Here is a 243,793-nt window from a genome sequence, read left to right as displayed (position 1 = left end):
CTCAAAAACCAGGAATTTTTCCTACATATTTGGAGCTATTGAATTGTCTGCTCCAAATGGAAACTCACAGGCTCCATTCAACAAGAGCACTTATGGAAACTGACTCCATTGCACCCACATAGCTTATATGAGTTATTAATACTCATAGTAATCTTTATTTACATTTAGTAATAATGTAATGTAAAAAATATCAAATAACTTTTAGTGGCTCATTCCACATTCATACACCATCAATAAGTTAGTTTATAGTGGATGCCAACATCCCATCCAACAGTGATTGGTTCTCACTATACATAATACCCACACTGCATCACATTATGCAGCCTGTGCAAAACAAATGTGAGGTAAATGAGACAACCTACCTTACAAGAAAGCTGTGTTTAGTTCTAGTATTAAAAAACTAGAATGTTACGCAGCTTGTTATAGTGGATTTTTTTTTAAGGCTAGTTGAAAGGGTGATTTCTGGAGGCTATCTATCTTTTTGGGAACGAATAATTGTACATACCCCTTCCATTATCAGTTAATAAATGAAGTATAATACAGTCAAAAAAGCATTACATCATGCCAAAATTGTCTTTTGTGTAAATCTAGATTTCTTATTTTGTAGTTTAAAAGGGAAACTTGAAAGGATGAAGAAACGATACATTAATACATGAAAAGAAATCAGATACTGAGAATCACTATACATTCTTTCTATGGAATCTTCTGTTTTGTGAAATGACGTTTGCTTCACAGCTCCAGAATGGCCTTTCTGCACAAACTCTACAGGATGACTGCTGCCCTCGCATTCATTACAGTTTCAGAATTTGAAATATTTCTGAAAAATCACTGCATGTAATACTAGATATGCAAAAATGACTAAAATGCAAAATAAGCAGCAGTGAGCTTTTTGGGGTAAACATGTGTACACTGAAAGGATACACAAATGAGAAAAGAAGATTGTGTCACAGCAGGTAAAAAACAAATTACAAAGGTTGCAAGTGAGATTGTTTCAGTAAAACTTAATATTACAGATGCACATAAAATTATATTAAGTCCTTCTGTCTGCCATCAGATTCATCCCCAAATGTAACTGGAAGCTTAAGAGACAACTTCATCAGGAGCCAATTCGCACAAATTCCTCCATGTTATCTTGAAATAATTGCCCTCCCAGATCATCTTTAAGCAGCCCAAACAAATGAGAAATCGCAGGGCAATAGATCTGTGCTGTGGGGAGGATGCCGAAATTAAATTCAGTGCTTCCAGAATGAAATTTTCACTCTGCAGCAGAGTGTGTGCCAATATGAAACATTCTGGCAGATTAAAACCATGTGCTGGACTGAGACCTGAACTCAGGACCTTTGTCTTTCATGAACAAGTGCTCTGCCGACTGAGTTATCCACGCATGACTCACGACCTGTCCTCACAGTCTTACTTCAACGAGTAACTCATTTCCTACCTTCCAAACTTCACAGGATCTCTCTTACAAATTTTGCAGGACTAGCTCTCCTGGAAGACAGGATACTATGGAGACATGACTTAGCCACAGTCTGAGGGATGGTTCCAGAATGAAATTTTCACTCTGCAGCACATTTCAGTACATTTATTGAAATTTTGACACCATAAGAGCAGCAGTATGGGGCCTGGCATTATTGTAGAGGAGGGTGGCCCCTAAAATTGGTGCTCTCGCCTTTGCAGCGATATGCAGTCCTTGCCTATTTCAACAAACTACAGCAGTAAGCAGCACTGATTGTGCATCACTTACGCAAATCATAAATGAGCAGAATGCCTTGCCAGTCAAAGAATATGGCTGAAACAACCTTGCCAAGAGACTATTGAGTCTTGAGTTCCTCTGTCAGCCCCTACTGGCTAGTTCTGATTTGAGACCGTAGAGGTGCAGCCATGTTTTATTGTCGGTGGTGATCCGACTAAAAAATGCATCATCACCTTCCTTCGCAAACCTAGCTGCAAGACTCTGGCAAACCTCCAAAACATCTTAACTTCTGATGTGCAATCAAAAGGTGATGGTTTGATCTGGCACACACTTTACACAACTTTAGCTAGTTTGTGATCACTTGAAAGCTTGCATAACTTTTTCTGACCCATTCTGCAATTTCAGATACACTTGTGCATCCATCTTCTTCAAGAATATCTCAAACTCCATGTGAATGTTTTCCTCTGTAATGCTGATTCAAGGACTGCGACCCCAGTCCTGATTTTCCACTCATTCTCGTCCTGCTTTCAACGCTTTATGCCAGGCAGTCCCCAAACTGTGCAGTCAGTCTCAGAGAAATTTCCGTTGCTTGAACTTCTTCCCCAGCAAGAAATTTTATAATTGTGTGTTGCACAACAGAGCGGTACACATGTTGCTGTGCCTCTAAGTACTGCTGGTGAACTGGCTGATAGTGCAGAAAGGCCAGGCTCTTCCCACTTCTAATGCCCCTCCCCCCTCACGCACGCTAGAAGTGCATGCTTAGTCTTATATCACCAATAAACATTCTCGTACTTCAAAGTGTGTAAAGACAATTTGGACAGTTTTAAATCACAAAATGCTAGAAAACATAGTATCTTATGAAAACAGTAACAATGACTCACTTTTGGAATCAGTCAGGTCATACAGACACCTGGGTATAACAATGTGTGGATATTAAACGGAATGATTCTGGGGCAATTTACTGATATTAAACAAAATAATCTACCTTATAATATTTGTCCTCTGAATTTTGTTAAAAAAACTGTGATAGGGTTCTTAGTGGCAAGATATGGTAATTTTAATCAAAAATTCACTCTTTCAGATTTTTAAATCAGTTTGCTTAATATTTTACAGTATTCTTTGCAATGATTTAACTGGGCAAAGTTGCTTGAGCATTCTGATAGGTACTTTCCAATATTGCAGTTACATTGATAAACAAATTAATGGAGAAATAAGCTTACATTTTCTTAACATTAACTGCTTTCAGTGTTTACAAAGAATGTAAAAATTTTAACAAGCAGCACCTTTGTGCAAGGTCAGTAACTGTAGAAACATTCAAATCTTCACTATTTTTCATTTGGCGTTACTCACTATAACAGCAGCATTGACGATTTTGTAAACTAAACAAACTTGAGTCATACTTGACATAACTCTAATTACTTTAACCTTAAATGCACAACTGTGATAAAATGCTGACAGTGTAAACCTTTCCTTACAAAATTTAAACATGGCAGCACATTAGCTTTATATTTACAATTCTGTGACTGAATATTCTCGGCTTTGTGCTTTCAGTAATGTTTAAATGGTTTGCTAAGAAGTATTGGAAAGATTTCATGAAGATAAGACCTACCCAACGATTTTGGAGGGAAAAACATTTTCAAGGAAAGGTGAGAAAACTGGGCAGGAATATACGTGGGTAACACAATATTATAAAGAGAAATAAAATGCCTTGTATCGCTTTTATTTGCAATATACAAATGTTAGAGCAAACAACAATGTGCACAAGGAAAAAAATTATAAATTCTCAATTGTTCTAATTTACAAAATGGTTTTATCACACTTTCTTTCTTTAAACTTTTCACTGCTGCCGGACCATCATTTCCATCTGTGCAGAAGCAATAGACTTCATGCCCTCTTGCATCACTTGTAAATTGCTCTTCCAAGAATAAAGTAAATCTCTCAGCTGTTGCCACTGTGCTCGACCAAATGTGCGGTGCATTGTGCTGGATATGAAGACTTTTCTGGCTGCCTGATCCATTCGTGCTCTTACAAGTTTCGTTTTGAGAACTGAAAATAAACACAATCAATTATTTTTTTGTTTATTTGAAACATCTTTTATGCCTCACAGACTCAAAATACTTCCTTCACTTTCCTAAGTAAATGTTGTCATAACTTCTCTATATTCATAGATTTTTGATTCTAATAGACCAATGTAGTGGAAAGCTGATAGCCAGTATCACTAGGAAAGTAGTAGGGATAAAAATTACAATTTATTTCAAGGGAAGATGAAAGAACACAAAAATCAGATTTTTTGCTAACAATGGCTGAAGTAAATGGAGTGAATGTTCTCACCAATCATCAAAATTGCAACAACTAGAGCAGGTCTGACATGTCATTTTGGTGGCTAATAGATGGACTCTCCAGTCTTGACTAGTGATAATTTCGGACTTACTTAAAATAGATTTAACACACACAGAGACCAATTGATTAAAATCAGAGCAGCACCATTGTGTAATAGATGCAGTGTGTATTTGTAATCCCATTAAAATTTAAACTGAAGTAGGAATTCCATAAGAAGGATGTTTTCTTACTAACCCTATGACCAAAACATAGAAGTAATAGATTTATTGATTTTGGAGTATATATTAGATTATTACAAGAACAATACAAGCAATGTACAACACACACTATAGTTTAACAGCAAAAATAATCAATTTTGACAATATAATGCAATTGGATAGATAAATCTACTGATCAAGTGGCAACAGGAGAACACAAATATAAAAAAACGGTTTTACTTATGCAAGCTTTCTGACCAGAAGAACACACATATATAAAAAAAACAGTTTTACTTATGCAAGCTTTCGGACCCAGTGGCTCCACCTTCCGGTAGAAGGATTGAAGGGGAAGGTTGATGGGGTAGCCATGGGTTTGCCACTTGCTCCAGGAATTGCCAATCTCTATATGGAGCACTTGTGAGGAGTTGGCACTAGAAACGGCACGGCTTAAACCTAAACACTTCTTCCTTTACATTTATGACACATTCATTGTGTGGGAACATGGAAAAGAAGCCCTGAATGAATTCCACGAACACCTGAACAGCATGCACAAAAACATACAGATCACAATGAAATTAGAACAAGATGGATGTCTTCCATTTTTGGTTATCCTTATAAGGAAAAAAGCAGGCGGCACACTAGGACATGCAGTATACAGAAAGAAGACTCAAACAGACCCATATCTCCATGCTTTAAGCTGCCATCACCTAGCACAGCGGCACACCATTCTAACGACACTGGTTCACAGAGCAAGAGCCATCTGCGACTAAGGCAGCCTTCCAGCTGAGCTGCAGCACCTTAAGGATGTGTTTTGTCGGAATGGCTACAGCGAAGCACACATTAGACGTGCATTCTGGAAGAAACAGTGAAACAGCTATCCACAAAGAAGAGGAAGAGGAAAAGAAACTCGCCTTTATCCCCTACATTGGGGGCCCGTCAGCCAAAATTGTGAGAATAATGGGAAAAACAACACCAAAGCAATTTTTCGATCACTTCCAGAAATGAGAGTGTTACTGGCCTTGGTGAAGACAAACTGTAGCTACAAGTTCCCAATATATATAGTGTACCGTGCGAGTGTGGGCTCCAGTACATTGGTCAAACAACGCAGCATCTCACAATGCTGCCAGGAACACATTAGATGCGTACAGCTGGGGCACAAGGACAAATCAGCCATGGAAGAACACAGCCTCGAAGAGGGATACACCTTCCAATTTGAAGAAACAAAAATGCTTTGCCGAGCCAGTGACTTCTGGGAGTGTGTCATCAAGGAATCAGTTGAAATAAGATTACATGACAATCTTGTCAACAGGGATGAGGGCTACCATTTAAGTTCGGCATGGAACCCTGCAATAACGGCTATACGCTGGGACCGTGCTCAACTGCTAACGCTCCCACAATTTTAAGTTATACTAACACGACATGCGGTGACATCGCCCGGCACCGCGCGATCCCCCCCCCCCCCCCCCCCCCCCCCCCCCCCCCCACCACCACCGGCCCAGTGCCAGTAGGAGGGGTGGGGAGAGACGGCCACCACCTGCCGCTGACCATCTATATATAGAAGACGACCGCGGTCCACTGACACTTCGCCAGAACAGGATGAGAATGACACTAATCAAAACGTCGCAGATTTTCAATGCAGCTATCCGGATGGAAGCCCAAGATGATTTCATCAGCAGTATACATTGGGAAAGCCTTAACTGACATATCTACATTTTTGTCTTTGCCTGGCAGTCTGGCCAGAGCAGCCAGAGATAGCAGCCTTGTGTGCATGAGGAGCGTCTGCTAGTGTGAATGTGTGTTTTCTTTTATTTTCTGAAGTAGACTTTGATTAGAAGCACATTTAGTATCAGTCTTTTTATTGTGCTGTCTGCAACTCAAGTTGGTCATCTTTACAGTGAATAGCAATCTACCCATTTCAAAATATTGCTGATAAACCTAAACATGGAGTCAACAAATATTGTAATGGGACATGTTGCAAATTCGAACTGTGTGTTAGACAGGGTTTTGAAATTGGGAGCTTTGCCTTTTGCAGGTAAGTGCTCTACTGACTGAGCTATCTCAACATGACTCATGACCTGCCATGACAGCTTTACCACTGCCAGTACCTCATCTTCTGCCTTCCACTCTAGAGCTGACTATTTGTTGAATAGTGTGAGAAGTAAGAAAAGTTAATAGACTCAGCTCAATGCTAGTTGAATGACTTTCTAGTGGTAACTTTGTGGTACAAAACTTGTTTGAAATGAAGCATGACTCTCCATCTTAAACTAATAATTCATATAGCACTGCATTTTTACTCTTATTTCTTGTCACACCTACAGAACATTTACACGACTGAATTTGTCTTATCAAGATCTGTTATTCTGTCAGCAAAAAATTGCTTAGTTCCATAAGCCCTTGGTCACTGTTCATCTAGGTGAAAGTAGATTATGATGCCGTTAATGGGTCAAAAGTAATTGAGGTGAAAGAGTAATGTATGTCACTCTGTATATTCTTGGACTGAATTTGTGGCTATGGCTTTGTGTGGATCTCAGCTATGATAACTTGTTCGTTGTGCTGTTTGTAATAGCTCACCTACATTTGTATTTTATTGTTCATTATTAGAACTAATCATTACTGTGGCATTAACCAATTTGATTCTGAAGTGATAATCCAGTATTAATGTGACCAAAAATCCAGTTTTTTCTGCCACTACAATTTACTAACTCCCACTATAAGTAACTTAACATACCTATCTCCCTTTTCAAGTTCTCTAACATGCCATCATAATTGAGGAATCCAACACGTTCCAACCCACAGAATCCCACCCTCCACCCTACTCTCTGACCACATCCCCTGCCAAGTAGATTCCAGCTAGAACGCCAAATTGGGATTATTTTACTTCTAGAATACTTTATCGAGGATGATGCCACTATCATTAAACCACACAGTGGAGCAGCATGTCCTTGGGACAATGTAATGGTTGGAGTATTTTTTGTTTCTACGTGTGAAAATACCAAAATAACAAGATCATGTTTACTGGTGTTGCAAGGACAGATCAGTCAATCATCTAGGCTGTTTCCTCTGCAACAATTAAAAAAGCTGCTGTCCTTCAGGAATGAAAGGCAAGACTGACATGCCCATATAATTTAGCTATCTCCACAGTCGAGGCTTGAAAGCCTCTCTCCATCATGGCAAGTTTACATCCAGTTTACATTTAGTTTCTCATTCACGCGTTCCAAGGAAACAAAAAAGGAGGGGGGGAGGGGGGGGGGGGGTGCGCATTAAAAGAGAGGTACATTTCCATGGCAAAGAACCAAAGCCAAGTAAGGAGTGTGGTATCACGTTATGAACCCCATAACTCCTTTATAGAGTTACAGGAAAGGAAAGTAACCTGCTAATCTCCTAGAGTATATTCTCTCCTGGACAGCCCCCCCCCCCCCCCCCCCACACACACACACTTGTCTAGATTTTTGATCAGAATGGAAAACAGATGGATGGTAGTTATGAGCAATGCCCTCACAACAGGTTGGTTCCTCTCAACCTACATCTACACCTAAATACATACTCCGAAATCCACCGTACGGTGCATGGCAGAGGGTACCTCGTACCACAACTAGCATCTTCTCTCCCTGTTCCACTCTCAAACAGAACGAGGGAAAAATGACTGCCTATATGCCTCTGTACGAGCCCTAATCTCTCTTATCTTTGTGGTCTTTCCGCGAAACGTAAGTTGGCGGCAGTAAAATTGTACTGCAGTCAGCCTCAAATGCTGGTTCTCTAAATTTCCTCAGTAGCGATTCACGAAAAGAACGCTTCCCTTCCTCTAGAGACACCCACCTGAGTTCCTGAAGCATTTCCGTAACACTCGCATGATGATCAAACCTACCAGTAACAAATCTAGCAGCCCACCTCTGAATTGCTTCTATGTCCTCCCTCAATCCGACGTGATAGGGATCCCAAACACTCGACAGTAATCAAGAATAGGTCGTATTAGTGTTTTATAAGCAGTCTCCTTTACAGATGAACCACATCTTCCCAAAATTCTACCAATGAACCGAAGAAGACTATCTGCCTTCCCCACAACTGCCATTACATGAGTGTCCCACTTCATATCACTCTGCAATGCTATGCCCAAATATTTAATCAACGTGACTGTGTCAAGCACTACTCTACTAATGGAGTATTAAAATATTACAGGATTCTTTTTCCTATTCATCTGAATTAATTTACATTTATCTATATTTAGAGTTAACTGCCATTCTTTACACCAATCCCAAATCCTGTCCAAGTCGTCATGTATCCTCCTACAGTCACTCAACAACGACACCTTCCCGTACACCACAGCATCATCAGCAAACAGCCACATATTACTATCCACCCTATCCAAAAGATCATTTATGTAGGTAGAAAACAACAGCGGACCTACCACACTTCCCTGGGGCACTCCAGATGATACCCTCACCTCCGATGAACACTCACCATCAAGGACAACGTACTGGGTTCTATTACTTAAACCTGGGGTCTTTGTGGCCTATCTCCTCTAAGCTATCCCCCTTTCCCTCTTCCATCTTGAGAAAGAAACTATCACTCTAGGATGCTAGGAACAGGTTCACCCGCCCCCCCCTCCCCTCCCCTGAAGCATTTATCAGCAGTACCAGTGTTTCAGTTCCTGAATCACTGGCCAGCTGTTCTGTATCATTGTGATTTTATGGTTTTCTGAAGTACATTTTTATTTCATTAATAATTTTCCACCTTCAGTCACAATATTTACTGTTCAATGCATTTCAGAGCCATAATTCCATATTTTAAGAGTGTAATGCAGTGGACAGAAAACTGAGTTTCACTGTAATTCAAAAATAAAAACACTGTTTTCGAAGACAGAATCTTGGCCAATAAAATAATTGAGTCAAAATGAAGTGTGTGTACTGTTCAACAAAAACTGAAAATAAAATTTTCATAACCAAACTTGTTGCCATGCATATGCACTATTCACCTTCCAATACATTAAGAAAATGACCAATTTATCTTCTTTCATTGATTCAGAGAAAGAGAAAGGAAAAAAAAAGAAAAAACCTAAGTCCAACATACCATCAATGATGAAACTTTCCACCTCATTCTCACCAAGCTGAAGTTCTTGCTGAATAGTGTCAAAAGTCATCTCCGATTGTCCCTCAGCCAGCTGCATGAAAGTCAATAGCCGCATCTTTTTCATGTTTTGTTCATGATTCAAACCTACAAGTAGGAAACAAGGTCATGGCTATTTTTGTGATTCGGTTATTCACATACTGTACTAAAAAACAAACACACACACACACACACACACACACACACACACACACTCTCTCTCTCTCTCTCTCTCTCTCTCTCTCTCTCTCTCTCTCTCTCAGAGAACACAGGAGATGGAGAGTGAGGCAGGGTACAGCACATGGGTGAGGGGCAGAGGGTGTGAGGGGAGGGGATTAGATGACACAGGAGACAGAGGATACTTGGGGGTCAAGAGCATTGGGGGTAGAGAGTGTGGGGATTGGAGGGCATCAAGTGTTACAGGGAGTGGGGGGTAGAGCATGGGAGGTGGGTGCCAGCGAGGGGGGGCAGGGTGCCGGCTAGGGGGCAAGTCGTCGGTGGTTTGGTTTAAGGATAGATGTAGGGCTGAATGTGTTGTACTTAAATATATGTACCTCTTAAAACATTACAGCAAAGAAAATAAAACTTGAGACTATTATGTACAGCATAATGCTTGATATGCTGTGCAATTATTGTTTGAAAATGGGGATCAACACACATTTTAGAAGGATTTGAATTTTTAACTACCATTGTTTCTATAATGTATCTTTTCTCGTAAACTAATCCAAGCAATAAAACTGGAATTTCACAGTTTACATCTGTGTAAGAGGCTAATAAAACATGTAGAACAGGTTTTTGTTTGAGATCACAGTTGCTTTGAAATTGATTTTTTAGTTCTGCGTCACCCGTCGCTCTATTTTTATCAGAGAAATGCTAATGGAAAAGTACTGCACAGGATTATTCAGTAAGTAATTTTTAAGAACTATGCTACATTTCATTTCAGGACGTTAGATTTTATAACTCCTGAAAAAAGGTACATTATAACTCAGTCAGTTTACAGCAATTTGCATTTAAAGTTTTTATTTTAATTGCTGACAATATTGCTATAACTCTGGCAATCAATGCTGTTCATATCCATAATCTTTATTCTCTTCCTCCACCTCATTTGACTAGGCAACTTTTGCATTTTTTCTTCTGCTGCCTGAGCTTTATCTAGTCGCACTTTATCGATACTTGTCAGTATCATCAGTGTGAAGCACCTTGATGGAAGCCTAGTCTCTGCAGGCACTTTAGCTTACCTACATCTCTACTACTGAACACTAGACAGGCATCACAAACAGCAATCTCCAGAACAACTGAGAACACAAATACTGCTTTTGGAAAATACATCCATATAAGTTGATTGTAGCTCTCATTTGTATTCTGTGCTTTCCCATGTCCCTCTTTTGTCAGTTGTTCAGGATTGGCTAGGTACCTGAAAGTTGGTTTTATAACATCTAAAACACAAAGTGCAAACTATGTTTGTGGGTGTATGGCTTTCCAATGGCTTCTGGCTAAAGATAATTGCACCACAATATGTCACAACAGAAACGTTCACACCTGTGGAAAGTTTGTGAAAGAATATTGCCCACATGGCTTACTGCATTATTTTCACACTGTGTTAGTTATCATTGATAGCTTTTCCACAATATACAGGGTGGTGCACTGACAGTGACTAGGCCAAATATCTCACGAAAGAAATTAGCATCAAACAAAAAAAATAAGAACAACAAATACGTTCGAGCATGAGGGGGGAAAACAGATGGCACTATGGATGGCCCACAGGCCAAATTGATAAAACTGCATTTTTTTTAAATAGGTACCCCATTTTTATTACATATTTGTATAGTACATAAATAAATATGAATGTTTGATTTGGAACATTTGTTTTGCTTTGTGATGGATGGCGCTATAATATTCTCACAAATAAAGCAACACAACCGATAGTACTGTGTGCAATCCATTACTTAAACTAGGTATGATAATATGCTTGTTTAGTCATAATAATTACGCAGAAGACATAATCTTGTTAAAATGTAACGTTTAACAGTCACAGGAAAGGTAGATATGGTGCTTACTTATGGCTATTGAGATCAAAATGTTCAAAAAGTTTGTGCTGTGTGTGTTGATCAGTATCCTGACACACAGCATCCAAGTGTCTGGACTTTTCGTTGGATAGTTAATGTATTTAAAGAAACTGGAAGTGTTCCGCCACAGAAGAAGACGTAACCAAGAACTGCAACAAATGAAGGTGCCCAAATAAGTGTTTGAGAGCTGCAGTTGAGGCTAATCCGCACATCAGTAGCAGACAAACTGAGCGGAAATTGGGAATTTCAAAAACGATTTTGAGAATTCTTCATCACCACACATTTCATCTTCACCATATTTCTATGCACCAGGAATTGCATGGCAATGATTTTAAATGTCATGTAAATTTTTGCCACTGGGCACAAAATAAGTTACAAGATAACACTTTTTTTTCCATTCAGTGACAAAGTGTCATTCACAAACAGAGGTAACGTAAACCAGCATAATATGCACTATTGGGTAACGGAAAATCCATGATGGCTGTGAAAAGTGGAACATCAGCGACCCTGGCAGGTTAATGTATGGTTTGGAATTATGGGAGGACATCGAATTGGCCCTTATTTTATCGATAGCAATCTAAATGGTGCAACATATGCCAATTTCTAAATGTTACACCAATTCTACTACAAGATGTTTCACTTCATCACATAATGGCAATGTACTTTCAACATGATGGATGTTCTGCACATAGCATGCATACAATTGAAGCACTATTAAATAGAATATATAATGACAGGTGGATTGGGCCTAGAAGCACCATACCATGGCCTGTACATTCACCGGACCTTACATCTCCGAACTTCTTTCTTTGGGGAAAATTGAAAGATAATTGTTATCGTGATCCACCGACAATGCCTGAAAACATTTATCAGCACATTGCCAATGCATGCGTGACAATTACTGAAGGCGACCTACTCGCTGTTGAGAGGAATTTCGTTATGCGTACTGCCAAATGCACTGAAGTTGAAGGACATTATTTTGAGCATTTATTACATTAATGAGGTTATTACAGTTGCTCACACAGCAACAGCATGCATTCCCATCATTTATGATACAGTCACAAAAGTAAACATATCACATTGGAACAACAGAAATAAAGTCCAAAACGAACTACTTTTTGTGTTTTAATTTTAAAAACTACATTGTTATCAACTGTTCATCTAAATTGGTGAAGTATATTATAAGTGTTTGAATATTACCGCACCATCCATCACAAAGCAAAACAAATGTTCCAAATCAAATATTCATATTTATTTACATACTATACAAATATGTAATAAAAACTGGGGGTACCTATGTAAAAAATAGCAGTTTCTATCAATTTGACCTATGGCAATGCCATCTAGTTGGCCACCCACAGCGCCACCTGTTTTCCGCCGTCATGCTCAAACAGATTTTTTGTTGTTATTTTTTCATTTGATGCTAATTTCACGAGATATTTGGCCAATGGACCAGCCTGTATATGTAAAGTGTGAATTTTCTTATCTTTCAGTCTGTTAACACCTCCCAGTGGCTTTCCATCTTCTAGTTTCTTGCCTTTCATTTCTTTCTTCAGTCAGAGAAATCTACCTTCCGTTCGCTTTTGAACATGCGCCACACATTCCAGTTTTTTAATTTTAGTTAGTGGTCCATGAAGATTGCTCTCTACAACAGTCTTAAAAGCCCTGGAATCTCCATCACCTAGATGCTTCACATAGCTAACACCAAATTGTTACACTGACCTTTTGCGTATTAGTTTCATCCCAGCTGCTTCCAACCCACCACTTGACCCCTGGTAATTCTTGCTGCACACTTCTTGTGTCACACTGAGAGCAATACTTGCTCATTACCTGTACACACACTAATGAGAGATGATACACCATGAAGTGATGTATCGCCCCTCTTCATCCAGGTTCCACCAAAGATACTCACAGATCTGTCTACACTACATAGTGCCCTCCTTGCCCTTCACTGTTAATATCTACAGCTTCCTCAACAGCTGCTTTCATGTCATCCTTGCACTAAACTTCAAGAGCACTTAGGAGTGTTCTGTTGTAATCACTGAATCCAGTCACTGGTGCAGGCATTTCATCAAGCCACAAAACAAATTTGTCCCTTCTCTGCGGACACCTAAGCATCTCACGGCGTAATATAATCTCGTATTTGCCTCGTACATCTTCCCATGGAGAACAAAAGTCTTTAACTGAATGTCGTTTTTACAAACTGTACACAAAATATATTACTTACAATTCTGTCACTATCTATTCGTTCTTTCTTTCTTTAATAAAATTATAAACAGCCGACCAGTTGCAATGGATAAAGAATTCTTTACCTAGGTTTCAACAAATTTAAATTTGTCTTCTTCAGAAGGTGGCAATTTTACATTAGTATGGGCTGATGTATCATCGCCGTTTTTTCAAATGTCTGCATAGATCCATTTGTCAAAATTAAAACCGACCGGTCGGTTGTGAGCTCTGCAACTTCCATGTACTAATTTATATTTACGTGACAAACCCTATTTTTAGGGCTATATTTTAATTTTGACAAATGGATCTATGCAGACATTTGAAAAAACGGCGATGATAAATCAGCCCATACTAATGTAAAATTGCCACCTTCTGAAGAAGACAAATTTAAATTTGTTGAAACCTAGGTAAAGAATTCTTTATCCATTGCAACTGGTCGGCTGTTTATAATTTTATTACGTGGAACCGTTGCTGTTGTGCAGCTATGTTTAAAATACTTTCTTTCTTTCTTACTTTTTTGTCACTGTCATCACACAGTGTAAGGCCCTTGACCCACAATTACCACACGCACACGAAACATTATTCATATGGGCAAGTATTTCTAAGTCAATTAACCTAAATCTACTGGAAAACTTGCCTTTGGCACTGAACACAGCATTATCAATTCCTTCACTAATTTTTTTTTCTTCAATGAACTCGCGCGACTTTTTCGAAAATGTTCTTCACACTTGTTATTTAAATTTCCTGATCCTTTTACAAGTGAAATCCGACATTTCCACACTTATTTGAATACTTATCCACAGTTACGATCTATTTCAAGCAAAACAGGTTGACATATGCAAAACTAAAAACTGAAATAAGTTTGTAGCACACACCACCACCACAAAAAAAGACCCATTGCAAACAAAGGAACAAGCAAAGATAATCTTTCTCATACCCCTCTACACTCATTTGCAGTTCGTTTCAATTGTGTGAATGAAAAATGCACAAAAAATTTCTTATATAGAGAAGGTGTGGATCAAAACATAGAATGGTAGGCACAGACACCCAAACTTTTTTAAAACATATTTCTAACCAGAATTCGTACGGAACTTTGCGATGTTATTCTTAAAAACATATTTCTAACCAGAATTCGTACGAAACTTTGCGACATTATTCTTAAAGAATCAATCTAATAAACTACGCAATAAAAAAATACAAAGTTTTTCGCTATTTTGCCCTACAGCTGCCCTTAAGGATTAATGGGATCAAACTACAAGGTCAACAGTCCCTCCTACCTGGAACAGTCTCTGGTAGCTGAAGCCCGACTACCAAGTGCGTAAGTCTGACTTCCTCTGCCTGAGACTGTGGTCATGTGTGTGTAAGAGTACGAAGTCATCCATGAAATTGTTAAGTCCTGTTTGAGTAAGAGGTTTCGGTTGCTACCGGTACCACACTATGACTAGTCAGATTCACTACTTTCTTGACTTACCTCTGATTTAGAGAATTTAAATGTATCCACTGATGATGGGGGGGAGGGGATCAGCAGCACTACAGCATGAGCGATAGGTATAATTGCTGAATCTAAGTTCAGATACAAGATTTTATTCATGTTTCTTTTGTTGTATCATGTTATTTTTGTCACACAGAAGTAACAACATTGATGCAGTTCTTCTGTTCAGGACACACCAAGGGGACAGTGAAATTAGGGCACTTGATTTTACCTTCACTCCAATTCCTTAATTGCTGCATGCATGTATGACACACAATGTGTGGAGCAAATTACTTGTTCTGATCTCCAAGCTTCATGCCGAAATAAGCAAAATATTATTTCTGCACAAACTGGGTTATTTGTTGGTGTCTTGTACTTGTCGCATAAGTTCCACAGATACAGCAAATTGTATCTGGGCTATTTGAACACTGCCTTCCTGATTTTTTTAAATGGCTTCAATGAAATAACACCACTCCCGACAAAGAACATAAGCACCTCTTGCTAACTGTGGAACTCGCTCACTGATATTTGTGGCAATAATGAAACATCAGCTTTGAAGCTCATTATCCGCCTCAACTTCACTGACCTACAAACAACGCAATTTTGCCACATTTCTGTAGTTGTGCATACAATCTTCCCAGGTGCTACTGAAAGCAGGGTATGAGTATTAGCTGAGGATAAGTTGAATGAAAATTAGTGTGGCTTCAGATTGAACCTAGTCTTTAGTTTACGTTAAATAATGGAGACGCAGTAGTGGCTCATTGTTACAGGCTCTGAGGTGGATATCTTAATTATGTGATAAGAATTTAAATTACATAGCATAACAGATTTTACAGCCAATTGTAGGCTGGACAAAGAAAACAGGGTAATAAGAAGAAGAAGAACAAGAAGAAGAAGAAGAAGAAGAAGAAAAAACATACCAGGGTTGTTCCAAAAATAAGGTTCCCAATGAGCTACAGCCTCGAGGGAAAGTGCTAGGCTCTAGGCTAAATTCGACAACAGTGCCGTGCACATCGGTTCCCTCACTCTCGAGCCTGCCTGTCCGCAATTTGCTATGTCGCTCAGTGTTGGCTTGGCAGCCGTGAGAGATTTAAGTGTTGATCACCGCTCCCGCCAAGTGTGAGGTTCGAGCAGTAATCCGGTTTCCCCATGCAAGAAAGTTACCGGCCACGGAGATTCATTGGCAGCTGACTGAGTTTTATGGTGAAGAGTGCATGTCCGTTCAGCATGTCCACTTATAGTGCAGGGCTTTTGCTGGGGGTCGCATGGAAGTTCACGATGAAGAATGGAGTGGAAGATCGCCGGTTTCGGATGCAATTGTCCAGAAGATCAACAGTGAGCTGCTTAAAGATCGGACAGTCACTGTCCATGAACTTCTGGAACGCATTCCTGAAGCTTCCCACAGCACAAATGAAAGAACTTTAATGAAAATGTTGGGTTATCACAAGATGTGTCCTTGCTGAATCCCCCGGATGCTGAATGACAGATACAAGGAGCAATGCCTTGACTGTGCTCGCAAGTTTCTTCCTCAATGTGAGGGGGGGAGGCAACAAGGAGAAGTAATTGGACTCTATCGTCATGGGAGATGAAACGTGGGTGCTTCATTAGACCTCCAAAACAAAACAACAATAATCTTGTCAGTTGCGTTAATCCAGTCTACCGCCACCAAAGAAATTCAAACAAACACAGTCGGCAGGAAAGGTTATGGCGACTGTTTTGGGTTCGGAAGGGGGTACTCATCACCAATTTCATGCAACCTGGGACGACAATAAATTCAGACAGATATCTGACCAAACTCCAGCGAGCAATTCAGAATCGCTGGAGAGGACGACTGAAGGAGGAAGTAGTACATCACGACAACACTTGACCCCACGTCGCTTGTCAAACACAGGAGCTTTTGAAGAAATTTGGATGGACTGTTGTGCCCCATCCCCTTACAGTCCAGACTAGCCCCCAGAGATTATCACCTTCTTCTCAGTCTAAAGGACCACTTAGGCAGCAAACGCTTCAAGAGCGACGAAGTTCGAGCAGAGGTCACATGCAACAGGTTGGTGGGAGACTTCTTCAACTTAGGAATACAAAAGCTGGAGCACCGTCTCCAGAAGTGTCTAAAAAAAAATTGAGACTATGTTGAAAAATAGGTAAAAGTGTAAGCTTTTCATTGATGTATAAATTAATAATAATCAACAATGTTTTCTATTTGTAAAAAGTATGGGAACCTTACTTTTGGTACAACCCTCATATTATTTACATGTTCAGGGGTGGCAAGTTAGTAAAGCACACCACTTACTTTATAAACTGCAGAACAAGTGTCGACCTGTGTTATGGTTGCAACAACGTATTAGCAAACACTTGCTGTAAAATAAAAGACATAGCCACAAAAATACAGATATTAGCTTCCATTTCTAACTAAACTTTGAAGCAAGATTCCTCAATGAACATGACACAAATAATACGACTGTGGCACTCCCCTGATCAGGCGTACTATGCTCGGTATTAACAGCAGTTAGCAACACCCAGGAGTGTCAACTCCTTAGTTGCAAGGTCACACAAAGAAATACCCATTTTCATATTTTTAAAGGTAACTTGCAGTGTGTATCTGGGTTGAAATTTGGCATGTAGATTGTAGTGGCTGACTACAAATGGGAGAAAAAAACAGACTGGTTTCGAAATGACAAGTCAGATCATTCCCTTTTAAGTTAATGTGCTTTTTAACACTGTATGCTGTCCTTCCGGGATGCAGTGCAGCAGTCGGCAGTCTGAGACAGAAATGTTAATCAAATATCCTGCAGGTGCTTAACCACCACTGTCCACAGCTACATGTCACACTAAGACATTGGAAAAGTCAGTGAATAGGATGAGACAGATTAAGCCATGGAGTATATCTCATCTTTGTAATAACAAATACTGAATTGTGGCAAGAAATGAGAGTGTCTAGGTGGCACTCTTGTTAGACTCACATGTTTGTACTTGCCCATGAGAAACATTCATAATAAAGACAGTTATTTGAATAATAAGTTTATGTTTCATTGCAATACATTCTGGAAACACTGATAGTCGAAGAAGTTAATATTGCCTCAGCCATGCAACACTGTTCCTGAATTTATCACAAATCATGAAGATTTTAGCTTGAGGAAGTGGGTTCTCACAGAATTCCCTTCTATTACGCATGGTGAATAGTAATTGTGATCACCACAATAATAACCACCACCATCATCATCATCATTATTTCATACTCCAAGCAACAATTTACAATAGCACAAATTAGTATTTTTTAACATGTGGAATGTGATAACTGAACTGATGATCTTAGTGTTAATGTAATGTTTTGGCCAACTGTTACTTTTTCTTTACGTTCATGTTCTTGCATGAGTAATTGATTCTGTGCATTTTGAAGTAATTCTGTGCACTTTTACATTGCTGGTTTTAAGTTTAGAGATAACTATTTCTGTGTATGAAGTGATCTTTGGTTCTGTATGCTAGTGCCCCCATTTATGGTTAAGTGTACGTGTATCAATCTACAACTGCTTCTTATACATATTTGGCTGGGGTTTCATTTTGGAATGTCAGTTCTATGCAGATACATATGAAGTAGTTTTATTATTCATGTAATTCCGAAAATGTTTCACAAAAAGCGCACATATACAAACTTACCTAGATTATGAACAAATTCTCGATGATTTTGGTAAAAATGTAAGTAGCTTGGGAGCTTTTCTGATACAAATATGGATAGCAGGTCATGTATAAGTTGTCCTTCAAGAAACCTTACTGGTTTTAAGGCAAGCAGAGGATCCAGCAGGAATGTATTGGGATCGGCAAGTGCAGCCAGAATACAGCGTTGAGCATCATCACGAGCTTGTGATGCATTTTCAGCTGTGTATGTGCCCAAAAGTTCCACCATTACTTTCGCTGCTTGTTCACTGCAAAGATAACACAAATTAGTCAAAAATACAACAATGACAATTTAACAGAGGGTCTGACACTAAATCACAAAAGCCTCTTTTTCTGTCTTACTCAGTATCAAAGTTCTTGATTTATACATATGTACACTTTATATGCAGCTCTTTAAGAATTGTTTCCTATTAGTCCCCAGAGAAAAAAATGTTAGATAACAATATTATTCTCTTCTCGAGAATTATTTATTTTCTTGAATCAGATATTCTCTGAAGCACAAAAATATTACACAAGTAATTTTCCTTCTATCTAGCCTAAACACTTTAGGAAAGAGTGGTTCACTTGTAAAGGAGACTGCATATAGGACACTGGTGTGACCTGTCCTTGAGTATTGCTCGAGTGTTTGAGATCTGTACGAGATGCTTTGGGAACTCATATAGGAATCTCTGGAGGGAAGAGAGCATTTGTTTTGGGAAATGCTACTGAGAAAATTTAGAGAACCAGAATTTGAAACTGACTGCTGAATGATTGTTTTCCTGCTAACATGCATTGCGCTTAATGACCACGAAGATATGGTACAAGTGGAGGTGTACAGACAGTCGTTTCCCCTTCACTATTTCAGAGTGGAACAGGAGGGGAAATGACAAGTAGTGGTCCAGGGTACCTTCCACCATGAATCTTATGGTGGCTTGTGGATTATCTACGTAAATGTAAAAAACCATTTTTTTTTTCCAGAGGTCTGTAAGTGCATATTGGTATGGCCAGTTCTCTTTCTTGGTCTTATTTTCCTGAATGAAAACAAACCAGTATATTGTACTTCACAGCATGTGCTCATCAAAGATGACAGCATTGTCAGGAGCATCCCAGGTAAGTGTGAAATGCCCACTCAAATGATGATAAAACAGAAGTCTGAGACTGTTTGCTGATGACGCATTATACAGTAAAGTATTGTCGCCGAGTGCATGTAGAAGGATATACACCATGACCTATGACAGAATATCTATTTGGTATCATGAATGACGGCTTGCTCTTAATGTCGAAAAATCCCAGTTAATGCCAATGAATACAAAAACAATAGCACTGATAAGTAGGAAAAAGAACACTGTAATGTTCAAATACAGTGTTAGTGATTAAAGGAGACCACTCATCAAAAGGCAGAAGCATTGAGTTGTTGATAGGCACTCACAAAATACAGAAAACTTGCTAACTTCTGCAGTTATTCTTTGACGAGCTAGAATTCAAAGCTACCTTTCGGAGTTATTCTTTGACAAGCTAGAGTTATTCTTTGACAAGCTAGAACTCATAAAAGGATAACTCCAAAACCTAGCAAGTTTTCTTTCTTTTGTGTGCACCTATTAACAAGTTAATGCTCCTTCTTTTCGGTGAGTGCTCTGGGGCATATACACACTTGTTTTTCCCTTGATCCCCATTTGCAAACAGAATAAGAATGGAAATGACTAGTAGTGGCACCTGATACATTCAGCCGTACACCATACGGAGTATCTACATACATGTAGATGCAGAATGTAGTTACTTATGCAATCTTTTTACCTTCAAGATGTAAACTCAATTTCATTTAATTTCATTTCTTACACGCTTCATTATTTTGCTTTACTTTATTAGTTCTCACCTCATACTTTCTTATTAGTACTTAAATCATATGGTAAAGCGGCTTTTGTAGCTTGTCTGTGTTTCTTACAATAATGCAATGTCATTTGCAAAACTGACTACTCTCAAGGGAGTAACTGCTACATTATAATACTAATGATGCTGCCAAAAATAAGGTAAATCCAGTATCGATCATCTTCACTTTTGTATCAAAGTGGAATGGAGAAGCAATGTGCTTGCAGAAATAATTAAAGTTTGATGCCTAAGTTTAGTTTGCTTTGCTTACTGAATATCATGTCACAAAATCTATACTAATAATAAAACTGTAAAATTGTCATTTCTGTCTGAACACACTAATCTCCAAAACTACTTCACAAATTTTCTTAAGATTTTCAGATTACTTAAGCCTTTCTTTCATCAAAATCTGAACTTGGAGGGGGGCGGGGGTTAGGGTTGGGAGGGCAGAAGACTGTAAAGTTTTATCTAAAATCGTCTTCTCAGTTTAGTTGTTTAAATGTTTAATGATCATGGTGTAGTACACCAAAGGCCCAATAGGTGACTGTGTGCATTTAAAACTTAATGTTTCATCGTTTCTTTCAATAGGTTTTACTTACGTACTTCAATATGAGAATGAAATTATCAAGTTAGCATTTTGATTTGGGTGCCTACTCATTACTATGCCTAAAGAGAGTTTTTCTGAATTCAGCAGAACTCCTAAAAGACTGAGGACTATGCAGTCTCAAGAACCCAATGAAGATCGTGAGGCAAGACTTGCTGTGACTTGAGAACATCAGGTTAACTCTCTCTTTGGAAACTTCTGAAACCAAGGCACAATGTAGCTCTAATCAAGAGCATCAATACATTACCTCATTCCTCAGAACCCTTCACTCACAGAGGCTTGAAGTTCCCTCTCCACTGTAACATTTTATAACAAAAAATTCTAATGGGAAATGGTGCAGGTGAGCAAATTTAAATACCTAAAAACCCGTTTATTCCTAACAATTTATCATTTTGCTTTAAACATGTGGGATTCCTGGTGAGCTTATCTTATGCTATGGCTATAAACAAAGCAAAAGGTCAGATGCTGTGCGCTGTGCTGTCATGGACGTTAGTGTCAGTTGCTTTTAACATGGCCAACTCTACATGACACTCCTCTGTTAATGGAACAAATGAGCTCTTCTTTCATGTTCCCAATCACACTACTTCAAAGATTGTATACAAAGAAGCTTTGCAAGTGAAAAATAAATTCCATGCAAACTATGTTTCAGGCACAGCAATAAGTGAATACCCAAGCAACGCCAGGTTTGCCAATTATGTAGCAATAAACATTGATAGCTAAGATAAATGATTGACTTCATCACCTTGAAATGGTAGCAAGTCTTTTGAATTCCTACAGCATACACTATTAATATTAGAATACTTCCAGAAAATTTCACATTTTCAAACTATATGATAATTATATGCCAATATAATTATTATAATAGGACCACTATCCACTTTCAGCATGACTTAGTGGGTGCTGAAAAAACAATTGCAGCAACAACAGCACCAGCAACATATAGAGGATATTTTATATCATACATCAGTATGATTATTACTTATTTTGCCGCACAGAACCAATAACACTCGGTCAAATCATCTATTACTGCTCTATTTTATTTATACAAGGTAATCTCCTTGAACAAAAACTCTGTCTTGGAAAATGTGATTCCTCTTCTTTTACTGAGCATAACACAACACTTGCCAAGTGTAACACATTTTTATTGAAGTTGGTGATTCTTTTCATTCAAATATTTTATCTATTTCTTTTATGTCTCCTTTTCAATACGTCCTTTTCACTTTTGAATGGGGGCAAATTTTCTTGGGTTTAAGATAAATTTCAAGTCAAAGTATCTTGACGACAGAAATTTGTCAATTTTTTTCATATTAATTCTGCTCTCCTAAACCATGAAAGTTTCTCTCTTTTATGTTAAGGGTTCATGGGGCAATTATGGAATGAGTATTCCACCTTATTCTATGGAATTGTGTGCTTTTATTTTCAATTGTTCCAGATGAATTGACTGCCTTGAAGGCTTGATTCATGAACTACAAACAATTTATTCAATGACTGACACAGCTTCTTTTTAAAACCAAGTCCAACTACAGATAATAGTTTTCTTCTCAGTTGCCATAGGACTCTGCTGGTGGCATACAGAGACAGTCAATAATGTCTACAATAGAGTTTATTGATATAAATAATTAGAAAAGATAATAAGCATTTGGTTGTTGCTGGGACATAGGGTAAATTTTCTACCATCAAATATTCCTTAAGTTATCTCAGTTTTAGAGGCAAACAACTTCTTTAAATTTTAGTTTGCAGAATCATTTACTGGATATGTTTAACTAGCTCATGAATACACATACCTTTGCTTGCATTCAAGTAGCACCTCATGGAGAAGTCGCAAAAGTTTCTGCATCTGTTCATTGGATGGTGGACACCTCTCAAACTGCTGCCGTAACTGGTCCATGTCACGAAAGATTGCATGCACTTGGTCAACCTGTTTGGCAACCTGAACCAGATGGTAGTAAACATGATAGCGCATGGGACTACATGCATCTAGTGACTGAAACATTAACCACCCTCTGTAATAAAAAAATAAAAATTTAAAAAAATATATATTTATAATAAATAATCATTTATGATAGTTTTTAAAAATCCTGAAATGATTTTTTCATCTTTTATTATATCAGATGAAAATCACTGGTTGTAATTTTCCACTTACCAGTTTAAGCTGTGGTCTACAACCAGTATGACTAGGCATGATTACAACTCTAACCTTAAGATGACCATCGATCACAGCTGAAACGGGTAATTACAGAATTAACCAGTAATTGTTGCAAAGGATAATAAAAGAAGAAAAAAGGATTTTTCAGCCCTGACATTTTCCAAATCTACAATTATGTCATATTCTACAAAACATCTCGGATTTACACTGCAGCTATCAACATCAGGCCCAGGCAAACAGTGAACACACTATAAAATTCCATTACTGCTAAAATTGTTTGCAAGAGTCCTGGATGCCACTTGTGCTTGCATAAAAGTATGGCACTGGCATTGGTAGGTGTCAAAAAATGCAGAGATCACCGTAATATGCAACTGCCTTTCTCATAAACCACCAATAACCGTAACCACATAGTTAAAAAGTAACAATAGAGATTTAAAGAGATCATAAATTAACTGTCCAAGTTTTATCTATTTTTCTGCCCCAAACACATAAAAACATTAAAATTTTAAAGAAATAAATGAGGTAAAATTTTAAATTTTGGGGAAAGGAGGAGAAGAGCTGAAAATGTGAGCATTTCCGAGGTAAAATGTGGTAGATAAATACTGTCTTTCGATAGACACAATATCCAATTAACCACTTTAACTCTGTAAAGCAGACAGTGTGTCTTCATGTGCTTGTATTTAAATCAATGTTGCCCTGGCAGCAAGTGTTTCACAGATAATTGTACAAGTCTCTCTGTGGAAACAATGATGCCACTGACCAACTATTACAGTACACATTAAAACAAAAAGTTGCACTTTCATTCAAATATATTTACGTAAGTCTTACAACACAAAACTTTTCATTGTATGAAATTTCTTGAAACTCTTCAGGGTGGATGGCTTAAATCATCACTTCACTGTTTACAAATCAATCACTGTCATCATCAAAATCATTGTCATCAAAGTCATTGTCATTCTCATAATCAGTCTCACTTAGATATTCCTCTAAAAGCTCTACACTGTCTACCTCAGAAAGGACAGTACCGGAAGAACTAGCCATTTTGCACCTACTAACTTGAAGGCACTAATTACGGCCATTCTCTCAATACAGAACTGCTACAGTACAACACTGAGTTAACAAAAGATTCTGTAGATGCCAGTACTATGGAAAGCTGATGCCTAGTACAATCAGATTTGAGAATGAAGCATGAGATGGCTATGAAAAATCGTGGCAAATGAGGCTCAACATTGGTGTGGACCAATAAAATCCCCAACATCGAGTGCCACTAGCCATTGGAGTGAACAGGGTTAAAACCAATGAGTCAATCTTGACAAGAATAAAAATAACTCAGAATAAAGATAACAGCACATCGTGCTGAAAAATTTAACAGTGTGGATATTTTAACCATAAAAATGACAATGTGCATTAACATATATAAATAGAATTCGTGAAATTTGTTTCCGAAAGTTAAAAAAGCATATAGCATCACAGAGAGCCACAAATATATGTCAATGACAAATTTTGCAGCCCACTTCGCAGAAGGGTTTTAGGGCCTACATCCAGCAAAATTTATTACTCCCAAACAAAAGTTTCAGATGAGCTTATAGCCTCCTTAACAACACAAACAGTTGAAAAATTTGAAAGAACTAACAAATAAGTGCAGCAGCTGAGGGAGCTGAGTGACAAATTACAGAAATTATTAACAAAATTGTATGAAACATTCTCAAACTTCTTGCTGCATCAATTGAGGGTAAGACCTCAAGCTTTCGACATCCGTTGTCTTTGTCAGGAGTAACTCAGTGTCAAAGTTATTGCTGTGGTGGCCTTTTATCATCCATAGATGGCTTCTGATTGGTTGGTAATTATGTAATGCTGTAGCAGATGGTGTCAGTCAATGTATGCACTGGAGACGCCACCGCCCCTGTAGTAGTGTAAATATTGCGACAAATATCTCTGATCAAAAGCTTGCTTACATACATTGCTAAGATTATATCTACTGTTACGGTTGAAGTTCCTGTTGCACAGTCTTATTTCTACAGCCTCTTTAATTACAAAATCCCAGGATGTTGAAGCATGGGACAACAAAACCTTCGTTTAGTCAAACAGTATTTTGTGTTTGTTTATGAGGCTGTGCTCAGCAACTGCAGATTTCGCCAGTTCTTAATTGTTAATATTCCTTTGATGTTCTGCACAGAGTTTGAATATGACATGGCTGGACTGGACATAAGCCATGTTATAAATCCCAGGGATGCTGAGGCCAAGACTGTCCCTAACAGGGCAAACAATCTCCTTTATCTTCTTACGAGGTCGGAAAATAGGTCTTATACCTTGCCTTTCCAGGACTGCGTACTTTTCTGGATGTAGCACCACAGAAAGAAAGGAATACAATTGGTAGCTCATTATGTGAAAGTTCAACATTTTCACATTTATTTTCCTTGGAGAACACCAACTTCATATCAAGAGCAACACAGCCATTCTTTTCTAACAAATACATCAGATGATCAATTTCCAAATTCAAGTGGTCCTCGTCAGAAATAGTTTTTGCTCTGTGTACCAATGTATTTAAAACAACGAAAACAATTTTTGACAAAATAATTTAACTGGTTAGATTAAATAATCCACCCACCAAGCAGTGGCAGAACGCACATATAAAAGAAGGTTATAATTAGGCAAGCTCTTTGAGCCAGTGGCTCCTTCTTCAGCAGAAGAGATGGAGGGGAAGGAAGAGAGGTGAAGGAAAAGGGTTGGAGAGATCTAGGAAAAGGGGTAGAATTGTGGTCACGGGAGACATACCGCATGGAATGAGAAGGAAGGACTGATTGTTGCGGACTGCATCAGACGAGATTTGAAAATCTGACAACTTAAAGGTGGAGGACAGGGTAACATGCAAGGCACAGATTACTGCTTAAGCATTGTGCACAAGTTAATAAGAGTGAAGAGGTATCAGAGGTGGGAGGGGAGGGGCAATGAAAAATAGATGGGTAAGACAATGAAAAGTGTAGAAAATCAAAATGAAGTGAAGAAAAATAATAGTTACTGTGAAGAAACGCAGAGACAGAAAAAATTAATGTGTCTTAAGACCAGGTGGGTGGCGAGAACCAAGGACATGTTGTAGTGCTAGTTCCCACCTGAAGTGTTCTGAGAAACAGGTGTCTGGGGAAGGAATCCCGATGGTGCATGTGGTGAAATAAGCACCAAGGTCACGATTGTCATATTGTAGAGCATACTCTGCAGCAGGATATTTCATATTGCCAGTATACACCCTCTGTCCAGTCCCGTTCAACCTAAGTGATAATTTGGTGGTAGTCGTGCCAATGTAAATGGCTGAACAGTGTTTACATAACAGCTGGTATATAACACGTTGTTTCTTCCTTTGATATTATATATTTTGCCAGTTACTGGGTAGATATACATGGTGGTAGAAGTGTGCATACAGAAAGTCCTGCAATGGGGACAGTCACAGGGGTAGGAGCCATAGGGTAGGAAGATGGGTGCAGAAGGAGCATCAGGTCTGACCAAGAATATTGTGGAGATTGGGAGGGTAACGAAATGCTGTTCTAGGTGTGCTGGACAAAATTTCAGACAGAATGGATCTCATTTCAGGGCATAATTTTATTAACTCATGGCCTTGTCAAAGTAACTGATTCATATATTCCAAACCAAGCTAATACTGAGTGACCAGTTGTGTGCTTGAATGTGTTTTTGGAGGGATCAGCAGTACCAGAATTGAATGTGATGTCTTCGGAAATCTGCAATTATGTCCAGTGAAGGCTGAGGTGAGAATGGTGGTGTATTATGCCCACCTTTTCATGGGTCACTCGGAAGGGCTTTCCTGTGATCCATGTCTTCAGCCCCTGGTTTCATTTAGATACAGTGATGACATCTTTACCATATAAGCTCACGTTGAGGCTGAGCTATTAAAATTCCTGGAATCTCTGAATACCTTCTCCCAATTAAATTTCACATGGTCCTATTCCGAACGCCTTGTCACTTTCCTTGATGTTCATCTCGTCCTCACCGAAGGAAATGAGATCCACTCTGTCTGAAATTTTGTCGAGCACACCTAGAATAGCTTTTCGTCGTCCTTACAATCTCCGCAATATTCTTGACAGACCATATGCGCCTTCTGCACCTATCTTCCTACCCTACAGCTCGTACCACTGTGACCGTCCCCACTGCAAGACTTGCCCTATGCACCCTCCTACCACCACCTATACCAGCCCTTAACTGGCAAAAAACACACTATTAAAATGAGAGCCATCTGTCAAACGACATGTCATATACCAACAGTTATGTAAACACTGTTCGGCCTTTTAAATCAGCATCACTACCACCAAATTATCGATTAGGATGAATGGGCACAGGCGGAGGGTGTATACTGGCAACACAATATCTTGTTGCAGAGCATGCTCTACAACATGAAAAATTATGACCTCTGTGCCTGGTGCCTGTTTCACCATACATACCATCCGGACTCTCTTCCCAGACACCAGTTTCTCCGAACTCCGCAGTTGGGAACTAGCACTACAGCATGTCCTTGGTTCTCGCTACCTACCTGTCCTTAATTTACATTAATTTCTTGTGTCTCAGCATATCTTCACAGTAACTACTCTTTTCTTCACTACATTTTAGTTTTCTACACTTTTCATTGTCTTGTCTGTTTTTCACAGGCCCCTCCCGCCTCTGTTACATAAATTGCACTTAGCTTTTTACTCTTATTAAGTCGTGTACGGTTTTTAAGCAGCAATCTCTGTCTTGCAAGGCACAGATTACCCTGTCTTCCAACTTTAAACTCTCAGGTTTTCAAATGTAGTCCCCAACAAACAGTCCTTCCTGCTCATCCCATGCGGAGTGTCCCCCCTGTCCCACAGACCACAGTGACTTTCCCCGAAATCTACCTCTTTTCCTAGACCTCTCCAGTCTTTTTCCTTCATCCCTCTTTCTTCCCCTTCAACCCTTCTCCCTGAAGGAGCCACTGGCTCCAAGAGCTTGTGTAGTTATAACTTCCTTTATGTGAGTGTGCTGCTGCTTCTTGATGAGTAGATTTTTAATCTATCCAATTAAATGTATTGAAAATGAAATATTACAGCAAAGTGGCAGAGCAGTTGGAAGATAGTACGTACAAAGGCCTAAAATAGAACCCAATTTTGTCATACAGCAGAGAAACAATGGAGCTCCTAAAGAATCCAAATGTATCAGAGGATGTCATCAAAAATCTTAGAGCATGAGCTCCTAGATCTCTCAAGCTGTTCAGATCACCTGAAGTCCACAAGGAAAATATATCATTGAGGCCAACTGTTAGCACTATTGGTTCGCCTACATACAGTTTGGTCACATATTTAACTAAGCTGATGACTACCAGAAATGGTCACTGTGAACATCACATAAATTCTCAGATGTTCATTGCGAAAACTGAACAGATCGTAGTTGGCCAAAACAATGTTTTAGTTAGCCTGTATGTGATCTCACTATTTACAAAAACTCCTATGGTGGACATACAAACTGTTGGCAGAGAATTTTCCTCCTGAAATGATAAAGTTGTTCTGACATGATAACCACCAACTTCTTGAGTGGCGATAAGCTTTATGAAATGGATGGAATGGCGCTCTGGGTTCTCCATTGTCTCCAGTAGTGGCCAAATTTGTTATCGAACATTTTGAGGAATTAATTTTGATTCCCCTTCGCTCATCTTCATATTATGTTTATGTTGACGACACTTTTATGGTCTGACCACACAGTGTAGAAACTCTTTACCACTTCCTTGAACATATGAACAGTATGCACCCAAACATTCAGTTCACTATCAAGGCAGAAAAAGGAGGGCTGCCATTTTTAGATGTTTGGTACAATGGAAGTTGGATGGACATCTCGGCCACTCACTGTACCACAAGCTGGCACTTACCAACCACAGTTATCATCATTCAGTCCAGGAGACAGCAATTTTAAATACATTGTAAGCAGAGCAAAAACTGTTTCTTATGAGGACCACTTGGATTCTGAAATTAATCATCTGATGTAATTGTTATGAAAGAATGGCTGTGGTTCACTTGATATGAAGTCAGAGTTCTCCAATAAAAGGAAACATGAAAATGTTGAACAGTCACCTGATGAGCTAACAATTTTATTCCTTTCTTTCTGTGGAGCTACGCCTAGAAAAACAGGCAGAGTCCTGAGAAGACAAGGTATAATACCTATTTTCCGATCACCTGAGAGGATAAAGCAGATGCTATGCCCTATAAAGGACAGTCTCCGCCTCAGCATACCTGGGGTTTACAACATTTCTTGTGAGTGCACTAGCAATTACATCAGTCAATTGATTCACACCGTTTCCGACTGCTGTGCAAACAACAAGGCATATTAATAAGCAAGAAATGGAGAAATTTGTAGTTGCTGAGTACAGCCTCACAACACAATATACTATTCGATGAAACAAAACTTATCACAAGCTTCTACATACAGGGATTCTTTAATTAAAGAGGCTGTGTAAATAATAGTGTGTAACAGGAACTTCAAGCATGAATGTGGGTATAATCTTAGCCGTATACGGAAACAAGCCCTCAATGCAGAGAAGAGGCAGAGATACTTGTCACAATGTTTACAGTACTATGGAGCAGTGGCGTCATCAGCGCCAGTGTTTACACCATCTGTGACAGCATTACATAATTACTGAACCATAAGAAGCAGTCTGTGGACTGTGTAAGGCCATCAAACCAGCAATTTCGTCAGTCAGTCGCTGCTCCTGAAGACATGGAGGTATCCATCAAAAACTAAGGTTTTATGCTGGACTGATGTGGCGAGAAGTCCAAGAATGTTTTATACAACAGTGGCTTCGCAAAAAACATTGTTCTCACGTTAACAAAATTACTATGGTTAAATCTAATACTAACGCTGAAGAAGTTACCATGCACAAATGGGTTGCAATTTTCCTTTGTAATACTTAACAAGTGTGAGAGATATGGTTTCTGTGATGGAATGTTAGCTTGCCTGTATGATCTTGGAAAACTAGTACAAAAATGTTATATGGAAAAGTTTTCAGCCATGAGTACAGCATAAGATGCAATAAAAATCAATGGCTGTAAGAAATAGAAATAAGTACAAGGAGAACAGTTTCCAAAGAGTTTTGAACTACTTGTTTGTTGGAAATGTTATATTAACGATATATACTTTGTAAAATAGCTCCTATTTAAATATGAATCATCTAACGTAAGCAAAACAATTGCTTTTGCAAAACGGTAGTAGGTTGAGGTGTATCTTTAATAGGTAGCAATTCTAAATTTTGCAACCTGGTTATAAGAACCTGCACTACCATAGCTAAAATTAATGCTTTGTAGAAATAACAACACATTTTACTAATTTTCTGATGTGAAAAATAATTTTTTGTTCTATGGGAGCACTGTGGTGGTACAAACCTGAAAGTTACCTATAGTTTTTGTAAACAGTAGTAATATTGTTGTTTATGCATGTGACGAAGATATGTGTACTTCAATTTGCACACAAACATGGGAGACTTTTTTTATCTAACCACTCTATACAAGGTGAGGTGCACTTTTTGGACTAAGGTGTTAGAGGAAAGCAGTGAGAGTTGGAGGCTCTTGCCAGACACGTTACAAACCTTGGATCTTTGTATGTTCCATTCATCTATTGCAAAAATGTGGGACAGTGATATCAATATACAAGTTAAATGAAAATTATTACAATTGATTTTATCTGAAGCTCAGTGTTGCCTGTGTTATAAGATTAGACTCATACGAGGCAAGAGAAAGAGCTGTTTAATCTATTTCTTAATTCTAGAATGAAGGGTGAGAAAACTGCAATTCAAATTTGAACCTAGAAAAAACTTTACTGTGATTGACAGTAATCGCCATTATCATAATTGGAGACTCGAGAACATGGACATAATCTGCACATCACTACAGGTTTTAAGATAAATTCAGTACTCTATGAACATTACAAACAGTAATTACATGATTACAGTGCAATAGTATCTTACAAAAAACACTAAAACACATAAAGAGCTCATAAGTATAAAGAACATACACTCTTAATGAAACCATTCCCAATTTGTGACCTGGTGCCTTGGTCAGTTTTTCACAGAAAGCCAATATGAGATTGTCCACTCTTTCAACAGGAATCTGGAAAAAGGAGGAACAATATTTTTCAACCGATTATGGAAAAAGAAGTATCTTACTTTTCCCCAGGACATCTTATAGTCTTACCAAAACAAGCATTGAAACTATTCCATTAAGAATAGTTTCTATTTCTGATTCATTCCCTTCTTTGAAACAAGCATCACATACTCCTATTATCTTATGCAGATCATCTTCTATCCCTTTAGGAGATTTTTCCTCCGATATTTCAGCACCCAGTGATTTGAAATAGACTCTGAGCTCTTGTGCCTGTAACAAATACATTTATGAACATTATTCATGATTGATTAATTGACAAAAGGAGAAAATATAAGGCCTAGTTTACAGAAAGACAATATGTAGCGAAACTGTTTCAAAACTGTGTTGCCAGTACCTTCGTATGCATGGTACGCAAAGGCAAAAGCAATTGGCAAAACTATTGATTTTTAAGGCCTTCCAACTTTTACAACACTAAACTGTCAGTTGCACATGCTTTTACATTAGGTGGTGTTTTCAATGAATGTGACACAAAATGTGAATCTACGAAAATTGTTGGCTTATGGGCAGTTAAACCCTGCATAAGTGCTTGCCGAATGTTAATGATAATTAACAGAATAAATTGTGATCAAAGTACTGAGGTTGAGACAGTTGTTCATGATGTGAACATCAGAGGACTGACAATGTCAGAGTTACTGATGAAAATACATTCTGGAATAAACCATACAATGTCTACAATTAATGAAGGTCCCCTACCTGCTGTTGGAAAATGTTCTGAAGACAATATGAGGGTATCCTGAAGATTGTTTGTTTGTTTTAAAAGAGGGAGAAAGGAACCAAACTACGAGCTCATCGGTCCCTTGTTCCTAATAAAACAATGCCAAAAGTCAGAATAAAACAGATGAGACATATAACACGAAACGGAAACAAAGGAAAAACCACAAGAACTAAGGAAAGGCAATGAACACTAAAAGAAACAAAAGAGGACAAGAAAACAACAGAGATATGCAAGAAACAGTTAGAAGAGAGTAAACAAGGAAGCAGATTACAGTGGCTGGCCAACCACGAAAATAAAAACAAAAAGCCAACCACCTCACAACACATTAAAACCTTCACCCTAAAAGCACTAAGGTGGAGGACACAGAGGGACAAAGGACAGGCGCTAAAACTCAGATTGAATGATAAAACCCACCCTCACGGATGAAACTTAAAACCAAATCAGCCGATGAGCCATTGTCTGCTAAAATCAACGATAATGAGTCCGGCAACCGAAGTTGAAGTCACAGGGCAGCCAAAGGAGGACAGACTAGAAGAATATGGGCCACTGTCAACCGGGCACCACACAGACACTGAATTGGGTCTTCACAGCGCAAGAGGTAGCCGTGGGTCACCCGGGCATGGCCAATGTGGAGCCCTGCGTGAGCCCCTCCATTCCAGGGCATAGAGGGACTCCTGGATGGACGTTACCAAAGGATGATGAGGGCAGCACTCATTGAAAGTTTTCAGGCTGCTCAAGGAGTCAGTACATAAAAGAAAAGACTCCCCAGGGCATGAACGGAGATACTGAAGTGCACGAGAAATGGCCATAAGCTCTGCAGTGAATACACTGCAGCCATCGGGTAAGAAATGCGTTTAATATGGCCGCCATGAACATAGGCAAAGCCAATGCGTCCATCAGCCATCGAGCGGTCCATATAAACCACTTCAGAGCCCTGGAACACGTCAAGAATCGAGAGGAAGTGACAGATGAGAGCCGCAGGGTTAATGGAGCCCTTAGGACCACGTGAAAGCTCCAGATGAAGCTGCGGCCGAGGCATACACCATGGAGGAGTACGTGAACAGACTGCAAGTAGAGGTGGTAAATGGAAGGACTCCAGTTTGGAGAGAAGGGACCGCACGCAAACCTCAATCATTAGCCCCGACCTGGGCTGCCAATGTGGGAGATGGACTGCCACAGGTGGTAAAAGGAGACAGTAATTCAGATGCTCAGGAGAACAATGAATGTGTGCTGTGTAACTGGCAAACACTTGTGCACATCTGATCTGCAATGGAGAGATCCCAGCCTCCACCAGTATGCTGGTCACTGGATACGTCCTAAAAGCTCCTGTCCCTAGTCGAACCCTGCAGTAGTGCACAGGGTCGGGTAAATACAATGCTGAAGGCACTGCTGAACCATAAACCACATTCCCTCAGTCAATTCGGGATTGGACAAGGGCTCTGTCGAGACGCAGCAGTGTAGAGCAATCTGCACCCCAATTTGTGTTGCTCACGCAACGGAGGGCATTGAGGTGCTGCCAGCAATTCTACTTAAGCTGACAAAGATGAGGAAGCCAAGTCAATTGAGCGTCGAAAACCAGTCCTAAGAATCGATGTGTGTCCACCACAGTGAGCGGATCGTCATGAAGGTAACGTTCTGGGTCCGGATGAACTGTACAATGCCGACAGAAGTGCACAACCCATGACTTTGCAGCTGAAAACTGGAAGCCATAGGCTACAGCCCATGACTGTGCCTTGTGGATGGCTCCCTGTGGGCAACGCTCAACAACACCAGTACTGGAGCAGCAGTACAGAATGCAGAAGTCATCTGCATACAGAGAAGGTGAGACTGAGGGCCCGACAGCTTCTGCTATACCATTAATGGCAACTAAAAATAGAGATATACTCAGAGCCCTGCGGGACTCCATTCTCCTGGATATGGATGGAACTATGGGAGGCAACAACTTAGACACGCAAAGTACAGAGCCACAGGAAGTTTTGGATAAAAATCAGGAGAGGACCTCTGAGACCCCACTCATACAATGTGGCAAGGATATGATGTCGCCAGGTCGTGTCATATGCTTTACATAATTAAAAAAGGCCTGCAACCAGGTGGTGCCGTCTGGAAAATGCTGTTTGGATGGCAGACTCGACGGACACAAGATTATCAGTTGTAGAGTGACCCTGGCAGAAGCTGCCCTGACATGGAGCCAGTAGGCCACGTGATTCCAGATCCCAACCCAACCGCTGACATACAACACATTCCAGCAGTTTACAAAGAACGTTGGAAAGGCTGATGGGCCGATAGCTATCCACATCAAGTGGGTTTTTACCAGGTTTGAGCACAGGAATGATGGTGTGCTTCCACCATTGCGATGGAAGGATGCCATTGCACCTGATCCAGTTGAAGACGACGAGGAGATGTCGCTTGTAGTCAGATGGGACATGTTTAATCATTTGAATGTGGATCTGATCAGGCCAAGGAGATGTGTCGAGGCAATGTACAAGGGGAATAAGGAGCTCCCACTCAGTAAATGGGAAATGGGGCATTATAGGATTCACTGTGGCATGTAGTGAATGAGTGGACGTTCCCTTCCAGCCGACGTTTGAGAGTTCAAAAGGCTGGGGGGGGGGGGGGGGGGGTAATTCTCGGATGCAGAGGCTCGGGCAAAGTGCCCGGCAATCGCGTTTGCGTTGGTAGATAACACGCCATTTATGGTAACACCTGTTGGGGTCTGGTACCCGAAAACACATTTGATCTTTGCCCAGACTTGGGAAGGTGACGTATGGCACCCAATGGTCAAGACGTATCTCCCCCAACACTCCTCTTTCTGTCGTTTGATAAGTTGGTGAACACGGGCTATGAGGTGCTCCAGGGAAGGGTGCCGCTTATGCTGCTGTAGAGCTCACCAATGCTCCTTAATTGGTTCAGTGACTTCCGGCGACCACCAAGGGACTGCCTTATGGCTCAGTCACCCCTAAAGAGCGAGGGATCACGTTTTCTGCTGCAGAAACAATTGTTGTAGTCATCTGCTCAACCATCACATCGATGTTACCGTGTGAGGGAGATTCAATGGTGACAGTAGAGGTGTAAGTATCCCAGTCCACCTTGTTTAAAGCCCATCTAGGCAGGTGTCCGTGGGTCTGACACTGGGGCAGTGACAGGAAGATGGGGAAGTGGTCACTACAACGCAGGTCGTCATGTGCTCTACAGTGGATAGATGGGAAAAGTCCTGGGTTGCAAATTGATAAATCAATGACCGAGTAACTACCATGAGCCACGCTGAAATGTGTGGCGGCCCCAGTATTTACGAGGCAGAGGTCAAACTGAGACAGTTAAGTTTCGACTTCTCTGCCTTGGGCAGTAAGCACAGCGCCACCTCGCAAGGGGTTATGGGTGTTATAATCTCCCAACAGCAGGAAAAGTTTAGGGAGTTGATCAATCAGTGCAGCTAATACATTCAGGGGTACTGCACCATCTGGAGGAAGAATTATATTGCCCACAGTTATTTCCTGTGTTGTCCTTATTCTGACAGCCACTGCTTCAAGAGGGGTTTGAAGGGGTAAAGGTTCACTACAGACTGAGTTTAGGACATAAATGCAAACTCCACCTGACACTTTATTATAGTTGCTACAGTTCCTGTAACATCCCTTAGAGCCGTGGATGGTAGGGGTCCGCATTGCCGGGAACCAAGTTTCCTGGAGGGCAATGCAGATAGCAGGTGTAAAGCTTAACAGTTGCCGTAGGTGTAAAGCTTAACAGTTGCCGTAGCTCGCCAGGTGGTGGAAAAAACCGCCACAATTCCACTGGAGGATGATGTCATCTTGAGACTGGGAAGGCACGGAACATTCAATGAGGTAGTTTATGCCTCAGAGTCACCTGCTGCCACCAACTTATTGCCTGAGCATTCTATATCCATTGTGTCTGAGGGTCTGGTGGGATCTAGGTCCTCAGTGGACGCCAAAATCTCCACCCCATCCTCAGACGCGGAGCTTGCAGGTAGCGGTGGTGTGGTGCCACCGCAATTTCCTTGGTCTCAGAGGTTTTCTTTTTGGATTTCTCTCACTGTTCTTTGGGTTTCCCTGGCTGGGAGGACTTCACTGGCTGTCTCCGGGACTGAGTATGAGCGTGAAGCCCTACGACCAGTTGCTTTTGGGCTCTTCAGCCACTGGCGGGTGTCATCTTTCCCACTAGCAGAAATCTGGAAAGGGAGTGAACCAAGGGACCCCTTCCTAGTGAGATAAGCCAAAAACGACTTACACTTCTCTGGCTCAGAAGTGGGGACGGACGACGGACGTTCCCGACGGTTGGCGCGGAGGGGGGGGGGGGGGGGGTGTTCCCGAAGTAGGTGGTGCTGCAGCAGCAGCAGAGAGGGAAATGCCCCCCCCCCAGCCCCGCCCCCCCCACCGTCAAGGGGGCAGGTGTAGTCTTCCAGCTCAGAGGTGACTGGGGTTGGTGGAACTGATGATGCCAGAACTGTTGTAGCGGCGGCATCAGACGATGTCATACACACAGGATGCAGGTGTTCAAATTTTCTCTTAGCCTCAGTGTAGGTCAGTCGGCCCAGGGTCTTGTACTCCATGAATTTCCTTTCTTTCTGGAGAATCTTGCAATCTGGTGAGCAAGGTGAATGGTGCTCTCCGCAGTTGAAACAGATAGGCACAGAGTATTGGGATGTGATGGGCGCCTGGAAGTACAGTGGGAAGTCACATGGTCGAACTTACAGCACTTAAAGCACCACATTGGGGGAGGAATATAGGGCTTTACAACACAGTGGTAGATCACCACCTTGACCTTCTCGGGCAATGTATCAGCCTCCAGGCCAAGATGAAGGCACCGGTGGTAACCTGATTATCCCTTGAATCCCGGTATATACGCTGGACAAAATGTACAACTCGCCACTGAAAATTGGCGCGCAGTTCATCGTCAAGCTGCAAAAGAAGGTCCCTGTGAAATATGATACCATGGACCATATTTAAGCTCTTATAGGGTGTGATGGTTACAGAAACATCCCACAGCTTGTCACAAGCCAGTAACTCCCGTGACTGGGCAGAGGATGCTGTTTTGATGAAGACTGACCCAATTCTCATTTTGGACAAGCCCTCCACATCCCCAAACTTCTCCTCTAAATGCTGAACAAAAAACTAAGGCTTCATCGTCATGAAAGATTCACCATCAGCTCTCAAACATACAAGGTACTTGGGTGAATAAGTTCTGCTGCCATCCTTAGCCTGACATTCCTCCCATCATATGGCCAGGGAGGGGAATGATTTGGGGTCATACTTCTGTGCGTTGAATTAAGCTCGAGAATGCTTAGAGACTGCTGGTGTTTCACCACCACCAGCAAGAGATGATGAACTGCGCTTCATCGCTTGTAATCCGTCATGATGCCACCCACTCTGACCAGGGGGCCTCCCCACGGACACCACCCAGCCACAGCAAAGGCCACCTGGCAGGATGGCCATTGCCGGGAATCCCGATGCCCCAGGGAGATGGGCATCTACCCTTTGGCATATGTGAGGAGTTAACAGCGCACGCATCAGCAGAGCGATCCCTGTGTGGTCAGGGGGCTACAACCAACAGGGTACATGGCGGCCCCACCACAACGGACTGGCTACTGTGCTAGATATCAAATGTAAAGAAGTCCATGGTCATCGTTGATGTAGAAAGCGACACTGCACAGTGCATGGTGGAAAACACACCCGGGAAGGTGTTCTTGCCCAAGAGATGGAGAATGGGCGGGACTGCAATGCAACAACGAGAAAGTGGGCTAAAGATCTCAATGCATGATGGACACAATGTACCATGTAAGGTGCCCTCTTCAATTGGCTCGCTCTTCAGGAAAATTTTTGGGAATGGAGGTCAAACCCTACATGGGACCATCACATAAAGGCCAAAACGTGTGACACTCCTTTTAGTTGCCTCTTACGACAGGCAGGAATACCTCAAGCCTATTCTAACCCCCGGACCCACAGGGGGTATCCTGAAGATACTGACAAAATATCCAGCTTTGATCAAGGCTAAGCTGCAGAAATACAGAAGTTATCTAAAGAATACAATGTGGAGTTAATAGTAAAATTATAAAATTTAATATGTATGATGCAAAAAACTTTGACATCGAATGTTGAAGAAAAGAAACTTCATAAATAGGTGGCATTAAATATATCTGGAACAAATTTGCCAATTGTTTAGTTTGGAATGTGATATGGGTGCTGTAGAGACAAATGAGAACCCGCACTTGCCAAAATAAACATGAATTATTCTCATGTCATTCTTAGGTGGATGATGTAGCTTCTAAAGCCTTGCACAATAGTTTCTTTCAAAAAGGTAGCTACACCCTAAAGCTCACGTATTATCTTTATCCGGTTACAAATCTAAATATGCTAGTTCCTTTTCTTTTGTACTAATTTCAAGCAGGTAAGAACAAACTCTTGCACTACTAATTTAATGGTACAATTTTAAATTTTGGTAGGACAATGTTGCTCCAGCACTACAAAATCTTGAAACTGAAGTGTACGATAATGTCGCCATGTAGACAGCCATTTAAAAAACTACTTTCACAATGCTAATTACAGCAAATGAGTTTGTAACCCAGTGTCTGTGAGTAAAAACAAACTTTAAAATGCAGCAAATGAAGCAGGCAACAGGGAATACAGACTTCTAAAAAATAAGACTGGCAATATGTAAAATGGCTAAGCACAAATGTAAAGTTGTAGAAGCATGCATAACTAGGCGAAGACAGATGCCACCTATTAGGAAAATTAGAGAGAACTCAGGACGGAGAAAAAAAACACAGCACCTGCATTAATATCAAGAGCTCACATGGAAAGCCAGTATTAAGCAGAGAAGGGAAACTGAAAAGCTGAAGGAATATAAGGAATGTGTGTTCATTGGAAATGAATAGCAAGTCAATATTACAGAAAAAGAAAATCAAGTAGGTTACCATGAGATGGGAGATATGACACTGCGGGAAGGATTTTTCGCAGCACAGATACACCTTAGCTGTAAAACAGCTTCAGTAGTAGATGTAGATAGCTTCGTTTGCTGCATTTTTATGTTTTATCTTCTCATCAATTCGATTCAATCACTCATGCCTTACCCAAGGATTTCTACTGGGACTAGTGTTTTTACTTATGTGATCTTCTGCTATGTCTGGCATGTATGACACAGTGCAGAACACAAACATTAAACAAAAAGTTAAATCTGATTACCTTAAAAGAAATGTGAGGATGAAGATGATAGGCCGATCTATTTGTATGGCAGTTTAGAAAAATGTAGCTAAGTTTTACAATAGGAAACGTAAATGAGGAAATAGCTTTAACACGAAAAACTCCATGCACATATGTAATGGACATAATGACAGACATTGCTGGGGTATTCGACAACATATGGTGGCTAGTACTATTATGGCTTCTGAAGAAGCTGGATTCCTATCAGCCTAAATACACCTGCCAAAGACTGTTGTCCATACAGAAAGGCATGACTCATCTCTAGGTCAATGTTTAAAAAGATGTCTAAATCCTGTCTGTAAGGACGACTATGTTGCCGTGTGTTCATGTTTGATTTTAGAGTCTCTCCTCTGGAAGCTGCCTAATACTGAATCAATGATAGGCCTGCATGTATTGATGATCCTAGACTAGCTTGTATAGTGCCGACACAATTTTTTGGCTTATTGAAGAAACCAGTACCTCTTCCACAGCAGCTGAAAGAGAGACAAGCAGCCAGTGGGCACTTAGGTGTCAGCATACCACTTGCAGCAACAGGGCTGTTTATGCATTTTGAGGCAGGCTAGGCCAAGCAGAGAAATCTTGCCATTGCAGTGGTAAAATGGGCTCTTGCAGTACGGGCTAAGTAATTTCTACATCTCTGGGCCACGGATTTGTTGTGCCGACTGTGGCAGGAAGAAGTGCGTCAGCATAACTAGTGAGCTCCTAATCCTTATAAATAACTATCAATTTTAGCAGATGTATTCACAGTCTGGCAGCACCTACTGTGACAAAGAGTGCTATTCCAGGCACCAGAGTGATATGAGACAGCCTTAGCAAACACCTTGAGTTCTGGCCCCTGCTGCTCCATCATCTTCTAGCACCAAATCCTCCTTCCTGGACTTGGTGCCTCTCCACTGGTGGGCTGCCTCCAAGCTCATTCCAGCAGTGGCCAAGCTCCTGCACTGGAAGGCAACACATTGAGACCATAGTGATGCAGCTGCTCACTCTTCTGTGCAGGTACGTGCCATCACTCACAAGAGTGCGAACCATCACCAGAGGTTCATCTTCTGCAAGTTTTCTGGTTGCCTCCCACACTGCTGGCACCTCTCACGAGAAACAGTGAAGTGTCCAGCTGAACCGCACTGCTGCGAAAGTCCCTGGCATCAGCATTCCTGGGCACAGACATCACGGCCTACTGCCCCACAACTAGCCACGCACTTGTGCTGCCCTCACTAAGTGCCGAGAGGGGGTGTGGCCAACACACTGTGACGCTATGAGCGTATTCACACAAGTTTTAACAAAATATCCGACTCCTGATGTTTATATGAACTAACAGTAGTCTGCAACCTTGCCACAAACCACCACAGCAACTCAACCCCACACCGGAGGGGCTGTTCACCCTGGGTCCATTTCAGTTAATGTCAGAAGATTTGACCTCTTTGCAGCATGACATCACAGCTGCAGCTTGTGGTGTCACCACACAGTAGTTTGAGTGAACAAACTGTTTGATTCAACTTCTGTGTGCAAGATGGGGTCAAGAAGGGAGACTCATAAGAATTTGAAGGCCACGTCAGTAAAGCCATTAGATGGCTAACGTGTCGCACTTCTGGGGTAACGCCAGAGAGCACTATTTACAATCACAGTAAGGTACTCCCAATTTAATTTGCTTCAGCACACTGCAACACGCGCCGAGTCCGTGGCAAGAGGTGCCAACAGTATGGTCATATGGCTGAGCGTGGAAGTGAGATGGCTCATGGTGAGGTGTAGAGTCTAAGCTGTAGTTTTTGTGTGTGTGTGTGTGGGGGGGGGGGGGGGGGGGGGCACACGGGTGGGTTTGTGCTGATTGATACCTCTGTTATACCTTTTGTGTATTGGGGATAAAGGTTCCATAATGACAGTCCTCGGCACAGGGTTTGGTCCAGAAGGATGCATTACTGTTTTTATTTCATGAAATAGCACAGTTGAGAGCAGAGAAGATGACGTTACCAGGACAGGTTGTGATTAAAGATGAACAGTTAGCCTTAACCAAACAGTGTGGTCCTCATGTAGATCCAGCTGCTGCCAACTTAATTAGTTCCTTTTCTGCTAAGTCAGCTGAGGGTGGAATGGCTTTCTTGGATGAACTGGTATCCGTGGAAAACATGGGAGGTTTATCAGATATTCAGTTATTGAAGGTAACAAAATTACACTTGGGTGGGGAGGTGAAAACATTTGTTCAGTGTATGGAGGGGGTAAGGTATTCACCGCTGTTTAATAAGGTGAAGGAAGCATCCAACAGTGCTATAAGAATTAAAATAGCTCAAAGTTTTTCCATGAGCAATTAAGTAGTGTGACAAAGCAGCACAGTGAAACAGTAAAAGGTTTCACAGATAGGATTCATATGATTAATGTACAAATGTAGGAGTTGGGGGACAGTGATGAGGCAATTAAGATTATACTCCGAGAAGCTGCTTATAGGGCAGTAGACACCATCTGAGGGGCGAGTTACTTTTTACATCTAGAAGGGTTCAGTAAGTATCCCAAAAAGTTATAAACTGCAGTCAGATTGGGTAGGGAGTTTGAAAAAAATGATATAACAACAAGGGTATATGGTATTTAAGGGGTATTTTCCACTAATATGGAATATTATAACTGGACGATTAAGGCATATCCAGAGGCAGTGCAGGAAGGCTTTGTGCCCCATGAGGTGGATACCGTCAACGGGATGGTAAGGCTAGGCAAGGGGGAAGTGGACAAGCATTAAATGCAAGAGGGACCCATAGTTGGCTGAGCAACATCCCTGTTAAGTTATAATAATACAGAGACATATTTAGAGGCAGTATGTGGTATAGTGGCAATTGGAAGGAGCAGGAAGCAAGTTTTTGTTAGGCACAGGTGCACATGTGTCTGCAGCAAATAGGAAACTCATAGGCCGGAAGTGATTGAACACACCACAGTATAGGTTGTGAGGTGTGGGACACAATGACTTGGTGATATAGTCAGCGGTATTAAATTTTCAGGTTGGGGTGTTCAGTCTGAACAGTGCATGGAAGTAGTGCCTCATGTAAGTAAAGATTACTGTATGGTCCCGCGGTTAGACTTTCTGTTAGAACATCATGCCAAAATTGATCTTCAGCGACATACTGTGGCACTTCAAGCAACAACATTCCAGCTTGGGAAAATTGTCACCAGTGAAATACTGTCGTGAAGTTCATCTAACTTCTGGGACAAGCTGATTAAACTGCATACAAAAACTCTCATTTCAGTCACATGATACTCTGTTTGCATGCTACTGCGCCAGAGGCCAATGGTAAGTTGCTTCGGATGAGCATAAAATCTGAGTTTTCTGTTGATATTTTGTGCATAACACAACCACTCTTACGAACAATGCACAGTGGAACCTCACTTAACGATCACCTCCCATAACATGCAATTTGCATACTGAGCAAAACGAACTGTAAAAAATAACTCTCATAACAAGTGATGTTCCACATAACGAGCAATGCCCGAATAATGAGCGACGACAATTTAGTGGGATGTCACCAGCCATTCATGTGTGATGGGGGAAAGCAACAACAATATGAACACACGAACAATGTCTTTATTACCTACTGCAGTCTAGGTTTAGCACTATTTCTGTTACCATCTGGTGCAGCTTGTGATCACACATTTTTTAAAAAACTTGTATTCACACAGTCTTTTTGTGTGCAAATTTTAATAACCTTCACAGAAGTGTCCCTGAAGATAAAGCCGCAAGAAGATGACCATAAGAGAAAGAAAGTGATCTTAGAAATGAAATGTAAAATTACTGAAAAATGCGAGCATTTCTGATTTAGCACATACAATCAGTCTATATCAACTATTTGCACTATTCTCAAGAACAAGGACAAGATTAATTAGATAGATGCTTCGAAGGGAGTGACAATAGTATCTCAACAATGGTTTTGTATTCTGGATGATGTCGAAAGGTTGTTCCCTATAAGGATAAATGAAAAGCAATTGCAAGGTGGCACTGAACGAGAACATCATTTGTGAGAAGGCAAGAGTGATTTTCGCCAACCTCAACAAGACAACGCCACAATCATCAGTGGCAGAAGTGTTTAAGGGATGCTGTGAGTGGTTTGAGATGTTTAAGAGAGGAACCGGCATCCACAGTGCTGCAAGGCATGGTGAAGCAGCCAGTTGTGACACGAAGGCAGCAGAGAACTTCATCAGCAACTTCAAGATGCTCGTAGATTCCAAGGGTTATCTGCTGTAATATGCTTTTAATTGTGACGAGATGGGTCTATTCTGGAAAAACATGCCAAAGCTTACCTTTATTAACAGCAAAGGAGAATGCACTGCCAGGTCACAAGCCAATGAAAGACAGTCTCACACTGCTATTCTGTGCCAATGCAAGCAGTTATTTGAAAATCAAACCACTGCCCGCTTACCATTCAGAAACTCCATAAAACTTAAAAACGTGCAAAATCCAGAAGAGCAAGTTAAATATGACATGGAGGTCCAACAAGGTTTGGGTGGCACGTAATCTTTTCTGTGATTGGTTCTTCGGTGAAAAAATATTTGCTTGAGGTGAGCCTTCCACACTATGTCTTGTTTCTTATGGACAACACTCCTGCCCATTTTCCCGGCCTACATCACCACCTCCCTGAAGAATTACAATTCATCAAGATCCAATTACTGCCTTCCAACACCACTCCTTTACTCCAGCCTACGGACCAGTAGAATATTTCTAACTCTAAGAAGCTCTGCACTAAAGCACTCTTCGGGCATTGCTTTGAGTTGACGGAAGCTACTCTCAGAGAGTTTTGGAGATATCACTTCAACATTGTTGCCTGCATCAAAATGACAAAAAGGCGTGGGAGGGGTTACCAAGAGAGGAGGAGGAGGAGGAGGAGGAGGAGGTGGCGGCAGCGGCAGCGGCAGCAATAGCAAAGCAGCAACCTTCTGGCTCGATAACAGAAATGCTGTAAGCACAGGAATTGGTTGCATCATACACTGAAAATAATCATCCCAATGAAGCAGTGGCTATGTGCACAATAAATTTATTTGATGACAATGCTGTGTCACATTTTCACCAAATGCTGAAGCACCGCAGAAACAAATGATTATAGATAGCTTAGTAGTAAATTAGAATTAGTTATTTATTGTGAATAATACCGTACATAATACTGTTTGTATATTTTTCTCTGAATAAATGACATGAATAAAACTTCTGGTACTCTTTCTGCATGGAACACATCATATTTTACATTAATTTATATGGAATAAATTGTTTAGCTTAATGAGTGTTTCACACTACCAGTAAGATACTGAATGAATTATGCTTGCTGTGCGAGGTTCCACTGTACTGGACCCATCACATTGTTTTTTGAAAAGAAACACTGTACGCATACATGACAGATGGCAGGAAAATGGTACCCAATGAATTCAGATAATTTTAGCACCAGTGAACTGAAGCTAACAGTCACGGTTAAAAGAAAATTTAGACATCCTAGAGGAGGGTTACTGGGACATGTCAAATGTGAAAAATGGTCAGAAAAAGGCCACCAATAAAACTAAATTATGGAAGAAGATATAGGATCTGGAAGGAATGGAAAAGGTAGAGATAGAGAAGCTGCTATTGGAATCTGAGGATTTACATTTCCCTCAAGGTACATTGCCTGTGACATCCGTCACCCAACAGCAAATGCCAACAGAAAGTGAAACATTTTTACATCTGAAACCATACTGTATACCTCAGCATTTACAGTCAACTATCAAGGATTTCATTAAGCAACAGCTAGCCAATGGTACCACAGAGGAGATTACTCACAGATGGGTGGGGGCTGCAATTGTGGTTGTGCCCGAAAAGTCTGCAGACTGTCCCAAGAAAGATAGTTTCTGCTGTGACTATAGACATCTTCATAGTGAAATGGTAAGAGACATGACCGATGCCCAATATCACAGAGACCATAGATAACTTAGGACATGGATTAAATGAGTGGATACTCTCAGTTACAGGTGGTTCCAGAGAACTGCCCGAACACAGCATTTTCAGTTCTATGGAATGTTTATCAATACCAGAGGATGCCATCCAGATTAAAGAAAGTGCCAGCAACATTTCACCAGTTGCTGGATGGGCTACTGAGAGGACTAAAACCTGAATGCCGCTTGCTGTATCTCGATGATACAATTGTGTTCTCAAGGTATATAGGAACGCAAATACAATGATAGAGGTTTTTAAAAGGTTACCTACTGCACATCTTACATTAAGCATCGAGAAGTGTCATTCTGCCTAGGAAGAAGTTGGTTACTTAGGGCATGTAATCAGCAAAAGAGTTAAAGACATACTTGAGATTGGTATAAGCAATACAAGATTTTTGGATTCCCGACACGAGTAAGGAGGTACAACCTTTTTTGGCTCTCCTATTACTACAGAAAATTTATGAAAGGGTTCACTGCTTTTGCACAGCCACTTACCCAGCTATTGAAAAATGGCATGACATTCAAGTGGGCAAAGAGTGCCAAGCTTCATTCGAGAGGGTTGGACATTGAGCCTGGTGTTGCTTTTCCAAGACTATTAAAAGGAGTTTGTGCTGTCATATGACACTTCCAAGCAGGCATTGCGATGTGTTTTAAGTCAGATGGCAAATGGTGAAGAACATCCCATGGCTTACACTCCACGACAACTGAAGAAGGTGGAAAATAACTCTCATTACAGAGAAAGATATGTTGAGTTTAAGATACAGAATTACACATTTCTGGTGCTGTTTTTATGAGAAGAAAATCAAGATGGTAACCAATCATGCAGCTCAAAAATGGTTACCATGGTTAAAGGACACTTGTAACAGGCTAACAAGGTGGGTGTTGAGGATGAGTGAATTTCATTGTGAAGCTGTGCATAAGGCAGGAAAGAAGCATGGAAAAACAACTGGTTTGAGCAGGAGGGTAACAGTAATACACACACTGCACCAGTGGCAGACAGTGCAAGTTGATGATGCAGACTGCAAGCTGAACATGATGCAGCCACATTTCTTTACGTGTGACTGCCTGTTATGCAGGTGACATAGGTTGGATGCACGTGCAGAAGTACCAGCTAGTCTTGAAGAACAAGTGTTAGGGGAAATGCATGACCACATGCTATTTGGGCATGGAGGTCAGACGGCAACAAACCAGTGGGTGGTGGAATTGTATTGATGGAATTGGAAGAAGAAAGATGTGAACCAAAAGGTAAAGAACCATTTACAGTGTGCACAGCAAGGAGGCATTAACCATATGCAAGTACCATTAAAAGGCTACGAGAAGCAACTAACCCATTTGAAATGATAGAAACGGATATCCAGGTCCACTTAACCCTTTAACGGCTCTAGACATGTTAACACATGTGCCTTTGTACCTGTACCTGTGTGCTCTGAATGTGTTTACATGGGCCACCAGTCCTTCTACCTGGTACTCTGAATGTGCCTACGCATAGGACTGTTGGCGGACGTAAACACGTTCAGAGCACACAGGGACAGGTACAAAGACATGTGAGTTAACACGTCCAGAATAGTTAAAGGTTTAACCAAACTCCAGTGGGAAACCATTTCATTTAACAATGACTGGCCACTTCTCACAGTACGTGGAAATGATTGCCATCCCAATGTGCTACTTGTTTCTCTCTCCAGCAGTTTTGAATTCGGACCATAGCCTCCGACTCTCCTCTGCCGGTTTAACCGTCTGCTCATCAGCAGTGTTTTGTGTGCTGCTATCGAGTCAACATCTGGTGAAGTGAAGAAGCATGAAGCACTGCCACAAGGGCTTTCAGTGGCTTGCTATGGGTGACTGCAATAACAGTGTTGTCTACAGACACTGCAGCAGCTATCCTGTGTTTGGCATTTGTGATAGACCTGGTAATCTGTTTGGTACTTCAAGAGGTGATCGCAATTTGGTAGTTTCGAGTTTGGTAAAAAATTTTATAGTATGTACTACTTGCTTAATTGCCGCTGCTTGATAGGTTAGTCCCCAGGCCACAATGAAGCTCCAGCCAGTGTAATCCATTAGCGTGGCGCTGTCACTGCGAGTGTTTGCAGGTGCATTTGTAGCTCGGTACACTGTAGCTGTTGAAGTGGTTAATGGTGTTTGTAATTTACTGAGTTACAACTCAGTCACTGTTTACATCCATTTACAATAAGATGAGCACCGAGGGCACACTGCTGCAAAGTATAACTTTGCTTCGTGTTGCTGCAATCTGTTACAGTAAGACGTGATTGTATTAACAATGTTGTTTGTTTGGTGTTAATTGGTTTTGCTTGTGACCAATTGTTCATTATAACTTAGTTCACGTAGCTGAGATATGGAGCTGAGTGTTAAGGTGACGTGAACACCTACACAATACAGTGGCTCTGTGCTTTTGATGACCTCTACCTGGTCATTTTCTGTAACTGATTATTTGACTAAATCTGGCAGAGTGTAATCTCAGATTGGTAATGAGCAAGTGGACTTTCTAAAGTGAAAGGATTGCTGCAAATCTGAATTATGTTGTTGAATGATGAGATGGATTTGTGTTTTGAGATGAGCTGAGTCTGCACATGATTGAGTGGCATCCACCCCGTCTGATAAACTTCACAGGATCAGGTATCATACAACTGATTGGTCTTCTGTGGCAGTTTTCTGTGTGGGCCTCATCAAAGGTAGTTACCCTAATCATTGGTTAATTTAGTAGTGGTACACCAATGCAGTTAGATATTTAATGTAAGTTGTCGGTTTGGCTGCAATTAATATTCTGGGTACAGTTACACTGACATGTGTTTAACCCTCACCACAAAGCCATTATGATTGTTCGATAGTACATGGTACGCAACAGCAGATGGGAGCTGTACACAGGCAAACCTGTTACAGTGTGAGGTAGGTAGTTAAGGCAGTGAGGCCATCCTGTTACCCAAAGTAAACTTTTGGCTCTGTGTGTGACTATTGCACTGGCACTGTGGAGTGTGAATTGTGCAGTTCTATGTGGCCCACACTTAATGGTGTTATTTGATGAAAATTACCTTGACCATCTCGATATTTGTTACATTTTTAATAAACCTAGCAGTCGTGTTTGACTACTGTTTTAGTACAATAGCTCATCTTATCGCCTTATTTAATTTAGGATTTGTTACCAGTTTCCCAAGGCTGCATTGGGCATTTTTGAAGTTATTTTATTATTACCACCTAAGTTATTCTTTTACAATTTGTTTGATAAGTTTATTACTGCAGCTGTAATGTGGCTGACTGCTTCTATAAAACTTGCCGCTCACTATGATGATGGCCCAGTGCATTTGTAATTTTGGAGGCTGTTCTTTAATTGTACTAGCAACTGTAGTGGTTTTTAAGTTTTAAGGATTGCACAGTCTGAATAGGTATATGTACTAACTGTTTCGCCTGAGAGAAGGATTGTGTTAAATATACCGAGCTTTTGACAGATGTGCATTTGTGGACAAATTAAATTGCCACTTTTAGTTTTCTTTAATTGTCGCAGTGAATGTCAGGGTTTGTACTAACCTGTGCCAAGACTGTGGTAGAGATTTATGATGACAGTTCAGGCTTTCCACAGCAGTACATTTAAGATTCTGCTGTATGCAATCCTTTGCAACCAGCACGCTGAAGACACCTTCCCATACCTGGAGCAACAAGGGGACATCAAGTCCCAGTCATCTTTGGGAACCTTAACTATTCTGTCTGAGTTTCATTTTGATAAACTAGAATCAAATTAACCTTGTCAGAAAACATACCCTGCCCTCCAATACCATCATACGATCATATCCTGGTTTACCACATATGCAAAGCAACTACGGTGGTGAAAGTCAAGGTCAGTAACTGGTTGCAACTGATTGATGTACCTTAGACAGTAATCACAAGTCAAGGGACACATTTCATGTCAGATTTGATGGAACATCTGTGTCTTTTGCTACACATGTGGTAATTAAGATGTTGCATGATCCATGAGGGAAATACAATATGGATTAAGGTTGAGGAAATAAGAAGTAATATTGTGCACATTTTGTGTTATGTTATAGTGTGATTATGAAGATAGGCAGCACTAATGTGTGGAGAGTGTGATTATTGGGAAGCAGCATAATGTTACAAAAGAGATGTAAGGAATAAGTTTGTGTGTGCCACAGTTATTGTAGTTTAACGTCTCGTGTTGACTGTCAATGTATGTGTAAGAAGTGGGTCTGAATGGGGAAGGGAAAGTATGGCTCTCAGTTCCCAGGTTGCTTCACCTTTTCACCGAGAGTGGAGTGGGGGCACTGTGATATCAGTGAATGTAATGTGGAGTGCCTTTTACCAGGCAAGAGGATTTGGTTCCCACCAGTCATAAATGGGTGCTGAGACTGGTTTTTAATGCATGGGAGATGATAAACAAGATGAGGAGGTTGGAGGATATGTTTTCAGGGTTGTGACATGAAGCAGAAAGAAAAGGTATTCAGAGCAATGGGGAGGAGTACAATAAACTGCAAAAGTCCTAAAAATGATTATAGAAGCAAATATAGCAAGTGATAAATGTGGTGCCACACATGTTGCAATGACACAAGATGGGTTGGGTAGCTGCTGGGGGAAGGATAGTGAAAACCACGTTCAGAACTGCAGATGACAGTGACAACAGGGAGCTAAATGGTATCATAAAAAGAATAAAGGGAATGGCAAAAGGGAACAAGGTGGTGTGGAGGAGCATACCATACAGTTGAGAAGTTTGGAAATGGAGGTGTTTAATAATATGGATGCTTTAAGGAAACTGAGGACTGAAGTAGTACAGAAAGCGAAGTCATCGCTTGACACTGTGAATCAGTATCTACTAATTACACACAACTGAATGGATGTGATGAACAGTAAGTTTAACAGTTGCAAGGCTGCTACAATTGTTAACTGACAGTTAGTACTGAGTTATTAGCAACAGAGAAGTATCTGACTGGTTTACTGGAGGTACAAGAGGAGCTAACACCAGAGTTGCGACTCATGGCAGGGCTGAACAAGCAAAATTTACTGTCAGACTTTCACACAGTAACAGTGGATGTTAGGATGAAGCAAGCATGACTATATGAGGTGGTTCAGTTTCCCACTGGCAACGGTCACACTAAGTTTAGGTGTTTCACCATTACACACTAAGGTGGGGAACCTTATAATGATTTGTGGAGGTAAGAACATGGGAAATGTTGCCCGATATCAGAGGTTGCGGATAGGTACATAGTAATGACGACGGAGGAACTCTCGCACTGTCAGATAGAAAGGATTACAATTTGCCAAAAATTTTCAGTTGTTACCAAGCAAAACAGATAGCCAGGGTTGTGTGCCTGACATTATGGAGTCTCAATTACACTTCTAACAACCAGAGCTACATTAGATCTACTCAGTGTACAACATCGTCATGGTGACAGCAAATTGCTATTAACAAAGATAGAGAAACTGACATGCATGGCAGTGGGTTATTAATTAACAGGACAATTTGTGAGACAGCCACCATTACAGGTTTCAATAGCTTAGAGATCATGCAGCCACTGTTGTACTGGCCAGAAAAACTGGTAGGAGAACCCCCAAGACAAAATTTGATCTAGGCCATCTCAATGACACTCAGCTTGGCTTAAAATCCTCAGAAGCAGCTCACAGCAACCCAAGAATGGTTTATTTTGGAGAAACAGATGCTACAGCATGTGCGGCAGTATTGGGCAAAGCAACCTCAGACTGTTGTTGGAGTGTGAATTTGGATGCACAGAAAGAGAATTCTGCCTACAACATCTGCAGTTAAAGTCACATGATTTTGGGACAGTGCATTTAAGACCAAATAATGCTTAACATATTAAGTATTATTACTTCACTGCTACAGACAGACCATCTTCAGAAGTACTGTGAAATATTACACACACAATTCACAGACATCTTTAAACAATTTGATACTAGGTGCTGAAGCTAGCTTAATGATGTGAAGTACAGTGGTATTATGCTTTTTCACCACAGTATTAAAGTTCAGATGCCATTTTTTATTTTTTTTTATTTATTTTTGCATTTTCTATTGCACTTTTTCATATTGTCAGATCTCTGTTCTAATTAATTACATTAAAAAGAGACTATATAGGAAACTGTTTCACACACAAATACTTAGGTACAAACAAGGATTTGAGAGCCTGTATTAGAGGAATTTAATCAGACTGTTGTGCATAAATTTTATCTGCATGTGAACGTAGTACCAGTATGTATACGCTGACTGGCAGTTCACTCAAACACGCTTGCAAATTAATCCATCACTTATCTTAACACATGGCCATAAAATCACAACTTGGGTCTACAATCCAGGTGTTTATAATACCATGTCTCAATTTTTTCCAACATATAAAGTGCCTCATATCAATATGACATTTACAATTGAACACATCTACGAAAAGTAACTGGTCCTTCTCTCGCACGTTTCTCAATACATCTGTAGCAACAACAACACTGCAGCATAGCTGTTACTAAAATTGAAACATGCAGTAACATATATAAAACAAGGCAAATACATATAATATTCAAGTTTCACTATTACTGCAAATTGTAGACACGCAGCGTCATCCCAAAATCACGTGAGTAGCTCATTTTGATGTAGAGAACACACATAGTAGTCTATGCTATATCCATAGGTACATAAACTCTATGAGTTGTGACCACATGTATCACAATAACTGTGCAGCCCTCATCAACCTTCAGATTACATCTCAGTAGTGCAGATCCCATTAGACTGGATCATGTGTGTGTACACTACAGGGATAATAGTGTTATGTGATATGTTTTCTAGTATTAAGATGTTGTAAAACTGAAGGGGAGGGCATGGGGGCCTTTAAAGATGATGTGAGGTGTTAAGCAACATATTGACAGATTTCATGGTGGCATCTCTTAGTGAGAAGTGCTGAGAGGTGACATGCCCACTGCACCATAATGTTATGGTGTAGTTGCACAAGTTTTAATAAAATATTTTACTTTTATGTCGTTTATCTGGGCTGTCACTGGTCTGTGCCCTCTCCACAACCCGCAGCATCAACCCAACCCTGCACAGAAGTGGCCCTTCAGCCCAGATCCACTTCATATCACAACTTGTAAACAGAGCAGCACAATAGGTGCTGAGTGACATCATCGATAGTACCACGAAACACACATCTTCTGGACTTTATCAGTATTGTATGTAATTGAATAAGAATCCTGGAAAGATCTAGTGCCAAGTGAAACATTCTGACACTCAACGGGCAGATAGTTCTTGACATATAAGTATGAAGGTGTTTCACCTGACAAGAAGTTTTGAAAATTTCTAATTCTGATCCAAATCAAAATTAGGAACAGATTTTTGACATGTTTAGAGGCACTGCAGATATTTGAAACATACGTGAAATTCAGAGTTTAATTATATAATTTTTGTAGGAGATAGAGACTTTGTAGTTAATTTCTACTGCTTCCGTGGTGCATTGTGGCAACAGCCTGCAGACGATACCTGTCACAACTTCACACCTTTCGACCTTAAATGTCAAATGCTAACTAATTTAAATAAGACTAACAACAATATTAGAAAAGGATAGGTTGCTACTCACTGTAAACCTGACACAGTGAATTGCTGATAGGCATGATGAAGACAGTTGCATATGAGCTTTTGGCGAAAGGCTTCTTGAGAGAGAGAGAGAGAGAGAGAGAGAGAGAGAGAGAGAGAGAGAGAACGCCATGCTAATGTTTCGGTTTATTAAGTGTCATTATTATTTAACCTAAAATAAATGTAGAAACTTAACTGCTGACAAAAAATGTGGGGTATTGTAGGGAGCTACAATAAATGAATAAACAAGAGCTGAAGAGATTACAGCAAAAGTAAATTAACACTATTCTTGAGTTTCTCCCGGCGTATTTGATAGTCAAAACATCCACGGGTGTGCTGCCGGTCTACAGTGTCCAACGGGCACAATATTTCGGCGATCATGCATGTCGCCATCATCAGGTGAACTGACGGACTGAGCTCCTGTGAACGTGCCGGCACGGAGATCCGTACGCTATGGCTGCTCAGAGGGAACTGGGTTCGGTCGCGGCGGCGGCTGATTTAAATACCCTCCGCCCGCGGCGCGCTCCCTCCGCCGTCCGCGCCCCGCGCCACGGTCGCGCGGTGGAACAGATTGCGACGGCGTCTGAGATGACGTCGGAGTGATGGCTCTGTCCGCCGTGGTCGTCACAACTATACGTTTGCTCGATTTACTCTTGATTAACCCGATCGCTGGTTCCCAAGCCTTGCTAAGATTGTAGCCACAGTCACGGTTTATGAGGTCGTCATTGGTGCGAATTTCGATGGCCTCTCTAACAACGCTGTCCCAATATCTCGACGTCTGTACCAGAATCCTCGTGCGGTCATATTCCATGGCGTGATTTTCCGACAAACAATGTTCAGCGACCGCCGACTTGCTCGGATACATCAGACGAGTGTGCCTCTGGTGTTCACGGCATCGATCTTCGACGGTACGCATCGTCTGACCAATATACGACTTGCCACATTGACACGGAATCTGGTACACGCCGGCCTTCCTCAAACCGAGGTCATCTTTGGCACTCCCCACCAGTGCACGAGTTTTATTTGGAGGACAAAACACAGTTCCGACCAGGTGTTTCTTCAGAATGCGAGCGATTTTCCCCGAGAGTGCGCCTGTGTAAGGAATAAATGCAGTGCCTACCTCCTCCCTCGTGACTTCATCCATCTCAAGAGGTTGTGCTGCAGTGGTTGGGCGGAGAGCCCGTTGAATCTGCCACTCTGAGTACCCATTTTTTCGAAATACAGTTCTCAGATGTTCCAATTCCTGGGGTAGACTCTCTGCGTCAGAGATAGTGCGCGCCCTATGTACTAGAGTTTTAAGTACCCCTTTCCTCTGTGAAGGGTGGTGGCAGCTGTCTGCGTGCAAATACAGATCAGTGTGCGTAGTCTTCCGATACACCCCATGACCTAGGGTGCCGTCAGCCCTTCTCTTGACCAAGACGTCAAGGAAAGGTAATTTACCCTCCGTTTCAGTCTCCATAGTGAATTTGATGTTGGGGTGTATGGAGTCTAGATGTGTAAGGAAGTCAAGGAGTTTATCCATACCATGTGGCCAGATGACGAACGTGTCGTCCACGTAACGGAAAAAGCAAGTAGGTTTCCATACGGATGACGACAGGGCTTCCTCCTCGTCATCCGTATGGAAACCTACTTGCTTTTTCCGTTACGTGGACGACACGTTCGTCATCTGGCCACATGGTATGGATAAACTCCTTGACTTCCTTACACATCTAGACTCCATACACCCCAACATCAAATTCACTATGGAGACTGAAACGGAGGGTAAATTACCTTTCCTTGACGTCTTGGTCAAGAGAAGGGCTGACGGCACCCTAGGTCATGGGGTGTATCGGAAGACTACGCACACTGATCTGTATTTGCACGCAGACAGCTGCCACCACCCTTCACAGAGGAAAGGGGTACTTAAAACTCTAGTACATAGGGCGCGCACTATCTCTGACGCAGAGAGTCTACCCCAGGAATTGGAACATCTGAGAACTGTATTTCGAAAAAATGGGTACTCAGAGTGGCAGATTCAACGTGCTCTCCGCCCAACCACTGCAGCACAACCTCTTGAGATGGATGAAGTCACGAGGGAGGAGGTAGGCACTGCATTTATTCCTTACACAGGCGCACTCTCGGGGAAAATCGCTCGCATTCTGAAGAAACACCGGGTCGGAACTTTGTTTTGTCCTCCAAATAAAACTCGTGCACTGGTGGGGAGTGCCAAAGATGACCTCGGTTTGAGGAAGGCCGGCGTGTACCAGATTCCGTGTCAATGTGGCAAGTCGTATATTGGTCAGACGATGCGTACCGTCGAAGATCGATGCCGTGAACACCAGAGGCACACTCGTCTGATGTATCCGAGCAAGTCGGCGGTCGCTGAACATTGTTTGTCGGAAAATCACGCCATGGAATATGACCGCACGAGGATTCTGGTACAGACGTCGAGATATTGGGACAGCGTTGTTAGAGAGGCCATCGAAATTCGCACCAATGACGACCTCATAAACCGTGACTGTGGCTATAATCTTAGCAAGGCTTGGGAACCAGCGATCGGGTTAATCAAGAGTAAATCGAGCAAACGTATAGTTGTGACGACCACGGCGGACAGAGCCATCACTCCGACGTCATCTCAGACGCCGTCGCAATCTGTTCCACCGCGCGACCGTGGCGCGGGGCGCGGACGGCGGAGGGAGCGCGCCGCGGGCGGAGGGTATTTAAATCAGCCGCCGCCGCGACCGAACCCAGTTCCCTCTGAGCAGCCATAGCGTACGGATCTCCGTGCCGGCACGTTCACAGGAGCTCAGTCCGTCAGTTCACCTGATGATGGCGACATGTATGATCGCCGAAATATTGTGCCCGTTGGACACTGTAGACCGGCAGCACACCCGTGGATATTTTGACTAAATTAACACTAATTTCCCAAAAATCACTATTCTTACAAAGAGAAGTAAACTTCCTACATCAGATAATGGGCGTTATAGGAATAAAACCTGAATCGACAAAGTAGGAGAATTAAATGTCCATAAATTCAGGACAATAAATCAAAGGACAAGAAGTGAGCTGAGAAAAACAGAGTCAACTGAAACTACTGATACCAAATGTTGGCTTCATTCCGTAAGCTAATGACCATGCAGCATGTGACATCAAATGTGTGGAAACAGAAAGAGAACAGAGAACTGACAATACTTTTTTCTGATCTGTATTAATTTTTGGAATGTAGTTTGTGGTAACATACTGACCTGCAGCATAGCCTAGGGTGTAAGGTAAGTGGGGAAGTGACTGCAGGCTGGCAAAGCAGTATCTAATGAAGGAGTTGGTTTACTGTAAACCCTGGAGAGAAAAAAAGTTTACTGTAAGCTCTACGCCTACATCTATGCTCTGCAAATCATTGTGAAGTGCCTGGCAGAGGGTACACCCCACTGTACCAGTTATTTGGTATTCAACCATTCCATTCACATATGGAGCATGGGAAGAATGATTGACTGAATGCCTCTGTGTGTGTGCTGTAATTGTTCCAATCTTATCCCCATGATTCCTATGTCAGTGATAAATGAGGGATTGTAGTATATTCATAGAGTCATCATTTAAAGCCAATTCTCAAAACTTTGATAGTAGACTTTCTCAGATTAATTTGTGTCTATCTCCAAGAAACTGCCAGTCCCATTTCTTCAGCATCTTGGTAACACTCCCACAGGTCAAACAAACCTGTGACTATTTTTGCTGCCCTTCTCTGTATACATCCATTATACCCTGTCAGTCATTTGAGATAGGTCCCACATACTTGAGCAATATTCTAAAACTGGTCACACAAATGATTTGTAAGCAATCTCCTTTGTAGACAGATTTGGTTTCCGCAGTTTTCTACCAATAAATCAAAGTCTGCCCCCCTGCTCTGCCCAAGACAAAGCCTATGTGATTATTCATTTCACATCCCAAAAAAGTGTTTCACCCAAGCATTTGTATGAGTTGGTTGATTCCAGCTGTGATTCATTGAAATAGTCATAGGATACTTTTTTTGTGAAGTGCACAGTTTTACATTTCTGGACATTTGTTGCCCCTCTTTGTACCACTCTGAAATCTTATCGAGATTGACTTAGTACTTATGCAGCTTCTTTCAGATTGTACTTCATAACAGATAACTGCATCTGCAACAAATCTGTTACTATTAATGTTGTCCACAAGGTCACTGATATGCAGCATGAGCAGTACAAACTTCCCTGGGGCACACACAACAATACTCTACATTTGACGACCCTCTGTCCAATGTAACATGCTCCGTCCTCCCTACCAAAAAGTCCTCAATCCAGTCACAAATTTCACTTTGCACTCCACGATTGAACTTTTGACAATAAGTGTAGGTGTGATACTGAGACAAATGCTTTTCGGTAATCAAGAAATACAGCATCAACCTAACTGCCTTCATCCAAAGCTTTCAGGGTGTCATGTGAAAAACATTCAAGTTGGTTTCACATGACCAACGTTTTAGGAATCCATGCTGGTCAGCATGGAGGTCATTCTGTTTGAGCTACCCTTTTATGTTTGAGCTCAGAACATGTTATAAGGTTCTGCAACAAATCGATGTCAAAGACACTGGACAGCAGTTTTGTGAATCACTTCTACTACCCTTCTTATAGAAGGCTATGACCTGAGCTTTTTTCCAGAACTGAAGCCTCAGGGATACCGGGCAACCTCCCTGAGTAAGTAGCCTTTCACCGCGCAGAGTTACTGTGGTGTGGACTGTGTAGATCCCCAAATCTTGTGGCACCAAGATGGACACGACAGAAGAAAATAAATTAAAACAAACTGAGACCTCAGACACCCAAACATCGGGGTCAGGACTTATGGAATGCACTCCCACTACTGAATCACGGTCTAGACCTGAGCCAGAAGTGGGACTGTACCTGAGAAGTTTGATCAATCAAGAAAAAGCCTTGTCTGGGTCCCAGAGGAGGAAACTTCCCAGGGAACAGAAACAAAAGGAAGGAAAAGAATGGCTTCTCAAACATAAGTGGAGGCAATCAAAAGGGCTTGAGCCCAAGACCCCCAAGAAAAAACTGTCTTGCATTGAAGGGGATACACAGACCCCCACAACGTCGAAGACAGATAACAAGCGAATAAGGGAGGAATCCAATGATCCCTCCTCTCAGGATAAGCAAGTCCAGAAAAAGCCGAGGCAAGAAATAAGGAAACAGACCTATAGTACTGTAGTCTCTGTTTTTAAGATGGCAGTTATCCAAGAAGGCTATCTACTGGTAGGCATCACCTCCAAGCAGGAGCAGTTCATACAGATGGGCCTTTTGAGAAGATTGGGGTGGGGGATGCTGATCCAGGACCCAATTTCAGGAGGGTCTATCTAGATCGTGGTACCCTCATTTTTGTCTGCGAGGGGTCGCATACGGTGGAATGGCTCAAGGACAAGGTACCCACGATATCCCCGTGAAAGGATGTGAAGCTGCTGGTCAAGACAGCAGCTGAGCTTCTTAGGACTACAAAGGAATCAATATGGGTACCAAAGATCGTTAGGAATCAATATGGGTATCAGATCCTCAAGGATCTCTCTCCAAAGACTGTTTGAGAAAATAGGGATCCACAACCCAAAAGGATTGGAGAGTAATCAACCAGAAGGCTGTACCAGAAGGATGAACCCTGGTGGTGGAGGTCGGATAGAAGTCTCTGAAGGCCGTGCAAGAGCAAGACATGAAATTGATTTTAGAGAACCCGCAGGTCACCATCAGGGTAATCAAGGACCTCAAAGGCAACGATGGCAGCAAGACTGGAGGTGCTGCAGATTAAGCGGACCATTCACACGCCATCAGAGGACACCACCAACCGCACCAAGACAACATCTACAAACACAACAAACTCAAAGTAAACTCCGCACCATAAGACAACAATACAACATCTACAAACACAAACCAATTCAAACTAAACTCCGCACCATCATGACATAACACACCACAACACCCTTATGTCATGGGTCAAAGCTGACTGGTGGGATCGCATGCCTCCACCGACTCATCAATCGATACCCTTTCATGGAAATGTAGATAAAAATATCACCTATAATTACAATTCCATTTTGTTCTTGCCTGTCTTTTCAAAAAAAGAAATTCAATATAAATATTAAATATATCCGATAAGAAACTATGAATGTGCTGAGCTGCTTTCAAGTTTTTAATAGTTAATTGTAATCTCAAGTTTCTCCACTGACATTCTTTAAATCTGACTAAACAAAATTTTTTTTGTCTCTGCACAAGAGAAACCACCTGTTTCAAATCAAATGCCTTTCACATGAACATGAAGACAGGAACATACTTAAATTTTGTAGAAGGCATTTATAATTTCTCTCCAAATAAACATTTTCTCATTGGGCTGTAAACTAGGCCCAACCTACCTCATAAACAAAAAGTTGAAGTAGGTTTACTCTCTAGCAGTCATCCCATTAACATAACCAGATGGACTGCATATCACGCGCGAAAAAAAAAAGGAAGGTATGCCACTGTAAAATTCTATTGTCTGGTTGCTGGACATGTAAATTATCTGATTTCCATCTTAACACTTGTCACACCGTGAACTCTTCTCTGGTTGTTCACATTAGCCAAAGAATATAATACAGCTGTCTGAGCAGTTGCTAATAACTGTGCAGCTTCGCTAGATATTAATAGTTTATTTTCCCTAATGAAGATATCATCTTGAGTACAAAGGGTGTGTGCAAACATTTCACAGTGAGACAGCAGATAACTCAAATTACACAAATGTTATGTTTAGGGGTCATATATTTGTCGTGATCCTGGTCTACGGGGGAAAATGATTAACCTAATAAAAACCTTAAAAATTATATTGAAACACGAACATGATTTGCCACATGTCATTGTACACTTCATAACATTTACGAGTTTGGAACAAAATTACATAACCCATCAATAGTTTAAGAGAAATACACTTACTTGATCATCAAGCGATAAGTCTGTGAATACAGGAACATCAAGCATTTTGGCAGCTGTCGAACACACCTCAATACATTCCTCAACCCGACGCGGCACACGCTTTCACAGCCAAAGATCAGTCTTGCCTCTTGCGGTCTTGAATTCACAGATATACATATGTCCGTGCTCGGTCCTCACAGATGTGCGCTTTTGTACTGTCCAGTTGTCGAATCTGATAAATTTTTATTGTGTACCGATCGTTTAACCGCAGGAAAAACAGCAAGCAATTCTGCAAAGCAGTATAAATTACACATAACCAGATAAAATATAATGAAAGAGCAAAGTTATAGGACAGCTACCGTTGTTTTTTAAAAAAAATATGTTGGTAGCCGTGACTGCCATCAGTGCAAACTGCACGGTATACACTATACAGCGAAGACGGAACGAAAGTAGGTGTATGTTGTTGTGTACAGTTGTTTAATATTATACTGAATGTATAGTAGTATCCTTTTGTCATTTTTTTCGTTATCAGCGACGTGATAGTTGATATCAGAGTGATTGACAATTGTTCTTTGTCTTATTGGGAGGTTGTACAACTTCCGCATGTAGTGTGATGAGCGACTGACTACTAATCTTGCGTCATGTGTTGCGCTGACGTTACTTTTTAGGTATTCCGATAACGTCTGGGAAACGATTTATGAGTACTTAGTATTACGTATATTGACAGTATTGATCTACACTTTACTGTGCCAACCACCTCCATAAGTGTAGGCGTGCTGGGTGCGACACATCTCAGCTCATACCAGAGCTTTGATCGTTTTCCGTGTCTGACGTATAGTAATATGCTTTAGGATCTGAATATTGAATTAAAAGAAATTAATTTGTCCCTGTCGAAAAGAGAAATAGTGTAACAAAACCTGCGTAGCTACCGAAATATAACGACATTCTTATTCCTTGCAGATGGCTAAACGCACTCAGCCAAATTGGAAACCACCAGAACTTGCTGAAGGGCCAAAATTAAGGCTTTACAACAGCCTTACAAGGCAAAAGGAAGTGTTCATACCTCAAAATGGACGGGAAATTAAATGGTATAGTTGTGGACCTACGGTCTATGATGCATCACACATGGGCCACGCCAGGTAATTATAGAAATTTTGTACAGATGTTCAAATAATTATTACAGACTCAAGGGGGCCCTCATTAGCACAGAAAGGAATGAGATACATGGGTATATATGTATAACGTACAGGAGCACATTAAATATTATGTACAGATAATTTTGTAGAGTTGAACTGAATTAAAAAAGTAGTAGGCCCCACTTCTATTTATCATACTCAATGTTTTTAACAACATCCTCTACTTCACTGAGGATTGTCATCACAATAACTCCTAAATTTGATGCTTTTGTTTAGTTTACAATTGGCTTTAGCACTTAAGTACAGTAATGTGAAATCATTACACTGCTTTGCATGTACATTGAGGTAAATGTACATTTTTGACTTCTTTCCCAGATACCACTCTCCATGGGATCCATGGAAAGTGACTATTGTAATTTAGTGAAGAAATTATGTGCTTGATGAGAGATGGAAAAAAGAAGCAGCTCACATTTTATACCATTTAAAAACTTGCTAATGTTTTGAAATTTCCACACTGCTTATGTTAGATTTCATCTGCACAGCAAAATGATTCCCAACATTCACATAAGATAGAATTAATCATATAAATCTCTACCAACTTTCACCAAGCTGATTTTTGATAAACAGGTGATGTAGGTTATGTATCCAATTTTAAATAATAGACACTGATATCACATACATCATACATTTATTACCAATGTGGTCAATATTTACTAATAAAACCCTCACGTCTTATCTAAGCTGATAGTGCTGTAAATATAATTTTGTCATTTAACAAGAGTTAGCTATCAGACAGAAATCTGCACAATATTTGTAATAACAACACTTTGCCATCCGCACATTTCGTATCAATGTATTCGCTTGGTGCCAGCAACGCTAATTCGTATTACTTGGCTTGTTGCCAGCCGTTCTGGACGTTATCAGGAGATTATAAATTGTTACATTGTACTAATCTCATTGTTAGTTCTCGTAAGTTCTCCGTCCTGTTTCCCTACTTTCATGAAATTTTGAAGACATACATACATTCATAAATAAATACAAAATTTGTTTCATATGTTTATTTATTTGCATTGTCTTTGGTACTTAGTATTTCTCTTTCATATGATATGCAGCAAAACAGTCTCCGAGATGTAACACAACTCCACAAGACTTGCACGTTAAGATATATATTTTTTTTTAACATACATGGCAGTGTCTTCATTTTTGTTTATTTATTTTGGAAATACATAGGCCTATTAGTGGGTGTTGCTTTATGTGACCGGAAAGTCTATCAACCGGATCATGATGTGACATACGCGATGTAGTGGCAATCTCCAAGTTTTGCTTTGCGCATTCACCATAAATAATTGTATTGTCTCTTTAGTCTGCCATGATGAAAGGGCACAAGTACTTATAAAAACAAAAAAAACTTGTTGATATTTGTAACGTATTGTTACCTAAACAAAAACCAACAGAATGCAAAAGATACTAATGTGCTGTTGCCGGCCGTTGCGCGATACTATGCTCGCGACACGACTGTGCTTTCGCCGGCTGTTGACTGCTATTTTGTGCACGACGCTACTGTGGTGTCGCTGGACGGCAGAGTGATAACAGTGGAAACTGCTAGCTACATTAATTTATTTAGTGTTACTTTATTGTTCTGGACTTGCAGATAGTGCTAATTTCGCTGATCATTCAGTAATGTTTGGGTCAATTCTAGTGTGTGATTCCAATTCTTCATCTACATCTATACTCTGCAAATTGCTGTGAATTGATTGGCAGAGGTCACATCCCATTGTACCAATTATTATAGCTTCCTCCTGTTCCACTCATGTATGGAGGGCATGAAGAATGATTGTTTGGATGCTCCTGTACGTTCTGTAATTAATCTAATCTTGTTCCTTCAATCCCTATGTGATCAGTATGTAGGGAGTTATAATGCATTGTGAGAGTCATCATGTAAAGCTGTTTCTCGAAACTTTGTTGGTAGACATTCTTGGGATGGTCAACTTCTATCCTCAAGAGTCTGCTAGCTCAGTTTCTTCAGCGTCTCTGACACACACACTCCCTCGTGTCATGTTGCCCTTCTCTGTATTATCTGCTTTGAACTGTGAGGTCACACATGAGGTCGTGAGTTTGATGCAAAGGATGTAAGCAGTGTGTTATTAAACGTTTTATGTGATTGTCTTAGTAACTGATGTAAAATATACTGTTTGTTCCAAATAAATTGCCATTTTGAAGGGTGTGACTATGCAGAAAACTAAGAGCACAGCTTAAACTGCTGCGAGTGAGAGTATTAATTCTCACAAATAGTTGGCTCCCCCCCCCCCCCCCCCTCGAATATGGCAAGATTTCTTTTAGATTTTTTTTTTTTTTTTAATTGCTGTGTGTGCTTGAGTTGTAAAGGATGTCCCAGGAGGAATAGTCAGTATTCAGGGATATAACAGGAGCAGTCATCTGAAGCTCTATTCCGAATGGTTACCAAGATAAACATATTGAATGTGCACTGTCATTCATTTACTCTATTATTCAGTATACTATTAACTTTATGCATGTACAACAGTTCGTAAACATTCAACATACATTTTACAAAGCTTGAATTGAATAACTACATATTTTTAACACATTCACCTCTAAGCAGTATTGTACACACCAAATTGCAGTGGTTCTACAGTTCACAATAAATTGTAGTGGCCAGGGGGTGAGTGGGGCTGCTGTGGCTAGAGACAGAGTGGCAGGTTCTGGAGATGGTTGTGCTGGGGAGGAGTAACTAAGAAAACTCTTACTGCAAGATATAACATCTTTTATTTAGTCTTGAGTTACAAATGTTGAAGTGCTGCGTTGCCCCTATATATGCCCCCTGTATATGCTTGGTTTACTGACGGTGCTTTGCCGTTCATGTTGGAAGGTTGCGGCGGCAGGATTTCCTCTGCTGCCTAGGTTCTGCTGGGCTAACACTGTTTACCCATTTGGCAGTGTGTGCCCAAGTTAGCAATATGTGGCCTTGAGGGAGCAGTGCCAGTAAGGCGAACCGGTCTGGTGGCTGGCCCATGATGTGGTGGAGACTTGTGTGGACCCAATATCGTGGGGGATGCTGCCAGGCTTAGCATAACTGCTAGAATTGGAGGGCATTTAAAGTTATTAATAGCAAACTTGTTGTGCCAATACACTGTGTCCAGGCTTGTATAGATCAATACCTTTGTGTTTCAATGATGTGGAAATGTGCTGCGGGCCAGTTCATAGATGCATGACCTTTCTGCAGTGTTAACATAATTGCCCAGTATGGGGGTTTTGTGGGTTGCAAACAAGCTTGCTTGCCTTCGCACCTCCTTGCTTGCTTCGCATGCGGCTGTAATGGAGGTACTTCTCACCCGTACTGCCCAAAATTAGCAACTGCAATACATTTCTACCATTTGTGGAAATACACAAATCCTGGGTCTGAACCCATGACCTTTCTGCAACAGAAGATTTCACATACATAGTTATGGCATATATTATTTAAAATTTTACTGTTAAATTAAGCAACAAAGCTCAGAAGTCCAACATTCCCCCTACAGTTATTACTCCATCTGCTCATCCATCCATCGTTACACTACTACACAAAACCTCCATCCTCTTTTGAAGCTACCTCATAAGCATTAATCATTCAAAAGCACTAAACAACTATTTATATGAATATCTAATCATTGCACCCTTATGGCATCTTGTACTGTAAGTGGTCATTTTAATGCCACTCAAGGCCTCTTGTCTTTCGAATCACAATTAATTGTATACTACAATACTGCTATCTTATTACTATACACAGTTTCTCGCACCCCTTGTACGAAAGGTTAACCAGTTCAGTGGTATCTGATGCACTGGAGGACCACATCGGCGAGTGGTCCTCTGCCTAAGGTAGACAAAAGCTGCACGAAAGAGAGACAACACCAAAACGATGCCTGTGGCTGTGACACTTATTTTCTTGATTGTGTACTGCTGCTCCTCCCAATATTGCTTTGTGTATGATAGCGTTTGCACTACAGGAATGTGTCCCTCTTGTGTGCTTATTAGCCAATTTATGGGTAGGATCAGGGTAGAATGCAACTTTTCATTCACGCAGGTCAAATTTCTGACTAGAAGGATAGCTAGTGGCTTCTCTGGCCAATTCATCTGCTCCTGTGTAATGTTTAATTTGGTTTCCTCTGTAACAGAGGCTGACAGATGGAAATGTCTGTTGTCACAGTCTGTTATGTTAATAATTATTCCATTCCCATGCAGTTCTAAATGTTAAGCTCTGCAAGTCAACCTTGCTTGTAGCAGTTCACTACTACCACTTCTACATCTACATGATTACTCTGAGATTCACATTTAATGCTTGGCAGAGGGTTCATCGAACCACAATCATACTATCTCCCTACCATTCCACTCCTGAACAGTGTGCGGGAAAAACGAACACCTAAACCTTTCTGTTCGAGCCCTGATTTCTCTTATTTTATTTTGATGATCATTCCTTACTATGTAGGTTGGGCTCAACAAAATATTTTCGCATTCAGAAGAGAAAGTTGGTGACTGAAATTTCGTAAATAGATCTCGCTGCGACAAAAAACGTCTTTGCTTTATTGACTTCCACCCCAACTCGCGTATCATATCTGCCACACTCTCTCCCCTATTACATGATAGTACAAAACGAGCTGCCATTTTTTGCACCCTTTCGATGTCCTCCGTCAATCCCACCTGGTAAGGATCCCACACCGCACAGCAATATTCCAACAGAAGACGAACGAGTGTAGTGTAAGGTGTCTCTTTAGTGGACTTGTTGCATCTTCTAAGTGTCCTACCAATGAAACGCAAGCTTTGGCTCGCCTTCCCCACAATACTATCTATGTGGTCTTTCCAACTGAAGTTGTTCGTAATTTTTACACCCAGGTACTTTGTTGAATTGACAGCCTTGAGAATTGTACTATTTATCGAGTAATCGAATTCCAACAGATTTCTTTTGGAACTCATGTGGATCACCTCACACTTTTCATTATTTAGCGTCAACTGCCACCTGCCACACCATACAGCAATCTTTTCTAAATTGCTTTGCAACTGATACTGGTCTTTGGATGACCTTACTAGACGGTAAATTACAGCATCATCTGCGAACAACCTAAGAGAACTGTTCAGATTGTCACCCAGGTCATTTATATAGATCAGGAACAGCAGAGGTCCCAGGACGCTTCCCTGGGGAACACCTGATATCACTTCAGTTTTACTCGATGATTTGCCATCTATTACTACGAACTGCGACCTTCCTGACAGGAAATCACAAATCCAGTCGCACAACTGAGACAATACCCCATAGGCCCGCAGCTTGATTAGGAGTCGCTTGTGAGGAACGGTGTCAAAAGCTTTCCAGAAATGTAGAAATACGGAATCAGCTTGAGATCCCTTGTCGATAGTGGCCATTAGTACATGCGAATAAAGAGCTAGCTGCGTTGCACAAGAACGATGTTTTCTGAAACCATGCTGATTACGTATCAATAGATCGTTCCCTTCAAGGTGATTCATAATGTTTGAATATAGTATATGCTCCAAAACCCTACTGCAAACCGACGTCAATGATATAGGCCTGTAGTTCGATGGATTACTCCTACTACCCTTCTGAAACACTGGTGCGACCTGCGCAATTTTCCAATCTGCAGGTACAGATTTATCGGTGAGCCAGCGGTTGTATATGATTGCTAAGTAGGGAGCTATTGTATCAGCGTAATCTGAAAGGAACCTAATCGGTATACAATCTGGACCTGAAGACTTGCCCGTATAAAGCGATTTGAGTTGCTTCGCAACCCCTAAGGTATCTACTTCTAAGAAACTCATGCTAGCAGCTGTTCGTGTTTCAAATTCTGGAATAGCCCATTCGTCTTCCCTGGTGAAGGAATTTCGGAAAACTGCGTCCAATAACTCAGCTTTAGCAGCACAGTCATCGGTAACGGTACCGTTGGCACTGCGCAGCGAAGGTATTGACTGCGTCTTGCCGCTTGTGTACTTTACATACGACCAGAATTTCTTCAGATTTTCTGCCAAATTTCGAGACAATGTTTCATTGTGGAACCTATTAAAGGCATCTCGCATTGAAGTCCGTGCCAGATTTCGCGCGTCTGTAAATTTTAGCCAGTCTTCAGGATTTCGCGTTCTTCTGAACTTCGCATGCTTTTTCCGTTGCCTCTGCAACCACTTCAGTAATATTTACAGAATAAATCCAATGTGGACATGCTAGCTGGAATTAGTCATGGTTCCAGGATGTCACGTGATCAATCCTGACCTACTTTACATAAAGGCAATAACATCTTGCATGTTTCGATTCCCATATGCAACACCTGGGTTGGGCAGATGGGAACCCTTGCCTCTGACAATGTAAGAATTTGGTTAGCGACATTCCCATGTGACTAACACCACCTACGATCAGGACAAATGTCCGCAAGGATATCCACTTTTTTGGGGATGCATGTATGTTGTCATGTTTGAACCTGACACAATTGTTGATTGTTAGAAATGATATTAGTGCATATAATTTTGCTGGATCTGTCTTAATCTCAACTGCTGATATATGGTAATACAGTGGTAGATTTGCTTCGTCTGGTTCAACTATGAGTTCCTATTCTGGTGGCAACTCCTGCACTCCTACATTCTTATCGAGAACTAATCTGCCATTAACAGAGCTGGACAGAGCTGCCCGTGTGTCACATGTAAGACTGCTTCTTGCACCTCTGTTACCATTATCCTAGCATCCCATAAGCTATCAGCTGAAGACTGCAACAGTCCCACCGCTGACATTCTCTTATCCAAAGTATCTACCCGAGCCTTTATAACTTCGAGGTCCTAATTTACAGTATTTTTGGCATTCTTATCAGGTGCTTTATCTCTGTTGTTAACCTTCATAATACCTGTGTGTTGTTCAATACCTTTGTTCCAGGCTGGTTAACTTTGTAGTATGCCAGTCCACAGTCGCCTTATTCCTCTTCGCCACATTACTTACTCTCTCTATTGTATCATTCAGTTACTGGATGTCACCAACATCCACAGTTCCAATAACTGCTTTCAATAACCTACTCCATATGTATAATCCACGTCGCTGTACGATACGTGACACTACTTCCATTATCTGAGTCTCGCCTCATTACACATTTCCTAAGCTTTCAGTGTCAGTTTCAGTGCCCAGTATGGCTTATGAATACTACATTCTCTTGCCCTGTGGAAAGTACTCCAGTTTCCAGTGGTAGTACCCACAGTTTATCCTCTCTGCTCCTGATGAAGAAGTGTAACACTAACAGGGAGCTCCCATCACTCCACTCCCTCTTTTGAAATGTCTGCCACCTCATAGACATGCCAAAGAAAATGCAATATTATAACACAAAACTTAAATTATTTTTTCCTATTTCCGTGGTCTAAATCTGTATGGATCCCGCAGAGGTTGTGCCAGGTCTCCCTGCTTCCCCAGCTTTCTACTACCCATATCTTTACCCTCAACAGGTGACGACATGTGCATTAACTCATCTGGAGTACCCTCAAACAGCTTCAGACATCCAACATGAACAGTAGCTGTGCGAGTCGGTAATTGAAGCTTGACATGTAGTGGTGGTGATATTTCAGTTACCTGATATAGCCCCTGATATTGAATTACAAATTTCTTGGTTTTACCTTTCAGAACAGAGGGGTTAGCCACTGACTGACTTTGTACTATGGTACTCTGCTCACACGATTTCCCAATTTCTCTTGGTGTTCCACAGCTCTAGTGTTTGCTCCTTGAACATGCTTCCCGACTTCTCTGTGTTTTAGCAGAATCCCTGACTCACTCCCCATCCCTGCCAATTCTTTGCTAAATTTTGTCAAACAGTGATGACACACGCCTCCTGTAAACTACCTCATATGTTGATAGTCCTGTAGTAGAATGGCCTCTTGCATTATATGCGCTTATAACGGAAGATAAGTATACATCCCAGTCATTATTGTGTGAGTTCACATAATATCTCAACATCCTTCAGGCTGTGCAATGCACCCTCTCCCTCCTAACCTTATCCTAAGGGTGCAGTGGACCTGTCCTTAACCTCCTAACCTTTAACAAATTACACAGCTGCATTAATGAATCCTGCGTAAAGTTTGTCCCTTGATCTGTAATCATGGTTTGTGGCACCCCAAATTTAAGCACCCAACTGTTCACCAATTCTTGCACTACCATTGCTGCCTATTGATTAGGGACTGCAACCACTTCCAAATATCTATAAAAAATATAAATAAAAGCCAGCACAAATCTATTCCTGGCTGGAGTCCTGTTGAATGGCTTGAGGACACCCATTCCAGTCTTTTGGTAACCTCTGCAAAGTTATCAATTTACGGCTCATATCTGCCTGTTGCGCCCCTATACACAACCCCTCTGGACAAATCCGCATCTTCTTTCCTTGACTTCCACCAATAGCTTTCCACTACTCACTTATTCATTGTTCTACAATCCCCATGCCCTGATAGTAAGTGATCACATGCATCTTTCAGCACGTCCTCCTTTAGCTCTGTTGGCACTAGTACCTGCGGCCCCCAATCTCATTGTCTTACGCAGCAATCTGTTACATAAAGCGAATTGTGGCTGCAATGCATACTGTTTACATTCCTTGTCAGCCCAGTGTGCTGCTTGCCATTACATACGTACATACTTAACATTCATTCATACATTAATCTTTGTTTCATAGATAGATATGACATTTTGTAATGATGTGGAACATGTCACTTTAACATAAGTTTCCTTTACACAAGTAATAATTAATTAATTTTTGTACACAATTACTACTTCATATCTAAGAATTCATCTATTGAGTAGGAGTAGTTGTCATTCAGAAATTCTTTTAACTTGCTTTTAAATGTTGGTTGGCTATCTGTCAGATGTTTAATACTATTTGGCAAATGACCAAAGATTTCTGTGACAGCATAATTCACCTCTTTCTGTGCCAAAGTGAAATTTAAGCCAGTATAGTGAATATCATCCTTTCTTCTAGTGTTGTACGTATGCACTTCACTGTTATTTTTGAATTGGGATAGGTTGTTAATGACAAATTTCATAAGTGAATATATGTATTGCGAAGGTACTGTGAATATCCCGAGTTCCTTAAATAGATGTCTGCAAGGTGATCTTGGGTGGGCTCCAGATATTATTCTGATTACACACCTTTGTGCAATGAATACTTTCTCTCTTAATGACGAAAGGCCCCAAAATATGATGCCATATGAAAGCAGTGAATGAAAATAGGCATAGTAGGCTAATTTACTGATATGTTTATGACAGAAATTTGCAATAACCTTAATAGCATAAATAGCTGAACCTAACTGTTTCAGCAGATCATTGATGTTTCTTCCAATTCAATTTATCATCAATGCAAACGCTCAGAAATTTTGAGTATTCTGCCTTAGCAACAGGCTTCCTTCTGTTCATAGTCTATATTCAGGAATGGTGTTATGCCACTTACTGTACAGAATTGTATAAACTGAGTTTTCTCAAAATTTAGTGAGAGTCCATTTGCAGAGAACCACTTAATAATTTTCTGAAAGACGTTATTTGCAATTTCCTCAGCTGATTCTTGTATCCTGGGTATGATTATTATACTTGTATCATCAGAAAAAAGAACTAGCTTTGCATCTTCGTGAATATTGAGTGGCAAGTCGTTAATATATATTAGGAACAAAAAGGGACCCAAGTCTGAACCCTGTGGGACACCATTCTTGATATATATAAAGAATGGTATATATAACAAACAAACAAACATAAACACACACACAAAATTCAAGCTTTCGCAACAAACTGTTGCCTCATCAGGAAAGGGGGAAAGACGAAAGGATGTGGGTTTTAAGGGAGAGGGTAAGGAGTCATTCCAATCCCGGGAGCGGAAAGACTTACCTTAGGGGGAAAAAAGGACGGGTATACACTCGCGCGCGCACACACACACATATCCATCCACACATATACAGACACAAGCAGAATCAAAAGCCTTTGAGAGATCACAGAATATCCCAATGGGTGGTGTTTGATTATTCAATGCATTTAATATTTGATCAGTGAAAGCCTTTCTGAAAACCAAATTGACATTTTGTTAGAACTTAATTTTTACAAGTATGTGATGCTACTCTCGAATACATTACTTTTTCAAGAATTTTGGATAAAGCTGTCAGAAGTGAGATTGGGCGGTAGTTGTTAGCATCAAATCTATCCCCTTTTTCATGCAATGGTTTAACAATAGCTTATTTCAGTCTATCTGGAAAAGTGCCCTATTTCACTGAGATACTACATTTGTGGCTGAGAATCCTACTTATTTGTTGGGAACAAGCTATTAGTACTCTGAAACTTCTTGGCAGATTAAAACTGTGTGCTGGTCCGAGACTCGGCACCTTTGCCTTTCGCCGGCAAGTGCTCTACCATCTGAGCTACCCAAGCACGACTCATGCCCCGTCTTCACAGCTTTACTTCTGCCAGTACCTCATCTCTTATCTTCCAAACTTTACGGAAGCTCTCCTGCGAACCTTGCAGAACTAGCACTCCTGAAAGAAACGATATTGCGGAGACATGGCTTAGCCACAGCCTGGGGGATGTTTCCAGCATGAGATTTTCACTCTGCAGCAGTTTGTGCACTGATATGAAACTTTCTGGCATATTAAAACTGTATGCCGGACCTAGACTCGAACTTCGGACATTTGCCTTTCGCGGGCAAGTGCTCTACCATCTTTCTTTCAGGAGTGTTAGTTCTGCAAGGTTCGCAGGAGAGCTTCTGTAAAGTTTGGAAGGTAGGAGACGAGGCACTGGCAGAAGTAAAGCTGTGAGGATGGGGTGAGTCGTGCTTGGGTATCTCAGATGGTAGAGCACTTGCCCGCGAAAGGCAAAGGTCCTGCAGATCACTGAATTTTTCAATTCAGCAAATGTCTGCACACCTCTTGGTCCCTCTGTACATCTGATGTATGCTTTGGCTTCCCCTGCCAACCATAATTTTGTCCCCTATAGTAATTGATCTAGTGGTCACCCCAGCAATACTAGCTGTAATTGGTGATGCATTTGTCTGCATGCAAAACTTCTAAATAGAAGGGGGAATTTATATAATATGAGAACTAGTAACTATCCATAAAAAAACGGGGGGGAGGGTCTATATGTTCTTCTAGTATTTTAACCAAAGCAGTAAATGTGGCTGTTGGTACCATTTTAAAACATTTGTCATTGCACACAATTTGCATTTATTTTGAACTTCTTTATTCTATGTTGGCAGTGAAAGTATGCTTACCAGGTTATTTGTGTTTCAGGTCATATATCTCATTTGATATTCTTCGCCGTGTACTCTCTAATTATTTTGGGTACGATGTGAAATATGTAATGAACATTACAGATATTGATGATAAGATTATCAAACGTGCTCGTCAGAATTACTTGTATGAACAATATGAGTCTGAGAACAAAGAACTTCCACTAATACTGAATGATGTAAAGGGAGTAATGGAACAGATGCAAGGGTGGGTTTCTGCTGCAGAAGATCCTGATCGAAAAGCAATGCTTGAGAAAATGCTTTCTCGTATGAGTGATGCAGTAAGTGATCTTGAAGATGCAGTGAAAAGAAATGACAACATTGCCACTCAGGAAGCACAGAAAGTAAGTAATAGACAGCAGTCTTGTGTGATAATAACATAATTACACCATACATAGTCCCACATTTTGGTGATTTCACACCTCTTTGTGCATATGAGACATCTTTGTGTTGGTGACTTTCTTTTATGGATTTCCTGCTACCCTTCCTGTGATCTAGAGTGCTGGAAAACTTCGCTTTCTGAATAGTGTACTGTTATTTCCTCAAGCTGTCCATGGGAGTATATTTTTGGGTGTCTGGGTGAGTGTGTGAATGTGTGTACTTTGCAAAAACAGACATAATGTCTTATGGGATAACAGCAATCAGTGATTTTATAATGTTACTTAAAATCCCTCTTGATTGCAAATTTTTTTTTTATTATTCATATGACCAGTTTCGGTTCATTCAGAAGCATCTTCAGATCTGATACTACAGTTACAGAAGTAACCAGTCCAAATCCAGCAACTTTCACATGCTACGTCACATGATGTGATGTGACGTAGCATGTGAAAGTTGCTGGATTTGGACTGGTTACTTCTGTAACTGTAATATCAGATCTGAAGATGCTTCTGAATGAACCGAAACCGGTCATATGATGAAAAAAAAAAATTAATAATAATAATTTGCAATCAAGACGGATTTTAAGTAACATAATGCGTGTACTAGTACTAGAAAAAGAGTTAGAACTCGAAAGCTAGTGTGAATGCTGTTTTCTGTTAGGTGTGTCTTGTGTTCAATGCATCGATCCGCTATAGATGACTGGTTACCTTTCCCTTATTTTACTTATATTTCCTCAAACTGTTATTTCTTGTTTATTATATAATTATTAATTATGGAAGTCAGTGTTTTTCTTAGTTTTTGACATGCTCTTTGCAATAAGTCAAGGCAAAATAATTGACCATTACTAAATTTACTCGTCAGAGATCTGAGTGCATCCACTGTAAACAGTGGTAAGGAACAAGTCGGTGAGCTGCTGTTCGGAAACAAGATTAATCTAAGATTTGGCACAGTATTAAATTAATTTTAGAGAGCAACTTCTTGCAGCATGTAAACAGTGTTAAGGATGGCCCTTAACATTTCTACCATCACCCTGTCTTGTAAATTCATGTCTTCTGGGAAGGGGACACAACTTAAGGTTGTTTAGTTAGTTAAATAAATATTCACATTTACCTGATAGCAACAATTTTTGAAGTGCCTTTGCACTCACAAACATATTCGAGATCTTTATCTGAATTGTAGTTATGTCACATCATTCTCAGATTTATAAAAATCTTCCTGAAAAGGATTTTCCTGGCCTGAACACTGCATGCATTACCACTGCTGGCAACAGTGTTTATGGCACTTATCTCTGTTTACTTGTACACTTTCTGACAAAGCTGCCACTAGCAACTCGAAACTCGTGACACAGCTGCCATATCTCAGTTTATTGTGGAGCCATTAACTAATATGAATAAAACAAATCATTTCCTGTGTTTTATAAGCAAGTGTTCCCTACCATTGTCCATTGTTTACAGCAGTGGTCTTCTGTTCTGTAGCAACGTAATATTGAAACTACAGAGAAATGAGCAATATTTGAAGTACACACTTTGTAATATACATGGCCCGGTCGCATTAATGTGACCATCACCTACGTTTAACATCAGCGTGCAATATGAAGTGTGTTGTGGGACGGGTGGTGGCAGAATGTGGGAAATAGTGCAGTCTGTGTTGTAATGCAGAAACGGAGTGATTTATCTGATGTCCAAAAGGGCATCATCATAGGCTTCCAGCCCAAGGGTGGAAGCCTTTCCAAAGTGGCTAAGTTTGTAAACTGTTGGCGTGCTGCTGTGCATGGCAAAAGGGCGCTGTCAGAAACTCACCAGCAGAACTGTGGTTCAACACGGACCGTAGATGACGGGTGAGCAACGGCTGTGGAGATGTGTATGGATAAATATATGTGCAACTGTTAAGCAGTTGACCACTCAGATTGACCAGTGAGCTACCAACAGTGTCTTCTCAATGACAATTCAGTGAACGTTGCTGCGTATGGGCCTCTGCACCAGCTGCCTGGTTCATTCACCCATACTGACTGCTGTTCATCGGCGATGAAGGCTGGAATTTGCACACCAATACCACATCCACTGAGTGGTGACTGGTGGCGTTTTCCACTTCTTTCACTACAAGGATAGTACATTCATTGTGTGGGAACACGACAGACAAGTGCCGGATGAGTTTCTGGATTAATTAAACAGTGCCCATCAAAATATTATTTTCATGATAGAGCAAGAAAACAGTGACAGTAGATGTTTTCCTTTTCTGGATATATAAGGAAGAAGGCTGACAGTATGGTGGGCCATACAGTTAATGGGGAGAAGACCTACAAAGACTTTCATGGAACAAGCTACCACTATCCAGCACAGAAGCATACCGTGCTAATCACCCCGGTATGTAAGGCATGCATTGTATGTGACAAAAAGTCTCTGTCAAGCTATACTACCTGAAGGAAATATTCTGTAAAAGTGGGTACAGTGAAACTGAATTAAGAAGAGCGTTCAAGGAAAGATAAGATGCAGCTGATTCGGAAGATGAAGAAGGAGACAAGACATGCTTTTCCATTATGTAGAGTTGTTCTCACCCAAGATCTGCATGGAAAATGTGACAACATAGCTACCCTCTGACCACTGATTAAGGTGTAAGCTAGTCTTGGCTTTGTGAAGAACTCACTGATAATTAACATTCCAGGTATATACTGTAGACACTGGTGTTAAATTACTCTGTTGGGTGGTGGAGTTGGGGTACTAGTGGTCAGGAAGGTCTTCGGCTCTCCACCCAGGGCACGATTGCAGCAATGTACTGGCTAGGTGTGACATTCAGTCATAAAAATAGTATATTCCTTTATTTTGTATCAGACTACATCAGTTGTGATGAGTCTAGGCAGCAGTTAGCACACCCAAAGTGCTGTCTGGACTTGATTGGTGAAGTGTGCTCATGCCAGCAAGCAGCCTCCTGTCAAGCCAGTGTGTAACCTTAAGTGGCCACCACTCCAGCGGTGTAGCACCGTATCAGCTTGCAGACCTTTGGTCAGTGCTGTGTTACCACATACTCTATAAAGTTAGTCATGTTGGCTGAGTAGACATGCTACACAGAGTTGAACTGTGGACCTTGGTGTGAACGGAGTGTCAGTGTTGGCAGCTAATGAGTTTGTCCAGTCAGGGTGACAAACAGCAGCAGAGTTTGCTTGCATCACACAATAGCAGGTGGGTGACAAAGTAGCTCAGGCACAAACTGTGGATTCCCAAGATAGTAGCCTCCAGTGGATGGAAGTTACACAGCAGGTGGCCTGGTGGCTGGATGGCACCAGGTCAGGAGGATTTGGACTCAGGCAGAATCACAGCTAGCAACAACAGCGTGCAGAGGCGCAACTTGATGATACTGTTCCTTATGTTGACTGGCATAGACTTCCTCTTGTAGCTGGCATCAGGCAGTGTCTGATATTGTTTGTCTAAAATTGATTATTAATGTGATCTCAATCCACCACTATTTGTGGGATAGTAGCACTTTCCCTCCAGCCAAACTGGGGTGTCAGCCATAGTTTTGGGGAAATCAGTACATCACTGCCTTGGTGGCCCATTACTTGAGCTATGTCAGTGGTCCTTCCGTCCTGGTGTCCTTTGCCAGGATCGAAACTTCACTTTTCTGGAGCCCCCAGATGACTAATGCTGCAGTGTCATCATATTCTGAATATGGCTTCTTGCACAAGAACATCCACCACTGAGGTTTCTTGCACCAATATGCCATGAAATCTGTCTGCTGAGTTGGTCAGCAGAGCCCTGGTATAACAATATAGTATCCTGAGTGAATGTGATTGCCAGTATGTTGGGCAAATGCTGCACTTTATCTTGGAATGTTGCAAATGACACATCAGGTGTGAGTGTCTGGGAGACAGAAGTTGATGGTGGCAGGGTACAGCCTAAGTAAAGTGTGAACATATGATTTTGGTAACATCAGGTTGCTGTATTGAGGAAGTCGCTGTGGGAAGGGTTAGTGGCTATAAGTTGAGAGCGCACCCCGCAATGGACAGCGTGAGAGATGGATCAAGAAATCCCACACAGAAATTGAGTCTCTGGCCCACCTCACCCCATTACTGTGCCCCTTTCCTCCTCCCCCCCACCACCTCATATCTCACCCCACCCTCTGCCTCCCTGATAATGTGTGGCCCAGCCAGGTGCGTGGCTGGGGGGGGGGGGGGAGGGGGAGGACACTCTACCAATATAAAAATATCTCTTCAGCCACAGAATCATGCTACTTCACCAGAAAATGGTAAGTGTGTCATTAATATTGCCTGTTGTCTTCTGCCTTGGTACCTTTGGTTAATGTTCATGGCAGTGGAGGTTGAATCTTGGATAATGCCAGGCAGTCATGCTGGTGTAATGTCAAGAAAATCATTAAACAAACATTGACCAAAGGTTCTGGGACAGAAGCCAACAAGTAATATGTCAACAAGTGGCTAAGAACAGTGACACCCAGCTGGAAATAAGAGCACCATTCATCAGTAGTGTTTTCCACCAAATGGTACCACCAAATGAGATAAACTTTTATTTATACCTAAGAAGCTTACTGACCATGGAAGCTTTGCATCCTCATTCACTCGGTCTCTCTGCCTGACATTTTGTTGTCTAAGTGTATATTCATTCTTTTACTATGTAACTTTAGATGTGTTGGAAGAGATCAGGATGTAAAATGTTTAAAATAGTACTTCATAGAATGAAAGGTGACATGAAAAGCTGTACCAGAAAGAGATTTTAAATGAGTTTTGAGAACATTTCAGTTCCCAAAAACTATATACTCCTTTTTCGTGTGATGTTTTAAAATATTGCACTGCTTTTTGTTATGGGTCTTCAGTGTCATAGGAAGTAATTTTACCTGAGCTAGTAAAATTAACCCTTTAACTGCTCTGGATGTGTTAACGCACACCCCTCTGTACCTGTACCTGTGTGCTCTGAACGTGTCTACGTGTAGACACGTTCAAAGTACCAGGTAGAGGGACTGGTGGCACGCGTAGACACGTTCAGAGCACACAGGGACAGGTACAAAGGCGTGCGCGTTAACTCGTCTGGAACAGTTGAAGGGTTAACCTAATTTGTGTGGTCTGAGTGAAAATAAACTCTTGTTACAGCTGCTGCTGAAGGAAGCTAGAGATCCACTTGCAGAATGGCTGGATCAACAAGAAGGAGCATCTGTTAATGACATCTCGATATTTGCAAAATTATCGCGACACTGGGAGTCTGAATTTCACAAAGATATGGATGCATTAAATGTAAGTCTTCAAAAACTTTGCAGACAAACTATACGTAGTGTCACCTCATTGTTCCTCGTAAATACTAATAACTGAAATGCCATTGCTCATAAAGTCTTCAGCTAATATCTGTCAGAGCTACCGAGACCACAAATGAAAGGAACAGTCAATCCACTACATTACCAACATATTTTCTTTGAAACATTTCTTTCATCACAATGTGTAGGACTTCACTGTGGGAATAACAATATACAAAATGATTTTTTAAATCAACTGAATAAAAATAATTTGTACAAATTAGTTCAGATTATTTTTGAAGAACATAATTATTTGTAGTTAGTACTTTCACCATACTATATCTCCAACATCAGCAAAAAATTGTATATTTGAAATAAGAGAAAATCTTTGTCATCATTTTATCACTTACTTGGCGTAACATACACTTCCCTTTTTTACTGCTCTTACAGGTCCTCCGTCCAAATGTTCTTACTCGTGTGAGTGAGTATATTCCTGAAATAATAAATTATATTGAGAAGATAATAGCAAATGGCATAGCCTATGAATCCAATGGCTCTGTATATTTTGATGTTGCTGCTTTTGATGCCAGAAAGAACCATTTTTATGCAAAATTGGTTCCTGAAGCATATGGGGATGCAAAGTCACTTCAGGATGGTGAAGGTATGTTGTATGTTGTGAGAATGTATTGAAAAATGTCACTTTTGCCATGAGAAGAAAATGAGTTTGAAGGGGAAGGAGGTCAAACCAGAACATATACTTCTGCAGTGCTAGGTGCATATGTATCTGTATAAATTCATATATTTCTGCAGTGCTAGGTACAGATGTATTTGCATAAATTCACAAAAGTTGTCAGGTACTTTGGAATGGTGATGTTTTATGTTCCATTGATTTCTTTACAGAAACTTTATTCTACTACTTCCATAAGCAGATATGTGGATGTAATGTACATTGTAATTTCTCTCGCCATTGCAGTTATTTCTTAGTGGTTTTCCTTTATAAGTGAAATACCATGTTACATTTATATTTTGGTAAAATAATTTTGTCATTGACGTTTCAACAAATCAAGTGGTCAACCATCAGCCAATAGTACCAGGTGGTTATAATTAAATTGCAGCTACAAACTAAGTCTATTGTGGGACATAATTATCATATGGCAGTGAAACTTGATAGATATTCTAATGTGTTATTCAGAACCACTTCATGGTGGGAAAAAAATTAGTTCCAATTTTGGCCACCACGTGCAAATCTGGTTCTGTGAACGCGAGAAAGATATCGAAATGTTTCCATATGTAATGGATTGTGAATGGGACATGGGCAGAAAAGGTCAAACAAGTGAGAAAGGCATAATGTTGATAATATTATTAACAGCTGCTTTCACAATTTGTTCAATATGAGCACCAGAGAGGTGGACGAGATGCTGTATAGCACCAGATTTCCACCTCATGCTCAAAACTGGAACTAATTTTCCAGCGTAAATTGGTTCCACATTAATGCATGATCATATCTGCACAGTTTCAGTGCCATACTATAATTACAGCCCACACTGAACCCCCATGAGTAGCTGCACTTAAAGTATAACCACCCAGAAGTTTTTTCTCAAGTGCCACATCCACTCCGCTTTGTTGAGCCTTGTCAAGTATGTTACAGGTCGTTAGCATTAGTCCTCCTCCTTGGAATGCAGGGATGGTTCCTTTGAAAGAGCACGGCCGACTTCCTTCCCCTTCCTTCCCTAATCTAATGAGACTGATGACCTCGCTGTTTGGTCTCTTCCCCCAAACAACCCAACCCTGAATGCATTCGAATTCAATGTGACATTGATGTACAGTGTGTAGATTGTGTTTTATTGGTCCTGTTGCCTACACAGCAGTGTATGCATAAGGCATTTCACAAGTCAGTTTGTAAGAATAAAGGTGAAAGTGATTTTTAAGCATGCATACTTAATATTACAATAATATGCTTCATACATTAAGTATTACTGAGTGGGGTGGCACAGTGGTTTGCACACTGGACTCGCATTCGGGAGGATGATGGTTCGATCCCATGTCCGGCCATCTTGGATGGTTCCTTTGAGAGTGTACAGCCAACTTTCTTCCCCAGCCCTACCTAATCCGGTGAGACCAATGACTTCGCTGTTTTGTTGCTTCCACCAAATTAACCGCAATACATTAATTATTTATATAGCACACATCACAAATTTAAATTTCTTAAATTGAGTAAAAGCAGTGATGCTGTAAATATGACTTTTTAAGATTTTCCAAAGGTTTTGACCTCAGTAATTACTTTTATGTTTTCATGAAGTTTGTTAGAAAGTATAACTCCCATGGTGAAAAGTATTGTTTCGGGACAGAGACGTGTTGATTTGGGAGCTATGTAAGTTTTGTTTTGTCTGTGACCCCATATTTAAGGCAAGAATGAAAGTAGGCTTGATACACATTCACTGTTGTTTTCTTGTTACAACAACATTTTAGTGACAAAAGGTTGTGGCATCACTTGCTCAATTTTGCATTGAGGTATCAAATATATTTGTTCCATTTTACTTTGCTTTGGAACCATAGGCCTAAGAATTTGGTTTCCATACTATTACCAACTGGTACATTGTTGATACACACACGAGATAAAAGTATCCTTGTTTGGAGCATTGTGGAATTTTAGTACACCAATTTTATTACTGTAAACAATCATTTTTTGCACAAGTAAATTAATTGGATGGATAAAAAATCTACTCACCAAGTGGTGGCAGAACATACACAAAAAAGGAGGTCACAATTAGTCAGGCTTTGGAGCCAGTGGCTCCTTCTTCAAGCAGAAGAGGAGAGGAGAAGAGAAGAAAGATGGGCGAAGAAAAAGGACTGGAGAGGTCTAGGAAAAGGGGTAGTTTTCGGGGAAGTCAGCCAGTACCGCAGGGCTTCTCATCCCATCTAATAAGTCTCCCTTGGCCTGCTGTTCTGGGTGACTTTCCCAAAATCTACCCCTTTCCATAGACCTCTCTAGTCCTTTTTCTTCACCCCTCTTTCTTTCCCTTTAACCCTTCTGCCCAAAGAAGGAGCCACAGACTCTGAAAGCTTACCTAATTGTAACCTCCTTTTATGTGTGTGTTCTGCTGCCGCTTGGTGAATACAATTTTTATCTATCCAATTAATTTAGTTTTGTTACTGTATATTACAAGCTGGTTATTTTGTGCCCATTTACTAAGTTGTTTTGTCACACTGTTTACGGAATGCTGTAAATTCTTTTTCACTTTCACCCTTTCTAGAATTGTGGTGTTGTCTGCTAATATGAGTGTTCCATGTGCATCCACATTCAAGGTTGGGACATTTATGTAGAAAAGGGGTCCTATTACTGATCCTTGAGGTCCATCATCTTTAATCAGTTTATAGTCCGATAAGGACCCAGAGAGAGTTTTTTGGTTGACATTTGTGTGCTTGATGTGCACTGCTTGCTTACGTTAGCTCAGGAAGAAACTGGTCCTATTCTTGGACAGACCTCAAATACCACATTTTTCAAGCTTTGACTGCAGAATCTTATGATTCACTATGTCAAATGCTTTTTGTAGGTCAATAAATACTCGTGTTGATTGCTGTTTCTTGCCAGTCAGGCTTAGCATGCAATTGATGCACTCATAAATAACAGTGGTTGTTAACTTTTTTATTCCTTACACGGGATACTGTTTTTATTTACAAATTCCATAAGTCTGTCATACATAACTATTTCTAATATTTTTGAAATGCAGGAGGGGGTTGTGATGGGTCTGTAGTTATTTACATTCTCTCTCTCTCTCTCTCTCTCTCTCTCTCTCTCTCTCTCTCTCTCTCTCTCTCTCTATCTCTCTCTCTGTGTCACCTGTGTTGTATGATGGAATAACCTCTCAAGTTTTCAGTACATCAGGGAAAGTGCCTACTTGAAGGGAGCAGTCACGTAAATGTATAAGTGCTTCAATTATGTTTAGTGCACTGTTCTTCAAAATTGTTACAGGGACACCATCAATGCCTGCAGAGTCAGAATTTTTTAGTCCTTTTATATCTTTTGCTACTTCATTTTGGGAGAAAGAGCTGATGAACATTGACCCTCCGAATTCACTTATTTTATTTTCATTGGCTTTGTTGTTCTTATTAAAGTTTGATTATTTTCATGTTGTTAGCAATACCTGTGAAAATGCTGTTAAATGCGTTGGCTCTCTCTCTCTTCTCTCCAATTTTTTCCCCCCAAGGATTTGTTACGTTTCCATTTTCTTATGACAGTGTTATACTGGGTGGCTACAATTAAACTTTCCCTATTTAACGCATTATAACACGGAAACTAATTGCTGTTCAAGGACCAAACTTGGTAACATTAATGTTGATGTCATGGGGAAGAGAAATAATGCAAAATCAATTCAATTTAAACACTTTTAATGTACTGCTACAGTGTTGTTGTTGTTGTTGTTGTTGTTGTGGTGGTCTTCAGTCCTGAGACTGGTTTGATGCAGCTCTCCATGCTACTCTATCATATGCAAGCTCCTTCATCTCCCAGTTCCTACTGCAGCCTACATTCTTCTGAATCTGCTTAGTGTATCCCTCTCTTGGTCTCCCTCTACGATTTTTACCCTCCATGCTGCCCTCCAATGCTAAATTTATGATCCCTTGATGCCTCAGAACATGGCCTACCAACCAATCCCTTCTTCTAGTCAAGTTGTGCCACAAACTTCTCTTCTCCCCAATCCTATTCAATACCTCCTCATTAGTTACGTGATCTACCCACCTAATCTTCAACATTCTTCTGTAGCACCACATTTCGAAAGCTTCTATTCTCTTCTTGTTCAAACTATTTATCGTCCATGTTTCACTTCCATACATACCTACACTCCATACAAATACTTTCAGAAACGACTTCTAGACACTTAAATCTATACTCGATGTTAACAAATTTCTCTTCTTCAGAAACGCTTTCCTTACCATTGCCTGTCTATATTTTATATTCTCTCTACTTTAACCATCGTCAGTTATTTTGCTCCCCAAATAGCAAAACTCCTTTACTACTTTAAGCGTCTCATTTCCTAATCTAATTCCCTCAGCATCACCCGACTTAATTCGACTACGTTCCATTATCCTTGTTTTGCTTTTGTTGATGTTAATCTTATATCCTCCTTTTAAGACACTGTCCATTCCGTTCAACTGCTCTTCCAAGTCCTTTACCGTCTCTGACAGAATTACAATGTCATCGGCGAACCTTAAAGTTTTTATTTCTTCTCCATGGATTTTAATACCTACTCCAAATTTTTCTTTTCTTTCCTTTACTGCTTGCTCAATGTACAGATTTAATAACATCGGGGAGAGGCTACAACCCTGTCTCACTCCCTTCCCAACCACTGCTTCCCTTTCATACCCCTTGACTCTTATAACTGCCATCTGGTTCCTGTACAAATTGTAAATAGCCTTTCGCTCCCTGTATTTTACCCCTGCCACCTTTAAATTTTGAAAGAGAGTATTCCAGTCAACATTGTCAAAAGCTTTCTCTAAGTCTACAAATGCTAGAAACGTAGGTTTGCCTTTCCTTAATCTTTCTTCTAAGATAAGTCGTAAGGTCAGTATTGCCTCACGTGTTCCAGTGTTTCTACGAAATCCAAACTGATCTTCCCCGAGGTTGGCTTCTACTAGTTTTTCCATTCGTCTGTAAAGAATTCGTGCTAGTATTTTGCAGCTGTGACTTATTAAGCTGATAGTTCGGTAATTTTCACATCTGTCAACACCTGCTTTCTTTGGGATTGGAATTATTATATTCTTCTTGAAGTCTGAGGGTATTTCGCCTGTTTCATACATCTTGCTCACCAGATGGTAGAGTTTTGTCAGGACTGGCTCTCCCACGGCCGTCAGTAGTTCCAATGGAATATTGTCTACTCCGGGGGCCTTGTTTCGACTCAGGTCTTTCAGTGCTCTGTCAAACTCTTCACGCGGTATCATATCTCCCATTTCATCTTCATCTAAATCCTCTTCCATTTCCATAATATTGTCCTCAAGTACATCGCCCTTGTATAGACCCTCTATATACTCCTTCCACCTTTCTGCTTTCCCTTCTTTGCTTAGAACTGGGTTTCCATCTGTGCTCTTTATATTCATACAAGTCGTTCTCTTATCTCCAAAGGTCTCTTTAATTTTCCTGTAGGCGGTATCTATCTTACCCCTAGTGACATAGGCCTCTACATCCTTACATTTGTCCTCTAGCCATCCCTGCTTAGCCATTTTGCACTTCCTGGTTGTTGGCCTCTTCCCGGAGTGACGGCCTGTTTTCCAGTTTATTCGAACTACTTCATCATGCTCCGCACAGAAGGTGGTGAAAGAGGACTCTTCCGTAATCCTTTCAGCCAGTGATATTCTGAAAGTGCAGCTGCAGCATTACTGTTGTTTTGATAAAAGAGCTACACCAATAATGCCCCGCTCCTTTTGTCCAAGCTCATGTTGACACATCAACAAGTGCACTGCGATTGGTCAGGTGTGTGAAACTATGAATCATGTTGACTGAATACGGCACCTGGTGGCCATAGTTGGAATTGGACAGTGGCACTGTGACGCGTGGAAATCATGCACACCATACTCTGGACATTACTGCTACCAAGTTTGGTACTCATCCAGTAATTCTATGTTATAACATATTAAATGGGAAAGTTTAATTATAATCACTGGGTATTTCTGCATGAGTATCCATTTTCACCAGATTCTTTTTTTATAACACTACAAAAAGTTTTGCTGCACTTATTATTTTTTATGGTATTTTAGAGTATTTTTTGTAGTATACATGTAATTCAGATGAGGAATTGTTCATGTTATGTATTTTATGGCGTAGTCTCTTCTTCTGACAAGAGATCCTTATTTTCCTTGTGATCCAACTGTTTGTTCTAGAATTCCACTTATGGTTACAGTTTTCTGTGGAAATAAAATTGGAAAGAAATGGGTTACTCCATCAATGAAAGTATTACATTTTTTTCATATATCATTGTTTTTGTAAACCTGTGACTATATTTCTTTCTTCAGTAAGCTGTTGAAGTAGTCTGTTGTCCTGGCTATATTTTCTATATGTGGCTCTTAAAGGATGTTGTTAACAATACTGTGTTTTACTTTCAAACTTAGTATTTGAGCCAGCTGGTCACTAAGACCTGCATGGAAAATTTTTAGTGATGCGATGTGTAAGCTATTCTTGACTAGAAACTGACCTAGAGCTGTTTTGTAAGTGTCTGTTACTTGGGTAGCAGCTTTTACTTCAGTTCTAATATTGTAGGATGTAGCTAGTTTTTGAAGTTCCCATAGATAATCAAAATCCATTTTATTTAGTCAAGACTCCAATATACTTAAGAAAAGTTCAAAATTTACAGATGGTAATAGCCAAACTTTGGCAGTAACCTACATCTACACTATACTCTGCAAACCACCATGAGATGCATGGCAGAGGGTACATCCCATTGTACCAGTTAATAGGGTTTCTTTCTGTTCCATTGACATATGGAGCTCGGGAAGAATAATTATATTAATGCCTCTATGTGTGCAGTAATTATTCTAATCTTATCTCACAGTCACTATGTGAGTGATATGTAGGTGATAATAGAGTATTTATAGTGTCACCATTTAAAGCCAGTTCATGAAACTCTGTTAATACAATTTTTTGGGAAAAATCTTAGAGTCTACCATTTCAATTCCTTCAATATCACTTTGATACTCTCCCATGGATTAAACAAACCTGTGACCATTCATACTGCCCTTCTCTGCCTATGTTCAATATCCTGTATTAGTCCTACCTGGTATGGGTCTCACACACTTCAGCAATATTCTAGAACCGCTTGCATGAGTGACTTGTAAGCAATCTCCTTTGTAGGTTGGTTGCACTTCTCCATTATTCTACCAATAAACCAAAGTCTACTACCTGCTTTATCCACGTTTGAGCCTGTGTGAGAATTCCATCTCATATCCCTACAGAGTTTTACACCCAGCTATTTGTATGAGTTGACTGATTCCACTAGTGACTCATTGATATTATAGTCATAAGATACTATGTTCTTTCGTTTTGTGAAGTGCACAATTTTACATTTCTGAATGTTTAAAGCAACTTGCCAATCCTTGCACCACTTGAAATCTTATCAAGATCTGACTGCATATGTATGCAGCTTGTTTCAGACACTACTTCTTCATCTGTAAAAAGCCTCATTTTACTATTAATATTGTCTGCAAAGTCATTAATGTACAACATAAACAGCAAGGGTCCCAACACACTTCCCTGGAGGACACTCGAAGTTACTTCTAGATCTGATGATGACTCTCCATCCAAGATAACATGCTATGTCCTCCCTACCAAAAAGTCTTCCATCCAGTCACAAATTTCACTTTAGACCCCATCTGGTTGAAGTTTTGACAATAAGTGTAGATGTGATACTGAGTCAAAAACATTTCAGAAATCAAGAAATACTGCAGCTACCTGATCACCTTGATCCAAAGCTTTCAGTATGTCACGTGAGAAAAGTGCAAGTTGGGTTTCACATAATTGATGTTTTCAGAATCCATGCTGGTTGACATTGAGGAGGTCATTCTGTTCAAGATACCTCATTATGATTGAGTTCACAACATGTTCTAACATTCTATAACAAAACAACGTCAAGGATATTGGATGGTAGTTTCGTGGATCGCTTCCACTACCCTTCTTGTTGACAGGTGTGACCTGAGATTTTTTCCAAGAACTGGGCACAGTTATTTGTTCAAGGGATCTATGACAGATATTAATTTGAAAAGAGGCCAACTCAGCTGCAAATTCAGTATAGAATCTGACAGGGATTCCATTGGGCCCTGGATGTTTGGTTTAATGATTTCAGCAGTTTCTAACATCGCTGACAGTAATACTGACTTCATTCATCTTTTCGGTTGCACGAGAATTAAATTGGGGCAATTCTCCCAGATTTTCCTTTGTAAAGGAACATTTGAAAATGGAGTTAAGCATTTGAGCTTTTTCTTTGCTACTCTAAATTGCAGCTCCTGTCTCATTCACTACAGACTGGACACTAATTTTGGTGCCACTAACAGCTTTTATATATGACCAGACTTCCTTTGATTTTTGTGGAAGGTCACTTGACAATAGTTTGCTATAGTAGTCATTGAAGGCATCACACATTACTCTCTTGTTAGCCAAATGTGTTTCATTCAGCATCTCTCTATCTATAGCCCTACACTTTTACACCTGTTGTGCAGTAGTCTCTCTTTCTTTGAAGTTTCTTTACAGTGACGGTATACCATGGAGGTCCCCTCCCATTGTGGACGGTTTTCCTGGTTACACATCTATCCTATACGTGCTTGACTATTTTTTTTAAACTTGAGCCACAGTTCCTATAGATACTCCTGCCCTATGCAGAAAATTTCAAGTTCCTCAGTGAGATGTGGCATTACTGATTTTTTATCTAGTTTACTGAACATACATGTGTTTCTGCTTGGTTTAGTTTTCCTTTGTACTTTCGTAATCATTGTTGTCACAACCGCTTCATGGTTTTGATGTGGACATCCTCAGAGAGGTCAGGTATATTTGTTGCCATCAGATCCAATGTGTTTCCATCATGAGGGGGTTCCTAACTATTTGTTCTTGGCAGTTTTCAGAGAAGATATGTAGTACTGTTTGACAGGACATATTATCATGCTCACCACTAACAAAACTGTAGGTACCTCAATTCATTATTGCATGATTAAAGTCACCACGAATGAGTGCAGTATGATGGGGGAACTTACTCACAAGGGAACTGAGGTTTTCTCTGAAGTTTTTGGTTACATAAGGAGATGTGAAGGGAGACGAAAATTTAATAGTCATGGGTGACTGGAATTCGAGTGTAGGAAAAGGGAGAGAAGGAAACATAGTAGGTGAATATGGATTGGGGGACAGAAATGAAAGAGGAAGCCGCCTGGTAGAATTTTGCACAGAGCACAACATAATCATAACTAACACTTGGTTTAAGAATCATGAAAGAAGGTTGTATACATGGAAGAACCCTGGAGATACTAAAAGGTATCAGATAGATTATATAATGGTAAGACAGAGATTTAGGAACCAAGTTTTAAATTGTAAGACATTTCCAGGGGCAGATGTGGACTCTGACCATAATCTATTGGTTATGACCTGTAGATTAAAACTGAAGAAACTGCAAAAAGGTGGGAATTTAAGGAGATGGGACCTGGATAAACTAAAAGAACCAGAGGTTGTACAGAGATTCAGGGAGAGCATAAGGGAGCAATTGACAGGAATGGGGGAAATAAATACAGTAGAAGAAGAATGGGTAGCTTTGAGGGATGAAGTAGTGAAGGCAGCAGAGGATCAAATAGGTAAAAAGACGAGGGCTAGTAGAAATCCTTGGGTAACAGAAGAAATATTCAATTTAATTGATGAAAGGAGAAAATATAAAAATGCAGTAAGTGAAACAGGCAAAAAGGAATACAAACGTCTCAAAAATGAGATCGACAGGAAGTGCAAAATGGCTAAGCAGGGATGGCTAGAGGACAAATGTAAGGATGTAGAGGCCTATCTCACTAGGGGTAAGATAGATACCGCCTACAGGAAAATTAGAGAGACCTTTGGAGATAAGAGAACGACTTGTATGAATATCAAGAGCTCAGATGGAAACCCAGTTCTAAGCAAAGAAGGGAAAGCAGAAAGGTGGAAGGAGTATATAGAGGGTCTATACAAGGGCGATGTACTTGAGGACAATATTATGGAAATGGAAGAGGATGTAGATGAAGATGAAATGGGAGACATGATACTGCGTGAAGAGTTTGACAGAGCACTGAAAGACCTGAGTCGAAACAAAGCCCCCGGAGTAGACAATATTCCATTGGAACTACTGACGGCCGTGGGAGAGCCAGTCCTGACAAAACTCTACCATCTGGTGAGGAAGATGTATGAGACAGGCGAAATACCCTCAGACTTCAAGAAGAATATAATAATTCCAATCCCAAAGAAAGCAGGTGTTGACAGATGTGAAAATTACCGAACTATCAGCTTAATAAGTCACAGCTGCAAAATACTAACACGAATTCTTTACAGACGAATGGAAAAACTAGTAGAAGCCAACCTCGGGGAAGATCAGTTTGGATTCCGTAGAAACACTGGAACACGTGAGGCAATACTGACCTTACGACTTATCTTAGAAGAAAGATTAAGGAAAGGCAAACCTACGTTTCTAGCATTTGTAGACTTAGAGAAAGCTTTTGACAATGTTGACTGGAATACTCTCTTTCAAATTCTAAAGGTGGCAGGGGTAAAATACAGGGAGCGAAAGGCTATTTACAATTTGTACAGAAACCAGATGGCAGTTATAAGAGTCGAGGGACATGAAAGGGAAGCAGTGGTTGGGAAGGGAGTAAGACAGGGTTGTAGCCTCTCCCCGATGTTATTCAATCTGTATATTGAGCAAGCAGTAAAGGAAACAAAAGAAAAATTCGGAGTAGGTATTAAAATTCATGGAGAAGAAATAAAAACTTTGAGGTTCGCTGATGACATTGTAATTCTGTCAGAGACAGCAAAGGACTTGGAAGAGCAGTTGAATGGAATGGACAGTGTCTTGAAAGGAGGGTATAAGATGAACATCAACAAAAGCAAAACAAGGATAATGGAATGTAGTCTAATTAAGTCGGGTGATGCTGAGGGAATTAGATTAGGAAATGAGGCACTTAAAGTAGTAAAGGAGTTTTGCTATTTGGGGAGCAAAATAACTGATGATGGTCGAAGTAGAGAGGATATAAAATGTAGGCTGGCAATGGCAAGGAAAGCGTTTCTGAAGAAGAGAAATTTGTTAACATCCAGTATTGATTTAAGTGTCAGGAAGTCATTTCTGAAAGTATTTGTATGGAGTGTAGCCATGTATGGAAGTGAAACATGGACGATAAATAGTTTGGACAAGAAGAGAATAGAAGCTTTCGAAATGTGGTGCTACAGAAGAATGCTGAAGATTAGATGGGTAGATCACATAACTAATGAGGAAGTATTGAATAGGATTGGGGAGAAGAGAAGTTTGTGGCGCAACTTGACCAGAAGAAGGGATCGGTTGGTAGGACATGTTCTGAGGCATCAAGGGATCACCAATTTAGTATTGGAGGGCAGCGTGGAGGGTAAAAATCGTAGAGGGAGACCAAGAGATGAATACACTAAGCAGATTCAGAAGGATGTAGGTTGCAGTAGGTACTGGGAGATGAAAAAGCTTGCACAGGATAGAGTAGCATGGAGAGCTGCATCAAACCAGTCTCAGGACTGAAGACCACAACAACAACAACGAGATCAATCGGGTGGATGCTAGAAGGATCCAATTATCATTTTATGCCCACCCCTGAGTCTTGCCCAAACAATCACCCATGCAGCGTCAATTTCCTTCTCGGTGGATTTGAGTTTCTTGTCTACTGCGACAAATACACCATCTCAAGTTCCCATTTGCCTGTCCTTTCGGTATACATTTAAATTCTCCCCAAAAATGTCACTACTCTCAGTCCAGGTTTCAACTAGCTTTCTGTACCTCGTGTTATGTGAGCTTCACTGCCTTTCATAAGTGCTTCAAACTCTGGCACTTTGTTGGAAATGCTTTGGCAGTTAAACATTGTGATATTAATACTCTCAGCTGTGGGAGGTATTTATTTCAATCTTATACTGATACTTCTTGGTTTCCTACAGCTATCATTATCTGGATTGGATGGAGAGTTCATAATCTGCAAAGCCCTTGTGAGCACTGCACACCTGGTCAGCTACCTTAGTAGCAGTCTTTGATGTGTAGTACACACCTGACCCGTTTAGGGGGGACCCTGCAGTTCTCAAACCTATGGCACAAGTCCAGGAAGTCAAAGCGTAGTTTGTCACAGAACCTTCAATGTCTCTGGTTCAATCCTTCTACTCAGCTCAGAACCAAAGGACCACAATCATTTCTGGGGACAATGCTGCAAATTGTGAACTTCGTTGAAACTCCAGATGCAAGGCTGGTCTCAACGTTCTCTGCCAGGCATTGGAATGATCAAAGTATGAATGCGGAGCCCAGTTGAAAGGCATAATTTGTTCCAACGTGTACCACAATCTGCAGTTGGTTGTACCCTGTCTGTGCAGTGGCTGCTGGAATAGCCTCTTGAGCATGTTAAATGGGGCCCTCAGGCATACACGCTTAAGTGCACCTGGTGTCCTTTCCTTTCCTTTCCTGTGCTGCCAGTTCCCTAAGGGTACCATCATTTGCTCTATGTTTGAAATACCAATGATTGATAGACCCCTACCCTTTTGCGTTTGCCTCATCATGACACCGGATGAAATAGGCTTCCTGAAGATGGATGAAGTGAGTCCCATTGTCTCAGTTTCAGTGAGAGAGAGAATGTCAAACTTGTTAGATTAGAGGGGTCACTACAACACCTGAGTCCTCTCTGGCTCCCATCCACCCCGTACAGTACATCTAGATCTACCATTGACATGCCACTCACAGTCAAAGGGATGAGTAATAACAAATCCTGTACTTTCTGCAGAGCAGACAGACAAGACCCACAGGAAAGGATAGTACACACTGATTTGCAGCAGCTGCTGATGAGCTAAAAAGTTGCTGTTTCCCTATAAGTATTGAAGTAAATACACAGAACGAGATTTCCATTAAGGTAGGACAAAAACCTCTTTTAAAAATTACTAATTTTTTTAATCATTTTGAGGTTAATTATAGTTGTTTGCAAATTCGAATACAGAGTTATTTACGGTAGATGCAGATAAAATATAGGACTACTACTCTTCAAGGGAAAACTGGATGTAACACAATATGTTATGGTAGTTGGGATGTCTGCTACAATAACTAAATCACAAACACCAGTTTACTACAAATTGCTCACTGATTATGCAAAGGAGAGTGGTAGCTTCTGAAAATTCTCAGACATGCATGTTTATTTGCTTTGATACAGAATGAAATGCAGGGGTGATGTATTCTTGGCAGAACTGTAAACCACAAATGCTGATCTGCTACAAAAGAAATTACATACCCAAAATACTCTTACTGGTAACTTATGAAAATATAGTTTTGTAAGGGTCCAAAAATCCTCAAAAATAACATATTTCTCATGTAATTGTACAGTGAAATTAGAGAAAGATTGTTTTGAACAAGGATAGCTGTAGTATTCTCAAATTTTGAAAGCGCACAATTATTATTATTATTATTATTATTATTATGTGCGATTGGACCCATACGGATCACGCAAAGCTTTTCAGATTCAATTTTTTAATTCTCCAAACTTCTCTCATTCTTTCCCCATGAATTCTCTTTCTTTCCTCTGTCCATTTTGTCCCCTGTCTCTTGCAAACTTCATTCTCGGGTTGTACTTTCCAACTATTGATTTTTTGCCTGTATACATTTCTGTTTATAACTTCTGAAGAATTTATTTGTGCATTTGCTAGATCTGTTTTGGTTTCTTGTATCCAGGGTATGGTTTTCAATTTTTCAATGTATATTAAAATTTTGTGGGAGAGTCTGGGTGTTGGGAGTCTGTGGATATGACCGTAAAATTTTAGTCTTCTTTTCCGGATGTCTGCGGCGAGGTTAGATAATTTTTCTGTAGTTTTCCGAGACTGTAACCTGTATCCATCTTCCGTTCTTTTTGGGCCAAGAATCTTTCTGATAATTTTGCGTTCCTCTTTCAGGATGCCTTCCAGGTCGCCTTTTCTATGGAGTGTGAGTGTTTCGCTGGCATATAGTGCTTCGGGCTTGATTACTGTATTGTAGTGTCGTATTTTTGAGTGAATGGAGAGACACTTTTTATTGTAGATGTTGTGGGTTTTCCAGTATGCTCTTTTCAGTTTTTGCAGTCGAACTTTTTGTGTAGTTTTCTCTCCCCCTGTGGGTTTTAGGACCTCGCCTAAGTATTTAAAGAATGGAACTCTCTCAGTTTGTCCATATTTTGTAGTCAGTTTTTGAGTTTCAAATTTTGAGCAGATGAATTTGGTTTTTTGGAAGGAAATTTGTAGCCCAACTTTTTCGGCGCATTCTTTGAGAATGTCTATCTGTTTAATTGCTGTGGTCTCGTTTTCTGCCAGAATGGCCAAGTCATCTGCAAATGCCAAACATGAAATTTTAATACCATCTTTAGATCTTCCTAGTTGTATAGGCTTCCAGTAATTTTGATTCTTCAGTTCTTTTTCCCATTCTCGTATGACTTTGTCTAAGACAAGGTTGAAGAGGAGTGGAGACAAGCCGTCACCTTGTCTGACGCCGGTTTTGATCAGGAAGGGCTCTGATATTTCACCCAGGAATTTTATCTTAGAAGTTGTGTTTGTGAGCGTTTCTTTGATAAGGTTTAGGGTTTTCGGATCGAGTCCTAGCTCCTCAAGGATAATAAAGAGAGATTGCCTATCGATTGAATCATAAGCCTTTGCGAAATCAACAAAGGAACAAATGATCGGACTGTTTCTGACTGCTTTGTATTTTAGTGTTGTCTTCAAATTGAAAATTTGTTCTGCACAGGATCGGTGAGGGCGAAAGCCAGCTTGGTATTCACCAATACTGTGTTCGAGTTGTTCTTGTGTTCGTTGAAGAAGACAAGCTGAGAGGATTTTATAAGTGACTTGGAGAAGGGAGATTCCTCGATAGTTGTTTATATCTGCCATGTCTCCCTTTTTATGCAGTGGATGAATTAGGGCGCATTTCCAATCTTCTGGTAGTTTTTCTGTCTGCCAAATGTCTGTGATGATTTGAGTGAGTTCTTTGAGGGAATTTGGTCCAAGATTTTTAAGTAGTTCTGCAGTGAAAGCGCACAATTAAGTTTAAGCCTATAATTGACGATAACAGTATGAGTTTATTGCAGCACTCACTAATGTTTGAAATTTCACAGTATATCACAACACAAACAGGTATTGATACAATCATTGAAAGATTATGCAGAAGTGACGTGACCTGTAAAATAAGCAAATCTAGAACTTTCAGACTGGCACATAGTTCTTGTACATAGTCTCTCACAAACGAACTTTCCAAAGTAGGCTTTTTTATACAAATAAATTTGTGTATTGCACGGATTTTTCACTTAGCTGATTCTGTGCACACTTCTACACTGGTGTGCCAGTGAAGAACACGGCAGCAATAGTTTATCTTAGCGGAAATCACTAAAATGTGCAGCACCAACAAAGAATATCTTCTGCCTGTTGCTGACAACAATTACGTGTTGAACTTAGTAATTTTTATAGCTTATTTTATTTTTGTAGCCTTTTTGTCATCCATCCCAGTTAAGTCAGACAGGGTAGTAAAATGTATGTTTCTCTTAATGTAAATTGCTACTCCACCCTGCCTTCTGTTTTTCTTTCTCTTTGCTGTAGTAGTAAGGCAGAATGAATGTATTTATTTTTATATGTTAAATTACTTCAAGGTTACGCCAGTGCTCAAAACACTTAATACTAAGATATCCTTTAGTTCGTCTGTTAATATTGGGTTAATTTTGTCAATATTATTGTGCAGGGATGTACATTATAGTGAGAAATTTTTAGATTGAGTTTATTCATGACTAGGTAGTTGGGTGTCATATTTACAGCATCACATACCTTTAGTTTAAATTTAGGTCACCAGTTGTGATGGATGTTGTTGTGTATATAGTTCCGCGTAGTCAGCGCATACACAACTTTCCCACTAGACCGCGCCCCGCTAAGCACAACAGCGCAGGCACAGCGCTCATCCGTCTCTGCACTACAGGATGGCGCTGCCATAGAGACGGACCAAATTCTGCTTGCGCCGATCCGCATATTAATATGTAACACAGCCAATGAGATTGCTGCTAACGTAGAACCTTTTCTCCTCGCGGATCACACTCACGCAGTGATACATGAACGCTCGAGGTATTATAATGAGTGTACAGACCTCCGATTAGTCAGTCTGCATTTGTCTGCACCAGTCTGTACCAGTCTGCATTAATCTGTACCAGTCTGTACGAGTTCTAAATTTGTCTTTACCAGTCTATAGTCAATTTTCAGTCTGTGCCTAATAAGATTACCATATTCCTGTACATAGCCATGAAGATAAATGTATAGACAATTTTGGCAAGTATCAGAGATATATGTGAGAATAAGATTAACGTACCAATACCAAAGGAACTTCAGATTGTCAATTGTAAATAGCATCCCAGACCAAGTTAAGTAATTTTTAAACTTATCATTTTTAATAAATGTGTGTGAAAGTTAATCAAGTTCTGTTTAAAGTTGGTTACCATCAATCTGCCACTCTAAGTGTGTAAGTGGCATTTCTATTGTCTGACCTAACGGCAGAAGATAAACACACCACGATAAGACCACGAGACATATTGCTGACACTCACCTACTTCATTAGAGTGACAAGTCAAATAATCTGATGGTGTGTGTCCTGAAGGTCTTACAGTACACGCACCACAGATGTTCTTTCTTCTTTCTTGCTCATTTTAATTTCCTCATTGTTATCAGTAGGAAACAGATAGTTTTATTCCTTAAAAGTTTCTATTTAATTATTTCATTAATGCAATCAAGCACAAACCCTTTTCCCTTCATTGTTAAAGTGCATTCCCCACTTGATTTGCAGGTTTTAGTGCAGATAACTTATTTCTAGTACACCACACTTAATGTATTCTGAACACAATTTCTTTCTTTTCATGTTTGCTGTCCAGATTTCTTTGCTTACACACAAACTATAAAGTAGATTTAGTTACATCGTTTGAGTCCGTTATGCAAACGATAGCCTTTATCCTGTTTTATTTTCATTTGAAAATCAGTGTCTGGAGCATGTTTGGTTCTCACTGCAGATTTCACTGCATCAGTCACTCTTGTGTCACAGCTTGTCTCTCTGACCATATTAGATAGAGTTCTATCATGCCAGTTTGCTAATAAAAGTACACTATCCCCCCCCCCCCCCTCTTAGTGATCCATGTTTGTTGTTGAGATTTCCAAAAAGACCATTCATTTTCAATTGCTGCTTTTATTCAAGGTCATGATCATTTGCGCAGTTGTCATGGGCACTTCATTGCTAAACATCATATTTGCTTTTATTGGAAAGTGTAACGGCTTCTACAGAGCTTGTTGTTCTTTTCATCATTGAAGTACTAGCTTTGGGTGAAACTTTTATCAACTTAGATGATTTATTGCATTTGTTCTGCATCATTTCACTCAGTTTTTGCCTTGAAATTAGGTCCCGGTTTTCTCTCTTGAGTGGATTTACATCTCTTCTTACAGTATTGATTATGAATTGTAAGCCTGAAATGTGTTTGTTTAGCTTTGTTATTTTGCCCTTACAATTGTCCCAAACTCACTTTTTAACTTTTCTCATGCTAGAATTAGTTACTCCTACACTTGTCAACCTCTTGGACAGCAAACTCGGAATTAAAATTTTTAAGCTGTTATATTTTTGATACTTTCAGTTGAGTGTTCTGATACATAAGCAGTGCTATTGTCAGGGTTATCGATAATAAATTGTTGTGCAGTTTAACTAATTTGTCATTACTATAGCTGGCTGTCAGAAGTGTCGTCATAAATTGCAGAGGCACCAGCGACTGTAGATATATGAGTCTCACAACATGGTTGAGGGCCAAATCCTAGGTTGGGTGGTACTGTATTGAAATGACTGAAAATTCTTGCTATTAATAAGTATGCCTAGCAGTCTTCCAGAATTTAGATGGAGGGCTCAAAAAAAAAAAGAAAAAAAAAGAATGGTGGGCAGTGTTAAAAGTTAACACACATTTTCAGGATTGTCAATCACATATTGAAAGAAGGGGAATTTGCGCCGTATTGACAAGACACAGCCTTTTATTTAAGCCAGAGAAAAATATGCTCCACTTGAACAGTTACAGCCCAGTCTGACTAACAGAAATAATCAATCTGCCTGAAAGAATGATAAACTGACACCTGCTCTGATGTCTTTAATATTGAGACATCCTGTCTCTACTTCATTGTGATTCTGACACAACAGTCCAAAACCACAGTTAGAGAAGCTTTCATACATGACCAATGTATTGCTTTATTCTTCACTGTATTGTTTTGCTGTCATGGTCTTCAGCCCAAAGACTGGTTTGATGCAACTCTCCATGCTACTCCATCCTGTGCAGGCCTCTCTATCTCCAATAGCCACTGCAACCTACATCCTTCTGAACCTGCTTACTGTAATCACCTCTTAGTCTCCCTCTGCAAATTTTCCCTTCACACTTCCCTCCAGTACCACACTGGTGACCCCTTGCAGTCTTGCAATGTGTCCTAACAGGTGATCCCTTCCAGTCAGGTTGTGCCACAAAATTCTTTTCTTCTCAGTTCTGTTCAGTACCACCTCATTAGTTGCGTGACCTACCCATCTAGTCTTCAGCTTTCTTCTGTAGCACCACATTACAAAAGCCTATATTCTCTTCTTGTCTTAACTATTTATCAGCTTGTTTCACTTTAATACGTGGCTAAACTTCATACAGATACTTTCAGAAAAGACTTCCTGTCAATTAAAGCTATATTCAGTGTTAACAAATTTCCCTTCTTCAGAAACGCTTTTCTTGCCATTGCCAGTCTACATTTTATATGCTCTCTACTTCACTCATCATCAGTTATTTTGCAGCCCAAATAGCAAAACCTGTCTACTAAATGAAGTAATCTAATCTAATTCCATCAGCATCACCTGATTTAATTCTCCTTTATTGCATTATCCTTGTTTTGCGTTTGTTGCTGCTCATCTTATGTCCTCCTTTCAGAACACTATTCATTCCGTTGAATTCCTCTTCCAAGTCCTTTGCTGTCTCTGACACAGTTACAATGTCATGGGGATAAACTACTTGCTGTTGCCACACCTCTGTGGTCTGTGAATGGATAGTCTGAAGCTGCTTGCCAGTTTTCATCTCATTCCAGTCATATTGGGTATTTGAGATGTAAGTTGGAGCCACTTTCAGCACTAATCATGTTAAAGATAATGTAATGCCTCAAGGATGTATTCAGAGTGTGGCTGTCATTACAGTTGACACGGCTGGTACTGTATCTGCTTTAGGCTCTACAGCTTCACTGTAAGCGTATAAGCCACTCAGTGAAATGACTGATAGTTGTTAGCAATTTAAAATAAATAAAATGACAGTATGCAGTATTGACTGTGTTTTGATTGCTGCCAACTTTCTCAGACAATACTGTATGCTTAAAAGTCTGAAAGCTGAAGTGACACATAAGGCTAAAGAACATCGAAATATTATACCGCTCTCTTATTTATTGATACATTAGACTTCTTAAATACATTGTCATCTGGTAGATAAAGTTATTAATCACGAGAAAGTAGTAAACACGAGACCACATTTTAGATTCTTGTCATCATTGTGTGTGCATAATGTGTAAATACGCATAGGTGTCAGCAGCATTTTTCCCAGGGAGTGGGTACAAGACTTTCAAATCGGTCAGTTTCAAGGCAATTCATGCCACAAGAACCAAATTTTATAGGCAACACACAAAAATTGATAACTGATGGTTATAGACTCTTGAAGTGTGTGGAATCTATGATGAATAAAAGCTCTGTACTCCAGAGGGAAGGGGCAGGAGCTTCCTTTCAGGTCCCCCACCTTGAGGACACCTATATAAGTGCACTAGTGTGATTCATTGTTTGTGGGCACTAAGTACATACTCCAGATATAGTCATCTGTAGGTTACAAAATTGAACTTCGAGCATGAATCTTGATTTATCTTGTGGAAAAACTAGTAATACATTACTGCAGACTTTAGACTTCACAGACTCACTTTGAACTCTATGTAAGCAATTTACTGTTCAGTTTGGTCAGGCAACATTGCTACCCAAACCTCTTATTTGGAAACAAGTTTACACTATTAACAGGATCATGCCATCTAAAAAGAAATTGAGTGGTGAAACTAAATATCCTTATATTCTTCAGCAATGTCACCTGATGAACTGACTCTTCACTTCTCTTGTTTATATAAAAATCTCTAATCTACTGCACTTAGGCTCTGGATCTGCAGCACTACCAGTTTAGCAGCTGCGGGACTCCATTCACCAAATTGGTAAGGCTAACAAGAGGGTTCACTACAAGCCCCCGTAACAATTAGCCAATAGAGACAGATACAGGTGTCTGATACTAACTGCTGATTATTAGCTCTGCTGTAGTGCTGTACCAGATGCCTAACCATACATGCACTCAACTCTGTTTAGAAGGAAGCTGCACATGCTTCATGCATCAGCCCAGAGCTAGCAAAACAGTATGACAAATTGTAAGTTGTATATTATGAGACAGAATTGGTGGCCATCACCGATCCTTCACACGGTGAAATATGTAGTACTGCTGATAGGCACACAGTTAAAAGTAAAAGTGACACATTTCCTACTAATAGCTCTTTCATATGGGAGGGGAGAGAAATAAGTTGAGGAAGGTTGAAAAGGAAGAGAAGCTCACTCGGGTGGGGGGGGGGGGGGGGGGAGGTTTTGTATTCTGTCTTACTCTTTGTAGATAGAACATAGTTTATGATAAGTCACACTGGTGGTAACGTTGAGACTGGCAGAATGAAATGGGCGGTCCCAGAGATACAGGACAGAGGATATCACAAAGTGAACAAACATCCAAAACAAGCCCAGAGCATAGAAAAGTTGTCTTAAGCCTATAAAACAATCCAGAGAGTAATCCAAATCACAAACATAAATAAATGTGAAACTTCCTGGCAGATTAAAACTGTGTGCCCGACCGAGACTCGAACTCGGGACCTTTGCCTTTCGCGGGCAAGTGCTCTACCAACTGAGCTACCAAAGCACGACTCACGCCCGGTACTCACAGCTTTACTTCTGCCAGTACCTCGTCTCCTACCTTCCAAACTTTACAGAAGCTCTCCTGCGAACCTTGCAGTACTAGCACTCCTGAAAGAAAGGATATTGTGGCGACATGGCTTAGCCACAGCCTGGGGGATGTGTTTCATATCAGCGCACACTCCGCTGCAGAGTGAAAATCTCATTCTGATAAATAAATGTATTCAATGGTATGTAACTAAAGGCTTCAGTCGCTAGTAAAGACAGGCTAACAATAGCCAGGCTACAGTAACCAGTGGTAAATGCTTGTCAGGAGGGCGGCTCCCCCTGATGTGCGTGCCGCAGCTGCTGCACATCATGCAGGAGCAAGCCACGGCTGTTGCCAGGAGCCTGAATATCTCTGAAGTGTTTTCACTTTTGATACTCAAGCTAGGCGGGGAATCTGAATAAGTGTTTGGTACTAAAATTTGCAGTAGATTACTGCCTGTAGTAGCTATCATAGATTACCATGCAAAATGGACATAGAATCCTAGTGGCATATATGATAAACAAAAAATACACACACTAAACCATTGAAAAAAAATAACACACACACACACATTTCTTCTTGTCTTCCCATGGGGGGCGGTATGTTAGTGACTTTTTATAAGATCCGTTATGATTACGCTTGTTTCTCAGGTGACCTGTGTATATCAGAAGATCGACTGAAAGAGAAACGTTCTGCAAATGACTTTGCTCTGTGGAAAAAGTCAAAAGCAGGAGAGCCGTGGTGGGACTCACCATGGGGTCATGGTCGCCCAGGGTGGCATATTGAGTGCTCTGTAATGGCATCTAATATTCTTGGTGAATCAATGGACATCCACACAGGAGGTGTTGACCTACGTTTCCCACACCATGACAATGAGCTAGCCCAGGCTGAGGTAAGTACTCACAAAAGTGCTTATAGGCAGTAATGTGCTATTAATTTTGTGAAAGTGCTGCAGAGAGAATGGTATTCAAATTTTTTTGGATTATTAAACACAATTTAAATGATGCAACATAAACTTGATGTTCATAGTACTTTCATTCATTTTGGTTTTTAAGAAATTCTAAAAATCATATTTGGCAGAAGCTGAGCTAGTGTTGTGTTGAAGGTCAATATCTTTTTGGCATACCTCAGAGTTTGCAAGCTAACAACAGGACACGTAAGAGTACCTTAAAATGGTGATAAATAAAACAATAAGAATTTAAAATGTTAGTTAGGAAATAGTAGTTGGCTGGTGTAGATATATATTACTCGAAATAATATATGGAAGAAGGAACCAAAACCATGCTTTTTGGCTAGTGTGAAAACCATAGAACACAAGGAAGAAGTCAAAGTAAATCAGATTATGACTGGAGATACTCACTTTTATTGTCACCAGATTCACCTCATTCAGTTTCCAGAACTGACTGCAGATGATTTTGGTGCATCTGTGTTGAGCCGAAATGTGCTATCTGGAACACTTTTGTCAAGAACAACATGAAGCTTGAAAGGATAATCATCTGTGCCAATAAAAAAGTGGTAAAATTTGTATATATGCATTTTAAATGGAGTGACAGAGTAGTGAGCATGTGGACATCAAGAAGAGTTTAGTTTGCTGAATTTATATGATTTACAATGATAAAACACCATTGCCATACAGCAGTGAAACTCAGTGATTACTGGAGTTCTGACTGATTTTCATGTTTTCATGTCCTTGTTAATACAGTCATTAAGCTGAATATTGTACCAAACTAGTATGGGACTAGTAGCACATAAAGATCCACGTAAAAAGCTTTTTGATTTCAAAGAGAAATAAACTGATACATCCTATTAGCACTGGGTGTCACATGAAATGCAGGGTGAAATGCTACGCATTGCAAAATGAAACTGCAGATATCTACCAAAGCAAACCTGGTGGTTCTTAGGAAAAACATCCACTTCAAGTATATACAGTGTCTGTTTATTCTTACAGGAGGTAGTACTGGTGAAAACTAGGAAAATGTGCTGTAAACACATGTCCAAATGTTGGCCATTTTGCTTGTGCTGGGAATAGTCGGTACACTCTGTTGTAGGCTGTCTTTGCCATTTTGTTGACATTCATTGCTCATGGAGGGGGAGAGGGGCAGCATGCACACATTCTGTGCCTCAAAGACAGAAAGTATGTTTCTTTCAGTTGTTCATACACATTCACTGATCAGCCAGAATGTTATGACCACCTACTTAATAGCTTGTAGCTAGTATGTCCACCTCTGGCACGAATAACAGTAGCAACATATCATGTCATTGAGGCAGTGAGGCCTTGAGGCCTATGTAGGTCACTGGAGGGAGAGCTGGCATCACATCTGCACACACAAGTTATCTCATTCCTGCTAATTCCTGTAAAGTCTGGGGAGGTGGGTGATGAGCTCTGACACCACATTCAATCACATCCCAGATGCATTCTGTTGGGTTCAGATCAGGTGACTTACCACTGTGTTCCTTAGACCACTCCATCACACTTCTAGCCATGTGACATGGCACATTATCTTGCTGTCAAATGCCACTGCTGTTGGTAAACATGATTGTCATGAAGAGGTGTACGTGGTCTGCACCAGTGTACAGTACTCCTTGGCCATCATGGTGCCTTGAATGAGCTCCATAGGACCCTTGGATGCCTATATGAATGTTCCCCAGAGCATAATTGAGTCGCCACCAGCTTGTCTCTGTCCCACAGTACAAGTGTCAAGGAGCTCTTCCCCTGGAAGAATTTGGATTCGCGCCCACCCATTGGCATAATGAAGAAATTATTGGAATTCATCAGACCATGCCACTGCACCACTGTCAAGTGCTGATGGTCATGTGCCCATTTCAGTCATAGTTGCTGATGTTGTGATCTTAACATTGGCACGTGCACTGTTCGCAGCTGCAGAGGCCCATCATTAGGAATGTTAGGTATATTGTGTGTTCACACACACTTGTACTCTGCCCAGCATTAAAGTTTGATGTTAATTCTGCCACAGTTCACTGTCTGTGCTGTTTTACCAGTCTTTCCAGCCTATGATGTGCGATATCTGTAGTGGGGGGTGGCCGCCCAAACCCACATCATCTGGACGTGGTTTCACCTTCTTTGTCACGTGTTGTAGACACCACAGCATTCCTTGAACACCCAAAAAGTTGTACAGTTTCCAAAATTCTCATGCCGAGCCTCCAGGTCTTCACAATCTGCCCTCAGTCAAACACTTAGATTGCATGCCTTCCCCATCTACACATGGACAGCATGCTCATTGATATTGCATGCTCCGTGTGTGTGTGTGTGTGTGACTAGCAGTCTTTCTTTGCCAGGTGACACTGCTATCGCCCGGACACGTGTATATTGATGGTGGGTCAGTGGTCATGATATGCTGGTGGATCAATGTATGTCTGTACATATATTTGTTTCATAACTTCCATCATTTGTTAATACAACAGTTTCTGTTTGTGTTGTAGGCCTACTATGACAATAGTCACTGGGTCCGATATTTTCTACATTCAGGTCATTTAACGATTGCTGGCTGCAAAATGTCAAAATCTTTGAAGAATTTTGTAACAATACGCGATGCTTTGAAGAAACATTCAGCAAGACAACTGAGATTTGCTTTTCTTCTACATTCATGGAAAGACACATTGGATTACAGTAGTAATACCATGGAAATGGCTGCACAATATGAGAAGATGCTTAATGTAAGTAAATAATTAATATAATTTAATAGTATCAGGAAAACAATAATATTTTCACTATGGCAGTGAGGAGCTTTGTATCTGTGGAGCATCATGGTCTTTCAGCTTGTGTAGTACTAGTAAACGTAACTGTCAAATATCAATTTGCGATTTGGTTTTGAGAATCTGAGATTGTAATCTATGTTCTCTGATGAAAGAGTCTTTGTCCCCAATTGTGAAACAGTACAGAAATAATACCTAATAGCAGGTTTTGCTCAGTGCCCCCCCCCCCCCCCCTCTCTCTCTCTCTCTCTCTCTCTCTCTCTCTCTCTCTTTGTGTGTGTGTGTGTGTGTGTGTGTGTGTGTGTGTGTGTGTGTGTGTGTGTGCAACTCTTTGGATAACCTTTGCATTATTTTGCATCTTTCTTGTCAATGTTTCTTCACCCTGTTTGTTGACTTTGTGGCTCGGCCGACTTTGGCCCTTGGCTCTATCAACATCTCCTAATGCTGTTGTGTCCTCTTTCTCGGTTTCATCCACTTCCTCTTACCTTTCCATGATATTGTCTTCTTTGCTTTATACAGCCCATTGTGTTCTTTGCTTTATACAGTCCTTCACATATCCCTCTCACCTTTTTTTTTCTTTTCTTTGCTTAGCACTGATTTTGTATGTGATTGTTGGTGTTCATTACGAAATAGATTCACATTCTCTGACTATGTCTTGATGTCAGCTGTTGGCAACACACGAAAATTTTTTGCCAGACTGGGACTTGAACCCAGATTTCCTACTTATCATGAGCAGTCACCTTGACCACTTGAGCTATTGGAGCATGCTGAGCAGATCCAAACTTCCACATGCCACATAGTCACAACCTTCATGCTCACACAGTTCATGATAGCTGCACACAAAGACAGATATTAAATAGTCATTTGAGCCCACTGAGTCATGGATACATCATAGGTGGTTACAATGTCTGTGTTTATACAGTGTCTGCATCTTCACAATACAGTGCCCTTCAGACATTGTAATCATCAATGATTGTTGCTTTCATACAGCAGCTTCTCTTATCTCTGAAGGTTACTTTATGCAGCTTCTATCTTTTCTACAGTCATACAGGTGTGCGTATACAACTTTGCACTTCTACCAGCCTAGTCATTGCTGCTTTGCCAGTTTGCACATTTTGACAATCTCTCTTTATTTTAAACATCTGTGTTCCTTTTCACATGATTAATTTTTATATGTTCTCCTTATGAAGTTTAATTTCAGCATCTTCTTTGTTGTCAAAGAATTTCTACTGGGCTTTTTCTTTCACCAAGTTATTTCTCTGCTGCTTTCACAATGTCAGTCTTACCCAACTTCCTTATATTATTATTTTTCTCTTGAGTCAGTCAGTAATTGCCTAATACTCTGATTCAACAATTTCTGATTGTTTTAACTTACATAGGGCACCCTTAGTCATTTCCGCCATTCAGAGTCTACATTAAATTTAGAGAATCCAATATGGAATAATGATCATTAATTGCTATACAGCAGTGTCATGTCTACAATCCATGTCCAGTTGACACTATAATGCAGTGGCATAGCTACACAAACTGTTTTATCTCTGTAAATCAGAATGATTATGACCCCATACAGCTCTCGAATGAAATGTAACAACCAGGGTGGGAGGAGTAGTGAAGCTTGGTCACATGAAAAGAATGCACTGCAATGTTAAAAATGCTTTCTTTTTTAGCCTTGCGATGTATGTGTCTTGCTGTACCTAAGTGAAACACTTGCTTTGTGAAGAATGTGTTTCATTGCTCATAAGTGAAACACATGTTTAAAGTCCTTAAATTAATTTTGTATCGACCTCTGCCAATGAACTAGAACTTCATTTACTTCCTAAACTGTATTGGATGAATGTGTGGTTAATACACAGCTCTCTTTGTAATTAACATCATCTTTTAAAATTGCAGCCTTAAAGTAATGCCATAGTTTTTCTCATAACAGGGAGGCGACCTGTTTGTCTTCCCACCAAGAAATAATCATTAGTAGTGGGAGAAGATAAAATTTGGGTCTTCTCTGACCATTCAGCTGCAGAAGTTGACAAGATTGATGTTGAAAACTGTAGTTTTGATACTGTATGGGACTATGCCTCTAATCTGGACCTAGTCTTTCTAGGGCAATGCTCCTCCTGGTTGACCTATCCAAGTGCAACACATTATCCACCCTTACAGCTTCTCTTGTGATAGTACACCTCTTCTATTTTCCACCCTTCACAGAAGTCCTCCTGCATAGCTTACTAGACTAGCACTCATGGAAGGAAAAAAAAAGGATGTCAACAGAGAAATCAGTAGTCATGGCCTAGCAGTCATTCCCAGAATAATAATAATAATTTAGAATCGTAAAATGGATGAGGTACTGGTAGAATTGAAACAGTGTCGTCGTGAGTTTTGCTTAAATAGCTCTATCTGTAAGAGCATTGCCTGCAAAAGCAAGGTTCTTTGTTAAGAGACCCAGTGCAACACAATTTTAGTCTATCGGAAAGTTCCATAACGACAGGCACTATGCTACAAAATGTTGATTCATTCTGGAACTTTAATTTGTATGCACAATAAAAATAATTTTCATTCTCCTCAGGAGTTTTTCCTCACTGTGAAAGATATGAGTCGTTGCACTCTCGCAGAAACAAATTTGGATTCCTTCCAAAAATGGAGAGAGGAAGAGCACTCACTCAGTGAAAGATTCTTGGCAACAAGAGATGGAGTGCATGCTGCTTTGTGTGGTAAGTTTTCAGTTGTTTGTATGGTTGGTTATATTTTCTGTTCATATTTACAATTATTGACGTATATTTTGAGAGGAAATACTTCATTATTGTTTTAGGAACTAAGCTAGTGCTTGTATCTGCTAAAATGGAGAATATATGGAACATTTCCAATGTGGCAGCATTCTTTGACATGCAAGACCTTTGAGCAACAGTCTGTTTAGAGAAGTTTTCTGATTGTTACTTTATTCATAATGGCTTGAGAAGTTTGTGGAACTTTAACAGAAAGAAAACACTGCAATCTACCCAACTACTTGTGGTGAATTTATTATATCTCTGAAACCAGTTTTAGGCCTAATGACATCTTCAGAAGTTAGCATGCTTTTTTTATGAGTAGTAAATGAATGCTGCCCTATGAAGATGAAAAGTAAACTAAAACTTGTTATGGATAAATAAATTCTTTCATTGCATGAAAATTTTTCTGGATGCAGTTTTTCCTCATTGTTATAAAAATCTGGTCTTGTCCTGTAATTAGTGTTTTAAGTTTATTGTTGCTTGCTTTTTCATCTCAACAGACCAAGTAAATGTGATTATGGCCTGTATCTGCATTCTTTTTTGAGCAAGATTTTGTTAATTTTTTTATTCTTTTGTTCTTTTAAGATGATAATATATGGTACTGAAAATCTCAGATGGAATAGAAACAGTGAAATGAGTAAGAGCAACACTCATGTGGTAGAAGCACTGAACTCTAGATAGGCTTGTCCAAAATAATTGGAAGATGCTAGCTAAGGTTGGAAAATTCAGGCGTGTGCAACCCCCCCCCCCCCCCCCAAGGCGCGCGCGCGCGCACACACACACACACACACACACACACACACACACACACACAGGGACATAATGAAGGGAAAGGGGCAGGAACAGGTTTACATGGGTGAAGGGCAGGTAAAAGCCAAGGATTGCAGGGATGGATAAAGTGAGATGGACGCTTCCCATCTGTGTGATTCAGAGAAGGCGAATTTTTGTGGAAAGGGGTCAGCAGTGTTCTGGAATTTAGGAATTCTGAAGCAGCCATTTCAGTTGTGCTCAGTGACATTTTATGTCACTAGATGTTCAATATCATTCATTCTAATGGACTGCTGTCAGTGGTGGTCCACATAAAAGGTTGTGCATAAGTTGCAACATAATTGATTTTGATGCAGCTGCTTTAACAGGTGGCCTTGTTTCTCATGGAATACAAATATAATGTGCTGGGTAGGTTAACGGTACAGTTCATGTACCTGGGTTTTCACAAGAATATAACCCATGAGGTTGGAAGTACCTTGATAGTTTGTAGGTTTCATGAGTGGCAGAACTCCCCTTTTGATGAGGTGGGGAGGATTCTGTCTTCCTCCAACCCTGTTCCTGTCATCCATTCTGTGCTGCATACTACCAGCCCTTTCTGCGTCAGGATGATCTCTCTCTGCTGCCATGTTCCTGTCCTGTCTTCTTCCATTTCTGTTCCTCAACTTTCTTACTCCTTACTGTGCCCCTCCCATTTTCATTCCCCCTCTTCCTTATTCACCTCACCTACTCCACTGAATACAACCCCTCATCTTAGTCTGACCAGACTGGTTGTGGTATGATGAAAGTGTAGCTGTGCTTGCTTTGTTACCTTCCTGCCACACAATGCCTTTGCTATGTTGTGAGTGATTATCTTTCTAGCCTTTGCTTTGTTTGTAGTTGAGGTATCTTTGTTAAGGCAAGTAAAAGAAGAAAGAAACCCAGGTAGCCAGTGGTGGTCAGTACGGGAGAGTTCTATGAAATTGGAGGTGACATGAATCGAGTGTCATAGCTTGTGCTACACGAAACACCAGATCAGTATTGGATAGCCATTGAACAAATCTGCATACGTACTTTACTTCATTTACTCAGGCTTTAGCATTGTTTCTATGTCTGATGAAAGACTTGGTGCAATAGCTAAGTAATATCCAATAGTCTGTTTTTGAATGTTGCTGTATACTGCACAGTCGGTTCTCTGGGTGATGAGTGGCAATCTATTGTAATGCTACTTTGCTTATTCCACCCCAGATTTTCTGTTGTTTGACAGTATGAAAACTTATTTATTCTGTATAGAAGTATGATCATGTCTTGCCCAACTTTACTCTATTTCTGCAAATGAAATAAAGAAATTATTATATCACAATACTTTTTCTGTTTGGTTTGCCAGACAATATAGACACACGAACAGCATTGGATCACGTCCGAGAACTTGTAGCCGTATGTAATGTCTATCAACGAAATTGCCGTTCTGTGGGACGTGAGAGTAATTGTGTTCTGTTATGGGATATTGCAAGCTACATTACAAAACTGATGAAAATTTTTGGTACCATCCCAGATGATGCCTCCTTAGGTTTTCCAGCATCTTCTGTTTCATCGAGCCAGAATGTAAGTTCATCAAAGTTCATTAAATCTATAAATTTATATGTGTAATCATGTGAGAATTTCAGACATTTTATAATTAATAACCCCAACAATTTATTTCTTGAATTTCTCTTATGTTGCTGAACGAAGTTAATGTAACTAAATGTAGGAGTAATATTTGTACTAGAGAAGGCATTGGACACCAAAAACAGGAAACAGTTGGAGTAGGGATGTTTAAAAATATTGTGGAATACTCTAAAATTATGTCATCAATGTAAAAGGCGGAAAGTGGGAGAAAGATAGGAAGTGCCATACACATAGATGTCAAAGGAATGGAAAAGCCTGGGGAGGGAGGGGGGGAGAGAGAGAGAGAGAGAGAGAGAGAGAGAGAGAGAGAGAGAGAGAGAGAGAGAGAGAGAGACCAGGTACATGAACTAATTTGGAGGTGACAATGGAATAACAATTAATACTGATATTTCAGATAGTTCATCATCCATCACAATGGTCTGCTGGTTATGGAGAACAAGAGATAATCTTAGTTTTCCTTTACATTCTTCATATCTCTCTCTCTAAGGCAGTGCATCTTGTTGTTGTATTCCTATTATTATTATTATTATTGTTATTATTATTATTATCATTATTTTTTCCCTAGAATGCAGTCCTTCCTATAGCTCAACATACGATTCGAATTTCAAGTTTTTACGAATGTCCAACCGATGATGCTGTTGGGATGTGACAATACTATTGTTTTAAAATTTGTCACTTCTTATTGTTAAAATAATGACAACAGAGAAATTTGCCAAATTTTAAAGAGCAGTCTTGGGGAAAAACAAAAATTTCATATGAAGGAATTAACTGCATGACACTTCATAACTTTTTGTAAAGGACTGACAAGGGAATGAGCCAACAAGACATGTCGAAACCTACTCTGAAATTTTTTATACAGGAAGAAGATAATGAAAGAAATGCACTGCCAAAATTTTAGCTGCTAAGAGGCATTGCAAGTCCCCACACGAATAACAATTTATAACAGTAGTTTGTACAGCCCTGCCCCCCTAGCCCACAACTCAGCAAATCAGTTAAGCAGTGCTGCTTAGTGGAATTATCTGGGGTTCACAGACAGCAATTTTAAGCACCTAAAGCTCGGTTTATAGTGGAGCAAATGGGAGCAAACATGTGCGAATGAGAATTTGCAGAAAATTTGCTACCATTCCCTTGTATATGGGTATAATTGTTTATACTAGAGGGAACAGAAGAGAACGTGATGCAGCAAACATTGCCTATGAATGCTGTATTATTAGTTTTTAGTTTTTGGAACTAACATTCACCATACAGGATACAACTCTATCTTGTTAGAGCCACAATGTGAAACTTTGCTATTCAGTGAGGATTATTTTGCTTGGCAAGCACACTGTTCTTGACAGAGTATGCAAAATGGTGCAGAGAAGGAAGAATTTAAATGCCTCAGTGTGTATGGAAGTGTGACGTGTGGAGATCATACACTTTACGTAGAATTGCATCTCCATCTCTCCTTAGCACTGGTCCAAAATTTTCCTTGTTTGTCAGCTGCCATTTTTCCCTGTCTCCTCATTACCATTGAGGGGAGATTTATGAACAGAACACTAATTACTGACATCGAGCATCATCTCAAGAGGTGACACAGCCAGCATTTTCACTACGCATGTAAGATCTAATGGTCACATTCTTTTTTCAGTTTTTCCTAAAAACAAAAGTCCACAGTTCGGGGTAGCATTCTCGCTTCTCGAACACAGGGTCCCGGGTTCGATTCGCAGCGGGATCAAGGATTTTCCCCTGCCCCGAGATGACTGAGTGTTGTTGTGTTGTCTTCATTATCGTCATTCATCCCTGTTACGGTCGGAGAAAGGCAACGGTAAACCACCTCCATTAAGACCTTGCCCAGTATGGCATGTGGGTCTCCCGCGTCATTTCCCTATCCTATGTCAAGAAGCATGGTACTTCATTTCCATTTTCCTAAAACAAAAACGGTCTTGTGGCAAAGTGCACACTTCACGATCCAGAGAGCGCGGAATCAAATCTTGTTCAGACCACAACTTTTGCGCTATGATTTTTAACCGAGCATTCACTTGTCACAGATGTTGGAGTGGCCACGATAGACATGTAGTTGGGATTCCACGGTAAACTGCTGGCCTCCATTTTCCGATTAGGTAACTGGGGAAGGTTAGGGACATGTAAGCAGCTGCTGTAGCATCCAGTTGAAAGACCTGCAAGAGGCCTACTGGGTACACCTGACAGAATTCTCTTTTGCTCATGCTTGTTAGCTTGTTTGTTCTGGTGAAAATGTGGTTTAAACTATACAAACATTTGTTTTGAATAACTTCATATCAACAGTTCAATTCTTGCACATGTCATTCTGATAAAAGTGGCTAGCAGAGATAATAGAATCATGGCAATTTTTGGTGTAACAGTCGACTTCCATCAATGAGGACTTGTAGTAACAAACATTTTTTTTGCACCAGGCACCTCAGACAAAGGAAAAATTGATGCAGTCAGGCACTTTGCAATAACCACTGGTTTTCCTTAGACAGAACTGGAATGGAGTCTGAAATTGAACCAGCCATTGTTCTCGATGTTGTGCTGTGTACCAGGCATACTTGATCACATTCGTAAAGCGTGGTGAAGAAAACTGGTAATGCACAAATGACTGGAGCATAAGAATACTTTTCTGCTGATAACCTGAAATGAGATAGAGGTATTGGAAATTATGTTGTCTGATAATTTCCTGAAAAATGCTTTCTACTGTCGAAAAAATTCTTTATCGAGAGGTTGAATCGCGCTAGTAGTTCCAGGAATCCACATTACATCTACAGATTTCTCATCATCCTCCACAGAAAGAGAGGCATTGTTATGTCCAGACCATGAATCAAACAAAAGCAATGAATTAGCTTCTGCAGCTGGTAGGAATACGTTTTGAATGAAATGTTAAAATTATTGTTTCCCATTTTTCCAGATTTTGATATGCTGATTAGAATATTTTTGCAACCAAACACTTCATTTTATATTTTTGGTCCTAATTTGCCTTGTAGTTCTTGAAGACAGATGCACAGCTACAGAAACAGTAAACCACTCAAACTTATCACTGGCATTATCGTGCATGAATGTGTCATTGCATTCATTGATTGGGCAACCGACTCATATTTTTTTCACCCCGAAATGATAAAGTGCGGTGTGCACGCAGTTCTTTTACAAAACCTGTGTGATCAGCATTATAAACAGCAGTTGTGGGGATTAGAGCAAGTTTCGTCTTTGCATCAGCTATGAATCCCTCTATAGCATTGTCTGCCACTGACAGCTGCTCTATACATTTACGTGATGTAAACTTGGTAATTTTGCGACTTCCGATTCTGTATGATTTCTTGAACCTGTGTAGCCAGGTTGACGAAGCCTGGAAATTAGCAATTTTTATGTCAGATGCAATTCGGAGGGCCCAGTCTGGTAGATCTCCATTGATAACAGTGCATAGCCTCTTCTGAGTAGTTCTAAATCTTTCAAATAGTTTTTTATTCAAATGGTTTCGGGTTTCTGTTTGGTGCATATTTCTTACTTCGTGTAATTCATTCTTCCATTTGTACAGTTCACACTCTGATTTTACAAAACAAAAACGCCTTTGCACAGTGCATAACTTATTGTTTTTTCCCTCCTTCATTTAAGTCTGCATTTCATGGTTTCATGGTCGCGTTCTCGCTTCCCGAGCACGGGGTCCTGGGTTCGGTTGCCGGCGGGGTCAGGGATTTTCTCCTGCCTCGAGATGACTGGGTGTTTGTGTTGCCCTCATCATTCCATCATCATTCATGAAAGTGGTGAGATTGGACTGAGCAAAGTTGAGCACCCCACAAACCAGACATCATCATCATCATCATCATCATCACCATCATCCTTCGTTTAACCAATATTTCACTATCTTTTCTTTATCACTGAAAGTACAAAAAAAGGCTTGGAATGTATTTGTCTTCAGAACTGTTACTGGCACAACCGACATCGTCCGAACCACAACTCATGGAATTGTCACAGTTATTTCCTATTTCTTCTAACATATCCACAATTTCAAACAAAATGTTGATATCATTTGAATGAATGAATGAATGACAGATATGTACGTCCTTAGGAGAAGTAGGTGATTTCGACTGGAAACCACATTCTACATACTTCATCATTGCTAAACTGAGAACGTTAATTGGATTCCACATTACTGTGAAACTGGAAGGAAAAGAAGTTACAATTAGCAGGCATGCCTTATGAAAGCACAATAAATATTAATTCAGCTTTATCTGTGTTGTCAGAACTTACCAATACTTCAGAAAGCAACTGATTATTTGTAATAGGTGTTACTTGAGTGGCTAATTCGAGAGCATAGTAAGTGTGTGCTGTAGTATCAGAGAAACTTACCAACAAACGGTAACCTGAAACATCCATTACAAATTACGGTCAGGTTATGTCGTGTTTCCTATTTATAAATGTACCACAGATCTCGATGTGTGTGTGCCTAATTGCGCATGCGCAGTAGCTACAGTGCCAGTAGGGGTGTACATTTATACTGCCGTTTGGTGTGCTATGAATTTGGGAATTTTCAGCTAATTTTTTTAATACTTGCAGTGCATCTTAGCAGCTAAAATTTTGACAGTGGATTTCTTTCGTTGCCTTCTTCCTGTGTAAAAAAATTCAGGACAGGTTTCGGCATGTCTTATTGGACCATTCACTTGAGTCAATGACAATGCCTTGATTGGCAGCATTCAACTGTTGGTACTCGATCGCCTTCAGAAGAGACTGTTTGCAATCACTATGTAGAATTTCAGTAGGATCCTGCTATCATCAGTAATGAATTTAGTGAATGTCTACCAAAATTGGTTAAAAAAAAAATTGATTCTTTGTGCAGTGTGATTGAAGAGGACCCATGAGTGACTTATCTATATCTACACCTACACTCTGCACAACATCAGGAGGTGCATGGCAGGGGGTACATCCCATTGTACCAGTTATTAAGGTTTCCTTCCATTTCATTCATGTATAGAGTGAAGGAAGAATGATTGTTTGAATGCCTTTTTGTGAACAGTATTTATTCTAATCTTCTCATGATCTTTATGAGAGCATTACATAGGAGGTTGTAGTATATTTCTATAGTCATCATTTAAAGCTGATTCTTGAAACTTTGTTAATAGACTTTCTAGGGATCGCTTACGTCTATCATCAAGAGTCTTCCAGTTCAGTATCTCCGTAACACACTCCCACAGATCAAACAAACCTTTGACCATGTGTGCTGCCCTTATTTGTATATGTTCTGTATCCCCTGTTAGCCCTATTTCCAAACGGTCCCCCACACTTCAGTGATATTCTAGAACTGGTTGCACAAATGATTTGTAAGCAATCCCCTTTGTAGACTGATTGCTCTTCTCCAGTATTCTATCAATAAACCGAGGTCTACCAACTGCTTTACTGACAACTGAGCGTATGTGATTATTCCATTCCATATCCCTATAAAGTGCTACCCTCCAGGTATTTGTATGAGCTGGCCAATTTCAGCAGTGACTCATTAATATTATAGCCATAGGATCCTATGTTTTTTTCTTTTTGTGAAGTGCACAATTTTACATTTCTGTACATTTAAAGCAATTTGCCACCACTTCGAAATCTTATAAAGATCTGACTGAATATTTATGCACTTTGTTTCAGACACTACCTCATCATCTACAAAAAGCCTCATTTTATTATTAATGTTGTCTGCAAGGTCATTAATGTACAACATAAACAGCAAGGCTCCCAATACACTTCCCTGAAGTACAGCGGAAGTTACTTCTCCTCTGTTGATGACTATCGATCCACGATAACATGCTGTGTCCTCCCTACTTAAAAGTCCTCCATCCAGTCAAAAATTTCACTTGATACCCCATCTGGTTGAACTTTCGGCAATAAGTGTAAATGTGGTACTCAATCAAATGCCTTTCGGAAATCAAGAAATACTGCATCTAACTGTCTGCCTTGATCCAAACCTATCAGTATGTCTTGTGAGAAAAGTGCAGGTTGGGTTTCAGACGATCAATGTTTTCAGGGTTTGTGCAGTTCGGCATTGAGGAGGTCATTTTGTTTGAGATAGCTCATTGTGTTTGAGCTCAGAATATGTTCTAAGATTCTACAACAAATCAATGTCAAGGATATTGGATGGTAGTTTCGTGGATCCATTCTAATACCCTTCTTGTAGACAGGTCTGACATGTGCTTTTTTCCAAGAACTGGACGTGGTCTTTTGTTCGATGGATCTATGATACACTATAGTTAGAAGGGTTAACTCAGCTGCAAATTCAGTATAGAATTTGACACGGATTCCATCAGACCCTAGAGCTTTGTTCAATTTGAATTATTTCATCTGTTTTTTAACACCTATGAACCTAATACTTATTTCATTCATCATTTCAGTGACGATTAAATTGGGGCAATTCTCCTGGGTTTTGCTTTGTAAAAGGAACATTTGAATTTCTTTGGGTTCTGTGAAAGATCATTTGACAATATTCTGCTACAGTAGTCATTGAAATCATCACACATTGCTCTTTTGACAACCAAACCTGTTTCATTCAGCATCTTTCTATCTATAGCCATGCTCTTTATTTTATCTCTCTTATCCAGCAATCTCTTTTTCTTAAGAAATGTCTTTACTGTTACTGTATACCTTGAAGGTTTCTTCCACTCATGATGTGTTCTACTGGGTAAATACACTGAAGAGCCATAGAAATTGGCACACCTGCATAATGTCCTATAGGGCCCCTGCGAGCGTGCAGAAGCGCCACGGCATGATGTGGAATGGACTTGACCAATGTCTGAAATAGTGCTGGGGGTGAATTGACACCATAATCGTGCAGGGCAGTCCATAAATCTGGAAGAGTACAAGGAGGTGGAGATCTCTCTTGAACAGCACGTTGGAAGACATCCCAGGTATGCTCAATAATGTTAATGTCTGGGGAGCTTGGTGGCCAGCAGAAGTGTTTAAACTTAGAAGAATGTTCCTGGAGCCACTATGTAGCAATTCTGGATGCATAGGTTGTTGCTCTGTCCTGCTGGAATTGCCCAAGTCCATCAGAATGCACAACGGTCATGAATGGATGCCGGTGATTATATAGGATGCTTACATATGTGTCACCTGTCAGTCGTATGTATACGTATCAAGGGTCCCATATTACTCCAGCAGCACATGTCCCACACCATTACAGAGCCTCCACCAGCTAGGACAGTCCCCTGCTGATTTGCAGGGTCCTTGGATTCATGTTGTTGTCTCCATATCCATACACATCCATCCGCTCAATATTATTTGAAACGGTCCGACCAGGCAACATGTTTCCAGTCATTAGCAGTCAGTGTTGACGGGCCTATTTGTGGCGTAAAGCTTTGTATCATGTGGCCATTAATGGTACACGAGTGGGCCTACGGCTCTGAAAGCCCATATTGATGATGTTTTGCTGAACGGTTCACGCGCTGACACTTGTTGCTGGCCCAGCATTGAAATCTGCAGCAATTTGCGGAAGGGTTGCACCTCTGTCGCGTGAAATGACTCTCTTCAGCTGTCATTAGTCCCGTTCTTGCAGGGTCTTTCTCTGGCCACAGCGATGTTGAAGATTTGATGTTTTACTAGATTCCTGCTATTTATGGTCTACTCGTGGAATGATCGTACAGGAAAATCCTCACTTCATCGTTATCTCGGAGACACTGTGTCCCATCGCTCGTGCTCCGACAATAACACCATGTTCAAACTCACTTAAATCTTGATAACCTGCCATTGTAGTAGCAGTGACTGATCTAACAACTGAGCCAGATACTTACTGTCTTATATATGTGATTTTTGGGGAAATTGCCGTGTATATCAAAAGTGCCGTATTCTGACTGTTTACATGTCTCTGTATTTGAATATGCGTGCCTATACCAGTTTCTTTGGCACTCCAGGGTGTCTATCCAGTGCATAGTCAACTATTCTTTTAAACTTGAGCCATAGTTCCTCTACATGCTTCTGCCCTGTGATGAAAGTTTCAAGTTCCTCATTGAGATATGACACTACTGATTTCTTAACTAGTTTACTGAACATATCTCTTTTTTTCTGCTTGGTTTAGTATTCCTTTGTACTTTGATAATCATTGTTGCCACAACCGCATCGTCATCATCATCATCATCATCATCATCATCATCATCATCATCATCATCATCACTGATACCGGTTTCGATGTGGACATCCTCAGAGAGGCCAGATCTATTTGTTGCCATTAGATCGAATATGTTTCCATCATGAGTGTGGTGTCTATCTGATCTTGGTAGGTTTTGGGAAAGGCATTTAGTAATGTTTCGCAGGATGTCTTACCACACCTGCCACTAACAAAACTGTAATTTTCCCAGTTAATTGTTGGATGCTTAAACTCTTCACCAATGAGTATAGTATAACTGGGGAACTTATGTACACATGAACTGAGCTTTACTCTAAAGTCTTTAGTTACTTCAGGAGAGGAATCTGGTTGGTGATAGAAGGATCCAGTTATCATTTTATGCCCTCACCTGATACTGAGTCTTGCCCAAGCAATATCTATCTTGGTGGGTTTGTGTTTCTTGCTTACTGTGGCAAATCACAACTTCCATTTCCTATTTGCCTGTCCTTTTGATATACACTGCAATTTCCCCAAAAATCACTCTATCAATTTCATGTTTGAACCAGCTTTCTGTAATTAGTATTATGTTAACTTCACTGCTTTTCAGGAGCGCTTCAAACTCTGGTACTTTGTTGTGTATGCTATTGCAGTTAACCATTATGATTTTGATACTCTCAGCTGTGGGAGGCATTTCTTTCAATATTTTACTCAAGTACCTAAGTAGCAGCTTATGAAATATAGTACACACCTGGCCCATTTAGGATCACCCTACAACTCTCAATCCCATGGCAGAAGTCCACGAAGTCACAGCCTAGCTTGTCACAGAACCTTCGAAGTCTCGGGTTCAATCCCTCCATCTGACTCTGAACCAAAGGGCAAGAGGCAGTTCTGGGGACATGGTTGCAAATTGTGAGCTACGTTGAAACACCATGCACAAGGCTGGTCTTCTCAACCTTCTCTACCAGTTGCTGGAATGACCCTAAGAATGGCCTTATAGCCCAGATGACAGGCTTAATTTGTTCCACTGTGCGCCACATTCTGCAGTTGGTAGCTCCCTGTTATCTCAGTGGCTGCTGGAATAGCATCTTTAATATGTTGAGTGAGGCCACCAGGCATACATCCTGAGTGAACCTGATGTCTTTTCCTGTCCTTTGCTGCCATTTCCTTCAGGGATACCATCATTCGTTGTATGTTTGAACTGCTGACAACTAATAGACCCTATGCTTCTGCGTTTGTTTCCTCTTGACACCTGACTTAACTGGTTTCCCCAAAACAGGTGAAGTGAGTCCCACTGGCTCAGTTTGTTTCAGTTAAAGACAGCACCTCAAACTTGTTGGTTAGGAGACTCAGTATGACACCACGAGGCCTCCCTAGCCCTAGTCCACCCTGTACGGGATGCCTAGGTCTACCATTGACAGGCCATTTGCAGTCAGCTAGACGAGTAATTACAGATTCTGTACTTTATGCAGAGGCGATGGGATCCAAAGGAAAGGATAGTACTTGAGATACCCCCTGGTACTGGTATCATGGGTGGTACACAACTCTAGGGAGCTCTTCCAGCACAAGGATTTGCAGCAGCTGCCAATTGTTTGACAGTTGTCGGGGCTATTTCCAGCTGCTTACAAAGCCAACTGACTCATCCAATGTTCGAGAAGAGCATTCACAGTGGGGATGCATTTTGGCTGGTGCAGTGAACAAATAACTCTAAATTAAGTCCACTGATTGCCTTTAATGTGTTGACCTAAACTGTTGCTAATTTCCTCTAAGTATTGAAGTAAAAGCACAGAACAAGTTATCTATTAAGACAACACAAAAAGCTGTGGTAAAAATTATTAGCTTTCTAAAATGTTTTGATGTTAATTATAGTTATTAGCAAACTCAAAAACAGAGTTGGTTTATGATCAATGCAGATAATATTTCGGGCTACTCCGCTCTAAGGGAAAATTAGATGTAACACAGTATGTTACGGTCATTGGAAGTCTGCTACAGTAACTAAATCACAAACGCTGATTTACTACTAATTACTCATATATTATGAAAGGACCAAGGCAGCTTCTGAAAACTCTCAAAAACATGCATTTAGTTGCATTGATATACAGTGAAATTCAGAGGTCATGTATTCTTTGGCAAAAATGGTGATTTGCTACAAAATAGGTTATATATTCGAAACACTTGTCACGGTAATTTACAAAAATACAGTGTCATAAGCATCAGAAAATTCTCAAAAATAACCTGTTTCCCAGGTAATTATGCAATGAAATTAGAGAATGATTGTTTTGAACAAGGGTAGGCCTACTGATTTCAAAAATTTTAAGAGAGCACAATCAAGTTTAAGCCTACAATTGAAAGTAACAGTGAAAGTTTATTGCAACACTTGTGAATGTTAGTAATTTCACAATATATGTCAGTACAAATGGATACTGATACAGTCAGTGAAAGATTATGGAGAAGCAATGCGAACAGTGAAATATGTGAATCCAGAACTTCAAATCAGCACACAAATCTTGTACACACAGTCTCAAACAAAGAAAATTTCCGAAGTTGGCTTTGATCTAAAGAAACATGCGTAATGCAGAGATTTCTCACTTAACTGTTTCAGTGCACACTTCTACACAGGCATACTGAAGAAGATCAATGCAGTGTAAGTGTATGTTGGTCACTTACCATGAGACAGAGGCATTCTTAGGCATGTTGAAGACTGCAGAACATTCAGTTTTTGCATGAATATTAAACTGTGAAAAGAGTTGTTCTTAGTGGGTTCTGCACAGTATGACTTAAGTTCAAAAACAGTCTAGTGTCAATTGGTGTAAAAGAAAAAGAAAAAAAAAGCTCAGGAAATTTGATGTAGAAAACTCAAAACTAGCATACAACATTGTAACTGTAGACAAAATGTGGATATAATCATATCAGCAGAAAACTAACAGTAACTGTCAGTTGTTTGGTTGTTACGTAATGAACCAAACCAGTGAAAACAGTTAGTTTGTGAAGCACATCCAGAAAAATGATCTCTGGTTTCTTTGGTTACTCTATATATGTCATGGCCATTACCTTACTGGATCAAATAACAGTTAATGCAGAATAACAACAGAAACAATCAACTGTTGACAAAATTATTTAATTGGATAGATAAAAAATTATTTAATTGGGTAGATAAAAAATCTACCCACCAAGTGATGGGTGAACACATACATAAGACGATTGTAATTGGCAAGGTTTTGGAACCAGTGGCTCCTTCTTCTGGTAGAAGGGATGAAGGGGAAGGAAGAAGGGTGAAGGAAAAGGACTGGAGAGGTCTAGGAAAAAGGGTAGATGTCAGGAAAGTCACAGGGAAGACCAAGGTGCCAAGGTCATGAATGCCATGTTATAGAGCATGCTCTGCCACCGGATATTGCGAGTTACCAGTATATACCCTCTGCCAATGCCCATTCATCCTAATTGATAATTTTGTGGTAGTCATACCGATGTAGAAGGCCAAACAGTGTTTTCATAGTAGCTGGTATATGACGTGTCATTTTGCAAGTGGCTCTCCCTTTGATAGAGCTACTATAGGGGATGATAGGAGGGTGCATAGGGCAAGTCTTGCAGCGGGGATGGTCGCAGGGATAGGAGCCATAGGGTAGGAAGATGGGTGCAGAAGGAGCATGAGGTCTGACAAGAATATTGCAGAGATTGGGAGGGTGAAGGAAAGCTGTTCTAGGTGTGGTGGGCAAAATTTCAGGGCATGATTTTAGGAAGCCATGGCCCTATCAAATTTGCTGATTAACACATTCCAGACCAGGATAATACTGAGTCATCAATGGTGTGCTCCGAAGCTGTTTTGTGGAGGGATTAGCGGTACCAGGATTGGATGTGATGGTCCAGGAAATCTGCCTTTTAACTAGGCAGTGTGGGTAATTGCGTGCCAAAGTGAGAATGGTGGTGTATTGCTGTAAAGAGTCTGCATCCGACCAAATATGATTGCCTCTGATGCCAAGGCTGTATGGGAGGGAACGTTTGACATGGAAAAGATGATGACTGTCAAAAGTAAGTACTGTTGTTTGTTGGTAGGTTTAATGTGGACGGAAATGTGTAGCTGGCCTTGTGTGAGGACGAGATCAACATCAATGAAAGTGGCATGGGATTCGGAATAGGAAATTTAAAATTTAATTGGGAGGAGGTATTCAGAGATTCCAAGAATTTTAGTAGCTCAGCCTCACTCTGAGCCCATATGGTAAAGATGTCACCAGTGTATCTAAACCAAACCGTGGGCTGAAGACGTGTGGCTCCCAGGAAAGCCCCTTCCAAGCAACCCGTGAAAACGTTGGCATAGGAAGGAACCATCCTGGTTCCCGTGGCTATACCCCTGATCTGTTTGTATGTCTGCCCCTCAAAGGTGAAGGAGTTGCTGGTCCGTATAATGTTGATTAATGTGAGTGGGAAGGATGTCATAGGTTTGGAATCAGGTGGGCGCTGACTGAGGAAATGTTCAGCAACAGACAGACCATGTACGTTGTGGATGTTGGTTTAGATTGGTTTAGAGGGAGGTAGCATCAATGGTGATAAGTAAGGTGTGTGGTGGAAGTGGGATGGGCATGGATTTCAGACAATTTAGGAAATGGTTGGTATCTTTGATGTAAGAGAGGAGTCTTTGTACTATGGGTTGCAGGTGTTGATCAACTAAGGAAGATGTACGTTTAGTGGGTGCTTTGAAGCCAGCAATTGTAGGACAGCTGGGATGATTTGGTTTGTGGATTTTAGGAAAAAGGTAAAAGGTGGGGGTGCATGGTTTGAGTGGGATGAGAAGTTCTATGGATTAAGGTGTTAGCCCTTGTGAAGGGCCTGAGGTTTTAAGGAGGGACTACTGGTCAGTTTAAATCACAGGGATGGGATGTTGATGGCAGACACTGTTATGTAGAGGTGTCAGACAGCTGGTGTAGACCTTCACTAACATCCTCATTTCGGTCAAGTACTACATTGGTAGATCCTTTGTCTGCTGGGAGGATAATGATGGAGTCACCAGCTTTTAGGAATCACAGAGCCTGGAGTTTTGCAGAGGACAGGTTAGGGTAATGTCGTAGGCACCTGAGGAAGGGTTGTGAGGCAATGCTGGAGGAATTCTTGGAAGGCTTGGAAGGGATGATTTTGAGGTAGTGGTGGTGGATCAAGTTGGGATCGTGGTCTGAACTGTTCAAGGCAGGATTCAGTGTCAGGTTTACTGTTGGAAAGGTTTTGGGATTGGGTTGAAAAGTGATATTTCCAATGGATATTACATGTGAAGGAAAGGAAACCAGATTGAAGTTGGCTTGGCAGATGGTACCATTGAAGGAAACGTGAGGGCAGATAACTGCAGGATTTTGTAGAGGGAGAGAAGTCTGGTAGAGTGGAAATTTTTTGATGGGGCATATAGGCCACAGATTTAGCCAGGTAAGAGCAAGAGATTGCTGTATTTGAAACTGTAAAAGAGCCTGGCGTAGGGTAGGATTGCATCCAGAAACAGGAACTTTCAGTGTTAGGCCATTGGGAGTAACTCCAAGGGACAAATAGGTTTCAAGAAAGAGAATGTGGGACCTTCGTTTTGATAGTGCAAAAGTATGTTCCCTAAAAGAATGGATGTAATATGTGACAGTATTCATCATGGAAAGAGAGGATGGTTTGTAGCATTAGAAATGGTGGGAGTGGAAAAAAAAGATAAGCAGAGGGTGGAAAAGATAGCTAAGTGGCAGAAAAGCAAGGAAAAAAAAATTCGAAAAATCAGAAAAATTCGTATGAAAATCATGAGAACAGATAATGGTTATCAAGAGGTAATGAGTGGGTGAGAATTTCTTGCCAGAAAAGTGGCCCTTATGATATGAAAAAAAAAAAGATTGGGAAAGAAAAATATCGATAGGGGAAGTCATGAAATGAGACAAAACTTTATAAACTGAGCATACAGAAAGAGTAAACCACAAGAAGAAATGTAAACGACTTGCTTGGTAAATAAAGTAATGTAGGAGATGGCAGTGAAATTCAATCAGTGCAATTTGACAAAAAAACAAACACAAAAATGTGAAAGACTTATGTATAAACACAGTAAGTGGAGGGTGGGAAAGAAAAAAGCTGTCAAATTTGCAAATAAATCAGTGAAAGATGATCAAGAGAAGCCCCTGCAATGTAGTGCACTGTAAACAAATTGTTACACGCAGATTCATAAATAATAATGGACTCATCTATTTGCATGGAAATCAGTACTAGAAAATATTTAGGAACAAAGTGTTGATTAATGTGGGTGGTAAAATAAACGAATGGACTAGCACACAAGGTAGAAAACAGATGACAGTTTGAACAAGATGATAAGACAACAGAGACTGAGAAGAGGGTTACATAAGAAGGAATGATGAGCACATGTCCTAATATAACAATGAAAATAATCAATTTCTCACTGTTACTCTGGTCTTGAATGTATTAATCAGCTACCTCGACAAGGCCATGCCTTCCTAACATCATACCCTGAAATAAGGTCAATTCTTTCTGAGATTTTACCCAACACACACAGAGTAGCTAATTGTCATCTTCCTAGTATCCTAGCCAGACCCCATGCTCCTTCTACACTCATCTCCCTACCCTATGGCTCCTACCCCTGTGATCGACCCTGCTGCAAGACTTTCCCTATGCATCCTCCTACCACCATCTATACCAGCCCTTCAACTGGCAAAACATATACTATCAAAAGGAGAGCCACCTGTGAAATGACTGTCAATACCAGCTGTTATGTAAACACTGTTTGGTCTTTTATATCAGCATGGCTACCACCATGTTATCAATCTGGATGAATGGGCATAGGCAGAGGGCATATTCCAGCAACACACAATATCCTGTCGCAGAGTGCACTCTACAATATGACAGTTATGACCTCAGTGCCTATTTCACCACATGCACTATATGGATTCTTCCCCCAGACACCAGTTTCTCAGAACTTCGTAGGTGGGAGCTAGTGCTACACATTTCCTTGGTTCTTGCCACCCACCTGGCCTTAATTTACGTTAATTTCTTCTGACTCAGCATTTCTTCACTGTAACTACTCTTTCCTTCACTCCGTTGTAGTTTCCTACATCTTTCGTTGCCTTTCCCGACTATTTTTCACGGCCCCCCTCCCACCTCTGTTATGTACAATGCACCCGCTTTTCACTCATATTATTAACTCACATATGCTGTTTAAGCAGTAATCTCTCTCAGTGTACTACCCTGTCTTCCATCTTTAAGCTCTCAGGTTTTCAGATCTTGTCTGATGCAGTCCACAACAATCACTCTTTCTTTCTCATCGTGTACAGTAAGACTCCCTTGACTCCCAGTTCTGGGTGATTTTCCCAAAATCTAACCTGTTTCCTAGACCTCTCCAGTCCTTTTCCTTCACCCTTCTTCCTAAAGAAAGAGCCACAGGCTCCAAAAGCTTGCCAGTTACAACTGTCTTTTGTATGTTCTGCCACTGCTTGGTTAGTAGATTTTTATCCATCCAATTAAATAATTTTGTCAGTAATTGATTGTTTTCATTGTTATATTAGTCCAAGTTGGCCATCATTTCTGTTTCAGAATCCCAACATTGGGGCAGAAAATCTGTTTTTAGAATTGATTGGACCACTTGAAAACCTTTACTAAATTTAAAAGTGAAAATTTTGAGAAATGGTAAAATCATTTGTACGGAAAAGATGTTTCCCATTCTTTGTTTCAATAAAAACACATAAGGAATCCCTCATTTCAAAAGCTCTTTGGAATATGAATGACTGTTTGTTCTTTGTTGGTTTCCAGCCATTTGTCATACTTTGTGTCACTTCTGATTAAATATTTAATGACTTCTTCACCTCCTGCATTTATACCCTCTGTTTCTTGTTCCTCAACTTTTAATTTTTTTAAGTAAAATTCCAAAAGCTTATGATTCACCCCAGTTCTTAGTTTTCTGTGTCTGTCAGTCTTGTTAAAATAACTCCTATCTCAACAAGTGCCTGTCACAAAGATTATTAGAGTTTTTATCATAAGTGTATCTCTAAACATTCAAAAAATTTGTAACAAACTTTCTACCTCATAACAGAAATAGTGTTCTTCATTTGTAATAGAATAAATTAGTGTAAATGTTTATCAAGCAATTTGTTTACATAGCACGCTTAATATTGTGCCATGTGTTATTTAACTGAATCTGGCTGTGAGTAACTTTAATTCACATCCACATACATACTCCAGAAACTACTATGAACTGCATGCCACAAGGTACTTAGAATGGCATTACATGTTAACAGTTTCGTCCCAGTCTAGTCACCTTTGGAATGCGATAGGATGACTGCTTAAATGCATTCATGCATGTTGTAATTTGTTGAATGCTGTCTTCATGATCCCTACTGGAGTAATACATAGGATGCTGAAGAATATCTCTAGAATCCTCACTCTACTAGTTTTTGGAAGCTGAGATTCTTGCCATGCAACAGAGTACCAAAAATGCAATAGCACTGAAAATGCATTTTTTGCGTCATTTTCCATTTTCACTCTTCAATTTTAAATAAAAATAAATTTGTTATGAATACTAAATTTTGAATATTTTTCCAGATAATATGTTTGTACATGAACTATCAACACTAATATTATCAGCAGAGTCTTTGCTGTACACTGAACTATAAAGTTTTGAAAATATAGCTCGTGTAAGAATTGAGAGATTCGGGATTTACATGTATACAGGAAAAGTATTTATTTTAGAGGTGGAATTGTAGCAGATTAAAGCAGCTGGAGATATTCCACCTTGCCTAATTTTGTCAGCACTGAAGCTTCATTCCTTTTCTGAGGTTGTTGAATTTGTTTGTCCTCCATCCATGTCGACTACACTTGTTCACTGAAACTAATTTTTAAAACATTTGTAGCTGGTAATGTTACACAGGATGCAATGTTCTAGAATTTAAAAACTCAAAATTTTGGCACATTTTCTATTCCTTTAGGTCTGGTTATTTGGCATAATACTGGAGTAAAAATGATTTTTAATGATCCATTGAAAAAATTCAATGAGAGGGACAAAAATTAGTAGTAGTAGCAGCATCAGCATGTAAAACACACTTTGTCATACTTCGTGTGGTGGGTCACCAACTATATTTTCTTATTGTTTTATTTTGTTTTAGGTAGAGCAGATAGTCATGCCTTACTTGACAATACTATCTGAATTCCGTGACAGTGTAAGGTCATTAGCACGGCAGTTAAAAGCATCATCAATTTTGTCAGAATGTGATAGGCTGAGAGATGAAATTTTACCTGATGTTGGAGTGCGCATTGAAGATTTAGAAGGTGAGTGTGTTACCATACTAAGTTCCCTTAAGAAACGTTAGATGCTACCATTTTCTTTTCCATTACGTATTTCCTGCCCACATGTTTTCCATAGTTCCAGTATTTAATATTACGGCAGTGCAACTAGAGAAGGCAGATGACTAAAAAGGGAAGAAATGGTGCCCCCCCCCCCCCCCCCCCCTCACACGGACACACACATTAAAAACCGACTGGTATGACCACAAATTTAAAACAAACATCTCTGCTCTACAGGTATACAGTTACTCTATAGCTGTGAAGATGTATTCACCCCAAAATCAGCGATGGTCTCTTGTTTATGTGCCTATCAAAACTCAGCACCTGACCTATTTAATTGAGATGTTGTATATGGGAATTTTACCACTTGAACAATATTTCATATTGTGTACACTCAAATTTAGAAGTTAAAATATGTACTGGCATTAAAATAAATCTATATGATATGCTTTTGGTAGTTTATGCAGCTGTTACATACCACAGGCACTCAAATTTTTGGTTAGTTGTGCAAATTGAATTTCACAGACAGATTTCATCAGAGATCCCGGTTTGTTTAGTGGGAGGTCACGATCTTCACTCTTGCATTTGTGTAATAGGGTATTTGACTGTTTCCTGGAAATTGTCTTAAATGATTAATTATGCCAAACATGCCTTTTTCCCCTCTTGACTTTCAGTATTTTTTTTAAACAAAAACAGAAGTGAAATTCAAATAGTTTGAAGGCCCGCTAAAATGGTCCATATGAGTCATGTGATGCCTGTGACATCACTAGCTAGCTCACTGCTCCTGGTACCAAAATGCTTCTATCTTGTTTTCGAATTTACGTTTCAGAAAATGGGTTACAAATGGTATGTAGTACCATACTGTACATTAATAAAAATTCCTCAAAAGTTGTTTTTGAATGTTCCAGAGAATGAGAAGGTGCATAAAACGTGGTTGCACTGCACTGGCATATTGCCACCACATCAATACTCAAGCTCACCAACTTAATTATTGCAACACTGTGGAGTTAATATTAACTTACCTCTGAGATACGCTCCCCCACTGTTACAACAAAGTGTTATTCAATGAAATTAAACTTCTAGTGAAAATTGTTGTTTTTCCCAACTACATCTCAATTATTTGGTAATAGTTTGCTGGTTTGATTGTAGCCCAAAAGAACATTTTAATTAATTTGTGCAAAGACTCAACAGTCATCTTGTATGAAAACCAAATCACAATTACAAAACTTCACCAAATCAGTCATAAACAGAATATTATTTGTTTGCCTTACTGTTTTACGTGCACTTACATTTGCAGTTGCTGTGACCACACACTTTTTACTTTATTAGAAACAATTTTTTATTTTATTTTCATACTGTCCAGTTAGGGTCCTTATTGTTTAAACTTTCGCAGTTTCATCATCTTACATAAAGATGAAGTAAGTCTGCTTCAGACACTAACGTTAATTTACACCCACAAACATTACAAATCGTACGTCCAAATAACTTACGGGTTTGCTGCTGGGCGACATCGTCGACCACCGCCGATACTTCAACAGGATCACACCCTGGCATTCTCAAGGCTCAACTGCAAGGAGGAAGCAATGTGCAAGGGAATTTAATACCTCGGTTCACAGAGGAGAAACAAGGAAGATACCACACACAGAACAAGTAACCGCAGAGTTAACACACAACCAAAGATAACCAACATCAGAAATATCGATAGTGGCTATTAATCAACAGGTGAGGTAGCACTAATTCTGCCCCTCTGTTTTTTGGTGAGAGACAGAGCCGGATTCCAAGCAGCATTTAAACAAAATCCACCATCTCTGTTTATAAGGTTGCTTGATAGTTTGATTTCAACAGCTTCCTTAATAACACTATCCCAATAGCTGGACGTGCAAGCCAGAATCTCTGTGTTGTTGTATTCCATAGGATGACCGTGTCAAGGCAATGTTCTGCAATAGCAGATTTGTTCGGCTGTTGTAAGTGTGTGTGACACTTACGTTCAATACACCGGTCTTCCACAGTCCTGATTGTCTGACCAATGTATGACATGCCACAACTGCAAGGAATACAATAGACACCAGCCTTACGCAAACCAAGATCACCTTTACGGTTGCCAACAGGGCCTTAATCTTAGAAGGTGATCAAAAAACACATTTCACATCATATTTCCACAAAATACGGCCAATCCTGCGTAAGGGAAAAAGGCCATAGACTTAGGTGTCACTTCGTTGCTATTGTCACTCACCCGTTGCACAGAAGGCTGATAGCGAACGCACGTTTGATCTGCCTCTCACTATAACCATTCTGACGAAAGGAGACTTCGAGATGTGATAGCTCAGCTGCCAAACTTTCAGAGTCTGAGATAACATGGGCCCTGTGAACCAAGGTACGAAGTACTCCTTCACACTGAGCTGGATGGTGACAACTATCAGCTCGCAGATACAAGTCAGTGTGAGTAGGCTTCCTATAAACAGAATGTCCCAACGTACCAACAGTCTTCCTTCTGACCAACACATCAAGGAAGGGAAGGCATCCATTCTTTTCCACCTCCATAGAGAACTGAATATTCGTGTGGATTGAATTCAGATGTTCCAAAAACTGGTTTAAATTCTCACTACCATGAGGCCAAACAACAAAAGTTCCATGAACAAAAGTATCGTCTACATATCTGAAAAAACACGCAGGTTTCAAGGTCGCTGACTCCAATGCGCGTTCCTCGAAGTCCTCAATAAACAAATTGGCCACAATAGGTGACAACGGGCTTCCCATTGCAACTCCATCAATCTGTTCGTAGTACTGACCATTGAATAAAAAGTAAGTGAAAGTCAGCACATGTCGAAACAAATTTGTTAACTCGATACCAAACTTAACCTCAACTATAGTTGAATTCTTTTATCTTGGCAGCTCGCACATGCCCGCCCAGACGCAGGAGATTGCTGCGTTGCCAGTTGCACACGACGCACGCGCCAAGAGAAGCAGCGCCATAGTATAGTATAGTTCGCAAACTTACGTTTAGGGGGGAGTGCGCAGTACATGAAGTAAAGCCACCACGGCCGTATTAACCCTTTCGCTGCTACAAAGACGTGCTCCCTGCATTCTGCGCTGTGCGCGATTTTGTCACTGCACTGCTCGCCTGTGCAGACACGTGGTGTTCCGACTGCTTTGACACTCTTATCATTCGATTCCACAAAAACTATTTGGCCCAAAAATTAGATTTTTACACATCTTCTTGACTGATACCTTCCCCCCATAAATGACTTAATTTTGTTTCGATGTTCAACGCAGTTATTATGCAGCATTAGATATAGTTAACCATTGCATGAAATTTTGAAGAGTTTGCAGAGGTAAAAAAGTTCATAGAGTATACTTTCCGTATGGTCGATTTTAGTTGCCACTATGTTGAGAATGAAATGTGGACAAGATACCTAAATTTCATATAAAATTTACTGTATAACAATATCTCATTTAATTTAAGTACCACATAGGTGTCGTATGTAATATTGAGAAATCTTCCATCTTTCGCGACTGTAACAAAAGATTTATTTACACCGGGCACGTTTGGCTTTATTTTAAAGCACTTCAATCAATCAAAAGGCAGTACACAAAATACATTAAACAAAACAGTCGACTTACAAAAACATTAGGACTTGAATATACCGTCTATCAGTGAAGTCCTCTGAGCTATGTCAAATATAATTTTTTTGTGTGGCACACACAGACAACATTTATTTGCTAAAACACTGATCAGCCAACACAAACGTTGAATATTGTGTTACCGCAGCACAAAACTATGAAAGGTGACTTGGCAATGGAGGAGACAAAATACTGTCCACTGAAGATGTTTCAAAAGAGAGATATGCGTCTGGTCTAAATAAGTTGCTTATTACAGTTGCAGAAGAGGAATATATTTCAATACCATTGGTAAAACTGCGACTGTCTAACAAAAACAAGAAAGAGAACATGAGTACCATTGTGTATGTGCCATACCTTTCATTGATTGACGTGCTTTAAAATAAAGCCAAACGCGTCCGGTGTAAATAAAACTTTTATTACAGTCGCGAAAGACGGAATATTTCTCAATGTTACGTACGACACCTATGTGGTACTTAAATTAAATGAGATGTTGTTATACAGTAAATTTTATATGAAATTTAGGTATCTTGTCCACATTTCATTCTCAACACTGTGGCAACTAAAATCGACCATACGGAAAGTATACGCTATGGACTTTTACCTCTGCAAACTCTTCAAAATTTCGTGCATTGGTTTACTACATTTAATGCTGCATAATAACTGCGTTGAACATCGAACAAAATTAAGTCATTTATGGGGAAAAGGTATCAGTCAACAAGACGTGTAAAAATCAAATTTTTGGGCCAAATAGTTTTTGTGAAATCAAATAAGTGTGTCAAAGCAGTGGGAACACTATGTGTCTGCACAGGCGAGCAGTGCAGTGATGACAAAATCGCGCACAACGCGGAATGCGGGGAGCACGTGTCTGCAGCAGCAAAAGGGTTAATGAAGAGACAAAGCACTAGAAATTTCGAAAAATTGCATTCAAACGAATACAATTTGTTACGTATGGCACTTCAATATTGTTTTTAAATACAGAAAATATTATGCACCTCAGAAGGATTGAACTCATGACCTTTCACATAGAAGCCTAACACCTTCATCATTACACTAACGCAGCTCGTCTGTTTTCGTTGTTCCTCGAGAAGTATAACACATCATGCACAATACTGACAAACACCGTTGGTATGACTATGAATATTCACGCTTCGTCGAAGTACAATAGGAAGTAAACAATTACCGCTGTTCTTTATTGCGAAAAAGCAGTTCGTGAGATTGATACATACACCTTTCCCTGCTATCGCTTGAATTAGGAGTCTTATTGCTTGTTTTGTTTAATTAATTAATAGAATATTAAGCAGTTGGTATAAAGAATGCTTTTTCCAAACTTTCTATAAAAGAAGGTCTGCTATCAAGACATTGCTTTTGTTCTATTACTTTATTTATGACTGAACGTTTCTAAAACTGAAGACACTCGTCCATGCTCTGCACTGCAGTCGAGATGTGGCAACGTCGTTCTCTGTTCATTAGCTGACTGTGTTTTGTGATGTCAGATGCGCAGAACGAACCTAAACTCGGCCACCAACATAAATGACGCGCACCTTGGCTGCAACGAATCAGAGAGAGGAACACGAGTGAAAAGAGAAACCACATCAAAACTGACTAAAATGTCAGTGTCATTCAAATGCAATCCCTGCAATCGACATAAGAAATCTGCAGAGTTCTTAATGTGGTGTTCACACCTACCTACTAGTGGGCTCAACAAACTAGCAATATGTTTAGCTACACAATATGTTGGAGCACCAACATTAGAAACAATAGGCCTCAATGGGACAGCCACTTTATGGGCCTTAGGGAGGCCATATAATCTAGGTGGTACAGCACAGTAAGAATTAAGACTCTTGATAGTCTCCTGTGACAAAGAACTTTTCTTCAGGAGGTTATTAGTCTTTCTCTCAACACTCTTAGTAGGGTCAGCACCGATTTTGCGATACACCAAATCAGAAAGTAGACACTGCATCTTTTGAATGTAATCATGCTTGTTCAACAGTTTTGTTGATTCCTGTAGTAGTTGGTGTTAGAGCTGCACCCTCTAACTAAAGGCTCACCTTCAGAGGATGTCATGTAGAGAAGGATGTCAAGTAGAGAAGGAATTAGCATATTTCATCAAAATATTAGAGGTATTGGAGATATAGTTAGTGAACTGCTTATAGATGTTGACTTAAATAATTTGACAATTCAGAGGCTTCCTTTACCATGATACAGATTAGCTGGCTGCTTGTCAACGAGTTCCTTGTGCGGTGGGGGGAGTGGCCATGTAGGGGGGGGGGTAAGTATTTCATTTGAGTCTGTAGACGTATCACGGCACTGCACTAACAGATATTTGAATGTTGTGCAGGGGCAGTTGAATTTAGTGAAACTAAACTTCTAATTGTTGTTGTTTATAGGTCGCGTAACTCTGACTTCAGAGCATTTCTGCTCAAGCTAGAGGGGGTTATTGATGCGCTTTATAGGAAATACCAGAAATTAGTTGTGTGGTGACTTCAATATTACTTTTGTATATGATGGTGCAAGAAAAAAGATGTTGGTAGATCTCCTAAATTCATATGATCTGATGCAGACTGTGTTTCTTCCAACTAGGGTGCAGGGGAACAGTAGCACAGCCATAGACAATATTTTTATTCATTCTTCATTACTAGATGGGCATTGTGTTAGTAAGAGGGTGGATGGCCTTTCAGACCATGGTGCACAAATTTTAATACTAAAGGGCTTTTGTACTCAAACAAATGTCACATATAATTACAAACTATATAGGAAAGTTAATCCAACAGCAATTGAGGGTTTTTTAAGCCTCGTCAAGGAACAAGAGTAGTATTTGTTTATAGTGCCGGTAACATAGATGACAAATATAATGCTTTTCTTGACACATTTCTTATGCTCTTTGAGAGTTTCTTTCCATTAGAACGTTTTAAACGGGGTACTAGGAGTAATAGGCAGCCTGGGTGACTGACTTGAGGGATAAGGATATCATTTAGAACAAAGTGGGAGTTATATAAAAATTTTAGATGTGGTCACAATCAAGCTGAGATACCCCATTACAAACAATAATGTAAGGTGCTTTAAAATGTTATTAGGAAGGCAAAGAGTATGTGGTGTGCAAATAGAATAGCTAATTCACAGGATAAAATTAAAACCGTGTGGTCAGTTGTGAAAGAAGCGTCTGGTCAGCAGCACAAGGTCAATGATATAAAGTCAGTTCGTATTAAAAATATTTCTGTTACTGATAAATCAGATATATGCACAGTATTTAACAATCATTTTCTGAGCATTGCTGGTGAATTAAATAAAAATTTAGTTTCTATAGTGAATCATATAACACTCTTAGCAAATGCCTTTCTGAGATTGATGTCTGAAATACTCTTCCGTGATACTGACAAGGACAAGTTTGAGTCAATAATTTCATCACTGAAGACTATGGACTCTCATGGAATTGATGGAGTGCCTAGCAGAATATTAAAGTACTGTGCTGCATATGTTAGCACTGTATTTAGCCATATTTGTAATTTTTCTTTTACGAATGGCCAGTTTCCTGAACGATTACTCAGTAATAAAGCCGTCTTATAAAAAGGGGGAAAGGGATAATGTAACAATTTTAGACCTATCTCTATGCCATCAGTCTTTGCTAAAGTTATTGAAAAGGCTGCATATGTAAGGATAGTTGATCATTTTCTATCACACGATTGCTATCAAATGTACAGTTCAGCTTTAGAGGTCATTTAACAACTGTGAGGTACTGGATGGTTAAACAAAAGGTTTCAAACAATAGGCATATTTTTGATTTAACTAAGGCGTTTGATTGTGCTGATCACAAAATATTGCTGCAGGAGTTGAATCATTACGGAATACGGGGAGTAGCCCACAATTGGTTCACCACTTACTTTAGCAACAGATATCAAAAGGTCATTATTCACAGTGTTGAGAATGGCTGTGATGTGGGGTCTGAGTGGGGTATGCTCAAATTGGGGGGGGGGGGGGGGGGGGCAGATGCCCCAGGGATCACCACTCCTGTTCCTTATTTATATAAATGATATGCCCTTGTGACAAAACAAGCTAGGATATTTTTTCTTCCCTCTTGTTTTGCCATTAGTGTACTTAAATTTGTTTTTTCACTTTTAACTAATTACCATTAACATACATGAGAATAATCTGCATTTTCATAAAAGAGAAAGGTTGGACCTCAGTTTTAAAGAATATAACATCAGATATAATTATGTGCTTAGTTTTAGGTATGTAATTGATTTTCTAATTTATTTTGAATATTCCTAGTTAGTATATTTTGTTTTAGGGTGAAATCAGTAATTGTTTTGGAACGTACATTCTGTTGTTGACATATAAAAAAAATTTAAATTCTGTACTAATTATGAACACTTGGAAGATGAAATACTAGTAATCTTAAAGTATTTATTTGGCTCTATTCGAAAACATGTTAGCAAAACCAGCCATCCATTAATTCCTAAGTAATTAACAGTTTTGACAAAAGTATCGTTTGCTTGATTTAAACAAATAATTTGGTTTAACTCCTGAAGTAGAAGACACTATTAAAAAGACGGAATTTTTCGATGTATTCAGCTAATTTAATGAGTTAAGTTTTAATTGTAATTTCTATAAATTTAACTGCAAACTATGTTAATTTTCAGCACTTTTTATTGTGATGATATTAAGGGCCTAAATTTTGGTCACGAGACAGTCAGTCTATGGCAGAATTTCAGACGAAAGACCTGTGTAATGAGGCTTATTGAAAGTTAAACAATAGTGCACTGGCCATATAACTGCGCATTATTAGGAGGTTGTGAACAATGAAATTAAAGTACTGCGAAACACAACTGTGCACCTGTCGGCTACATTATTTACAGTAGTCAGTGTTGGAATCCACAACCCATTTTTCAGCCCGTATAGCAACGCTGTACGTCGACACCGAGGACAGTCAGGAAACGAAGAGATAAACAAATCGGGAGAGAACTGCTACACCCTCTAGTATTACTGGTAACTCTAAAATATTTCTGTTTGCTGATGACACTAGCTTGGTAGTAAAGGATATTGTATGCAGCACTGGCTTGGTTTCAAATAGTGCAGTTCATGACGTAAGCTCATTGCTTGTAAAAAAATAAACTAACTCTAAATCACAGTAGGACTCAGTTTTTACAGTTTCTAACAAAACCTGACTTTTAATTTCACAGAATGTGCATATGATTAGTAAAACTGAACAGTTCAAATTTCTAGGTGTTCAGGTAGATAGTAAACTGTCGTGGAAAGCCCATGTTCAGAATCTTGTTCAAAGGCTTAATGCTACCATTTTTACTGTTCGAACAGTGTCTGAAATAAGTGATTGTTCGACATGAGAATTAGTCTACTTTGCTTAGATTCATTTGCCTATGTCGTATGGTATTATATTTTGGGGTAACTCTTTCCATTCTAAAAGGATAATTTTGCCTCAGAAATGGGCGGTTCGGGCAATAAGTGATGTAAGTTCATGAACCTCTCGTTGACCCCTGTTAAAAGAGTCTTTGTGTGTGTGTGTGTGTGTGTGTGTGTGTGTGTGTGTGTGTGTGTGTGTGTGTGTGTCATTTCTTGTTAACAATATTAGCCTATTCCCAAGAATAAGCAGCTTTCACTCAGTTAATACTTGGCAGAAATCAAACCTGCATTTGGATCAGACTTCGTTAACTCTTGTGTGTAGTACACTGCTGCATCCAATTTCAATAAGCTACCACAAGAATTCAGAAATCTTAGCAGTAATCCATGTGCTTTCAAATTGAAAGTGAAGAGTTTCCTCATGGATCACTCCGTGTATACTGTAGAGGAGTTCCTTGAAAAATTAAGTTGATTCTTGTTGCATTGTTGATTGCATTTACTTAAACTTATGTCTTGACTTTTTTCAGGTTTATGAACATTTTATTTTTATCTGTTATTACTTTTATGGTGTTATTTTATATACTGGCACGTTCCCTGACCTTGGAGATTTGCTTCTCCACTTGGTCCAGCGGAACTTTACATGTAAATAAAATTAAAAAAAGCACACTTTTTGGGTTCTTGGTGGATTAGTTATGGTGACACAGTGGATGCTGATTGTTAGCAAAGAGTGAACATTAGTTTTGTCATTAAGCTTGAGAAAACCCCTAGCAAACATGGACAAAGATTAAGCAAGCATATGCAAGCAAGGCACTTTCAAAAAGTTGTGTTCTAGGGTAGCACAAAAGGTGTCTTGGCAGTAGAGATTCAGTGCAAGCTGATGCCAGAGCCAGTCACCCATCTACAGCACATACAGATGCAAACGTGGAGCATGTAAAGCAATTATTGGAAAAAGACCTTCATGTAAGTGTGCTTGCAATATCACAACAACTTAATTTGAATCATGTGTGTCAGAAGGTTTCACGCGAAGATTTAGGAAAATGGAAACTTATTGCAAAATTTGTTGCTCACACGCTAACAGATGAGCAGAAATAGGAAATACGAAGAACTTCTGTTAAACTACTGGGTTGAGCCAGATATGGTCTCACATTTCTATGAAAGATAATTGATGGGAATGAAAGTTAGTGCTATGAATATGACCCTCACATGAAGTGTCAAAGTGCTGAATGGCAAAGTTCTGGTTCACTAGCCTCAAAAAAAGTCAGTGACAACCTTCGAGAACAAAGTCAGTGTTGACCACATTCCTTGGTAGTAAAGGATTAGTTCACTTTGAATCTGTTCCTCCAGGTCAAACAGTGAACCAAACTCTTTACACTCAAGTCTCGAAACATTTACAACAAGCAATTCAAAATTGTTGCCCTAATTTTTGGCATTCTCAGGACTGGTTCTCGCTGCCTGACAATGCAAGATTCCATACTGCTTTATCTGTTACCAAGTATCTGGCCAGATGTTCTATTGTTGTCATCCCACATCTGCCATATTCGCCCTACCTCTCACCTTGCGATTTTTTCTTGTTTTCATGAGTGAAAGGGCAACTGAAGGGAAAGCTTCGTCAAGGTATCACATCCATTCAACAGGATGTGACAAATGAGCTTACAAGCATTACAGTTGAAAATTTCCCTGCCTGCTTCCAAGACCTCCAGAAACATTGGCAGCTGTATATAGATAACCAAGGGGACTACTTTGAAGAGAACTGGGTTCATCTCTCTCTCTCTCTCTCTCTCTCTCTCTCTCTCTCTCTCTCTCGCCCCGTCTTTTTCTTTTTTTTTCCCCCGCTGCACTACAACTCTTCTGACAAACGGAGTAAGACATCTTCCACCTTTTTCTGTGTGTGGTATTCACCATGATTAGAAAGGAATACACATCTTACTTTGTGGAAACAGTTATCAATAGTTAAATAATATAATTAATATACTACAATTCTTACACATAAGGGAAACTGGATGTACTTTTCATTGTAATCAAGATGTGCAAGATTTCACAGTGGGGTTTCTTTCTGTTTAAGGAAGAGCATCTGCTATCAAGCTGGTTGATAGGGAGACACTATTGGCAGAACGCGAGGCCCGACGAAAGCAGGAGGCAGAGAAGGCTGCAGAAAAGGAGCGAAAAAAGGCTGAAATGGCAGCTGCTCAGGCAGCAAAAGACGCTCAGCGCAAAATCCCTCCCTGGGATATGTTCAAGCATGAAACTGATAAATATTCTCAATTTGATGAAAAGGTAAAATTTCATTAATGCTTTGTTACTGTTGTCAGATTTCTATTTCATTGTTTGATACAAACATGGCTTCATTTTTCCATGCCTGTATGAGGTGTATCCGCTATGGATGTTTTCTTAGGCTCAGATAGGTCTTCTGCAGCAATTCTTTCTAGATTTCTACTGTTTAAATTTGGATTACTTGCTGAAGTGTAAATTTGAAGCACTTCCAGTGAAATGCTTTTAAACATATTGATCTTTGTCAGTCTATTATAGCTGGTGTATGTTGTGAAAATGTGTAGTTATGAATCTTGCTGTTATTTTCAGGGCATTCCTACCCACGATAAAGAAGGGAAAGAGCTAAGCAAAGGTCAGATCAAAAAACTACAGAAGCTTCAACAGGCTCAGGAGAAAAAATACAATGATTATTTATCCTCACTCAAAGAGAATAGTCTTCCAAATGGACTCTGATATTGAAGAAGTATAAGAAACAGAGATTTGTATTTCTGTTCTGTCATGTGAACTGATATTTATTTAGTGTGTGTTCTTCTGGAGTACCTAATTTATTTTTCATGTTTTTAATTTAACTGTGTAAATGTTGTTTGTAATGAAAGAATACAAGAGATATAGTTATTTGTCTGTTGCTGACTGAGAGGCAAAAGGAAAATGTCAAACAACTTGCTTGACTGTGTATGTAAAGTCTAATGTGCACATAGAAAGCTAGGAATATCTGTCAGGTATGTAAATGTGTCAGTACTGAAATATTAGGAGAAGGAAAGCTTAGGATCTGTTCCTCAATAGTACTACCACCCATACTCAAGTTTTTAATTAAAAAAAAAACTTAATAATCAAACATGGATCAATGTTGTTGTGGTACTGACAGTTAAACTATGATTAGTGAGTGTTGTCCAAAAGTTGATGCTGTTTTGCTTGGCAAGCTTGAAAATGCTAAATACATGCAGTGTATATGGAAACCAATTAACAGCAAACCTCTTAATTACTTGCATTGTATTTAATTGTATCATTTTTATGTTTAATCACTGCCATAATTTCATTTTTAGACTTTTCCATTCCTTTCTTCTTATTGTCTCATGTTCTGAACACACAAAGGAAAAAAAGTCAGTTTAATTTGTCAGTATTTAAAACCATCTGGTTTTATTAAAAGTGTATGATATTCCTTATAACCCCAGTTTATTGTCATAGATGCAAGTATCATATTTTATGGCACAAAGCCATTGAAAGGTTTTGTTTAACCATGAAACATTATTGATCTCTTTATGCTGTATAGCTCCTGTGGGGCTTGTACTAATGAGTATATTTTTGTCTTACTGAAGGCAACCAAGATTAATAACTTGTTTATTTGTAAATAGTTGTATTTTTAAATATTTTGTGATTGTGTCAACTGCCCTGTGGTTGTATGCAAGCCACCCACAGTTCATGAATTTTTGTGGTGATGGTTGCAGTTATATGTGGGTTATGTTGAATGACTTTAATCTGACATTTTTAACTTGACTGATTACACTGAGAGATTACGATATGTGTGTGCCTTTTGAATATATGTAATTACTGAAATAAATGAACTATGTGCATTGGATCATTTCACTTGTACATTAAAACTAAAACTATAGTTTTAACTTTGTCTTTTTCAAAAAATGGTCAAATGGCTCTGTGCACTATGGGACTTAACATCTTAGGTCATCAGTCCCCTAGAACTTAGAACTACTTAAACCTAACTAACCTAAGGACATCACACAACACCCAGCCATCACGAGGCAGAGAAAATCCCTGACCCCGCCGGGAATCGAACCCGGGCGTGGGAAGTGAGAACGCTACCGCACGACCACGAGATGCGGGCTGTCTTTTTCATTTCAAGTGACTAGAAGTCATTCCTTTCAGCTTGACTTGTTCCAGCATTGCAATAAATGCATCGTTTTGCATTTGCATATAATTCTCTTACTTTGTAACTCTGGAGAGCTGACATTTAATAATGTACTTCAGTTTGTTCAGAATACATAGTGAATTTCACCAGGTTAGTAATTTGTTTTTGATAACTAGAATAAAAAACGCTATGATCAATAAGAGGTCATGAGTGCCATATGACCTGTGTTCTGTGTGAATGATTAATTTCTGCTGCTTGTAAAAAGGGGGAAACTGTGGAATGTAAATAAGTTTTGGCCTCCAGATAACCATACTTCCTTATAAACCACTGCTGATAAGAAAAATTAGATTTACATCATTGTTAATGTCATTGAATTCAAAGGAAATGCATCAATGCAGGCAATCTGCAGAACATACATGTTTATCAGGCATCAGTAGAAATTGAAAAACATGTGAAACAGAAATTTATATTCTGCTACTCAATTCTATCTTCAGCTAAGAGTTTTAAGCATACAACACATTTTGAGCACTAAAGTATAAAATTTAAAATAAGGCTGATGCATGAAGTTTGTTTCAAAAGAGGACTGTAGGAATGATCTTTTCGATTTTCTTAATAGCATGGGAATAATTTCCTAAAGCAGTACGAAGCAATTTTGGAAAAAAAAACCTGTAAAAAATGGTCTTTAAAAATAAGATGATTTCAAAGTGCTGTCAAGTATAAAACATTTGAAATTCATTAAAAAAATCATTGGTAGATCAGTGCGCATTGTAATAATAAAATCACTGATTTTAATCTTGGTAGTAGCATACTTTTTTAATTGTATGTGTATTAATAAATGTAAATATTAGTTTATTACTAAACAGCCAACCCGGTTCATAGCTCATGATGCTGTCTAGTTACAATTGTTTGTCTAATGGCTTCCAGGAGCAAAAAAATTTTTATTTTCAATATTTTGTATAATTACTGACGAAAGTTAAAAAAGGTGTAGCAGTCTACTCCTAAAGAGGTATAATCTTACGTTAAAAGTTCAGAACAGTAAGAAAAGTATATTAGAAACTTTGTATACATCTTGAGGCAGCATAAGTCATGGCACGCAAATTACCCAGACCATATTCATCCAGTATTCAAGAATGAGAGTGCTTAGTGGCTTCAAACAGTTTTACGTAATTTCAGGCTTTTCAAAAAACTTTTTCTCACTGACACCCCCCCACAAAATGATGAAATGGAAAAAGGCACAACAAAAAGACTGTTGGAAAGTTAGTTTTTGGTCAACAAGGCCTTTGTCAAAAATAGACATCATACACACATGTGCAAATGCAACTCGCACACACGTGACTGCCTCTGGCAGCTGCTGGAGCCACACTGAGTTTGGCTGTTGGCCAAAATCTAACTCTCTGACAGTCTTTTTTGTTGTGCCTTTCTGTGACTCAGCATCTCAGCTATATGGTGAGCAGCAACTATCCTTTTTATTATATTGTTACATTCCATCCTGGATTTCCCATTGTTTGGAACAAAAAGTTTATTGCTTACTACATTTTTGTTGCTCATGTAGTAAAACTTTAGCAATAGGCATGACGTTTTAATTTATTACTACTTTACAACCAACACTATCACAACATATTTTGCAAGCTGTACCCACATATACCATTGATTGCGCTTGGAAATTGATATCATTGTACAACACACAGTTGAGGGAACATGACACCATAAACATTGAGATACGTGAAAAACTAGCTTTTGCTTAAAATTAAGTGCAAATTACCTGGGCTATACTCAGGCAGAGTTTGACGATGAGAGCACATAATGACTTCCAACAAACTTTAAACATAATTTGAAACATTTTTTGCTTTTTTCTCACTTACATGTGTTACATTAAATATTTAACACATTAACTAATCTGTAAAGTAATTAGACCTTTGAAGCTGTTTTATACACAGTATTTTAACTCAAAAGATTTGCATGGATTTACTGGTTAACAAATACTGACTCATAATTTTGTTAATAAAAATAACTCATTGTATATAAATAGATTAAAATTTGATACAGACATACAAAATGACTTATTTAAATGACAAAATATGAAAATTGATACATCAAGAACACAATTCAAATTTTAGAAGGAGAAAAGAAAAGTATCTGAGGTTTCGCATTTTTGAACCAACTTTTAATGTATGTGAATACTTTTGTTTTCATACAAATATTACTTAAAAAATAAAGAGATATTGGTTTTTCTTAGAAACTATGATTTTATGTTTAATTAGTATTTCCATTTTTGATAAATATGGATTTCAAAGAAAGTAAAGAAAAAGGTTGCTATTGCTAGATTTGAACTAGTGACTATATGATTACAGATTATGCCTTGAGCTGCTAGTGTATTCATTAATAAGCTACAAATGTTTTATACTTAACAGCATTTGAAAATCTTCTGATCTTCAAAAACCATTTTTTCGAGAATTATGTCGTACTGCTGTAGGAAACTGAAGTCTGTATGCTGACCTTCAAGTGTTATAAGTGCATAGAAAATTGGAGAGGACTGTTCACTAAGGCCCCTTTGCCAGATTTGAAAATGAATAGCCGAAATTATAGTGTAAATGGCAAAATGCATTTTCAGATCATAATTTTTAAATAAAGAATACAGTTTTAAATTTTCTGTTTTAGAATGCAGAATAGTGTCACGTAGGAAATTCATTTAATTTGTATTGGTGTAAAGGTATATTCATGACTTTCCAAGAAAACTTTGACACACCTGTATCATTTAATAACGGAACAAAAACATTTGCAGTAGGGAGACCTATTATTCAGTAATCACAAAAATTAATTCTTCACTTAGGAGGTAATTCTGTTCTACAAGTGTAAGACCAGGTTAGGTCCAAAGCCACAAACCACTACTACTGGATAAATTAAAAAGCCACACAAACAACAGTAGTCTGCAGACCTAGTTTGCTGTTGAATTATGTTTCTGTGCAGCATGTACCAAAGCAACAAAAGCTTAGTTTTCATTTATATGAATGCCAATTTTTGATTTAACACTATTGAGCTTTAAACTGAAATGTAGACAATTTGTCATTGTGTTAAAATTTCATCAACGCTTAAAATAAACTTTTTCCAACAAATTTGAGGAAAAGGTTTAACTCATTGGCAATGGTGAAATGATGACTTTTCAGTACAAAGGAGCCACTTTTGTGCTCTGCAATGTGAAGTTGCCTGTGCTGGCTGCATGGTACTACAGACCCAATAGCTGCTGCTAGAGGGGTTGATCATTTCACAAGTACAATTACTGCTTCCGAAAATGGATGACTGCAACTAAGGTTGCAGTCAGCTTCCACTTGTGTCTGATACACCAGCATTGATGTGACTGTAAAGCAAGGCAGACTAAACTTCACAGATAATTAACTATTTCCTTTTTTGCTATGTATCTCCTCAATTAGCAAGTGATGAAGTCTGTGATTCTTTTCAAAGTCTTTGTCACCTCCTTCCGTTTTCTGCTCTTTTTATCCAGGCAGAGGAGTTTACCATTCTGTTGTTTTTATTTAATATTTCCATCGTAGAATATGTGCCAGAGTTCTGTGTGTAAGCCATGTTGAAAACTACCCAGCTAACTTCATGACATAATAAATCTTCCTGTAGTTTAGTTTTCCCGTCCCTTTCAAATAACTGATGCAGTTGCTCTGTAATCTTTCTATACCTTGTTCTCATGAATTGATGTAATAATGCTATTCAATGAGCTTGCTTTCAGAACAAGTTTATTGCACAATGTGATTTACATTGTGTTATTTGCTGGTACAAATATACTCCATATAACCCACAAATTTCAAGTTTTTTATATGCAACTCATTGTTGTAATCAGTTAAACTACAGTAATCATTGACTTGTTTAACCCATTTTAAGCATATACAATAATTCAAACCTTCAGTGGACAAGGTTTTAGTTACGTGTATGGAGGTCAAATATGGCACTTCAATGACTAGCTCCATGTTTGTTAACCAAGTGTGTTGAGTCTGCTGTTGTATTTTCCAGGGTGCTACACTAGTGCAGCAGCTGCTTTGAACAATCTGATGACAAGCACAATATAAGAATAAAATAAATTTTGACCAAAGTTTCTAGAGGTGTTCAGCCACATGCTAGTGTCAGACTGGCACAATATCAGAATGACACACACCGTCACATCATAATCATCATCGTCATCAGGTGCTCATAATGTTACAGGAGCTCTCCTTTGCTTCATACATGTCATCACCACCTCTCCTGGTCTTCCTGCAATTCTGTGTGGCTATATTCAACCTAGTGTTCACTCCTCACAGCTTCTCTTGATTCACAGGCATTCTGTACATAGTCCACCCCCACAGACATTGCTTGGTATCAATGTTCTTCATAATAGGTCCATCCCTCAAGCCTGCAGTCACATTGCTGCAGTTGTGATCTGCAGTACATCAATGCCCACTCCCAATAGAAGCATCAGCAGAGGTTCTAGCTACCACCTTAACAATGCTTTGGACTCCATGCTCAAGTCATTGCCTACACACAAACACAGTGATGTTTGCTATTCTGGCAATGCAATAAACACTTCAACACAACCTCAAGTGGCAGGTGTGGCAATATGCAGAGAACCAATTACAGCAACACAACCTGGAGAACAGGAGGGTGAGAAAGAGCTATAACAGAGCAGTTAACATAAAGTTACATCTGTTAGGATGGATCTTGATTGGATTTCCAGTGAATTAAGAGCAATTATTTGGTCTGGATGACAGACAAAACCTCACCAGCAGAAGCACAAGAAGTCCAAAGGGAGGAATAGAAGGCTGGCATAAAGGGAAGAGGATTACCCAAAAATTATGTCAAACTAGTGTTACAGGCCCTCTGCTGTTCCTTATTTTTATGAACAATTTAGGAGACAATCTAAGCAGCTGTCTTAAGTCATTCACAGATGATGCTGTCCTGGTAAAGTAATCAGAAGATAAAAACCAATTGCAAAACAATTTAGATAAGATACCTGTACAGTGTAAAAATTTGAAACTGACCCTAAATAGTGCAAACGGTGAGGTCATCCACATGAGTGTTGAAAGGAATCTGTTAGACTTCAGCTAAAAGATAAATCAATCAAATCTAAAGGCTGTAAATTCAGCTAAATACCTAGGAATTACAATTACAAGCAACTTAAATTCGAAAGAACACAAAAATGTTGTGGCAAAGGTAAACCAAAGACTGCATTTTATTGGCAGAACACTTTCAAGCTGCAACGGATCTACTGAAGAGACTGCATACACTATGCCCATCCATCCTCCTTTGGAGTACTACAGCATGGTGTGGTATCTTTACCAGATAGGATTAATGGAATACACTGAGAAAGTGCGAAGAAGGGCAGCACATTTTGTATTGTCGAGAAATAGAGGAGAGAGTCACAGATATGATACAGGATATGGGGTGGAAATTATTAAAACAAAGGCGTTTTTCACTGTGGTGAGATTTCCTTGCCAAATTTCAATCCCCATCTTTCTCTTCCAAATTTGAAAATATCTTGTTGATGGTAACGTACACAAGGACAAACGATCATCATAATAAAATAAGGGAAATCAGAGCTCGCATGGAAAGATAGAGGCAATCTTTTCTTTCCGTGTGCTGTTCAAGGGTGGAATAATAGAGAACTAGTGTGAAGGTGATTCGATGAACCCTCTGCCCGGCACTTAAGTGTGATTTGCAGAGTAGCGATGTAGATGTTGACGTAGATATTGTCACTCACGCACCAGCAGCAAAAAACCTCGGACATTACATAAAATACAGTTGATTACGTACAAAAAATTTTTATTCCCCAATTCAAGTCCATTGTCCTCATAAATAACCCTTCTACGGGCACTTCTTTGTAGGTGAGTTTCTATTTCTTTGGTCTGTGCAGAAGTCCTGGTTATGAGGGCTAATGCTTAAAAGGAATCAATTGTAGTGATGTATTGCAAGTACTGAACACTGTGCCAGTTGCTGTGACTGTTAAAACTTTTGTTGCAGAAACCAACTACAATGAATTTGGAAAATGGTAAAGCTTCTTTTGCCTAACAGTTTGTGCACACATCACTGAAAATGAGTGGTTTTACTGAAATTAGGAAGTTTGTTTGCCATGTAACATTCTATTAGTTGAACTATATTATAATTGGCAATGCTATTTATTTTATTGGGATCTGAGTAAGCTGTGTTGTGTCACTCAGAAAAGCTAACACACAACTGCACTTATGCTACCATTTCCAGGCACCCTGCTCATTGCCTGCCCACAAGTCAGCATGCATTGGACACCTCATTAATTGAAGTAGAATTTGTTTCTGCAGTGGATCTCCATTCAACTATGGACAATGAAGAAAACACCTTCGCCATCTGAATGAAAGAATCAACAATTATGAAAAGGGTAGATTGCTACTCACTGCAAAGACAAGCCACTGAGTTGCAGACAGACACATTGAACTAAGATTTTGGCCGAAGCCTTTTTCAGAAAAGAAAGGAAAACACGCACATTAACACAATCAGGTACACCTCATGCACACATGGCCTCTACCTCTGGCTGCTATGGCCGACTACGGTTGTAGCAATCATGAATGGTGTAGGGAAGGGGTGGAATAGCAGACTACAGGTAGGGGAGGAGGGAGAAGAGCACTGTATTGTGGAGTGTGCATGGACTAGAAGGCTGCAAGGGGCAGTGTGGGCAGACTATTGGGAAGGAGGAGGGTTAATGCAGAAAAGGAGAGGAGCCAAGAAAGTCTGGTGGGTGCACTGGCAGAGAGCGGTGCACATTGAGAGATCCCTACTCATCACTGTTGATGCTCCTTCCCTATACACCAACAAATCTAATGAGCATGGGTCTTGCTGCTATTGAACACTACCTCTCCCAACATCCTTCAGACTCGCAGACCCTCTATCTCATTCCTCACACAGGTTACTAACTTTATCCTAACGCACAGCTACTACTACTTTGAAGGAAAGGTGTACGAAAAAATCTACGGCACAGCCATGGATGCCTGCATGTTGCCCTTCTATGCCAACATGTTTGTGGACCATCTAGACGAAACCTTCCTAGCCTCCTGAAACCCCAAACCCCTGGTCTGGCTCAGGTTCATTGATGATATGTTCATGATCTGGACTCAGGGCCAAGACACCCTATCCTCATTCCTTCACAACCTCAACACCTTCTCTCCTGTTTGCTTCACCTGGTCCTCCTCAACCCAGTATGCCACTTTCCTGGATGTTGACCTCCTCCTCTCTGATGGCTTTATGCACATCTCTGTCCACATTAAACCCACCAACAGTATCTACATTTCAACAGCTGTCATCCCTTCTACACCAAAAAATCCCTCCTATACAGCCTGGCCACCTTGCCACCCAGGGACAGCATATCTGCAGTGACAAGAATTCCCTAGCCTAGCATACTGGATCTCACAAAGGCTTTTACAGACAGACACATACCCGAGACCTAGTCCGCAAATAGATTTCCTGTGCTGTGTCACCACACACCACCCAATCCTCCCACCACCCCTAAGAACCAGCTACATATGAGTGCCCCCTTCATCATGCATTACCACCCTGGACTGGAACAACTGAACCACATCCTTCATCAGATCTTTGATTATCAATCATCATGCTCTGAAATGAGGGACATCCTACCCAAGACCGTTCCCACTGCTTCTAAACTAGTGTTCCGTCACCCACCCACTATCTGCATCATCCTAGTCCACCGCTATGACCATCCCAATCCCAGCCCCTGGCCACAGGGATCATATCCTTGTGAAAAACCCAGGTGCAAGCCTGCCCAATCCACCCACTCAGCACTTCTTATTACAGTCTTGTCATAGGCTCATCCTATCCCATCGGAGTTTGGGCCACCTGTGAAAGCAGCTCTGCTGCAATCACTGCACAGCTTTTTATATTGTTATGGCTACCAACCAGCTCTCCACAAGGATGAATGGCCACTGCCAAACTCTGGCCAAGAGCAAACTGTACCACCCTGTGACACAATGTGCAACTGAACATAACATGCTTGATTTTAATGTCTACTTCACAACCCTGGCCTTGTGGATCCTCACCTCCACCACCAGCTTTTCTGAAATGCGCAGATGGGAGTTACCCGTACAACACGTTCTCTGCAACTGAAATCATTCCAGCCTCAACTTCCAATAACCTACTGTCCTGATGTCCTCCACCCAACAGTTTTCACCTCCTCTGTCCTATAACTCCCTCTTAATTCATGTTCCGTCACCCTCGTTGTGCACCGCTCTCTGCCGATGCACCCACCAGTCTTTTCCTGTTTCTGCTCCTCTCCCTTTCTGCCCACTGCCCCTTCCCCACAACCTCTCAATGCTGTCCCTGGCAGCCTTGTCCTGCCTCCTTCTAGTACCTGCGTGCTCTGCCAGACAGCATTCTTTTCTCCTCCCCACCCATCCTCTGCTATCCCTCTCCTTCTCTGCTCCACTCTTCACTGCTGCTTTTGTTCAACACAACAGTTTCAGTCTGGCCAGAGCAGCTGGAGATAGCAGTCACATGTGCATGAGGTATGCCTGCTTGTGTGAATGTGTATGTGTTTTCCTTTCTTTTCTGAAGTATCAGTCTTTTCATTGTGTCTGTGTGCAACACGACGTGTCAACATTACGGCGAGTAGCAATCTGTCCTTTTCATAGTTGCTGATATTCCAGTCAAGATTTTCCATTTTTTGTTTTCAATAAAATAATCAGTTAACTTATGGAAATTTTGGTCTGTGATGAAATTTTTTCTCTGTTTGGTGATTAATGACACTTCTTGATGCTGGTGGTTTACAGTCTGCTCTTTAATATCTTGTAAGGTGTGAATGTAATATTTGATTGAATTAAATACTGTGTTTACACCACATGTTCATTAGAGATCATTGCAATATCTTATCTGTGAGAAGGAAAACATCATGCTTCTAATTATGTAAATCATCAATGCCATAATGAAAAAATACTCTTTTGGTCAAAAGAAGATTAAAGATGAATGAAACATTCCGGTTACTGTTGAACACAGTAATACCACACTGGTAACTGAATGGAGTGTAGCATTCTATCTTCACAGCTTTAATAGGCTGGTTCCGGAAAATGAAGTTTTGACAGAAAAATTTTAGGCCAGACCGCTACACTACTAAGGGCCAGTTATACAGTCCCAGGCTAGCAGCCGCTAAAGTTCTATTCTGGGAGTTTCATGGACAATGCATTGTACGAACACGTAATGAACGCCTAACTGGAGAATAAATGCCTATCTGCAACTTAACAGGTCATCTTTATGGTGAATAACAATCTGTCCTTTTCCTAATATTATTGCATGCTAGTTTGGGGTTTTCAGCATTTCTGTGACGTTCTTGCAGGGGTTAAACAAACCTGTGACCATTCACAACAAACTTCTTTTTATACATTCAGCATCCCCTGTTACCCATACCTAGTATCGGTCCCAAATGTTTGAACAGTAGTCTAGGATGGTTCGTGTCAATGTTTCACAAGCAATCTCATTTGTAATTTAATTGTATTTTCCCATTATCCTACCAATGATTCAAAGTCTTAGCCTGTAATCTTTTCATTTGATATTCATACAAATTTTGCTACACACAGGTATATGTATGAGTTGAGTGATTCCAGCTGTGACTCATTGCTTTTTGTAGTCATAAAATATTATGCTCTCTCATTTTGTGACGAGCAAAATTTTATGTTTGAAAATTTAAAGCAAGTTGTTATTCTTTGCACCACTTTGCAATATTGTTAAGACCTGACTGCATATTTATGCAGCTTTTTCTAATAAATAACTGCATTATTTGCAAGAAGTTTGAGGTGGCTATTAATATTAATCAACAACATGAACAATGAATTTCCTTATGCACTTACCAAGGGTGTACCTGAAGTTACTTCCATATAAGATGATGACTCTCCATACAAGATTACATGCTGTGTCCTCCCTACCAAGAAATTCTAAATCCAGTCACAAATTTCATTCATCATCATACTTATGGTGTGATATTGAGGTCAAGAAATACTGCATCTACCTGACTGCCTTGATCCATGGCTTTCAGGGTGTAAAGTGAGAAAAGCACAAGTTGGATTTTGCATGGCTGATGTTTTCAGAGTTTATGCTGGTTTGGATTGTGTTACAGATGTCTTTTTACATCTGAGTTGAGAATAATATTCAAATCAAGCAATGTGGTGCAGTGGTAGCACACTGGACTCACATTCTGGAGGTCAAAGGTTCAAATCCAAGTCTGGCCATCCCAATTTAGGTTTTCCATGATTTCCCTAAATTGCTCCTGGCAAATGCTGGAATGGTTCCTTTGAAAGGACATGGCTGACTTCCTTCCCTAATCCAATGGAACCAATGACCCTGCTGTTTTGTCACTATCCCCTAAATCAACCCACCAATAATATTCAACATTTCTACAACATATGGATGTCAGTGCTAATGAATGGTAGTTTTGTGGTTCACTTTTCCTCTCCTCCCATTAGGCTGCTGTGAATTGTACTTGCTTTCATGTGCTGGGGACAGTTTTTTGCTTGAGTATGTTAAGGAAAAAAAAACCAGACTAACTTAAACAGAAATTCTGTACAGAATGCAACAGTTACTCCATCATTCTCTAAGACATTGTTCAGTTTTACTGATTTTATATGGTCTGAGCACCTTTGACGATAACATCTGTATCACTCATCGTTGCAGTGGTGTGAGTTAAAGTGGGGTGCTACTCTGGCATAAACAAACGGAAATGAAGTTTAGCATTTATGCTGTGTTTTACAGAGTATATAACTGTCTTTCAGAATTGGTTTAGATGTAAATGTTATATTCCATTTAAGATTAATAATACTACTTGGGCAGTGTTGCAACAGGGAGCTTGGAGGAATTGGGACAATTTTGCCAATGTAGAATTTCTTATTTTCTCAACTTTTCAGTAATTATTTTTGGATTTTGCAGTTTTAGTTTTGTTAAATGTCTTCTGCATGCAATGCAAACAGTTACAGCTGTATCTATAGCTCATGAACTTGGCAGTAGCAGGTTTAATTCTTTTCAAAAATTCGCAAAGTTATTGCATGCGGCAGTTCACAGTACATAATTTTTTTATCCTCTTCTGTATTAAATGTATTCTATATAGGGTATCTGTCAGTAACTGCTGATGAATACATAGCTGCTGAGGCAAAATATATTGTACTACCATTTGCCAGTGGAATTGCGATGGCATCTCTCTTTCTTGGGTGAGTAGGACTTTGACTGGTGCCATCTTGAAGACTTCAAGGAAAACTAGTAATCTACAGTATTACCACAGAACCAGACTGTTTGGCGACATCCTTGACCCATCATGGTGAGCGAAGCGTACATATTGCCAATTTACAGTATTACCACATAGCCAGGCTGTTTGGGGACATCCTTGATCCATCATGATGAGTGAAGCTTACATGTTGATCAGTACTTTAGGATCAGCTCCTAACCTTGTAGTAATGACACTTTTCAAAACATTCACCTTTATTTCATCATCATCATCTGCTAAATTCTGTATTTGTGCAGGCCAGCATTGCTGTTCATTGAAAATTGGTTCTAAGATTTGATTTGAGATTTAATAGTAACTCTAACTGAACATAGGCACTGAGTTTCTGGGATGATCTTTTTCCAATGAGTAAAATATTTTGTAGATGATTCTTTGTTGAGATTTCTGGATTATGATGATTAAGCCACTTTTGAAGCTATGTCTAGCCTCAAATTAACTGTGTTTAATGAAATGGCTATAGAGAAAAGCCAAATTCGTTGCAAGGAATAAATATGTACGCATTAGGATCAGATGCCAGACTGAAACACTGTTTGATAATGGCTAGAATGCACCTAAGCGGTGCATTATTAATGCCCAGGCTATCTACATTGTAACCTAGAGATGTATCTGTGGTGCAGGTTTTCTAATAACCGTAATAGAAACAGGCATTATTATTGTGTAAAACCTGAATTTTTCAATGGACAGCTGATATGTATCAATTCAATATTTATTTTGGGTCAAATCCCAGAGACGCATGGTCAGACGTGTCGTACTTTAGTTAGCAAAATCACAAAGACTTTGAAAAGAATGATTAATGGAATATTAGCAGTTTTAAGTGGAACAGGAAACAGATTTATTCTATACCTCATTTCATTCAAATCAGGACACACAAACCATTTAAAATTTATTTCACCATACTCAAACTGTTGAGCTCTCAAAGCTGGAAAAACCTTATTGCTTCATGAGACATTGTGGGAATTGTACAAAATCTCTAGACCCATAGCATTTGGCAGATAGCTCAGTGAGTCATGATGTCATAACAAAGTTACACAACCACCAAGAGCATTTTAGTAATAAATTCAAATGCGATATTAATAAATGTATTTATAAAGATATGAATGCATTTTTCCAAAAACGTTGATAATAATTATACTATAAGCAACTGTAAAGTATTCTCATAAATTAGTCAACATCTCTATTACAGTATTACTGAAGCTGCACCAGTTATGAAGATCTACATCTATACTGTGTAAAACCACCAGAACTACACAGAAGACCAGTTGTTAGGACTTTTTCTGTACACTCATACAGAATACGGGAAAAATTATTCTTTAAATACCACTGTGTGAGCTGTAATTAGTGTAATCTTGTGTCCATGATCTTGTGGGAGTGAAACGTAAAGGGTTGTAGTTTATACTGAGGTCTATCACTTAAGTTGGTTCTAAAAACATTTTAAGCAGATGTTCATGGGCTAGATTGCATCTGTTTTTAAGAATTTGCTGGTTCAGTTTTCTTTCAGTTGTGTATGCTCCCCCCATGAGTCAAGCCACCAGTGACCATTTATGTTCCCATTTTTTGTATGTTTTCAATGTACCCTTTTAGACCTGTTTGGCATGTGTCCTACCAATGCCTCTTTGACCTACACCCTTGAGCAATATTGTAGGACGTTTTTTTTATGCAACTTCCTTTGTAGATTGACTGTATTTCCTTAGTATTCTACCAATGAAACGCAATCTGCCACCTGCTTTACTTACAACTGAGCCTATGTTATTGTTCCATTTCATACTCACACACATTGTTACACCCAGGTATTTGTATCAGTTGACCAGTTCCACATGTGACTCATTGACATTGGAGAAATAGGATACTATGTTTTTTTTTTGTTTTGTAAAGTGCAAAATTTTACATTACTAAACATTTAAAGCAAGTTGTCAGTTTTGTACCATTTTGAAATCTTACCAAGATCTGACTAAATATTTGTGCAGCTTTTTTCAGACAGTAGTTTATTGTAGATGCCTGAATCATCTGTGAAGAGTATGGGGTTACTATTAATACTGTCTGCAAGGCCATTAATTAAAGACAGGAACAGCAAGGGTTCCAACACACATCCTTGTGGCACACAACTTTAGTTACTTTTACCTCTGTCGATTGAAGATAGCATGCTGTGTCTTCCCCAACAAAGCCACAACCCAGTTACAAATCTCACCTGATACATCATTTGACAACACTTTTGATAATACGTGTTTTATGTGCGGTGCTGAGTTAAACGCGATTCAGAATTCAAGAAACACTGAATTTTCCTGATTACCTTGATCCAGTGCTTTGATGATGTCTTGTAAGAAGAGCATGAGTTGGCTTTCACATCAAGGAGCTTATGTCAAATTTCAGGTATTATTACATTGTACCTAAGTGCTTACACTACTGCACAGTGTGTGCAATATTGCATAGCCCATAGCTGCAAAGGTGGCGCGGTACAGGAGGGGCGACGGTGATGACAAGGGCGCTCTTGCCTATGGGATAGCTTGGTGGGGTAGCCTTCACACAAACACATATCTTGTAGAATTTAACAAGCTACAGTTAGTGAGTCTAAATGATCATATTAACAGGTTATGCCAATACGACATAATTCAAAAAATCAACCATTTATTATTAAAAACACAGTGGGTACAGGATTACACTGAAACTGGAACAGCTGAAGCAATTATTTTCACTTGTCTAGTACGTTTATTCTCTTTCTCTCATTGCCATGTTAAAATTAGCATCCTTTCCTTACACAATTTCTCTGTAGTAACATGCTAATGCAGTTACAACTGCGACAAAATCCTGCAACAGTCTACTATTAATCAAACAATTAAGGACAAGTAAGAATGATAGCTTATGAAAAGTTAATGCTCAGTACAAAAATAAAAGTGTGATTTCTTCATTTATATTGTTACATGACCATACTAATTCTCATTTCACCAGCTATTGATGGTCCCACAAAGATTTATATAATTTCATTGAAGAACAATCTCACTCCTATATCGCAGTAGATATTAAAATTTTTACATCTTAATTAATGGCAAAATCTCTTTGCTTTGCATGATATCACTAGCCAAAACTTTATTTCGTTATCTCGAACTGTTTGTGAGATATAAGAGCCATTATGAATATTTCACTTTCACTCTATCATTTGCTCACATGATTGGGATTGAGTGCAATACACTGAGGTGACAGAAACTCATGGAATACAAAGATGGTGGTTGTATCATGTACACAAGGTATAACAGGGCAGTGCGATGGTGGAGCTGTCATTTATACTTAGGTGATTCATGTGGAAACGTTTCCAAAGTGATTATGGCCGCACAGTGGGAATTAACAGACTGTGAATGCAGAATTGAGGTTGGAACTAGATGCATTGGACATTCCATTTTTGAAATCGTTAGAGAATTCAATATTCTGAGATCCATGGTGTGAAGAGTCCAACGAGGATACCAAATTTCAGGCATTACCTCTCACCACTGACAACACAGTGGCGGACAGTCTTTACTTAATGACCAAGAGCAATGGGGTTCATGTAGAGTTGTCACTGCCAACAGACTGCTTGAAATAACAACAGAAATCAACATGGGATGTATGGTGAATGTAACTGTTAGAATAGTGCAGCGAAATGTGGCGTTAAAGGGCTATGGCAGTAGATGAACGAAGTAAGTGCCTTTGCCAACTACATCAACTGCAGCACCTCTCCTGAGCTGGTGACCACATCGGTTGGACCCTAAATGAGTGGAAAACCATGACCTGGTCAGATGAGTCCCAATTCTAGTTGGCAGGAGCTGATGGTAATGTTCGAGTGTGGTGCAGACCACCGAAGCCATGGACCCAAGTTGTCAACAAGCCACTGCACAAGCTGTAGGTGGCTCCATGATGGTGTGGACTGTGTTTACATGGAATAGACTGGGTCCTTTGCAGCAATTGTTACACACACCAAATAAACAAGACTGTTTTGGCACAAATGGTCATTTTTATAACACGACAGAATATAATTCACGAAGTACGAATATCAAATGACTATTAGGCCTACTACAAGCAAAAAGTTTTATGTTAGGAAATAGTTTCACATTTCATTCATATTCTCTAGCTTCTGAAGTATGAGATCGAAAAGTAGTAGTACGAAATTTTTAGATAAATTTGGAATTGTCATATTCTTCCGTAATTTGTGTAAGTCCCTGTTTATTCTTCTTCCTCTTCTCCCCAATTCAATTCAGTACCTCCTCAGTAGTTATGTGATGTACCCATCTAATCTTCAGCATTCTTCTGTAGCACCACATTTCAAAAGCTTCTGGTCTCTTCTTGTCTAAACTAGTTATTGTCCATGTTTCACTTCCGTAGATGGTTACACTCCATACAAATACTTTTGGAAAAGATTTCCTGACACTTAAATCTATACTCAATGTTAACAAATTTCTCTTCTTCAGAAACACTTTTCTTCCCATTGCCAGTCTACATTTTATATCCTCTCTACTTCGACCAGCATCAGTTATTTTGCTCCCCAAATAGCAAAACTCATCTACTACTTTAAGTGTTTCATTTCCTAATCTAATTCCCTCAGCACCACCTGATTTAATTCGACTACAGTACATTATCCTTGTTTTGCTTTTGTTGATGTTCATCTTATATACTCCTTTCAAGACACTGTCCATTCCATTCAACTGTTCTTCCAGGTACTTTACTGTCTCTGACAGAATTACAATGTTGTCAACAAACCTCAAAGTTTTTGTTTCTTCTCCATGGATTTTAATTCTTACTCTAAATTTTTCTTTTGTTTCCTTTACTGCTTGCTCAATACACAGGTTGAATAACATCGGAGATAGGCTACAACCCTGTCTCACTCCCTTCTCAACCACTGCTTCCATTTTGTGCCCCTTGACTCTTATGACTCCATCTTGTTTCTGTACAAATTGTAAATAGCCTTTCGCTCCCTGTATTTGACCCTGCCACCTTCAGAATTTGAAAGAGAGTATTCCAGTCAACATTGTCAAAAGCTTTCTCTAAGTCTGCAAATGCTAGGAACATTGTATTTGCCTTTCCTTAATCTATCATCTAAGATAAGTTTTAGGGTCAGTATTGCCCCATGTGTTCCAACATTTCTATGGAATCCAAACTGATCTTCCTCAAGATCGGCTTCTTCCAGTTTTTCCATTCGTCTGTAAAGAGTTCTTGCTTGTATTTTGCAGCCAAGACTTATTAAACTGATAGTTTGGTAATTTTCACACCTGTCAACACTTGCTTTCTTTGGGACTGGAATTATTATATTCTTCTTGAAGTCTGAGGGTATTTTGCTTGTCTCATACATCTTGCTTGCCAGATGGTAGAGTTTTGCCAGGGCTGGCTCTCCCAAGGCTATCAGTAGTATGGAATGTCGTCTACTCCGGGGGCCTTGTTTTGGCTTAGGTCTTTCAGTGCTCTGTCAAACTCTTCATGCAGTATCATATCTCCCATTCATCTTCATCTGTGTCCTCTTCCGTCTTAATATTGCCCTCAACTACATCACCCTTGTATAGACCCTCTATATACTCCTTACACCTTTCTGCCTTTCCTTCTTTGCTTAGATCTGGTTTTCCATCTGAGCTCTTGATTTCATACAAGTGGTTCTCTTCTCCTGAAAGATCTCTTTTAATTTGCCTGTAGGCAGTATCCATTTTACCCTAGTGATATATGCCTCTACACCCTTACATTTGTTCTGTAGCCATCCCTGCTTAGCCATTTTGCACTTCCTGTTGATCGCATTTTTCAGACATTTGTATTCTTTTTCACCTGCTTCATCTACTGCATTTTTATATTTTCTCGTTTCGTCAATTAAATTCAACATATCTTCTGTTACCCAAGGATTTCTACTAGCCCTCATCTTTTTACCTACCTCAGCTGCCTTCACTATTTCATCTCTCAAAGCTATCCATTCTTCTGTATTTCTGTACTTCTTTCCCCTGTTCTTGTCAATCATTCCCTAATTATCTCTCTGAAAATCTCTGCAACATCTAGTTCTTTCAGTTTATCCAGGTTCCATCTCCTTAAATTCCCACCTTGTTGCAGTTTCTTCAGTTTTAACTTACAGTTCATAACTAATAGATTGTGGTCAGAGTCCACATCTGCCCTTGGAAATGTCTTCCAATTTAAAACCTGGTTCTTAAATCTGCGTCTTACCATTAGTTAATCATCTGAAACCTTCCAGTGTCTCCAGGCTACTTCCACATATACAACCTTCTTTCATGATTCTTAAACCAAGTGTTAGCTATGATTAAGTTATGTTCTGTGCAAAATTCTACCAGGTAGGTTACTCTTTCATTCCTTACCCCCAGTCCGTATTCACCTAGTACTTTTCCTTCTCTTCCTTTTCATACTATTGAATTCCATTCCCCCATGTCTATTAAATTTTTGTCTTCCTTCACTATCTGAATATTTTCTTCAATCTCTTTGTCATTTGTGACACTAGTTGACACATAAACTTGTACTACTGTGAAAGGCATGGTTTTCATGTTTATCTTTGCTAGAATAATGAGAATAACTCACAAGCTGCAAGAATATAACGAGAAAATTCCCAACTAGCAATAGGACTGACACTCATAAAAGAAAAATATGTTTACTTTCATATACATAATCATTATTATTATTATTATCATCATTATTATTATTATTTTTATTATTCTTGATTGTTATAATTATTTTTTGATTGTTATAATTATCATTGTACTACTTTTATAATCTCTATTTTTTTTCTTTAACATTAATACTGTATAATATGTTATATGTCCTAATTTTCTGTAGACACTGAAATTTGTTGAATCTGAGTATGCCTGGTTAGGTGTAAGAGAGGGCCTGAAGGCCCTAATCTTGCCAGGTAAAATAAATGCATAAATAAATAAATAAATAATGCATCCATTGTGCTGTTTGTAGGAGCTTGCCTGTGCTCCTATATTTTCATTTATTATTAAATCTACTCCTGCACTACCGCTACTTGATTTTGTATTTATAACCATGTATTCACCTGACCAGAAGTCTTGTTCCTCCTGCCACTGAACTTCACTAATTCCCACTATATCTAACTTTAACCTAACCATTTCCCTTCTTAAATTTTCTAACCTACCTGCCCTATTAAGGGATCTGACATTCCACACTTCGATCCGTAGAATGTCAGTTTTCTTCCTCCTGATAACGACGTCCTCCTGAGTAGTCCCCACTTATGGCACGGCTATCTACATCACTGAGGCACTCAAAGCTTCCCCACCAATGACAAGATCCGTGGTTCATGGGAGGAGGATATTCAATTATCATCACAGCTATAGGTCAACAGCAGGTAAACTTCATACAAAATGGTGTAAAACCAACCATTTTGAAGGCAGGAAATGATAGTTGGCACTGATCCTTATAGACATACTACCACAATAAGAAGGTCTTTTGTAGCGGGGTGGTATTGTCACAGTTTGCGATCCCAAAAGATATGTTTGAATATTGGCAGATAACAATTTTTTTTTTTTGTTTCTTAAATCTTTACTAAAATGACTGATTATTATTATTTCCAGGTAATTGGTTTCAATCTAATTTTTATTTTTTATTTTTATCCTTCTGTTGCATAATTTTCATCATCATACTGACTTTTTTCTTCCTATCTTTCTTCTTTCTTTCTTGGAATCTACGTGTATAACCTGTAAATGAGTTCCAACCAGGACAGCTCTTCAACAGGTATCATGTCAGCTAGCATAGAGAAAGCAAGAAGTTACAGTTTTGAGATTTCTCGTACAGTTCAGCTCTAATCACCATGAGCAAAGCGAGCATGATTAACAGTTCTCCTGCAGGTTGCTGACCACTGTTTTCTTGGATACACTGCACATCAAGAGGTTGTGGTTAGGTTAGGACATGAGTGTAAATTCAGGGCTACAAAACATGTTGTCTGCTGCAGTTCAGTCATTGGCCATTTAAAATCAGCTGCGGACAGAGCATCTCGCATTTCTATCATGCTTGATGGCAGCTGCTTCGTACATTGCTCCACGTGAAATGAACAGCATTTTAGCATTTGTGAAGCTACCACCCCCCATGTCTGCATGTCGCCTTTAACCAAGCAATAGCCGATGTGACAACACTGTAGTGCCAAGTGGCAGATGTCAGCTATCAAGTAATTTTAAATGAACTATACATCTACACTCTGCCATCAACAGTGAAGTGCACAACACGTCCTTTTGTACCACATACTACAGCTCCTTCCTGTTTTGCGTACGGAGTGTGGGAAAAATGGCAGCGTAAATGCCTCTACTCCCACTGTAGCTGGTCTAATCTCGTTTTTGCCTGCCGCATGGGAGCAACATGAAGGGGTTTGCAGTATATTCCTGGATTCATCACTTAATGCTGGTTCTCAAAAAAATTTGAAATATGGTGCTTCAAGTGTCTACCAGTTCAGATTTTTCAGTATACCCATGATGCTGTCCCATGAATGAAACAAACCTGTGAAGATATGTGGTGTCTTTGTTTGTATAAGTTCTACATTCACTCATAGGCCTATTTGAGAAGGACTCCACAAACATGAGCAATATTTTATCTTGCGTAGTGTGCTTGGCATGCTGGGGAATGATTGGCATGCTGGGAAATGAGTGAGTGGTGGCAGTAGGCTGTGGGGCCCTGGGCAAACACCATTAACAGTTACAAGAACTTTTGCTGATTTTGATACTCTGCGCAGTGAGGCAGGCATGCCTCTCATCGTTGACCCTTGCTAGGCCTGATGAATGGGCAGGGCTTCTGCCTAGTGCTGCTAAGCTGGTGCCTCACGCAGCTGAGGCCAGCAGGCTCTGTAGGCCACAGCCATTGGCGTCCCACTTGGGAGACAGCCTTTTGGCTCTGCATGCAACTGCGGTGGTGGCATGTGGGGCCTTCTGTGTGTGAGGTACAATCCATTACCCTCAGACAGAAGTCGTCTGGTGTCTGGCGCTGTGGTGCTGAGTCCCACTGGGAACTCAGTGTTGGTGGTGGCAGGCACTGATTGCAGGCCAGCAGGGCTATGACCCTAAGTCCCATGAAGAACTTAGTGCAGACAGCAGACACAGGGTGGTCTTGAACCCATGGCTAAAGCTGGCAGAGCCCAGTTATCTCACTGTCTTAGCATCATTCCAGCATCATGATGGTACTGCTGGCATCTGATGATGACAAGTGATCTCTGCTTTAAAGTCAAGACTTATTTATATGCCGCCAGTGACCATTTGTTTCACTAAAATCTGGTGCCTAGTCACATTGCCTTAACAAGAGACTTGCTCTGATGTGGTGACAACTCCCCACTTGCTACAAAGCTTCTGCAGCATAGCACTCACTACCCCAACAGAAATAATGTCCATTATAAAATCCTTAAAATCAAAAACATCTAGCAGGTATGATGAAATATCAACAAAGTTAATTAAGGAATGTGATTCAGAGCTAAGTAACATATTAAGCTATCTGTGTAACCAGTCGTTTATCAGTGGAATATTTCCTGAATGGTTGAAATGTGCTGAAGTTAAGCCACTGTTTACGAAGGGAGATAAAGAAATAGCATCAAATTTCTGTCCAATTTCACTGTTGCCAGCATTCTCAAAAATTTTAGAAAAAGTGATGTACAGTTGGCTTTATAACCATCTTATCTAAAATAACATACTGTCAAAGTCACAGTTTGGATTTCTAAAGGGTTCTGATATTGAGAAGGCTGTCTACACTTACAGTGAAAATGTGATTAATTCATTAGACAAAAAATTGTAGGCAACTGGTATATTTTGTGATCTGTCAAAGGCATTTGACTGTGTAAATCACAATATCCTTTTAAGTAAATTAGAATATTATAGTGTAACAGGAAATGCTGCAAAATGGTTCAAATCTTATATCTCGGGCAGGAAACAAAGGGTGTTATTAGGAAAGAGACATGTATCAAGCTATCAGGCACCATCCAACTTGGAACTAATTACATGTGGGGTCCCACAAGGTTCCATTTTGGGGCCCTTACTTTTTCTTGTGTATATCAATGACCTTTCATCAGTAACATTACCAGAGTCCAAGTTCATTTTGTTTGCTGATGATACAAACATTGCAATAAATACCAAATCAAGTGTAGTCTTAGAAAGATTTATTTATTTATTTATTTATTGTATTTTTTTTGCATGGAGACACCAACTGGCTGTTGTTGTTGTTGTTGTGGTCTTCAGTCCTGAGACTGGTTTGATGCAGCTCTCCATGCTACTCTATCCTGTGCAAGCTTCTTCATCCCCCAGTACCTACTGCAACCTACATCCTTCTGAATCTGCTTAGTGTATTCATCTCTTGGTCTCCCTCTACGATTTTTACCCTCCACGCTGCCCTCCAATACTAAATTGGTGATCCCTTGATGCCTCAGAACATGTCCTACCAACCGATCCCTTCTTCTGGTCAAGTTGTGCCACAAACTTCTCTTCTCCCCAATCCTATTCAATACTTCCTCATTAGTTATCTGATCTACCCATCTAATCTTCAGCATTCTTCTGTAGCACCACATTTCGAAAGCTTCTATTCTCTTCTTGTCCAAACTATTTATCGTCCATGTTTCACTTCCATACATGGCTACACTCCATACGAATACTTTCAGAAATGACTTCCTGACACTTAAATCTATACTCGATGTTAACAAATTTCTCTTCTTCAGAAACGCTTTCCTTGCCATTGCGAGTCTACATTTTATATCCACTCTACTTCGACCATCATCAGTTATTTTGCTCCCCAAATAGCAAAACTCCTTTACTACTTTAAGTGCCTCATTTCCTAATCTAATTCCCTCAGCATCACCCGACTTAATTAGACTACATTCCATTATCCTTGTTTTGCTTTTGTTGATGTTCATCTTATATCCTCCTTTCAAGACACTGTCCATTCCATTCAACTGCTCTTCCAAGTCCTTGGCTGTCTCTGACAGAATTACAATGTCATCGGCGAACCTCAAAGTTTTTATTTCTTCTCCATGAATTTTAATACCTACTCCGAATTTTTCTTTTGTTTCCTTTACTGCTTGCTCAATATACAGATTGAACAACATCGGGGAGAGGCTACAACCCTGTCTTACTCCCTTCCCAACCACTGCTTCCCTTTCATGTCCCTCGACTCTTATAACTGCCATCTGGTTTCTGCACAAATTGTAAATAGCCTTTCGCTCCCTGTATTTTACCCCTGCCACCTTTAGAATTTGAAAGAGAGTATTCCAGTCAACATTGTCAAAAGCTTTCTCTAAGTCTACAAATGCTAGAAACGTAGGTTTGCCTTTCCTTAATCTTTCTTCTAAGATAAGTCGTAAGGTCAGTATTGCCTCACGTGTTCCAGTGTTTCTACGGAATCCAAACTGATCTTCCCCGAGGTTGGCTTCTACTAGTTTTTCCATTCGTCTGTAAAGAATTCGTGCTAGTATTTTGCAGCTGTGACTTATTAAGCTGATAGTTCGGTAATTTTCACATCTGTCAACACCTGCTTTCTTTGGGATTTGAATTATTATATTCTTCTTGAAGTCTGAGGGTATTTCGCCTGTTTCATACATCTTGCTCACCAGATGGTAGAGTTTTGTCAGGACTGGCTCTCCCACGGCCGTCAGTAGTTCCAATGGAATATTGTCTACTCCGGGGGCCTTGTTTCGACTCAGGTCTTTCAGTGCTCTGTCAAACTCTTCACGCAGTATCATATCTCCCATTTCATCTTCATCTAAATCCTCTTCCATTTCCATAATATTGTCCTCAAGTACATCGCCCTTGTATAGACCCTCTATATACTCCTTCCACCTTTCTGCTTTCCCTTCTTTGCTTAGAACTGGGTTTCCATCTGTGCTCTTTATATTCATACAAGTCGTTCTCTTATCTCCAAAGGTCTCTTTAATTTTCCTGTAGGCGGTATCTATCTTACCCCTAGTGACATAGGCCTCTACATCCTTACATTTGTCCTCTAGCCATCCCTGCTTAGCCATTTTGCACTTCCTGTCGATCTCATTTTTGAGACGTTTGTATTCCTTTTTGCCTGTTTCACTTACTGCATTTTTATATTTTCTCCTTTCATCAATTAAATTCAATATTTCTTCTGTTACCCAAGGATTTCTACTAGCCCTCGTCTTTTTACCTACTTGATCCTCTGCTGCCTTCACTACTTCATCCCTCAAAGCTACCCATTCTTCTTCTACTGTATTTCTTTCCCCCATTCCTGTCAATTGCTCCCTTACGCTCTCCCTGAATCTCTGTACAACCTCCGGTTCTTTTAGTTTATCCAGGTCCCATCTCCTTAAATTCCCACCTTTTCGCAGTTTCTTCAGTTTTAATCTACAGGTCATAACCAATAGATTGTGGTCAGAGTCCACATCTGCCCCTGGAAATGTCTTACAATTTAAAACCTGGTTCCTAAATCTCTGTCTTACCATTATATAATCTATCTGATACCTTTTAGTATCTCCAGGGTTCTTCCATGTATACAACCTTCTTTCATGATTCTTAAACCAAGTGTTAGTTATGATTATGTTGTGCTCTGTGCAAAATTCTACCAGGCGGCTTCCTCTTTCATTTCTGTCCCCCAATCCATATTCACCTACTATGTTTCCTTCTCTCCCTTTTCCTACACTCGAATTCCAGTCACCCATAACTATTAAATTTTCGTCTCCCTTCACAATCTGAATAATTTCTTTTATTTCATCATACATTTCTTCAATTTCTTCGTCATCTGCAGAGCTAGTTGGCATATAAACTTGTACTACTGTAGTAGGTGTGGGCTTCGTATCTATCTTGGCCACAATAATGCGTTCACTATGCTGTTTGTAGTAGCTTGCCCGCATTCCTATTTTCCTATTCATTATTAAACCTACTCCTGCATTACCCCTATTTGATTTTGTGTTTATAACCCTGTAGTCACCTGACCAGAAGTCTTGTTCCTCCTGCCACCGAACTTCACTAATTCCCACTATATCTAACTTCAACCTATCCATTTCCCTTTTTAAATTCTCTAACCTAACTGCCCGATTAAGGGATCTGACATTCCACGCTCCGATCCGTAGAACGCCAGTTTTCTTTCTCCTGATAACGACATCCTCTTGAGTAGTCCCCGCCCGGAGATCCGAATGGGGGACTATTTTACTTCCGGAATATTTTACCCAAGAGGCCGCCATCATCATGTAATCATACAGTAAAGCTGCATGCCCTCGGGAAAAATTACGGCTGTAGTTTCCCCTTGCTTTCAGCCGTTCGCAGTACCAGCACAGCAAGGCCGTTTTGGTTATTGTTACAAGGCCAGATCAGTCAATCATCCAGACTGTTGCCCTTACAACTACTGAAAAGGCTGCTGCCCCTCTTCAGGAACCACAAGTTTGTCTGGCCTCTCAACAGATACCCCTCCGTTGTGGTTGCACCTACAGTACGGCTATCTGTATCGCTGAGGCACGCAAGCCTCCCCACCAACGGCAAGGTCCATGGTTCATGGAGGACACACACACACACACACACACACACACACACACACACACACACACACACACACACACACACATATATATATATATATATATATATATATATATATATATATATATATATATATAAAAACAAAGATGATGTGACTTACCAAATGAAAGTGCTGGCAGGTCGACAGACACACAAACAAACACAAACATACACACAAAATTCTAGCTTTCGCAACCAACGGTTGCCTCGTCAGGAAAGAGGGAAGGAGAGGGAAAGATGAAAGGATTTGGGTTTTAAGGGAGAGGGTAAGGAGTCATTCCAGTCCCGGGAGCGGAAAGACTTATCTTAGGGGGAAAAAAGGACGGGTATACACTCGCACACACACACATATCCATCCACACATATACAGACACAAGCAGTGTCTGTATATGTGTGGATGGATATGTGTGTGTGTGCGAGTGTATACCCGTCCTTTTTTCCCCCTAAGGTAAGTCTTTCCGCTCCCGGGACTGGAATGACTCCTTACCCTCTCCCTTAAAACCCAAATCCTTTCATCTTTCCCTCTCCTTCCCTCTTTCCTGACGAGGCAACCGTTGGTTGCGAAAGCTAGAATTTTGTGTGTATGTTTGTGTTTGTTTGTGTGTCTGTCGACCTGCCAGCACTTTCATTTGGTAAGTCACATCATCTTTGTTTTTAGATATATATTTCCTACGTGGAATGTTTCCCTCTATTATAACTATATATATATATATATATATATATATATATATATATATATATATATATACACACCACACACACACACACACACACACACACACAGATATATATATAGATGAGGTGACTTACTGAACAAAAGCGCTGGCAGGTCGATAGACACACAAACAAACACAAACATACACACAAAATTCAAGCTTTCGCTACAAACTGTTGCCTCATCAGGAAAGAGGGAAGGAGAGGGGAAGACGAAAGGAAGTGGGTTTTAAGGGAGAGGGTAAGGAGTCATTCCAATCCCGGGAGCGGAAAGACTTACCTTAGGGGGAAAAAAGGACAGGTATACACTCGCACACATGCACATATCCATCCACACATACAGACACAAGCAGACAAATATCTAAAAACAAAGATGATGTGACTTACCAAATGAAAGTGCTGGCAGGTCGACAGACACACAAACAAACACAAACATACACACAAAATTCAAGCTTTCGCAACAAACTGTTGCCTCATCATGAAAGAGGGAAGGAGAGGGAAAGACGAAAGGATATATATATATATATATATATATATATATATATATATATATATATATATATATATATATATAAAACAAAGATGAGGTGACTTACCGAACAAAAGCGCTGGCAGGTCGATAGACACACAAACAAACACAAACATACACACAAAATTCAAGCTTTCGCAACAAACTGTTGCCTCATCAGGAAAGAGGGAAGGAGAGGGGAAGACGAAAGGAAGTGGGTTTTAAGGGAGAGGGTAAGGAGTCATTCCAATCCCGGGAGCGGAAAGACTTACCTTAGGGGGAAAAAAGGACAGGTATACACTCGCACACACGCACATATCCATCCACACATACAGACACAAGCAGACATATATATATATATATATATATATATATATATATATATATATATATATATAAAGATGATGTGACTTACCAAATGAAAGTGCTGGCAGGTCGACAGACACACAAACAAACACAAACATACACACAAAATTCAAGCTTTCGCAACAAACTGTTGCCTCATCAGGAAAGAGGGAAGGAGAGGGAAAGACAAAAGGATGTGGGTTTTAAGGGAGAGGGTAAGGAGTCATTCCAATCCCGGGAGCGGAAAGACTTACCTTAGGGGGAAAAAAGGATGGGTATACACTCGCACACACACACATATCCATCCACACATATACAGACACAAGCAGACATCTGTGTGGATGGATATGTGTGTGTGTGCGAGTGTATACCCATCCTTTTTTCCCCCTAAGGTAAGTCTTTCCGCTCCCGGGATTGGAATGACTCCTTACCCTCTCCCTTAAAACCCACATCCTTTCGTCTTTCCCTCTCCTTCCCTCTTTCCTGATGAGGCAACAGTTTGTTGCGAAAGCTTGAATTTTGTGTGTATGTTTGTGTTTGTTTGTGTGTCTGTCGACCTGCCAGCACTTTCATTTGGTAAGTCACATCATCTTTGTTTTTAGATATATATTTCCTACGTGGAATGTTTCCCTCTATTATATATATATATATAAGGAGTCATCCCAATCCCAGGAGCGGGATATATATATATATATATATACAATAATTTATTTTAGTTTAATATTAATATTCACTTAAAGAATATAAACACTTGTGAATCAAGAAATATTTCAGTTTCACTTTGAATAAGTTCCCTTTGTGGCACCTTATAGAGCTCGGTAATCTGTTGTACCATATTTGACCACTAATGCATGGACTATGGTCTGTTGTTTTTAATTTTGTTCTTTGTCTCTAGTAGCAGTCTTTATTTCTTGTATTATAGGCATGCATATCAGAGCACTTTGTTGCTTTGTTTTGATGTGTCACAAAAAATATAATTAATTTGTAAAGATACAGTGAGTAGACTGTGAGGTATTTATGATGAACAAAGATTTCCCTGCATGAATCTCTATACCCTAATCCATGGATAATTAGAAGATTGCTCTTTTCTGTAGGGTTAATATTCTGTTCATATGTATGTCGGCAGCACAACCCCATATCTCTATCCCGTAATTAATCTGTGCAAAAATGGTTCCATAATAAATTGTTTTTAATGTCTGATGTGGGACTACTTTTGATAACTGGCTGATTAGATGTAATGAACTGCTGCTTTTATTGCATAAAAATTTGATATGGTTTACCCATCTTAGATTTTCATCTAGGTGAATACCTAGAAATCTGCAGCCTTCTGTGTCCACTAGTTCAATTCCACCTATGTTACTGATAGAGGTTTGGTGTGAGTTTGTAAGTTTAAATGGCAATAACTGAGATTTACTGATATTAACTTTCAAAACTTGATCTTGGAAATAAGTAGTTATTTGACGTAGGCCCTCAGTTGCTACCAACGTTAACTCATCGTTTTGTTTACCAAGGAATAACAGTGAGGTATCGTCTGCATAGGTTACCAATTGGGAGTTGAAAGGTTGCTCTATATCATTTATGTACACTAGGAAAAGGAAAGGGCCCAAAATTGAGCCCTGGGGTACACCTTGTGTGACTGTCTCATATTTGGACTGGAAATTAATGATCTGATTATTGATTTTGTAAGTCAGCTTTGTACACTGCTTGTGGTTAAATAAATATGTAGCCAGCAATTGCATGGATGCAGCATTTTCATTGTATGACTCAAGTTTACTTAAAAGTAACTCATGGTTTACCGAATCAAAGGCTTTAGTAAGGTCTAGAAATATGCCATCTGTTTGCATTCCTTGATCAAGGGCACCATACGTTTTGTGAAGAAATTCCGTAATTGCTGTGATAGTACTATGATCTTTTCGGAATCCATGTTGTGTGTCTGTTAGGAACGTATTTTTCAAGAAATAGTCACTAAGTTCTGTCAGCAGCACCACTTCAAATACTTTGCTGAAGACAGGTATTAATGATATGGGCCTGAAATTTGAAACCTCTTCCTTGGATCCTTTTTTATGCACTGGTTTAACTGCGCTCCATTTCAATACATTTGGAAATGTATGTTCTCTAATACTGCAGTTTACCAGGTGGGTGATTATATAAACTAATTCCTTATTACATTTTTTAATCACGATACTACTCAAACCATCCCATCCGGATGAGTACTTATTCTTTAGGTTATTTATTATCCTGCCTATTTCTTTTTCACTTCCTTGTTTGAATTCAAAAGGTGGCTCTTCAAAGGGGCAGAGCTTTATCTCACTACTCACAATTGTGTTATTAACTGGACAAACAGCTGCAGATATAAAGTATTTATTGAAAACATTGCAGACTTTATTAGGATCTTTAATTGTGTTTCCTTCATGTCTTATATTTACAATTTCAGTTTCTGGCTTCGGTGTGGCTTTGCGAAATTGATTTAAAATTCTCCATGAGGTCTTGGCTATATTGACTGATTGAGCTATTTCACTGCTGTATATCTGTTTTCTTAAATTTGAAAGCTCTTTCTTAAAGATTTTCTTGGCTTCGTTGTACTTGGCCTTAAAAACCTGCAGGTTTGTTGACTTGTGTAACACATCCAGGTCCTGGATGTTTTGCCTGAGTTTTATCATATTTGCTGGAAGTATCAGTCTATTGGTTTTTGCACTTTGGTTATGGGTGAACACTCTTTGTATTTTTTTAACAGGGCAGCATCTGTCAAAGTGTCTTAGCGTAGTATCATAGCATTTGGCCCATTTGTTTTCAGATCCTTCAGTCTGGTAAACCAGATCCCAGTCCTCTATAGCTAATTTATTTCTTAGGGCAAGGATGTTACCCTCTTTTAGGATTCTTTTATTTTTGGTAACTTTTGGCATTTTTGGGATGCTTGTGTTTACATACTCTACAAGCTGGCATTTGTGGTCAGAGTAGTGAAAATCCATATTCCAGCACCTAACACTGTCTTTAATATGTTTACATAGTATAATGTAATCAATTCTGCTAGATGTGGACTTTGTTACCCTGGTATCACTATTTACTACATTTACGAGATTATATGGGTTAAGAGTATCTGTTAACCAAATATTACACAAACTGGAAGATTTTGCCTCAATATTCAGATCACCAAGTATAGTTAGGTCACTGGGACCACAACGTCCCACTACTCTACTAAATATGTCTATGAAGCTAACTACATCAGCCTTTGGTGGATGATAAATCCCAATAACTTTATGTTTTCTCATAACCTCTCTACACTCTTTGGTGTGGACTTCGATGCCTGTCACTTCAATCAAGCCTTCTTCAGCTAATAAAACATTTATGGACATTAATTACTGGTTCCTAGCCAATTCTTTGTCACTAAACTTTGAAAAAACACGCTACATGTGTCCCACAAGTATATGTCTAACATGCGATGACAAGAAGATAGAATAAGTAGACAGTGTTAAACTCTTGAGATTACAGCTTGATAATAAATTCAACTGGGAGGAGCACACCACAGAACTGCTGAAGTGTCTTAACAAATCTCTATTTGCAATGCGAATTGTGTCAGACATAGGGGATATAAAAATGAAAAAGCTGGCATACTATGCTTACTTTCATTCCATAATGTCATATGGGATTATTTTTTGGGGTAATTCATCAAGCCAAGCTAAAGTTTTCCGGGCACAAAAACGTGCAGTAAGAGTTATATGTGGTGTGAACTCAAGAACATGCTGCAGAAGCCTGTTTAGGGAACTAAGGATACTAACTACTGCTTCCCAATATATTTATTCCTTGATGAAATTGTCATTAAAAGTATATCACATTTTCAAACCAACAGCTCAATTCATGGAATCAATACTAGAAATAAGAATAATCTTCACAAGGATTTAAAGTCACTTAGTCTTGTACAAAGAGGTGTGCATTATTCAGGAACACACATTTTCAATAACTTACCAGCAGCCATAAAAAAATTAACAACCAATGAAATTCAGTTTAAGAGAAGCCTAAGGGATTTGTTGGTGGCCAACTCCTTCTACTCCATTGATGAGGCTGGTCGATGTGGCCGTGCGGTTCTAGGTGCTTCAGTCTGGAACCGCGTGACCGCTACGGTCGCAGGTTCAAATCCTGCCTCGGGCATGGATGTGTGTGATGTCCTTAGGTTAGTTAGGTTTAAGTAGTTCTAAGTACTAGGGGACTGATGACCTCAGATGTTAAGTCCCATAGTGCTCAGAGCCATTTCCGTTGATGAATTTCTCAGTAAAACCAAGTGATTTGTGTGTGTATATACACTCCTGGAAATTGAAATAAGAACACCGTGAATTCATTGTCCCAGGAAGGGGAAACTTTATTGACACATTCCTGGGGTCAGATACATCACATGATCACACTGACAGAACCACAGGCACATAGACACAGGCAACAGAGCATGCACAATGTCGGCACTAGTACAGTGTATATCCACCTTTCGCAGCAATGCAGGCTGCTATTCTCCCATGGAGACGATTGTAGAGATGCTGGATGTAGTCCTGTGGAACGACTTGCCATGCCATTTCCACCTGGCGCCTCAGTTGGACCAGCGTTCGTGCTGGACGTGCAGACCGCGTGAGACGACGCTTCATCCAGTCCCAAACATGCTCAATGGGGGACAGATCCGGAGATCTTGCTGGCCAGGGTAGTTGACTTACACCTTCTAGAGCACGTTGGGTGGCACGGGATACATGCGGACGTGCATTGTCCTGTTGGAACAGCAAGTTCCCTTGCCGGTCTAGGAATGGTAGAACGATGGGTTCGATGACGGTTTGGATGTACCGTGCACTATTCAGTGTCCCCTCGACGATCACCAGTGGTGTACGGCCAGTGTAGGAGATCGCTCCCCACACCATGATGCCGGGTGTTGGCCCTGTGTGCCTCGGTCGTACGCAGTCCTGATTGTGGCGCTCACCTGCACGGTGCCAAACACGCATACGACCATCATTGGCACCAAGGTAGAAGCGACTCTCATCGCTGAAGACGACACGTCTCCATTCGTCCCTCCATTCACGCCTGTCGCGTCACCACTGGAGGCGGGCTGCACGATGTTGGGGCGTGAGCGGAAGACGGCCTAACGGTGTGCGGGACCATAGCCCAGCTTCATGGAGACGGTTGCGAATGGTCCTCGCCGATACCCCAGGAGCAACAGTGTCCCTAATTTGCTGGGAAGTGGCGGTGCGGTCCCCTACGGCACTGCGTAGGATCCTACGGTCTTGGCGTGCATCCGTGCGTCGCTGCGGTCCGGTCCCAGGTCGACGGGCACGTGCACCTTCCGCCGACCACTGGCGACAACATCGATGTACTGTGGAGACCTCACGCCCCACGTGTTGAGCAATTCGGCGGTACGTCCACCCGGCCTCCCGCATGCCCACTATACGCCCTCGCTCAAAGTCCGTCAACTGCACATACGGTTCACGTCCACGCTGTCGCGGCATGCTACCAGTGTTAAAGACTGCGATGGAGCTCCGTATGCCACGGCAAACTGGCTGACACTGACGGCGGCGGTGCACAAATGCTGCGCAGCTAGCACCATTCGACGGCCAACACCGCGGTTCCTGGTGTGTCCGCTGTGCCGTGCGTGTGATCGTTGCTTGTACAGCCCTCTCGCAGTGTCCGGAGCAAGTATGGTGGGTCTGAAACACCGGTGTCAATGTGTTCTTTTTTCCATTTCCAGGAGTGTATATAAGTACAATATAACTTCTGCACAATTTCTGTGCAGTAATGTTCATTGTAAGTATATATATATATATATATATATATGTGTATGTTTGTGTTTGTTTGTGTGTCTATCGACCTGCCAGCGCTTTTGTTCCATATATATATATATATATATATATATATATATATATATATATATATATATATATATATATATATATATATATATATATGGAACAAAAGCGCTGGCAGGTCGATAGACACACAAACAAACACAAACATACACACAAAATTCAAGCTTTCGCAACAGACTGTTGCCTCATCAGGAAAGAGGGAAGGAGAGGGGAAGACGAAAGGAAGTGGGTTCTAAGGGAGAGGGTAAGGAGTCATTCCAATCCCGGGAGCGGAAAGACTTACCTTAGGGGGAAAAAAGGACAGGTATACACTCGCACACACGCACATATCCATCCACACATACTTGTCTGCTTGTGTCTGTATGTGTGGATGGATATGTGCGTGTGTGCGAGTGTATACCTGTCCTTTTTTCCCCCTAAGGTAAGTCTTTCCGCTCCCGGGATTGGAATGACTCCTTACCCTCTCCCTTAAAACCCACTTCCTTTCGTCTTCCCCTCTCCTTCCCTCTTTCCTGATGAGGCAACAGTTTGTTGCGAAAGCTTGAATTTTGTGTGTATGTTTGTGTTTGTTTGTGTGTCTATCGACCTGCCAGCGCTTTTGTTCGGTAAGTCACCTCATCTTTGTTTTTATATATAATTTTTCCCACGTGGAATGTTTCCTTCCATTACATATATATATATATGTGTGTGTATGTGTGTAAGTACAATCCAACTTCTGCACCATTTCAGTGCAGTAATGTGTTCATTGTAAATAAATATTATAGTAGTTGTATTACATGTTTATTACCTTATAAATAAATTTTAATAAATTTATTTTAAATTCAGTGCATTAGTATTTGTAAAATGACTCTTTCATATAGTGTTCATTAAAAAATGATGATCATTCCACTTGGGACCTGTGGAATGGTACATTAACTTATTTGTTTTAGTTGAAAATATTTGTCATGATTTGTTGTTTTTCTGACATGTTCCACATCCTGGAGGACCTCCTCACTACGGATCAATTGGAATGAAAGTAAATCTAATCTAATCTAAACCACTTACTGCTGAGCTCAGCTATCCTCGCTGTGCAATTCACTGTCGTGTCTGTTATTGTGACCCAAATATCACCACACTGGCAGCTACCAACCCGAAGCTGTTAACATAATGCTCTGTGACGCTTCAGTGTTACTTCTCCTTAATTTTGTTAAGTACTTATAATTTTCTGACTAAACACTGGGTCATGGCACTACACTGCCCTCCAGTCCCTTATGTCTTACCTGGCCTGGTTATCTATTGTAATTACTTCCAGCTCTAATATGTAAAACTAATACCCAATACTATATCTGCCGTTCTTAACTACTATGAGTATTACTGCATTAATCCCTGACTCTGTAAATCTATCTTTCAGTTCTTGCTTGGGGTATCCAGTCTGAGGGAACTTGAATCACTCCTGGGTCAGGCTTCCACATAGTCACCACTTTAAATACATAAGAGCTAGGCAGAGTAAAATCAGACTCACCAGAATGCTAGGAATTGTGACATTCAAGGTCATGGTTACATGACATCTATCATACTGATACTGTAAAACAAGCTGCAGCAACTACTCTGCAGTGATCTGCACCTCCTGGTCTCCTATCATCCAGCTTAATGAATGGTCCAGGCTAGGTTCCCAAGTGTTGTTAGGGAAGGTAAGGTTCTGTTACAACTGTGGCTGTGTCATATTTAGTAGACTAACTCCCATCACAGTAATTGGTAAATGAAATGCAGGTCCTTTAATGACACACATAGTCCCACTGATAAACATTCCACACCTTTCAATTCCAAATGTCTCATCTTTATGAGTTTCCCTTGCACAAAGCAACTAGCAACCACAAGTACATCATTGTACAGTGAAATTTTCCATGTAAACCTCTCTTCTGAAAATGTGGTTCCTATTCAATCACATCTTTTTGGTAACAACGCCCCTCTGTTCTACCACTGTAGAGATGTATGATGCACATACTCCTACCCATCACAGTTAATGAATAAGGCATGTGGTGACTACTCCACTCTGGCACTGCCGCCAGCTCACTCTTGGTCATCACAATATATTCATCCCAGCTTCTGCTAACAGTAACACCCCTTCCTTTCTTACTTGCATGAATTTCCCAACTTCTGCTAACTTAACTGGATAAGTGTGCACCATGTAACAGCTGAACACCACCTGCTTGCCCACTACCGGTACCTTCACCAATATGTACAGTTATGTGCTATCTTCTGTTACACCCACCACAGCACCACAGTAGTAGAATGGTAAGTTATGGCTTCTCAGCTCCACCACTAGCTGAAATTCAGGTAGCAATTGTCTTTGCTCCTTCCTCAATCCTCTTAGATCCTATTTAGGTGACAGAAAGACAAGGGTTAACTGCCCATGCCACATATGGATATGGATTGCTTTTCTCTCATACAATAACCTGAGAAGAGGGACCAGTATCACCTCCCCTTTCCCAGAAGCCTGCTGTCTCTCAACAGCTGCCTCAATACGCTTACAATAAAACCTGCCCTAGCACAAACATGTAACTGTATCCAAAGCAACATTAATACCTATGTTGTTGTTGTTGTTGTTGTTGTTGTTGTTGTTGTAGTGGTCTTCAGTCCTGAGACTGGTTTGATGCAGCTCTCCATGCTACTCTATCCTGTGCAAGCTCCTTCATCTCCCAGTTCCTACTGCAGCCTACATTCTTCTGAATCTGCTTAGTGTTTCCATCTCTTGCTCTCCCTCTACGATTTTTACCCTCCACACTGCCCTCCAATGCTAAATTTGTGATCCCATGATGCCTCAGAACATGGCCTACCAACCAATCCCTTCTTCTAGTTAAGTTGTGCCACAAACTTCTCTTCTCCCCAATCCTATTCAATACCTCCTCATTAGTTACGTGACCTACCCACCTAATCTTCAACATTCTTCTGTAGCACCACATTTCGAAAGCTTCTATTCTCTTCTTGTCCAAACTATTTATCGTCCATGTTTCACTTCCATACATGGCTACACTCCATACAAATACTTTCAGAAACGACTTCCTGACACTTAAATCTATACTCGATGTTAACAAATTTCTCTTCTTCAGAAACGCTTTCCTTACCATTGCCTGTCTACATTTTATATTCTCTCTACCTTAACCATTGTCAGTTATTTTGCTCCCCAAATAGCAAAACTCCTTTACTACTTTAAGTGTCTCATTTCCTAATCTAATTCCCTCAGCGTCACCCGACTTAATTCGACTACATTCCATTATCCTAGTTTTGCTTTTGTTGATGTTCATCTTATACCCTCCTTTCAAGATACTGTCCATTCTGTTCAACTGCTCTTCCAAGTCCTTTGCTGTCTCTGACAGAATTACAATGTCATCGGCGAACCTTAATGTTTTTATTTCTTCTCCATGGATTTTAATACCTACTCCAAATTTTTCTTTTCTTTCCTTTACTGATTGCTCAATGTACAGATTGAATAACATCAGGGAGAGGCTACAACCCTGTCTCACTTCCTTCCCAGCCACTGCTTCCCTTTCGTGCCCCTCGACTCTTATAACTGCCACCTGCTTTCTGTACAAATTGTAAATAGCCTTTTGCTCCCTGTATTTTACCCCTACCACCTTTAGAATTTGAAAGAGAGTATTCCAGTCAACATTGTCAAAAGCTTTCTCTAAGTCTACAAATGCTAGAAACGTAGGTTTGCTTTTCCGTAATCTAGCTTCTAAGATAAGTCGTAAGGTCAGTATTGCCTCACGTGTTCCAACATTTCCACGGAATCCAAACTGATCTTCCCCGAGGTCGGCTTCTATCAGTTTTTCCATTTGTCTGTAAATAATTCGTGTTAGTATTTTGCAGCTGTGACTTATTAAACTGATAGTTCGGTACTTTTCACATCTGTCAACACCTGCTTTCTTTGGGATTGGAATTATTATATTCTTCTTGAAGCCTGAGGGTACTTTGCCTGTCTCGTACATCTTGCTCACCAGATGGAAGAGTTTTGTCAGGACTGGCTCTCCCAAGGCCGTCAGTTGTTCTAATGGAATGTTGTCTACTCCCGGGGCCTTGTTTCGACTCAGGTCTTTCAGTGCTCTGTCAAACTCTTCACGCAGTATCATATCTCCCATTTCATCTTCATCTACATCCTCTTCCATTTCCATAATGTTGTCCTCAAGTACATTGCCCTTGTGTAGACCCTCTATATACTCCTTCCACCTTTCTGCTTTCCCCTCTTTGCCTAGAACTGGGTTTCCATCTGAGCTCTTGATATTCATACAAGTGGCTCTCTTTTCTCCAAAGGTCTCTTTAATTTTCCTGTAGGCCATATCTATCTTACCCCTAGTGAGATAAGCCTCCACATCCTTACATTTGTCCTCTAGCCATGCCTGCTTAGCCATTTTGCACTTCCTGTCGATCTCATTTTTGAGATGTTTGTATCCCTTTTTGCCTGCTTCATTTACTGCATTTTTATATTTTCTCCTTTCATCAATTAAATTCAATATTTCTTCTGTTACCCATGGATTTCTACCAGCCCTCGTCTTTTTACATACTTGATCCTCTGCTGCCTTCACTACTTCATCCCTCAGAGCTACCCATTCGTCTTCTACTGTATTTCTTTGCCCCATTCCTGTCAATTGTTCCCTTCTGCTCTCCCTGAAACTCTGTACAACCTCTGGTTCTTTCAGTTTATCCAGGTCCCATCTCCTTAAATTCCCACCTTTTTGCAATTTCTTCAGTTTTAATCTACAGTTCATAACCAATAGATTGTGGTCAGAGTCCACATCTGCCCCTGGAAATGTCCTACAATTTAAAACCTGGTTCCTAAATCTCTGTCTTACCATTATATAATCTATCTGATACCTTTTAGTATCTCCAGGATTCTTCCATGTATACAACCTTCTTTTATGATTCTTGAACCAAGTGTTAGCAATGATTAAGTTATGCTCTGTGCAAAATTCTAACAGACGGCTTCCTCTTTCATTTCTCAGCCCCAATCCATATTCACCTACTATGTTTCCTTCTCTCCCTTTACCTACTGTTGAATTCCAGTCACCCATGACTATTAAATTTTCGTCTCCCTTCACTACCTGAATAATTTCTTTTATCTCATCATACATTTCTTCAATTTCTCCGTCATCTGCAGAGCTAGTTGGCATATAAACTTGTACTACTGTAGTAGGCATGGGCTTCGTGTCTATCTTGGCCACTATAATACGTTCACTATGCTGTTTTTAGTAGCTTACCCGTACTCCTGTTTTTTTATTCATTGTTAAACCTACTCCTGCATTACCCCTATTTGATTTTGTATTTATAACCCTGTATTCACCTGACCAGAAGTCTTGTTCCTCCTGCCACCAGACTTCACTAATTCCCACTATATCTAACTTTAACCTATCCATTTCCCGTTTTAAATTTTCTAACCTACCTGCCCGATTAAGGGATCTGACAGTCCACGCTCCGATCCGTAGAATGCCAGTTTTCTTTCTCCTGATAGTCCTCCTAAGTAGTCCCCACCCAGAGATCCGAATGGGGGACTATTTTACCTCCAGAATATTTTACCCAAGAGGACGCCATCATTATTTAACCATACAGTAAAGCTGCATGCCCTCGGGAAAAATTACGGCTGTAGTTTCCCCTTGCTTTCAGCCGTTCCCAGTACCACAACAGCAAGGCCGTTTTGGTTAATGTTACAAGGCCAGATCAGTCAATCATCCAAACTGTTGCCCCTGCAACTACTGAAAAGGCTGCTGCCCCTCTTCAGGAATCACACGTTTGTCTGGCCTCTCAACAGATACCCCTCCATTGTGGTTGCACCTACGGTACGGGTATCTGTATCGTTGAGGCACGCAATCCTCCCCACCAACGGCAAGGTCCATGGTTCATGGGGGAGGATTTATACCTATACTGTACCTATACTATACACAAAAGAAAAAATTCAGAAATCATGAAAATCATTCTGCGTGTAAGTGAATTCCTTTGCTTTAATTCATGTTGAGCGTGAGGTCTCTGAACCTCTCTCTCTTGTCACTCACTCTTCTGCTTTTTTTCCTCTCTCCTTGCTTTTACCAAGTCCTCTCATGGAACTGCTTTTGGTGCACACTTGAATGGTTGTAGATGCCCAATGTGCACAATTGTTGTCCCCGTGGGCCACTGCAGCTTCACATTTACTGGTGATGTAGTTTCAATTACTTGGTATGGGTCCTGATAACACTTCTTCATTTTTCCCTTTGAGGTATATGGACTTCACAACATCACCCATTGACCCATTTTATACTGAGGTAATGTTTCCAATGGTTTCACCACCTCTTCCTGCTTCTCCAGTGCCTAAGTATTAGGCCACAGAACCTTTTTCCATACTTCTGTCACTATTCTAACAAACTCTCATACCATCTTTCCTTTCCAGTCTTCTTTCAGACTAATCAAGTTAAATGGCCCAGCATCTTTTTCCTGTACACCACCTTGAATGACAATAATGTGCTAGTGTGTATTTTTGAGTTGTATTCACTCAGAATGAAGGATGATATGTGTCCCAATCTGAATGCTGTGCATTCACATAATAACTAATCATCTTCCCAATTGAAACTTCCTGGCAGATTAAAACTGTGTGCCGGACCGAGACTCGAACTCGGGACCTTTGCATTTCGTGGGCAAGTGCTCTACCAACTGAGCTACCCAAGCATGACTCACGCCCCGTCCTCACAGCTTTACTTCTGCCAGAATATTGTCTCCTACCTTCAGAGTTCGAGTCTCGGTCCGGCACACAGTTTTAATCTGCCAGGAAGTTTCATATCAGCGCACACTCCACTGCAAAGTGAAAATCTCATTCTGGAAACATCACCCAGGCTGTGGCTAAGCCATGTCTCCGCAATATCCTTTCTTTCAGGAGTGCTAGTTCTGCAGAGTTCGCAGGAGAGCTTCTGTAAAGTTTGGAAGGTAGGAGAAGAGATACTGGCAGTAGTAAAGCTGTGAGGACGGGGCGTGAGTCTTGCTTGGGTAGCTCAGTTGGTAGAGCACTTGCCCACAAAAGGCAAAGGTCCCGAGTTCGAGTCTTGGTCCGGCACACAGTTTTAATCTGCCAGGAAGTTTCATATCAGCACACACTCCGCTGCAGAGTGAAAATCTCATTCTGGAATCTTCCCCATTGTGTGATGAACTTGTTTCGTCCTCCCATTAGCATGTGGATGAAATGGAAACATTTTCAGTTTTTTCACCTTTAGTAATTGCTACAACACTTTCAATAGGTCTGACATGAAGTTTGTCTCCTGGTCTTTAAGTATTGTCTAGCATTCTGGACTTCAAAAACTACCTATTCACTAATGCTTGTGCGACCATGACTGCACTATCTCAATGTAATGCGAATACTGATCTATCAGGGTCTGCACAAAATGATTACCTGCAGGTGTTCAGTTGAAGGGGCCTCAAACATCCATCCCAATTATACTTAATGGATCTATTGCTTCTGGCAGGCTCTATAACAGTACCTGCTTCTGACTTAAATCTACTTGCTGTGCACAGTCCATGGAGTTCCTAACATATCAATTGATATCATCTTTCATTTCCCTCCACCAGTACTTTTCCACCACTTGTGATTCATCACTCGATACTCCCATGGCCCAACAAAATGTGATCACACATTTCACATAATACTTCTAGCTTCAGCTTGGTCGACACACTACTCATGGTCGTGATCTTGTCTCTATACATGATAATCTATGATGCATGCTAAACAGCTTTTGCTTGCCATACTGTTTACCCTTTTTGCTGGTGCTCTGTGCTGCCTGCCATTGCCCAGTGTTGTGACCCAGCTATTTCTCTGTTTAGCTTGTCTATGTACTGGGTGGGTCCATCAGACTTAGTAACCACTTCAAAGAAACATGGTCCCTCACTACCTTCAACTTCCTTCTGTACATCACTCTGTATATCAAGCTAACCACTTCTCTCACTGTTGTGCAATAATTCTTCTCCACTGCATCCAATTGTCTTGATGTAAAAGCAACAGGGTGTTCTTAGACAATGACTTCCTGACTCAAAACACATCCAAGAGCATGATTCAATACCACATGATAATATCAACTCCACCTGAAATCTGAAAACACTGGACTCGATGTCACTACTCTCTTCAGTTTGAAAAATGCTTCCTGGGATTCTTTCAATGTTCTACCTGTTTTTGATCAGATAATGTGAAACTGAAGGCTAAAAGCTGCAATAGTTGGTTATGAGTAGCAAACTCATCTTTAAATATGTCTGCTTGTGTCTGTATATGTGTGGATGGATATGTGTGTGTGTGCGAGTGTATACCCGTCCTTTTTTCCCCCAAATGTAAGTCTTTCCGCTCCCAGGATTGGAATGACTCCTTACCCTCTCCCTTAAAACCCACATCCTTTCGTCTTTCCCTCTCCTTCCCTCTTTCCTGATGAGGCAACAGTTTGTTGCGAAAGCTTGAATTTTGTGTGTATGTTTGTGTTTGTTTGTGTGTCTATCGACGTGCCAGCGCTTTCATTTGGTAAGTCACATCATCTTTGTTTTTAGATATATTAAACCCTTTATTTATTGATCCATCCATTTTGCTAACACTATTAATGAAAAGTGTTCATTACTCTGAGAAATTCCTGTATTTAACAACATTCAATAAATTCTTTTTGTGTCAGTTGAAACCCTGGAGCTTGTGATTTGATTAATCTGTAGCATTCCATCAGAAACAATAATGATTTTGATGATATGTCACAACAGATACCAGACCTGTCTGCAGTCTATGAGAGTTCAGTACAAAAGAATTCTTTGCTCCATGCATCGGCATTCACAAGGAGAGTGAAAGGGGCACTTAGATCCTCCTGGTATGTAGAGTACATTCTTCGCATTCATTTCAAAATTATCACAAATGTCTAAATGTGAATGTCTACTTTTATGAAATCATTACCCTAGCATTGCTGAGTGCGACGAGAAATATTGTGGCTTTAGCAATTACAGTATAACTTGGGTTTATTTGGATGGCAGCCAAACTGGAAAAACTGGACTGGAAAAACATGACTTTTCCTTGGCTTAGCAGAACATTGCCAAAATAAGAGTCCCCAATCTATTCTCTGATTCTCGTACAGCCTTTATCGAGCTGGCGTGTGGATTTTGGACCCAATTTTCAGCATAAAATAAACATTCTGCAGCATACCTGCACAATATTTGGCCCCAGTTACCACTAACATACTCAGTCCTACTGCTGCACAATTTAATCACAAAAATAGTTTACCATTTGTGTATCGACAAAGAGGATAACTCTCTGAGACCATACTCAATCTTAAAATTGCAGAGTGACTGCAGCAGTCTATGAAGAACACAATCTTGTTATACTGTACATGTGTTCACCTGCACTTCATAAAGGATCCCAGATACATCAGCCAGAAATAAAAAATACCTTTTTCTGCAATAGACAAGTGAACAAAAAGTGTGAAACACTGAATTTGAAAAGATCTTTGTGCTATGAATTGGAACTTTCTCTAATCCACAGGAAGCAACACAGCACAACATGCTGTCATAGAATTATGATCTCAAGGGCCCAGCTGGCACTGCTGTATAAAAATCTAGGCAGACAAGGACCATATTGGTTCAATCCTAACTTGTTAAGACTCAGTTCCATTGCCCAATTTGAGATTGTTTTGGGGGGCTTCTCACATTCATCTTGTTGAGCACTGGCCAATATTTTGCTTTGCCAAAAAAAGAAAAACAAAACATGTAGCTTTCAAAACATATTAGGCGTCCGCAAAGAGAGGCAATAGGGGGCACTCCACTCCCCACCCCCCCTCTCCCGTCCTCTGGTATTTGGAGTACAGAATTTTTATCCATTCATAAATTGAGCAGATAACCATTAGTTCTCTGGAATATGATATTTTTTGTGTCTTCTATAAAACTTAGTTCTTGTGGGATGACACATCTCAAATCTGACCAAGTTGTTTATATATGAAATGACAATTTTAGAATATTGCCTGCTCACTAGAAAAATTTCTGAGGCATCCATGATCACGGAAGTCAACTTTAAAACATAGAAGACATGAAAATAATCAATAAATTCATTAATATGATGCAAGATTAAAAATATTTGCTATACCAATTTTATATTACAAATATATTTAATCTTATACCAGTAGTTTAAAAGTTAGTACCAACTTTAAACTACTACATAGCCTTCAGTTCCAACAATGAGAGCGCAGATATGTTCAGACTGTGAGCTTATCTCTGTTCCTGCTCAGTTGATAAATGTGTTCAAACTGATTTCGATATGTGAACTGATTTCAATATGTGACACACCCAGAAAGGAAGGTTCAAACAAAGTGAAACTTCATGGACTGAGAGGGTCTGATGTTATTTCAGTGATTACAAAATTGAATAAAATTTTAAAGAACTTGGCAATAGAGTCACTTATCAGTATAACATGATGCTAAGCCTTTATATCCTCTCCTGAGGCAAAATGGTCAACAAATGTAATTACAGGTCCTTGATATCTTGGATACTGGGAGTGGGACAGAGCTGACATCCATCCAGGCCCCATACATGTTCTATCAGGGTGAGATCTGTGGATTTTGCTGGCCATGGAAGTGCCTCAATATCATTCAGATAGTTCATTGAGACACATGTCATTTGTGGGCAAACATTGGCCTGTTGCAAAATAGCATCATGTTACGGTTGCATGAGAGATATCACATGAGAATGTAGGGTGTCTATGATTTGCTGTTGTGCCAACAGAGTTTCCTCAAGCATTACCAGGTGTGATCTTAAGTCTACCTCACCACACCATGATGCCAGGGGTAGCACCCCTGTCCCTCTCTAAGGCATTGGAAGGATGGGACCTATCCCTGGGTTGCCGCCATACTCACTGTAAATGCTCATCTGCGGTGCAGAACTGCAATTCATCACTCAACACAATGAAATGCAATTCATCAGCAGTTCTTGCTTTCCAGTCATGGCACGACTCCAAACACAGCTGTCTGTGTTGTAGTGATAATATGAGCTTATGTTTAGGACAGTAATTTCCTAGTCTGGCTGATGTTAACCTCCGAGGAGTGGTGTGGGATGACACAGAATGTTATTGGGACTCCATTACTTGTTATCAGGTGGTAGATACAGGTGTGAAGGAGTCACAATGTCACTGGTGCACTATACGGAGATTCTGCTTTGTGATGGGCAGACGTGGTCAAATGGAACCTTGATGATGAATGTGGTTATGTTATGTGGTTTATTCATCTCATTACATACAATTTTCAAATCATTTGATTTGATGTACAGGAGACATGTCAAGGTTTACAAAAGAAACTTTTTTCACTTTTTTAAGAGAACTACAAAAGTTTACATTATATTTTACATTTCTAAGTTACAGCTACAGATGTACATAAAATAATAAATGTATTACAATCCCTGTGTTCAGATTGTGAAGCTGTCCTCAATGAATTCATCGACAGAATAATAACACTTTTCCACCAGGAGAGTAAAGAGCAATCTTTTCAGTGAACCAATCTCCATTTTAAATATATTACTGCCTTTTATTTTATTGAAAATTTGTAACCCCATATACTCTGGCGTTTGGGCATAAAGTTTTAAACGATGTGTTGGAAGTTTGAAGTTATCTCTGTGGCGAGTGCTGTAGTTGTGGTCGAAACGGAAATTGTCTAGTGTATGTTGATTTCTATATAGGAACACCACCATCTCATTTATGTAAAGTGAGGGGATAGATAGTACTTTTAAATTTTTTAACAGTGGTCGACAGGATTCCCGTTTTTTTTGCAACACACGTGTTTCTAATTACTTTCTTTTGTAATACTAGGAGCCTAGTGACATTTGCTGAATTTCCCCAGAAGATTATGCCATAACGAATAACTGACTCAAAGTAGCAGTGATAAACTATCTTTCTGGTATCTATGTTTGTGGCACCTGACAAAATACACATTGCAAATGCTAAGTTGTTCAGTTGATTTGCTAAGTAATCTATGTGTACCTTCCAATTTAAATTTTTGTCAAGATTTAGGCCTAAGAACTTCACGTGGTTTGCTTCTGTGATATCCTGATCATTGCAAGTTATCTTTATTTCACTCCTTTCTACTGATTTAGCTTCAAATTGCATCATTTTGGTTTTAGTTACATTTAGTTTTAGTCCATTTTGATAGAACCAAGATTCAAGTTTTTCTAAAGTGTTTTTGGCTTTTTCTGGAATATTTTCAGATACCTCATTTTCAATTAGAACTGATGTATCATCAGCAAATAAGACTGAATGAACATCAATAGCAAGTGGTAAGTCATTTACGTAAAAAAGAAACAGATAGGGACCCAATATCGAACCTTGTGGGACTCCTTGGGGAACTGTTTTCCAGTCTGATGAATAATTGGTTCCATTTGAAGTTAAAATTACTCTTTGTTTCCTACCTGACAGGTAAGAGCTAAACCATTTTAAAGCAGTGTCTCTGATTCCATACATCTGTAATTTGTGGAGGAGTAATGCATGGTTCACTGAATCAAAAGCTTTAGTCAGATCACAGAATATACCTGTGACCTTTCTACCTTTATCTAACGTGGAGCATATTTTTTGGATAAACTCATTTATAGCATTCGCAGTGCTTTTACCCTGTTGGAATCCGAACTGGTTTTTACAAATTATATCATTTACAGTAAGAAAGTTATTAATTTGTTTTGCTGCAATCTTTTCAAACACTTTAGAGAGAGATAGGGCGGTAATTCCCCATATCTTCTGTCGATCCTTTCTTGAATAGAGGTTTGATCTCACCATATTTCAATACCTCTGGAAAGCATCCCTGTTCATAAGATTGATTTATAATAGTTGACAGTGGTTGGGAAATAATATCATACACATACTTGATTACAGATGTTGTTATTTCATCCCACCCATGTGAGGTTTTGTTTTTTAGAGACAATATTTCCTTTTCCACATCCCTTTGGGTTATTTTTTCAAATTGTTTAAAAGATGTGTTCTGGCTGTTTTCCAAATTTGTGATGCCCTGATAGAATGTCATATCCACATCCGATCTTACTACGTTTAGGAAGAATTCATTGAAACAACTTGACATCTGAACAGGGTTTACTATAATTTCATTTTCATGTCTAATTTTCAAAATCTCATGAATTTTTACTTTGGCTCCTAGTTCAGACTGAACAACTGACCACACTGCTTTTGTCTTATTTCTGTGTTCTCGTATGAATTTATTATTTGCCATTTTTTTTAGCTGCCGCTACAACTTTCCTAAATACAGCTTTATACTGTTTGACATAAATGACAAAATCTGGATTTCTGTTTGATTTTAACTCATTGTGGAGCTCTCTCTTTCTGGCACTAGAGATCTTTATTCCTGTTGTAATCGATTTGAGTTTACCATTAACCTTCTTTTGCTTATATCTACGACGAAATGATTCATTAAATACCTCTAAGAAACAATTTAAGAATTTGTCATAGTTAATCGAGCTTGAACTATTGTAGGCTACAGGCCAGCTTATTATACTTAATTTACTGCGGAATAAATCCATTTTACTTTTACTGAGATCCCTTTTTATACACACTTCTGGAGACTTTAGGTTATTTGCTTTTGGGAGCTCAATAAACAGAGCTGAGTGATCTGAAATACCCAAGTCTAAGCAGTATTTGTGCTTATTTCCACTGTCAAATATGTAGTTAGTAATAATATTATCAATGCAGGTCACTGATCTGCTGTTTTCCCTAGTGCCTTCAGAAAAATTTAGCTTGAAACCAGATTTCTGAATTAAGTCACGAAATTTTGTGGAATCATTGCTTTCAACTAAGACATTTAAGTTGAAGTCTGCTGCTATAACAACTTTTTTCTTACTTTCTTTCTGGAGTTTTTCCAGGAGGCATTCGAATTTGGTTAAAAACACTTTTGTTACCGCACATCCAGGAATTCTGTAGATTGCTATAACCAATGTATTCAGATCACTCAGCTCTACAGAGCAACTTTCAAACACGCTCTCTTCATTTAAATAATTAAAACTATCTCTTACTGTATAACTTATGGAAGAATTGACAAGAATGCAGGAGCCTCCACGAGATTTGCTTATTCTACAAAAGCTAGCAGCTACCTTAAAATTATTAATACTATTTAGTACTTTTATACTATCTTCTATTAACCAGCTCTTACATTTCCATGCAGCCGAACATTGGCCCATCAAGAGGCATCACAGCTAACCAAAGCAAGTACCCTCACAGACACCAACCACATCACACAACATTTCGAATCCTTTTTGGGCGTTTGTGTGATTATGGGTCTTTTCAGACAGACGAACATGCAGGGAGGTGCCAGACTGTGCGTGTACTAGATTTGGAGGACCAGGTTCTACACGATAATGAGACAAATCTTAGTACAAGCTCCAGGCAAGTTACCTGCCATCATCGCGTAAGACAAAATACGATTTGCTGTATTCTGAATGACAACCATTACTGTCTCTATCACCTGTAACGAGTTCAAGGATTATCAGCAGCTGGTTTTCCTCTATGGAAAGGATTTCGTCGGTGATTTTTGCAACAGACTATCACAATTGTGAGATTTCTATCAGTTCTCTTTACCGACGAAGCAACCTTTACCAGAGCTGCCATCATCGGTCTGCACAATCGTCATCTGTGGGCTACAGTCAATCCTCAGGGAACGGTTGAGGTGTCTTATCAGCATCCATTCAGCGTCAATGTGTGGTCGGGTATTCTTGGCGACCACATACTTTGACTGATTAGTTTTCCACACTGCCTTGACGGAGGAACATACGTGGACTTGCTGCAGAATACTCTTCCTGGTCTGCTTGAAAATGTGCCTTTAGCAATATGACAGGTTATGTGGTTCCTGCATGATGGAGTATCATCCCACTTCTGCACTGCAGTTCACTGATACCTCGACAAAATCTTTCTCAGACATTGGATAACATGCAGAGGTCCTGTGGCCTGGCTTGCTAGATAACCGAACTTGAAACCCCTGGAGTTTTACCTCTGGGGGCATCAGAAGAGCATTGGGTATGCTGAACCAGTTCCTGATGTGCAGGCTCTTCAACAGTGTGTTCACAATGCCTGTGACACTATATGTGAAAGAGTACGGCAGTTCATGATGCAATGTGTGACAACGTGCATTGCATCCCGTGGAGGCCATTTTGAATATCTATTGTGAAGTGGATGCGCTACAGGTCTGTACTGTGATCCAGGACGATCTGCTGTTGTTGCATGCACACCGTTCATTTCTGGACACATGTTTATAGGACCATTTTTTCTCCATTTCCAGTCAGATACCTATCCCTGCAGTTTGTCGGTTTTATTAATATTCACCGTGTATACCCTAGCAGACTTATTAACAATACTAACATGACATCACTGGTGCACTCTGGTAGCCGTTGCAATGATCACAGAGAATTACAATTCCAGTCATTTACATAGCCGCCGATAGTGAGTATGTGTATAAAGTCACATAGACATCTGACCATGTCCTCTGGATACTATACTTTTTTTGTCAGGCAGCTAATAATGCTAATTAAAAACTAGACTAAGTTTTAATTTCCTGTTTAAGTTCAAAGCATTTCGGAACTTCACATTCATGGCACTTTGCACTCAAGAGTGAAAAAATTGTGAGGGAAGATGGCATATTACCAGCAGAAGCATCCCTAACATTTAAGTCCCACTCACGTACAGCCGAAGACGAAACACCCGTTAACAAAGGCAGTGCAAAGATTGGCAACTTGCTTTAAATATCACTTCATAATCAGAATAAGTCAACTTATACAACTACATTGGTGTAATAGTTTGTAGGATTACAACTACATTGGTGTACCAGTTTGTAGGATTATAGAGTGGAATGATCATATAGAGTCAGACGTAGGTAATGTGGGGGCAGACTTCTATTTATTGGCAGGGCAGAGGGAAAATGTCATCAGTCTACAAAGGAAACTGCCTACAAACAACTTTAGTGTTCCATCTTAGAATATTGCTTAAGTGTGTAGGCCCCATACCAAGTAGGACTAAAACGTGATATACAAGATGGACGACACAACTGCTCAGACGTTTATCTGAATGACGAGAGAGTGTCACGGAAATATTGAAAATTCTGAATTAGCACATTGTTGAAGACAGACACAAATTATGCCGCGCAAGTCTACATCGAAGTTCAAAGAAACGGTATTAAACGAAGGAATCTAGAGATAGTCTTCAGCCCACTACTTCTTCACCCCATCCACATAGCTATAATTGGTGGTGACTTTAATCTATCCTCGATCTGTTGGTGAAAATACTTATTTAGCCGACCGAAATCGTACTGAATGCTTTCCCAGAAAATTATTTTGATCAATTAGTTGGGAAGCACACTCTAAGTGTAAATGCTTGCGGAATCGTACTTGACCTGATAGCAAGAAATAATCCTGAGAAAATAGGCAGCATCTTCATAGACACAGGGAATAAGTGACCATAAAGTGGTTGTAATGAGAATGAATACCATAACGTTCAAACCCATCAAAAATAAACATATATCTCTTGTTGTTGTTGTGGTCTTCAGTCCAGAGACTGGTTTGATGCAGCCCTCCATGCTACTCTATCCTGTGCAAGCCTTTTCATCTCCCAGTACCTACTGCAACCCACATCCTTCTGAATCTGCTTAGTGTATTCATCTCTTGGTCTCCCTCTATGATTTTTACCCTCCACACTGCCCTCCAATACTAAATTGGTGATCCCTTGATGCCTCAGAACATGTCCTACCAACCGATCCCTTCTTCTGGTCAAGTTGTGCCACAAACTTCTCTTCTCCCCAATCCTATTCAATACTTCCTCATTAGTTATGTGATCTACCCATCTAATCTTCAGCATTCTTCTGTAGCACCACATTTCGAAAGCTTCTATTCTCTTCTTGTCCAAACTATTTATCGTCCACGTTTCACTTCCATAGATGGTTACACTCCATACAAATACTTTCAGAAACGACTTCCTGACACTTAAATCAATACTCGATGTTAACAAATTTCTCTTCTTCAGAAACGCTTTCCTTGCCATTGCCAGTCTACATTTTATATCCTCTCTACTTCGACCATCATCAGTTATTTTGCTCCCCAAATAGCAAAACTCCTTTACTACTTTAAGTGCCTCATTTCCTAATCTAATTCCCTCAGCATCACCTGACTTAATTAGACTACATTCCATTATCCTAGTTTTGCTTTTGTTGATGTTCATCTTATATCCTCCTTTCAAGACACTGTCCATTCCATTCAACTGCTCTTCCAAGTCCTTTGCTGTCTCTGACAGAATTACAATGTCATCGGCGAACCTCAAAGTTTTTATTTCTTCTCCATGAATTTTAATACCTACTCCGAATTTTTCTTTTGTTTCCTTTACTGCTTGCTCAATATACAGATTGAACAACATCGGGGAGAGGCTACAACCCTGTCTTACTCCCTTCCCAACCACTGCTTCCCTTTCATGTCCCTCGACTCTTATAACTGCCATCTGGTTTCTGTACAAATTGTAAATAGCCTTTCGCTCCCTGTATTTTACCCCTGCCACCTTTAGAATTCGAAAGAGAGTATTCCAGTCAACATTGTCAAAAGCTTTCTCTAAGTCTACAAATGCTAGAAACGTAGGTTTGCCTTTCCTTAATCTTTCTTCTAAGATAAGTCGTAAGGTCAGTATTGCCTCACGTGTTCCAGTGTTTCTACGGAATCCAAACTGATCTTCCCCGAGGTTGGCTTCTACTAGTTTTTCCATTCGTCTGTAAAGAATTCGTGTTAGTATTTTGCAGCTGTGACTTATTAAACTGATAGTTCAGTAATTTTCACATCTGTCAACACCTGCTTTCTTTGGGATTGGTATTATTATATTCTTCTTGAAGTCTGGGGGTATTTCGCCTGTTTCATACATCTTGCTCACCAGATGGTAGAGTTTTGTCAGGACTGGCTCTCCCACGGCCGTCAGTAGTTCCAATGGAATATTGTCTACTTCGGGGGCCTTGTTTCGACTCAGGTCTTTCAGTGCCCTGTCAAACTCTTCACGCAGTATCATATCTCCCATTTCATCTTCATCTACATCCTCTTCCATTTCCATAATATTGTTCTCAAGTACATCACCCTTGTATAGACCCTCTATATACTCCTTCCACCTTTCTGCTTTCCCTTCTTTGCTTAGAACTGGGTTTCCATCTGAGCTCTTGATATTCATACAAGTCGTTCTCTTATCTCCAAAGGTCTCTTTAATTTTCCTGTAGGCGGTATCTATCTTACCCCTAGTGAGATAGGCCTCTACATCCTTACATTTGTCCTCTAGCCATCCCTGCTTAGCCATTTTGTACTTCCTGTCGATCTCATTTTTGAGACGATTGTATTCCTTTTTGCCTGTTTCACTTACTGCATTTTTATATTTTCTCCTTTCATCAATTAAATTCAATATATCTTCTGTTACCCAAGGATTTCTACTAGCCCTCGTCTTTTTACCTACTTGATCCTCTGCTGCCTTCACTACTTCATCCCTCAAAGCTACCCATTCTTCTTCTACTGTATTTCTTTGCCCCATTCCTGTCAATTGCTCCCTTATGCTCTCCCTGAATCTCTGTACCACCTCTGGTTCTTTTAGTTTATCCAGGTCCCATCTCCTTAAATTCCCACCTTTTTGCAGTTTCTTCAGTTTTAATCTACAGGTCATAACCAATAGATTGTGGTCAGAGTCCACATCTGCCCCTGGAAATGTCTTACAATTTAAAACCTGGTTCCTAAATCTCTGTCTTACCATTATATAATCTATCTGATACCTTTTAGTATCTCCAGGGTTCTTCCATGTATACAACCTTCTTTCATGATTCTTAAACCAAGTGTTAGTTATGATTATGTTGTGCTCTGTGCAAAATTCGACCAGGCGGCTTCCTCTTTCATTTCTGTCCCCCAATCCATATTCACCTACTATGTTTCCTTCTCTCCCTTTTCCTACACTCGAATTCCAGTCACCCATGACTATTAAATTTTCGTCTCCCTTCACAATCTGAATAATTTCTTTTATTTCATCATACATTTCTTCAATTTATTCGTCATCTGCAGAGCTAGTTGGCATATAAACTTGTACTACTGTAGTAGGCGTGGGCTTCGTATCTATCTTGGCCACAATAATGCGTTCACTATGCTGTTTGTAGTAGCTTACCCGCATTCCTATTTTCCTATTCATTATTAAACCTACTCCTGCATTACCCCTATTTGATTTTGTGTTTATAACCCTGTAGTCACCTGACCAGAAGTCTTGTTCCTCCTGCCAGCGAACTTCACTAATTCCCACTATATCTAACTGTAACCTATCCATTTCCCTTTTTAAATTTTCTAACCTACCTGCCCGATTAAGGGATCTGACATTCCACGCTCCAATCCGTAGAACGCCAGTTTTGTTTCTCCTGATAACGACATCCTCTTGAGTAGTCGCCGCCCGGAGACCCGAATGGGGGACTATTTTACCTCCGGAATATTTTACCCAAGAGGACGCCATCATCATGTAATCATATAGTAAAGCTGCACGCCCTCGGGAAAAATTACGGCTGTAGTTTCCCCTTGCTTTCAGCCGTTCGCAGTACCAGCACAGCAAGACCGTTTTGGTTATTGTTACAAGGCCAGATCAGTCAATCATCCAGACTGCTGCCCTCGCAACTACTGAAAAGGCTGCTGCCCCTCTTCAGGAACCACACGTTTGTCTGGCCTCTCAGCAGATACCCCTCCGTTGTGGTTGCACCTACAGTACGGCTATCTGTATCGCTGAGGCACGCAAGCCTCCCCACCAACGGCAAGGTCCATGGTTCATATCTCTTAAAAAAAAAATCTAGACGCCTTTCTAGGAGACAGTTTCCACACCTTCCAATCTGGCTGTGTAGACGTAGACCACATGCGGTTTGAATTCAAAGAAACACACTGAAGAGCCAAAGAAACTGGTACACCTGCCTAATATCGTGTAGGGCCATCGCAAGCACAAAGAAGTGCCACAACCGACGTGGCATCGGCTCGACTAATGTCTGAAGTAGTGCTGGAGGGAATTGACACCGTGAATCCTGCAGGCGTGTCCATAAATCCGTAAGAGTACTGAGGGTAAAGGTCTCTCCTGTACAGCACGTTGCAAGGCATACCGGAAATGCTCAATATGTTCATGTCTGGGTGTTTGGTGACCAGAGGAAGTGTTTAAACTCAGAAGAGTCTTGCTGGAGCCAGTCTGTAGCAATTCTGGACTTGTGGGGTGTCGCATTGGCTGCTGGAATTGCCCACGTCCGTTGGAATGCACAATGGATATGAATGGATGAAGATGATGAGACAGGATGCTTACTTACGTATTACCTGTCAGAGCCGTATCTAGACGTATCAGGGATCCCATATCACTCCAACTGCACACGCTCCACACCATTACAGTGCCTCCACCAGCTAGAAGAGTCCTCTGCTAACATGGAGGGTCCATGGATTCATGTGGTTGTCTCCATATCCATACTCGTCCATCCGCTCGATACAATTTTAAACAAGACTCGTCCGACCAGGCAACATGTTTCCAGTCATCAACAGTCCAATGTCGGTGTTGACGGGCCCAGGTGATGCATCAAACTTTGTGTCGTGCAGTCATCTACAGTACATGAGTGGGCCTCCGGCTTCGAAAGCCCATATCGATGATGTTTCGTTGAATGGTTCGCACACTGACACTTGCTGATGGTCTAGCATTGAAATCTGCAGCAATTTGCGGAAGGGTTGCACTTCTGTCACGTTGAAAGATTGTCTTCAGTCGTCGTTAGTCCCGTTCTTGCAGGATCTTTTTCCGGCCGCAGCGATGTCGGAGATTTGTTGTCTTACCGGATTCCTAATATTCACGGTACACCCGTGAAATCGTCGCACGGGAAAATCCCCACTTCATAGCTACATCGGAGACGCTGTGTTCCAACGCTCGTGCGTCGACTATAACACCGCTCTCAAATTCACTTAAATCTTGATACCCTGCCATTTTAGCAGCAGTAACCGATCTAACAACTGCGTCAGACACTTGACTTTACAGGCGTTGCCGACCGCAGTGCCGAATTCTGCCTGTTTATATAGCTCTGTATTTGAATATACATGCCTATACCTGTTCCTTTGGTGTTTCAGTGTAGAATCAACGGCAATTGAGAGATAATACCAAAGGAGCACGTCGGAACACTGTTGCAGAAGCAACGAAAAAAGCAGGCCAAATTTAAAATAACACAAAATCTCCAAGATTGGCGAAGTTTTACAGAAGCTCGAAATTTAGAGCGAACGTCAATGCGAGATGCTTTTAATAGCTTCCATAACGAAACTGTGTCGCGAAATCTGGCAGAAAACCCATCGAGATTCTGGTCGCATGTAAAGTACACCAAAGGCAACACGCAGTGAATACCTTCACTGCGTGATAACAATGATGATGTTACCGTGACAGTGCTAATAAACCAGAGTCACTAAACATGATTTTCCGAAATTCCTTCACCTCAGAAGTCGCAGTAAATATTTCAGAATTCGAATCAAGAATAACTGTCAACATGACTAATTTAGAAGTAGATAACCTCGGTGTGATGAAGCAGATTAAATCACTTGATAAAACCGAGCGAGGTGGCGCAGTGGTTAGCACACTGGACTCGCATTCGGGAGGACGACGGTTCAATCCCGTCTCCGGCCATCCGTGATTTCCCTAAATCGTTTCAGGCAAATGCCGGGATGGTTCCTTTGAAAGGGCACGGCCGATTTCCTTCCCAATCCTTCCCTAATCCGAGCTTGCGCTCCGTCTCTAATGACCTCGTTGTCGACGGGACGTTAAACACTAACCACCACCATCACTTGATAAAGACAAGGTCTCTGGTCAAGACTGTATACCAGTCAGAGTGTGCTGATGCAACAGCTCCATACTTAGCAATCGTATACAGCCGCTCACTGGTCGAAAGGTCCGAAACTAAAGATCGAAAAGTTGCATAAGTCACACTAGTACCCAGGAAAGGAAATAGGAGTAATCCGCTGAATTACGGACCCATGTCACTAACGTCGATTTGGACTAGGATTTTGGAAAATATACTGCTTTCGAACATTATGAGTTAGCTCGAAAGAGACGCTTTATTGACAAATACCCAACACGGATTCGGAAAGTAGCGTTCTTGCCAAACACAGCTAGCTCTTTATTTTCACAAAATAATGAGTGTTGTAGGCAGGGAATGTTAAATTGATTCCATATTTTTGGATTTCCAGAAGACTTTGGACACTGTTCAGCACAAGCAACTTCTAATCAAATTGCTTGTCTATGGAGTATCGTCTCAGTTGTTGAACTGGATTCGTGGTTTCGTATCAGGAAGGTCACAGCTCGTAGTAACTGAATCATCGAGTAAAACAAAAGTAATATCTGGCGTTCCTTAAGGAAGTGTTATGGGCCCCCCTCTGTTCCTTATCTAATAAGAGATACGCTCTTGGTTTGTTCGCAGATGATGCTGTCATTTACGGTCTTGTAAAGTCGTCAGACGATCAAACCCAACTACAAAATGATTTAGACAAGATATTTGTATGGTGTGAAAGATGTCAATTGACCCTAAATACTGAAAAGTGTGAAGTCATACACATGAGTACTAAAAGGAATTCACTAAATTTCGGCTACACGATAAATCACACAAACCTAACGACTGTAAATAATGCTAAACACTTAGCGACTACAATAACGGATAATCTAAATTGGAATGATAACATAGATGATGTTGTGGGGAGAGCAACCCAAAGACAGCGATTTATTGGCAGAACACTTAGAATATGCAATAGATCTGCTAAAGAGACTACTTACATTATATTTGTCCGCCCTCTGTTGGAGTATTGGCGAGCAGAGTGGGATCTGCAGGAGATGGGATTAATGTAGGACGTCGGAAAAGTTCAAAGAAGGGCAGCTCGTTTTGTATTATTGCGAATTAGGGAAGAGAGTGTCACGGATATGATACGCGAACTGGGGTGGCAATCATTACAACAAAGGCGTTTTCCGTTGCACCCGTAGCTTCTCATAAAATTTCAATCACCAACTTTCTCCTCAGAGTGTGAACATATTTTGTTGGCGCCCACTGCATAGGGAGAAATCTTCGTCTAATAAATTTAGAGAAATCGGAGCTCTCACGGAAAGATTTAAGCGTTCGTTTTCCCTGCATGCTGTTCTGTAGTGGAACGGTAGAGAAATAATTTGTAGGTCATTCGATAAACCTTCTGCTAGGCACTTGTCAACTGTGGAGTATCCATGCATATGTAAATGTAGATGTAGATGTAGATCACTTCCTCAGGGAGCACGAAGACAAGATCAAACTAATTCCAGCACGCACTTAGTCATTAACTAGTCATTCTTCCCGCACTCCATTCGCGATTGGAATGCGAACAAACCCTAATCCAGGCTAGTCTCTGACATGCACAACACAGTTGTTTACAGAACATGTATGTTGGCGTATTTCAGTTTACGAAACAGGGCAGCTACACTACTGGCCATTAAAACTGCTACACCAAGAAGAAATGCAGATGATAAACGGGTATTCATTGGACAAATATATTATACTAGAACTGACATGTGATTACATTTTCACGCAATTTGGGTGCACATATCCTGAGAAATCAGTGCCCAGAACAACCACCTCTGGCCGTACTAACGGCCTTGATACGCCTGGGCATTGAGTCAAACAGAGCTTGAATGGCGTGTACAGGTACAGCTGCCCATGCAGCTTCAACACGATACCACAGTCCATCAAGAGTAGTGACTGGTGTATTGTGACGAGCCAGTTGCTCGGCCACTATTGACCAGACGTTTTCAATTGGTGAGAAATCTGGAGAATGTACTGGCCAGGGCAGCAGTCGAACATTTTCTCTATCCAGAAAAGCCAGTACAGGACCTGCAACATGTGGTTGTGTTATCCTGCTGAAATGTAGGGTTTCGCAGGGACCGAATGAAGGGTAGAGCCACGGGTCGTAACACATCTGAAATGTAACGTCCACTGTTCAAAGTGCCGTCAATGCGAACAAGAGGTGACAGAGATGTGTAACCAATGGCACCCCATACCATCACGCCGGGTGATATGCCAGTATGGCGATGACCAATACACGCTTCCAATGTGCGTTCACTGCGATGTCGCCAAACACGAATGCGACCATCATGATACTGTAAACAGAACCTGGATTCATCCGAAAAAATGACGTTTTGCCATTCGTGCACCCAGGTTCGTCGTTGAGTACACCGTCGCAGGCGCTCCTGTCTGTGATGCAGCGTCAAGGGTAAACGCAACCATGGTCTCCGAGCTGATAGTCCATGCTGCTGCAAATGTCGTGAACTATTCCTGCAGATGATTGTTGTCTTGCAAACGTCCCCATCTGTTGACTCGGGGATCGAGACGTGGCTGCACGACCCGTTACAGCCATGCGGTTAAGATGCCTGTCATCTCGACTGCTAGTGATACGAGGCCGTTGGGGTCCAGCACGGCGTTCCGTATTACCCTCCTGAACCCACCGATTCCATATTCTGCTAACAGTCATTGGATCTCGACCAACGCGAGCAGCAATGTCGTGATACGATAAACCGCAATCGCGATAGACTACAATCCGACCTTTATCAAAGTCGGAAACGCGATGGTCCGCATTTCTCCTCCTTACACGAGGCATCACAACAACGTTTCACCAGGCAACGCTGGTCAACTGCTGTTTATGAGAAATCGATTGGAAACTTTCCTCATGTCAGCACGTTGTAGGGTCACCACCGGCGCCAACCTTGAGTGAAAGCTCTGAAAAGCTAATCATTTGCATATCACAGCACCTTCTTCATGTCGGTTAAATTTCGCATCTGTAGCACGTCGTCTTCGTGGTGTAGCAATTTTAATGGCCAGTAGTGTATATTTTTTCCACCCTCCGAGTGCAAGTTATCAGACCTAAAGTGAGGCCCGATGATGGCCAATGCCGAGAACGTGCCTCCACGCTGACTGCGACAGGAAGTGATTTATCTGTAGGGAAGCTAGGCAGGTCCGTCCTTGTAGATTAGCCGTCACCTCGCGAGGGGTAGGGCAGGTATCGTCCACGTATTTGCTCACGGACCCGACGCTGGAAGGATGTTGCGCCCTCGATGCGAGCTTTCGTGGGCTGGCGCCACGGTCTCCCACCCTGCCACGAATCCGGTCTCGATAAGCTGGCTGAACGACAAACTCTTGATGGAGAACTGCTACTATAATTTTTACAGTGCTTGTGCTTTACCAAGAGCTGTCGATCACGTAACAGTAGGCACTCGAAACTCGAAGCAAATAGATATGGTATACCACAGAATCTATTTCTGGTCTTTGCGCTTTTGTGACCCTCTCCAGATGTCAAATACAGGCTTCGTGCGACGAATTATTTAATGGATGTGGACTTTTATTTCATGGATAGCATGTGTCGCCACGCCGCAGGTGGACAATCGTAGCCTAACCAGGCACGAGGCGAACCCACATCAGTCTTCGTGCAATTAATTCTCCTTCTGTCAAGTCCATTTCTTCAGTAGCATATCCTTTTCGCTAACAAGCAGTGGCACCAGAAGTACTTTGGACGTATAATATTGAATTCCGTTCGTGGATAACAAAACTTGCATTGTTCTGGAACAGTTGAAGTTTCAATAAATCGATGTTTACACTTTTAGTTAGTCTCTCTTTGCAATTTCTCCTTTTATGTGCATTTTGTGATAATTTCTTCCGATAAGCGTGTCCAGAGAAGAGAAGCATTTAAATAATTGCCTCCATTTAATATCACTTTCCAAACTTCGTTAATGTAGGTTAAATTTTAGGGTTCGAATCAGATACGAAGAGCAGTCAGAGATAATACGCTCACCAAGAATCGTGATAATGCGCACTAAAACATCACTCTGGCATTCGTTACAAATGAATTAAAGAATGCAACAGGCCTGGAACATTCACATTTCGGTCATATAAATGCCTTTCCGGAGTATGAACGCCGTTAGAAAGTCAGCTTCGAGCCTAAACTCACGTGAACTGAATTCATAGCCTTTCCTAATATTATTCTTGGTTCTCTTTGACCAGAATATCATTTTAAGTGAGGGAAAAATGAGCTGCAACAGTTCACAAAGCTTCATTCGAAGATCAAAACGTGATGACCACTGACGTGACAATTAATCATTCAAGTACTTTCACTATTAACACACAGAGATATAACTATCACTTTTGATCACACACGATTCATAATGGCTTTTACCTTTATTAGTCTGTAACTGAAACATCCATAGACTGCCTTTGATCTCGAAGAAATTTCCTTAAAGTTGCTTAATAAATCTTCGCTGCAATAGAAGCCCTCAAAATTATATATCTCCGTATTATAGATTTATATCATCTGAGCTATTTAAATACTTCTTCAAAAGAAATCTTACTTATTACGAATCACAAATTACACGTTTCTGATAGAACACAACTTTCAATGTTCACAGTTTGACATCAGAGACAAGAGTGGCTACAAATTCAACATTTCGTTTTATTAGCAAGACAATTTAATTATCAAAAATAGGTCTCGACAATGTGTTCCACGTCGGCTACCGCCCGTTGGCAGTCGGTTGGACTCGAATAGCGCCCGGTATATCGGTTGTCGCGTCGTCAGCACAGCACTGGAACACCTTGTCTGGGCTCGATCGTAGATCATGAAACAAATAACAAATATAGCATTTTTAATACAACAATTCATTTAAAATTTACAGTACAAAAATGTGACTTATGGGGTGTTTCTGTAAGAGTGTGCAAAAATGTAACAGGTCATAGAGAATGTTCCACGGAACAATTTGAGGTAGCTACCTGGGATCAGGGTAGCCAGCTTAAGGAGATATGGAAGTAAACTTGTCCAGCCCGCCCGGCTAGCCGCGCGGTCTAACGCGCTACTTCCCGAGCGGGAAGGCGTGCCGGTCGCCAGCACGAATCCGCCCGGAGGATTAGTGTCGAGGTCCGGTCTGCCGGCCAGTCTGTGGATGGTTTTTAAGGTGGTTTTCCATCTGTCTCGGCGAATGCTGGCTGTTTCCCCTGATTCGGCCTCAGTTACACCATGTCGACGGTTGCTGCGGAAAAACTTTCTCCACGTACGCGTACACCATAATTACTCTACCACGCAAACATTGGGGTTACACTCGTCTGGTGTGAGACGTTCCCGGGAGGAGGGGGAGGGGGGTGGGTCCACTGGGGTCCTGTAACACTGTGGGCTACGGCGGGGACGAAGCTTCTTCCGTCGTTTCTACATACAATACAGTACACTACTGGCCAATAAAATTGCTACACCACGAAGATGACGTGCTACAGACGCGAAATAAAACAGCCAGGAAGAAGATGCTGTGATATGCAAATGATCAGCTTTTCAGAGCATTCACACAAGGTTGGCGCCAGTGGCGACACCTACAACGTGCTGACATGAGGAAAGTTTCCAACCGATTTCTCATACACAAACAGCAGTTGACCCGTGTTGCCTGGTGAAACGTTGTTGTGATGCCTCGTGTAAGGAGGAGAAATACGTACCACCACGTTTCCAACTTTTATCAAAGTCAAAGGTCGGGTTGTAGCCTACCGCGATTGCGGTTTATCGTATCGCGACATTGCTGCTCGCGTTGGTCGAGATCCAATGACTGTTAGCAGAATATGGGATCGGTGGGTTCAGGAGGGTAATACGGAACGCCGTGCTGGATCCCAACGGCATCGTATCACTAGCAGTCGAGATGACAGGCATCTTATCCGCGTGGCTGTAACGGATTGTGCAGCCACCTCTCGATCCCTGAGTTAACAGATGGGGACGTTTGCTAGACAACAATCTGCACGAACAGTTCGACGACGTTTGCAGCAGTATGGACTATCAGCTCGGAGACCTTGGCTGCGGTTATCCTTGACGCTGCATCACAGACAGGAGCGCCTGCGATGGTGTACTCAACGACGAACCTGAGTGCACGAATGACAAAACGTCATTTTTTCGGATGAATCCAAGTTTTGTTTACAGCGTCATGATGGTCGCATCGGTGTTTGGCGACATCGCGGTGAACGCACATTGGAAACGTGTATTCGTCATCGCCATACTGGCGTATTACCCGGCGTGATGGTGTGGGGTGCCATTAGTTACACTTCTCGGTCGCCTCTTGTTCGCATCGACGGCACTTTGAACAGTGGACGTTACATTTCAGATGTGTTACGACCCGTGACTCTACCTTTCATTCGATCCCTGCGAAACCCTACATTTCAGCAGTATAATGCACGACCGCATGTTGCAGGTCCTATACGGGCTTTTCTGGATACAGAAAATGTTCGACTGCTGCCGTGGCCAGCACATTCTCCAGATCTCTCACCGTTTGAAAACGTCTGGTCAATGTTGGCCGAGCAACTGGCTCGTCACAATACGCCAGTCACTACTCTTGATGAACTGTGGTGCAGTGTTGAAGCTGAATGGGCAGCTGTACCTGTACACGCCATCCAAGCTGTTTGACTCAATGCCCAGTCGTATCAAGGCCGTTATTACGGCCAGAGGTGGTTGTTCTGGGTATTGATTTCTCAGGATATATGCTCCCAAATTGCGTGAAAATGTAATCACTTGTCAGTTCTAGTATAATATATTTGTCCAATTAATACTCGTTTATCATCTGCATTTCTTCTTGGTGTAGCAATTTTGATGGCCAGTAGTGTAGCTTTTACCTTTATTAGTTTGTAACTGAAACATCCATAAACTTCCTTTGATCTCGAAGAAATTTCCTTAAAGTTGCTTAATAAATCTTCGCTGCAATAGAAGCCCTCAAAATTATATATCTCCGTATTATAGATTTATATCATCTGAGCTATTTCAATACTTCTTCAGAAGAATTCTTACTTATTACGAATCACAAATTAGACGTTTCCGATAGAACACAACTTTCAATGTTCACAGTTTGACACCAGAGACAAGAGTGAGTACAAATTCAACATTTCATTTTATTAGCAAGACAATTTAATTATCAAAAATAGGTGTCGACAGTGTGTTCCACGTCGGCTGCCGCCCGTTGGCAGTCTGTCGGACTCGAATAGCGCCCGGTATACCGGTTGTCGCGTCGTCAGCACAGCACTGGAACACCTTGTCTGGGCTCGATCGTAGATCATGAAACAAATAACATACACAGGATTTTTAATACAACAATTCATTTAAAATTTACAGTACAAAAATGAGATATATGGGGTGTTTCTGCAAGAGTGTGCAAAAATGTAACAGGACACAGAGAATGGAGATATAGAAGTAAACTTGTCTAGCCCGCCCGGCTAGCCGCGCGGTCTAACGCTCTACTTTCCGAGCGGGAAGGCGTGCCGGTCCCCAGCACGAATCCGCCCGGTGGATTAGTGTCGAGGTCGGGTGTGCCGGCCAGTCTATGGATGGTTTCAAAGGCGGTTTTCCATCTGCCTCGGCGAATGCGGGCTGGTTCCCCTTATTCCGCCTCAATTACACCATGTCGGCGATTGCTGTGGAAACACTTTTTCCATGTATGCGTGCACCATAATTACTCTACCGCGCAAACACTTGGGTTACAGTCGTCTGGTGTGAGACGTTCCCGCGGTGAGGGGGAGGGGGGGGGGGGGTCTACTGGGGACTTGTACCACTGTGGGCTACGGCGGGGACGAAGCTTCTTCCGTCGTTTCTACATTCAATACAATACAATACAGTGGTACATTCATTGTGTCAGTGATGGTATTTGCATTTACCTGTAACTAATATAAATAAAAAAGCACACAGTAATGTGATTTTATTCGTATTATCTCCTTAGGCTAGCTTCTCCGCCCGCAGGTTTCCTACTTCATATTGTTCAGTGGAGCATCCTCTATGTCCCATTAAATTTTTGCACGCTCTTACGGAAACACCTTGTATATACAGGGTGTTTCAAAAATAACCGGTATATTTGAAACGGCAATACAAACTAAACGAGCAGCGATAGAAATACACCGTTTGTTGCAATATGCTTGGGACAACAGTACATTTTCAGGCAGACAAACTTTCGAAATTACAGTAGTTACAATTGTCAACAACAGATGACGCTGCGGTCTGGGAAACTCTATAGTACGATATTTTCCACATATCCACCATGCGTAGCGATAATATGGCGTAGTCTCTGAATGAAATTACCCGAAACCTTTGACAACGTGTCTGGCGGAATGGCTTCACATGCAGATGAGATGTACTGCTTCAGCTGTTCAATTGTTTCTGGATTCTGGCGGTACACCTGGTCTTTCACGTGTCCCCACAGAAAGAAGTCACAGGGGTTCATGTCTGGCGAATAGGGAGGCCAATCCACGCCGCCTCCTGTATGTTTCGGATAGCCCAAAGCAATCACACGATCATCGAAATATTCATTCAGGAAATTAAAGACGTCGGCCGTGCGATGTGGCCGGGCACCATCTTGCATAAACCACGAGGTGTTCGCAGTGTCGTCTAAGGCAGTTTGTACCGCCACAAATTCACGAAGAATGTCCAGATAGCGAGATGCAGTAATCGTTTCGGATCTGAAAAATGGGCCAATGATTCCTTTGGAAGAAATGGCGGCCCAGACCAGTACTTTTTGAGGATGCAGGGACGATGGGACTGCAACATGGGGCTTTTCGGTTCCCCATATGCGCCAGTTCTGTTTATTGACGAAGCCGTCCAGGTAAAAATAAGCTTCGTCAGTAAACCAAATGCTGCCCACATGCATATCGCCGTCATCAATCCTCTGCACTATATCGTTAGCGAATGTCTCTCGTGCAGCAATGGTAGCGGCGCTGAGGGGTTGCCGCGTTTGAATTTTGTATGGATAGAGGTGTAAACTCTGGCGCATGAGACGATACGTGGACGTTGGCGTCATTTGGACCGCAGCTGCAACACGGCGAACGGAAACCCGAGGCCGCTGTTGGATCACCTGCTGCACTAGCTGCGCGTTGCCCTCTGTGGTTGCCGTACGCGGTCGCCCTACCTTTCCAGCACGTTCATCCGTCACGTTCCCAGTCCGTTGAAATTTTTCAAACAGATCCTTTATTGTATCGCTTTTCGGTCCTTTGGTTACATTAAACCTCCGTTGAAAACTTCGTCTTGTTGCAACAATACTGTGTTCTAGGCGGTGGAATTCCAACACCAGAAAAATCCTCTGTTCTAAGGAATAAACCATGTCGTCCACAGCACACTTGCACGTTGTGAACAGCACACGCTTACAGCAGAAAGACGACGTACAGAATGGCGCACCCACAGACTGCGTTGTCTTCTATATCTTTCACATCACTTGCAGCGCCATCTGTTGTTGAAAATTGTAACTACTGTAATTTCGAAAGTTTGTTCGCCTGAAAATGTACTGTTGTCCCAAGCATATTGCAACAAACGGTGTATTTCTATCGCTGCTCGTTTAGTTTTTATTGCCGTTTCAAATATACTGGTCATTTTTGAAACACCCTGTATATACCTGTCTGGCGTCGCTCAGCAGAACCTATCAGTGTTTACCACGATTATCGTAAACACTACATCCTCTGTTGTTTCTGGTATATACTGGGGGAACCAGAACTTCACCGAGAAACTTTCAGAGTCGGCATAGACCAACACAAGAAAAGAATATCCCGTAAAAATGGGCTCTAAAGGTCATACCTTAAGGGCGATGAGCATTCGTTCATCTTCTATACTCTGAGACACATCTCTTCTACCGAAAAAGTGTTCGCAGGTCTTAGGGTATGCATTTTAGAGCCCATGTTTGAAGGACTTTTTTACTTGTTTTGGTTCTTACCACCTTCCCCCCCAAAAATGGAAAGCAAGGAGCTTACAGCAGACGTGATGCGTTTCACAGTATCGAAATTGAACAAGTGTTCATAGCTCTTAAGGTACGCATTTCAGAATCCCAGGTTTGCTTGACTTTTTTTCTTATTTTCGACCATACTACCACCTCTGAAAGTTTGTTGGTGGAGTTTTGGTTCACTCTGCATAAAAAATCTTCCACTTTCATTGTCTGATGAGAATTTTGTCCTTTCCGCAGATATTACAGTACGAGAGAAGACAGGAACTGCCAGATGTGAGTAAACCAAATCATCAGTGCAAGACTCGGTGCACACGAGCGGGTAACAACTGCAGGTGCTCGCACAGAGCTCTCGCCGACAGAAACCGTTTCAGGCAATAGCGCAGCCGAGCTGATTTGGTAGACTACCAGTATGGATGTAGGCAGGTAGTGTGGCTCCTAAGGAATAAGACAGTGATTACACCGAACCAACTGAAACAACTGAATACGGGGTAAAAGTATTTAAACCGACAAACTCTGGGAGATTGTGGGGGACATCAAAACAAATATTTTTCTCTAATGTCATTTTTTCCTATGAGGATTATTTAAACCGGTGGATGCTGTATTACGCTCTTTAGTTGTTAGAGGCCGTATTACGATCTTTAGTTGTTGTTGTTGTTGTTGTGGTCTTCAGTCCTGAGACTGGTTTGATGCAGCTCTCCATGCTACTCTATCCTGTGCAAGCTTCTTCATCTCCCAGTACCTACTGCAACCTACATCCTTCTGAATCTGCTTAGTGTATTGATCTCTTGGTCTCCCTCTACGATTTTTACCCTCCACGGTGCCCTCCAATGCTAAATTTGTGATCTCTCGATGCCTCAAAACATGTCCTACCAACCGATCCCTTCTTCTAGTCAAGTTGTGCCACAAACTTCTCTTCTCCCCAATCCTATTCAATACCTCCTCATTAGTTACGTGATCTACCCACCTTATCTTCAGCATTCTTCTGTACTTTAGTTGTTAGAGGGCGTATTATGTTCTTCAGTTGTAGGCAACTGCTGTCCACCAGTGTAGTAGTGCATTGTCTCTGTTTACTAATGGAGCGACAGACCTGGAGTGAGTACACTGATGCGGTTGGTGCGTACTAGGTAGCGCACCACAACGGATGAGCCGCACAGCGGATTGATCAACAAGTGCGGTTTTTCGTTAATGTGTGGGTCAGTGTTGTTGGAGACTGTTTAATTGGGCCGAATCTGCTACCTAGGCCAGTAAATGGCAGACACTACTGCAATTTTCTCGCCAGAGCATTTTCAGACTTGCTGGAAGACGTCCCGCTCCCTACAAGACAACGCATGTGGTTCCAACATGATGGGGCGCCAGCACATTTCAGTCGTCGTGTGCGTCGATTCCTGGACCGACGGTTCCCAAAAACGTGGATTGGCAGAGGTGGTCCTGTACCATGACCTGCTCGATCCCCAGATATGTCCCCTCTGGACTTTTTTGTGTGGGGAGAGATGCGCAACCTTGTTTACACAACTCCTGTTGCATCACAAGAGGATCTGGTAGCCCGAATAGTAGCAGCAGCAGGAACAATTCAAGATACTCCTGGGGTTTTTGCCCGTGTCAGACAGAACATGTCAATGGAGGCGTTTTTGAAAATCTACTGTAATTCAAATTGGGTTGTGTTAATGTGTTGTCTCTTGGTCATAAAAAAATGGAAAAGTGTTTGTTGGTTTAATTAATTTGCTGTCAGAGAAATCTTCCTCTACCGGTTTAAATACTCCTCATAGGAAAAAATGACATTAGGGAAAAGTATTTGTTTTGATGTCCCCTACAACCTCCCAGAGTTTGTCGGTTTAAATACTTTACACCCTGTATATTGGGTTGGTGCATAATTTTGTAGTGTTTTTCCATAAGTTTAATAAGCACAACAGATATACATAATAGAGACTTCAGTCATCAGTAATATAGTCTCCTTCACTATTTACAACAGCCAGCCAACGCTGGGGTAACTACAAACTACAGAAATCACGTGGTTTTGAGACGAAGAACTCGTCGAGCCATGTTCGGAGCGCATTTTCATCAGGAAAGGAAGTTCCTCGATAGTTGTTCGATAGAGAGCGGAAAAGGTGAAAATCTGAGGGCGCAAGATCAGGCGAATAAAATGGGTGCCGACTGACTTCTCAACACAACTAGTGTACAGCGTTTTCGTCAGTCTAGCAGAATAGGGACAGGCGTTATCGTGGAGTCTTCCTGGTCATTGTTTTTGGATTGCATCTGCAAGACATCTCAGATGTTGACAATAAATGTCAACTGTGGTGGTTACCCCTCGGGGAAGCAATTTATAGTTCACCACACCGTCGCTGTTCCACCAGATGCACAACATTATCTTTTGTGGATGCGCGCGGGTCTTTGTACGGTAGTTGCTGCTTTGTTTGGGCTCAGCATTTCCTTTCTTTCCCTTATGCTAGCACAAACACATCATTTCTCGTCAACAGTAACGATAAAGGACGGGAGCAGCCGGTGTTGTTTACGAGCCAATTGGCAACGAGCAAGCAGAGATTCACATATAGCCACCCTCTGATTTTTTTTTATTTTGGCGTAGAGCATGCGGTACCCATACACCCAATTTTTGAACCTTCCCCATTGCATGCAAATGTTACACGATGGTGGAATGACCACAATTCATCATATTTGCCAGTTCTCGAGTACAATGACGTGGATCATTGTGGGTTAATGTGTTTAAACCGTCGTCAAACCCCGAAGATCTTCCTGAACGTGGAGACGTACACTGTTATCAAAAAGATCCTCAATGAAACGAGAAAAACCTTTTTATTGCCGCGCTCTGTTATCCCCATACACGGCACAATTGTTTGTAGTTGCCTCCGCTGCTGTCACCCCGTACTCAAACAGAAGAGAATATCGGAAATGTTCCGATTTCTCCACTTGGTACTCCATTTTCTAGCGTCCACTATCTTCAAACGACAAAATGGCAATATGTAAACTAAAATAGCAACAGTGAACTACAAATAACACATGACAGTCGATAAATAAACCCATAGCAACAGAAATGCCAAGATGCAAAACCAAAACGCTACGAACTTATGCACCAGCCAAATATTTTAAAATTTTATTACTGACTAATGATTTATTTATACAAATGGAATAGGAGTCGCCAGAGAGCAGAATATTTCCTGGTTAGGGCTATATCAAATTCTGGAAGGTCGTATTCGAGCAAAAGTGCCACCACGAGAACACCAACTCAGAATAGTTTAACAGTGATAACTTGGCTGCACCATTTCTATCAAACCATGTGGCTCTCTTCTTAATATTATCATGGCATCTTTGTGAGATGTGTCACATGTTTCAGGTTTTTTCTACACCTCTTTAATAAACATATCCACATCAGCTGCATCCACAGCAACCTGGCCGCAGTTGTTGCTAGAGTTGCGACCACCTGTGCGCCGCCCAGTTCTCCCAGCTGCTTCGCGGCGAACAGCGAGATCGCTATGAAGCAGCAGTGGTTGGCGAACACAAAATTCTCTCGCTGTGTCTTCGCAGCTTCACTCCGTAGCATCTGTGACTCCATTCTTTCGCATGTACACTACTAGCAATTAAAAATGCTACACCGCGAAGATGACGTGCTACAGACGCGAAATTTAACCGACAGGAAGAAGATGCTGTGATATGCAAATGATTAGCTTTTCAGAGCATTCACGCAAGGTTGACGCCAGTGGTGACACCTACAACGTGCTGACATGAGGAAAGTTTCCAACCGGTTTCTGATACACAAACAGCAGTTGACCGGCGTTGCCTGGTGAACCGTTGTTGTGGTGCCTCGTGTAAGGAGGAGAAATGCGTACCATCACGTTTCCAACTTTTATCAAAGTCAAAGGTCGGGTTGTAGCCTACCGCGATTGCCGTTTATCGTATCGCGACATTGCTGCTCGCGTTGGTCGAGATCCAATGACTGTTAGCAGAATATGGGATCGGTGGGTTCAGGAGGGTAATACGGAACGCCGTGCTGGATCCCAAAGGCCTCGTATCACTAGCAGTCGAGATGACAGCCATCTTATCCGCATGGCTGTAATGGATCGCGCAGCCACGTCTCGATCCCTGAGTCAACAGATGGGCACGTTTGCAAGACAACAACCATCTGCACGAACAGTTCGACGACGTTTGCAGCAGCATGGACTATCAACTCGGAGACGTTGGTTGCGATTACCCTTGACGCTGCATCACAGACAGGAGCACCTGCGATGGTGTACTCAACGACGAACCTGGATGCACGAATGGCAAAACATAATTTTTTCGGATGAATCCAGGTTCTGTTTACAGCATCATGATGGTCGCATCCGTGTTTGGCGACATCGCGGTGAATGCACATTGGAAAGCGTGTATTTGTCATCGCCATACTGGCGCGTCACCCGGCGTGATGGTATGCGGTGCCACTGGTTACACGTCTCGGTCACCTCTTGTTCGCATTGACGACACTTTGAACAGTGGACGTTACATTTCAGATGTGTTACGACCCGTGGCTCTACCCTTCATTCGATCCCGGCGAAACCCTACATTTCAGCAGGATAATGCACGACCGCATGTTTCAGGTCCGTACTGGCCTTTCTGGATACAGAAAATGTTCGACTGTTGCCCTGGCCAGCACATTCTCCAGATCTCTCACCAATTGAAAACGTCTGGTCAATGGTGGCCGAGCAACTGGCTCGTCACAATACGCCAGTCACTACTCTTGATGAACTGTGGTACCGTGTTGAAGCTGCATGGGCAGCTGTACCTGTACACGCCATCCAAGCCCTGTTGGACTCAATGCCCAGGCGTATCAAGGCCGTTATTACGGCCAGAGGTGGTTGTTCTGGGCACTGATTTCTCAGGATCTATGCACCGAAATTGCGTGAAAATGTAATGACATGTCAGTTCTAGTATAATATATTTGTCCAATGAATACCCGTTTATCATCTGCATTTCTTCTTGGTGTAGCAATTTTGATGGCCGGTAGTGTAGTCTGCTTTCAGACGTTTCACACATTGCACGCCAACGGCCACATGTGCGATGGAGCATAAAACGTGGTTCATCAGAAAAGGCCACCACTCAGTGGACGTCCAGTTGAGGTACTGGCGTGCAAATTCCAGCCTTCGTCGCCGTCGAACAGCATCCGTCATGGGTGCATGAGCCAAGTGCCTGCTACGGAGGTCCATACACAGCAATGTTCACTGAAAGGTCGTTGAGGAGATGCTGTTGGTAGCCCCTTGTGGTTCATCTGGGCGGTCAGTTGTTCAACAGTTTCTTCGCCAGCACACATCTCCACAGCCGACGTCCACATCTGTCATCTACGGCCCGTGATGCACCACAGCTGCTTCGGCATCGGGTTTGGAAAGCGATATTTTGCTGTGCACGGTATACTTTAACCACGGCGGTAAGCGGACAATTAACAAACTTAGCTGTTTCGGAAATGTTTTCATCCTTGTCTTGAAAACCAATAATGATGCCATTTAGGACATTAGAGAGATCCCTCCATCCCCGCATGAACACAATGACTTTAGTGTTCTAGGCGCTTCAGTCTGGAACCGCGTGACCGCTACGGTCACAGGTTCGAATCCTGCCTCGGGCGTGGATGTGTGTGATGTCCTTAGGTTAGTTAGGCTTAAGTAGTTCTAAGTTCTAGGGGACTGATGACCACAGATGATAAGTCCCATAGTGCTCAGAGCCATTCGAACCATTTGAACTTCAGTGTTTTCCGCGTTCCCCGGGCGCCCTTTATACACTCTCCACTGCTAGTGCTGCCATCTGCCATGTATGACAAAATGGTAGATATCGAAATAGATGACAGAGGGATAGAAAAACAATTAAAATCGGTCAAAAGAGCAAAGGCCGCTGGACTTGATGGGATACCAGTTCGATTTTACACAGAGTACGCGAAGGAACTTGCCCCCCTTCTTGCAGCGGTGTACCGTAGGTCTCTGGAAGAGCGTAGCGTTCCAAAAGACTGGAAGAGGGCACAGGTCATCCCCGTTTTCAAGAAGGGACGTCGAACAAATGTGCAGAACTATAGACCTATATCTCTAACGTCGATCAGTTGTAGAATTTTGGAACACGTATTGTGTTCGAGTATAATGACTTTTCTGGAGACTAGAAATCTACTCTGTAGGAATCAGCATGGGTTTCGAAAAAGACTATCGTGTGAAACCCAGCTTGCGCTATTCGTCAACGAGACTCAGAGGGCCATAGACACGGGTTCCCAGGTAGATGTCGTGTTTCTTGACTTCCGCATGGCGTTCGATACAGTTCCCCATAGTCGTTTAACGAACAAAGTAAGAGCATATGGACTATCTGACCAATTGTGTGATTGGCTTGAAGAGTTCCTAGATAACAGAACGCAGCATGTCATTCTCAATGGAGAGAAGTCTTCCGAAGTAAGAGTGATTTCAGGTGTGCCGCAGGGGAGTGTCATAGGACCGTTGCTATTCACAATATATATAAATGACCTTGTGGATAACATCGGAAGTTCACTGAGACTTTTGCGGATGATGCTGTAGTATATCAAGAGGTTGTAACAATGGAAAATTGTACTGAAATGCAGGAGGATCTGCAACGAATTGACGCATGGTGCAGAGAATGACATTTGAATCTCAATGTAGACAAGTGTAATGTGCTGCGAATACATAGAAAGAAAGATCCTTTATCGTTTAGCGACAATATAGCAGGTCAGCAACTGGAAGCAGTTAATTCCATAAATTATCTGGGAGTAGGCATTAGGAGTGATTTAAATTGAGCCGGCCGGTGTGACCGAGCGGTTCTAAGCGCTTTGGTCTGGAACCGCGCAACCGCTACGGTCGCAGGTTCGAATCCAGCCTCGGGCATGGATGTGTGTGATGTCCTTAGGTTAGGTAGGTTTAAGTAGATCTAAGTTCTAGGGGACTGATGACCTCAGATGTTAAGTCCCATAGTGCTCAGAATCCATTTGAACCATTTAATTTAAAATGGAATAATCATATATAGTTGATCGTCAATAAAGCAGATGCCAGACTGAGATTCATTGGAAGAATCCTAAGGAAATGTAATCCGAAAACAAAGGAAACTTGTTCGCCCACTGCTTGAATATTGCTCACCAGTGTGGGATCCGTACCAGATAGGGTTGAAAGAAGAGATAGAGAAGATCCAACGGAGAGCAGCGCGCTTCGTTGCAGGATCATTTAGTAATCGCGAAAGCGTTACGGAGATGATAGATAAACTCCAGTGGAAGACTCTGCAGGAGAGACGCTCAGTAGCTCGGTACGAGCTTTTGTTGAAATTTCAAGAACATACCTTCACCGAGGAGTCAAGCAGTATATTGCTCCCTCCTACGTATATCTCGCGAAGAGACCATGAGGATAAAATCAGAGAGATTAGAGCCCACACAGAGACATATCGACAATCTTTCTTTCCACGAACAATACGAGATTGGAGTAGAAGGGAGAACCGATAGAGGTACTCAAAGTACCCTCCGCCACACACCATCAGGTGGCTTGCGGAGTATGGATGTAGATATAGATGTAGATATGAGAGGTTATTGCACATCGACGTCAAACATAGGCGATGGCCACATTAATCTGACTGGACCGTCTATTAGGGATGAAACAGAAGGAACGAAAGGCAATCTACAGCTTGTACAGGCTGCACTTATAAGAATAAAAGAATGTGAAACGTAGATAATAATTGAGAAGGGGCGTGGCTAGCTTATCGCCCTCGTTGTTGAATGTGTGCATGAAGCAAGGAGTAAAAGAACCAAAGGGCCAGTTTGGTAAAGGAACTAAAATTCATGGAGAAAAATAAAGCAAAGTCAAAAGAAGAAAAATAGAAAAAATGGATTCGAGCTGGGCTATAACCGCCGCCAACGCTAGTGCCTATCACAAAGAAAGAGGGCCAGATAAAATTAATCTCATAATTCCAACCAAACATGAGAGGTTGCCCACAACATTTCGAGCATCTCAGAAAGGATGGATCATTAACTAAAATGTTATAAAACTTAATCGATCAATTTAAGCAATTATATTAATTTTCCACAGCCAGCGAGTACCACTGATCGATTATCTACATCGAGGGCCATCGAACAGAGGGGGTGAAGTAATTTCCACACTCTCCATTTTTTAAATATAGAAAGCGCTCAACGTGGCGAAATTCTGTAAAAATTCCTGCCCATTACATTCGAATTTAAGCTAAAGCCACGAGGTGGCGGAGGCATACCAATTTCTCCCTCATCTGGGGAATTTTCCGCAAACAGCTGTTCCAACTTGAGAGTCAAAGAGATCGAGCCAACCGATGGGTGCACCAATGATTCGTTTCCCCCTCCCTGTCATGTTGGCTGCGGGGACCTGTTTGTTAACTAAGGACAGATATACTGCGGTCCGGCGTCCGAGTTTGCAGATAGCATGGAGAGGTACCATTGCTGGAAATAAACGTAGATATCAATGTGAGAGGTACGACGAACGTATCCGTTAGGACCTTCTGAAGTATCAGCTAACATTGCTACATACTTCATAAATTTGCCGGCCTGTTTACTGTACCATTTTAGTTGTTGTTGTTGTGGTCTTCAGTCCTGAGACTGGTTTGATGCAGCTCTCCACGCTACTCTATCCTGTGCAAGCTTCTTCATCTCCCAGTACCTACTGCAACCTACATCCTTCTGAATCTGCTTAGTGTATTCATCTCTTGGTCTCCCTCTACGATTTTTACCCTCCACGCTGCCCTCCAATGCTAAATTTGTGATCCCTTGATGCCTCAAAACATGTCCTACCAACCGATCCCTTCTTCTAGTCAAGTTGTGCCACAAACTTCTCTTCTCCCCAATCCTATTCAATACCTCCTCATTAGTTACGTGATCTACCCACCTTATCTTCAGCATTCTTCTGTAGCACCACATTTCGAAAGCTTCTATTCTCTTCTTGTCCAAACTGGTTATCGTCCATGTTTCACTTCCATACATGGCTACACTCCATACAAATACTTTCAGAAACGACTTCCTGACACTTAAATCTATACTCGATGTTAACAAATTTCTCTTCTTCAGAAACGATTTCCTTGCCATTGCCAGTCTACAATTTATATTACTTTAGTAAAAATCAAAATTGCTCATACACTGCTTCTACAAGGAATATATTTAAAACTAGAAGAAGATGAGATATCAAAGGTGCTAACTACTTCTATTTTGCAAATATTTCTGTTAGTCCTTGAAGTTACTACACCATTTTCTCCAGAGTGCCGGAAACTAGTACCTCATGAAACGAGTGAACGAGAGAAGTGGTGGATACATTTCAAACGCATCATAAATGTAGCACCTGTTAACCAGATATGCGAATCAGAGATGATTATCTAGTGTACCCAATGGCTTTCCAAACCACCACCCCAGGTGCTGAGGCCGTATATCAATGACGAATACAAAGCGAAATGTTAATTCTTCTAGAAGTCTCCACATGTGGCTACGTCCATTGTGATGCTCCTGTATGCTGTACCTAGACTTGTCTGATAAGTTTCTGTTTGGCAAATCACTGTTGGCATACCCATCTCTCCTGACACATCAAGGGAAGCTGCAACAGACAGGCCATGGAGATCGATATGTCGTTGCACTATCTTTGTGAATACCTGTCTTGCTGCAAATGTGCTCGTTGCCTAACTCAAGGTACGTGACATGGCTGAGCAAACAGTATGTCTCTCCTCTCAGGCACTAGTCATGTAGAGCCATTGATAACTCATATGGTGTCCAGTATGATCTTCCTGAACCCATATTTCATATTCACCTGACAATCATGCAATTCTAACCAATGGGAGAAACAGTGTGACGGAATGATACACCACAGTCTCTCACAGGCTACGATCATGCTGCTGTCAGAATCAAAGAAGTGCTAGTAGACATCTTTTCTTCTTATACAAAACTTAACACATTTTTTTTATCAAAAATATTGCGACTTGTGAATCAGAAACCCACTGAGTAAACTTTCTCTATACAGGGTTCAAAAATGGTTCAAATGGCTCTGAGCACTATGGGACTTAACTACTGTGGTCATCAGTCCCCTAGAACTTAGAACTACTTAAACCTAACTAAGCTAAGGACATCACACACATCCATGCCCGAGGCAGGATTCGAACCTGCGACCGTAGCAGTCGCGCGGTTCCGGACTGCGCGCCTAGAACCGCTAGACCACAGCGGCCGGCTCTATACAGGGTGTCACCTGTAAAACTGTGGGTATTTTTGTATGTGGTACCTTTACATGTACACACATCAGTGCAATGGTTGTTATTTCTGTGCATCAAACAGTCTTCCCACAAACACGTCACAAACTTTTGACCTGATGCTTTTTTGCACGATCGTAACTGCACTACTAAGTGGACTGCACCCGTCAGTATAGGCTAACCATTTGGCATCTATGCATCCACACCTCAACACTTGACCTGCTGCTCAGGGGAAAATAAGCATTAATATCGTGCTCTTGCCTCATATGCTTGGAGATACTAACCAACCTGAAAACATATGACTCATAATAGCTACAATTATTACTCTGCAAATGGCATAAATAGTGATGTAATTTTGTTCAGTTCACAATACTCAGTTACTAATGGAAGTGTCCACACATAACCCATTACAGCCCGTATAAGGATGTAGAGGGCGTAACTGTTGCTAATTTGTTTGATTCCAGTGAAATGCTAATCACCTGCATATCCAAGTATGTAGTACATTTCGTGCCTCTTTGACATTTGTTGCATTCTGCTTCCATGGAGTTGCAATGTTACTGGACGGCAGTGTAGTATCACATTCACAGTGATTGCTGATCTTATCACTGACCACACTGTTTTGACTCTGTTAAAGGAGGAAAGCAGGGATTGCTAATAGTAATTTCTAGTAGAAGCCATCTAAAATGAACTAAGTGCACACATCACTGAACATGAAAGTTTCACTGTGCAGCAGCAGTGGTGTGTAGTGGAGTTGCAGGGAGTTCTTGCAAATAAAAGCATTTAGGAATATCGCAGGGCCTAAGTGCATCGAGTTGCTGTACATGAACAGAAGATGGGAACACCCCTTTCTATAGCAGTCTGGCAGGCGTGAGACAAGGATGCATTTTGTCACCTTCCTTTTTTATGTGTCATAGACTAGACTACATAACGACACAAACTATGGGCAACTGCAACATGGAGATATGCTGGAATGAACAGTCTAGGCTTATCGATCTGGATTCTGATGATGACATCGTTCTTCAGCCAGAAAAAAAACTAAAATAAACTCCTCCCGAACAGGCCATGAAGGCCCAACGGTACCGACCGGCCGTCGTGTCATCCTCAGAACATAGGCGTCACTGGTTGCGGATATGGAGGGGCATATGGTCAGCACACCACTCACCTGGCCATATGTCAGTTTCCGAGACCGGAGCCGCTGCTTCTCAGTCAAGTAGCTCCTCAGTTTGCCTCACAAGGGCTGAGTGCACCCCGCTTGCCAACAGCACTTGGCAGACCGGATGGTCACCCATCCAACTGCTAGCCCAGCCCGACAGCGCTTAACATCAGTGATCTGACGGGAACCGGTGTTACCACTCCGGCAAGGTCGTAGCTGTCTGGCAGAAACGTCGTAAGAAACATCACATAGTTAACAACAAATGGCGGCCACGTGGGACGGAGTGGCCAGTTCTGTAGGGCTAAAAATGAATGGTTAAAAGACCAAACACAATAGGTGTAAAAAATGTATCCCTTCATATTATAGTGCAACAGAGAGTGCTACAGCATGTTCGACGATTTCCATATCTCGATAGTCTCATCTGTAATAACGACGACGTAGATGCAGATCCCAGCAGCAGAAATGGGAAAGTTTCTGCAGTCTTCCAACGAATGCAATCCATATGGCAGTTAGGCTCTGTAAGTATGTCCGCAACGGTTCGGTGTACTTTTCTGTCATCCTACCGATTGACATACGCATGTGAGACCTGAAATAGTCAGTAAAATTAGCACTAAAGCTCAAGTAACAACTACTGGGATGAATTTTCCAAGATGAGTTATTGCGACCACTTTTCAAGTGATGAAGCGCTGACAGGATGTGATCTATATAGCCCGGACAAAGTAGTTGCTTTTTGGGCTTGTTCTATGCACGGTAATGGGATGAAAGGAAGGAAGGAAGATTACAGTTTAACTTTTCGTCGACAATGAGGTCATTAGAGACGGAAAAGATGGAACAATCACCAAATCAGCAGTTCTGTGGAAATCAACGGATGGATACAGAAGGAGAGGAACACCTCATAAGACATGGAAACGAACTTTTACAAACGATTTTCAATGCATGGACATCAACTGGCAGAAAACTGAAAACCTGCAATCTGACATAGTTCGCTGGAAGGAAATCGCTGCCCTATATGGAACTTAGCTTTGAAGGAACTAAGACCAAGTCCTAGGGCCCTGTTAAATAGCGTTCAACTGCATATGCAGCTTGCAGAAGTGTTCATTTTCAAATAGATGTTACATTTGGCCACGAATGTTCGTGTGCAACATAGAGGCAATGTCTGGCATATGTCCGCCCTCTACTCGTCACAGATTACAAATTTAAATGGTTAACTTTGAAGTAGGATAGGTTTAACAGAGTGACTAAGTAGTCTCAATTTGGACAAAGATTTGAAGCTTTCCCACTTTCATTGCCGTCGAAATTTCTAAAATATTATGGGAATGGACACGGCTAATCAGGTAGGAAATTTAATCCGTGAAAAATTACAAGATTACAGACTGAAATCGACAGACAGAGTCCTTGACACACATCCTGGGGATACAGCTAGTATGACTTGTGACGGTAAGAAGCGATCATTATTTATCATTTAAAAGGTGAAAAATCGCAAATGGTGTTACGTTTTCTAGTGCAACGTCAATCTGTTAATAGAACGAGATACCGAAAGAGTCTCCAGCGGAATCGCTTATACTCATCACATACACGAACTATGAATGAAGGTGACATCAGATTGGTCACTAATATCAATAGTGTCAAACGCCTATAAAATACGCGTTTCGTTGCGGAAATTGAAGTGAAGTGGAACACTAGAAATACGATGGTGTTAGACAAAGTAATACTTCGCTCTGCCCCTGCTCCGTCCCTCCCTTCCTCCATCTCCCTCCCTCCCTCCCTCACTCTCTCACTCTCTCTCTCTCTCTCTGTCTCTCTCTCTCTTTCTCTTTGTGTGAGTGTGTGTGTGTGTGTGGAGAGAGAGAGAGAGATAGCCTTTCAAAAAGGATACAAGTATTCTCTGATTCTTCTCCTTCCTCCTGTTCTCGTCTCGCACGACCATGAGTGCTTGTCGCTTGTTAAATTCAAGCGACAAAGCGCGCTCTGCTAACAACGTTTCAGGAAATCAAACATAGCGCATTGAAATCAGCAATTGGAACCTTAGCAGACAGGAAAAAGAGCACAATTTACTTGTCACGTACAAATGGTTGATGTTTACCTAACAGCACTCCACATTCAGATGAAGAACGACGCAGCTTTATGATAAACACCTCTGTGGAATGTTTTTTCTGTGGTTAACGCGCCGCTATTCATGCGGGACCAGTAAAGTCGTTTGACCTTCAGACAGTCTATGGACGTGTTTCCTGTAGCCCAAAGAGCAGTACAGTGATTTTTGCTCCACTGTTACCGCTGGCGCTCAAATTGACGATCCTGAGTGATTTTTACTTTACTCTTATTTACTTACAGAACATTCTCTAAAGTCATGTCAGCTTAACAATGGCCTCCCTCTTCCGCAGCTTTTCTGCGCTTCGTAATTTTCGCCGGTAAAAGTCAACGCGTCGTCGACCGTTGGCAGTGTATTTTTTCCACTTTTGCAAAGTATATTCATGTGCATATGGGAAAAATGCGGCAGGGAAATCTTTTGTGGCTCGACTCATGAATAGGAAAGAGCGCGGAGCGCGTGGTAGTGCAGCTGCTCGAGGCCGAGGAGAGGGCGTGTGTGGTGGGCCCCCGCCTCTGGCGCCCACTGACCCGTCGTTGACGGGGTCACCGCAGCGGCCTTTAACACTTGCAGTATTATTCGCGCCTCTCTGAATGAGAGCTGCCAAAGCAGAGCGCCCGCGGCGCTGACGAAGTGTCTCACACTCCTGCACGTCATGGCTAACCAGGTACTGTTCAAAAACAGAGTCCCAACTTCCTGTTATTTGCACACTGACGGAAGAGGAAAGTGCTACATCATGAAGCGCCAGTCTCTGTCATTATTATGGAGATATTCTTTACGTAACAGTTATGAAGCCTGGAAACAGGGACTACACTACTGGCCATTAAAATTACTACACCAAGACGAAATGCAGATGATAAACGGGTATTCATTGGACAAATATATTATACTAGAACTGACATGTGATTACATTTTCACGCAATTTGGGTGCATAGATCCTGAGATATCAGTACCCAGAACAACCTCTGGCCGTAATAACGGCCTTGATGCCCAGAACAACCAGAACAACGGCCTTAATACGCCTGGGCATTGAGTCAAACTGAGCTTGGATGGCGTGTACAGGTACAGCTGCCCATGCAGCTTCAACGCGGTACCACAGTTCATCAAGAGTAGTGACTGGCGTATTGTGACAAGCCAGTTGCTCGGCCACCATTGACCAGACGTTTTCAATTGGTGAGAGATCTGGAGAATGTTCTGGCCAGGGCAGCTGTCGAACATTTTCTGTATCCAGAAAGGCCCTTACAGGGCCTGCAACATGCGGCCGTGCATTATGCTGCTGAAATGTAGGGTTTTGCAGGGATCGAATGAAGGGTAGACCCACGGGTCGTAACACACCTGAAATGTAACGTCCACTGCTCAAAATGCCGTCAATGCGAACAAAAGGTGACCGAGACGTGTAACCAATGGCACCCCATACCATCACGCCAGGTGATACGCCAGTATGGTGATGACGAATACACGTTTCCAATGTGCGTTCACCGCGATGTCGCCAAACACGGATGCGACCATCATGACACTGTAAACAGAACCTGGATTCATCCGAAAAAATATTCGTGCACCCAGGTTCTTGGTTGAGTACACCATCGCAGGCGCTCCTGTCTGTGATGCAGTGTCAAGGGTAACCGCAGCCATGGTCTCCGAGCTGATAGTCCATGCTGCTGCAAACGTCGTCGAACTGTTCGTGCAGATGGTTGTTGTCTTGCAAACGTTCCCATCTGTTTACTCAGGGATCGAGACGTGGCTGCACGATCAGTTACAGCCATGCGGCTAAGATGATTGTCATCACGACTGCTAGTGATACGAGGCCGTTGGGATCCCGCACGGCGTTCCATATTACCCTCCTGAACCCACTGATTCCATATTCTGCTAACTGTCATTGGATCTCGACCAACCCGAGCAGCAATGTCGCTATACGATAAACCGCAATCGCTATAGGCTACAATCCGACCTTTATCAAAGTCGGAAACGTGATGGTACGCATTTCTCCTCCTTACACGAGGCATCACAACGTTTCACCAGGCAACGCCGGTCAATTGCTGTTTGTGTATGAGAAATCGATTGGAAACTTTCCTCATGTGAGCACATTGTAGGTGTCGCCACTGGCGCCAACCTTGTGTGAATGCTTTGAAAAGCTAATCATTTGAATATCACAGCATCTTCTTCCTGCCGGTTAAATTTCACGTCTGTAGCACGTCATCTTCGTGGTGTAGCAATTTCAATGGCCAGTAGTGTAGTTAAACCACTGCCTAAAAGTACGTTGTCACAGCACACTCTGTTACCGACCTATTTGCATCTTCGTGCACTTAGAATAAATGGTCCACCACCAGCTAGCACCCTATCTAATCGCAAACAACCTACTAGACGAATACCAAACAGGTTTCCGTATACATCGCAGCGCAAGAAATGTAACAGGTGACCTGAAGCTTGCCATGGATACACAAGAAGCGAATATCATGCGCTTCTTAGACTTCAGATAAGCCTTTGATACTGCCGACTTCGGCGCAGTACTTGCCAAACTTAGCAGCCTAAGTTTCTCGCCAAGTGCAGTGCAATGGTTTCGCTCGCACCGGACGTTTCACCATCAATCCATGTCCGACAACGCAAGTCACAATGCAGGCATAGGCGTTCCCCAGGTTTCTGTACTAGGTCCTATACTCTTTTCACCCTATGTCAATAATGTGTCATCAGTTTTGTCCTACAGCAAATACCACACAGACGCTGATGAGCTCCAGTTGTATCTAGTAGTAGTAGTAGTAGTAGTAGTAGCTTTATTCATCTATAGATCTCTCTTTACAAGGATGTAGGACATGTCAAAGTATTTACAAGTTTAGACCAATTTAAAATAAGCTAATTCGTATACACATACATTTACAGACTTCTAATTAGAGACAATCATTAGATTTACTCCTGATATACAATATTTTTTTTTACAAATAACTTATTAAATAATGTAATACCACAAAAGTAAGAAATGCTGCTCTGTATGCATCAGAAACGATTACAGTCGGCAAGAGAGCTTTTATACAGCTGGAGAAGGAGGAGCGCAAAATTCTGAGAGACATAAGGGGCGCCAAAAAATGGGGATATCTGGATACACAGAACACGACAGGAACTGCATGAAAATATTGAACCTATATCGAGCGAGATACGGAAGAGGAGGTTAGCCTACGATTTGTTGGGCACATCATGAGGACGGTCGAGGAGAGGTTGGCTACGAAGATATGGAATGCAACATGTCATACGGGAAAGAAATGGGTGAAGGAAGACAGAGATGACTGGAGGGCTGCAGGAACGAAAGGAAGGAATCTACAGGCAATAGTACAGGTCAGGGAGAAGTATATAGAGTTGGTGATTATCACAGGTGGCCGGAAACCAAAATCAAAGTTGTCTTAACAAAAGAAGAAAGAAACAGAAGAAGAGAAATAATGAAGAGGTACTGGGAAGAAAGAAGACGTGCAAAACAAGCCACACGTGATCCTGAAGGGTCTTAATCAAGCAGAGGAAGAATAAATTATTTCTATATCTACTAATATTATTATTATTATTATTATTATTATTACCATTATCATTATTAGTGGCAGCAGCAGCAAAGATAGAATTGCTGTCAGTATTAACAAAATTAGTTAACATTCCGTATTATTATTCAATTTGTTACTATAGATACTCAAATGATTTTTATACTATGTCTCATATTAAAATTATTATTTATAGGTAACTATGATGTAAAAAAGGGACTGTATGTTTGAAATCCAGGTTCGATGTAAAAGAGGGCCTGATGGTCCTATTCAGATCAGATTAGATAAATAAATAAAAAACTTCCCTATAATAGTCCCTTGTTGTGGTCTCGAAATATATTTTTACATCTTCTAGTTTCGTCCCGTTAATAACGACGCTTATGTTGATGTCGGTTTCCTTGACTTCCAGGAGCGTTCGATGCAGTTCCACACCGTCACCTAAGGAACATAACACGAGCGTACGGAATACCAGGCCCTCTCTGTCATTGGATTCGAGAGTTTGTAGCAAACAGAACGCACTATACCATTCTTAACGGAGAAAAATTTTCACACATAGGCCTACAAGTAACTTCGAGTGTGCCCTAGAAGAGTGTTATAACACCACTACCTTTTGCAATAACCGCAACTGACCTAATGGATAACGTCGGAAATTCCATGAGGCGGTTTGCGGATGATGCCGTTATATGCATAAAAGTATAGATGCTATAAAAGTAGTAACGATACGCGGAAAGACCAGCGGAGGCTCGACGCTTGGCGCAGGAATTGGCAACTGACCCTCAACATGCAGAAAAATAGAAGATGGTGAATGAGTAGGAAAAACAGTCCTGTAACGTTCGAATACAGCATTAGTTGAGTGTTGCTTGACACTGCCACATCGATTAGATATCAAGGCGTAACGTTGCAAAGCGATATGAAACGAAACGAGCATATCAGATTGGTAGTACGGAAGGCGAATGGTCGACTTCATTTTATTGGGAGAATTTTGGGAAAGCGTAGCTCATCTCTAAAGGAGAGAGCGTATATAAGACTAGTGTGATCCATTCTTGAGTACCACTCGAGTGTTTTGGAACCCACCAGGTCGGAAAAAGGAAGACGTCGAAGTAGTTCAAAGACGTCCTGCTACATTTGTTATCGGCGACTCGATCAGCAAGCAAGTATCACGGAGACGCTTCGTGGAATACGTTGAGGGCAGACGACGTCCTTTCCGCGACGCACTATTGAGGACATTTAAAGCACCGGCATTTGAGGCCGAATGCAGAACGATTGTACTTGCGCCAACGTACCCTTCGCGTAAGCACCACGAAGCTAAGGTGAGAGGAATTGGAGCTGAGGCTTATACATAGTCCTTTTCCCTAGCTGTATTTGTGAGCGGAACAGGAAACCAAATGACTAGTAGTGATGCGTGGTATGCTCCGCCATGCACCGTACGGTGGCTTGTGCAGTACGTACCTAGATATTGAATATAAACAAATGTAACGTATTGCGTAAGCATACATAAATGGAAAGAACCAGTTTTGCCTGCAGAATACTCTATGGAAACTATCACATTGATTAAATACCAAAGTGAACGACCACATGAAACTAATAGCAAGTAAGGCAGATGCCAGACAGATATATCTGAACAATGCTCACGAAGTGTAGTCCATGCACGAAGGAGATATGTTACAAAACCCTTGTTCGACCGAGTATTGCTCGCAGTTTGATTTCTGCGCCGGATGCGATTGATACAGGAAGTAGAGAAGATCAAAAGAAGACCAGTGCTTTTGGTCACATGTCTGTTTAATAAGTGCGAACAGCCACACGCTGCAAGAGTAGCGTTGTGCTTCACGTTGCAGGTTAATGATGAAATTAGGATAGTGTACGTTCCTAGAAGAGTCAAAGATACACTTACTTATTAAAAATTTATTCGCAGACTGCGAATTATTTGAGATAAGTTGTATTAGGCATAGATGAGCTATTTGTTAACGACATATGATAATTTGTCCCCGACTGCGACTCGAACCCGGATTTCCCACTTCTCGTGAACGGTCGCCTTAACCGCTTTGGCTATCAGCACATGTTTGCTGGACGTTCCTAGACCTCCATATGGTCACGTTGATTACATCCTTATAGGAGGGTTGTGCTCGTCTGGGGACCGTGCACGAATAGCCGAAACAAAGATCTAGACAATACGACATAGGAATGTTTGGATCAGTCCGTCCGGGGAGCGTGTAGGAGACAGACGCTAGCGATAAGCGGGAAATCTGGTTTCCAGTCCCGGTCCGGCACAAATATTCCTATGTCACTAATAGGCAGTTGATCTACACTCCTGGAAATGAAAAAAGAACACATTGACACCGGTGTGTCAGACCCACCATACTTGCTCCGGACACTGCGAGAGGGCTGTACAAGCAATGATCACACGCACAGCACAGCGGACACACCAGGAACCGCGGTGTTGGCCGTCGAATGGCGCTAGCTGCGCAGCATTTGTGCACCGCCGCCGTCAGTGTCAGCCAGTTTGCCGTGGCATACGGAGCTCCATCGCAGTCTTTAACACTGGTAGCATGCCGCGACAGCGTGGACGTGAACCGTATGTGCAGTTGACGGACTTTGAGCGAGGGCGTATAGTGGGCATGCGGGAGGCCGGGTGGACGTACCGCCGAATTGCTCAACACGTGGGGCGTGAGGTCTCCACAGTACATCGATGTTGTCGCCAGTGGTCGGCGGAAGGTGCACGTGCCCGTCGACCTGGGACCGGACCGCAGCGACGCACGGATGCACGCCAAGACCGTAGGATCCTACGCAGTGCCGTAGGGGACCGCACCGCCACTTCCCAGCAAATTAGGGACACTGTTGCTCCTGGGGTATCGGCGAGGACCATTCGCAATCGTCTCCATGAAGCTGGGCTACGGTCCCGCACACCGTTAGGCCGTCTTCCGCTCACGCCCCAACATCGTGCAGCCCGCCTCCAGTGGTGTCGCGACAGGCGTGAATGGAGGGACGAATGGAGACGTGTCGTCTTCAGCGATGAGAGTCGCTTCTGCCTTGGTGCCAATGATGGTCGTATGCGTGTTTGGCGCCGTGCAGGTGAGCGCCACAATCAGGACTGCATACGACCGAGGCACACAGGGCCAACACCCGGCATCATGGTGTGGGGAGCGATCTCCTACACTGGCCGTACACCACTGGTGATCGTCGAGGGGACACTGAATAGTGCACGGTACATCCAAACCGTCATCGAACCCATCGTTCTACCATTCCTAGACCGGCAAGGGAACTTGCTGTTCCAACAGGACAATGCACGTCCGCATGTATCCCGTGCCACCCAACGTGCTCTAGAAGGTGTAAGTCAACTACCCTGGCCAGCAAGATCTCCGGATCTGTCCCCCATTGAGCATGTTTGGGACTGGATGAAGCGTTGTCTCCCGCGGTCTGCACGTCCAGCACGAACGCTGGTCCAACTGAGGCGCCAGGTGGAAATGGCATGGCAAGCCGTTCCACAGGACTACATCCAGCATCTCTACGATCGTCTCCATGGGAGAATAGCAGCCTGCATTGCTGCGAAAGGTGGATATACGCTGTACTAGTGCCGACATTGTGCATGCTCTGTTGCCTGTGTCTATGTGCCTGTGGTTCTGTCAGTGTGATCATGTGATGTATCTGACCCCAGGAATGTGTCAATAAAGTTTCCCCTTCCTGGGACAATGAATTCACGGTGTTCTTATTTCAATTTCCAGGAGTGTATATCTAATACACCTAAGAATTCGAAGTCTTCGAATACATTTCGAATTATTTCGAACAGATGTGGATCGTCAACGATGTTCGTTTTTTCAGACATTCAAGCCTCTCACATACACTGGGTTACCCAAAATTCCGTTAACATTTGACAACACACCAACTCGAGGAATAATGTAGGTAGAAAGGTAAAAATTCACACAAGTAACTGAAATGACATGCGGTTTTATGGAAACAAAAAACGAGTGCAGAAACATGCGAACAGATGGCACTGGACAGCAACACATCAGTGACGCCGCATGAGAATAGTGTATAAAATGAGCTGTAATGAGAGAGGGAGTCAGATTATCCCTAGCCTGGCTGATAAACACCTGCTGTAAGGTACGTCTTTTATGCAGGATGGCGCTTCACTCTATACTGCTACACTTGTGAAAGATCTCTTCCGCACATTGTTTGGTGAGGACCGTGTACTGAGCCACCACGTCCGTCATGCTTGGCCCTCCAGGTCCCGAGGCCTCAGTGCGTGTGATTATTGGTGGTCGGGTTAGCTGAAGTCGCAAGTCTGCCGCGATTGTCTGACCTCATTAGGGATACTAAAAGATAATATCCGACGGCAAGTTTTCATAGTACCTACTGGTCTGCTGAACAGTGCCGTTCACGACATTGTCCCTCGACTACAGGTATTGTTGAATGACGGCCGACATGTGGACCATTTGTTATAAATAACATCGCCGCTGCTAAAAATCAGTTGTTATGCTAATTATTGTTTTTGTATGATATCAAGTGCCATCCTTTGGTCATTTTGTCGACTTTTCTTTTGTTTCAATAAAACCCGATGTCAGTTTAAGCATCTGTCAGCTTTTACCTCTCTATCTGCATTATTCCTTGAAGTATTGAATTTTCAAAAGTTAATGGATTTTTGGGCCAGAGGTTTCGATGTCTGAAAGAACAGACATCGTTGACGATCCACAGCTGTACGAAATAATTCGAAGTTTATTCGCGTGATACGCGAATCGGGATGGCAATCATTATAAGAAAGGTGTTTTTCATTGCAACAGGATCTTCTTGTGAAATTTCGATCACAAACTTTCTCCTCCGAAGGCGAAAATATTCTGTTGGCGCCCACCTACATACTGAGAAATGATCACGGTGATAAAATAAGAGGAATTAGAGCTCGCACAGAAACATTTAAGTGCTCGTTTTTCCCGTGCACCGTTTGAGAGTGGAACGGTAGAGAAATAGCTTGAAGGTGGTTCGATGAACCCTCTGCTAAGCAGTTTATTATGAATTGCATAGTAATTATGTAGCTGTAACAAACTTTTGGGTCACCCTGTATTTCGTGGAAAGAACCTGAAGGTAACATCACACCGATTCGAGCTCAGTAGGAGGCTGACCAACAGATTTCTTCTCGCGCACCATGTGCGGCTGGAGCAGGTTAGGGAGGAAGCGACAGTGGTGCACAAGTACTATCCACCACACACCATGCAGTGACTTGCGGAGTGCAGTTATATAGGGCGAACATGAAGAAAGCCGACAAACTGCAGGGGCGGATTACTGACTGGAAATTGAGGAAAAAAGGGTCATTAGAGATGTGTCCGGAAATGCATCGTTGCCACGGTAGAGGGCGCTGACGAATGGCAGTTGGCCGGCCACTGTGACCGAGCGGTTCTAGGCGCTTCACTCTGGAACCGAGCTGCTGCTGCGGTCGCAGGTCCGAATCCTGCCTCGGCCATGGATGTGTGTGATGTTCTTAGGTTGGTTAGGTTTAAGTAGTTATGAGTTCTAGGGGACTGATGACCACAGTAGTTAAGTCCCATAGTGCTCAGAGCCATTTGAACCATTCGCATGGCAGTTCCTCTGGCCACGTGCCGGGCGCTCCCTGTGTGTTGCAGGCTGTGTGATTGACGCAGAGTACTGTAAGCAGCAGAAGGGCCCGGAGTTCATGTCGGGAAAGAGCCGAGATGGTATCTGTGTACGGCCAAGCAAATGGAAGCTATACCAAAACAAGTAACGTCACGGGCGCCAACCACATCACACAACATTTCAAGCTCTTTTTGGGCGTTTATGTGAGTATGGGTCCTTTCAGACGGACATGTATACAGGGAGGCGGCGGATTGTGCATACACCAGATCTGAAGGACCGGGTTGTACAGGATACTGAGATGAACACTAGTACAAGCTCCAGGCAAGTGGTCCGCCAAAATGTGTAAGCCAATGTACGACTGTCACTCTAAAAGAAATGCACACTATTTTTGTAAAAATACAGTTTTCATTCTGCATGTGTGAAAGTTTTACAGTGAGTAGATACATCTTTCCCGCTTGTTTTCAAACTTAGTTCACCCTGTTCCCGTGAGTGGCGCCGTCACAGCATCTCTTCAAGATGGCTGCTACACTTGACGTTCGTCAGAAGCAACGTGCTGTCATAGAATTCCTGTGCTGTGAAAACGAGACAGTGGGAAACACCCACAAGAGGTTGAAAAAGGTGTATGGAGATGCTGCTGTCTATCGTAGTACAGTTAGTCGGTGGGCAAGTAGGTTACGTGATGAAAGCGGGAACGGCAATATTGAGGATTGTCCTCGCAGCGGCAGGCTTCGTACTGCACACACTCCAGACAATGAGCAGAGAGTTAACGAATTGGTGACTGCTGACAGACACATCACAGTGAACGAATTGTCACGCTATGTTGTGACAGGGGAAGGAAGTGTTTGCAGAATACTGAAAGTGTTGGCGTTAAAAAAGATTTGTGCCTGGTGGGTTCCCAGGATGTTGACAGTGGCTCACAAGGAACAAGAAAAACGGTATGCAGCGAAGTTTTGGAACAGTACGAGAATGGTGGAGATGAATTTCTTGGAAGAATTGTGATAGGTGATGAAACATGGCTCCATCATTTTTCACCAGAGACGAAGAGGCAATCAATGGAGTGGCATGATGCAAATACACCCAAGAAAAAAACTCAAAACCACACCTTCTGCTGGAAAAGTTATGGCTACGGTGTTTTTAGCTTCCGAAGGACTCTTGCTTGTGCACATCATGCCAAGTGGAACCACAATAAATTCTGATGCATATGTGACGACACTGAAGAAACTTCAAGCTCGACTGAGTCGTGTTCGACCACATCGGCAAAAGCAGGATGTTTTGCAGTTGCACGACATTGCACGGCCACATGTCAGTCAAAAAACCATGGAAGCGACCACAAAACTCGGATGGACAACACTGAAACACTCGCCTTACAGTCCTGACCTGGCTCCATGTGACTATCATCTCTTTGGGAAACTGAAAGACTCTCTTCGTGAAACAAAGTTTGAAGATGATGACTCCCTTGTCCACGCTGCCAAACAGTGGCTCAAACAGGTTGATCCAGAATTTTACCGTGCGGTTATACAGGCGCTGGTTCCAAGATGGCGTAAGGGAGTTTAGAGAGATGGAAATTATGTTGAGAAATGAAAATATTGTTCCTAAAGGATGTATCTACACACTGTAAAACTTTAAAACATGTAGAATGGAAGATGGATTTAAAAAAAAAATAGTGTGCATTTCTTTTGGAATGACCCTCGTATGTATCCTGCATGACAACCGCTACTACCCCTATCACCTGCAACACAAAGGGAACACACGGTGGGTGGTCAGAGGAACTGTAATTCGTCAGTGCAATCTACCGTGATAACGATGTTTGTTCATAGGACCTTTTCCCCTCCATTTCCAGTTAGAAATCCGTTTCTGCATTTTTTTCGGTTTTATTAATGTTCAACCTGCAGATGTAGATGTGTTGTTATTCACCTACTAAGGAGTCCTGGCTCGAGACACGAATGTAATGCGATACTGTGTCTCAGAAATTTTGGAGTGTGCCATTTCGCCATTCTCACCATATCGGTACCGTTCGCCCTCCGCGACCGGAAGGCAGCATAGACACAACAGGGGAGCGTGAAGCTCATCAGCTCCCGCTTCTGGGCGCGTAACCGCCAACCGCTGTCGACTCCGCTCTCCGAGCGACGACTGTCGACTGTCGCCGAGTGGGGCTCGTCGAGGAGCTGCCGAGGTCACGAGTGCCTGCTCGGGCGCCGAAAGAAAACATTTTAACGGCGCGCCGGGCGTTTATTAAAATCTTGCGGCGTGACAGGCGCACAATACGGGGCTCGGGGTCAGCACAGCCATTGACGTCAGCGAGACGTCTCGCCGGCGCCGTATTGACTCCCGCGACAAAGGCCCTGTTTATTAAAATACCTGGCTGCGAAGAGCAGGGGAACCGCGAGGCGCACTTCGCGGGATCCGCGGGAGTCGACCGTCGACAGCACTCGGTAACGAGACGAGGGGCACGGCTAACAGCAGTCCCGGTAACAACACCGGCTAAGGGGAGTTCCAAACGAAACGATCTCTAGATGAGTGCCATGTCTCCGGAATTGTAGATCACACTAGAATAAGCAGATACTACCTGGCGATTACAATTAAAATGCAGTTATTCACAGATGGTATGTAACTATCGTAAGTCTGCGTAACTTGTACATATTCTAATGCGCTAATGCGGCACCGATTTACATAGAAAAAAATTAGTTCCAATTTTGGCCACCAGGTGCAAATCTGGCACTATACGGTATCTCGTCAATATCTTTTGGTGCTCATAGTGTAAGCGGCAGTTAATGACGTCAACGTAATCACTTTCTCACTTGCCTGACCTTTCCTCCCCACGACCCACTCCTACTCTACTACACATGGAAACATTTGTACAAGTGATTTTTTTCCACCGTGTACAAACTCCAGGGATTGATCGATGAGAGGATAGGGAACAAATAAGCTCTGCATGCTAGAGACCATATATTCAGTCATACTTTGTTACAGAGACTGCAATCTAATACGCGCTACACCACGAGGCTACGGTTACAGTATGAACGGTTTCCTCCCAGAGGGTGGTACTGTTCCTCTTCTGCCATAGTAATTGGTAATGTTATGTCCGATTCACTTGTCTTGTTGACTCGCCTTGTAGTGGATGTGATACAGCCTTGTACACAATAGTTCCGTATTCAAATCGAGAGCTTGCCCACATAATGTTTACTTACGGAAAGGCAAACGGCAACGGGTGGCAGGCTGCAAGGTTCTATCAGGAGACCTATTCCCGCCGACAACAACCACAGCATTCAATGTTCGCAACAGTGTTTCGTCGTTTGTCTGAGACAGCGTCGTTTCAGGAAGCAGGAAATCATGAAGGACGTGGAGGAAAATGTGATTAACACTGTGGAAGGCGATCGCTGTTTCAGCACCAGGCAGTTGGCCCACCAGTACAGGGTAAGCAAGAGGACCGTGTGGAGGATTCTCCATGACAATTGTTACTACCCTTATCACTTACAGTGTGTGCGGGGTTTACTAGCCGCCCGCCGCTGTGGTCGAGCGGTTCTAGGCACTTCAATCCGGAACCACGCGGCTGCTACGTCGCAGGTTCGAATCCTACCTCGGGCATGGATGTCTGCGACGTCCTTAGGTTAGTTAGGTTTAAGTAGTTCTAAGTCTAGGGGACTGATGACCTCAGAAGTTAAGTCCCATAGTGCTTAGAGCCATTTGAACCATTTTGAGCTTACTAGCGACAGGCTTTGCACATCGGGAGCAGTTATGTCACTAGTTTCTTCACCAGGCAACCACGATTCCAGGATTTGTGTCATCCATCCTGTTCAAAGATAAGGTCACATTTACGTGGAGTGGTATCTTCAACTTTCACACAGTCATCTGTGGCACAAAATGCGGAATCGCCATGGTATGGTAACAGCGAATCACCAGCATCGGTGCAGCCGGAATTTGTGGGCCGAGATAATTGGCGACCGTATTTTGGAACTAGTGTTCCTTCCACGTCGCCTAACAGGCCGGAACTATCGACATCTCTTGTGGGTGACTTCGGCTCCTCTGCTGGAAGAAGTGCCATTGATGATCGAAGGGTTATGTAGCTGCTACATGATGGTGTTCCAGCCCACTTCATCGGTAACGTCCGGACGCATCTCAGTCGTATCTCATCGCCCAGGTCGATGGATCGGAATAGGCTGTCCAGTTCCATGGGCTGCTCGTTCACCAGATTTCAACCAATGCTATTTCTGGTTATGGGGCCATGTCAGAAGTACTGTGTATGCAGAGCCCATTCCAGATGTGGAGATACTGGAGCAGGATATTCATGCTGCCTTTGACAATGTTCGCATGCAGCCTGGCCGATACTAACGTGTGGGATAGAAATGCTACGGGGCGTACACGCACGCGTTGAGGCACAAGGAAACCATTTTCAACACATACTGTAACTGTGGCTGCACGGTACAGCGCGTATTAGACCGTAGTCTCTGTAACAATGTACGAGGGCAGTTCAATAAGTAATGCAACACATTTTTTTTCTGAAACAGGGGTTGTTTTATTCAGCATTGAAATACACCAGGTTATTCCCCAATCTTTTAGCTACACAACACTATTTTTCAACGTAATCTCCATTCAATGCTACGGCCTTACGCCACCTTGAAATGAGGGCCTGTATGCCTACACGGTACCATTCCACTGGTCGATGTCGGAGCCAACGTCGTACTGCATCAATAACTTCTTCATCATCCACGTAGTGCCTCCCGCGGATTGCGTCCTTCATTGGGCCGAACATATGGAAATCCGACGGTGCGAGATCGGGGCTGTAGGGTGCATGAGGAAGAACAGTCCACTGAAGTTTTGTGAGCTCCTCTCGGGTGCGAACACTTGTGTGAGGTCTTGCGTTGTCATGAAGAAGGAGAAGTTCGTTCAGATTTTTGTGCCTACGAACACGCTGAAGTCGTTTCTTCAATTTCTGAAGAGTAGCACAATACACTTCAGAGTTGATCGTTTGACCATGGGGAAGGACATCGAACAGAATAACCCCTTCAGCGTCCCAGAAAACTGTAACCATGACTTTACCGGCTGAGGGTATGGCTTTTAACTTTTTCTTGGTAGGGGAGTGGGTGTGGCGCCACTCCATTGATTGCCGTTTTGTTTCAGGTTCGAAATGATGAACCCATGTTTCATCGCCTGTAACAATCTTTGACAAGAAATTGTCACCCTCAGCCACATGACGAGCAAGCAATTCCGCACAGATGGTTCTCCTTTGCTCTTTATGGTGTTCGGTTAGACAACGAGGGACCCAGCGGGAACAAACCTTTGAATATCCCAACTGGTGAACAATTGTGACAGCACTACCAACAGAAATATCAAGTTGAGCACTGAGTTGTTTGATGGTGATCCGTCGATCATCTCGAACGAGTGTGTTCGCACGCTCCGCCATTGCAGGAGTCACAGCTGTGCACGGCCGGCCCGCACGCGGGAGATCAGACAGTCTTGCTTGACCTTGCGGCGATGATGACACACGCTTTGCCCAACGACTCACCGCGCTTTTGTCCACTGCCAGATCACCGTAGACATTCTGCAAGCGCCTATGAATATCTGATATGCCCTGGTTTTCCGCCAAAAGAAACTCGATCACTGCCCGTTGTTTGCAACGCACATCCGTTACAGATGCCATTTTAACAGCTCCGTACAGCGCTGCCACTTGTCAAAAGTCAATGAAACTATACGAGACGAAGCGGGAATGTTTGAAAATATTCCACAAGAAATTTCCGGTGTTTTCAACTGAAATTGGCCGAGAAAAAAAATGTGTTGCATTACTTATTGAACTGCCCTCGTATAATTAAGTAAATGGTCTCTAGCATGGAAACCATACATTTCCGGACTCAAGTTCATTAGACCTTTTTTGTTCTGTATCCTCTCATCGATCAATCTGTACAGTTTGTACACGGTGCAAAAAATCACCCTTTATACGCTTTTCTTGCGTTTACAGCACCAGATATACACCTGTTGGCGAAAATTGGAACTAATTTTTTTTCATTGTAAAGCGGTTCCGTATTAACAAATTAGAATAGCTACCAAGTTTTGCTGCATTCAATAATTACAGCCCACACTAGACCTCTGTGAGAAGCTGCACTTTAATTATAAAAACCCAGTACCACGCAGTGAATTTCGTGCATAAAATTCCTCACTTATTTAGGTTCTCAAGAACGGAATGAAGCGACAACACCAAGAGCAATGGCAAATGACTGTGTTTTACTTCTAGTATCGTGTATTATACAATAGGAAGAGTGCATCATTTACTTCGTAATGATTTGGGTAGAGCTTCCACGTCTTGCAGCAACCACGGCTCTTGGCCGGCTGGAAATCAATGCGCTCTGAGATAGTATGAAATACACGGCTGCGTCGTCCTATGCTGCTTCGGCTCTATGCCGCAGCTCATCAATTGTAGCGGCTAGCGGTTGTGGGCGTCCCAGTCTCTCGCCATCACGTAACTATAGTAGGCAGTTATTGAGTAACGCAATCAGCCTAAATATTTGTAAATTGCTTTTTTTCAATACCATAACCGGTTTCGGGCTACCATGCCCATCTTCAAATGCCTAACGTTTCTAATTACATTGATGTTTGGTTAGCAGCGTATCGTCTGCTCCTGCACTGCGAGGAATATTTGAATACTAGAACAGAAACCCTGCGTTTCCCTGGCATTTGTTTGTAGCTGTGCATCTACGTCCGAACCACGCACTATCTGGCGTTGTGCTTAATGTTTATGACGTTATATCTCCTGAACTAAGAGCCGTACAATGATATAATTTTGTAGGTACATTCATCGGCTAAAGGCGCTTCAGTCTGGAACCGCGTGACCACTACGGTTGCAGGTTCGAATCCTGCCTCGGGCATGGATGTGTGTGATGTCCTTAGGTTAGTTAGGTTTAATTAGTTCTAAGTTCTAGGCGACTGATGACCTCAGCAGTTGAGTCGCATAGTGCTCAGAGCCATTTGAACCATTCATCGGCAAATGTGGATACTGTCTGCATAATTTGCTTCAAATAGAATTAGCACCAACGAAGTAAAAAATTTAAACGTCATGCACGATGCGCCAGTTTTTCACGCATTTCAGTCTTAATGGCGTCATATCTCTTTGTCGTACAAAGCCATAATTTTGCAGTTGCATTCGGTGCTATATGTGCATACTATTTTAATGCATGAACAGCGGAAAAGTAGTAAGCGATGAACTCGTGTCCTTTCATCATTATATAGAGGTTATTAGTGATAAAAAATTCGTAAAGATTTGAATTTATGTGTAAAGTTTGTTGCAAGTCACTAAGTGCTCTCATTGTCAAATAGTGGGTGAATGAAGTCTGCGATTTCACTCGTCGCGGCCTACACTTCTTTTTCAGACCCAACCCCACACCTTGGTAGATAGGTGGTTCTTATCCCCACAGCGATTGTTGCCTGACAGTAAGGCATACGTGTACCAAGTTGGTTGATATCGTTCCAGTGGCTTAGGAATAGACGTGGAACATACATGCATACGTACACAAATATACACTCACACACACACACACACACACACACACACACACACACACACACACATCCATTTTCATAATACGTATCGATTTAGAATCACTGTATATGTCGCTTTGTTAATATAAACATGCTAACGTACCTGCTTTTATTTACATATAAGGTGAAATAGTTTTGTAAACTTCCTTATGTTCCAGTGGATGGGGATTAGTTTTGTTGCGATCCTTATCGTTATCCAAGGTTACGTGTTCGCTGCTGCATTGCAGACATTACACATAGTGTAAATAAATCACTGTGCCAATCTTCATAATATTCCTAATGTTAGTGAGAGCATCACATATGTGCTTTACACTCCAAGGAGGCTAGACTATAGGGAGACGCCCTTATGACGAAGAACTGGAGACTGCTTCCACCATATTGGTGAATCTTGGTGAAGTGTTCATATTGCAGTGCTGTTCTTGGTTCTCACTTAAAAAAAAAAGGATAAACATTCCGCTGTTTTGCCACAATGTACACCATATTCGACGACTGGAATTGGCGTTAAAAAAATGTTTTCAACTGTCTGAGTACTGATGAGTATTCATTTCAGAAAGTATATTGTTTCAAAGTACGTACTCAGAAATGGTTGTCAATTTAACTCATTAACGGTAAAGAGTAGGTTTAACAAGTGGCTTTAACAGATGGACACTCTTCTAAGACTCCCTAAGATGGCCGATAGGCTTCAACTGACTTCTGTGCTCGGCATAGATAACTCCGTCGCCTTACACTCAATTTTTTTTCCATTAATTAAAGATATAGAACTATGATTCATCCCATATTGATGAAAGATGTAAGTTAAACAAAGAAGGTGTGTGGCATGTTCAACATGCAACATGTTAACAGAAAAATGCTTTTAGTCTGAGTGAACTTATTGTTAAAGGAGTAAAATATGAAAAAACTTAACTTGCCTGGTCTTGCCTTGTAGTTTAAGAGTGAAGTCATTTTTTTTTTTTGGTCGTCAGTCTACTGACTGGTTTGATGCCGCCCGCCACGAATTCCTTTCCTGTGCTAACCTCTTCATCTCAGAGTAGCACTTGCAACCTACGTCCTCAATTATTTGCTTGACGTATTCCAACCTCTGTCTTCCTCTACAGTTTTTGCCCTCTACAGCTCCCTCTAGTACCATGGAAGTCATTCCCTCATGTCTTAGCAGATGTCCTATCATCCTGTCCCTTCTCCTTATCACACATATTCCTTTCCTCTCCGATTCTGCGTAGAACCTCCTCATTCCTTACCTTATCAGTCCACCTAATTTTCAACATTCGACTATAGCACATTATAGTCATTATAGTCATTATTACAGAACTATAAAAATATAAAAACAACTTACTATATAGTGCTTTAATATTTAGTTCACTCTTAGACTAAAATCTTTTTTCTGTTATTAACATGTTGAATGTAGGACATTCCAAACAACTTCTTTACTTAGTTTGCATCTTTTCTCAATAGGAAATGAAAGATATCTTTATATCTTTGCTTAGTGGGCACACTTTTCATTGCAAACAAAAATATCAGTGTAAAGCGCACGTGTGACGCACTAATTGACGTTAAGAAATATTATGAAGTGTGTCACAATGATTCATTTACAATAAGTATGCTGTTTGCAATGCAAAAGCGTATACCTCGCCATGGATAATCATAAGGACCACAACAAAACTAATCGCCATCTGCTGGAAGACATGTAAGTTTAAAAAATGATTTCACCTTATATCTAAATAAATATGGGCACATTAGCATGTTTTTATTAACATAGCAACGTATATAAAGTGACTCTAAACTTTCAAATATTGTTGTACAGTGCAAGAGCAGACGACATGCTGCTAACAAAACATCATTGTAATTGGAAATGTTAGATATCTGAAGATGAACGTGGTAGCCCACAGTCAGTTATGGCGTTGCAAACAAGTTTTTTTCTTTCTTTTAAGAATTAGTGGCTGGTCCATTATTCACTAATGCAGATATTTCTGGTGGGTGAGAGGTATGGAAAATGTGCTGGCCAGGCAACAGTCGAACGCTTTCCACATCAAAGTAGGTAACGATGGCGAAGGCAACAAGCAATATTGCGTTATTTTGTTGCAAGATAACGCCTCGGAGACCTCGAAGATAGGCAACGCTTCCGGCCTTAATACGTCACAAATGTAAAGACGAGGCTCACAAGAAAGGCAGGCCTTGTCGCGTTCTTCACAGTACGTGACACTGCAGGTATGAGGAGTACCAGACCGAGGGAGGTGGTGCAGTGGTTAGCACACTAGACTCGCATTCGGGAGGACGACGGTTCAAAACCGCGTCCGTCCATCCTGATTTAGGTTTTCTTTGATTTCCCTAAATCGCTTCAAGCAAATGCCGGTTTGGTTCCTTTGAAATGGCACGACCGACTTCCTTCCCTAATTCGATGTGACCGATGAACTCGCTGTTTGGCCCCCTCACCAAAATCAGCCAATCAACCAACGAGCGCCAGCAGCCGTTAACGGCGGGAAGCGAGTAACTAATTAAGATAAGTTTAATATTTCTCGGTAGCACACGACAAAGTTAAGACCTTTACTGGCCGGCCGGAGTGGCCTGCGGTTCTAGGCGCTACAGTCTGGAACCGAGCGACCGCTACGGTCGCAGGTTCGAATCCTGCTCGAGCATGGATGTGTATGATGTCCTTAGGTTAGTTAGGCTCAAAATCATAAAAAGTTCAATTTTTACTTTTTTGCGTTTTCTGAATCTGCAGACTATTACCTTTTAATAGATATATAATTTATTCAATTCCGAAGACTACAACTATTTTTAAATTTTTTTTGAAATGTGTTCTACATGGGCGTGACCCACTGTGGCGCTGTTAAACTGCTGTCAAATGGTGTTATTATTAACGTCCGTGTTCATCAGGTACATTTTAGTGATGTGAGATAAAGTATGTGTTGTGGCTAACCTGTGATGGTTCAATATATATCGCTGGTGTGATTGTCGATTGTTTCATGTTTATTTACTCTGTCGTTATCTCGAAAATATTCGTAATTAATTCTGTTTCTTGAGTCTCTGTTTTGTTGAAGTATAATAATGAGTAAAAGTAATGTTATTAGAAATCCTCTGAAGGCTTTTAAGAAAAGGAGAAATGTTGGAAAGCCAAAGGTATATGTTATTACTGTAAACAATAAAGACGATAACCAAGTGAGTGAACCTAACCTCTCAAGTACACCTGCCCATAGCAGTCAAAGTGGGAAAGAAAATACTTCACAGAAGAAGCTTGGTTCAATGAGTGAAAACTATGAATGTTTTATGGGCGAATCGGATGTGAATGAAATATTTGATATGTCGGTTCTCAAAGGAATTTTTTCAAACTGTGTAAGATGTATTCATTGTAGTGAAGTTGGTCTGGAACTCTCCATAATAAAGCACGTAGGACTTGCTAGTGAAATACAACTGAAATGTGATAAGTGTTCATACATGACCACCTTTTGGAACAGTGTTGCAGTAACTGCAACTGAAGAAAATGGTAGCAAAATCTACGAACACAACATTAGATTTGTTTATTCCTTGCGTTCAGTTGGTAAGGGTGCTACTGCAGGTGGAATTTTCTGTGGCACCATGAATCTTCCAAATCCCCCAACCAAGTTTACGACCTATAATAAATTAATAGGGTCTAAAGTAGAAGATGTCTGTATAGAATCTATGAAGAACGCTGTGGAAGAGGCAGTAATGGAAAATAATGGTAACAGAGATTTGACTGCAGCGTTCGATGGTACCTGGCATAAACGGGGACACACATCTCTTCATGGTGTAGTATCTGCCACCAGTATGTATACAGGGAAAGTTTTAGATGTAGCAGTAATATCAAAGTATTGTAGATGTCCACAAAAATATAAAGGTACACATGAAAATAATTGCAAAGCTAACTATAGTGGCAGTAGTGGAGGAATGGAAGTGGCTGGTGTTGCCAGTATATTCCAGCGTTCTGAGGCGTGTGATAAAGTGCGATATGTTAATTACCTTGGTGACGGTGATTCTAAAAGTTTCAAACATGTTCAAGGACTGAAGCCCTATGGTGATGATGTTGTAGTGCAGAAATTTGAGTGTATTGGACACGTACAGAAGCGAATGGGAACAAGACTTCGGCGACTGAAAGCTTCGTCCAAAAAACAAAAACTCAGTGATGGTAAAGGGTTGGATGGGAAGGGAAGGTTAACTGACAGTGTAATTGACAAAATACAGAACTATTATGGAATGGCTATTAGGCAAAATACACAAAGTGTCGACCAAATGAAGAAGGCTGTTTGGGCTCTTTTTTTTCATACTACTTCAACCGATGAAAATCCCCAACATAGCTTGTGTCCCAAAGAAGAAGACAGTTGGTGTAAATATAACAAAGGATTGCTAACTGGTGAAGTGTACACTCATAAGCATAGTCTGCCTCATGCAATAATGGAGGTGATAAAACCTATTTTCAGAGACTTAGCAGCACCTGAACTGTTGAAAAAGTGTATTCACGGAAAAACTCAAAACCCCAATGAAAGTGTAAATAGTGTTATATGGTCGAGAATCCCCAAGACTGTATTTGTTGGAATAGAAACACTTCACTTTGGTGTGTATGATACTGTTGCGACTTTCAATGATGGCAACATTGTAAGGCGCAAGGTATTTAGAAATATGGGATTGAAGATAGGTTCTAACATGGTACGAGCGATGCTTGCTTTAGACAAGGAACGCCTTCGGGCTGCAGACAGGGCTGTAAAGAGTCTAGAAATACAAACAAGAGTAAACAGGAGGAGGAACAAGAGGAAGCTGGAGGAGGAGTTTGCAGAGGATGAAGATAATCCATCCTATGGACCTGGAATGCACTAAAAAGTTAATCCAATCTTTGTCGCTCGATTCCCAAAACTTTTATTTTCTCATACTAATTACATGTTTTCTAAGGATCTTCCAAACATATTTGTTTCAAACTTTCAGTAAATGTTACACAGTACCTTCTGCATAATTTAACACAGCCTTTTTCCAAAAAAACTGTATATTTTTGAATATATAAATAAAAAATTGCAAAAAAAGTTGTGAATTTTCATTACAATTGAAAAAAAAAATCATCTTTAATAACTGAACTAAAATTTTGTAAAATCCCTGTGTTAAGTTGTAGCCCATATTCCAATAAATAATCTGTAAAAAGTTCAACTTCCTACCTCAAATACTTTGTGAGGAAAGATGTAATTTATAAGCGTTATTTTAACATTGCAAGTATAGGGCGTTCCGGCGCCCCTTAAGTAGTTCTAAGTTCTAGGCGACTGATGACCTGAGAAGTTAAGTCGCATAGTGCTCAGAGCCATTAAGTCCTTTAGTGGGTAACTTTTCATTGATATATTTATTTCCCGTGGGAACTGCACGGAGTCGAGCGATTGCAGATATAGCGAGCAAGCCGACTTCCGTGGCGTCACAAGTTCAAGGTGGGGGCCCGTATTTCTAGGGGTGGCTCTTAGTGCACGCTAGTAGAATCACGCGTTACGTCATTATGACGCGCTGTATCGAAGACGACAGGGACCGCGTATCGACTTGTGATCGTTCGAGACACTAAACTGCGTTAGCCCTTTTTGCAGACGAATTAAAGGAGCAGCTCTTTATATCACCAATTAATACATTCACTGCAGTTTTGGAAGCTATTGATGTGTTTATTTTCTTTGATAATGTGAATTTGACAACTTTTGGAAAAAAAGCTCACAATAAGGTTTGAAACTGATACACTTGGGAGCTAGTTTTATCAATGACACAGTGGCTCAGACAATTAAAAGAAGTTATCCAGTGACAGAGGTCCTATGTTCGAAGTTACTGAGAGTCAATCTTTTTTTTAAAATGCGAAAATTGCATCCAAGTAGAAGCATGCTGTGGTGTCCATGTTAAACTCGACGCAAGTAAGGAATTACCTTCATAAATGATTCAAGTGTCAAAATTAAAGACTGAAATGTCTAACGCCGAAGATTATCTTGCATATTGTTAAGCAGTTACTAATATAATCGAAGAACTGCAACAGTGTATCTGAAGTTTTCCCATTATTGTGAGTTTATTAATAAGAATTATTGAATCTAACATCCAAACATACTTTCGACATTTTCAATCTCATTAGGGAGAGAGACTGATGCCTATCTGGCTTACTTGCCGCGAGACGTCAGGGAACTCATTAGTCACACCTAACGCTAAATTTAACTTCTCATTTGGTTTCTGTGTACATGACAGATGCAACATTTTTGCTGAAAACAGATGATCAAAGATCATTATTCTCAAGTGTCAGTTTGAAGTACCTGACAATAATTGCAAATGGTTCTTTATATCAGTAAAATGCGAAGTTAACATTACTCATATGACACTAACACATTTTAAGATTTGCGGGAGTACTTCGATAGCAGTTACCAAATGATGATGAGTACTGGATTGAACAATTCTGTTTTCGAGGAAAATTGGGTGAAGATATTAAACTATCTGGAAAAATAATCCATGGCTTGTTATGCCACTCTACATCTATGTTTTGTGTGTCTAGATAGACTAGTTTTCTCAAACACATTGTCATTAATCATGCCCTAAGCTTTTAGGATTGTGATAAGTAAAACTTTGCGTTTTACTTATACGAATTGTGTAACTAGTCGAAACTATGGAGAAAATAATTTGGCGTTAGAGGTTCTTTAATTTTAATAACTGAATCATTTCTAAAGGTAATTCCGCACTTGTGTAGAGTTTAGCGTGGACTCCGCTCGACGCTGCTATTTGGCGGCAATTTTCGCATTTAAAAAAAGATTTGATCCCCAGTAGTTAGGAATACGGTGCTTATTTCTCCACATGAGCTTCATTTAACTGACTCTGCCACTGTGACGTTGATATAACAAATTTACCATTTACAAATCTTATTCTGAGCTCCTTTTCTTCCAAAAGTTTGCACATTCAAATTTTCAAAGAGAATAAACATATCAGTAGCTTCCAAAATTGCTGTGAATATACCAGTTGAGGATATAATGAGCTGCTCCTTTAATTCGTCTGCAAAAATGGCTACGGCAGTTCAGCGTCTCCACCGATCACGAAAGTCGATACGAGGTCTCTGTCGTCTTCGATGCATCGTATAACTTCATAATGACGTCACGCGTGACGCTACCAATAAGACTCACCCTGTTTCTCGTGGGTCCGGTATAAATGCTGCTGTCGACATTACTAGCTATGAGAACCACAGGCGGTCATGTCGCTTACCAAATTGCACATCTATATCATCACGGCAGGTGCTGTGCGCGTATGACAATGGCGAATGCATCCTGACAAACTTCTTTCTCTACTCTGTATGTACATCTTTTCAGAGATGGTTGTGGGATTCGGCTGATCAGTACAGAATTTCAAATCAAACACCTTTCAGCCGACTGATTTCCAAATAATGTCAAATCAAACACCTTTCAGCCGATTGATGTCTAAATTATTATTTTATTTGGCTACCAGCTTCGGCGATTTACTACGCGCTGGCCGGAGTGGCCTAGCGGTTCTAGGCGCTACAGTCTGGAACCGCGCGACCGCTACGGTCGCAGGTTCGAATCCTGCCTCGGGCATGTTTGTGTGTGACGTCGTTAGGTTAGTTAGGTTCAAGTAGTTCTAAGTTCTAGGGGACTGATCACCTCAGAAGTTAAGTGCCATAGTGCTCAGAGTCATTCGAACCATTTGAATTTATTACGCCATCGCCGAAACTGGAAGCCAGATAAAGTAACAATTTAGAAATTAGACAGCTGAAAGGTGTTTGATTTGACATTCTTCCTCTTCGGAATCTCCACACACGTCCATCGTGATGGTGCGCGCACTGTGGTCTTTGGACACACCCTTGCTGGCTCGCCTCCCACTGCTTCCGTACTGAGGGAAGCCACAACGATGAACGACTGCTCATAGTCGGTGGTGCTCCAGAAGTCGTCGGTTTGTCTTTGTGGATACTTGTCCTGCTGCGTGAGCAAACATATTTCCTGATTCCATGAGCACAGCGCCTGTGCGTTTTTGTACGTTCTGGGGAACAAAATTTCTATTCACTTGAGCGCTAGTCACGTGGGACGTCTGAGATTCTTGCGTGGTGATGCGATACTAAGGGGAGATTTCAACCAAATTCAGCCAACGGTCTACCCAAACCTATCCATTCCGTATGACAGTCGTGGGATCCCCATCATTACAAGCAGCAGTCTCAACAGGCGACGATCCTATCGCTGCCGAATTCCGAAACGTGCTAACAGACGTTTCTAACTCTTACAAGTGGTAAAATATAATCTTCCCACTAATAATCACCACTCAAATGCGATTTCTGAACGGGAAACCCTGTTATATAATCCTTGCATATTTACAGAACGTAGGTTTGGTGTACTGCTACACTACTGGCCTTTAAAATTGCTACACCACGAAGATGACGTGCTACAGACGCGAAATTAAACCGACAGGAAGAAGATGCTGTAATATGCTAATGATCAGCTTTTCATAGCATTCACACAAGGTTGGCGCCGGTGACGACACATACAACGTGCAGACATGAGGAAAGTTTCCAACCGATTTCTCGTACACAAACAGCAATTGACCTGCGTTGCCTGGTGAAACGTTGAAATGCCTCGTGTAAGCAGGAGAAATGCGTACCATCACGTTTCCGACTTTGATAAAGGTCGGATTGTAGCCTATCGCGATTGCGGTTTATCGTATCGCAACATTGCTACTCACGTTTGTCGAGATCCAATGACTGTTAGCAGAATATGGAATCGGTGGGTTCAGGAAAGTAATACGGAACGCCGTGCTGGATCCCAACGGCCTCGTATCACTAGCAGTCCAGATGACAGGCATCTAATCCGCATGGCTGTAACGGATTACGTAGTCACGTCTCGATCCCTGAGTCAACAGATGGGGACGTTTGCAAGACAACCATCTGCACGAACAGTTCGACGACGTTTGCAGCAGCATGGACTATCATCTCGGAGACCATGGCTGCGGTTACCCTTGACGCTGCATCACAGAAAGGAGCGCCTGCGATGGTGTACTCAACGACGAACCTGGGTGCACGAATGGCAAAACGTCATTTTTTCGGATGAATCCAGGTTCTGTTTACAGCATCATGATGGTCGCACCCGTGTTTAGCGACATCGCGGGGAACGCACATTGGAAGCGTGTACTCGTCAACGCCATACTGGAGTATCACTCGGCGTAATGGTATAGGGTGCCATTGGTTACACGTCTCGGTCACCTCTTGTTCGCATTGACGGCACTTTGAACAGTGGACGTTACATTACAGATGTGTTACGACCCGTGGCTCTACCCTTCACTCGATCGCCGTGAAACCCTACATTTCAGCAGTATAATGCACGACCGCATGTTGCAGGTCCTGTACGGGCTTTTCTGGATAACAGAAAATGTTCGACTGCTGCCCTAACCAGCACATTCTCCAAATCTCTCACCAATTGAAAACGTCTGGTCAATGGTGGCCGAGCAACTGGCTTGTCACAATAAGCCAGTCACTACCCTTGTTAAACTGTGCTATCGTGTTGAAGCTGCATGGGCAGCTGTACCTGTACACGCCATCCAAGCTCTGTTTGACTCAATGCTCAGGCGTATCAAGGCCGTTATTACGGGCAGAGGTGGTTGTTCTGGGTACTGATTTCTCAGGATCTATGCACCCAAATTGCGTGAAAATGTAATCAAATGTCAGTTCTAGTGTAATATATTTTTCCAATGTATACCCGTTTATCATCTGCATTTCTTCTTGGTGTAGCAACTTTAGTGGTCAGTAGTGTATCTAATTTACGTGGTTGCGCTGAAACGTTAACCATTTTCATACCCAAACATTTAGTACAAGTCAGGTCAGTTTGACGTTAATTGCATGCCGCCTTCATGGTGATGCGATGTTAAGAGGAAGCTCCAACCAAATTCCACCAATTCAGCCAGATAGTAAAATCGTGTCTACCTTGTAAAGAAGTATCAATACCCAATACTTGTAATCCAGAACATTTGTTTTTGAGGTTTGATTTTTAACATGTTTTAATGGTTCGTTTGGAAACCAACTTTTGATACTCAGACCTCATTTTTCACGTTCCAGATTTTTTTAGGTACGTTCACAAGACGTGGTTCAAAAGTTCTATTCATTCATTTTATGAAAAACGTTATTAATCTACTTTCCGTATTTTTTTCGTATCTCAAACTGAATTTTTCTATTATTATCAGTACATGAATGTGATAATAAAACAAACTACATTTTCGATAATATTAATGCATGTAGGTATGTAGATAGCTCAAAACCACTTCCTGCAAAAATTTCATTGAGGTTCTACATCTGCATCTACGTGATTACTCTGCAATTCACAATAAAGTGCCTGGCAGAGAGTTCAATGAACCACCTTCAAGCTGTCTCTCTACCGTTCGACTCTCGACCGGCGCGCGGGAGAAACGAGCACTTAAATTTTTCTGTGCGAGGTTGTTTAATATTTAGGATAAAGGAGTTGCCATTGAACTTAAAAAAATAAACTTACGGAAAAATGGATTTTAATGTGTTATTAAAAATTGGTCAGGCGCACGTGGGACTCGCGCACTCGGGGTACCGTACAAAATTATGTGTATGGATAGTTCACCTATTCCGAGAATTGATTATCTCGACTATTTTCGCCTATTATCGACAATGATACTGGCAAGATACTAGTCTTAGAGATTCCAAGATTTTTGACATTGTTTTAATTTCAATAATATAAACGTGACAAAGTCATACGCCGGCCGCGGCGGTCTCGCGGTTGAGGCGCTCAGTGCGGAACCGCGCGACTGCTACGGTCGCAGGTTCGAATCCTGCCTCGGGCATGAATGTGTGTGATGTCCTTAGGTTAGTTCGGTTTAAGTAGTTCTAAGTTCTAGGGGACTGATGACCTCAGAAGTTAAGTCCCATAGTGCTCAGAGCCATTTGAACCATTTGAACAAAGTCATACAGGAGGAAGGCCACCGTTATTATAATA

At 40.9% G+C, this 243,793-nt stretch overlaps 2 protein-coding genes across 5 annotated transcripts; one reads left to right on the top strand and one right to left on the bottom strand.

Annotated features, from left to right (window-relative positions):
- Window positions 1–3,397: 3,397 nt before the first annotated feature.
- LOC126412070 (eukaryotic translation initiation factor 3 subunit M) lies at window positions 3,398–60,049 on the bottom strand. Its single transcript, XM_050081468.1, has 7 exons — window positions 59,894–60,049; window positions 31,562–31,741; window positions 31,383–31,477; window positions 23,002–23,220; window positions 18,751–19,016; window positions 9,298–9,441; window positions 3,398–3,739 (listed from the first exon to the last, which is right to left on the bottom strand). Exons 1-7 carry the CDS (start codon window positions 59,936–59,938, stop codon window positions 3,531–3,533), a joined length of 1,158 nt encoding a protein of 385 aa, XP_049937425.1. The 5' UTR covers window positions 59,939–60,049; the 3' UTR covers window positions 3,398–3,530.
- A 156-nt stretch (window positions 60,050–60,205) lies between these two features.
- On the top strand, window positions 60,206–138,688 carry LOC126412069 (cysteine--tRNA ligase, cytoplasmic). 4 transcript variants are annotated; one of them, XM_050081464.1, is made up of 12 exons: window positions 60,206–60,321; window positions 60,833–61,011; window positions 72,280–72,622; window positions 77,752–77,892; window positions 78,339–78,549; window positions 100,262–100,503; window positions 103,053–103,286; window positions 105,880–106,024; window positions 108,210–108,427; window positions 125,666–125,828; window positions 136,879–137,090; window positions 137,394–138,688. In XM_050081464.1, exons 2-12 carry the CDS (start codon window positions 60,833–60,835, stop codon window positions 137,535–137,537), a joined length of 2,232 nt encoding a protein of 743 aa, XP_049937421.1. In that variant the 5' UTR covers window positions 60,206–60,321; the 3' UTR covers window positions 137,538–138,688. The 4 variants fall into 4 exon arrangements, with proteins under 4 accessions (XP_049937421.1, XP_049937420.1, XP_049937423.1 ...); XM_050081463.1 differs by lacking the exon at window positions 60,206–60,321 and adding an exon at window positions 60,412–60,540; XM_050081466.1 differs by lacking the exon at window positions 60,206–60,321 and adding an exon at window positions 60,594–60,709.
- The last annotated feature ends 105,105 nt before the right edge of the window (window positions 138,689–243,793 follow it).

This window comes from Schistocerca serialis, chromosome 7 (assembly GCF_023864345.2).
Source record: "Schistocerca serialis cubense isolate TAMUIC-IGC-003099 chromosome 7, iqSchSeri2.2, whole genome shotgun sequence".
Classification (NCBI taxonomy): domain Eukaryota; kingdom Metazoa; phylum Arthropoda; class Insecta; order Orthoptera; family Acrididae; genus Schistocerca; species Schistocerca serialis.
The sequence above is the reverse complement of the archived record's forward strand: the minus strand, read 5'-3'. Positions and strand labels throughout refer to the sequence as shown.

Coding starts and splice junctions, on each gene's coding strand:
- LOC126412070 (XM_050081468.1), bottom strand. CDS start 59,938: ATGCTTGATGTTCCTGTATTCACAGACTTATCGCTTGATGATCAA. Junction 31,742..59,893: donor ACTTATCGCTTGATGATCAA/GTAAGTGTATTT, acceptor TATTTGTTACAG/GCACAAGAGCTCAGAGTCTA. Junction 9,442..18,750: donor AGAATTTGTTCATAATCTAG/GTAAGTTTGTAT, acceptor TCCTACTTGTAG/GTTTGAATCATGAACAAAAC.
- LOC126412069 (XM_050081464.1), top strand. CDS start 60,833: ATGGCTAAACGCACTCAGCCAAATTGGAAACCACCAGAACTTGCTGAA. Junction 106,025..108,209: donor AGTGCATGCTGCTTTGTGTG/GTAAGTTTTCAG, acceptor TTGGTTTGCCAG/ACAATATAGACACACGAACA. Junction 108,428..125,665: donor CTGTTTCATCGAGCCAGAAT/GTAAGTTCATCA, acceptor ATTTTGTTTTAG/GTAGAGCAGATAGTCATGCC.